Source organism: Dromaius novaehollandiae, chromosome Z (genome assembly GCF_036370855.1).
Source record: "Dromaius novaehollandiae isolate bDroNov1 chromosome Z, bDroNov1.hap1, whole genome shotgun sequence".
Classification (NCBI taxonomy): domain Eukaryota; kingdom Metazoa; phylum Chordata; class Aves; order Casuariiformes; family Dromaiidae; genus Dromaius; species Dromaius novaehollandiae.
Window position 1 is genome coordinate 3,012,136 of NC_088132.1, and position 288,358 is coordinate 3,300,493.

Below are 288,358 nucleotides of genomic sequence, written 5' to 3' on the forward strand. Positions count from 1 at the left end.
GGAGGAGTCGCCCCACCAGCTTCCCCAGCATGTGGAAGTCCTCTGTGGCAGCGAGGGCAGGCTTGTCTCTGACGCCATCAGAGGGGACGCAGGACTGGGGGAGGGCGGGAGCAGTGGGAGCAGGGCGAAGGTGAGGCGGTTGTGGGCGACACCTTGCTCACAGCCGTGATGAGAGGGCTGTGGCAGGGTGTGTCCCAGCCCATCCGCCTCTGCATACTGCCAGGTGTTTGGCCCAGCCAAGGGGCAACCTCGCCTCCCTCTGAGCAACCCCTGATCCTGCACAGCAGCCATGGCAAGGTGAGCAGGAGGCTGCCTCCCTGCCAAGGCTGAGGATTACCTGGCTTAGCACCAGGCTGATGGGGAAATGAGCCTGTCCCCAGTAGGGGCAGCATCCCATGCAGCCCTGTGGTCATGCAGAAATCGGCGGACTTCTCCGCAGCCGCGTCTTCTCCGTGGGAGAAGTCAACACCCCAGCGAGGAAGGAGGGGCGCCCCGGCAAACCTGGGCCTACACACAGCAGTCGCTCTTCCACAGAGCCCTGCCCAAAGTGGCCCCGAGGCTCGTCTGCTGGCCCCGTTGGCTTACCATTCTCTGAGAGGCCCTCAGAAAGCTGTGGGCGGCAAGCAGACCCAGCGCCTTCCCACTGCGCAGGCAGGAGCCATTGACGCTGCATGGCAGCGCTCACCGCGGCCCCTTGCTGGCCCCCACCGGCTCTCGGGACCACACTGCCACGCCTAAGCACAGGGCTTTTGGGGGGGCCTGGTCCTGTAGCAGAGCAGGTGATCTGAGCAGGTTTGTAAAGTGGGGCTTTGGCATCACAAGAGTCACCCGAAAAGCACTAAGGTTGGGACAGTTCCAAAGGGACGGAGAATTTGTTGCTTGAAGAGCTGCATGCTACCCAGTGGCGGAAAGACTGGGGAAGCTTCTGAGGTCCGGAGGAAGCCTGTTTGCTGAGGCGGTGCGGCTGGGGAATCGGGAAGGGGACATGAGCTGGGTTGGAGGGCGGGGGGCACACAGTTCTGCACCCTTTTCCCCAGGCCATGTGGTCAGCAGGCACGGGGTGGTCTTCACCTCTCCATCGCCTCTACCTTCCCAGAGAAGCGAGCTCACAAGTACATCTGTGGCTGCGGGCAGCACCTGCTCACTGGGTGGGGAGCAAAGCAGGATTTGGCTCTGCAGCTCACCTGCCAACAACCTCCTCCCATCCTGGTGGGGGAGGGTGGGGCGGGTGGTGGAAGCAGAAGCCACCCCTTCCCCTACAGCTGGCCTTCTTTTCTGGGACACTTTTTTTTGTTGTTTTGTTTTTGTTTTTGCAGAAGTGGTAGACCTCTGACTGTGCGTCTGAGTGTGAAAAACCACGACCAAGCCCATGGTTTCTTTAAGCTCTACATACTGAAGGACTCGAGGCAGTGCTTGGCTGGGCAATATGCGTGTGCTGTCTGGGCAGCTTGCTGCTGTGAGGCTAGGAGGCTTTCAGCGCTGGGCAGGCTGCTGGTCACCATGATGTCCCCATGTGCAGCACTTTTGTCTTGTCTGGACAGCACAACACCTCCAGTACCTTTTGGTGTGTGCAGGTGTGGCTGCTGTTTGCTGCAGACGCATCCGATGCGTGGGGCACGTGCAAGTGGCCAGAAACACAGATGGCAATCGGATTGACATATTTCAGGAGTGAGAGAGAGAGAGGGGCAATGAGGCATGGCGAAGGGAACTGAGGCACTGAGATGCGGAGTGTCCAGTTGGCTGGGAATGTGGCGGTGTTGCTGTGGAGGGGCAACCTCCGTGCAGAAACCTCAGCATGCAAAAGCTCAAGCCCGCTTCCCCGCCCAAAAAAGCCAGGAGAAATGCTCAGAGGGCTCAAGGAGCAGAAGCAGAGCCTCACGGGCTTCGAGCACACAGCGCCCACAAGGCTCGACAAAAAGCTGACAAGCTGCTCGCCCCATGTGTGTGCTCACCACTGCTCCCTTGACCCCAGGTCCTAGTAGCACTGCCTCTAGCACCAAGCCGGGCTACGCGCTGCCACCCACAATGCAGGCACAAACCAGGATGTTGCCAGTGGCAGCACCAAACTAAAACACGCTCCTGCCTATGCACAGCGAGTCTTAGCGCCATTCCCTGCTGCAGCATGGGCATGTCACACGACAGCAGCACATCGGAGGAGGCCCTCACAGAGACTGCACGGGGAACGCAGAGAGACAGGGGCTGCTCAGCCCATTAAGACCGCTCTGGCCTTGGTCTGCATCCTGAATGGCACTGCTTGCCTAAGCATATTGGGCACAGGAAGGCAGCAGCCCTCGCCATTCCTTGCCCAGCTGCCTCCCTGCTTCACAAGAGCCCCACGGCAGAAGGCCTTCAGTTATCCCAGAAGCTGTCAGCAAGCAAAGGACTAGCCTTCCAGAAGCCTCGCCAATGCCTTCCTCTTCCCTCATCCCTCGCTGCTGCAGAGCAAAGCTTGCCCGAGGCCTGGCCGGCGAGAGACAAGCAGGAAAAAAGCATGCTTGTGCTGCCTCTTTGCAGAAACGCTCCTTGCCTGTTAGGCGCCATGCTGCGGGGTGCAGAAGAAAGCACTTGCCTCTCCCTCAAACACCTCCTCCGCCACCCAGGGCTCAAGGGCAAGAGCTGTGCCCACGTCAAACTTGCCTCCACATGGCTGGGGCAGCCACACAACGGGTGCTCCGCTTCCCTTCCTCCGCTCCCAAGAAGGAGCGCAAGGCCCACTCGCAGCTTACTACTTGCAGAGCCGCCCTGCGAAAAAGTCTCCAGGACCCAGCAGGGCTCAAAGGGAAGACCAGGGCAGAAGCCGAGCATGCCTCCGCAAATCGAGGGCAGCCACGCAAGAAGTGCCCTGCAAGACTTTCTCCCATCCCCAAACTTACACTAGGCCTACTCACGCATCACTACTAGGCGGGCCAAACTGCTAAATGCCTACCTAGCCTACCATCTACAGCTCTCAGGCAAGAGCTTAGGGCATGCTAAGATTCCTCGGCTTTGGGAGGGCAGCCATAAAGCACGTGCCCTGCCGCCATTCCTCCCTTGCTGACGATTTCACCACTGCTGCCCTCAAGATCTGCCCAGATGCCTGGGCCGGGGCATGTCCCAGCTCTCCAAGGGCATGACCCCCCCGCCACCCGGGAACACAAGTCCTTCTCACTAGGCTCAGCCTGCATTAGGCCAGTAATGCAGAGGGAAGGTGCAGCACCTGCAAGGCATGAGAGCGAGAGCCAGCGCCCCTCCCCGCCCAGGACCCCCAGCCAGGGTAGGGACGAGTCAGCAAAAGGGGATGCAGTCAGGACAGGGCACTGGCCAGCTATCCGGGGCTCAAGGCTCTGGCCAGCTGGAGCCTGGGCATGAGGGAGCAGTGATGGAGCAGCATGGGCGAGCCAGGCACTTTGAAGCCACTTGAGACTCTGCCCCCGCATCTTCCCACAATGGGCTGGCAAAGGGGCAGAGCTGAGCCAAGGTGAGGGGGACAGCAGGCCTCCTGCCCCAGGCTGTGCTGCCATTTCCTGGTCTCTGCTGCTGCCTGCGCAGGCCTCCTGGGAAGCCCTCGTTGCCGCTGCAGCATGCCTGAAGCGGGCACAGCTCAGGGACCAGACCCAGGCAGAGCAGCCCTGGAGGACTGGCGAATGCTTGGTAGGGAGAACGCCCACGGGCTCAGGCCGGACAAGGCCTTCGCCCCCACCAACAGCCGTACCTGGGGTAGGCAGCTGTGCCTCTGCTGTACTGCTCCAGCCCCAAGCCCACAGCCTGCACCTGCGTGCTTGATCCCTTTCCTCAAGCTCATCGCCCCGGTGGGCTCTTTGGCAGACCCCCCCTCCCCTCCCCTCCCTGACCTCCTGCCAGCTTGCTGCGACCTGGCATCCATCCCCACCTGGGCCTTGGCAGCACACAGGGTTCTCAGCACCCCCAGGCCACATGCTGCCTGCTGCTCTCTCCAAACCTCAGCCCCACGTGGCTCCTGGCTGGGAGATGCCCGTGCCCTGATGCCCAGAAGGGAAAGGGAGGAGGTGCGGGGAGCAGGGCTTGGCCTGCCTCTTTGGGGAAGGCCTGTGGCAGCCCCGTGCTCTCTGCAGCTGGCAAGAGGCAGGAGCCAAGTGGACGACTACCTGTGTCAGAGCCTGCCGTACTTGGAGGACTCTCAGGCATCCTTGCGAGAGGTGGCCGTGAGGTTCCTTGGTGAGCCACACCCCCGGGGTCCCTCTGTTTGCAACTTGCTCCTAGGCCCAGCTGCCCCTGCCCGGCAGCAAGCCCTGTGGCTGCCAGGGCCCAGACTGCCTGGTGCAGGGCCTGGGCTTGCAGGAGCCCCGCTGGGTGGACGGGAGACTTGCTCGTTCCCACCCCAGCCCCCGAACCTCCCCCATCGGCTACTGTGCTTCCCTGGGCTCAGCCCCGCCAAAGGGGAGGAGGGTGTGTCGCGAAGCTGGCAGGGCCGGCGGGGAGCTGTGCTGCGGCGAGCGTGCTGGGGAGCGTCAGGTGTGAAGGCTGCTGTGTGCCTAGGGCTTGCCGGGCGACGCTTGAAGAACCCAAGGGAGGAGACGCTGCGGGATATCTGCAACGGTGAGTAAGAGCAGTGCCGCGCTGGCAGCGGTGGCAGAGGGCAAGGGAGACGGAGCGTGGGCAGTGTGCTGCAGTTGCCATGGCCTGCTACCATCCTCATCTTGAGAACTCCATGGAAACAGCCAGCATCAGGCCGGAACCTGCAGGCTCTGCGCTGCTGGCTCCGGAGAGCACGGGAGGGCTGGAAGTGTCCTCTGGGAAACGGCTCTGCTTGTGAGGAGAAGGAGGACAACAATCCCAGGCCCACGGTGCCCTTGCACTGGCGACCGCCTGAGCAGGCAAACAGTCTGGGTCATCTGCAACAGTGTCATCATCCTGCTTCCCAGGATCCAGACCAGGGGGTGAGTTCAATGGCGTTGTGCCACCTGAAGCAGGACAGAAGCCCTTGGACGGGAGAGGTGCGTGCGTATGACTTCATCCATGCCCTCTTGGTGGTGGGCTGCCTGGGCCCTGCGGCTGATGCAGCCCAGCTGCTCCCCTGCTCCTACACTGGAAGGGTTTCCCGTTGCTTCCTGTGGCTGAGGAGCGTGGCAGGGTGGCACGGTGCTTTGCTTGGACACCTGTCTGTGCCTGGAAGGACCCAACCCACGACACTTTGCCTTACTCTTTCGCTGCAGGGCGAATCTGTAGAGGTAGTGAAGAGCATCCGCAGCCCCACAGCTGGTCCTTGCCAGCACAGCAGAGGAGGAGTCGCCCCACCAGCTTCCCCAGCATGTGGAAGTCCTCTGTGGCAGCGAGGGCAGGCTTGTCTCTGACGCCATCAGAGGGGACGCAGGACTGGGGGAGGGCGGGAGCAGTGGGAGCAGGGCGAAGGTGAGGCGGTTGTGGGCGACACCTTGCTCACAGCCGTGATGAGAGGGCTGTGGCAGGGTGTGTCCCAGCCCATCCGCCTCTGCATACTGCCAGGTGTTTGGCCCAGCCAAGGGGCAACCTCGCCTCCCTCTGAGCAACCCCTGATCCTGCACAGCAGCCATGGCAAGGTGAGCAGGAGGCTGCCTCCCTGCCAAGGCTGAGGATTACCTGGCTTAGCACCAGGCTGATGGGGAAATGAGCCTGTCCCCAGTAGGGGCAGCATCCCATGCAGCCCTGTGGTCATGCAGAAATCGGCGGACTTCTCCGCAGCCGCGTCTTCTCCGTGGGAGAAGTCAACACCCCAGCGAGGAAGGAGGGGCGCCCCGGCAAACCTGGGCCTACACACAGCAGTCGCTCTTCCACAGAGCCCTGCCCAAAGTGGCCCCGAGGCTCGTCTGCTGGCCCCGTTGGCTTACCATTCTCTGAGAGGCCCTCAGAAAGCTGTGGGCGGCAAGCAGACCCAGCGCCTTCCCACTGCGCAGGCAGGAGCCATTGACGCTGCATGGCAGCGCTCACCGCGGCCCCTTGCTGGCCCCCACCGGCTCTCGGGACCACACTGCCACGCCTAAGCACAGGGCTTTTGGGGGGGCCTGGTCCTGTAGCAGAGCAGGTGATCTGAGCAGGTTTGTAAAGTGGGGCTTTGGCATCACAAGAGTCACCCGAAAAGCACTAAGGTTGGGACAGTTCCAAAGGGACGGAGAATTTGTTGCTTGAAGAGCTGCATGCTACCCAGTGGCGGAAAGACTGGGGAAGCTTCTGAGGTCCGGAGGAAGCCTGTTTGCTGAGGCGGTGCGGCTGGGGAATCGGGAAGGGGACATGAGCTGGGTTGGAGGGCGGGGGGCACACAGTTCTGCACCCTTTTCCCCAGGCCATGTGGTCAGCAGGCACGGGGTGGTCTTCACCTCTCCATCGCCTCTACCTTCCCAGAGAAGCGAGCTCACAAGTACATCTGTGGCTGCGGGCAGCACCTGCTCACTGGGTGGGGAGCAAAGCAGGATTTGGCTCTGCAGCTCACCTGCCAACAACCTCCTCCCATCCTGGTGGGGGAGGGTGGGGCGGGTGGTGGAAGCAGAAGCCACCCCTTCCCCTACAGCTGGCCTTCTTTTCTGGGACACTTTTTTGTTGTTGTTTTGTTTTTGTTTTTGCAGAAGTGGTAGACCTCTGACTGTGCGTCTGAGTGTGAAAAACCACGACCAAGCCCATGGTTTCTTTAAGCTCTACATACTGAAGGACTCGAGGCAGTGCTTGGCTGGGCAATATGCGTGTGCTGTCTGGGCAGCTTGCTGCTGTGAGGCTAGGAGGCTTTCAGCGCTGGGCAGGCTGCTGGTCACCACGATGTCCCCATGTGCAGCACTTTTGTCTTGTCTGGACAGCACAACACCTCCAGTACCTTTTGGTGTGTGCAGGTGTGGCTGCTGTTTGCTGCAGACGCATCCGATGCGTGGGGCACGTGCAAGTGGCCAGAAACACAGATGGCAATCGGATTGACATATTTCAGGAGTGAGAGAGAGAGAGGGGCAATGAGGCATGGCGAAGGGAACTGAGGCACTGAGATGCGGAGTGTCCAGTTGGCTGGGAATGTGGCGGTGTTGCTGTGGAGGGGCAACCTCCGTGCAGAAACCTCAGCGTGCAAAAGCTCAAGCCCGCTTCCCCGCCCAAAAAAGCCAGGAGAAATGCTCAGAGGGCTCAAGGAGCAGAAGCAGAGCCTCACGGGCTTCGAGCACACAGCGCCCACAAGGCTCGACAAAAAGCTGACAAGCTGCTCGCCCCATGTGTGTGCTCACCACTGCTCCCTTGACCCCAGGTCCTAGTGACACTGCCTCTAGCACCAAGCCGGGCTACGCGCTGCCACCCACAATGCAGGCACAAACCAGGATGTTGCCAGTGGCAGCACCAAACTAAAACACGCTCCTGCCTATGCACAGCGAGTCTTAGCGCCATTCCCTGCTGCAGCATGGGCATGTCACACGACAGCAGCACATCGGAGGAGGCCCTCACAGAGACTGCACGGGGAACGCAGAGAGACAGGGGCTGCTCAGCCCATTAAGACCGCTCTGGCCTTGGTCTGCATCCTGAATGGCACTGCTTGCCTAAGCATATTGGGCACAGGAAGGCAGCAGCCCTTGCCATTCCTTGCCCAGCTGCCTCCCTGCTTCACAAGAGCCCCACGGCAGAAGGCCTTCAGTTATCCCAGAAGCTGTCACCAAGCAAAGGACTAGCCTTCCAGAAGCCTCGCCAATGCCTTCCTCTTCCCTCATCCCTCGCTGCTGCAGAGCAAAGCTTGCCCGAGGCCTGGCCGGCGAGAGACAAGCAGGAAAAAAGCACGCTTGTGCTGCCTCTTTGCAGAAACGCTCCTTGCCTGTTAGGCGCCATGCTGCGGGGTGCAGAAGAAAGCACTTGCCTCTCCCTCAAACACCTCCTCCGCCACCCAGGGCTCAAGGGCAAGAGCTGTGCCCACGTCAAACTTGCCTCCACATGGCTGGGGCAGCCACACAACGGGTGCTCCGCTTCCCTTCCTCTGCTCCCAAGAAGGAGCGCAAGGCCCACTCGCAGCTTACTACTTGCAGAGCCGCCCTGCGAAAAAGTCTCCAGGACCCAGCAGGGCTCAAAGGGAAGACCAGGGCAGAAGCCGAGCATGCCTCTGCAAATCGAGGGCAGCCACGCAAGAAGTGCCCTGCAAGACTTTCTCCCATCCCCAAACTTACACTAGGCCTACTCACGCATCACTACTAGGCGGGCCAAACTGCTAAATGCCTACCTAGCCTACCATCTACAGCTCTCAGGCAAGAGCTTAGGGCATGCTAAGATTCCTCGGCTTTGGGAGGGCAGCCATAAAGCACGTGCCCTGCCGCCATTCCTCCCTTGCTGACGATTTCACCACTGCTGCCCTCAAGATCTGCCCAGATGCCTGGGCCGGGGCATGTCCCAGCTCTCCAAGGGCATGACCCCCCCGCCACCCGGGAACACAAGTCCTTCTCACTAGGCTCAGCCTGCATTAGGCCAGTGATGCAGAGGGAAGGTGCAGCACCTGCAAGGCATGAGAGCGAGAGCCAGCGCCCCTCCCCGCCCAGGACCCCCAGCCAGGGTAGGGACGAGTCAGCAAAAGGGGATGCAGTCAGGACAGGGCACTGGCCAGCTATCCGGGGCTCAAGGCTCTGGCCAGCTGGAGCCTGGGCATGAGGGAGCAGTGATGGAGCAGCATGGGCGAGCCAGGCACTTTGAAGCCACTTGAGACTCTGCCCCCGCATCTTCCCACAATGGGCTGGCAAAGGGGCAGAGCTGAGCCAAGGTGAGGGGGACAGCAGGCCTCCTGCCCCAGGCTGTGCTGCCATTTCCTGGTCTCTGCTGCTGCCTGCGCAGGCCTCCTGGGAAGCCCTCGTTGCCGCTGCAGCATGCCTGAAGCGGGCACAGCTCAGGGACCAGACCCAGGCAGAGCAGCCCAGCCCTGGAGGACTGGCGAATGCTTGGTAGGGAGAACGCCCACGGGCTCAGGCCGGACAAGGCCTTCGCCCCCACCAACAGCCGTACCTGGGGTAGGCAGCTGTGCCTCTGCTGTACTGCTCCAGCCCCAAGCCCACAGCCTGCACCTGCGTGCTTGATCCCTTTCCTCAAGCTCATCGCCCCGGTGGGCTCTTTGGCAGACCCCCCCCCCTCCCCTCCCTGACCTCCTGCCAGCTTGCTGCGACCTGGCATCCATCCCCACCTGGGCCTTGGCAGCACACAGGGTTCTCAGCACCCCCAGGCCACATGCTGCCTGCTGCTCTCTCCAAACCTCAGCCCCACGTGGCTCCTGGCTGGGAGATGCCCGTGCCCTGATGCCCAGAAGGGAAAGGGAGGAGGTGCGGGGAGCAGGGCTTGGCCTGCCTCTTTGGGGAAGGCCTGTGGCAGCCCCGTGCTCTCTGCAGCTGGCAAGAGGCAGGAGCCAAGTGGACGACTACCTGTGTCAGAGCCTGCCGTACTTGGAGGACTCTCAGGCATCCTTGCGAGAGGTGGCCGTGAGGTTCCTTGGTGAGCCACACCCCCGGGGTCCCTCTGTTTGCAACTTGCTCCTAGGCCCAGCTGCCCCTGCCCGGCAGCAAGCCCTGTGGCTGCCAGGGCCCAGACTGCCTGGTGCAGGGCCTGGGCTTGCAGGAGCCCCGCTGGGTGGACGGGAGACTTGCTCGTTCCCACCCCAGCCCCCGAACCTCCCCCATCGGCTACTGTGCTTCCCTGGGCTCAGCCCCGCCAAAGGGGAGGAGGGTGTGTCGCGAAGCTGGCAGGGCCGGCGGGGAGCTGTGCTGCGGCGAGCGTGCTGGGGAGCGTCAGGTGTGAAGGCTGCTGTGTGCCTAGGGCTTGCCGGGCGACGCTTGAAGAACCCAAGGGAGGAGACGCTGCGGGATATCTGCAACGGTGAGTAAGAGCAGTGCCGTGCTGGCAGCGGTGGCAGAGGGCAAGGGAGGCGGAGCGTGGGCAGTGTGCTGCAGTTGCCATGGCCTGCTACCATCCTCATCTTGAGAACTCCATGGAAACAGCCAGCATCAGGCCGGAACCTGCAGGCTCTGCGCTGCTGGCTCCGGAGAGCACGGGAGGGCTGGAAGTGTCCTCTGGGAAACGGCTCTGCTTGTGAGGAGAAGGAGGACAACAATCCCAGGCCCACGGTGCCCTTGCACTGGCGACCGCCTGAGCAGGCAAACAGTCTGGGTCATCTGCAACAGTGTCATCATCCTGCTTCCCAGGATCCAGACCAGGGGGTGAGTTCAATGGCGTTGTGCCACCTGAAGCAGGACAGAAGCCCTTGGACGGGAGAGGTGCGTGCGTATGACTTCATCCATGCCCTCTTGGTGGTGGGCTGCCTGGGCCCTGCGGCTGATGCAGCCCAGCTGCTCCCCTGCTCCTACACTGGAAGGGTTTCCCGTTGCTTCCTGTGGCTGAGGAGCGTGGCAGGGTGGCACGGTGCTTTGCTTGGACACCTGTCTGTGCCTGGAAGGACCCAACCCACGACACTTTGCCTTACTCTTTCGCTGCAGGGCGAATCTGTAGAGGTAGTGAAGAGCATCCGCAGCCCCACAGCTGGTCCTTGCCAGCACAGCAGAGGAGGAGTCGCCCCACCAGCTTCCCCAGCATGTGGAAGTCCTCTGTGGCAGCGAGGGCAGGCTTGTCTCTGACGCCATCAGAGGGGACGCAGGACTGGGGGAGGGCGGGAGCAGTGGGAGCAGGGCGAAGGTGAGGCGGTTGTGGGCGACACCTTGCTCACAGCCGTGATGAGAGGGCTGTGGCAGGGTGTGTCCCAGCCCATCCGCCTCTGCATACTGCCAGGTGTTTGGCCCAGCCAAGGGGCAACCTCGCCTCCCTCTGAGCAACCCCTGATCCTGCACAGCAGCCATGGCAAGGTGAGCAGGAGGCTGCCTCCCTGCCAAGGCTGAGGATTACCTGGCTTAGCACCAGGCTGATGGGGAAATGAGCCTGTCCCCAGTAGGGGCAGCATCCCATGCAGCCCTGTGGTCATTCAGAAATCGGCGGACTTCTCCGCAGCCGCGTCTTCTCCGTGGGAGAAGTCAACACCCCAGCGAGGAAGGAGGGGCGCCCCGGCAAACCTGGGCCTACACACAGCAGTCGCTCTTCCACAGAGCCCTGCCCAAAGTGGCCCCGAGGCTCGTCTGCTGGCCCCGTTGGCTTACCATTCTCTGAGAGGCCCTCAGAAAGCTGTGGGCGGCAAGCAGACCCAGCGCCTTCCCACTGCGCAGGCAGGAGCCATTGACGCTGCATGGCAGCGCTCACCGCGGCCCCTTGCTGGCCCCCACCGGCTCTCGGGACCACACTGCCACGCCTAAGCACAGGGCTTTTGGGGGGGCCTGGTCCTGTAGCAGAGCAGGTGATCTGAGCAGGTTTGTAAAGTGGGGCTTTGGCATCACAAGAGTCACCCGAAAAGCAGTAAGGTTGGGACAGTTCCAAAGGGACGGAGAATTTGTTGCTTGAAGAGCTGCATGCTACCCAGTGGCGGAAAGACTGGGGAAGCTTCTGAGGTCCGGAGGAAGCCTGTTTGCTGAGGCGGTGCGGCTGGGGAATCGGGAAGGGGACATGAGCTGGGTTGGAGGGCGGGGGGCACACAGTTCTGCACCCTTTTCCCCAGGCCATGTGGTCAGCAGGCACGGGGTGGTCTTCACCTCTCCATCGCCTCTACCTTCCCAGAGAAGCGAGCTCACAAGTACATCTGTGGCTGCGGGCAGCACCTGCTCACTGGGTGGGGAGCAAAGCAGGATTTGGCTCTGCAGCTCACCTGCCAACAACCTCCTCCCATCCTGGTGGGGGAGGGGGGGCGGGTGGTGGAAGCAGAAGCCACCCCTTCCCCTACAGCTGGCCTTCTTTTCTGGGACACTTTTTTTTGTTGTTTTGTTTTTGTTTTTGCAGAAGTGGTAGACCTCTGACTGTGCGTCTGAGTGTGAAAAACCACGACCAAGCCCATGGTTTCTTTAAGCTCTACATACTGAAGGACTCGAGGCAGTGCTTGGCTGGGCAATATGCGTGTGCTGTCTGGGCAGCTTGCTGCTGTGAGGCTAGGAGGCTTTCAGCGCTGGGCAGGCTGCTGGTCACCACGATGTCCCCATGTGCAGCACTTTTGTCTTGTCTGGACAGCACAACACCTCCAGTACCTTTTGGTGTGTGCAGGTGTGGCTGCTGTTTGCTGCAGACGCATCCGATGCGTGGGGCACGTGCAAGTGGCCAGAAACACAGATGGCAATCGGATTGACATATTTCAGGAGTGAGAGAGAGAGAGGGGCAATGAGGCATGGCGAAGGGAACTGAGGCACTGAGATGCGGAGTGTCCAGTTGGCTGGGAATGTGGCGGTGTTGCTGTGGAGGGGCAACCTCCGTGCAGAAACCTCAGCGTGCAAAAGCTCAAGCCCGCTTCCCCGCCCAAAAAAGCCAGGAGAAATGCTCAGAGGGCTCAAGGAGCAGAAGCAGAGCCTCACGGGCTTCGAGCACACAGCGCCCACAAGGCTCGACAAAAAGCTGACAAGCTGCTCGCCCCATGTGTGTGCTCACCACTGCTCCCTTGACCCCAGGTCCTAGTGACACTGCCTCTAGCACCAAGCCGGGCTACGCGCTGCCACCCACAATGCAGGCACAAACCAGGATGTTGCCAGTGGCAGCACCAAACTAAAACACGCTCCTGCCTATGCACAGCGAGTCTTAGCGCCATTCCCTGCTGCAGCATGGGCATGTCACACGACAGCAGCACATCGGAGGAGGCCCTCACAGAGACTGCACGGGGAACGCAGAGAGACAGGGGCTGCTCAGCCCATTAAGACCGCTCTGGCCTTGGTCTGCATCCTGAATGGCACTGCTTGCCTAAGCATATTGGGCACAGGAAGGCAGCAGCCCTTGCCATTCCTTGCCCAGCTGCCTCCCTGCTTCACAAGAGCCCCACGGCAGAAGGCCTTCAGTTATCCCAGAAGCTGTCACCAAGCAAAGGACTAGCCTTCCAGAAGCCTCGCCAATGCCTTCCTCTTCCCTCATCCCTCGCTGCTGCAGAGCAAAGCTTGCCCGAGGCCTGGCCGGCGAGAGACAAGCAGGAAAAAAGCATGCTTGTGCTGCCTCTTTGCAGAAACGCTCCTTGCCTGTTAGGCGCCATGCTGCGGGGTGCAGAAGAAAGCACTTGCCTCTCCCTCAAACACCTCCTCCGCCACCCAGGGCTCAAGGGCAAGAGCTGTGCCCACGTCAAACTTGCCTCCACATGGCTGGGGCAGCCACACAACGGGTGCTCCGCTTCCCTTCCTCCGCTCCCAAGAAGGAGCGCAAGGCCCACTCGCAGCTTACTACTTGCAGAGCCGCCCTGCGAAAAAGTCTCCAGGACCCAGCAGGGCTCAAAGGGAAGACCAGGGCAGAAGCCGAGCATGCCTCCGCAAATCGAGGGCAGCCACGCAAGAAGTGCCCTGCAAGACTTTCTCCCATCCCCAAACTTACACTAGGCCTACTCACGCATCACTACTAGGCGGGCCAAACTGCTAAATGCCTACCTAGCCTACCATCTACAGCTCTCAGGCAAGAGCTTAGGGCATGCTAAGATTCCTCGGCTTTGGGAGGGCAGCCATAAAGCACGTGCCCTGCCGCCATTCCTCCCTTGCTGACGATTTCACCACTGCTGCCCTCAAGATCTGCCCAGATGCCTGGGCCGGGGCATGTCCCAGCTCTCCAAGGGCATGACCCCCCCGCCACCCGGGAACACAAGTCCTTCTCACTAGGCTCAGCCTGCATTAGGCCAGTAATGCAGAGGGAAGGTGCAGCACCTGCAAGGCATGAGAGCGAGAGCCAGCGCCCCTCCCCGCCCAGGACCCCCAGCCAGGGTAGGGACGAGTCAGCAAAAGGGGATGCAGTCAGGACAGGGCACTGGCCAGCTATCCGGGGCTCAAGGCTCTGGCCAGCTGGAGCCTGGGCATGAGGGAGCAGTGATGGAGCAGCATGGGCGAGCCAGGCACTTTGAAGCCACTTGAGACTCTGCCCCCGCATCTTCCCACAATGGGCTGGCAAAGGGGCAGAGCTGAGCCAAGGTGAGGGGGACAGCAGGCCTCCTGCCCCAGGCTGTGCTGCCATTTCCTGGTCTCTGCTGCTGCCTGCGCAGGCCTCCTGGGAAGCCCTCGTTGCCGCTGCAGCATGCCTGAAGCGGGCACAGCTCAGGGACCAGACCCAGGCAGAGCAGCCCAGCCCTGGAGGACTGGCGAATGCTTGGTAGGGAGAACGCCCACGGGCTCAGGCCGGACAAGGCCTTCGCCCCCACCAACAGCCGTACCTGGGGTAGGCAGCTGTGCCTCTGCTGTACTGCTCCAGCCCCAAGCCCACAGCCTGCACCTGCGTGCTTGATCCCTTTCCTCAAGCTCATCGCCCCGGTGGGCTCTTTGGCAGACCCCCCCCCTCCCCTCCCTGACCTCCTGCCAGCTTGCTGCGACCTGGCATCCATCCCCACCTGGGCCTTGGCAGCACACAGGGTTCTCAGCACCCCCAGGCCACATGCTGCCTGCTGCTCTCTCCAAACCTCAGCCCCACGTGGCTCCTGGCTGGGAGATGCCCGTGCCCTGATGCCCAGAAGGGAAAGGGAGGAGGTGCGGGGAGCAGGGCTTGGCCTGCCTCTTTGGGGAAGGCCTGTGGCAGCCCCGTGCTCTCTGCAGCTGGCAAGAGGCAGGAGCCAAGTGGACGACTACCTGTGTCAGAGCCTGCCGTACTTGGAGGACTCTCAGGCATCCTTGCGAGAGGTGGCCGTGAGGTTCCTTGGTGAGCCACACCCCCGGGGTCCCTCTGTTTGCAACTTGCTCCTAGGCCCAGCTGCCCCTGCCTGGCAGCAAGCCCTGTGGCTGCCAGGGCCCAGACTGCCTGGTGCAGGGCCTGGGCTTGCAGGAGCCCCGCTGGGTGGACGGGAGACTTGCTCGTTCCCACCCCAGCCCCCGAACCTCCCCCATCGGCTACTGTGCTTCCCTGGGCTCAGCCCCGCCAAAGGGGAGGAGGGTGTGTCGCGAAGCTGGCAGGGCCGGCGGGGAGCTGTGCTGCGGCGAGCGTGCTGGGGAGCGTCAGGTGTGAAGGCTGCTGTGTGCCTAGGGCTTGCCGGGCGACGCTTGAAGAACCCAAGGGAGGAGACGCTGCGGGATATCTGCAACGGTGAGTAAGAGCAGTGCCGTGCTGGCAGCGGTGGGCAGAGGGCAAGGGAGGCGGAGCGTGGGCAGTGTGCTGCAGTTGCCATGGCCTGCTACCATCCTCATCTTGAGAACTCCATGGAAACAGCCAGTATCAGGACGGAACCTGCAGGCTCTGCGCTGCTGGCTCCGGAGAGCACGGGAGGGCTGGAAGTGTCCTCTGGGAAACGGCTCTGCTTGTGAGGAGAAGGAGGACAACAATCCCAGGCCCACGGTGCCCTTGCACTGGCGACCGCCTGAGCAGGCAAACAGTCTGGGTCATCTGCAACAGTGTCATCATCCTGCTTCCCAGGATCCAGACCAGGGGGTGAGTTCAATGGCGTTGTGCCACCTGAAGCAGGACAGAAGCCCTTGGACGGGAGAGGTGCGTGCGTATGACTTCATCCATGCCCTCTTGGTGGTGGGCTGCCTGGGCCCTGCGGCTGATGCAGCCCAGCTGCTCCCCTGCTCCTACACTGGAAGGGTTTCCCGTTGCTTCCTGTGGCTGAGGAGCGTGGCAGGGTGGCGCGGTGCTTTGCTTGGACACCTGTCTGTGCCTGGAAGGACCCAACCCACGACACTTTGCCTTACTCTTTCGCTGCAGGGCGAATCTGTAGAGGTAGTGAAGAGCATCCGCAGCCCCACAGCTGGTCCTTGCCAGCACAGCAGAGGAGGAGTCGCCCCACCAGCTTCCCCAGCATGTGGAAGTCCTCTGTGGCAGCGAGGGCAGGCTTGTCTCTGACGCCATCAGAGGGGACGCAGGACTGGGGGAGGGCGGGAGCAGTGGGAGCAGGGCGAAGGTGAGGCGGTTGTGGGCGACACCTTGCTCACAGCCGTGATGAGAGGGCTGTGGCAGGGTGTGTCCCAGCCCATCCGCCTCTGCATACTGCCAGGTGTTTGGCCCAGCCAAGGGGCAACCTCGCCTCCCTCTGAGCAACCCCTGATCCTGCACAGCAGCCATGGCAAGGTGAGCAGGAGGCTGCCTCCCTGCCAAGGCTGAGGATTACCTGGCTTAGCACCAGGCTGATGGGGAAATGAGCCTGTCCCCAGTAGGGGCAGCATCCCATGCAGCCCTGTGGTCATGCAGAAATCGGCGGACTTCTCCGCAGCCGCGTCTTCTCCGTGGGAGAAGTCAACACCCCAGCGAGGAAGGAGGGGCGCCCCGGCAAACCTGGGCCTACACACAGCAGTCGCTCTTCCACAGAGCCCTGCCCAAAGTGGCCCCGAGGCTCGTCTGCTGGCCCCGTTGGCTTACCATTCTCTGAGAGGCCCTCAGAAAGCTGTGGGCGGCAAGCAGACCCAGCGCCTTCCCACTGCGCAGGCAGGAGCCATTGACGCTGCATGGCAGCGCTCACCGCGGCCCCTTGCTGGCCCCCACCAGCTCTCGGGACCACACTGCCACGCCTAAGCACAGGGCTTTTGGGGGGGCCTGGTCCTGTAGCAGAGCAGGTGATCTGAGCAGGTTTGTAAAGTGGGGCTTTGGCATCACAAGAGTCACCCGAAAAGCGCTAAGGTTGGGACAGTTCCAAAGGGACGGAGAATTTGTTGCTTGAAGAGCTGCATGCTACCCAGTGGCGGAAAGACTGGGGAAGCTTCTGAGGTCCGGAGGAAGCCTGTTTGCTGAGGCGGTGCGGCTGGGGAATCGGGAAGGGGACATGAGCTGGGTTGGAGGGCGGGGGGCACACAGTTCTGCACCCTTTTCCCCAGGCCATGTGGTCAGCAGGCACGGGGTGGTCTTCACCTCTCCATCGCCTCTACCTTCCCAGAGAAGCGAGCTCACAAGTACATCTGTGGCTGCGGGCAGCACCTGCTCACTGGGTGGGGAGCAAAGCAGGATTTGGCTCTGCAGCTCACCTGCCAACAACCTCCTCCCATCCTGGTGGGGGAGGGGGGGCGGGTGGTGGAAGCAGAAGCCACCCCTTCCCCTACAGCTGGCCTTCTTTTCTGGGACACTTTTTTTTGTTGTTTTGTTTTTGTTTTTGCAGAAGTGGTAGACCTCTGACTGTGCGTCTGAGTGTGAAAAACCACGACCAAGCCCATGGTTTCTTTAAGCTCTACATACTGAAGGACTCGAGGCAGTGCTTGGCTGGGCAATATGCGTGTGCTGTCTGGGCAGCTTGCTGCTGTGAGGCTAGGAGGCTTTCAGCGCTGGGCAGGCTGCTGGTCACCACGATGTCCCCATGTGCAGCACTTTTGTCTTGTCTGGACAGCACAACACCTCCAGTACCTTTTGGTGTGTGCAGGTGTGGCTGCCGTTTGCTGCAGACGCATCCGATACGTGGGGCACGTGCAAGTGGCCAGAAACACAGACGGCAATCGGATTGACATATTTCAGGAGAGAGAGAGAGAGGGGCAATGAGGCATGGCGAAGGGAACTGAGGCACTGAGATGCGGAGTGTCCAGTTGGCTGGGAATGTGGCGGTGTTGCTGTGGAGGGGCAACCTCCGTGCAGAAACCTCAGCGTGCAAAAGCTCAAGCCCGCTTCCCCGCCCAAAAAAGCCAGGAGAAATGCTCAGAGGGCTCAAGGAGCAGAAGCAGAGCCTCACGGGCTTCGAGCACACAGCGCCCACAAGGCTCGACAAAAAGCTGACAAGCTGCTCGCCCCATGTGTGTGCTCACCACTGCTCCCTTGACCCCAGGTCCTAGTAGCACTGCCTCTAGCACCAAGCCGGGCTACGCGCTGCCACCCACAATGCAGGCACAAACCAGGATGTTGCCAGTGGCAGCACCAAACTAAAACACGCTCCTGCCTATGCACAGCGAGTCTTAGCGCCATTCCCTGCTGCAGCATGGGCATGTCACACGACAGCAGCACATCGGAGGAGGCCCTCACAGAGACTGCACGGGGAACGCAGAGAGACAGGGGCTGCTCAGCCCATTAAGACCGCTCTGGCCTTGGTCTGCATCCTGAATGGCACTGCTTGCCTAAGCATATTGGGCACAGGAAGGCAGCAGCCCTTGCCATTCCTTGCCCAGCTGCCTCCCTGCTTCACAAGAGCCCCACGGCAGAAGGCCTTCAGTTATCCCAGAAGCTGTCACCAAGCAAAGGACTAGCCTTCCAGAAGCCTCGCCAATGCCTTCCTCTTCCCTCATCCCTCGCTGCTGCAGAGCAAAGCTTGCCCGAGGCCTGGCCGGCGAGAGACAAGCAGGAAAAAAGCATGCTTGTGCTGCCTCTTTGCAGAAACGCTCCTTGCCTGTTAGGCGCCATGCTGCGGGGTGCAGAAGAAAGCACTTGCCTCTCCCTCAAACACCTCCTCCGCCACCCAGGGCTCAAGGGCAAGAGCTGTGCCCACGTCAAACTTGCCTCCACATGGCTGGGGCAGCCACACAACGGGTGCTCCGCTTCCCTTCCTCCGCTCCCAAGAAGGAGCGCAAGGCCCACTCGCAGCTTACTACTTGCAGAGCCGCCCTGCGAAAAAGTCTCCAGGACCCAGCAGGGCTCAAAGGGAAGACCAGGGCAGAAGCCGAGCATGCCTCTGCAAATCGAGGGCAGCCACGCAAGAAGTGCCCTGCAAGACTTTCTCCCATCCCCAAACTTACACTAGGCCTACTCACGCATCACTACTAGGCGGGCCAAACTGCTAAATGCCTACCTAGCCTACCATCTACAGCTCTCAGGCAAGAGCTTAGGGCATGCTAAGATTCCTCGGCTTTGGGAGGGCAGCCATAAAGCACGTGCCCTGCCGCCATTCCTCCCTTGCTGACGATTTCACCACTGCTGCCCTCAAGATCTGCCCAGATGCCTGGGCCGGGGCATGTCCCAGCTCTCCAAGGGCATGACCCCCCCGCCACCCGGGAACACAAGTCCTTCTCACTAGGCTCAGCCTGCATTAGGCCAGTAATGCAGAGGGAAGGTGCAGCACCTGCAAGGCATGAGAGCGAGAGCCAGCGCCCCTCCCCGCCCAGGACCCCCAGCCAGGGTAGGGACGAGTCAGCAAAAGGGGATGCAGTCAGGACAGGGCACTGGCCAGCTATCCGGGGCTCAAGGCTCTGGCCAGCTGGAGCCTGGGCATGAGGGAGCAGTGATGGAGCAGCATGGGCGAGCCAGGCACTTTGAAGCCACTTGAGACTCTGCCCCCGCATCTTCCCACAATGGGCTGGCAAAGGGGCAGAGCTGAGCCAAGGTGAGGGGGACAGCAGGCCTCCTGCCCCAGGCTGTGCTGCCATTTCCTGGTCTCTGCTGCTGCCTGCGCAGGCCTCCTGGGAAGCCCTCGTTGCCGCTGCAGCATGCCTGAAGCGGGCACAGCTCAGGGACCAGACCCAGGCAGAGCAGCCCAGCCCTGGAGGACTGGCGAATGCTTGGTAGGGAGAACGCCCACGGGCTCAGGCCGGACAAGGCCTTCGCCCCCACCAACAGCCGTACCTGGGGTAGGCAGCTGTGCCTCTGCTGTACTGCTCCAGCCCCAAGCCCACAGCCTGCACCTGCGTGCTTGATCCCTTTCCTCAAGCTCATCGCCCCGGTGGGCTCTTTGGCAGACCCCCCCCCTCCCCTCCCTGACCTCCTGCCAGCTTGCTGCGACCTGGCATCCATCCCCACCTGGGCCTTGGCAGCACACAGGGTTCTCAGCACCCCCAGGCCACATGCTGCCTGCTGCTCTCTCCAAACCTCAGCCCCACGTGGCTCCTGGCTGGGAGATGCCCGTGCCCTGATGCCCAGAAGGGAAAGGGAGGAGGTGCGGGGAGCAGGGCTTGGCCTGCCTCTTTGGGGAAGGCCTGTGGCAGCCCCGTGCTCTCTGCAGCTGGCAAGAGGCAGGAGCCAAGTGGACGACTACCTGTGTCAGAGCCTGCCGTACTTGGAGGACTCTCAGGCATCCTTGCGAGAGGTGGCCGTGAGGTTCCTTGGTGAGCCACACCCCTGGGGTCCCTCTGTTTGCAACTTGCTCCTAGGCCCAGCTGCCCCTGCCCGGCAGCAAGCCCTGTGGCTGCCAGGGCCCAGACTGCCTGGTGCAGGGCCTGGGCTTGCAGGAGCCCCGCTGGGTGGACGGGAGACTTGCTCGTTCCCACCCCAGCCCCCGAACCTCCCCCATCGGCTACTGTGCTTCCCTGGGCTCAGCCCCGCCAAAGGGGAGGAGGGTGTGTCGCGAAGCTGGCAGGGCCGGCGGGGAGCTGTGCTGCGGCGAGCGTGCTGGGGAGCGTCAGGTGTGAAGGCTGCTGTGTGCCTAGGGCTTGCCAGGCGACGCTTGAAGCACCCAAGCGAGGAGACGCTGCGGGATATCTGCAACGGTGAGTAAGAGCAGTGCCGTGCTGGCAGCGGTGGGCAGAGGGCAAGGGAGGCGGAGCGTGGGCAGTGTGCTGCAGTTGCCATGGCCTGCTACCATCCTCATCTTGAGAACTCCATGGAAACAGCCAGTATCAGGACGGAACCTGCAGGCTCTGCGCTGCTGGCTCCGGAGAGCACGGGAGGGCTGGAAGTGTCCTCTGGGAAACGGCTCTGCTTGTGAGGAGAAGGAGGACAACAATCCCAGGCCCACGGTGCCCTTGCACTGGCGACCGCCTGAGCAGGCAAACAGTCATCTGCAACAGTGTCATCATCCTGCTTCCCAGGATCCAGACCAGGGGGTGAGTTCAATGGCGTTGTGCCACCTGAAGCAGGACAGAAGCCCTTGGACGGGAGAGGTGCGTGCGTATGACTTCATCCATGCCCTCTTGGTGGTGGGCTGCCTGGGCCCTGCGGCTGATGCAGCCCAGCTGCTCCCCTGCTCCTACACTGGAAGGGTTTCCCGTTGCTTCCTGTGGCTGAGGAGCGTGGCAGGGTGGCGCGGTGCTTTGCTTGGACACCTGTCTGTGCCTGGAAGGACCCAACCCACGACACTTTGCCTTACTCTTTCGCTGCAGGGTGAATCTGTAGAGGTAGTGAAGAGCATCCGCAGCCCCACAGCTGGTCCTTGCCAGCACAGCAGAGGAGGAGTCGCCCCACCAGCTTCCCCAGCATGTGGAAGTCCTCTGTGGCAGCGAGGGCAGGCTTGTCTCTGACGCCATCAGAGGGGACGCAGGACTGGGGGAGGGCGGGAGCAGTGGGAGCAGGGCGAAGGTGAGGCGGTTGTGGGCGACACCTTGCTCACAGCCGTGATGAGAGGGCTGTGGCAGGGTGTGTCCCAGCCCATCCGCCTCTGCATACTGCCAGGTGTTTGGCCCAGCCAAGGGGCAACCTCGCCTCCCTCTGAGCAACCCCTGATCCTGCACAGCAGCCATGGCAAGGTGAGCAGGAGGCTGCCTCCCTGCCAAGGCTGAGGATTACCTGGCTTAGCACCAGGCTGATGGGGAAATGAGCCTGTCCCCAGTAGGGGCAGCATCCCATGCAGCCCTGTGGTCATGCAGAAATCGGCGGACTTCTCCGCAGCCGCGTCTTCTCCGTGGGAGAAGTCAACACCCCAGCGAGGAAGGAGGGGCGCCCCGGCAAACCTGGGCCTACACACAGCAGTCGCTCTTCCACAGAGCCCTGCCCAAAGTGGCCCCGAGGCTCGTCTGCTGGCCCCGTTGGCTTACCATTCTCTGAGAGGCCCTCAGAAAGCTGTGGGCGGCAAGCAGACCCAGCGCCTTCCCACTGCGCAGGCAGGAGCCATTGACGCTGCATGGCAGCGCTCACCGCGGCCCCTTGCTGGCCCCCACCAGCTCTCGGGACCACACTGCCACGCCTAAGCACAGGGCTTTTGGGGGGGCCTGGTCCTGTAGCAGAGCAGGTGATCTGAGCAGGTTTGTAAAGTGGGGCTTTGGCATCACAAGAGTCACCCGAAAAGCGCTAAGGTTGGGACAGTTCCAAAGGGACGGAGAATTTGTTGCTTGAAGAGCTGCATGCTACCCAGTGGCGGAAAGACTGGGGAAGCTTCTGAGGTCCGGAGGAAGCCTGTTTGCTGAGGCGGTGCGGCTGGGGAATCGGGAAGGGGACATGAGCTGGGTTGGAGGGCGGGGGGCACACAGTTCTGCACCCTTTTCCCCAGGCCATGTAGTCAGCAGGCACGGGGTGGTCTTCACCTCTCCATCGCCTCTACCTTCCCAGAGAAGCGAGCTCACAAGTACATCTGTGGCTGCGGGCAGCACCTGCTCACTGGGTGGGGAGCAAAGCAGGATTTGGCTCTGCAGCTCACCTGCCAACAACCTCCTCCCATCCTGGTGGGGGAGGGGGGGCGGGTGGTGGAAGCAGAAGCCACCCCTTCCCCTACAGCTGGCCTTCTTTTCTGGGACACTTTTTTTTGTTGTTTTGTTTTTGTTTTTGCAGAAGTGGTAGACCTCTGACTGTGCGTCTGAGTGTGAAAAACCACGACCAAGCCCATGGTTTCTTTAAGCTCTACATACTGAAGGACTCGAGGCAGTGCTTGGCTGGGCAATATGCGTGTGCTGTCTGGGCAGCTTGCTGCTGTGAGGCTAGGAGGCTTTCAGCGCTGGGCAGGCTGCTGGTCACCACGATGTCCCCATGTGCAGCACTTTTGTCTTGTCTGGACAGCACAACACCTCCAGTACCTTTTGGTGTGTGCAGGTGTGGCTGCCGTTTGCTGCAGACGCATCCGATACGTGGGGCACGTGCAAGTGGCCAGAAACACAGACGGCAATCGGATTGACATATTTCAGGAGAGAGAGAGAGAGGGGCAATGAGGCATGGCGAAGGGAACTGAGGCACTGAGATGCGGAGTGTCCAGTTGGCTGGGAATGTGGCGGTGTTGCTGTGGAGGGGCAACCTCCGTGCAGAAACCTCAGCGTGCAAAAGCTCAAGCCCGCTTCCCCGCCCAAAAAAGCCAGGAGAAATGCTCAGAGGGCTCAAGGAGCAGAAGCAGAGCCTCACGGGCTTCGAGCACACAGCGCCCACAAGGCTCGACAAAAAGCTGACAAGCTGCTCGCCCCATGTGTGTGCTCACCACTGCTCCCTTGACCCCAGGTCCTAGTAGCACTGCCTCTAGCACCAAGCCGGGCTACGCGCTGCCACCCACAATGCAGGCACAAACCAGGATGTTGCCAGTGGCAGCACCAAACTAAAACACGCTCCTGCCTATGCACAGCGAGTCTTAGCGCCATTCCCTGCTGCAGCATGGGCATGTCACACGACAGCAGCACATCGGAGGAGGCCCTCACAGAGACTGCACGGGGAACGCAGAGAGACAGGGGCTGCTCAGCCCATTAAGACCGCTCTGGCCTTGGTCTGCATCCTGAATGGCACTGCTTGCCTAAGCATATTGGGCACAGGAAGGCAGCAGCCCTCGCCATTCCTTGCCCAACTGCCTCCCTGCTTCACAAGAGCCCCACGGCAGAAGGCCTTCAGTTATCCCAGAAGCTGTCACCAAGCAAAGGACTAGCCTTCCAGAAGCCTCGCCAATGCCTTCCTCTTCCCTCATCCCTCGCTGCTGCAGAGCAAAGCTTGCCCGAGGCCTGGCCGGCGAGAGACAAGCAGGAAAAAAGCATGCTTGTGCTGCCTCTTTGCAGAAACGCTCCTTGCCTGTTAGGCGCCATGCTGCGGGGTGCAGAAGAAAGCACTTGCCTCTCCCTCAAACACCTCCTCCGCCACCCAGGGCTCAAGGGCAAGAGCTGTGCCCACGTCAAACTTGCCTCCACATGGCTGGGGCAGCCACACAACGGGTGCTCCGCTTCCCTTCCTCCGCTCCCAAGAAGGAGCGCAAGGCCCACTCGCAGCTTACTACTTGCAGAGCCGCCCTGCGAAAAAGTCTCCAGGACCCAGCAGGGCTCAAAGGGAAGACCAGGGCAGAAGCCGAGCATGCCTCTGCAAATCGAGGGCAGCCACGCAAGAAGTGCCCTGCAAGACTTTCTCCCATCCCCAAACTTACACTAGGCCTACTCACGCATCACTACTAGGCGGGCCAAACTGCTAAATGCCTACCTAGCCTACCATCTACAGCTCTCAGGCAAGAGCTTAGGGCATGCTAAGATTCCTCGGCTTTGGGAGGGCAGCCATAAAGCACGTGCCCTGCCGCCATTCCTCCCTTGCTGACGATTTCACCACTGCTGCCCTCAAGATCTGCCCAGATGCCTGGGCCGGGGCATGTCCCAGCTCTCCAAGGGCATGACCCCCCCGCCACCCGGGAACACAAGTCCTTCTCACTAGGCTCAGCCTGCATTAGGCCAGTAATGCAGAGGGAAGGTGCAGCACCTGCAAGGCATGAGAGCGAGAGCCAGCGCCCCTCCCCGCCCAGGACCCCCAGCCAGGGTAGGGACGAGTCAGCAAAAGGGGATGCAGTCAGGACAGGGCACTGGCCAGCTATCCGGGGCTCAAGGCTCTGGCCAGCTGGAGCCTGGGCATGAGGGAGCAGTGATGGAGCAGCATGGGCGAGCCAGGCACTTTGAAGCCACTTGAGACTCTGCCCCCGCATCTTCCCACAATGGGCTGGCAAAGGGGCAGAGCTGAGCCAAGGTGAGGGGGACAGCAGGCCTCCTGCCCCAGGCTGTGCTGCCATTTCCTGGTCTCTGCTGCTGCCTGCGCAGGCCTCCTGGGAAGCCCTCGTTGCCGCTGCAGCATGCCTGAAGCGGGCACAGCTCAGGGACCAGACCCAGGCAGAGCAGCCCAGCCCTGGAGGACTGGCGAATGCTTGGTAGGGAGAACGCCCACGGGCTCAGGCCGGACAAGGCCTTCGCCCCCACCAACAGCCGTACCTGGGGTAGGCAGCTGTGCCTCTGCTGTACTGCTCCAGCCCCAAGCCCACAGCCTGCACCTGCGTGCTTGATCCCTTTCCTCAAGCTCATCGCCCCGGTGGGCTCTTTGGCAGACCCCCCCCCTCCCCTCCCTGACCTCCTGCCAGCTTGCTGCGACCTGGCATCCATCCCCACCTGGGCCTTGGCAGCACACAGGGTTCTCAGCACCCCCAGGCCACACGCTGCCTGCTGCTCTCTCCAAACCTCAGCCCCACGTGGCTCCTGGCTGGGAGATGCCCGTGCCCTGATGCCCAGAAGGGAAAGGGAGGAGGTGCGGGGAGCAGGGCTTGGCCTGCCTCTTTGGGGAAGGCCTGTGGCAGCCCCGTGCTCTCTGCAGCTGGCAAGAGGCAGGAGCCAAGTGGACGACTACCTGTGTCAGAGCCTGCCGTACTTGGAGGACTCTCAGGCATCCTTGCGAGAGGTGGCCGTGAGGTTCCTTGGTGAGCCACACCCCTGGGGTCCCTCTGTTTGCAACTTGCTCCTAGGCCCAGCTGCCCCTGCCCGGCAGCAAGCCCTGTGGCTGCCAGGGCCCAGACTGCCTGGTGCAGGGCCTGGGCTTGCAGGAGCCCCGCTGGGTGGACGGGAGACTTGCTCGTTCCCACCCCAGCCCCCGAACCTCCCCCATCGGCTACTGTGCTTCCCTGGGCTCAGCCCCGCCAAAGGGGAGGAGGGTGTGTTGCGAAGCTGGCAGGGCCGGCGGGGAGCTGTGCTGCGGCGAGCGTGCTGGGGAGCGTCAGGTGTGAAGGCTGCTGTGTGCCTAGGGCTTGCCGGGCGACGCTTGAAGAACCCAAGGGAGGAGACGCTGCGGGATATCTGCAACGGTGAGTAAGAGCAGTGCCGTGCTGGCAGCGGTGGGCAGAGGGCAAGGGAGGCGGAGCGTGGGCAGTGTGCTGCAGTTGCCATGGCCTGCTACCATCCTCATCTTGAGAACTCCATGGAAACAGCCAGTATCAGGACGGAACCTGCAGGCTCTGCGCTGCTGGCTCCGGAGAGCACGGGAGGGCTGGAAGTGTCCTCTGGGAAACGGCTCTGCTTGTGAGGAGAAGGAGGACAACAATCCCAGGCCCACGGTGCCCTTGCACTGGCGACCGCCTGAGCAGGCAAACAGTCTGGGTCATCTGCAACAGTGTCATCATCCTGCTTCCCAGGATCCAGACCAGGGGGTGAGTTCAATGGCGTTGTGCCACCTGAAGCAGGACAGAAGCCCTTGGACGGGAGAGGTGCGTGCGTATGACTTCATCCATGCCCTCTTGGTGGTGGGCTGCCTGGGCCCTGCGGCTGATGCAGCCCAGCTGCTCCCCTGCTCCTACACTGGAAGGGTTTCCCGTTGCTTCCTGTGGCTGAGGAGCGTGGCAGGGTGGCGCGGTGCTTTGCTTGGACACCTGTCTGTGCCTGGAAGGACCCAACCCACGACACTTTGCCTTACTCTTTCGCTGCAGGGCGAATCTGTAGAGGTAGTGAAGAGCATCCGCAGCCCCACAGCTGGTCCTTGCCAGCACAGCAGAGGAGGAGTCGCCCCACCAGCTTCCCCAGCATGTGGAAGTCCTCTGTGGCAGCGAGGGCAGGCTTGTCTCTGACGCCATCAGAGGGGACGCAGGACTGGGGGAGGGCGGGAGCAGTGGGAGCAGGGCGAAGGTGAGGCGGTTGTGGGCGACACCTTGCTCACAGCCGTGATGAGAGGGCTGTGGCAGGGTGTGTCCCAGCCCATCCGCCTCTGCATACTGCCAGGTGTTTGGCCCAGCCAAGGGGCAACCTCGCCTCCCTCTGAGCAACCCCTGATCCTGCACAGCAGCCATGGCAAGGTGAGCAGGAGGCTGCCTCCCTGCCAAGGCTGAGGATTACCTGGCTTAGCACCAGGCTGATGGGGAAATGAGCCTGTCCCCAGTAGGGGCAGCATCCCATGCAGCCCTGTGGTCATTCAGAAATCGGCGGACTTCTCCGCAGCCGCGTCTTCTCCGTGGGAGAAGTCAACACCCCAGCGAGGAAGGAGGGGCGCCCCGGCAAACCTGGGCCTACACACAGCAGTCGCTCTTCCACAGAGCCCTGCCCAAAGTGGCCCCGAGGCTCGTCTGCTGGCCCCGTTGGCTTACCATTCTCTGAGAGGCCCTCAGAAAGCTGTGGGCGGCAAGCAGACCCAGCGCCTTCCCACTGCGCAGGCAGGAGCCATTGACGCTGCATGGCAGCGCTCACCGCGGCCCCTTGCTGGCCCCCACCAGCTCTCGGGACCACACTGCCACGCCTAAGCACAGGGCTTTTGGGGGGGCCTGGTCCTGTAGCAGAGCAGGTGATCTGAGCAGGTTTGTAAAGTGGGGCTTTGGCATCACAAGAGTCACCCGAAAAGCGCTAAGGTTGGGACAGTTCCAAAGGGACGGAGAATTTGTTGCTTGAAGAGCTGCATGCTACCCAGTGGCGGAAAGACTGGGGAAGCTTCTGAGGTCCGGAGGAAGCCTGTTTGCTGAGGCGGTGCGGCTGGGGAATCGGGAAGGGGACATGAGCTGGGTTGGAGGGCGGGGGGCACACAGTTCTGCACCCTTTTCCCCAGGCCATGTGGTCAGCAGGCACGGGGTGGTCTTCACCTCTCCATCGCCTCTACCTTCCCAGAGAAGCGAGCTCACAAGTACATCTGTGGCTGCGGGCAGCACCTGCTCACTGGGTGGGGAGCAAAGCAGGATTTGGCTCTGCAGCTCACCTGCCAACAACCTCCTCCCATCCTGGTGGGGGAGGGGGGGCGGGTGGTGGAAGCAGAAGCCACCCCTTCCCCTACAGCTGGCCTTCTTTTCTGGGACACTTTTTTTTGTTGTTTTGTTTTTGTTTTTGCAGAAGTGGTAGACCTCTGACTGTGCGTCTGAGTGTGAAAAACCACGACCAAGCCCATGGTTTCTTTAAGCTCTACATACTGAAGGACTCGAGGCAGTGCTTGGCTGGGCAATATGCGTGTGCTGTCTGGGCAGCTTGCTGCTGTGAGGCTAGGAGGCTTTCAGCGCTGGGCAGGCTGCTGGTCACCACGATGTCCCCATGTGCAGCACTTTTGTCTTGTCTGGACAGCACAACACCTCCAGTACCTTTTGGTGTGTGCAGGTGTGGCTGCTGTTTGCTGCAGACGCATCCGATGCGTGGGGCACGTGCAAGTGGCCAGAAACACAGATGGCAATCGGATTGACATATTTCAGGAGTGAGAGAGAGAGAGGGGCAATGAGGCATGGCGAAGGGAACTGAGGCACTGAGATGCGGAGTGTCCAGTTGGCTGGGAATGTGGCGGTGTTGCTGTGGAGGGGCAACCTCCGTGCAGAAACCTCAGCATGCAAAAGCTCAAGCCCGCTTCCCCGCCCAAAAAAGCCAGGAGAAATGCTCAGAGGGCTCAAGGAGCAGAAGCAGAGCCTCACGGGCTTCGAGCACACAGCGCCCACAAGGCTCGACAAAAAGCTGACAAGCTGCTCGCCCCATGTGTGTGCTCACCACTGCTCCCTTGACCCCAGGTCCTAGTGACACTGCCTCTAGCACCAAGCCGGGCTACGCGCTGCCACCCACAATGCAGGCACAAACCAGGATGTTGCCAGTGGCAGCACCAAACTAAAACACGCTCCTGCCTATGCACAGCGAGTCTTAGCGCCATTCCCTGCTGCAGCATGGGCATGTCACACGACAGCAGCACATCGGAGGAGGCCCTCACAGAGACTGCACGGGGAACGCAGAGAGACAGGGGCTGCTCAGCCCATTAAGACCGCTCTGGCCTTGGTCTGCATCCTGAATGGCACTGCTTGCCTAAGCATATTGGGCACAGGAAGGCAGCAGCCCTCGCCATTCCTTGCCCAACTGCCTCCCTGCTTCACAAGAGCCCCACGGCAGAAGGCCTTCAGTTATCCCAGAAGCTGTCAGCAAGCAAAGGACTAGCCTTCCAGAAGCCTCGCCAATGCCTTCCTCTTCCCTCATCCCTCGCTGCTGCAGAGCAAAGCTTGCCCGAGGCCTGGCCGGCGAGAGACAAGCAGGAAAAAAGCATGCTTGTGCTGCCTCTTTGCAGAAACGCTCCTTGCCTGTTAGGCGCCATGCTGCGGGGTGCAGAAGAAAGCACTTGCCTCTCCCTCAAACACCTCCTCCGCCACCCAGGGCTCAAGGGCAAGAGCTGTGCCCACGTCAAACTTGCCTCCACATGGCTGGGGCAGCCACACAACGGGTGCTCCGCTTCCCTTCCTCCGCTCCCAAGAAGGAGCGCAAGGCCCACTCGCAGCTTACTACTTGCAGAGCCGCCCTGCGAAAAAGTCTCCAGGACCCAGCAGGGCTCAAAGGGAAGACCAGGGCAGAAGCCGAGCATGCCTCTGCAAATCGAGGGCAGCCACGCAAGAAGTGCCCTGCAAGACTTTCTCCCATCCCCAAACTTACACTAGGCCTACTCACGCATCACTACTAGGCGGGCCAAACTGCTAAATGCCTACCTAGCCTACCATCTACAGCTCTCAGGCAAGAGCTTAGGGCATGCTAAGATTCCTCGGCTTTGGGAGGGCAGCCATAAAGCACGTGCCCTGCCGCCATTCCTCCCTTGCTGACGATTTCACCACTGCTGCCCTCAAGATCTGCCCAGATGCCTGGGCCGGGGCATGTCCCAGCTCTCCAAGGGCATGACCCCCCCGCCACCCGGGAACACAAGTCCTTCTCACTAGGCTCAGCCTGCATTAGGCCAGTAATGCAGAGGGAAGGTGCAGCACCTGCAAGGCATGAGAGCGAGAGCCAGCGCCCCTCCCCGCCCAGGACCCCCAGCCAGGGTAGGGACGAGTCAGCAAAAGGGGATGCAGTCAGGACAGGGCACTGGCCAGCTATCCGGGGCTCAAGGCTCTGGCCAGCTGGAGCCTGGGCATGAGGGAGCAGTGATGGAGCAGCATGGGCGAGCCAGGCACTTTGAAGCCACTTGAGACTCTGCCCCCGCATCTTCCCACAATGGGCTGGCAAAGGGGCAGAGCTGAGCCAAGGTGAGGGGGACAGCAGGCCTCCTGCCCCAGGCTGTGCTGCCATTTCCTGGTCTCTGCTGCTGCCTGCGCAGGCCTCCTGGGAAGCCCTCGTTGCCGCTGCAGCATGCCTGAAGCGGGCACAGCTCAGGGACCAGACCCAGGCAGAGCAGCCCAGCCCTGGAGGACTGGCGAATGCTTGGTAGGGAGAACGCCCACGGGCTCAGGCCGGACAAGGCCTTCGCCCCCACCAACAGCCGTACCTGGGGTAGGCAGCTGTGCCTCTGCTGTACTGCTCCAGCCCCAAGCCCACAGCCTGCACCTGCGTGCTTGATCCCTTTCCTCAAGCTCATCGCCCCGGTGGGCTCTTTGGCAGACCCCCCCCCTCCCCTCCCTGACCTCCTGCCAGCTTGCTGCGACCTGGCATCCATCCCCACCTGGGCCTTGGCAGCACACAGGGTTCTCAGCACCCCCAGGCCACACGCTGCCTGCTGCTCTCTCCAAACCTCAGCCCCACGTGGCTCCTGGCTGGGAGATGCCCGTGCCCTGATGCCCAGAAGGGAAAGGGAGGAGGTGCGGGGAGCAGGGCTTGGCCTGCCTCTTTGGGGAAGGCCTGTGGCAGCCCCGTGCTCTCTGCAGCTGGCAAGAGGCAGGAGCCAAGTGGACGACTACCTGTGTCAGAGCCTGCCGTACTTGGAGGACTCTCAGGCATCCTTGCGAGAGGTGGCCGTGAGGTTCCTTGGTGAGCCACACCCCTGGGGTCCCTCTGTTTGCAACTTGCTCCTAGGCCCAGCTGCCCCTGCCCGGCAGCAAGCCCTGTGGCTGCCAGGGCCCAGACTGCCTGGTGCAGGGCCTGGGCTTGCAGGAGCCCCGCTGGGTGGACGGGAGACTTGCTCGTTCCCACCCCAGCCCCCGAACCTCCCCCATCGGCTACTGTGCTTCCCTGGGCTCAGCCCCGCCAAAGGGGAGGAGGGTGTGTTGCGAAGCTGGCAGGGCCGGCGGGGAGCTGTGCTGCGGCGAGCGTGCTGGGGAGCGTCAGGTGTGAAGGCTGCTGTGTGCCTAGGGCTTGCCGGGCGACGCTTGAAGAACCCAAGGGAGGAGACGCTGCGGGATATCTGCAACGGTGAGTAAGAGCAGTGCCGTGCTGGCAGCGGTGGGCAGAGGGCAAGGGAGGCGGAGCGTGGGCAGTGTGCTGCAGTTGCCATGGCCTGCTACCATCCTCATCTTGAGAACTCCATGGAAACAGCCAGTATCAGGACGGAACCTGCAGGCTCTGCGCTGCTGGCTCCGGAGAGCACGGGAGGGCTGGAAGTGTCCTCTGGGAAACGGCTCTGCTTGTGAGGAGAAGGAGGACAACAATCCCAGGCCCACGGTGCCCTTGCACTGGCGACCGCCTGAGCAGGCAAACAGTCTGGGTCATCTGCAACAGTGTCATCATCCTGCTTCCCAGGATCCAGACCAGGGGGTGAGTTCAATGGCGTTGTGCCACCTGAAGCAGGACAGAAGCCCTTGGACGGGAGAGGTGCGTGCGTATGACTTCATCCATGCCCTCTTGGTGGTGGGCTGCCTGGGCCCTGCGGCTGATGCAGCCCAGCTGCTCCCCTGCTCCTACACTGGAAGGGTTTCCCGTTGCTTCCTGTGGCTGAGGAGCGTGGCAGGGTGGCGCGGTGCTTTGCTTGGACACCTGTCTGTGCCTGGAAGGACCCAACCCACGACACTTTGCCTTACTCTTTCGCTGCAGGGCGAATCTGTAGAGGTAGTGAAGAGCATCCGCAGCCCCACAGCTGGTCCTTGCCAGCACAGCAGAGGAGGAGTCGCCCCACCAGCTTCCCCAGCATGTGGAAGTCCTCTGTGGCAGCGAGGGCAGGCTTGTCTCTGACGCCATCAGAGGGGACGCAGGACTGGGGGAGGGCGGGAGCAGTGGGAGCAGGGCGAAGGTGAGGCGGTTGTGGGCGACACCTTGCTCACAGCCGTGATGAGAGGGCTGTGGCAGGGTGTGTCCCAGCCCATCCGCCTCTGCATACTGCCAGGTGTTTGGCCCAGCCAAGGGGCAACCTCGCCTCCCTCTGAGCAACCCCTGATCCTGCACAGCAGCCATGGCAAGGTGAGCAGGAGGCTGCCTCCCTGCCAAGGCTGAGGATTACCTGGCTTAGCACCAGGCTGATGGGGAAATGAGCCTGTCCCCAGTAGGGGCAGCATCCCATGCAGCCCTGTGGTCATTCAGAAATCGGCGGACTTCTCCGCAGCCGCGTCTTCTCCGTGGGAGAAGTCAACACCCCAGCGAGGAAGGAGGGGCGCCCCGGCAAACCTGGGCCTACACACAGCAGTCGCTCTTCCACAGAGCCCTGCCCAAAGTGGCCCCGAGGCTCGTCTGCTGGCCCCGTTGGCTTACCATTCTCTGAGAGGCCCTCAGAAAGCTGTGGGCGGCAAGCAGACCCAGCGCCTTCCCACTGCGCAGGCAGGAGCCATTGACGCTGCATGGCAGCGCTCACCGCGGCCCCTTGCTGGCCCCCACCAGCTCTCGGGACCACACTGCCACGCCTAAGCACAGGGCTTTTGGGGGGGCCTGGTCCTGTAGCAGAGCAGGTGATCTGAGCAGGTTTGTAAAGTGGGGCTTTGGCATCACAAGAGTCACCCGAAAAGCGCTAAGGTTGGGACAGTTCCAAAGGGACGGAGAATTTGTTGCTTGAAGAGCTGCATGCTACCCAGTGGCGGAAAGACTGGGGAAGCTTCTGAGGTCCGGAGGAAGCCTGTTTGCTGAGGCGGTGCGGCTGGGGAATCGGGAAGGGGACATGAGCTGGGTTGGAGGGCGGGGGGCACACAGTTCTGCACCCTTTTCCCCAGGCCATGTGGTCAGCAGGCACGGGGTGGTCTTCACCTCTCCATCGCCTCTACCTTCCCAGAGAAGCGAGCTCACAAGTACATCTGTGGCTGCGGGCAGCACCTGCTCACTGGGTGGGGAGCAAAGCAGGATTTGGCTCTGCAGCTCACCTGCCAACAACCTCCTCCCATCCTGGTGGGGGAGGGTGGGGCGGGTGGTGGAAGCAGAAGCCACCCCTTCCCCTACAGCTGGCCTTCTTTTCTGGGACACTTTTTTTTGTTGTTTTGTTTTTGTTTTTGCAGAAGTGGTAGACCTCTGACTGTGCGTCTGAGTGTGAAAAACCACGACCAAGCCCATGGTTTCTTTAAGCTCTACATACTGAAGGACTCGAGGCAGTGCTTGGCTGGGCAATATGCGTGTGCTGTCTGGGCAGCTTGCTGCTGTGAGGCTAGGAGGCTTTCAGCGCTGGGCAGGCTGCTGGTCACCACGATGTCCCCATGTGCAGCACTTTTGTCTTGTCTGGACAGCACAACACCTCCAGTACCTTTTGGTGTGTGCAGGTGTGGCTGCTGTTTGCTGCAGACGCATCCGATACGTGGGGCACGTGCAAGTGGCCAGAAACACAGATGGCAATCGGATTGACATATTTCAGGAGAGAGAGAGAGAGGGGCAATGAGGCATGGCGAAGGGAACTGAGGCACTGAGATGCGGAGTGTCCAGTTGGCTGGGAATGTGGCGGTGTTGCTGTGGAGGGGCAACCTCCGTGCAGAAACCTCAGCGTGCAAAAGCTCAAGCCCGCTTCCCCGCCCAAAAAAGCCAGGAGAAATGCTCAGAGGGCTCAAGGAGCAGAAGCAGAGCCTCACGGGCTTCGAGCACACAGCGCCCACAAGGCTCGACAAAAAGCTGACAAGCTGCTCGCCCCATGTGTGTGCTCACCACTGCTCCCTTGACCCCAGGTCCTAGTAGCACTGCCTCTAGCACCAAGCCGGGCTACGCGCTGCCACCCACAATGCAGGCACAAACCAGGATGTTGCCAGTGGCAGCACCAAACTAAAACACGCTCCTGCCTATGCACAGCGAGTCTTAGCGCCATTCCCTGCTGCAGCATGGGCATGTCACACGACAGCAGCACATCGGAGGAGGCCCTCACAGAGACTGCACGGGGAACGCAGAGAGACAGGGGCTGCTCAGCCCATTAAGACCGCTCTGGCCTTGGTCTGCATCCTGAATGGCACTGCTTGCCTAAGCATATTGGGCACAGGAAGGCAGCAGCCCTTGCCATTCCTTGCCCAACTGCCTCCCTGCTTCACAAGAGCCCCACAGCAGAAGGCCTTCAGTTATCCCAGAAGCTGTCACCAAGCAAAGGACTAGCCTTCCAGAAGCCTCGCCAATGCCTTCCTCTTCCCTCATCCCTCGCTGCTGCAGAGCAAAGCTTGCCCGAGGCCTGGCCGGCGAGAGACAAGCAGGAAAAAAGCATGCTTGTGCTGCCTCTTTGCAGAAACGCTCCTTGCCTGTTAGGCGCCATGCTGCGGGGTGCAGAAGAAAGCACTTGCCTCTCCCTCAAACACCTCCTCCGCCACCCAGGGCTCAAGGGCAAGAGCTGTGCCCACGTCAAACTTGCCTCCACATGGCTGGGGCAGCCACACAACGGGTGCTCCGCTTCCCTTCCTCCGCTCCCAAGAAGGAGCGCAAGGCCCACTCGCAGCTTACTACTTGCAGAGCCGCCCTGCGAAAAAGTCTCCAGGACCCAGCAGGGCTCAAAGGGAAGACCAGGGCAGAAGCCGAGCATGCCTCTGCAAATCGAGGGCAGCCACGCAAGAATTGCCCTGCAAGACTTTCTCCCATCCCCAAACTTACACTAGGCCTACTCACGCATCACTACTAGGCGGGCCAAACTGCTAAATGCCTACCTAGCCTACCATCTACAGCTCTCAGGCAAGAGCTTAGGGCATGCTAAGATTCCTCGGCTTTGGGAGGGCAGCCATAAAGCACGTGCCCTGCCGCCATTCCTCCCTTGCTGACGATTTCACCACTGCTGCCCTCAAGATCTGCCCAGATGCCTGGGCCGGGGCATGTCCCAGCTCTCCAAGGGCATGACCCCCCCGCCACCCGGGAACACAAGTCCTTCTCACTAGGCTCAGCCTGCATTAGGCCAGTAATGCAGAGGGAAGGTGCAGCACCTGCAAGGCATGAGAGCGAGAGCCAGCGCCCCTCCCCGCCCAGGACCCCCAGCCAGGGTAGGGACGAGTCAGCAAAAGGGGATGCAGTCAGGACAGGGCACTGGCCAGCTATCCGGGGCTCAAGGCTCTGGCCAGCTGGAGCCTGGGCATGAGGGAGCAGTGATGGAGCAGCATGGGCGAGCCAGGCACTTTGAAGCCACTTGAGACTCTGCCCCCGCATCTTCCCACAATGGGCTGGCAAAGGGGCAGAGCTGAGCCAAGGTGAGGGGGACAGCACGCCTCCTGCCCCAGGCTGTGCTGCCATTTCCTGGTCTCTGCTGCTGCCTGCGCAGGCCTCCTGGGAAGCCCTCGTTGCCGCTGCAGCATGCCTGAAGCGGGCACAGCTCAGGGACCAGACCCAGGCAGAGCAGCCCTGGAGGACTGGCGAATGCTTGGTAGGGAGAACGCCCACGGGCTCAGGCCGGACAAGGCCTTCGCCCCCACCAACAGCCGTACCTGGGGTAGGCAGCTGTGCCTCTGCTGTACTGCTCCAGCCCCAAGCCCACAGCCTGCACCTGCGTGCTTGATCCCTTTCCTCAAGCTCATCGCCCCGGTGGGCTCTTTGGCAGACCCCCCCTCCCCTCCCCTCCCTGACCTCCTGCCAGCTTGCTGCGACCTGGCATCCATCCCCACCTGGGCCTTGGCAGCACACAGGGTTCTCAGCACCCCCAGGCCACACGCTGCCTGCTGCTCTCTCCAAACCTCAGCCCCACGTGGCTCCTGGCTGGGAGATGCCCGTGCCCTGATGCCCAGAAGGGAAAGGGAGGAGGTGCGGGGAGCAGGGCTTGGCCTGCCTCTTTGGGGAAGGCCTGTGGCAGCCCCGTGCTCTCTGCAGCTGGCAAGAGGCAGGAGCCAAGTGGACGACTACCTGTGTCAGAGCCTGCCGTACTTGGAGGACTCTCAGGCATCCTTGCGAGAGGTGGCCGTGAGGTTCCTTGGTGAGCCACACCCCCGGGGTCCCTCTGTTTGCAACTTGCTCCTAGGCCCAGCTGCCCCTGCCCGGCAGCAAGCCCTGTGGCTGCCAGGGCCCAGACTGCCTGGTGCAGGGCCTGGGCTTGCAGGAGCCCCGCTGGGTGGACGGGAGACTTGCTCGTTCCCACCCCAGCCCCCGAACCTCCCCCATCGGCTACTGTGCTTCCCTGGGCTCAGCCCCGCCAAAGGGGAGGAGGGTGTGTCGCGAAGCTGGCAGGGCCGGCGGGGAGCTGTGCTGCGGCGAGCGTGCTGGGGAGCGTCAGGTGTGAAGGCTGCTGTGTGCCTAGGGCTTGCCGGGCGACGCTTGAAGAACCCAAGGGAGGAGACGCTGCGGGATATCTGCAACGGTGAGTAAGAGCAGTGCCGTGCTGGCAGCGGTGGGCAGAGGGCAAGGGAGGCGGAGCGTGGGCAGTGTGCTGCAGTTGCCATGGCCTGCTACCATCCTCATCTTGAGAACTCCATGGAAACAGCCAGTATCAGGACGGAACCTGCAGGCTCTGCGCTGCTGGCTCCGGAGAGCACGGGAGGGCTGGAAGTGTCCTCTGGGAAACGGCTCTGCTTGTGAGGAGAAGGAGGACAACAATCCCAGGCCCACGGTGCCCTTGCACTGGCGACCGCCTGAGCAGGCAAACAGTCATCTGCAACAGTGTCATCATCCTGCTTCCCAGGATCCAGACCAGGGGGTGAGTTCAATGGCGTTGTGCCACCTGAAGCAGGACAGAAGCCCTTGGACGGGAGAGGTGCGTGCGTATGACTTCATCCATGCCCTCTTGGTGGTGGGCTGCCTGGGCCCTGCGGCTGATGCAGCCCAGCTGCTCCCCTGCTCCTACACTGGAAGGGTTTCCCGTTGCTTCCTGTGGCTGAGGAGCGTGGCAGGGTGGCGCGGTGCTTTGCTTGGACACCTGTCTGTGCCTGGAAGGACCCAACCCACGACACTTTGCCTTACTCTTTCGCTGCAGGGCGAATCTGTAGAGGTAGTGAAGAGCATCCGCAGCCCCACAGCTGGTCCTTGCCAGCACAGCAGAGGAGGAGTCGCCCCACCAGCTTCCCCAGCATGTGGAAGTCCTCTGTGGCAGCGAGGGCAGGCTTGTCTCTGACGCCATCAGAGGGGACGCAGGACTGGGGGAGGGCGGGAGCAGTGGGAGCAGGGCGAAGGTGAGGCGGTTGTGGGCGACACCTTGCTCACAGCCGTGATGAGAGGGCTGTGGCAGGGTGTGTCCCAGCCCATCCGCCTCTGCATACTGCCAGGTGTTTGGCCCAGCCAAGGGGCAACCTCGCCTCCCTCTGAGCAACCCCTGATCCTGCACAGCAGCCATGGCAAGGTGAGCAGGAGGCTGCCTCCCTGCCAAGGCTGAGGATTACCTGGCTTAGCACCAGGCTGATGGGGAAATGAGCCTGTCCCCAGTAGGGGCAGCATCCCATGCAGCCCTGTGGTCATTCAGAAATCGGCGGACTTCTCCGCAGCCGCGTCCTCTCCGTGGGAGAAGTCAACACCCCAGCGAGGAAGGAGGGGCGCCCCGGCAAACCTGGGCCTACACACAGCAGTCGCTCTTCCACAGAGCCCTGCCCAAAGTGGCCCCGAGGCTCGTCTGCTGGCCCCGTTGGCTTACCATTCTCTGAGAGGCCCTCAGAAAGCTGTGGGCGGCAAGCAGACCCAGCGCCTTCCCACTGCGCAGGCAGGAGCCATTGACGCTGCATGGCAGCGCTCACCGTGGCCCCTTGCTGGCCCCCACCAGCTCTCGGGACCACACTGCCACGCCTAAGCACAGGGCTTTTGGGGGGGCCTGGTCCTGTAGCAGAGCAGGTGATCTGAGCAGGTTTGTAAAGTGGGGCTTTGGCATCACAAGAGTCACCCGAAAAGCGCTAAGGTTGGGACAGTTCCAAAGGGACGGAGAATTTGTTGCTTGAAGAGCTGCATGCTACCCAGTGGCAGAAAGACTGGGGAAGCTTCTGAGGTCCGGAGGAAGCCTGTTTGCTGAGGCGGTGCGGCTGGGGAATCGGGAAGGGGACATGAGCTGGGTTGGAGGGCGGGGGGCACACAGTTCTGCACCCTTTTCCCCAGGCCATGTGGTCAGCAGGCACGGGGTGGTCTTCACCTCTCCATCGCCTCTACCTTCCCAGAGAAGCGAGCTCACAAGTACATCTGTGGCTGCGGGCAGCACCTGCTCACTGGGTGGGGAGCAAAGCAGGATTTGGCTCTGCAGCTCACCTGCCAACAACCTCCTCCCATCCTGGTGGGGGAGGGGGGGCGGGTGGTGGAAGCAGAAGCCACCCCTTCCCCTACAGCTGGCCTTCTTTTCTGGGACACTTTTTTTTGTTATTTTGTTTTTGTTTTTGCAGAAGTGGTAGACCTCTGACTGTGCGTCTGAGTGTGAAAAACCACGACCAAGCCCATGGTTTCTTTAAGCTCTACATACTGAAGGACTCGAGGCAGTGCTTGGCTGGGCAATATGCGTGTGCTGTCTGGGCAGCTTGCTGCTGTGAGGCTAGGAGGCTTTCAGCGCTGGGCAGGCTGCTGGTCACCACGATGTCCCCATGTGCAGCACTTTTGTCTTGTCTGGACAGCACAACACCTCCAGTACCTTTTGGTGTGTGCAGGTGTGGCTGCTGTTTGCTGCAGACGCATCCGATGCGTGGGGCACGTGCAAGTGGCCAGAAGCACAGATGGCAATCGGATTGACATATTTCAGGAGAGAGAGAGAGAGGGGCAATGAGGCATGGCGAAGGGAACTGAGGCACTGAGATGCGGAGTGTCCAGTTGGCTGGGAATGTGGCGGTGTTGCTGTGGAGGGGCAACCTCCGTGCAGAAACCTCAGCGTGCAAAAGCTCAAGCCCGCTTCCCCGCCCAAAAAAGCCAGGAGAAATGCTCAGAGGGCTCAAGGAGCAGAAGCAGAGCCTCACGGGCTTCGAGCACACAGCGCCCACAAGGCTCGACAAAAAGCTGACAAGCTGCTCGCCCCATGTGTGTGCTCACCACTGCTCCCTTGACCCCAGGTCCTAGTAGCACTGCCTCTAGCACCAAGCCGGGCTACGCGCTGCCACCCACAATGCAGGCACAAACCAGGATGTTGCCAGTGGCAGCACCAAACTAAAACACGCTCCTGCCTATGCACAGCGAGTCTTAGCGCCATTCCCTGCTGCAGCATGGGCATGTCACACGACAGCAGCACATCGGAGGAGGCCCTCACAGAGACTGCACGGGGAACGCAGAGAGACAGGGGCTGCTCAGCCCATTAAGACCGCTCTGGCCTTGGTCTGCATCCTGAATGGCACTGCTTGCCTAAGCATATTGGGCACAGGAAGGCAGCAGCCCTCGCCATTCCTTGCCCAGCTGCCTCCCTGCTTCACAAGAGCCCCACGGCAGAAGGCCTTCAGTTATCCCAGAAGCTGTCACCAAGCAAAGGACTAGCCTTCCAGAAGCCTCACCAATGCCTTCCTCTTCCCTCATCCCTCGCTGCTGCAGAGCAAAGCTTGCCCGAGGCCTGGCCGGCGAGAGACAAGCAGGAAAAAAGCACGCTTGTGCTGCCTCTTTGCAGAAACGCTCCTTGCCTGTTAGGCGCCATGCTGCGGGGTGCAGAAGAAAGCACTTGCCTCTCCCTCAAACACCTCCTCCGCCACCCAGGGCTCAAGGGCAAGAGCTGTGCCCACGTCAAACTTGCCTCCACATGGCTGGGACAGCCACACAACGGGTGCTCCGCTTCCCTTCCTCCGCTCCCAAGAAGGAGCGCAAGGCCCACTCGCAGCTTACTACTTGCAGAGCCGCCCTGCGAAAAAGTCTCCAGGACCCAGCAGGGCTCAAAGGGAAGACCAGGGCAGAAGCCGAGCATGCCTCCGCAAATCGAGGGCAGCCACGCAAGAAGTGCCCTGCAAGACTTTCTCCCATCCCCAAACTTACACTAGGCCTACTCACGCATCACTACTAGGCGGGCCAAACTGCTAAATGCCTACCTAGCCTACCATCTACAGCTCTCAGGCAAGAGCTTAGGGCATGCTAAGATTCCTCGGCTTTGGGAGGGCAGCCATAAAGCACGTGCCCTGCCGCCATTCCTCCCTTGCTGACGATTTCACCACTGCTGCCCTCAAGATCTGCCCAGATGCCTGGGCCGGGGCATGTCCCAGCTCTCCAAGGGCATGACCCCCCCGCCACCCGGGAACACAAGTCCTTCTCACTAGGCTCAGCCTGCATTAGGCCAGTAATGCAGAGGGAAGGTGCAGCACCTGCAAGGCATGAGAGCGAGAGCCAGCGCCCCTCCCCGCCCAGGACCCCCAGCCAGGGTAGGGACGAGTCAGCAAAAGGGGATGCAGTCAGGACAGGGCACTGGCCAGCTATCCGGGGCTCAAGGCTCTGGCCAGCTGGAGCCTGGGCATGAGGGAGCAGTGATGGAGCAGCATGGGCGAGCCAGGCACTTTGAAGCCACTTGAGACTCTGCCCCCGCATCTTCCCACAATGGGCTGGCAAAGGGGCAGAGCTTAGCCAAGGTGAGGGGGACAGCAGGCCTCCTGCCCCAGGCTGTGCTGCCATTTCCTGGTCTCTGCTGCTGCCTGCGCAGGCCTCCTGGGAAGCCCTCGTTGCCGCTGCAGCATGCCTGAAGCGGGCACAGCTCAGGGACCAGACCCAGGCAGAGCAGCCCTGGAGGACTGGCGAATGCTTGGTAGGGAGAACGCCCACGGGCTCAGGCCGGACAAGGCCTTCGCCCCCACCAACAGCCGTACCTGGGGTAGGCAGCTGTGCCTCTGCTGTACTGCTCTAGCCCCAAGCCCACAGCCTGCACCTGCGTGCTTGATCCCTTTCCTCAAGCTCATCGCCCCGGTGGGCTCTTTGGCAGACCCCCCCGCTCCCCTCCCTGACCTCCTGCCAGCTTGCTGCGACCTGGCATCCATCCCCACCTGGGCCTTGGCAGCACACAGGGTTCTCAGCACCCCCAGGCCACATGCTGCCTGCTGCTCTCTCCAAACCTCAGCCCCACGTGGCTCCTGGCTGGGAGATGCCCGTGCCCTGATGCCCAGAAGGGAAAGGGAGGAGGTGCGGGGAGCAGGGCTTGGCCTGCCTCTTTGGGGAAGGCCTGTGGCAGCCCCGTGCTCTCTGCAGCTGGCAAGAGGCAGGAGCCAAGTGGACGACTACCTGTGTCAGAGCCTGCCGTACTTGGAGGACTCTCAGGCATCCTTGCGAGAGGTGGCTGTGAGGTTCCTTGGTGAGCCACACCCCTGGGGTCCCTCTGTTTGCAACTTGCTCCTAGGCCCAGCTGCCCCTGCCCGGCAGCAAGCCCTGTGGCTGCCAGGGCCCAGACTGCCTGGTGCAGGGCCTGGGCTTGCAGGAGCCCCGCTGGGTGGACGGGAGACTTGCTCGTTCCCACCCCAGCCCCCGAACCTCCCCCATCGGCTACTGTGCTTCCCTGGGCTCAGCCCCGCCAAAGGGGAGGAGGGTGTGTCGCGAAGCTGGCAGGGCCGGCGGGGAGCTGTGCTGCGGCGAGCGTGCTGGGGAGCGTCAGGTGTGAAGGCTGCTGTGTGCCTAGGGCTTGCCGGGCGACGCTTGAAGCACCCAAGCGAGGAGACGCTGCGGGATATCTGCAACGGTGAGTAAGAGCAGTGCCGTGCTGGCAGCGGTGGGCAGAGGGCAAGGGAGGCGGAGCGTGGGCAGTGTGCTGCAGTTGCCATGGCCTGCTACCATCCTCATCTTGAGAACTCCATGGAAACAGCCAGTATCAGGACGGAACCTGCAGGCTCTGCGCTGCTGGCTCCGGAGAGCACGGGAGGGCTGGAAGTGTCCTCTGGGAAACGGCTCTGCTTGTGAGGAGAAGGAGGACAACAATCCCAGGCCCACGGTGCCCTTGCACTGGCGACCGCCTGAGCAGGCAAACAGTCTGGGTCATCTGCAACAGTGTCATCATCCTGCTTCCCAGGATCCAGACCAGGGGGTGAGTTCAATGGCGTTGTGCCACCTGAAGCAGGACAGAAGCCCTTGGACGGGAGAGGTGCGTGCGTATGACTTCATCCATGCCCTCTTGGTGGTGGGCTGCCTGGGCCCTGCGGCTGATGCAGCCCAGCTGCTCCCCTGCTCCTACACTGGAAGGGTTTCCCGTTGCTTCCTGTGGCTGAGGAGCGTGGCAGGGTGGCGCGGTGCTTTGCTTGGACACCTGTCTGTGCCTGGAAGGACCCAACCCACGACACTTTGCCTTACTCTTTCGCTGCAGGGCGAATCTGTAGAGGTAGTGAAGAGCATCCGCAGCCCCACAGCTGGTCCTTGCCAGCACAGCAGAGGAGGAGTCGCCCCACCAGCTTCCCCAGCATGTGGAAGTCCTCTGTGGCAGCGAGGGCAGGCTTGTCTCTGACGCCATCAGAGGGGACGCAGGACTGGGGGAGGGCGGGAGCAGTGGGAGCAGGGCGAAGGTGAGGCGGTTGTGGGCGACACCTTGCTCACAGCCGTGATGAGAGGGCTGTGGCAGGGTGTGTCCCAGCCCATCCGCCTCTGCATACTGCCAGGTGTTTGGCCCAGCCAAGGGGCAACCTCGCCTCCCTCTGAGCAACCCCTGATCCTGCACAGCAGCCATGGCAAGGTGAGCAGGAGGCTGCCTCCCTGCCAAGGCTGAGGATTACCTGGCTTAGCACCAGGCTGATGGGGAAATGAGCCTGTCCCCAGTAGGGGCAGCATCCCATGCAGCCCTGTGGTCATTCAGAAATCGGCGGACTTCTCCGCAGCCGCGTCTTCTCCGTGGGAGAAGTCAACACCCCAGCGAGGAAGGAGGGGCGCCCCGGCAAACCTGGGCCTACACACAGCAGTCGCTCTTCCACAGAGCCCTGCCCAAAGTGGCCCCGAGGCTCGTCTGCTGGCCCCGTTGGCTTACCATTCTCTGAGAGGCCCTCAGAAAGCTGTGGGCGGCAAGCAGACCCAGCGCCTTCCCACTGCGCAGGCAGGAGCCATTGACGCTGCATGGCAGCGCTCACCGCGGCCCCTTGCTGGCCCCCACCAGCTCTCGGGACCACACTGCCACGCCTAAGCACAGGGCTTTTGGGGGGGCCTGGTCCTGTAGCAGAGCAGGTGATCTGAGCAGGTTTGTAAAGTGGGGCTTTGGCATCACAAGAGTCACCCGAAAAGCGCTAAGGTTGGGACAGTTCCAAAGGGACGGAGAATTTGTTGCTTGAAGAGCTGCATGCTACCCAGTGGCGGAAAGACTGGGGAAGCTTCTGAGGTCCGGAGGAAGCCTGTTTGCTGAGGCGGTGCGGCTGGGGAATCGGGAAGGGGACATGAGCTGGGTTGGAGGGCGGGGGGCACACAGTTCTGCACCCTTTTCCCCAGGCCATGTGGTCAGCAGGCACGGGGTGGTCTTCACCTCTCCATCGCCTCTACCTTCCCAGAGAAGCGAGCTCACAAGTACATCTGTGGCTGCGGGCAGCACCTGCTCACTGGGTGGGGAGCAAAGCAGGATTTGGCTCTGCAGCTCACCTGCCAACAACCTCCTCCCATCCTGGTGGGGGAGGGGGGGCGGGTGGTGGAAGCAGAAGCCACCCCTTCCCCTACAGCTGGCCTTCTTTTCTGGGACACTTTTTTTTGTTGTTTTGTTTTTGTTTTTGCAGAAGTGGTAGACCTCTGACTGTGCATCTGAGTGTGAAAAACCACGACCAAGCCCATGGTTTCTTTAAGCTCTACATACTGAAGGACTCGAGGCAGTGCTTGGCTGGGCAATATGCGTGTGCTGTCTGGGCAGCTTGCTGCTGTGAGGCTAGGAGGCTTTCAGCGCTGGGCAGGCTGCTGGTCACCACGATGTCCCCATGTGCAGCACTTTTGTCTTGTCTGGACAGCACAACACCTCCAGTATCTTTTGGTGTGTGCAGGTGTGGCTGCTGTTTGCTGCAGACGCATCCGATGCGTGGGGCACGCGCAAATGGCCAGAAACACAGATGGCAATCGGATTGACATATTTCAGGAGTGAGAGAGAGAGAGGGGCAATGAGGCATGGCGAAGGGAACTGAGGCACTGAGATGCGGAGTGTCCAGTTGGCTGGGAATGTGGCGGTGTTGCTGTGGAGGGGCAACCTCCGTGCAGAAACCTCAGCGTGCAAAAGCTCAAGCCCGCTTCCCCGCCCAAAAAAGCCAGGAGAAATGCTCAGAGGGCTCAAGGAGCAGAAGCAGAGCCTCACGGGCTTCGAGCACACAGCGCCCACAAGGCTCGACAAAAAGCTGACAAGCTGCTCGCCCCATGTGTGTGCTCACCACTGCTCCCTTGACCCCAGGTCCTAGTAGCACTGCCTCTAGCACCAAGCCGGGCTACGCGCTGCCACCCACAATGCAGGCACAAACCAGGATGTTGCCAGTGGCAGCACCAAACTAAAACACGCTCCTGCCTATGCACAGCGAGTCTTAGCGCCATTCCCTGCTGCAGCATGGGCATGTCACACGACAGCAGCACATCGGAGGAGGCCCTCACAGAGACTGCACGGGGAACGCAGAGAGACAGGGGCTGCTCAGCCCATTAAGACCGCTCTGGCCTTGGTCTGCATCCTGAATGGCACTGCTTGCCTAAGCATATTGGGCACAGGAAGGCAGCAGCCCTTGCCATTCCTTGCCCAACTGCCTCCCTGCTTCACAAGAGCCCCACGGCAGAAGGCCTTCAGTTATCCCAGAAGCTGTCACCAAGCAAAGGACTAGCCTTCCAGAAGCCTCGCCAATGCCTTCCTCTTCCCTCATCCCTCGCTGCTGCAGAGCAAAGCTTGCCCGAGGCCTGGCCGGCGAGAGACAAGCAGGAAAAAAGCATGCTTGTGCTGCCTCTTTGCAGAAACGCTCCTTGCCTGTTAGGCGCCATGCTGCGGGGTGCAGAAGAAAGCACTTGCCTCTCCCTCAAACACCTCCTCCGCCACCCAGGGCTCAAGGGCAAGAGCTGTGCCCACGTCAAACTTGCCTCCACATGGCTGGGGCAGCCACACAACGGGTGCTCCGCTTCCCTTCCTCCGCTCCCAAGAAGGAGCGCAAGGCCCACTCGCAGCTTACTACTTGCAGAGCCGCCCTGCGAAAAAGTCTCCAGGACCCAGCAGGGCTCAAAGGGAAGACCAGGGCAGAAGCCGAGCATGCCTCCGCAAATCGAGGGCAGCCACGCAAGAAGTGCCCTGCAAGACTTTCTCCCATCCCCAAACTTACACTAGGCCTACTCACGCATCACTACTAGGCGGGCCAAACTGCTAAATGCCTACCTAGCCTACCATCTACAGCTCTCAGGCAAGAGCTTAGGGCATGCTAAGATTCCTCGGCTTTGGGAGGGCAGCCATAAAGCACGTGCCCTGCCGCCATTCCTCCCTTGCTGACGATTTCACCACTGCTGCCCTCAAGATCTGCCCAGATGCCTGGGCCGGGGCATGTCCCAGCTCTCCAAGGGCATGACCCCCCCGCCACCCGGGAACACAAGTCCTTCTCACTAGGCTCAGCCTGCATTAGGCCAGTAATGCAGAGGGAAGGTGCAGCACCTGCAAGGCATGAGAGCGAGAGCCAGCGCCCCTCCCCGCCCAGGACCCCCAGCCAGGGTAGGGACGAGTCAGCAAAAGGGGATGCAGTCAGGACAGGGCACTGGCCAGCTATCCGGGGCTCAAGGCTCTGGCCAGCTGGAGCCTGGGCATGAGGGAGCAGTGATGGAGCAGCATGGGCGAGCCAGGCACTTTGAAGCCACTTGAGACTCTGCCCCCGCATCTTCCCACAATGGGCTGGCAAAGGGGCAGAGCTGAGCCAAGGTGAGGGGGACAGCAGGCCTCCTGCCCCAGGCTGTGCTGCCATTTCCTGGTCTCTGCTGCTGCCTGCGCAGGCCTCCTGGGAAGCCCTCGTTGCCGCTGCAGCATGCCTGAAGCGGGCACAGCTCAGGGACCAGACCCAGGCAGAGCAGCCCTGGAGGACTGGCGAATGCTTGGTAGGGAGAACGCCCACGGGCTCAGGCCGGACAAGGCCTTCGCCCCCACCAACAGCCGTACCTGGGGTAGGCAGCTGTGCCTCTGCTGTACTGCTCCAGCCCCAAGCCCACAGCCTGCACCTGCGTGCTTGATCCCTTTCCTCAAGCTCATCGCCCCGGTGGGCTCTTTGGCAGACCCCCCCTCCCCCCCCGACCTCCTGCCAGCTTGCTGCGACCTGGCATCCATCCCCACCTGGGCCTTGGCAGCACACAGGGTTCTCAGCACCCCCAGGCCACATGCTGCCTGCTGCTCTCTCCAAACCTCAGCCCCACGTGGCTCCTGGCTGGGAGATGCCCGTGCCCTGATGCCCAGAAGGGAAAGGGAGGAGGTGCGGGGAGCAGGGCTTGGCCTGCCTCTTTGGGGAAGGCCTGTGGCAGCCCCGTGCTCTCTGCAGCTGGCAAGAGGCAGGAGCCAAGTGGACGACTACCTGTGTCAGAGCCTGCCGTACTTGGAGGACTCTCAGGCATCCTTGCGAGAGGTGGCCGTGAGGTTCCTTGGTGAGCCACACCCCTGGGGTCCCTCTGTTTGCAACTTGCTCCTAGGCCCAGCTGCCCCTGCCCGGCAGCAAGCCCTGTGGCTGCCAGGGCCCAGACTGCCTGGTGCAGGGCCTGGGCTTGCAGGAGCCCCGCTGGGTGGACGGGAGACTTGCTCGTTCCCACCCCAGCCCCCGAACCTCCCCCATCGGCTACTGTGCTTCCCTGGGGTCAGCCCCGCCAAAGGGGAGGAGGGTGTGTCGCGAAGCTGGCAGGGCCGGCGGGGAGCTGTGCTGCGGCGAGCGTGCTGGGGAGCGTCAGGTGTGAAGGCTGCTGTGTGCCTAGGGCTTGCCGGGCGACGCTTGAAGCACCCAAGCGAGGAGACGCTGCGGGATATCTGCAACGGTGAGTAAGAGCAGTGCCGTGCTGGCAGCGGTGGCAGAGGGCAAGGGAGGCGGAGCGTGGGCAGTGTGCTGCAGTTGCCATGGCCTGCTACCATCCTCATCTTGAGAACTCCATGGAAACAGCCAGCATCAGGACGGAATCTGCAGGCACTGCGCTGCTGGCTCCGGAGAGCACGGGAGGGCTGGAAGTGTCCTCTGGGAAACGGCTCTGCTTGTGAGGAGAAGGAGGACAACAATCCCAGGCCCACGGTGCCCTTGCACTGGCGACCGCCTGAGCAGGCAAACAGTCTGGGTCGTCTGCAACAGTGTCATCATCCTGCTTCCCAGGATCCAGACCAGGGGGTGAGTTCAATGGCGTTGTGCCACCTGAAGCAGGACAGAAGCCCTTGGACGGGAGAGGTGCGTGCGTATGACTTCATCCATGCCCTCTTGGTGGTGGGCTGCCTGGGCCCTGCGGCTGATGCAGCCCAGCTGCTCCCCTGCTCCTACACTGGAAGGGTTTCCCGTTGCTTCCTGTGGCTGAGGAGCGTGGCAGGGTGGCGCGGTGCTTTGCTTGGACACCTGTCTGTGCCTGGAAGGACCCAACCCACGACACTTTGCCTTACTCTTTCGCTGCAGGGCGAATCTGTAGAGGTAGTGAAAAGCATCCGCAGCCCCACAGCTGGTCCTTGCCAGCACAGCAGAGGAGGAGTCGCCCCACCAGCTTCCCCAGCATGTGGAAGTCCTCTGTGGCAGCGAGGGCAGGCTTGTCTCTGACGCCATCAGAGGGGACGCAGGACTGGGGGAGGGCGGGAGCAGTGGGAGCAGGGCGAAGGTGAGGCGGTTGTGGGCGACACCTTGCTCACAGCCGTGATGAGAGGGCTGTGGCAGGGTGTGTCCCAGCCCATCCGCCTCTGCATACTGCCAGGTGTTTGGCCCAGCCAAGGGGCAACCTCGCCTCCCTCTGAGCAACCCCTGATCCTGCACAGCAGCCATGGCAAGGTGAGCAGGAGGCTGCCTCCCTGCCAAGGCTGAGGATTACCTGGCTTAGCACCAGGCTGATGGGGAAATGAGCCTGTCCCCAGTAGGGGCAGCATCCCATGCAGCCCTGTGGTCATTCAGAAATCGGCGGACTTCTCCGCAGCCGCGTCCTCTCCGTGGGAGAAGTCAACACCCCAGCGAGGAAGGAGGGGCGCCCCGGCAAACCTGGGCCTACACACAGCAGTCGCTCTTCCACAGAGCCCTGCCCAAAGTGGCCCCGAGGCTCGTCTGCTGGCCCCGTTGGCTTACCATTCTCTGAGAGGCCCTCAGAAAGCTGTGGGCGGCAAGCAGACCCAGCGCCTTCCCACTGCGCAGGCAGGAGCCATTGACGCTGCATGGCAGCGCTCACCGCGGCCCCTTGCTGGCCCCCACCAGCTCTCGGGACCACACTGCCACGCCTAAGCACAGGGCTTTTGGGGGGGCCTGGTCCTGTAGCAGAGCAGGTGATCTGAGCAGGTTTGTAAAGTGGGGCTTTGGCATCACAAGAGTCACCCGAAAAGCGCTAAGGTTGGGACAGTTCCAAAGGGACGGAGAATTTGTTGCTTGAAGAGCTGCATGCTACCCAGTGGCGGAAAGACTGGGGAAGCTTCTGAGGTCCGGAGGAAGCCTGTTTGCTGAGGCGGTGCGGCTGGGGAATCGGGAAGGGGACATGAGCTGGGTTGGAGGGCGGGGGGCACACAGTTCTGCACCCTTTTCCCCAGGCCATGTGGTCAGCAGGCACGGGGTGGTCTTCACCTCTCCATCGCCTCTACCTTCCCAGAGAAGCGAGCTCACAAGTACATCTGTGGCTGCGGGCAGCACCTGCTCACTGGGTGGGGAGCAAAGCAGGATTTGGCTCTGCAGCTCACCTGCCAACAACCTCCTCCCATCCTGGTGGGGGAGGGGGGGCGGGTGGTGGAAGCAGAAGCCACCCCTTCCCCTACAGCTGGCCTTCTTTTCTGGGACACTTTTTTTTGTTGTTTTGTTTTTGTTTTTGCAGAAGTGGTAGACCTCTGACTGTGCGTCTGAGTGTGAAAAACCACGACCAAGCCCATGGTTTCTTTAAGCTCTACATACTGAAGGACTCGAGGCAGTGCTTGGCTGGGCAATATGCGTGTGCTGTCTGGGCAGCTTGCTGCTGTGAGGCTAGGAGGCTTTCAGCGCTGGGCAGGCTGCTGGTCACCACGATGTCCCCATGTGGAGCACTTTTGTCTTGTCTGGACAGCACAACACCTCCAGTACCTTTTGGTGTGTGCAGGTGTGGCTGCTGTTTGCTGCAGACGCATCCGATGCGTGGGGCACGTGCAAGTGGCCAGAAACACAGATGGCAATCGGATTGACATATTTCAGGAGAGAGAGAGAGAGGGGCAATGAGGCATGGCGAAGGGAACTGAGGCACTGAGATGCGGAGTGTCCAGTTGGCTGGGAATGTGGCGGTGTTGCTGTGGAGGGGCAACCTCCGTGCAGAAACCTCAGCGTGCAAAAGCTCAAGCCCGCTTCCCCGCCCAAAAAAGCCAGGAGAAATGCTCAGAGGGCTCAAGGAGCAGAAGCAGAGCCTCACGGGCTTCGAGCACACAGCGCCCACAAGGCTCGACAAAAAGCTGACAAGCTGCTCGCCCCATGTGTGTGCTCACCACTGCTCCCTTGACCCCAGGTCCTAGTGACACTGCCTCTAGCACCAAGCCGGGCTACGCGCTGCCACCCACAATGCAGGCACAAACCAGGATGTTGCCAGTGGCAGCACCAAACTAAAACACGCTCCTGCCTATGCACAGCGAGTCTTAGCGCCATTCCCTGCTGCAGCATGGGCATGTCACACGACAGCAGCACATCGGAGGAGGCCCTCACAGAGACTGCACGGGGAACGCAGAGAGACAGGGGCTGCTCAGCCCATTAAGACCGCTCTGGCCTTGGTCTGCATCCTGAATGGCACTGCTTGCCTAAGCATATTGGGCACAGGAAGGCAGCAGCCCTCGCCATTCCTTGCCCAACTGCCTCCCTGCTTCACAAGAGCCCCACGGCAGAAGGCCTTCAGTTATCCCAGAAGCTGTCACCAAGCAAAGGACTAGCCTTCCAGAAGCCTCGCCAATGCCTTCCTCTTCCCTCATCCCTCGCTGCTGCAGAGCAAAGCTTGCCCGAGGCCTGGCCGGCGAGAGACAAGCAGGAAAAAAGCATGCTTGTGCTGCCTCTTTGCAGAAACGCTCCTTGCCTGTTAGGCGCCATGCTGCGGGGTGCAGAAGAAAGCACTTGCCTCTCCCTCAAACACCTCCTCCGCCACCCAGGGCTCAAGGGCAAGAGCTGTGCCCACGTCAAACTTGCCTCCACATGGCTGGGGCAGCCACACAACGGGTGCTCCGCTTCCCTTCCTCCGCTCCCAAGAAGGAGCGCAAGGCCCACTCGCAGCTTACTACTTGCAGAGCCGCCCTGCGAAAAAGTCTCCAGGACCCAGCAGGGCTCAAAGGGAAGACCAGGGCAGAAGCCGAGCATGCCTCTGCAAATCGAGGGCAGCCACGCAAGAAGTGCCCTGCAAGACTTTCTCCCATCCCCAAACTTACACTAGGCCTACTCACGCATCACTACTAGGCGGGCCAAACTGCTAAATGCCTACCTAGCCTACCATCTACAGCTCTCAGGCAAGAGCTTAGGGCATGCTAAGATTCCTCGGCTTTGGGAGGGCAGCCATAAAGCACGTGCCCTGCCGCCATTCCTCCCTTGCTGACGATTTCACCACTGCTGCCCTCAAGATCTGCCCAGATGCCTGGGCCGGGGCATGTCCCAGCTCTCCAAGGGCATGACCCCCCCGCCACCCGGGAACACAAGTCCTTCTCACTAGGCTCAGCCTGCATTAGGCCAGTAATGCAGAGGGAAGGTGCAGCACCTGCAAGGCATGAGAGCGAGAGCCAGCGCCCCTCCCCGCCCAGGACCCCCAGCCAGGGTAGGGACGAGTCAGCAAAAGGGGATGCAGTCAGGACAGGGCACTGGCCAGCTATCCGGGGCTCAAGGCTCTGGCCAGCTGGAGCCTGGGCATGAGGGAGCAGTGATGGAGCAGCATGGGCGAGCCAGGCACTTTGAAGCCACTTGAGACTCTGCCCCCGCATCTTCCCACAATGGGCTGGCAAAGGGGCAGAGCTGAGCCAAGGTGAGGGGGACAGCAGGCCTCCTGCCCCAGGCTGTGCTGCCATTTCCTGGTCTCTGCTGCTGCCTGCGCAGGCCTCCTGGGAAGCCCTCGTTGCCGCTGCAGCATGCCTGAAGCGGGCACAGCTCAGGGACCAGACCCAGGCAGAGCAGCCCAGCCCTGGAGGACTGGCGAATGCTTGGTAGGGAGAACGCCCACGGGCTCAGGCCGGACAAGGCCTTCGCCCCCACCAACAGCCGTACCTGGGGTAGGCAGCTGTGCCTCTGCTGTACTGCTCCAGCCCCAAGCCCACAGCCTGCACCTGCGTGCTTGATCCCTTTCCTCAAGCTCATCGCCCCAGTGGGCTCTTTGGCAGACCCCCCCTCCCCCCCCGACCTCCTGCCAGCTTGCTGCAACCTGGCATCCATCCCCACCTGGGCCTTGGCAGCACACAGGGTTCTCAGCACCCCCAGGCCACATGCTGCCTGCTGCTCTCTCCAAACCTCAGCCCCACGTGGCTCCTGGCTGGGAGATGCCCGTGCCCTGATGCCCAGAAGGGAAAGGGAGGAGGTGCGGGGAGCAGGGCTTGGCCTGCCTCTTTGGGGAAGGCCTGTGGCAGCCCCGTGCTCTCTGCAGCTGGCAAGAGGCAGGAGCCAAGTGGACGACTACCTGTGTCAGAGCCTGCCGTACTTGGAGGACTCTCAGGCATCCCTGCGAGAGGTGGCCGTGAGGTTCCTTGGTGAGCCACACCCCCGGGGTCCCTCTGTTTGCAACTTGCTCCTAGGCCCAGCTGCCCCTGCCCGGCAGCAAGCCCTGTGGCTGCCAGGGCCCAGACTGCCTGGTGCAGGGCCTGGGCTTGCAGGAGCCCCGCTGGGTGGACGGGAGACTTGCTCGTTCCCACCCCAGCCCCCGAACCTCCCCCATCGGCTACTGTGCTTCCCTGGGGTCAGCCCCGCCAAAGGGGAGGAGGGTGTGTCGCGAAGCTGGCAGGGCCGGCGGGGAGCTGTGCTGCGGCGAGCGTGCTGGGGAGCGTCAGGTGTGAAGGCTGCTGTGTGCCTAGGGCTTGCCGGGCGACGCTTGAAGCACCCAAGCGAGGAGACGCTGCGGGATATCTGCAACGGTGAGTAAGAGCAGTGCCGTGCTGGCAGCGGTGGCAGAGGGCAAGGGAGGCGGAGCGTGGGCAGTGTGCTGCAGTTGCCATGGCCTGCTACCATCCTCATCTTGAGAACTCCATGGAAACAGCCAGCATCAGGACGGAATCTGCAGGCACTGCGCTGCTGGCTCCGGAGAGCACGGGAGGGCTGGAAGTGTCCTCTGGGAAACGGCTCTGCTTGTGAGGAGAAGGAGGACAACAATCCCAGGCCCACGGTGCCCTTGCACTGGCGACCGCCTGAGCAGGCAAACAGTCTGGGTCGTCTGCAACAGTGTCATCATCCTGCTTCCCAGGATCCAGACCAGGGGGTGAGTTCAATGGCGTTGTGCCACCTGAAGCAGGACAGAAGCCCTTGGACGGGAGAGGTGCGTGCGTATGACTTCATCCGTGCCCTCTTGGTGGTGGGCTGCCTGGGCCCTGCGGCTGATGCAGCCCAGCTGCTCCCCTGCTCCTACACTGGAAGGGTTTCCCGTTGCTTCCTGTGGCTGAGGAGCGTGGCAGGGTGGCGCGGTGCTTTGCTTGGACACCTGTCTGTGCCTGGAAGGACCCAACCCACGACACTTTGCCTTACTCTTTCGCTGCAGGGCGAATCTGTAGAGGTAGTGAAAAGCATCCGCAGCCCCACAGCTGGTCCTTGCCAGCACAGCAGAGGAGGAGTCGCCCCACCAGCTTCCCCAGCATGTGGAAGTCCTCTGTGGCAGCGAGGGCAGGCTTGTCTCTGACGCCATCAGAGGGGACGCAGGACTGGGGGAGGGCGGGAGCAGTGGGAGCAGGGCGAAGGTGAGGCGGTTGTGGGCGACACCTTGCTCACAGCCGTGATGAGAGGGCTGTGGCAGGGTGTGTCCCAGCCCATCCGCCTCTGCATACTGCCAGGTGTTTGGCCCAGCCAAGGGGCAACCTCGCCTCCCTCTGAGCAACCCCTGATCCTGCACAGCAGCCATGGCAAGGTGAGCAGGAGGCTGCCTCCCTGCCAAGGCTGAGGATTACCTGGCTTAGCACCAGGCTGATGGGGAAATGAGCCTGTCCCCAGTAGGGGCAGCATCCCATGCAGCCCTGTGGTCATTCAGAAATCGGCGGACTTCTCCGCAGCCGCGTCCTCTCCGTGGGAGAAGTCAACACCCCAGCGAGGAAGGAGGGGCGCCCCGGCAAACCTGGGCCTACACACAGCAGTCGCTCTTCCACAGAGCCCTGCCCAAAGTGGCCCCGAGGCTCGTCTGCTGGCCCCGTTGGCTTACCATTCTCTGAGAGGCCCTCGGAAAGCTGTGGGCGGCAAGCAGACCCAGCGCCTTCCCACTGCGCAGGCAGGAGCCATTGACGCTGCATGGCAGCGCTCACCGCGGCCCCTTGCTGGCCCCCACCAGCTCTCGGGACCACACTGCCACGCCTAAGCACAGGGCTTTTGGGGGGGCCTGGTCCTGTAGCAGAGCAGGTGATCTGAGCAGGTTTGTAAAGTGGGGCTTTGGCATCACAAGAGTCACCCGAAAAGCACTAAGGTTGGGACAGTTCCAAAGGGACGGAGAATTTGTTGCTTGAAGAGCTGCATGCTACCCAGTGGCGGAAAGACTGGGGAAGCTTCTGAGGTCCGGAGGAAGCCTGTTTGCTGAGGCGGTGCGGCTGGGGAATCGGGAAGGGGACATGAGCTGGGTTGGAGGGCGGGGGGCACACAGTTCTGCACCCTTTTCCCCAGGCCATGTGGTCAGCAGGCACGGGGTGGTCTTCACCTCTCCATCGCCTCTACCTTCCCAGAGAAGCGAGCTCACAAGTACATCTGTGGCTGCGGGCAGCACCTGCTCACTGGGTGGGGAGCAAAGCAGGATTTGGCTCTGCAGCTCACCTGCCAACAACCTCCTCCCATCCTGGTGGGGGAGGGGGGGCGGGTGGTGGAAGCAGAAGCCACCCCTTCCCCTACAGCCGGCCTTCTTTTCTGGGACACTTTTTTTTGTTGTTTTGTTTTTGTTTTTGCAGAAGTGGTAGACCTCTGACTGTGCGTCTGAGTGTGAAAAACCACGACCAAGCCCATGGTTTCTTTAAGCTCTACATACTGAAGGACTCGAGGCAGTGCTTGGCTGGGCAATATGCGTGTGCTGTCTGGGCAGCTTGCTGCTGTGAGGCTAGGAGGCTTTCAGCGCTGGGCAGGCTGCTGGTCACCACGATGTCCCCATGTGCAGCACTTTTGTCTTGTCTGGACAGCACAACACCTCCAGTACCTTTTGGTGTGTGCAGGTGTGGCTGCTGTTTGCTGCAGACGCATCCGATGCGTGGGGCACGTGCAAGTGGCCAGAAACACAGACGGCAATCGGATTGACATATTTCAGGAGAGAGAGAGAGAGGGGCAATGAGGCATGGCGAAGGGAACTGAGGCACTGAGATGCGGAGTGTCCAGTTGGCTGGGAATGTGGCGGTGTTGCTGTGGAGGGGCAACCTCCGTGCAGAAACCTCAGCGTGCAAAAGCTCAAGCCCGCTTCCCCGCCCAAAAAAGCCAGGAGAAATGCTCAGAGGGCTCAAGGAGCAGAAGCAGAGCCTCACGGGCTTCGAGCACACAGCGCCCACAAGGCTCGACAAAAAGCTGACAAGCTGCTCGCCCCATGTGTGTGCTCACCACTGCTCCCTTGACCCCAGGTCCTAGTAGCACTGCCTCTAGCACCAAGCCGGGCTACGCGCTGCCACCCACAATGCAGGCACAAACCAGGATGTTGCCAGTGGCAGCACCAAACTAAAACACGCTCCTGCCTATGCACAGCGAGTCTTAGCGCCATTCCCTGCTGCAGCATGGGCATGTCACACGACAGCAGCACATCGGAGGAGGCCCTCACAGAGACTGCACGGGGAACGCAGAGAGACAGGGGCTGCTCAGCCCATTAAGACCGCTCTGGCCTTGGTCTGCATCCTGAATGGCACTGCTTGCCTAAGCATATTGGGCACAGGAAGGCAGCAGCCCTCGCCATTCCTTGCCCAGCTGCCTCCCTGCTTCACAAGAGCCCCACGGCAGAAGGCCTTCAGTTATCCCAGAAGCTGTCACCAAGCAAAGGACTAGCCTTCCAGAAGCCTCGCCAATGCCTTCCTCTTCCCTCATCCCTCGCTGCTGCAGAGCAAAGCTTGCCCGAGGCCTGGCCGGCGAGAGACAAGCAGGAAAAAAGCACGCTTGTGCTGCCTCTTTGCAGAAACGCTCCTTGCCTGTTAGGCGCCATGCTGCGGGGTGCAGAAGAAAGCACTTGCCTCTCCCTCAAACACCTCCTCCGCCACCCAGGGCTCAAGGGCAAGAGCTGTGCCCACGTCAAACTTGCCTCCACATGGCTGGGGCAGCCACACAACGGGTGCTCCGCTTCCCTTCCTCCGCTCCCAAGAAGGAGCGCAAGGCCCACTCGCAGCTTACTACTTGCAGAGCCGCCCTGCGAAAAAGTCTCCAGGACCCAGCAGGGCTCAAAGGGAAGACCAGGGCAGAAGCCGAGCATGCCTCTGCAAATCGAGGGCAGCCACGCAAGAAGTGCCCTGCAAGACTTTCTCCCATCCCCAAACTTACACTAGGCCTACTCACGCATCACTACTAGGCGGGCCAAACTGCTAAATGCCTACCTAGCCTACCATCTACAGCTCTCAGGCAAGAGCTTAGGGCATGCTAAGATTCCTCGGCTTTGGGAGGGCAGCCATAAAGCACGTGCCCTGCCGCCATTCCTCCCTTGCTGACGATTTCACCACTGCTGCCCTCAAGATCTGCCCAGATGCCTGGGCCGGGGCATGTCCCAGCTCTCCAAGGGCATGACCCCCCCGCCACCCGGGAACACAAGTCCTTCTCACTAGGCTCAGCCTGCATTAGGCCAGTGATGCAGAGGGAAGGTGCAGCACCTGCAAGGCATGAGAGCGAGAGCCAGCGCCCCTCCCCGCCCAGGACCCCCAGCCAGGGTAGGGACGAGTCAGCAAAAGGGGATGCAGTCAGGACAGGGCACTGGCCAGCTATCCGGGGCTCAAGGCTCTGGCCAGCTGGAGCCTGGGCATGAGGGAGCAGTGATGGAGCAGCATGGGCGAGCCAGGCACTTTGAAGCCACTTGAGACTCTGCCCCCGCATCTTCCCACAATGGGCTGGCAAAGGGGCAGAGCTGAGCCAAGGTGAGGGGGACAGCAGGCCTCCTGCCCCAGGCTGTGCTGCCATTTCCTGGTCTCTGCTGCTGCCTGCGCAGGCCTCCTGGGAAGCCCTCGTTGCCGCTGCAGCATGCCTGAAGCGGGCACAGCTCAGGGACCAGACCCAGGCAGAGCAGCCCAGCCCTGGAGGACTGGCGAATGCTTGGTAGGGAGAACGCCCACGGGCTCAGGCCGGACAAGGCCTTCGCCCCCACCAACAGCCGTACCTGGGGTAGGCAGCTGTGCCTCTGCTGTACTGCTCCAGCCCCAAGCCCACAGCCTGCACCTGCGTGCTTGATCCCTTTCCTCAAGCTCATCGCCCCAGTGGGCTCTTTGGCAGACCCCCCCTCCCCCCCCGACCTCCTGCCAGCTTGCTGCGACCTGGCATCCATCCCCACCTGGGCCTTGGCAGCACACAGGGTTCTCAGCACCCCCAGGCCACATGCTGCCTGCTGCTCTCTCCAAACCTCAGCCCCACGTGGCTCCTGGCTGGGAGATGCCCGTGCCCTGATGCCCAGAAGGGAAAGGGAGGAGGTACGGGGAGCAGGGCTTGGCCTGCCTCTTTGGGGAAGGCTTGTTCACCTGACAGAATCTTTTTGATCTCTTTTGGCTCTGGTATTTGTTTCCTACACCCTCAATACACTGTAATATTAGGTCTTTAGTTCAACTGATGTCAGTGTCTGCTGGAGTAACCATTCCAAACTTTTACGTTAGTTCAACTCTCTGAATTCTCTGTTGAAACTTCTCAATTCAGGTTACCAAGTGGGGTGCCAGGTTTCTCTGCTGGAAACAAGACTGATTGCTCCACTTCTATCCTAAATTTTCCCCAGGACTTTGCGGTCTTTAGTTTTATAGCCTTCTGTTGGATTGTACTGAACTGACTGTACTGAAAGTAATACTGAAGCAGCTTTTCCTTGCCCAGTCTCTTTTTATATGACGAACACATCTAAATAGGAACAAAATTTAACTGTTTATGGCAGCAGTAATTCTTACCATCACATAATTCCAAAGTATGCTTTAGACCACAGACTCTAGGCACAAGTAGGATATTCTTTAGCAGAAGGGCTGACCTTTAAATCCTAGTAGAAAGATATTTTCTTTTTGCCTAATTTATCCAGGATGCTATAGGCAAATATGTAGAGGGGCTCATATACAAGGGTCAGAATAGTTGGGCTAGCCACAGGTCTCTAGCCAAAAACTAAGTGAATGCCATGTTTTGGTCTTGATACTGATCAGTTTTAGGCAGAGTGGTCTTGGCATTCAATCTAGAAGAGCAACTACCTCCAATACATTTTCATCACAGATAGGTTTCTTGCAACTTGCAGTAGATCAGAGATCTGAACACAATGAAATATTCTGTGGCCCTCAGAACATGAAACTGTCCAGTAGCACAAAATCTGTATCTAAAGCCAAATCAGTAGTGTAGTCAGGAAGCAAAAGCAGTCAAGAAGATTCGAAAAAGTCATAAAAAATAGAAAAAGAACAAAAAACGAGCTGAAGACCATGCAGACATGGACCTCGACAACACACTCTAGGAGACCCTGTGTGAGCAGGGGGATTGGACTAGATAACCTCCAGTGGTCCCTTCCAAGCATAATCATTTTGTGATTCTGTGATTCTATGACTCGAGTGTGGAAAAAAAAATTGCCATCGGTGGACAGTCTAGGGCTGGCTATTTAGAAGCTAGTCCTAGAAATAAGGAAATGATTCTGGAAACAGGGTTAATAAAGCAGGATACCAAAAGAAGAAAGGGGAGGTAGATTCAGAGATTCACAAATACAACCAAGAGATACATGAGCAAACAGTAACACTGCCTCAGAACCCTATATGTTTCAGTTGAGTGGGAAAGATTTTTCCCTAGCTGGTCAGGCTTATCAGGTCCTTGATTACCAGCAGATCTGGTTGTTGCTGGCTTCAGAAACTGATGCTAATCTAGAAGCTGGCTGCTGCCCAGCTTCCAATGCTTTGAGTTTAGTGAAGCTGTCTCGCATGGATCTTAGCAGGCTGGTTTGAGGTACACGAATAACCTGGGACAGGTGTGACTGCATAAGGTGAAGTGCAGAAACACTGAAACTCGTAGGAGCAAAATTCTTGGTAGGAGTCCTTTTATCATCTCTGTTTTCTCCTAATGTCACCCTAAAACTAATGCTCTCTCTGATACCAAACACACTACAGGAACTGAAACTGCTCAGATCCTTTGTGAGAAATAACACCTGTTGACTGACTAGATCAGCTCTCATAGCAGCAGGCTAAAACAGTAGCTCTGCATGCTCACATTAAGCAAAGGAATGGTGTTGATTTTTTTGGTGTGTTATTATTGTGGTTCTGGGAAGTTGTAACCCTTCCCCCCCCCCCCCATATTTGAAATAGGAAAGAAAATCTTTAAATTTTAAAAACTCTTCCTGGAAATGAAATGCAGTCTGTGGTAGCCACAACAACATGGAAAAAGAAAGAGTTTATTCTTCATTGGAAAAAAGCTACCAAAGCCACTGTGTTTCACCTCTTTACAGAGCTGAAAAGGGTCACCAGTTATCTTTAGTCAGTCAAGATTAAAATGGTTTAACACTGCTAATTGTCAAACATCATTACTGTTCCTTATTTGAGCCATTTCAGCCTTAGCTGAGAATCGCAGATAGAACTCTAAGAACCCATCAAGTGTTCCTGATTCTTCCAGCCCTTTTTGAAGGGTGTGGAGCAAACAATTGTTCCCCTTTCCATTCTCTGCCAATCAAGCAATGGAAAAGACAGAATCCTTATACTCAAGGCTCAGCAGTCTTCCTTACTGGGGTAATACTTTTCATGTGGAAAGAATTTGTGCGTACTAGTGCTCTCTTCCACTTGCTCTTTGGGAGGGGCAAATGAAATTCCAATGCTCTCTCTTGGTTGTGCCATGGAGATGCAGGCACTATAGATTTGGAAAGAAACAACAGCACCTAGTCAGATGCCGGATACCCCAAGAACATACCAGCTGGAATGCCCAAAGGAGGACCCCTTCAAAATGCAGAAAAAGCCAAAAGAGTCCATGACAACAAAAGACACAATCTAGACAGAAATTAAAAGGCCTTCTCCCTTTACTTCCATGTGAGTTCCCCAGAGAAACTTTGAATATATCTAGGATCCCTGAAATGAGTATCACATCTCTCCTTCTGTGTGTCAGCCACAAGGTGCAACACAGGTAATTGAAAGTATTGTGCTGACTTTGTGCAGACATCTGAAGAGAAAGATGGGATGTGGCCAACTGTGGCATGCATAGTATGCTAAACACATATATACAGGTGCACGGCTAAGGAGAGTAAGATTGTATTGAATTGTAACCACCACTCATAACTATACTAGTTAAATAATGAGCTACCAAGTTTCTTTCTTTTTTTTAATCCAGTTCCAGTATCAGCAAAAAGTATCTCTATGGCTCAGCATCTGAGAGGAAAAAAGAGTGAAATCCCAAATCTTTAGCATTATTTGTATTTATAAGAAGTGGGACCTGGAATCCATCACTGCACTTTCAGCCAGCCTGCTTTCCTACAGGCATTGCAGAGTATCCTTTTACCTACTTCTTGTCTCATGGCACATAAACAGCAGCTTTAGCTTAACTTATTGCCAGTCAACACCATCTTTTGGCTACTGATTCAGGTATTGAGAACAAAAAGACAAACAATAAAATACTTGGGGAAGAAATACCCTTCCTCCTCCTTTCCCAGGCTCAACTTCTGTCAAAAACCCTCTTTTTTCCCATCCTAGTCTTAGCTCTCCTTGTTTTTACTGCAGGTTACATTCAGTCCCTTCTAACCCCTTTAGTGAGGAAATGGGCCACACAGGAGGTTCGGGACATGTGCATAATGGTCTTTGTATGGGAAAGTGCGGAAGAATATCAAGGAGATAGATGATGGAAGCTAGCCAGACTGTTCCGTGGGAAAAGGAGCATCAACAGGGTATGTTGACCCCTAGTCTTTATATTTAATGCAGCCCACTACAGTGTTTGACCAAAAAAAAGTGTAGCCAGTGGCAATGGACTAAAGAGCAGCAGCAAGCCTGTGACCTGTGCAAGGAGGCGATGGTCCAACGTTCCAAGCTATTTGCTCCATACGAGGGACAACCTTTCAAGCTGTAGGTAACAGTTATGGCGATATGATGTCTTGGGGGTTGTGGCAGCAATGTGCCCACGCAAGGTGGGAACCTGTAGGTTTCTGGTCCTGTTCCCTGCAAGAGGCCACAGCAAATTACACACCTCTGGAAAAACAGCTTTTGGCTGTGGTGTGGGCTTTGCAGGATACCGAAGGAGTTATAGAATGTGACCCGGTGACTGTACACACCCCCATCCCCTTTCAGGCATGGGTGATGGATGATACAGTCAGGGCCCATGTGGGGGTGGCCCAAGCTGCAACTTACTGGAAACGGAAACACTGTCTACAAGCCCGGTTTAAGGGGGGAGAAAGAATATGAGTGCCCCACATGCAACCTTGTTAGCGGAAGTACATTTTGAGCAAATGCCTCTATTGTCTGAGCCAGAGGGGCTGCCCACCACCTTGCTCCCCCAATAGACCCATTACCTGTCCAAGAGGCCCCTCCTTTTGGGACGTTATCTTCTGAGTGCCTACAAGCCAAGCTGACCCTTGCAATCCCTGTCCAGTGTTCATCCACTCTTACAGTGAAAATGGGTTTTCTTATTTTTCTTATGTTTAGGTGGAATTTCCTGTGTTTCAGTTTGTGCCTATTGCTTCTTATCCTGTCATTGGGCACCACTGAGAAGAGTCTGGCTCCTTCTTTACTCCCTGCTATCAGGTATTATGTACATTGATGAGATCCTCCCAAGCCTCAGTAATCCTAGCTCTCAGCCTCTCCTCATAGGAGAGATGCTCCAGTTCCTTCATCATTTTGTGGTCCTTCACTGGACTTGCTCCAGTATGTCCATGTCCTGCACTGGGCATAGCACTGGACATAGTACTCCAGATGTGGCCTCACTAACGATAGGCAGAGTGGAAGGATCACCTCCCTCAACCTGCTGGCAATGCTCTTCCTCATGCAGCACAGGATATCATTAACCATTATTGCCACAAGGGTACATTCAGCTTGGTCTCCATCAAGACTCCCAAGTCATTTTCTGCAAAGCTGCTTTCCAGCTGGTGGGCATCCACCCTGTATTGGTGCCTGGGTTTATTCCTCCCCAGGTGCAGGACTTGGCAATTCCCTTTGTTGAACTTCATGAGATTCATCTCTACCCATTTCTGCATCTTGTTGAGGTTCCTCTGAATAGCAGCACAACCATCTACTGTCTCAATATTAACAGGTCAGCCCAAGACCCTTCCTGCTATCCTTGTTATTGGGATTCCTTCACCCCTGCCAAAGTCCTTGGCTTCCTTTAGCAGCAGTTTTGCAATTATTCCTTTGATCCTAGCATCTCTTATTCTCCGTTACTCCCAACCATCTAATAAGAACGACACTCTACGTCCAGAATCAGGTCCTCTCCTCCTGGGTGCTGCTTCTGCCTATCTGGAAGCCAGGCTTATGCCCTATTCCTTGTGCTGCAGGCTCCTGCTCCCCTCAAGCTCTGTAACTGTCTCATGTCCAGACTCCTGGTTCCCCCAGCTCCTTGCAGGGAGGTTCCTTAATTCTCACTTCCTCTCCAACCATGCTCCAGTGCCTTTTAACAAAAATTCTATTTTCACATCTCTGCTTCCTTGTTTTCTTCCCTCTTCCTGTTGCCTCTCTGCTTAGGAACCAGCCAAAAGAACAGTCTAATGAGCTGTAAGTCTATATACTGAAGATAGTTTTGTCTTCCTATTAGGCTTCCATCTTTCTTTGTGGCAGATAAATTATAAGCAAGGCTTTTTAGTTCTGTTTTTAAGAGATGAAACTTTGCTTGGTACTAGTTTGGCACTAATTTGTCCCTCATGGCTTGGAGGTACCCCGTGAGGAATCAACTGACAAACATGATGTAACCCATGAATTACACAAGAAGAGACACACAAGAACGAGCAGGCCAGCTTACCTGAAGAAAGGTTACTTGCACAGCTGGTCTAATCCCATTGATGTGAATGAGAGGCTGGTCAGTTATCATTAGCACAACCTTTGGTCCATTATTTCTGGTGTTACAACCATGTCAGGAGACCTGTTAGGCATTTGCTTTGTTGGCACTGATTGATCTACCTCGTATCAAACTCCCATGAGCTTGACAGAAAATTTTATCCAGCATATCCACCATATGCATATGTCTAGCTTAAAAGAGTTAGATTCCAAATGATTTCACAACACTTACACAATTATGTATCTTTTAATTCATGATATTCGATTTTTTTAGCTTCATCAACTAGAGCTGATTTGAAAAGTAATCTTCCACAGTGTTCTTTTTTTTAACAACTTTAGCAGTTAGTGTCAGTCTCTCTTCATGTAGGGCTGAATGACTAATTATACACAGAACTAAAGCATCTAAGATCTGATATCATTAAAAATAAATTAACATAATGAACAGTGCTGATGCATGAAGGAGGAAAAGGAATCAACCACTTCATTGTTAGAAATATACATCTCCCTCAAAAATTACAAGAAGAAAAAAAATGTGTTCTGGGGGAAAGAGCCAGAGATACACACATTCACCACACTTCCACATCCACCTGCCCACCCAAACATATATGCACATGCACACATGAATTAGATCAGACAAGTGATTTTTTTTTCCCCTGGGATAATATTGTATTATAAATCTTTATTATAAAATATCTGTGTTAAAATAAGAAAGCTTTCTAAAAGAAACAGAACAGAACAGAAGAACAGAAAAGAAACACCTGCTGCTTTAAAAACTTCAACTTTGTTTGACTAGACCATGGAAAATGTTGCCTCTCTCTTTAGCATGAAATACATGAAGAATCAGCTTTGATCATTTTGGATTTAAACGTATATCACTACCTGGTTCTTATTACTGATTAGATTTGCTTTGCCCATGGAACTAAAGACTTAAAGATGTTTTTAATTTCTTCAGTATAAGAAAAAGGTCTGATCACTGATGACTTGTTTATATTGGGTTCCCCAGTGCTGTCCCCTTCTTAAAGCATAGTGTGTGATAGAAGCATATTTCTGTTTTATACACTGTATATCCTATTTCACAGTGGTTGCAGGTACCATCTGCCCTCTGCTTCTACCATTCTACAGAGAGAATGAAAAATCAGGATCTGTGATTGTATGGGAAAGTGCAGAAGAATGTTGAGGAGATAGACGATGGAAGCTAGCCAGGCCGTTTCGTGGGAAAAGGAGCATCAACAGGGCATGTTGACCATAGTCATGTAGTTGAGCCTGTGCCAGGCTGGCGCTGCACCTGGGCTTTGATTCGGGAATACCAATGAGCTCAACATGCTTACTGTGCATGTGTATGGTACATAAAAACTTCATCTAGTGCCCCCCCCACGGTGTTCCTCACCCTGGACCGATGCTCAGTGGTGCCAGGGATCCCCCACTCTATTATTGCCTTGATTGGGAAAACGTCGGGGAACCCCCGTTCAGATGCAGAGGTAATAAATGCTCCGTATTGGCCATCGTATGCCTTGTGTTTGTGTATCCGTCCCTGCTGGGAGTCCAGGCGGTGCCCCCGCCTCACCCTTACATTGACTAATAACCAAAATAAGATTCTGTCTAAAGGTGGTCCAGAGGAAATTACTGATGAAGCTGGAATCCTCCAGAACTAGCTCCAACAGGGCATTGCACCTCTCACCTCTGTGGGGAGAGGTAATATGACACTTTTATGTAGTGATATCACATTCCAGACACTGCTCTTGTTAGGATATCAAATCTCAGGCACAGGAGAAGGAGAAATGGTCCATGGCAAGAGCTGGTCCCACCATGGCTGAATACATCTGTACTAAATACAAGAATACTTGTTGGGAGATATCCTGCCAAAAGCCCAACCTCATTAGGAGATACTGTATTTCATCATCACCTAGCACACTTCAGTTTGGGTTTTGGGCTCTATGTGGCATTTTAAATAATAAATCCAGTTCCATAGATGTAAAATGCCGAGATACCAGACTGCACGTAAGGAAAATGAAAAGGATGCCCATGAAGCCACTTCCCTGTCTCTTATGCACAAGGTTTTGGCCTGATGCCTGTCACCACTCCAAAAGGGCTAACAGAAACAGCTAATGAAACACAAGAGTTTATTAAATTGAAAGACAGTTTTAGAAAAAGGAAAATATCCTGCCACAGATAAGTTTTGCAAACACTGAGAATAATGCAGCCACAAAAAAACTTAATCAAAAGTAATTCAAAATGACTGGGTACAAACTCTGGTGCATCTTTAGACTGTGCTATAGTTAGCCTCAAAATAGCATATAGGAAGTAGCTTAACAAAATGGAGAATAAATGATTTTATACATAAAATACTTTTTTTTCATTTAGCTGCTGACAGTTTGATCTTTCTGGACAAAACTCCACAGATTTGCATTTTTATGTTAATCTTTAAAATATAGCACTGCAGTACTGCCCAGCTGTGAGAATGCTAGATGGGAATTTACAGTAGTAAAATTCAATAGCACTGTACTGGCTACAGCTCCATCTCCAACAGTGCCAAGACCAGGCACTTTGGAGAATGATACAAGATATCCTTTAATAGGCAATTGACCCAGAAGACTGGATTTACTGCAGTCAACCCTTTCAGGCTGCCCACAAATGTATTGGTTAAGCTGTACTGAGTATAGGAGAAAAAAAAAAAATCTGTATTATTCCAATGTGGAAAGCAGACTATACTGCTGAACACTGTTTAGATGCAACGGACATTGGCACTTAGGTCTTCTGGTCCTGACCCTTAAACTAGTTATCTTCTTCACCATATCTTCCTCACAATTACCAAATTAAATCCCCTTTTTCCTGGAAATACCAAGCTCTAAAGTGAATGAGAGGGATCCTTTTTCTGAAAGAGGCAGGGCACATCAAATTATGTAACAGATCAGTGCACTTTATAAGGTATTTAGGAGAATGCTGACTATAGTTTTTTTTTTCCTTCTGTAGTGTAGTGTATAGATACTGAGCAGATTTTCTGTCAGTCACATTAGTAAGAATTCAAAGAAAAGTCATCAACATTGCAGAGCTAAATCTGGATTTCCACTAATGTAATTGAGATTAGAATCTGTCCCATTGTCAACCAATTATGAGTCACAATGAAGCACAAACTGCCTGATCAGCTAGAGGACACAACTTTGTGCCTGGAAATACAAGGCGCTCTGGCATTTGGGAATGCTGATAAGGCACTGGGAGGCCTGGTGAGAGGTGAGGGACATGAAAGTCTCAAACTCTTCTGTGATTCCAGAGTGTTTTAATATTCCATTGTACTTCGAAACAATGCACATTACTGGGGAACAAAACACAAAGAAAACAACATTGCAGCTAACAATATAGTTTCATTTCAAAATGACAAATCTGGAGGTCAGCCTAGGGACCCAAATTTCAGTAAAGCCTTAGCGGCAGGAACATGAGCTGTCATTCATGGCTAAAGAGGTTCTCATCCCTAACGGAGGAGCCAGAGCTAATATGAAGTTGATTCTTTTTTTTTTTTGCAGTAATCCATGTCACTCAGATGAGGTTCGTAGCAGGATAGTCAGGGTTAATAACATTGACAGTGGTGGGAAGCATCTGCGAAAATAACTGGTTCTCAGCTTTCTTGCTTCTCAGCTTTTCTCTTCCTATGGTTTAACAGGCAGGTTCAGTGCACAAGGGCTGTCATGTTCTTAAGCTCTGCAGTAAGAAGGAAATTGAGTTTTGCTTTTCTTCAGTGGTTAGCTTTTTAGTGACACATCCTGGTTGTCATCTCTTTCTGTAAAACAAGAAGAGGGAATTAAAAAGCAAAGGGCATTCATTGTAAAATGTGCAAACGAGTCTTTACAATTACCATTTCTGCATCTCTGCAAACTCATCTAGTTTCATATGCCACCATGCTACTGATCCTCTCTGTCATTTTCAGGGCAAGGAACATAACTGGGAATTAGCATGCAGCATTTTGTCATTTTTGACAACTTTAATACTTTACTGATTCCCTAACCATGTCAGGTAAATGGTGTGGCATCCCACATAAAAGAAAAAAAATCACTTGCAAAAGCTCTGTGAGACAGGAAACCTTTTAACTTAATGTAAGAAAATGGACTCTAAATGTTGCCACTGAACTTGTACTTAAGAGGAAGTATGCAGATACATTCTTGACCTAGTTATTTCCACCTACACATGAACCAACATGGTAAATCTTCTCTAGGGCTTTATCAGAACTGCAGAGTTTGTCTCTAGGATGGGGTCTTGGACCATTCACAGACTCTATTAGTATCACTAATTGGAGTTTGGATCGACTGCTTGATTTGATTTAGTTTGATGTGATTTGATTTACAGGCATTTCCATATAAACTATCTGTTACCTGGTTATTTCCCTTTTATAGAATTCTTCATCTTTGCCAGCAGACTTTCTGGAAAGACATATGAGGTGATCTGTTGCTTACCTATTTTTCTGTCAGAATTCAAATGTGAAAATCTGATTTGCTCTGAACTAAGGTCAGCTCTTCTGTGTAACAGAGCCTTTGTGGGAATAGAGGCATATTAAGGTCTTACAGCTCTCATCACTATCTCTGAACCCTTATACAAGTTATTTCCTACAGATTTGAGCTCAATGAGTAAGCAAAGAAGTCCCAGATTCAATTTACATTCCAACAACCATCCACACATATGGCACAAGTATGTGTCATTTGGGGTAAAAGTTGAAGGACTGAAGTATTCGAGGGTTGTCACAGCTATGCAGGATATCTTCTTTCCAGAAGATACAATGAAGGAAATATAGTCCCTCTACTAGGGACTATTTTCCTAGTGTCTTCAGACCTCTATAGCAGTCTCCCTGGATAATATACTTACATTTGCCAAGTTATCAGGGGGGTTCTGAAATTCTTTTTTAGCTTGCTTGAATAATTTTTTATCATTTATAAGACGATTAGTACCTCATGTAAAGGGTTTCCTGACTGTCTTGTATCTATATATTACTTTGCACTTAATTGATCATTTCTTCACCTAATACATAGAATAGTAAGGATTTTTTTCCCTTCTGGAGCTTTAATTAGTTTTTATTTCTGGTTGTTTCACAAACTTCTATAGCATCAGCTGTTATTTTGCTGTTATAAAGTAAGAGAATGGCATGGTGTCATTCGTGGCCATTATAAAGGCAATGGTAACTAGTACAGTAATCTGTACTCTCTACAGCGATCCATACCGCAGTTTGAACTAGTAGTTGGTTCTTTCTCTAATTTTGTTAAAGGTGACAAAGGTGAATGCTAATGGAAAAACCTGTCCCTTTTTCCCTTAATTTTTATTTAAAACGGCTGCAATTAGGATTATCCCTTTAGAGCAACAAACACCAGATGCAGAATTTAGCACAATTCAATATACTGTTGGATGGCTTCTATTGTTTTTGTAGTCAAGCAGATACAAAATGCTTACCTCTCTTCTTACTCTGAGAGATCAGCAGAACAACTATGCTAGGAAATACTAAGGAGCAACAGATAATTCACTACTACATCAACTTCATGATAACTAGCTCCAAACATTGAGGCATTGAGAAGTTGGTAAAATACAGCAGCACCTGGCTTGGTCTGAAGCCCTCAGGAAGCTCTTCCGGGGTGGGGGTGGGGGGCAGCAGGGAGGAGGTGGATCGCAGGCCCTGGCACCACCCTTGCTGACAAGGCCTGACACCATTTCCAAAGTTGATTTTCCCAGGCAAGGTTCTCAAATGCAGTTGCTGGTCTTTCCTGACTGGTTTACACTCTGAACAGTCTCCACAGGGTGGTGCCAGACTTTTTGCTATGGAGCGAGTAGGCAAGCACATTGCAGAAGCTGGGACTGCCACTTGTTCATCTTCTTCCTCCGAAAAATATGCCACAAATAGAAATGAACTAAAATATGCTGAGGAAGGGAGGACTCCTTGCCAAAGTCTATGTTTTCTGACCAGCTTTTGACTACTTCTTTTATTTTCTCCATCAGAAGAATGATTAGATGCTAACGCATCCCAAAGCAGTGTTAATCTTTGCAGTCCCTTAAATTTAAGTACTTGACATCTACACATCAACAGTGTACTCCCAGTAACCAAGCTGACAGATCTGTGAGATGAAATAACACCACTTTTTTCTGCAGCTTTTGCTGCACTGCTATTTGTAGTCAGCCAGTAGCAGCTTATCTTGTTAGGGAAACAGTAAGGCGATAACGCAGCCAGTATCAGTGTCACAGTAAACTTGGCCATTTTTCCTCCAGAAGGAATGGGAGGCAAACTCTGCCTCCCAGTGAAATAACAAAACATCACAAATAACAAATTCATTATGTGAAATCCGTTTCCATTCTTAAAGAAAAAAAAAAAGGAGGTTAGATAAAAGCATCCAGGCAAAGGGAAAGAGTAGGCACCTAGATTATCTATGCACAAGATGTAAACTAGAGTGCTTTAAAGCAAATGTAATCAGTGTGTGTCTGAAATATTTCAGCAGCAATAGAGTGAAGCTGTAAGTGTTTCATTGTCAAAGTGTCATGGAGTCTGAGCCTACAATGCTACCTAAGATATTTTTTGCTGGGACAGAAGATATCTTTTATAGCAGTATAAATTCTCCCCAAGCTTGTCTCTCCCTTCATGTCTGGCATTTTGTTTGGTTTTGTTTTCTGTTCAGGATCCCTTCCATTCACCGCATCCCCCTTCACTCCTATGTTGCTAAACTCTACCTCTCCCCATATCAATATTGCTGGAAACGGCTCTGCCGTTTTCTCCCTGCTTCCACTTAAAAGACCTTTCTGTTCCAACACTTGCTTGTCTCTGGTTTTGGAAATATTCACAGAAGTTATAAAGTCAGAAAATCATCCCCGATGCATACATTTTTCTGTATGGACCCATCCTGTTATCTGTAAATGAAGGACACAAAAACACACAAACATGGCCACACTATACTCCTACAGGTATGAGCACAAGCTTTTACTGATTTCAGCGAATGATAATGAACTAGAAACATTTTAAGACCATGATCCATAGAACAGTGAATTGGTATGTGCTTTGTGAGACTGACCTTCTACTTTTAGTTGTTTTTAAAGGAATTTTCAACAGGGAAGAAAAATATACAGTAGATGATTTCTCATAGAGACTGATGTAATTATGAAGCTGGCAAGGAAAAAGTTAGTTTCAGTCAAAATTCTGGTGAGAATGAGAGGAAAGGTTACATCTGAAGAGTCCATGTGAACATCTCAGCTAGGCAGTGGCACTTTGCATTCTCTATGAAACAGCACCTGTTGCTTGGTATTTTACAGAGCAAAGTGCATTTACTTGCCAATCTTTCACATTGAGATAATTATTCTTAAAAATTAATTATCTCCTCTTCTCAGAGTCTGCTAGCAAGTCTTGCACTGGTTTTGATGGGCGCTGGGGAATGTTATTAGGTGAGGAGCCTGAACTCGGTCACCTGATGGCACAAGGCTGCCACAACTCCATGTCCCCAGGTCCAATCAGCAGCAAGGCTGAGAATGTATTCCCAGCAGGTGCATATATAAACGCATGTATATAATACTTATATACCTAGCTGGCCACACAGATCAACACAGACAGACACACTCAGCACTCACACAAACAGAAACAGCACCAACAGCCTCATCCTGTTCCCCTCTCTGGCTCATCTGGAGAAAGACCCATTAGTAGGACATATATATACATATGTACAATGTGGATCCCTCCAGCACCTGGGCCTAGACCGTCAGTCTGCCCTGTTGCCATCCCTGGATCCTCCATCTCCTCAGTCACTGGCACTTGGTCATGCAACTGTCCCCCCGAGAATGCAGCCCCACTCCAGCTGGTGGTACAGACCCCACCACTACTCACAGTCACACACACACACACACACACACACACACACACACACATATCTCAGTTGACCCTCTGTCCCCATGGTCTCTCCCTGGCAGTTGTCTGAGACCCATAGTCCCTCCAGTAGCCAACTCCTTTGTGGTCTTGCCGTCAGAGAGACACACATACCCCTGGCTCCCAGATCACTTCACCTGTTCACTGGCTGGTCCAGCTTGATGTTCACTAGCGATTGCACTCTGACTTGCATACCTGCACTCACTCCCATTGCTGCCACCAGACACACAGGCCCTCTGCCCCCTGCTCTGAATCCAGTTGCTGGCACGCAGACCTCCACACACAAGCACACAGAACAGAGAGTCCCTCCCCCAGGAAAATAGTTAGAAAGGAATTTGGTAAGAGAAAGGACGGACTGTGGTGCTCAGGCACAGGGCATGGCCAGACAAGCATACCCATGTACAGCTGACCAGCCCTTTTTATCCCCTTAGTTTCACACATTTGTTCCTCCTCACACCACCTAGATGTTTCCCTTTCACTGTCTTTGGTTCCTGCCCTAACCATCCCATGATAAGCCTAGTGCAATCCCCAAATGCTCCCCCACTGCATCCCACCGTTTGTCCCACACCCCAGGCAGTGATCACCTCAGTCCAACAGGTACTCCAGAGAGCTGCTGCCATGACTCATCTTGCTGGGTTTCACATCCAGACCATGGGGCTGGTGCTCTGCTGGGACAGCCCTGGAGGAGCCAGACAGGGTGTCCATTCTCTGAGTAGGTAATTTGGGTTCCCCTTCCCTTGCTCTGCTTTGTGCTTGTGAAGATGAGCTTTATCACATAACCTAACAAATCTAACCTCACTCTGTTTAAATCAGGGGAGAAGTCTCTCTCAAATCTCAAAAGAGATTTATCTCATTATTATAGTGGTGCTCAGCAGTTACATAGGCACTACCTTCAGCAAGTGGGAAACTATATCTTTTTTGTTCTTTCTTGAATCTTCCTAGCTTTGTGCTTGTCACAAGTTTTTATTGTTCATTTTAATTTGAGAAAAACACAGAGGTATGTTCTTGACTAATAATTATCTACTAAAAGCAAATGGAGGTATTTCTCAAACAGGAGAAATAACAAATGGTTGTTGGTTGACTGTTCTGACAAGGCAAGAACACTAGAATTGCTAAGTCTTTGGCTTAAGGCACCACCACACCCAGCTCTAATGGTGTATTAGAAAATAGAGTACACAGATTAGACAGACAAATTAGGGAATGAGGTAGAGGGACACAAACGGGCATGTACAAACATTTTTTAAATGTTCAAAACTTTAAAAATCTTTCTGTGCTCACTCAGTGCTCAAAACATAGGTAACAGAAGTTTTCACTACCAGAGCCTGGGCTTAACACCATTTATCTTTTGGAGTTGCACTTCCTCTTGAAAAGCAGTTACAAGAAATTCCAGAGTATTATTCTCTATTACTGCATTCAGACTTGTTGCTACTCTAAAGGTTGGCTTGCACAATTAACTCAAAACATAAAGGCATGAACAAGTGTTATTCCTTGAAGACAAAATGCAAAGGAGAAAACAAAATAAAACAAGACCCAACTTGTGTGCTGAATATGCCCACAGATCAGCCACTAAGGAGAACTTAACACAGAACTGACTTCTAAGGAACTTGAAGAGACTTTTTTTTTTTATTTTTTACCCAGTCCTTAAAGCACTTTCTCATTTGCTGACTTACCCTAACAGGCACTTCATAAGCAACACTTTTTAAGGATTGGAGATTTGTCTATTTCCATGGTATTTGTGATGTCATGGAAAGATGCATTCCTGGATATTTTTATGGAAGCACCACTATGATTTCTCAGAAGAGGGGAAAAAATGCAATAATCTTGGAAGGGTAATCATTCATCATTTCTCTGATGAGTGTCTACTCCGTTCCACTCCCTGCTGTTCCAACATGCATGTCAGACACATTCAGCCCATAACTCTATACCTAACAATCTCAATTTCTGCTTCTCAGCCCCTGCTAAATAAAGTAGGAAAAAATCAAACAGCTTACAGAGTTTGTGAGTAGCTGAAGAAATTCCTCTCTAATGGGACAAATCCATCTCTGCAGAAGCACTGATGAAGTCTGAATGGAATACCTGAAGAATGCATTTCCCAGTAAAGTACCATATTATTCTAAGAAAATGGTGTTTCTATGTTTGTGTGAGTCAAATATACAGTAGACAAAACATAAGGCATAAAAAAATCAAGACATAATCTTGGAATGTGTATTTGATGGGATTCACAGTGTGTCAAAAGCTGATGGGAAAGTGCGTGAAGTGAGATGAAGAAGTATAACCATATGCTGTAAGGACATCAGAAAAATGAATAAATGCAATAATCACCTTCAAAAAAACAAGGGCTGCTTTGAAGATTCAAATTCTTACTCAACCCCTGTGCCCCTATTGCATTTCCAGTTCCACAAATGCAGCATAACTGAGTTTGCTATTCTTCTCTCTTAGCTCCTGTTACTGCCAGTAGACAAACCTTGTGATGGCATGACAAAGATGTATTTCAGTCCTTGACAACTATTTAAAACTCTATAAGGGTTTAAGCCATGGATAAAATTGCCTCAGCAGAGAAGTGAGTAGAGGAAATGTATTACCTCGTAATGAGCATGGAGACCCTGCCCAGAGGTATCCAGAAACTTGGAGAACATGACCATGACATACCAGACAGCAGGGAGATGCCAGCAATGGATGCCATACACATTTGGCTTGTCCTAACTTACTAACTTAGAGAAAGCAGCCTTCACTGACAGCCTATCACCCATTCATGATATCTCCATCCACTGCAACCCAAGAAACCCAAACCCCTGTGATGCCCTGACTTAAATCATATTGCAAGAACTTAGTATTCACATAATAATCCTATGAATAAATACATTATGTTGGACATAGAGGCAACACATAATCACTGCTAACTTGTGATTCCTAATCATAAGGCTTTTCTGGAGCAGACACAAGCATCTTTGTATCATACCTCTTTCCTCTGTACCCCCACACAATGAAAAGAAAACCACACCTGGGGGAATCCCATATATATAGACATAACAAGACTTCAGAGGCTCACGATGTACCCACTAAGCTAATTCACAGTCTTTCAGTTGTTCGAATCAGAACCACAAAATAAGCCAATGAACAAGCATAAGGTGCAAAAGAATATTCACATTCCATTCTAAAGCACAAATGATGATCACTTTTTCATTGATGTTTTTTTCAGGAAGATTTCAAAAAATGACAAATAATCACCACGTGGGCAAAACTCTCAGTATCTTGGTCACAAAAGAGGCTGTTTACTATGGAATAACACAAACAAAGCAGTCCAAGAACCAGCATTGCATAACTAATCTATATTTAGACAGCTAATAACCAGAATGGGAATGCTGAAGCCACACTGGTAATAGTTAAGTGATTTGCAAATTTCTTCTCTTTTTTGGGCATTTTTAGTTGAGAGCCATGCCTTGAATCTGCATATATGAATCGTTTTCTCCAAAGTTATTGGTTTTTTTTATTATTTTTTGGTTCTCTCTCTCTCGCTCTCCATACACTCATAGAAGAAATAACAGATTGTGAATTGCTATCCAATATTGATCATTTGAGTATTTCCTTTGTTAGATTTTGGAACAGCTTTTATTTCAATGACTCTCAATTATCTCAGTGAAGAGGACTAAATTAATCCCTCCTCCAATCTGTTTGGCTTCGGGGTAGTTATTTTGAAGCTGAACATGGCCTGATGTTCAGAGAACTATAATAATCCTAGCTGATTACTCCTGAAATTGTATGGCGACATTTGCAGGATGCAGATAATACTCCTGTCTGCACAAGTAATCCCTTATCACTGATGACAAAAGGAGTTTATTAACTGCCTCAAGTGGCAGCAGGATCAGAAAATTATACTATGAAATGCACATGTCAGTAAGATTAGATTCAGGTAGATGCACAGAATATGCCTTTGGCTGACTGATTTGCTTAAATTTTATCATATTCCAAAGATGTTCTTACTTCGTTCTCTTTCACCTTCCGTGTGTTTTGTTTGCGACTAACCGTACAGAAGTCCTTCTGTGGTGGGTTTTGGTGCATCTTATTCAATGAACTTCAAATTTGCTGTTCTTTGGTACTGAGGTTATATAGAAGGAAAAAGGAAACAGCAAAACTATCTTTGGTATGCAATTTTGCATCTCCTTTTCAGAAGACATGCTAGTTTCCTACCAAGAACTACAATGTGGTTGTATGTAGCAGGTATTTTATGTAGATCATTTAATACACTACTGTTTAACAGTATTATACTATATATATATACATATATATAATATATATATATACACACACACACTGTTTAACAGTATACACACTATTTAAAAGGAACAATGATTACAATTTTCCCCATTTTTCCAGGTCTACAGATCTTTCCAGTTGGTTGGACTGGAAAGTCCAGTTGGACTTATCTCTTCGCAATTGCAAAGATGGGATTTGCTGTTTCTCAGTTTTGTGGTTGGACTGGGATTAGAGAGAAGAGCCTAATCCAAAAATCAGTAAAACTAATGGAAAGAGTCAGTCAATAAGTAATAATCTCTTTGAAGTAGAAATGGGTTGTTTCTTACTACAAACTGTGAAATGTGGACTAATTTGGAGAAGTACTTTTTGTTCAACAGCCTGTAATTCACATTCATTAGCCAAACTTTAAAACAGGATTTATTATTTGGAGTACTGTTCACCAGTAACACAAAACCTGTATTTACATACCCACACAAGAGAAACAATTGCATCAGAGCACAAGACACTTAACAGTTAATGCAAAACACTGAACAGAACCACCCAAAAACCTCTGATGAATCAATGACAAACAGAAAATTGTCAACTGGAATATCCTTCAGTCTTCTTGTTCTTAGCATTTTATGTTTGGATACAGTGCAAGGAAAGCAGCTGATGTGATAAAAATAGTCATTAAAAACATGCAAGCCAAAAATGACATATTCAGAAAATATGGCACTGCAGTGCATCTTGGAACTTTGCTTTCTTTGACCATCAAAGTTGAGAAATTTATTTTTTTGAATATTGAGTTTAATGTAAGAATCTATTTTTTCCCTGATTTCTTGCAGGAAGAGGGGGAGATGGAAAAGATGCCATTTCTTTAGCTATCACTACTTTCTTTAGCTATCACTACTTTCTTGTTTTATTAGCAACCAGATCTGTTTGTACAGAAATTTTGGTCATGACAAACAATTGAGGGGCAAAAAAAAAAAAAAAAAAAAAAAAAAAAAAAAAAAAAAAGGAAAAAAAAAGGAAAAAAAAAAAGAAAATGATACCTACTTAAAAGCTGGTTTAGTTAATATTTATCTACTTTTGGATAGTACCCAGACAAATAGTAAGTCCTTTTGCCACTTTGAAAAAAGACCAATTTTTCAGCTATGGGCAACAACCTCTTAGGAAAATGCTTGTGAATTTATGTAATAAAAATAACACAGAGATTCCTGAAGTTTGTACATTTTTGTAATAGCTATATGCCTTTGTTATATGCCCAAAGAGAGCCACTGAACACACACACACACACACACACACACACACACACACACACAAGCAATTTCTGCCTCAATTATCTCTATGCACAGGCATATTAGGTATCTGTTGTGCATCTATCTGGTGCATGTAAATGTTCAACATATTTGTTTATAGGGCACATGGTAAATATTTAGCAAGCCAACTTGGTATGAAGAGAGGTTGACTCCATCTATTATAGGACAGGGTCTTCTAAGAGATTTTCTGCCCTCCCCCAGTTTTGTGGGAGGGCAGAAAACAGGACAGTACAGAGGAGGGATGGGAAAGCAAGATGCCAAGTCCTCCAGAAACAGCTAGTTGGGTTTGGTTTGCATGCTCTTATATGAGTGATACTGGCTTTACAACTCTTCCTCTGAATGCCCAAATTTCAGTGCATGAGGAAAGGGAATAGAAAAGTTTTCCATGTAGAACCTTCACTGGCAGATTTTAGATTCAGAATCTGTTAATGATAGATTAATTACAGAATGATCAGTTATCATTCTGGAGCACCAGCAACATCTATCACTCTGTACAGAATTAAACCTTAGGCTATCTCTGCTTGACGCCTACATCAGACAGACAGCATACAGAACACACTGGGAAGTCTAGAGGGATAGAAGCCAAAAATATCTTTAAAACAATGTGTTAGTATTATTGGTGACTTGCTTCTTGTAAGCACTGTAAGACAGGACACTTCAGAGGGATCTGAAGAGATATACTTCGGTGGTACTCAGCAGCAATATAAAAGTAGAATTGGGTAGCTATAAACGACAGAGATAACAATAACACAGTGATTTTAGTGAAATAAGTCCACCTTCTAGCTCAAACTGTTTTGCTAAACTGGAAAATCATTGATATTGATAGGTTTGATATAGCTTATTTTACAGTGTAGCATTTTATCAGTACCATCACTGCTTTCATGAAGGCTGTAGATGGACATATAGAGAAAATTCTAATTTTAGCATGCACATAAAAACTACCTAGGTAGACAGAACAATAATTTGAAGAAATGAAGTGAGATAAGAAAGGTATATTTTTATTTTAAAAGAAATGCTTGAAAAGTTTATCCGCAGTAGAAGCTTTATTTAGTCATCCTGATTAACTCAGCCACCTTTTGTCTGAGTGTACCCTCCTCAAAATGCCCATACTTTGCCATGTTTTATTAAGCTTGCTATTGCTGATTTTTTCCAGTTTTGTTTCTGGATGGGAGTAATACCAGATGGGCTACCTTTATGGTATTTCTACTATGTTTATGGCATTTTGGTCAATAAACTGCCTGATTAATAATTATTTTTTGTGGTATAGATAAATATACAGCAAAACTGGTAATTATTTTGTGAAGACATACTGTTTGGAGTAAACTGCATCTGTAACAGCAGCTACTTGGGACTCATGCAAAGTACTGACAGGGTTGGGGGACTGATATTAATGCCTTACTGTAGTCTTGGCAAAGCGAGAAGCAGAGAAAAGAAACTTTTCTCTCTCTAAATGTTCACCTGAGCTCCATTTGCCTAGAATATATCTAATAAGTGTATCCTGAAACAGATAGGGTTCTTGGAGAAACTCAAAAATGGAGATTTACTGATTTGGTATCCTGATTCCTGCATGATTCCCTCAATACATGACTGGACTCACACAGGGTGCTGCTGCAAGCCCAGGCTTCCATTCAAAGGTTTATTCACTCTTCCAATGCCTAGGGAAAGGACTATAATCTACAGAAAAAAGTCACTTTAATCCACAGAAGTACAGGCTTCCAGGAAAGATACAGTCACACTATCACATTTCCTGCTGGCTCCATGTCCCCATCACCATGTGCCTTGTGCCAATATTAGATTGTGTGTAACTGCTCAGGGAAGTGTCCTGGACAAAACCATCAGTTTTGGCTGCTCTGGTTTTCAGCTGATCGTTACCTGGATCTGACTATGGTAACATAAAGGCTAGCTCTGACACAAAGAAGGAGAAAGGAATATGCAGCTGGAAGTGACAGGGAGGGCAGGACAATGTTTTTCAGCTTTAGACTGCATTTATCTTGGCTTAACATTATTGTGGAACTATACCTTTGTTAGGGAAAGTGCGGAAGAATGTCGAGGAGATAGGTGATGGAAGCTAGCCAGACTGTTCCGTGGGAAAAGGAGCATCAACAGGGCATGTTGACCCACAGTCATGTAGTTGAGCCTGTGCCAGGGTGGCGCTGCACCTGGGCTTTGAATCAAGAATAACAATGAGCTCAACATGCTTACTGCGCACGTGTATAGCACATAAAAACTTCATCTAGTGTGCCCCTCCCCTCCCCCCAAAGTGTTCCTCACCCTGGACCAATGCTCAGCGGTGCCAGGGATCCCCCGCTCTATTATTGCCTCGATTGGGAAAACGCCGGGGAAACCCCTGCTCAGATGCAGAGGTAATAAATGCTCCATATTGACCACCGTATGCCTTGTGTTTGTGTATCCATCCCTGCTGGCAGTCCAGGCAGTGCCCCGGCCTCACTCTTGCAACCTTAATTGATTTTTTTTTTTAAAGGATTATGAAAGGTATTGGCTGAAAGGCCTGGAAATAGAAATACTGTCTATTCATAAACAATGCAGCGCATACATACAACAGCACTTCTGACATCCTGGTTGAGAGTATGTGTCTGTGGGAGAAAATAACTCTTCCTTCCCTCATTGTAGTCTGCTAAATGTGGCTACAAACCCATCAATAAATATATCCAGAGGATGCAGAACACCTTATAAAGGCATTCAAAATGGCCTATTATATAATATTAATGTTGATGAAAAAATAACACATGAACATACCACCTGAAACTGCAGGGCCAGATTTTTCTCTGAATTTTATAGGAAAATTTGGAATAATTCCACTGACTGAAAAGAATGTGTTCCAGATTCACATCAGTGTAATCAGGGCTGCATTTCAGCTCTGCATCATAAAATGTAGGAAGGCAGAGTTGTGGCCATTACACAAACATAACTGCAATTTCCTGAACATGTTTAACTTTGAAATCTTACTGTCACGCAGGCCCTCATAGTGTTTTGCAACTCATATTTAATACTGCTTCCTAGAAGAAAAAAAAGAAAGAAAGAAACAACAACTGAATAGAGTTTAATGATTAGGTTAATGTAGAGGTTAACTAATCTCTTTACTTACTAGTCTGCCTGATAAACACTAGAAATTCCATCCAGGAAAGGGAGTTTTCTGTAGAGCTGGAAAACCTATTTTAGATGCTTACTTTTCAGCAGCTCCAAATACTGGATGAAAAAGCTATTGGAAGCCAATCATGCTACTGTAAAGGCAATGAAAGCTTTTACACTGAGAATAATGGAGTGGTAAGAAGACACTATTTTTGGTTATCCTGGATATTAACCCCATCCTGGTGGAGGCAGTTACCAGCTTTCCCATTTTTATATGTTCAGATTCACTAACTGCTACCACTTCCTACCCCAATAGCATCCACTTGCTACCATGGCTGAATCTCAATGAATCAAAATGAAAACAGTATTCTTAATACATATCATAACAGCATACTTAAGTAATACTCTTCTCTACTTCTTTTCATCGAAGTGTAGTTACTACTTTTTTGTTCTCATAAAGCAAAGTATTTATAACAACTGATTTACTAAGGAAAGGTCAAATTTTCTAAGGGATGGGAAGAAGAAAAGACATCTGGAGAATAAGCAATGCAGATGACCAGTTCCTATTGTCTTTTAATCCTGTCCTCACTGGAGAATTTCACTATTATCGGTAGCTTCTGAAGAAATGTAGGAATCTACTGAGGATCTGACCACTGGTTTGCAATGTGCTTTCAGAAATCTCTAAGAGAGCACAAAAGGTGCTTGGTACTCTGTCAGAGGACACTTTGTCTGTTATACAGAAAAAAACATAAAAATAGTACATGCTGGTATCTCTGGTCAATAGATCTGTGCATTCTACACTTCCTAGTAACTATGAGAGAAGTAAATGTACTCAAACCATGTGAATCATTCCTTCATACTTGGCAGGGTCCCCTTTGGTCATCACTACCCACAGTCCTTTAGCATAATAGGAACTCTTGACCTACCCACAATTCTGTAACTGTATCCCTATGGAGAGTTGAAATACACTTGCTTTTGCTACTTAGTTTTTTTATTAGAACAAAGGTTTCAAAGTACATGTTGAATATACAGGCTTTGCCATACATTCTCAGGCCTTCTATGACCTTGCACAAACTTACTAAGAAAAGAAGAACAAGCATCTTTTTTTGTCATACCTCTCCTTTTTAGGAGATACAATGTAAGGTTATGCAAATAAGTAATGTTCAGTAGCAAGAAAAGGAGCTAGGTCCATATCTCCTGGAAAGAAAGAAAAAAAGAATGCACCTTAGGAATCTCATTCTTCTAGTGAATTACACTATGCTCAGATCTCCAAACTTAACACTGAAATCTCACCATGTTTTGGGGTGTTCTTTTTTTCTTTTTTAAAACTAAGTCTGACAAGCACAACGCATAGTGAATTTGCAGGCCAGCTAAAATGAACAGATTTAAAAATCAAAACAAGATACTGCAATACACCGTGAACAAAACTTAGAAGCTAGGAGCAGACTTTCCAACAGTACATCCCTTCGCATCATCAACTAACTGCTATCTGACAAAGCGCGTTGCACTGATGTTCAATCATACATCTCTAAAGGTTTTGAATAGTTAGGCTCTAAAATGACTGACTGTAAAGTAGAGTTGCAGGATTCTTTGTGCTTCTCTGAGAGGCACCTTCCTGCCGGGGGGGGAAAAAAGAACCCTCTGTGATTTAATGCCTCTCTGGCTCTATAATTTTTCTGCTTTTCAGAAGTGATATTATTTCCTTGTAGGAGGAGATGTTGCTCTAAGTGCATTGATCCTCAGGTTTCATGACAGTATCTGTGCCCACTGCAGTGGAGTGCAGAGAGCAGCAGTAAATAGGCTCTGTAGTTACCATGCCAAGCTGGGAACCTGAAAGTGCTCACCAGCTATTGCTAAAAAGACCCCCCCCCAGCATTCAGTGATGGGAAAGCAGAACTACGTTTCTTGCAACAGGGTTCTTTACCTTTGGCGAAACGGCATCTGTTATCTGCTTCTGCATATAGCCAGAGGACACTTTCAGAAGTTGGATTCCTTTAAGGGGCAACTGCTGTACCTGCAGCACTTAATTCCTGCTCATTAGTCATTATTTAATGGGATGAGAGTAATGGAGAGATATGCATATCAGGGAAGGTGCTCATCTGTCTTTAAGGGAAAAACCTATTTAGGATTATTTATGCTGCGTTGGGCTAAAGAAATCAAAAACTTGGAAAAGATGACATTGTCTTGCATGCAGTAGCTTTCATTCCTTAAAAATAACAAGACTGATGGATGACATGTCCCTGTAAAATACATTAAAAACAGCTGTCAAATTATATCTTAACTACAAACAAGTACACCTTTCACAACCTGGTGTGGCATTTATGACTGCAAATATTGAGAAAATTTTAACAGAGATGAGCTGCTCTATAAAGCAGTTCTGAAGACACCCAGTCTGCTCTGGGGGAGAGAGGGAAGAAGAGCCTGGGCCTGCAGGTTAGGGTCCAGCCTAACAGACTGCTAGCTTAATGTAAACTTTTTGTCTATTCTATAGAGCTGCAAAGTGTAATGCTGTGATGCTTGCACATTTCCAGTTCTCACCAGTGGAATTCCTAAGGCATTAGCAAAGAAAGTCAAAAAAGACGTAATTAAGCTATGCAGGAAGTTTGGTCCTCCCATTTTTTTTAATACACATCAATAACAAGGATCGAACTTGCTACTTAAGGTCATTCCTAAACACAGGATGCCAATGGCTCACGTTACAATCATGTAAGACCACCAGTAATAACTTCTACTTTTATTACAACCTTTATTTGGTGGCATCAGAGTACTATACAATACTGAACTGAGCATTGTAATACTTTAGTCAAAGGCTAAGTATTATCATATCCAATACAGGAAAACTCATGAAGAGAGCTATTAATTTACACTGCAATGGGCAGGAAACCCACAGCAATACTGGAAACAGAATGCAACGTTTAAATCAACAGATTGCATATAACTTAACTACTACTTACTTTGCAGAAGATACTTTGTATTGGGCAGGGACAGCCCCGAGGGACTGTGACCTGTGGGTGAACCACACCAGGCCAGAAGGACTGCAACCCATGGATGACCCATGTCAGAGCAGAGGAAAATGAGTAAGAAGCAGGGAGTGGCAGAAAGAAACCACTATGCATATGTCCCCAACCTCCTGCTTCACCTCACTAAAGGGATTAGGAGGGACTGAGTGTAACCTGCAGCAAGAACAAGGACAGCTAAGACCAGGATGAGGAGAGGAGAGGTTTTTGACTGAAATTGAGCCTGGGAAAGGTGGAGGAAGGGTGTTTCTTCCCCAAGTGTTTTATTGTTTGTTTGTTTTTTTCTCTATACCTGAATCAGTAATCATAAGATTGTATAAATTGGCATAAGTTCTGTAAAATTCTCTAAATTGAACCATTTCACCCATGACATGCTTATAATGTGCTTTTGCATGTTTTCTAGGGCCTACATTTTATGAATGTCTGTTGTCAGAAAAAAGGGATCAAAAGAATAAAGGAGTACAGTATTATTCCCCATAGTTGGGCTGCCACTTAAACAGTAAATTACTGTGCTTCAGCAGCTATATTAAGATATTAAATAAATATTATATTAGATATATATTAGATATCATTATTATTATATATTTGATATTAACTAAAACCAAGTTCAGATTCGTAAGTGTTTAAAGCACTGTGTATAAGAGGTCATCTGCCTGGGGTGAAGGTGTGATGGAGGTAACAGACATCATGCAGCTAGACAGTTTTTGTCCACTAAAAGGTGCTCAGAAGTGAATTAGGGTGAACTGCCGCTACTGGAGAATAAAATCAGTTGCACAGGTAGCCAGTACAAAACAGATACAACATCTTAAATTCACATCTTAGTTTATTTCCTAATAGCCTCCCCAGGCAGACAAGCATTACAGGTCTTCTGAGAGATCTTATGGTGCAGACTGTCCTGGCTGCCTGTTAACTGTTGGGAAGGGCAGGTATGTTTTCACACTTTCTCTTTTTCCCCAAATTAACTAACTGGCCATGTGTTTTTTCCCTTGGAACCACCTGCAGAGTCAGTGAGTGTGCCAACTTTTTTTTCCCTCACACAAAATAGCTCTACAAAAATTCATGGATCTGTCAATTTAATGCAGCCTTGGGGATGAGCAGCATTTTAAACTACAGCCTCCACTTTAATTGATCAAATGCAAGTTAAGTAACTCCCTAGGGAGGAGTGGGGAAAAAAAACTATTTGACTCATTTGATTCATTTGATTTTGTAACTGCTGCATTGGGTTGCAGAAGGCCAATAAAGTCTATCATTTGATTTTGTAACTGCTGCATTGGGTTGCAGAAGGCCAATAAAGTCTATTATTAACAAAGGGCCTAAGTCCTACTAGCTGGCTAATAGTATTCATCCAGTGCCTGCTTCCCCACTTATTCTCTCTTCTTGAAGTTACATTGATAAATCAGTTGCCTTCCTGCTTATTAAAGCATGTGCCAGTCTGTTTATCTAATCAGCTCTTGGGCCATTTTCTAGTTAAGGGAGATAAAGAGGGCTCATTTCCTTCCATGGTGAACCTGGTAGGGAACAGGTTTTCCTCCACTGTTGTTCAAGATTATTTGTCATGTCTGCTTTTGTTTGGCAACTCCCTCCCTCCACCCTGCCTAACTGAAGACAAAAATACAGACACATGTTTTTCTGCATCTCTCTACTGCTGACACATGCCCAAGTTGAGGATAGGAAGATGGAAGAAGCTTGCTGAGCTGGAACCTCCCCAGTGTAAGTAGAAGAGCTTTCTGGAAGTCCCTGAACTCCAGTTCATAATACCGTGTCCTCTGATGATACCAAGAATAATTTTATGCAGGAAGGGAATGCTGCAATGCAAGGGGAGTGCCCACTCCAGTTGGAGCACATTCCTGTCTCATGCATCCAAGTCTCACATACATTCAAGTCATTGCTTATGAGTACCACACTATTTCTAACTAGTGAAAAAAGAGAGTGAAAAACTGTATGTATATATAGCACAGGAAGCAGCAGAAGAAAAGTGAACTTCTATTTTCAAATGTCAGCATTTCCCATCCTGTACTTTTTAATACAGAATACATTTGACTCTTTCTGTTAAGCCTGCTGAATGTCTCCTGGATGCTGCAGCAGATGGGACAGGTCTATGGATAGAGGCAAGAATTCTTCCCTTTGATTTGCCTAAATTCAATCCTGGACCATCCTTCCAGTAGAGACCCACTGCAGCAAGTGTGGGAAGGGCTCAGTGAAGGGAGGAGGAAAATTTCCTAGAGTTTTCCCCCAGACCTCACACTTACCAAAGGCTCTAGTTCTTTGCGGTCTATGAGGTTGAGCTCTGTCACAAAATAATAAAAGTGCTTGTAACAGGTATTGATGTGGGCCTCAGCCCCCATAAGGATGATGCGGTCAAAGTGATGAATGTAGACATGAACAAACACCCGAAAAAGCCGGCAGAGTATCTTCCTGCAGATCTGAAGGAAATTCTTTGGAAAGGGAACACCTGTGAACAGAGGAGGCAGGGTTGTCATAACTATACTGTCACCTCCCCTTTCCCCCCCCACCCCCAAGACAACGACCATGGAGCGAAGCACCACTTTGTGATTACAAAGTAGGTTATGTGTTCTGAGGCTTCCTTTCCAATCCAGAAGATCACTGAAAGCACACAATTATCTTACCGCTGGCACCATTAAAAGTAACCAAATACTTACGCACTTTAATGAATAAAGACCAAAAGGTACCAGTCCTTTTAGTCCTTGACTAATGTAATGGAGGAACAGCTAGTGTTGCAATGTTCAGATATGTGATTTTTCACTGCAGTGTACACTATCTCATTAAAGTAAATGGCTTTTCATCCTGAGATAGCTGTTCTCCATGCTGTTTCACACAGAGCCCTTCCTAGAAGTGATAGATTGTCTCCTGCCCATCTTATTCACAGTGGCACTTTCATGATGTCAAATTTTAGAAAGAAGATAGATTCGAGGATAGATCCATTTGCTTATATTTTCCTCCCAATTACATTTACCTCTTTGATTGCTGTTTTAAAAGAAAAGCTCTCATAGAGCCACAGGTACAGCTATTCCAACACAACTTAGAAGTTTAACCACTTTGCACTTGGAGACTCCAAAGCAGCAGCAAAAGCAACATGTGCAAGTAAACAGCACAGTAAACAGTATCCACCAATGTAGCATCAAGGGTGCCTCTAAAATCTCACTCATTAAAGACTGATCTCGCATGGTATTGTATACATTTGTGCACCACTGAGCTTCCGCAAAAAAAACGAAGGTTTCATCTCCTTCTGTGATTGTGCCCTGGACATGATGACTTCATGGCTGTCCTTGAAACTCTATTGCCACTTTGCTTTGTTGCTCATCCTCCTGATTTTCTGGTTGAATTTCATATTTTAGGCAGATTTGAGCCTATCATTTTACAGAGATGCTGGCCACTGGTCATGGCTTTGCCTCAACTAACGTTGTCCTGCCTCTCTGCTAAAGAATCACAAAACATGACATGAGTTGGCTCTGTAACAAAACTTAATACTAGATGAATGTTCAGAAGAATGACACTTCATGCCATCACAAAAAATCCTGTTCGGCTTCAGTAAGAAACTCTAAGGCTCCCTCGTAAGTCTTTGTTGCAGCTAAATGTCTGCATTATCTTATAAAGTATTTTACACATGTAGTAGTATCTGTGAAACACAGCGGCAGGCTCACAGGGCAGTAGCTCTTTCCATTTCTTTCCATCTCTACATGCTTGTAAAAGGGGAGGAAATACTAACTGCCAGTTCATTTGCGATAGCAGAACTAAATAATGGCATTTTTTTAAAAAATACACCATTTGAAGTAGGTGAAGTAGGATAATCACCACCAGCTCAAGGAAGAAACTAAAAAAAACCCTAACTGGCAAAGCTGTCCCATCTGTCTTCCCATTAAGCACAGTGTTAACTGTTCCCCCCTCTCACAGGTAGAGTCTTGTTTGTCCCACCAAATCTCTCTATCTGTGATCTGATGACACTCACACAAAAGTCACAAAACCAGAGTCTGGTATGACCCAGTTGTGGAATGCAAGGAAAGTAGCTTTGTGCTACACTTCCAGCATTGCTAACACTCTCAAGTTTATCACCAATCTCAAACTGCTTCGTACTTTCTTAAAGGGCCAGCTCCTTCATCAGCTATAAACAGGAAGATCTTAAATTTCATTTAATAAAATTCCTAGCCATAATAACTGCAGAAGACAAAGAGGCTGAATACATGATGCAACTGCCACTCAGGTGCTCAGAAAGCCAAAAAAATCTGAAACTGTAGGTATTGCTCCTATAAAAATGAGTTCCACTGTTAACAAGTGCTACGATCTCCAGAAGCCTGGATCATGCTCTCAACAAGAAAAATATTTATTATCTGCAGGAAGAAGATGGACATAATAAATTAGTATTCTCACAAGCATTCTGATTTTCAAATCTTAATCTTCTCTTACGAATTACTCAATACTCAGACTGGTGAATAAAAGGGCAAATTTGTGTACAATTGGGTACGGTTTCACTCAGGGGGTCTGAGGACATTATACAATAAGAATTTCCACGCTCAAATCAGAGTTTTGATTACAGAATACCTAAGTTATCCACTGTGGCTGTAACCAGTTTGAGTCCCATCAGCACAAACATGCCCCTTCATTTGGACAAGTAATTAGCAGGTACAGCCACTGCTGATGTGAATACCACTGTGCCTGTTAACACAGAAGTTACCAACACACAAGTGGGGAAGCATACCAAGTCCTCAGACCTGTCCTGATAGGACACTGCTCAGACCATTAGGAGGTACCCCATTCTGACTGTACCTATTAGTGGGCCTAAGGAAAAACTATGAACAGGCCTAGTTAATCCAAATCTTTTGTCAGTGATCTGGAAGAATTCAACATTTCCTCAAAGTATAATGAATCAAATTTTTAAATTACGGACATAGTAACATATACACTATAGAAAACTCATAAACACAGAACACTTGCAGATTCCAGGCTGCAGTAAACCTTGGATTAAAAGTCTGAGTGCATTAAATAAAAGCGAAACACAGTCATCAAGGAAGTCTGGTGCTCTTTCTCTCACACATCATGAAGCCCATGGGGAAAAGCAGAACTATCATATGGTCAGTTCTTGAAATTCAGTTCACCACACATGACGTACAAGGTATGGAAACTGAGAAGGATGGATAAGACTGGAGGGCAGAATTCTCTTCTACTGCTTGTTTGCACTGAAGAGTGTTGCTCATTGTAACCCTGAACTGCATCTATATTTGCCATAGCTGAAGTGAGGACAGAGTGAGGAAGTGGCTACACACCTTGTTTTTATTGTTCTGTACTGGGTTCCTTGGCAACAAATTCTTCTCATGTAATTTCAAGCAGCTTTAAAGACGCCATAAAATTCTGCAGTGCAAGCTCTCTTCTTCCCAACGCACAAATTAGGGACTGGAGATCTGGATCTATCAAACCACAATTTCCCCATCTCCTTAAAAATTGTTTGCTTTTAATTGTCACATCCATTCTTACAAGTTAGTTGATCTTAGTGCAACAGGCAATAACCTAAGGTCACAGAGGAGGAGGTTTAGATGCTCAAGCTTTGAACTGAGGCATCTCTAAGCAAAGGAAGCAAGAAGTGTAGCTGTCTTGGCAATATATGAATCAAACACCCATGCAATTAGTCAACCTTCTGGATTACTGCAAATTATTGTTGTTGTTTCCCAGGGCAAAACAAATACGATACGTCAAAAAATGTAACAGAAAACCCATTTAATCACCTGTTAGACAGGAGGATCTGGCTGCCTGTTTCAGCCAGCAGAGCGTGACTAAACTCAGGAATGATTACAGCAGCAGCCTGCTTTACAGTTTTGTAAAAGCTATCCAAAACCTAAAATTTAAAAATACAGTGAATAAATTTTTTAAGTCTTAAAAGAGGAGGGAGGTAAGGAGAATAATTTTTTTTTTAATTGACTTGTTACCGCATGCTGGTTCGCAGAACTAAGAAATAAATTCTCACTATATTTTCTGAATCACACCAGACGCTTTCCAAAATGCAGAATAATTAGCTCCACCTCTGCTGGGCTGAGTGACTTGTGATTGTTACTGCACTCTGCAAATAAATGAAGAACTTGTACACCAGTACAAATAAGTCGAATAAATTACACTGACAAGGGGAGACTAATCCTTTACGTCTTTGGAGCCCATGTTCCCACATAATGGTTATGGGTATTAAAAAGTGCAAAGGGTGTAGAACACTGTTCTTGCTGTGAGTGAAGACTTCTATTTGAAAGCTTTTTAGATGTGTTGTGCACTCAATTTGAGGACATGTAAATAACTCATGGAAAAAAAAGGCAATGAAAAACAGCCTAAGGTACATAAACTTTCAGTGTTCTCATTGTTCCTTATGTATGTTTAATTTTCACATGGGCTGTGTAGTTTTGTTTGGCACTATGGAAATCCCCTGACTTTGCAAAGCAATCTATTTCAGTTAGTTTGGCTTTTAAATGAACAGTGAAACAGCACTGCTATCACAGATTTACCATGTGGGCATTGCAAAATCTATTTCCATATCAAATGACTCTCTGATTACTCTCTCCTTCTCACAAAACTGTTTTCAAACTGACAAGGAATTTTAAATAGCTAAAATGTGTCTTCTTCTACCATAAAAAATAATTGATAACTTGTGCAGTGAATTAGTGATCTGAATAGAATTCTTCAATGCTAGGGAGCCTACTGGACAATCTATCAATGAAGTGTGAATGAGGCTCAAAATTTGGTCAACCTCAATGTACAGATGAAGCATATGGAGGGGACTGCAAGATTAATTTAAACATATACTGCTGCTGCTCTTTGTATTCAATATTAGACGGGAAGGATGGCAGAAACACTGTTCTCAAGTGCCATCATTTTAAAAATGCCACAGTTACAGTGGAATGAATCCAAGGTGATGCCCTCAGAATTTAAAAAATTAGAGTCAAGTTGTTTTAGATTTATATTCTGAGGTCAGAATTTGGCCTAATGTTTTGTTCCCATGGTAAGTTCTATTATTATAAGCAAATCAGGCAGAGAATGTAATCATTACCAGTGATTCTTGTGAACTGACAAGGTTAGAATTAGGTCCTTGATGTGTTAAAGAGTCTTTTCTCATTCCTTCAGCTCAGCAGGTACTCTCTTTGCCTTCAACCATTCAAAATCTTGTTTGACATGGAGCCCAGATTTGATACTTCCTTTCCTGGAACTTTTTAGTTAAAAAAACACGTGGAAGAGGAAAAAAAAGTGCAAATATTTATTTACATTTTGGATTCTTTTTTATAATGAAATAAATTTCCAAGAAGATGACTGTCTAAACATCAGCAGAGTGATACTGTAGCAAAAAGAAATGTAAAAACACCACCTTAGATTGTTGAGTTACACCTATTAAAAGACAAAGAAATACAAAGATGACAGAATTTTTGAGCTAGCTGCCAGTCATTGAAAAAAGTATTTCTGGATGCGTGAACTGGCCCTAATTCAGCTGCAGGATGAGACCCAGTGCTGCTGTATGACAAGGGAGTGACAGAAGGATCCTTTCGGTTAACCTGGAGTTCAAAAGAGCTTCTGATTATGTCCTAAGAACATGCCAAGTTATGCAGACAACTCAATATCACACAATACAATACACAATACAGCCTCCTCTAGTTCAGGGTTATATGTGCAATTCAGAAGCAATTCAGCAGGGAATAGATGGGCATAGTAGCAGACAGAGCAAATGTGGAAGAGAAGAAAGCAGTTGCATCGCACATGACTATAACCATGTCACTCTGCAGTACTTGACGGTGCTAACAGAAGGCTAAAAGGAGGAGGCTCCCTCCCCTTCTCCTGCAGAAAAGCTGCACCTGCATACCCTCGTAGCAGATGCCCCATAAAAACACCAAAGAACAATCACTTTGTTTCATATTCCCTCTCACCTCCTCACACTCCCTAGCCCTTTTTGCTTCTATTTACTTTTTAGACAAGACCACTTCTAGCATGAACAGGGCTACACAGAACTTCCAAAACTAAAGTTACCTGATGGTGAGCAACTGTTTTGCTGTTCATTGTGGTGTGCCTGCCAGAGCTGTAAGTTTCAGGGAAGCCAGATGTGTCTGTGAGTGCTAAGCTGAAAATCTCCAATATGTTCAGCATTATGCAGTGGTGTAACAGACCTTTTGAGTTATGAATGTAGTTACTCATTCTGAAGCATGCATTGAGCACCACAGCTTCCTGGAACATAGCTAAAGAACAAGTTGGCAGGCTGGCCTCTTCACTGTCATGAAGATCTAAAGTTTTAAGATACATCAAACTAGGAATCCTTGGGGTGAGAGTAGGCTTAAAGGGCCTACTATTGGCACTGTCCGCAGGGTTTTAGTAGTTGTTTTTGGAAATCAAAAATACAAACAGCTCCATTATGAGTAAGCAGAAGGCAAATAACAAATCAGTTCTCTTTATGATTTATTTATGCTTTTTGTTCCTTGGAAGTAAGGGCTAGATTGAGCTCAGCACCTAAAGATACTCTTCAAAATGCAAAAATTAAATCCTTTTGAAACTCTGTTCTGTGACTTGTCAGAACTCTGAGACTAAGTGGATATCAGAGGAATGAATCTTCAGTAGTTTAAGCTTCCCATCCAGTTCTTAGTTGTCTTTTTTTTTCCCAAAAACAAACAGCTGATGTCACTCCAGGTGCTAGTAGCTCATCTTTCCTCTAAAGCGCAGCAGTGTCTGAGATGCAGGTGCTTTGCATCTTATGCAGTACATTGGTACTCAGATCCTAAATACAAAGCCTTAATGCCTGCAAACATGAAAGAGTTGGTGACTAGAGCCTGCATGACTGTGTGCCTCCGGAGGGATGTTTAAGGGTATTAACAGAGCCAAGACCAGATTCACCCATCCTCCTGCTTTACAGAAGGAAAATTATAAGTGTCCAAGTACCTGTACAGCTGCCAGCTCTCACTGGTTTTGCACTGTTTCATCTATCCTTTAAGATCTTAGCTTCCTTCCAGTCTATGTTTGTTACCATGTGACCATATACATCCCCATAAATCTAAAGAGCAATGTGCCATTACACCCCATATTACAGTGGCAGATACCAGCTAAACTTATGTCTAACTATTATCAGTCTCTGTTCAGTAACAAACTTAGATTTTTAACTGTACTGATGAACTGGAGTAATCATCCTTGCTAACATGATAATTGCACTTATTCTCACTGTAGATGTCTCAAGTTGTGTTAAAAAGGAAAAAAGACCTGTAAGTGACACTTTTGGTTAAATTACCTCTGCATAATAAAAACAATGTGTGGATCTGACTGTTATTTCCATTTCAGGTGTCTGGAGAAGGGAAAGGTTAACAGTGTAGGAGGTATGCACTGTGTGTCTGAGGAGTGAAGTAGAGGTAAATACTGCTTTTCTGGCATTCAAAAAAAGGGATTTTATTAATTTGTACGGAAAGCAGATACTTGGTATATGAATTTTCATTCAGTTAAAACAAAAGTACTAATTTTCCCCTGATAAGCAGTTTTGATTGTTACCTCACCAAAATAGCTGGGTTCTGAAGTTACTACAAGGTAAGTGTCATAGCAAGTACACATGAGGTGAAATAAGAACTCTCCTCTGCTATCCCCAAAACAAGGAGCACTTCAGCTGCTGTTAAGCTCGTTGTCTTTTGGAACAAGTCGCTTCCGATATTAGTCCATTTTTATCAAGAAATATTGACTCCAGTTAGGATACCAAAATTCTAAAATTTTCCTGCCCCTTATTGCAGTAATATCTGGTCTTTCAAAAAAAATATTTCATGATTTTGTGTTTGCTTTTCTTCAAAATTTTAAATTATCTTTGCATTTATGAAAATTAAAGTTTACTGAGTGTATTCTTGTTTTCTTCTAAATGAAATAAAAATAATTCCTGTAAAATTGGTAGCTTCTAGGAAAAGAAATGAAGGTAAAATAATCTTTTTTGGATTATTTTTCTTTCAGTTCAAATAATCTTTTTTGGCTTATTTTCCTTTCAGTTCTGTGATATTCAGTAGGCATTGAATGGGATAATAGAATATGTTTCTAGGCATTTTTCAAGACTGTAAGAAGAGTTCAAGCAGCTGAAGTTGTTGTAATGTAAAATTCTTCTTTACATAACGGTTAAATGGCCTTTTCGTAATATATGACTCACATTCTGCTATTGCCCATGATTAGGCAGGCAAACCTGAGGTGTTTCTGCTAAAGGTAGTGTTCAGGACTGTCAAAAATCTTTGATATTCCAAGCAGTGGTGAATGGGAACTGCAGAATGGATGCTGAGTGAGGGAAAGGCAAAGAGTATCTTAACCCCATAAAAGAATTATTAAAGGTAAAATTTTACTCTGTTGAAGACAGAGTGCCTGTCTTTCACAGCTGAATTTGGAAATGTAGGAGATCGATTTATTTTTGGCTAGTTATCTTAAAATATTCCTCTTATTTGTTCTCTTTGAAAACTTCTCCTACAGAATGTGGTCTATAGAACATTTGATTTTTATTGACTCATTTACATGAAAAAGGATATTTTAATTAGCCCTGGATCTTGCAAAAATATTTGGTTAAGATCAAGTTAATGCATCTTCGGAAATAGTTTCCATAATTTTCCCTTGCTAGTGACGTTAAAACAATATTATGGCACTTAGGTTCATGATCCTTTTAAAGAAAGATAATGCTCCTGCTCACTGATTTTCCAGACCCATTTTCAATGAAATCACTGGTAAAGCTTCTTTTGATTTCAAGGTACCAGTACCAGATACCCTAGATATTTGAAGAGACAGATTGTGTCTATTTATAACATATTGGTAATATCTCTTAAAATCATACTAGCTACTTTGTGGGGGAATAGTAAATTTTTAAGGGCCTTGTAAATTGAAAGGTAGTTGGCCTACACTTTACAAATAAAGAGAGTCTCATATGGGCATGTGCAGTTAAAATTTTCAAATCCTCTTTGTATGACTTAGTTTCTGCTTTGGAATTAGGCTGAATCCAAAACATCTTAGTCAATAGTAGCTTTTACGCAGGCTTCACAGCATTAGTGTGGGAGGGTGTGTTTGCACGTGTGCATTTATCTGCCTGAGATAACTGAAATCTCTTGGAAGGGACTCTCATCTGTGACAGTAAAGTCCAGTGTACTCTAGTTCCAGTTCCAGAATGTTTTTAAGGTGGGTTTTCTTTCCTCAGATGAGCCTGTTACTACAAAACGCAGGAGCAGTCCTATAGGAGTAGGGCTTTACCCCATAGGCTACAAGTTCAGAGGCAGTCACGCTACCTCTTCTGCTGTCTTTCTGACATCGTGGATCTTTCCTTTCAGCACAGTGGCTTCCAGATGTGATATGAAGAGTGCAGCCACCCAGTGTAGCCAACTGTCTATGAATACTTCTCTGAAAGACAGGAGAAAGAGCTTTGAGTGTCCTCAGCTGTGGGGGCCCTAAAGCACTCAAGGCTCTTTCTGACAAAATAACTGGGTGATGATATACAAGACAGATAATATTACCTTCTCTGGCTCTATTTTGTGATGAAAACAGTCACCACTGCCTTTGTGCGCTGAAACAGATGCTGCCAGTGCATACAAGGCATGTGTCTCAGGAAGGCTGGGTATTGTGTTCAGTTTTTGAACATCAATTGGTGTTTACATGGCGGGAACAAACGGACCTCCTCCCCTTGGGCTCTTTTGAGAAGCATGGGAAACAAAACTTCAGGTGCCCAAGGAGCAACAAGCCTGAGTATGGGAAGGGACTGGGGTAAGTGAAAACAGAGTAGCTCATGTTGCACTTACTAACTTCCAAAGAGTTTATCTGGCTTAGCTCTCAGATATTTGAGACCATGAAAGTTTGTGGGGGGGTTGGTTCTTTTTTCTTCAGCTGAAGGATTCATTCAATTTTATAACATCTTCAACCGTGGTAAAAACAGAGTAGTTAAAAGCATCTGTTCTTTTACATCAGATCCGATGCTAAAAAAGCACAAGTAGTTAAACATGTAAAAACAGTTTTAAAACTCTGAGTTGCTCTTGCCTGTGAGCCTGCAAATTTCTCTTCCAGGAAGCTGGGTTATGTTCTGAGCTGCACTGTTGTAAATCAGGCTTAACTCACCCAAAGTCGGGGACCTGGATTATGTTCTTGTTTTCACTTAGTAAAGTCTGGATTAACTCCCATCTGCCACAACACTTTCTTTGCATACTGTTTTATAACTGTCTTTTCCTGTCTCATGAAAGAGCTGCATTTTGTTAGACAGAAACATAATTCTTTAAACCTTATAAATCACCTTTCCAAGTAACTATCAATAAACATTTAAGATATACTTATGCACATATAAGATTCCTAACTCAGTACAGAAATCAAAGGGTCAGAAAATAATTTGCAGTGGGGCAGAAGCAAGGGATGTGATCTGAGGTGTAAGAACTGACTGAACATTTCTCTTAATGACCCACTGAAAAGGAACTTAACATATTGAGCATCTAAAGAGCAAACATTCATTTTTCTTTGAAATACTTTCCTCCTGTTCTGTTGTCTTCTTTGAATTGCTTTTGTGATATTAACCATTCAAATAAGTTACCTCAGTTTTTCAGTTAATTGCTGTAATTTCTGAACTGTGACCAGAGTACAGCCGGCTGTTTTGTCTGATTCTGAGTACATCTGCAACCATTTAATGATGCATGCTGCTTCCCATATTGTTTCATATTGCTGCTTCTCACATCTGCCTCAGATAAGCCCAAGAGAAGCTCTTGGAACAGTAATGTTTTTTTCCAGTGTGCCTGTGAAATTCATGGGCAATCATTCCGGAAAGTGTCAAAAGTTAATAACAAAAATTAAAAAAAAAGGTGATGCACTCGGAATGAAAGGCTGAAGCCATGACATTACCCACAGGTTGTTATGGAATGATAAGTATTGTAGGAACACAGTTAGCAAACCTGTTCCAGGTGAGGAGCAAGTTTTTCCATTAATATCTTTGCCAGACTTCAGTGTTAGTACATTCTGCTTTTTGATGTTCATTCTGCAGGGTAATAAACTCTTTTCCTGCCTTAAGCTGTGCCCTGGTATACTGCCAGATGGCTGCTGTATTCTGACCCCAGAAATGACTGCATTATGCTTGGCTGTAATACAGCCTCTGCTAAGGCAGAGAGAGGTGTAAATTACTCTAACGGATTTCCAAGCCTACTTTAGACTACTTCTCTATTAGTGCCATATAAGGATGTTCCAGTGCAGAGCACCACCAAATTCCATTTTGTTACTACAGTACCTAGCAGCACTAGTTTTGACCCATACAATGATCAGGCAGATAAACCCACTAGGATAGAGCTGTGGGCCTTCAGGCCAATATGGAAACTGGATGCCATAACAAGCAGCAGTCATGTTTGTCTGACACTGCAACTCATAATGCACCTCTGTCTGCCCTGGAAGATTCATCTTCTCTGTACTGTACAGGGAGCAAAAGAATGCTCTCTGCACTATTTCTCTTCTGTTTCTCTACAGCAAGAGACTCAAAATTAGTAAGGAACATGGAGGTCAAATTATAGTCACTGTAAGTTTGCTTAAAATCCAAGGGATCTGGCTTATGCAGCCAGAAGTATTTAGGTTCTCTGTCCTTTAATTTCAGGGAGAAGCAAGTCAGATACTTAGCATTCTTAGGTGTTGCCCAGTATTTGCAGATCTCTAAGCTACCTTCTGATTAAGTTGTTAATTAAATGGCAAAATGAGTACCTTTATTAAAAATCTGACAGTGGACCTGCCTACTGATTTATCCAATCAGGGGGTCTCACTGGATGCGACTGAAGAATAACAGCTTGTTAATGGCAGCCCTGCTTAAAAAAAGGGAAAAGGACATCATTTGGCTAGGAAGCCTTATAATCTTGGAGTGTTTTCCTTTTCTGTTTTCTTCTTTCCTTTCTTCAAGTGGTGTGAGAACAGAAAGGAGAGCAGTATCAAGGTGATATAAGTACATGGTAGTCTACTTATTCCTAACAGTTTGCAGCTGTCAGCTTATTTAGGTGATGAACAAAGTCCCACAAAACTCAGATTGTTTTCATTGGCATTTGAGACAGACACTTCCTTGAGTGGCACACTGAGCTCACATTAATGCTTGGCACAGGATAAGTATTTTTGCAGCAAAGATTACAGTAATATCTGAGGGCATCTTTTCTTATTTTGTACTTGGGGCAGGAGTGGGAGAAGAATGAGGACACAGGGAGAGGAGGGGAGGAAGGGCTTGGTTCAGGTATGCTCTCCATCCTGTCAGTTTCTGATAGCACTGTTTTTTTCCTCCTTATTATAAAATTGAAAAATTTCCTAGTCTTCTTTCCTCGTTCTTTTTTTTTTAAGCTACATTGCAATGATATATTCCCAGTACTTTTCCCCCAAAGGAAAAGGGAGTTTCTCTCTTCTTTTTCTAAACACATATTTTCTAAAAAGTATGAACGATGTCTGTGGCCTGTTAAAGAATTTTCACATGTGCAGTGCACAATTCCCAAGGCACTTGCTAGCCTCTGTTGGGTAGAGCAAATCTTTCAACCATAAAAATTCAGAAGCATGTCCAGAAGGTCTAAAATGTCCATATGTCTGACATCACAGAAGATTTAACCGGGGTTTCATTTTCATTGCATGTTACAGGCAGCAGCGTAAGCCAGTTGAGAACCGTGTGTGCATATGAGGGATTCATTATGAGGAATCAGAGAGAATAATTCAGATTTTTTGCCTGCCTCTCTGATTCATCATAATCTACTTTCTGGGACCATATTCTTTTTGACTTTTTTGCCTAGAAATAATGAATGAGGCAACTGAGAGGAAACAGTATCATGACTTTACTGCTCTTTTCTCCTAAAGCTGCGGAACTAATTTCAGGGGGAGGTATTGATGGGAGTATATATGTATGAATTGGATATATTGACAGAAGGAGACTCAAGATGGTCATTCATTAAATGAGACAACCTTTTACGTGTCTTACTCATCCCAGGCCTCTAGTCACCCCCTTTTATTCCACCTATTTTAGCATCTTTAATCTCTTAGTGTCTCCCGCATCACACTACTTTTTTGCATCAAAGAGCAGTTGTTTCAACCAGGACCTATTTCATCATGGCATTAAAATATCTTTGTGGCTTAAACTAACAGACAATTAGCTTAGTTGTAATTGCTACACAAGCTGCTCAGCATAGTTTTCCATCATACCATGATCTGAGCTATGATTTAAACCAGCTTTGATAACAGTTAGCAATGACAACACTGCTTTTCTAGAGCGATTTGCCTATCTTTCAAGTTCTGATGAAAAGACAAGAGAGGAGGGCCTTGACATTGTCTACCATTGCCACTTACATGGAAAATTGAAAGATGTAAGGCAACTGATCCACAGAGCCACCTTGTTAGCACTGCGTGATATGTCTGATGATGGACAATTAGATTTGGATAGATTAGATTTGTCAGTCAGGCACAGAGAGGAATAGCTGTTAGCAAATTAAGATAATGTAAGGGATGAAGTCTATAACCTGTAGGGAGCTGTGGGAATAAGGCTGTTTTTTGAAAAGGGGAAAATCCCTCTGCTTTCCCTTAACACGGAAGAAAAAGTATAACATAAAACTTTATCATGGTTTCATTATGTCTGCTTAATTCTATGCACACCGTGTAATTGTTATTCTGCCAGAAAGGTCAATTTGACAATCTGGGATTTTACGAGAGATAAAGTGCAGAAACCTCTAGAAATGTACATATGCTTGTTGAGAGGCAGCACAGAAATTGATGTGAATGAGAATCAAATGCCTAAACAAATTAAGAAATCGAAAATGTAACTCCCGCCATTTCACCTGGGGAGTCCGGAGAAGTGGTAGTCAACCAAAGGGAGTTTTTCACTCACAAGCTCATAAGCTCCTCCGCAGAACAACTAGAGGTAACCATGAGCAGAGTTTAGCCCAGGGCCTTGCTTTCACAGCTTGGGCCCACCTGTTCTTCTAATGTCTGTCTTCTTCTCCGAGACGTGGAGGAGTTTTCATATCCTCTAAGCAAGCAAATGAACAGTAACAAAGCTGTTACTGCTTTAACTTTCCATACACTCCTTTCACACTATTACTATTATGATATGTATGTCTGATTTATTTCAAAACCTGAAATCACAGTGTTTTACTGTAATGTGCCGAAAACTACAGCAGTTTGGGAGCTGATTCACAAGCAGAGCAGCCCTCCCAGCCTCGAAGGAAGGCAACATCTGTCAGTGGGGCATGGTGGATCACTCAGAAGGGCAACAGCTTGGGGTACGTGACTTCAGTTCTTTTTTACCTGTTTGTCAGAGCCCTTAACTAGAAGGAAAATGCAGTACCATCCAAAGCACTTGTTGAAGAATACGCAGATACACTTCACAAGTTGCGTTAAAACAACTGTACTTGTTCAAGCCTAAGGTCCATCTAACCCAGTATTCAAAACAATTTTCCTAATTCTCTTCTTGTCTCTGATCATTTCCTGCTCAGGTAGGGAAATAAATCCTTAAATCCACGTGAAGTTCTTCCATTTGCAGCTGCTTTTGGCAAGACATTCTACAATCTGCCAGCCACTATGGAAAAGGCCATTTCTTATTTCTTTTAAAAATGGCTCTTCTGGGCTAGTTCTTGTGTTAGAAAAGGCAGTAAACAGTCAAACCCTGTCCACACCACTCATGCTATATGCTCCTTATCAATTCACCTCTCTTCTATGGAGAAGTGTCTAAGCCAACTGCTCTGTTGCTAAACCAGAGGCATTTCCTCATTCATCCTTGTTGCCCCCTCTGAAACTTTTCCAGTTCTAACATTAATTCTTTGGGATGATAACTTCATAACATAAGCAAACTTTATCACCTCATTGCTCACTCTTTTTCCATCTCACTCATGAGTAAAACATAAATAAACAGTCAAAGTCACAGCACGGACAGCTGCAGGAACTTCACTGCTAACCTCCATCTATTGTATATTGCAAGAATTCGACCATTTACTCCTCCCCTTCATATCCTATTTCTAGACAATTATTTATGCACTTATTACCTGCACCTTCAGCACTGCAAAAGTAGCTTTTAGTATGCAAACATTACAATTTCGTAATCTATAATCAAAATGGACAGAGAGCAATGACCAGATGCAGAAAATTCTTTGTATATTGTGCTCTTCATTTGTGTTGGTTCCTAAAAGAAACAAACAAAAAAACCCTACAAACCAGGAGGTTAACTGAGACAGTGTAACTGATGTGGCCATGAAAGTAAGTCAAAGAAGATCAAGTCACTGAAACAAATTTTCAGGGAAAGAAATACTAATGTACAGAAGAAAATGAGTCAGTGATGATGGGTCTGCTGAAAATAGGTATGGTTTCTTGAAAGCCTGTCTGTTGACCACAATCATTCCTATGTTATCATGAGAAATTATTCTGAAGGCTGTCATAATGCAGCAGTCACGCAGCTCAAGAAGGACCATATGAAAAAATATGGTGTGAGGTCACATTGCTGAATACAGACGTAAAAGAAAATAACATATATTTCACTAATAAAAATACTGTTTTGGCCAACTGATTCAAGGCAAGGCAGATAAAAAAATGTAACACTCACTGTGTAATTTCTAAAGTAAAGTAAATGTTAGGCAAGCTAGTTGACCCCTTCCCTACAGTAACACCTAATTCACAGGAATGGTTAGATCTTTTGGGGAAGAAAAGATTGATTTCAGCTGCCATAAACTGGAGCATAATCTACTTCTATCTGTGCTTTGCTGTTCCTTGTTTTGTTAACTGCTCTCACTAACCACAACTTTGCTTACCATTCTTTTGCTAGTACTTATTGCTAGTCAGTTAACCATAGCAGTTTTACTAATGCTTTCTATTATTCCAACTTGTTGCAAAACCGTATGCCTCATTGAGAACTAACCCGGTGCCCTGGGACAATGAGAATTTTGTAGGCAGCTCCCCCCCACTTTATAGCTCACAAAAAGCTGTTCCTTTATTCTTTCAGGGTGCAACATTGGCACCACAGTGCTGGAAGCTATTGCCTTTATTATGATGATCATTAATCTAGGCACACGTAGACTGGCCCAGACTACACTGCATTATTATGATGGGAAGCTGCTCTGTGCTTGGTAACGTCTTCTTTTTTTCTTTCTCCAATTTTCTTGTCACTAGAAGTGTGGGCTTAGTTGGAGAGACTCTTCACTGCTCTGTACCACGTGCTGTCTCTTGTACACTCCAAGCATCCAGGAAGCAAGATTTCTTCAAAGAATCTCTCAAGTCTGGCATTTACACACTGAAGTGCCCAAATCATTAATAATTTTTGATAATCTTGATGGAAGCAAATACTACACTGAGATTTTAAAAGCTACCCCAAGCTTTTGTTTTTCCTTTGTTTTTCCATCAAAGCTAACAGACAATGTTTACAGACATTTGTGCTTCTGCAGTGCTTCAATTTTTTTATAAATAAAAAACCAATTAAAAATGCAGATGATGTTCAACAATAACTGAAATGTTCAATTTGAACCTCTGTGGCTGTCTCTGTTGGGACAATAATTGTGTTAGTAACAAGGAAATGTGTGGAGTTCAAATGTGGTAAGCAGATGGAAAGTTTAAAAGGTATTTTTTAAGTACCATTACACAATTTTACAGCTGATGCTCATCCCTGGTTAGGGAGGGAAGCAGACCATTAAAGATGTAGTGCTAAAAAAGAACAATCTGCTGGAGGCAGCTGAGTTCAATTGGTTGAGTTAGCAGCTGGAGTCTGCAGCTGGTAATCTTTACACTCAATTCTTTGTCTGTCTCCAGGCACCAGAGATTAACTACAGAAAGTTTTAAAAGAAAACCATGCCCAATTTGCTTAGCAGAGCATCTTGGAAGTTCACATGTAAAGACACACTTCCTATGCCTTTGTGTTCATATTCTGACATACAGGTTATAAAAGAAAACTTCAGTCCAAGGAAAAGGATCTGGTCATGGAAGTTCAGAGCTTTTGACTCCTATCTGGTTGATTTAAAGCTAGGCCAGATTAAAATAGGCCTGCCTGAGGAAATGCTGGAGATACATGGCAGCCAAGCATAACCAAGATCTAAACAAGAGAAAAATATTACTTACTGCCATTTTATTTAAGGAAAAATACTATGAAAATCAAAATATGGTTTTATATGAATTTTCATTATACTCACTGATATTAAAAAAGCATAGCAAAACTAATTTGTAACTATTTAAACCCAATCTTCAATATCTTATACATTCACACTTTTAATTATTCTGATTTGATACCATTTTGTCTTTGTGTACATGATAATGAAAGGCTTATGCAAGAGGGAGCTTGCTCATTGTTACTAAAAAAAGAGCAAACTGTACATTGCATTTTCTTTTATTTTACTAAAATATGGAACCCTAAGAATGACTTTCTGGATCTTGGACTCTTAAATCCTACTGGGTTAAAGTAAAATGGGGACTTGATATTGATCTAATGTCCCTTTATTTCTATGTCCCTTTTGGCCTACACAGTTACTAAGCACTACTCTATAAGCAGTTTAGCTGCTCTGAGCTGACACACTTGATGTTTCCATCCTATCTTTTTCTATTTGTCTACCAAAGACTGCTCTATCATTCAAGAAATATCAGAACAAGAGTGAAAGGGTATATAATTAGCTGCATGCTGGGAGGTTTTATAGAGGCTGATTTTGGTTGCTACATCTTCTCTTATCCTTCTCCAGAGAGTCAGATGCCCACATCTTGCAGCATAGCACACACTTCTGAATCACTATGGGCCACGACATAGCCTATATGGCTGACTTCTAAGGGATTGTGAATGAAAGGGACTTCCATCCATTGGTTACAGAAAAGAACATTTCCAGCCTACAGGGTGTCTTTAGCAGGCTAGTTTACCACCTATGACAACGCTGACAAAATTCCATTTAAACGGTAGCTATAATCACAGCAGGAATTATAATACCAGTTCTAAATGACTGCATTATAAATATGGTGGATGTGCTGATTTTTAAGCACATCTTCAAGTGTCAGGATCAGGGCCAGAGTGCTCAGATCCTTACCATGCTGCACTCATGGCCTTTAACGAAAATATTTTCACCTTTACATTGCAGCCATTTATGGAACTACTTAAATGCTACAACATTAGCAGGTGAAAGGCCTGTTCCCCTTGCCAACCATGCAGAAACACCTATAGGAGTGCTTTTACAAAGTGACTTGTGGTAGGATTCCTAGACCAAACAGTACTGAACTTAGCAGGTTCAGAGGAAGAGTCCAGAGGCTCTTCTCCCTCCCTCCCTCCTCTCCCAGAGTACAGGAAGTATTTTCACTGCAGACAGGCAGTGCAGCCAGGAAACTGCGAACAGACTCAAGTGTGCACACAGCTTAGGCTTGTGTTCAGCAAGGTCTGTATGTGCCTGCGCAAAGACAGAATATGGCTCTTACACTGGACAGTTTGTTTTCTCATTGCCTGAAGAAATCCAGTAGTCACAGGAAAAGTTTGAAAAAGGTCAGTTTAATACTCCAGAAATACTGCCAGAAATCTAGCAGGTGACAGTTTACATTATCACAATATATAATGCAATTCAAAATGCATTGCTCAGTTTGAAAATGGATTCCAAAAGCCAAACAGAAAAAATGAAGACTCTGAATGAGCAGTGCTTTATTTGGACAACTAACTGCAAGTGTGGCTATATACCTCCACAATGCTGAAAGGCAGGTACAGTTCATTAGGTGCTGCTATTTCAAGTGAGATTTTGTGGTGCTGATTGCAAGATAAGGCAGGAGATGAAATCATTTTCAAAGGCTGCTATAATTTATTGCAGGACTCTACAGCTGCCGGACACAGAACATGTGACAATGGAGAGAAGTCCAGTTTTGCTGTACTATAGTATATTTCCCCCTAAACTAGATTTGGTGCAGTTTGGTAGTATTGATGCATGACCAAAGATCCCCATGTGTTAGAGAAATTTCCCCCAGACCCTTAACACATCTTTGGCTAAGCAGCAGATACAGACTGCAACTGGAGAAAAGAACTGTTCTTTGTTTTGGGTCAATTGTTTTATGCATTTTGGCCTTCATATTCTGAGCTACTCCCAATGACAGAAATCACTACCTTAATGCTCCCCACTTATGCAATACAGAATCATTTTTCTTTAGAAAGGTTTTTTACAAGATTCAGATTCTACATTCACAAATCCTACTGAAAGGCACAGGCAATTGTCAGAGCCCTGATTTTTTTTCCTTCCATGTTATCTATATCCATTGCAATACCCAGCCTGTTGATAAAAAGTGGCAGAATTTTAATTCTAGCAAAGTAACAGGATCCCAATACAACAAACAAATATTTTATAAATAATTCCAATATAGAACTCTCAATGTAAAGAAAAGCCTGCTTGGAAAAATCAATGAAGGTGTCATTTTCACCAACGCTAACTCTAATTATGGAAAAAAAAATAAAGGGGAACTGTTAAGGCATGAAAAGAAGTTGTGTGTGTGTGTGTGTGTTAACAGCTGAGCTCTCATAATAGGAGACACACTATAATCAGCTCCGGTAGATGACATGAGAGATAACAAGCAATTCTTTCATTTCAGCTGTAGGCTATATTCTACAAGACAAATTTTCACCCTGAATATTTTTATCCTCACTTACTTTACTGTAAAGCTTCCCAGCTCATGTGCAGGCAGCTGCTACTTCAAAGGGAAGTCTTCAGCTCCCTACAACTCAACTGTTTGCATAACGCACGGAATATGCAAAATGAAAGCTTTATTATAATACTGATGACAAATTTCCACATGGGTGAATAACTAATTACTTTGTTAACAAGTTTCAGGGTTTTTTTCTCTTTTGCTGCTGTTGTTCATTTCTCAGAAAGCAAATTACTGCACCATTCTCTTTGAGCTGATCAACTCCAGGGTCACCTTTGCTGTGACTCAGGACAGAGACAAATACTTATCATCTGCAGTAAAAATGCAAACTGTTAGTTAACTGTAAATCAGTTAGCTCAAATTACAACACAACTTGAACACTATGATGGGCACTGATCTTTATTCCAGAGCTTCTGTGTCTGAATGGGACAGCTACTGTGACCCAAAGAGTTTTCAAAATATGTCTGTCCAAAGAAAATCTATAAAGTATTAAAAGGAACTGCAGGTGTAAATGAGAGACAAAACAGACACAAAGTTTTAGATCCTTTGCTTTCATTTCAAAGGAGAAGGATGTGTTTTCAGCTATGACACAAATCTTCCAACAGCTCTTTTCCTCACCAGCATAATTTAATCCCTTGGCAGAAATTCTCTCCTGAAAAAAGGTAACACCAGTAAAAAACTGAAATGAGTAGAACATGAAATCAGCATGAACATGAAACTTTGAGATTGCACTCTGTGAGACCCTCCTTCAGGTTGGAATTCCTGAGATCAAAGGGTGTTTTGAAACCTGAGAGCCTCTGAGATGGGGACTGCTGGAATCTGGGAAATACCACCTTGCCCTTTTCTCATATTCTTCTCTTACAGACATCCTCTACTAGGCTAGGTAGACCTTTGCTTTGAACTTGTACAGTCATTGTTATGTCCACCATCTGCTCATAGTCCATGGATCTGGAACCAAACATTTAAAAGATTGTAATACTGTTGGCCTTGAGTAAACAGACAACTAGACAAAACCTTTCTCTGTATGATTTACAATTTTAATACTTCCAGAAACTCTCAAGCTTTCTCCTGTAATTGCATGGCTAAAAATGCATGTGATGATTGTTTTTTTTTTTTAGTCTTACATTTTTCTTCTCCTTTGCTACAAATGAAAGCTGAAACCTTCATGCATAAAAAACTCTATACAGTTTTAGGAACAAATAACCAGTATTCTTGGAATCACTGACACTACTCATTTCTGGATCGACCCTGAACCATTTTACAGCGTAAGAAACATTACTTCTACTCAGACTTTCCTATCTGAGTAGCTACTCATACATTAGGTAGACTACACTACTATCTGAGTTTTGGTCTCTCATTTGGAAAATGAAATCAGTAACATTTCCCTTGCTTTATAGGGCTCTTGGACAATTACATCCTAACACAAAACAAAACAACCCCCTCACTAAGTCCTAGAAATCCAAGAGAAAGGCATCCTTGGTATGCAGCTAATTTTAAAGCATATAAATTCTAAACAGCTTTATTGTTCTAATGCCCAAACATTCATTGGCACTTTCTAACAGGTTTGATTTCATCCAGCAAATTGTTTGGAAGTGTCTCTGTTGCTGAGTATTATAGTTTCAAGTCTTAGGGATTTGTCTATTACTGGGCTGAGTACTTTGTATTTAAGCTGATTAGAGTTGACACTGTAGGAACAATTCCCATTATTTCACCATAATAATGTTGACAGTATATATTTATTGGTAAACTAAGCTTCTCAGTTGAGCTGATCATCTGACTCTAAAGAGAAAAGGTATTTTTTTCCAAAGCCAGATACAGTTTTGGCTTTTAGAGAATCTGTTCATTGTCTTCCCTTTCCCCACCCAAATATTAACAAACTTTTGATTATTCCCTCCTCGAGCATCTCTGATTCCAGATGTCAAAGCGACCTTCCTTTTCTTTGTCATGAGTCAATGTGCCACTAATTTACACTATAAGAAGAAAATTCAAGTTTCCGCTGTATATTTTTAAGCTTGAAAGGGCAACATCCTCTGATGTTCCTCAGATATGTGACTCACTGTGAGATGGAAAGAGGAAAAAAATGCTGTGTATCAGCACTAGGGGTAAAGCCTGTCTCACTGAAATGCTTTGAACATTTGTCAGGTCTTTTTTCATCTCTGACTTTGCTGAAAGTGGATTTTCCTTCTCAGTCATACAAAACCGTCATCCATCAGTAGGCATGGTTTGCACTGACCCATTGTCCCAGAATTCTAAGCATGGCCACGAGGATTAGCCAAGAAAAACAAAACCTTTTAAGAGTAAAAAAGGGAGATGACACACAAAACATTACAGACATCTCTGTTTTAGGAGATTCCTATAGCCATTTACACTTCGAGGAACCCACTGCTGTGGCACGTCTTCTGCTGTAAGTCTTTGGGGAAAATGAAAGCATTTAGACTTTGGCTTCATGGTTTTCTCAACCTGAAGAGAATTCTTTCAGGTTAAATGTGTAACCACAAGACTTTGGGTCTCATATCAACAGTGTCAAACACAGAAAATGATCTGACATTTCCATAGTCCAGCTGCACATATAAGTTTTGTGATGGCACACAAATACCACTATAAGCAAATAATTTGTACTCTGAGTTGTTCTTTGTGACATAGATCTGACAACCCAGCACATGAACAGCTCTGTCAGGCTGCAAAGCCCTTCTCTGGGGACACTCTGTTGTTAATGTGAGTTATAGCTTAACAACAGTTGTCCGTCATCTCACAACACACTACTTAGGCACATGGAAGCAGCATTAACGAGCAGTTGAGGAGAAGGGAATTTTGTTGCTTTAATTACGAGAGCCTAAGTAGTTCTGCCCACAAAGCTTGTGGATGGGAAGAGTGAAGGTATTTGAAATGGAGAGGGCAAACTCTGCTGCTGTGTAAGAAATGGCAAAAGTATTATTTCATCTTGATGGAGCAATAGATAAGCATTATTTCTAGGACACTCATCAGGTCTCTTCTTCGCAGGACAAGAGCTTGCTTTGCCAGAGCTACATTGATAAGACTGCGCTTCATCTTTTGGCTTCAAACTCCAAAAGGCAGGATGCACATTTTGTTTCCTGTTTCACTGTAGGAAGTTCTTTGATTGCATTGGTAGATGGATGCCCAAGTTAAAAAAAAAAAACAAATAATGCTGCATATATTAAGTGGGCAACCAAAATGCTGTGAACATCAGTCACATTCCAGCTCCGTGTAAGTCTGTGTAATTCCACAGCAGCCAAACAGTAAGTAGCTTTTTTTGTGGGGACAACAGAGCCGCACTTGAGGGCAGATGAGGGCACTTGACAGAGCTCTACAGTGCTCTTAAAATCATGAACATGTGAGGTGTACAAGCCACATGTAGAGTGGAATGCACACAATGCTGTGGAATGCAGACAACTCAGTTGTAGCAAACCCACTATGTAGAAGCAAATTATGCTAAAGAAGTTACACCTATTTTCTATTGCAGACTAGTGTCAGCACAAGACTGAAGAATGGGTTAGTTTATGGGTTTGAGCTGAAAGTAGACCTCAAATGTTCCTGAAATGGCACATGTGACATCGTATCAAAAGGGTATAGTAGGGAGGATACCTTTGGGAGTAGTCACCTGTCAGTCAGACATTAGCACCTTTAAAAGGCTCTTTACAGCTACATGATTAAATTTACAGATTGTTCCAGGCAATATGCTTATTTACAGGTTACTGCATTGATTCATGTGGTGAGTGGAATTTTACAGCTGCTTCAGCTCCTCAGCTGAAAGTAACAGATGGTAATTTTCCAGTATGCTTTGAGTGGTGAGTGGCCTGAATCTGGTACCATCCCTGAAAACAAATCATGCCTATCTTTCTTCTGGGCTTGTTCCAAGACAACCGAATCTGCTACTGGCTGTTATTAGCAGTAGACTACTGAACACATGGCCTACTAGCTCAACTATGTTGGTAAAACTGAGTGGGGAAAGCATGTTATTACTAGTTAGAATTTAAGAGATGGAACAGAGAGCCTAATTTCAAAATCTCAGGTTGTGCTAGCTGTTCATAAACCACTATTGGAAATGAAGTGGAGGAGACAGCAAAAATCACTGGTAAAGACCACATCTGGAACACTTTGAACTGAATTCCACTAATCACTTAAAACAGCATAATATTCTGAGTCCCAGCATTTCCTTTGACATGAAACACTTAGCAAACAGTGACAAAATCAAATTGTCCTGTGTCTTTAATGCTGACCAGTTTTAGCTGAACTAAAAAATAGCACAAGACTTCTTGATTAAAACTGCAAAACAGATGGGGGATCACTGACTGATCCACATGGCTCCTTACTATTGGACTACTAGACTACTTCTAAGCTTCAGTACCTATTCTTGTATAAGCAGAGACCCTGGAGTAATCAAGGCATGTTACATACCAGACAAAATCAGGGAACGAAGCTGCTCCGAGGTATAATCAGTCAGCAAGAAAGTTATGCAATGTTAAAAAGGCCAGTACCTATTTATCTATTAAGTGGCATCATTTGGTATATACATGGGACTAACACAATGCTTCTCAAACTTCTTTAAGGGTAGAGCATATCCAGGTTTTTCTAAAATGTACTGGCTTTGTGGATTGGTTCATCTGCCAGGTTGGTTTGGAGAGAAACATCTGCAACCTCCTAAACAAGAGGAACAGAAGAAAAGGGGGGATGAGGAAAAGGCTCTGACACTATCTAGTTGCGAAGTATCTGTCTAATATTTCCAGCCTGGGGAAAGATACAAAACTTTCTTGAAAAGATAGCTCTGAGATGGTGCTTTACTTTGCTGTAACATACAAATATGCATGGAATTGACATAGTTTAATGACTGCGGAGATGCTAAAGCCATACAGTAGTCTATATTTTGGTGATTTTTCTTCATTTACATAACAGATGAAATGAAAGTTCTTGTGAGCACTTAAATGTGTGGACAATGGGACCAAGGAAGGGCAGCAATAGTGAAAAGAAGAGAAGCATTACAAAAAAATTCTTCGTTAGCCTAAATCCAGCATCCTTCTAACAGGTGTGAAGATCAAGCAAAAGGATTGTCTGTAATTTACAAGAGTCTTCAGCGGCCAGTCCACACCTATAACCATCCATCACTGAATAAATAAGTGACTAGTTAATAGTCAGTGGTCTGACTCCCTCCCTTCAGCCCCAGGCAAAGTGTTCTCTTAAAATAAAAGAAACAAACCAGCTGTGCAGATTGTATGATTTTTATTGCAGGATGGGTGTGCAGGAAGCAATGGTGGTTCCTAGAGGTTGGTGCTATTGGCTGCAAAGGGAATGGAGAATAAGTATATGGAACCAGCAACAGCCACTTCGCCCACACCTTGGACACCTCCCCATCCATTGGGAGATCAACAGGAGAGCGAGGTATGTAGGACAAAGTCAATGACATCAGACACTCTCCGCACGTTCCCACAGGCTATAAGCCCTTTACTCAGTAAAAATAGTTGAGGAGTCCTTAATCACACCCTCCAGTCAGCTGGTCCCCTGCCTCTGCAGAAGAATGCCCAAGTGATAACTAGTCTGGAGGCTTCTGAAACCATCTATTCCTGACTAGAGAAACAGAAAAATTCTACCAGAAGATTAATAAGAAACTATTTAAAATGTTTAGTTCTTGATTTAGTGATTGTTTTGAGTCCCATCCACAAGGATCCTGTAGACACTTGGTCTGCTTTGCAGATGCACCTTTGGCAATGTACTGGCTTCCTCTTTTGGCAGTGGCATCACCTATATGCTTTGTGCAAAAAAACGTGAAGCTGTCAGCTACCAAAAGTTACTAGCCCTGCACGGACAGAGCAGCATATTTCTAAAGATATGTTGTCAGCTGAAGTCCTAACTTTAAACACACTAAGAGTATGTTGCCATTTGCAGCAGCCATAACTGGGTTATTTGATTACAGAAACTGAAATCCCTGAAATCCTACTCTACGCAAACTTTTACAGCTTAAAAGTGATTTTGTACTTCCATCAAATGCCAAATTGCAACTGGTTAATCAGTTTCTAATCAATTAGCTCTTGTCTCTTAAGCAGCCTGTCAGTGCTGAAATTAGAACTCAGAATTACAGGACAAGTTAAGCTCACAGGGAACCTGAAAGGTCTCTAGTCCAACCTCCTGCTTGAAGTAGTCATGAAATGAGACGAGATGGCTCAGGACTTTCTGCAGCCTCTTCTTGACAACCTCCAAGAATGGTGATGGCACAACCTCTCTGAGCCCCAGCTCCATGGCTTGACTGACCTCGTGGGGATAGAGTTTTTCCTTATGTCAAGTCAGAAAAGAAGTTCATGTTGTTTATTTCAGCAGAACATTCTGTCTTCTGTAGTGTCTTCTTGCTTCAAGCTACAGACCTAACAAGGAAATCATGTGGTGAAACTCTCCGACTGGCATTATGCAGGAGGTCAGACCAGAAAAGATGAAGATAATAATCCCCTGTGGCCTTAAGTATCTAGATATTTTTTTCCAGTGACTCTTATGAGGACAAAAAAGAAGAAAAAACAATTCCCTTCCCTCAAAATCTAAACAAGACAGAATTACTCTCAATTTAAGGCTGTACCGGGGAGGAAAACAAACACACACACACACACGAGCTGAATTTGTCTTGTTTAGGAATCAGGGCCAGAAGAGAGCACAGCAGTAGATTGCCCAGCTCCTCTTTTGGTGCTGCCCAAGCACACATAGTGAAAGCTAGAGAAAGCTGTCAGTTTTAGTTCACCAAAAACAGCAACTGTCTCAAGGATCTTCCTGCTCCAAGTGACTCCTTTGGTCTTTTTAGCAAAGAGCACAGAGATAAAGAAGTAGGAAAAAAAAAAGTACTTTTGAGCCTGTGGAGTATTTAGATTGTCCATATGAGCCTGGGGAATATACTCCTTGAAAGGTGTTTAAACACTGAGGCTGTTAGGTACCTGAAAGAGCAATTAGTAGGCACTGAAGAAGAAGAGTTCACCCCAAAACTAACTAAAACTCCAAAACACTACCAAAACTCACGCTAGGGACCAGAGGTTATAGTACAAATGTAAATTACAAGAGACATTTGTGTTAAAAATAATATTGGTAACAATCTATAACAAAACTGCGTTCATTTCTTTTTAAACTGCAGAGGGATGAACAACAACAACAAAAAATCCAAACCACTGCGCCTGGCTTTCTGTAATTATTTTCCTTTAAGGTAGCTCCTCAGTGAAAGCTGTCCTTAATCACAATTCTAGAAATCTTTTTTTTTTTTTTTTTAGAAATACAGTTTGCATGAGGTATGTCAAATGAAAAATGACATGTTTAATAGGATTAAGCTCAGAAAAATATGTACAAGTTTCTATAGACAGCTCCTATAAATCCCACTCTAGTCTTCTTAACCAAACTCATTTGCTAATGGAAAGGTCAGGCATAATCCCATACTGGGCATACACTTTTTCCAGAGGAATACACTGCCGACAATATCCTACGAAGATCCAAAGCAGTAAATGGATTTCTTTAATAACAGCTGGATACATCATGAGGAGCAATTTTTTGTAGCACTTTCTCCAAAAACTCCTTTCACTTTTAAGATCGTAAGGACAGCATAACATAAGCTGAAGTTGTGCTGTGTTTTAAAATCACTGTACAAGGGCCTATCTAAACCTGTTTATTTTTGACATCTAAGTATGTCATCTTCCAAGATCTGTTTCAATTGCTTTGAAGAATGGGCAGCCAGAATTTTCACCATCATTAATTTCTCAGAATGAGAATAAAGAGAGCTTTGCCTTAATACTAACGGTAACAGAGAGCCCATGGTCCCATGGTACACTTCTTAATCAAAGGCTGCTGCAGAGCTGGCGGGAACAAGCAGCACCCAACACAACAACAAAGCTTCTCTCTGTGATCAACTGTGAAAAGTAAAACATATAACAATACACATGCTGAATTAGCGCATTTCTTTTAAAAGCTTTACAAGCTGTACTCATACAAGCTGGTATTATCATCTCCATTTTTACAAACAGAGGACGAACGTGTAAAGAAACTAAAGTGATTTCCTTGAAGGACAACTAATTTACCCAGAAACAGAACTGAGAGTGCCTGACAACTGCTCCTAGCTATAAAGGCTACAGAACCATTGCCTCTGTTGGAGATATTCTGACCAAACTTCTCTTTGACTAGTTTTGGGTGACAAATTGGGCACTTGCTGAGAGAAAAGGTCTTGAGAACTCCAAATTCAAGTCAGCGGGCATGTATTTCTGAACCACGAGATCTAGGGACACCCAAGCAATTTTATTAACAGTTTCATACCATGAATCAGTGAATCAAAAAGATAATAAGGAGGCTGTGACAGACACTAAATAAAAGGGGAGAGGGGTGGACAGAAGAAAATGCTGCTTTATGCAGTAATGCTCCAAAGATTATCTACAAAATCTCTTTATGGGACTTTTACTCATCCTGGTCTACAATACAACCATGACACAGTCTACCACTCCAAGTAGGCTCAAGCAGACTTTTCTTCCTTCCTTTGGCTCAGTTCAGAGGGAGACAAAGATTTTCACAGATACCAAGAGTTCATGTTCTGACTTACATCAGTTCAGCTCCAGTCTGGAAACCACAGGCCTTTTCCTCATTTCCTGTGGATTTGATACAATCCACAATAGTAGGAGCTGCTGGGAGGAGAAAAATGGTAGAAGGTATTTACTGACTTTCTTCCTAGGTTGAATACTGTCCTGAAATATTCAGAAAGTCGTTTTTTTTTCTTTTAGCAGCTCTGCACTTCTCATGTTAGACCAAGCATAGAGAAATCCATCTGCCCCAGACAGGCCGCTACCATTACTTAGTAGGAAGCATCTTTGGACATCTACCAATAAAGTAGACATAGATGATAACCCATAGATAAAGGGATGTCTCCCACTGGACTAACAATTTACAATAGATATGTGCCTTCTACACAGAAGTACCCCCAGACATATCTTTCTAAAAACATCAGTGAGGGGAGCTATTAGAGGTGCAAGCTTGTCTGTAACAGATTATTTGTCCGTTCAGAAAAGCATATCAGCATGTCAGTGTGTTTGTTACCTGCTCCCCATGTCTGCAGACAGGCCACAAACATTTTCTGCATGTACAGACCGCAATAGCACAGAAAAATAGTGGAAAGCTCCAAGACAGAAACATGGTATAACGAAAGCCTGCATAAATACCAATGGAAGCATAAACACCAACATACTACTCACATGTCACAGCACCCCGAACCCACCCTAAATTCCAAAAATCATTCATCCACAAGAAACAAAAAACAAGTACACACACTTGAAGAAACCAAAACTATTCTCCACTATCCAAAAAATGAGGCACTACTTTGGAAACCCTCCTTACTCCTGCTATGCAACAGATTGGCAAAGTTTAGGTTATAAGGTATAGTTAGTACCTTGTTCTTTTTACCTCAGTGTTGAAAAGGGACAAAGACTGAGAAACAAACTGTAAGTTTATCCAGCCAAATAACTCTCAAGACCAAGAAGATCTTTCAAAGGTCAAGACAGCTTACTGATACATGCAGCCTCTTGACCTATCATCTTCTACCAAATAACCTCAGGCTCTAAATGAATATAAACTGCAAAATATTCTGCTGAACTCATTTTAATATTTGAACATTCTTCTTATCTGTTACCCATCCAAGCCACATATTTATACATACCATTCTCACATGTTAAATTAAGCTCCCAGCTTTCTCACTTGCAAGAAGTTAATCAGGACTCATTAAATAAAATTGTTAAAAGTCTACCTAAGTATACCGAAGACTCTAAGGTATAACATCTCATCCTTTTTATTAACAGGAGCCACAACTAAAGATGTAGGCTATGTCTATACTAGACAATGCACTTCTCTGGTAAAGTCCTCCTCATCCAGAGGGAACTATTCCAGCAAAGATATTTCCACCTTACTTGTCCACCCTTGAGGAAAATTAATCTTAGAATTCAAAGGAAAATTGTGTTGCCCCTATTGTTCTCTGTTCTGGGCTGCCTGCTAACACAGCTATGTTGGTTAAACCGCAACCAAAGCCTTGTTAGTTATATATACTCTTAGAAAGATAATTTGGAGAATAATTCACTTCCCCATTCATCAGTTTTGGGTAGAAAGTCAAGAGAGAGTGAGAGGGTAGACTTCACTGCATTCCTTACTTTCCAGTGTCTTGTGCACAGTTTTACACACTTTGAAGGAAAGGTGCCATTCTAATTAAGATTTGCTTTCCATCTGTTCTGTATCTGCACAAGCAGCCAGGCAAAGTGCAAAACAGTTCAAATCTGAGTAGCTTTCAACAGCTAATAATGCATTGCTACTAACTTCTAAGCTTTAACCTGAGAAGCTTGCCAGGAACAAAGCTTTGGGATGAAAATCCCACTATATTCTAGCAGGCACAGGTAATATTTCATACATTTCACACTATTCCTACAAGACACACTCCTTTTCCCTCTGCACTTTAAGGGCTTGAATTCCACAGTCCCTAAAATGAGGGTCAAGAAGGAAGCATGCTTAATATACAGAATGAAAGGCAGTTTACACTTCAGGCCTTCTTTGCACATACCTACACTTGTAGGAAATATAACCTCATTGTTGATTTGCACTTCGATCCAGTCCATGAGAAGGTTCATATACTGGGGTGCTGGCAGTGCTGTGGGCTTCTTGTACTTCACGTCATCCTGCCACCGGTACTCATACTTAGGGCCTCCAGACATCACTGGGCAAGTCCTCTCTGTGCAGAACTCACAGACAGTTCCATAAATGAGGTTGATCCTGTTGAAGAAGTCAACAACATGGACGGCCACCCAGTCATTTTGGTCTTCTCCACTTGGCAACTGCACTGCTGCTTTCAAGTCCACACCCGGGTTCAGAGAGGCCTGTGCTCGTTTATGAAGCTCAAATCTCTGGGTCCCAGGTTCAAACTTGCGTTTGGGACGGAAAGTCTTATCCTTATTAAAGACTTGCTTGAGTGCAATGGACATGTCTGGTAATTTTTTACCCTCCAGCAACTGGCACTGTTGAGATTTAGTGCAGGTATTCAAAAACAGTTGCTCCCTGTCACCAGTCCTCCAGGCCCTGCTCTTTTTGTCACAAAAGCTCTTGTTGACTTTAAAGCAGTCTACTGGCTATTCCTCTTGAAAGCCTTCCTGAAAGGCTTCATGTTCCTAAGGATATGGAGAAAATATAAATTAGCAGAAAGCTCATATCTAGTCCTAACAATCTGTTACTGTTTGCCATCATCTTCTAGTAACAATGAACTGAAAAGCAAATTTGAAATATATAACAAACCTTAAAAATTGGCCAAACTGTAACCTGATGTACACTTAAAATAAAAGCCTCCTTTTTTTTTTTTAAGTATTAAGGAATTAATCACTCTGCCTTTTTAAAGTATCTACCCAAACGCTGCTCTCAAGTCATCATAAAGATGGGAATTAAATATATCTTGTATAAAATTTCTATCTGTATATAATAACAACCATTTACATTTACACGTGTTTTACGGTGAGTGCACCTCATACATAGCATACACATAAATTTACCAGAAAGAATACTGCATGACAATTTAAAAGTTCCTAAAGTGGCAGAAGGTGCTGCTAAGGTTTCACCATAGCGTCATTCTTCTTCTTTTCTGTGTCTATGTACGAAAAAAAAACCATGAACAAGATTTGGTTCCATATTTTTATTTAATGAGCTATTTGTTTTTACAAACATCATAGGATGTATTGAGAATGAAACATGCAGTATTGCACAGAAATAATTCCTAAGTTCCGCTAAACTGTATAGAGCTTGTTACCATCTTTCACCTATTTCTGGGAATTCAGTAGTGGTCTTAACTTTCTATTGAACTGTGTAGAATGATAAAAAAGCAACGGTGAAGCTGCCACTTTCTTTAAAGCTCTATTCAACTTCTCTATAGGGGAATACTTGGCATAGTGATTGTTAAAGAAAAGAACTCTGATTTTGTATTGTTCTATCTAACCTAGTCTGACCGGCAGCAAAAAATGGTTTTAACAGCCAGTCTGACTAAAAAAAAGTAATTATTGCATTAGAGCCTTTTTTTCTTACATAAATATATATGTGTATGTGTGTGTGTATATATATCTCTCTATACATGTATACATATATACATATATATATACCTCTCCTCACATATATATATGTGCAGGAGAGTATTATCATCAGTAAATGTAAGCAACTAATAGCTGATGGAGTAGCTAGTGGCTAGTTCAGTGAGACTTTTGTTTTAGTAACAAAGGTTTTTGATTAAAGTCCTAAAGAGCGACCATTTCATGCTGTGCCATATTTAAACTAAATGGCAAGTCTTAAATATGCACAGACTACAAAAACCCTACCCTATTAACATCTAATGAATTCTCTTCATGGGATTAGGCTCCCATGAAGCATGCTCCCATGATCCCATTTTTCCCTTAAAAGAAAAAAGAAAATTTGCTCCCATGCAAATGTTGCTGGACTGTATATACCAGGCACTACATTTTTCTGAAGACAGCTGCCCAAGGCTTTGCTGAGGGGCAGAAAGCAAAAGAAAAAGGTGCTGCTTTCTCTCAAGCACCGTAAGAAAGTAAAACATACATAAGCAAACAAATCCGATATTCTAAACAATGTCTTCACACAATAGAACATAACAGGCATGAAAAAAATGCTCTGCCAAACAGCTAAAAGGTTAGCACCCAGCCAATTTTCCAGCAAGCTGTAAATAAACAAAACTGTCATGGCTGATGGCACATCTTCACATCGCCTTGCAGGGATACTCCAATCATTAATTTATAAACAGCCATTCTTTCAGTGTCAGAAAAGTGTGAGAAGTTCAGGGATGAGAACAATCCTCCAGGGAGACTACTGTCTCATCTGACATGCCTTTTGAAGTAATGTTCAAGCACAGTCCAGGCAGGCTGAAACCTGAGGCAGGTTGGGGAAAGAAGACTCAAAATATAACTAGCCTTGTAGTTAAGTGTCACTGGCAGGAAATGAAGGAACTTTAAAAAGATGGCTCTGCCCTACAGTTTGTTATGCTGAACCCCATAACTTCCAGCTCTCACATGCTTTCTGGCAGTTGGCTGTTTGTTTAAAAGCCCTTCAAAGAACAGGTGAGTACTGCTGCTTACACTGAGCTTGTGACTGACACACTTAGAGATGGCATGGAGCCAATGTCCCAGTTTGCAAGAACAGGGATTCTAGCTCAAGTTTTACAGCTCAAGTAACTACATTTTCTTCCACTTTAATACACCCAGAAGTGTTATGGGGCTATTTTGATTCCCTCATCTTCAAAAAACACATTTTGTAGCACAGTACTCACTGGTGTTAAATTTTTTCCAGGACAGAAGATAATGTATTTTTATCAGTTATTTCCTACTTAATATACAAAGAACCATATTAAATATGTACTCCTCCCCACTTCTGTCCATGCATTCAGTAAATGTAAGCTTGTATAACAGAAATTAAGAGAGAGAAGCAGCAACTGAAACATTCAGCAAACAACTCATTATTTCTTTTCACATTGTCTGTATGTGGAGTGTCACTGTTAAAACTGCCCTTGGAAACACAAATGCATCACCTTCTAGGCCAAATTCTGCACAAAGACTAATACAGAACATTATTCTGCTATACATCTAGAAGAAACTCTGCTTTAACATTCCAAGGGTGCATCTGAACAAACAAGTTCCTATACGTTTCCTACCTGGAGAGTCTTCTGTTTAGCATCTTGCAATAAAAACTAAGGCTCCTCCTCTTTCATCTCTCTTGCACTTTACCAGATATAAAACTGGATACTGTTCTTGGAAAGCTGGACTGTACAACTCTGACTCATTGCCCAGGAATCAGTGTGCTTAGTTGCTCATACATTTTCAGATGCAAGAATACAAAACAGATAAATATATGACCTGAATTTCACACAAACACTGTGCTTTTTTGAAATCAAAATCATTTTGTGCATCCTGCTTCCTGAAGGTCTTTTCCATGTCATTAACCCTATTCCCCACTCAAAGGCTAAACGGAATGAATGAAGAAATAAACAAGAATTTTGAGAGCAGGCACCTCACTTCCAAAACAGAAAGTTTTCCTGCTAGTTATGGCACTGTCCTTACTCTCACCGTAGTAATCAGCTCAGTTAGACTTTTCTAAACACTTATAAAGAGCATCACCATCACTTCTCTGGAAGAAAAAAGCTTTCACTTTAGTCTCAAAGAGGAAAGAACAAGCTAAGCTTTGTCACGTGGCTCAGCAGAGTAGAGGCATGCCTCAGAGCATGCTCAGAGCTTGTGGGTTTGGTTCCAGACCACCACAATAGAGAGGCTATCGCAATAAAGCGAGTCACACGAATTTTTTGGTTTCCTAGTGCATATAAAAGTTATGTTTACACTATACTGTAGTCTATTAAGTGTGCAATAGCATTATGTCTAAAAAATCAATGTACATACCTTAATTAAAAAATACTTTATTGCTAAAAAATGCTAACCATCATCTGAGCCTTCAGCAAGCTGTAATCATTTTGCTGATGGAAGGTTTTGCCTCAGTGTTGATAGCTGCTGTTTGATCAGGGTGGTGGATGCTGAAGGTTGGGGTGGCTGTGGCAATTTCTTAAAATAAGAAAACAATGAAGTTTGCTGCATCAATTGACTCTTACTTTCATGAAGGATTTCTCTGTAGTGTGCGATGCTGTCTGACAGCATTTTACCCACAATAAAACTTCTTTCAAAATTGGAGTCAATCCTCTCAAACCATACCGCTGCTTTACCAACAAAGTTTATGTAATATTTTAAATCCTTTGCTGTCATTTCAACAACGTTCACAGCATCTTCATCAGAAGTAGATTCCATTTCAGGAAACCACTTTCTTTGCTCATCCCTAGGAAACATCTCCTTGTCCGTTAAAGTTTTATCATGAGATTGCAACAATTTAGTCACATCTTCAGGCTCCACTTCTAATTCTAGTTCTCTTGCTATTTCCCCCATATCTGCAGTTACTTCCTCCACTGAAGTCTCGAACCCCTCAAAGTCATCCATGAGGGTTGGAATCAACTTCTTCCAAACTCCCATTAATGTTGATATTTTGACCTCCTCTCATGAATCACGAATGTTCTTACTGGCATCTAGAATGCTGAATCCTTTCCAGAAGGTTTTCAATTTACTTTGTCTAGATCTATCAGAGGAATCACTATCCAAGGCAGCTATATATAGACTGGGATCCCAGAAAGAATGATCACAGGTGTCTCATTATTACTGTGAGACCTGGAAGCACAGACAGAAATGTGCAAACAAGGGCTCTGTCTTCCAGGTGCTGGCATGGATAGTGTCCCCATGGCTTCTATGGTGAAAGTTTTGAGGAACAACCCAAACTATAACTATTAAGGAAAAAATGTCTTATTGCAGCTCTTCTACACAGTTTTTACTTGAAATCTAGAGCATGCCAATTAATACACAAAATAAAAGCAATAGTAAATGGTAGCATCCAGTGAAAGCAAACTTACTGATGCTTCAGTGAAAGAGTTTTCTGTTGTTTATGGTGGCAGAAGTCCTAGCATCTTTAGAAAAAATCAGAACTTGGCTTCAAGTTCTGCTCATGAAAGAATTCCTGGGTTTTTTTGCTTGTTTGTTTTTCTTCCCCCCAAGTTCTTCCCTTTACTCTAAAACTACTAGGACTACCTTGCACTAATCCTTATGTGACAACCACAATAACAGCACTGCAGCCTTAAGGTTCCTCAGGTGGAATGGGCTGACTGGAAAGAAGTCTTCCCAAAGTCAGAAAACCCTTTCCACATATATCAATATCTATTTAACATGCAATAACTACCTTTTATTTGTCTCTGCATGGGAAAAAAAGGAGAAAGTGGTTTCATGGAACTAATTGTTATGGAAATTAGGCTCACTAGCCACCATAACAGGGTCCAACCCTAGGTTCCCGCAGAAAAGTTCAGAGCCAAATCAAAGCAAATTAAATAATTAAATTGTAATGACGCACATGCAGTAATTACAGCTCAAGCTGGGTGCCTCCGAAGAGGGACCTCAAACAAAGAAATCCCTGGGCAATTATCGCTTGTTCAAATTAAGTTTCCCACCCCTCACGCGGTAGTTCAGATCAATAGTAATTTTTAGGTCCAAGGTCTCCTGCTCCTTATTGGGTCTCATCGTTGTTCCTAGGCAGGCTGTTTTTCTCCCTTATCTTTACTGTTGCGGTTTCTGCTGACGGTTGTATCTTTGTTTCTTGTTGGGTCTTGCTGTTGTCTCTCAAGGTCCTGAGAAGGAGGACATGATTCTAAATCATAACAATTAACACTGCCCCAACAGTGAGTTGAGGCTTTGTCCCTCAAGGTCCTAATGCCCTGCACTGGTCTTATTTCAAAGCCTTGACATCCTCCCTTTTGGAGTGTGAGACACAGGAATGCAGACTGCTTGTAGCTTCCTTATCTTCCCAGCTTGAACCAGCTCTGAGGCCCTTTTCTTATTGGACTAAGTAAAAGTTCATTATTTTATCCAAGTGTGGCCTAAGGCTTCAGCAAATTTAGCTCCTCATGCTAAGCAAGTTTTATATCAGTTGTGCTAAGCAGCTACCTCTAGACAGTTTCAGTTCGCTATTCTTTAACACTAACTAATGGATCATGTTTAAGAAGTAACAAATCAAAGCCACAATTTTGACCACAGAAAACAGTAAAAAGAACCTTTTGATAACCAAGGTGTCAAGACTCAAGAGCATGAAATATAAGTGACTTTGGACCTGATTCTTACCTTGTTTAGATCATTAACCACTTCCTCCCTCCATTTCTAAACTAAAAAAAATTTGAAAGGGAAAACAGAAGACAATGGATAACTGCCTATAAAACTGGCTGCTTTAAAAATGAAAACAATCATGTAATGTGACAAACTAATTAAATTAGATCAGCTCATTCTGGAAAGGTATACTGATCACCATCAGGACAGCTGGTACTTGCTCATTCCAATTTACATCGTAACAGCATCCATTGCCATCCATTCAGGAACATGGCCTTACAATAGCATACAGTTGAAGGTGAATCAAATTAGGTATCTCTCAGAACTACGGTAAAGAAAACATCATGGTTTAGATTAGATTGATGTTCAGCCCCTGTTCCTCTGTCATCCAGGAATTTAAGGTTTTGACCCTTTATAGATTCATACTCATATTCAGTATATGAGGCTGTAATTTCTTGATGACTTAAAGCATTGAAAAGAGCAATCCTGCCTCACCTTCTCCTGCTTCAGGTTCCTGCTTTTTACCGTGCCCTTTGTAATGCCTGGCCTTGGTGTTTATACACACTTGCAGCTGTATGAGGCTGAGAACTAAACTGCAAAGACTAAAAATCACTGATTTTTCAGTCCCATCAATTTCCTTCATCCCTTGCTTGGCCACACAGCACAGGGAAGAGGATAGCATAAGGAAGGGTCTATGTGGAAGAAGAAAGATGGGATAGATGGTACAAGGAACACGTGGGACAGGTTTTTCACTCACAGAGACTTCAGTGAATCACAGTGTGTGCCATTATCATTTCACATCTCTCAAGCTCTTAAATCATGTGCAGAACTCCCTTTAACCTAGGCAACTATGGACACTGCAATTTGACACAGTGACAGATGATGTGATGAAGCCTACAGTTCTGACTGTCCCTTTAAATGCTTGTTTTGGCCTCACACCCAGGTTCTTCCAGTTCTCTCCCAGTAAGGTCTACAAACTTTTACTGGTCTCAGCTGTGGTTAGCACACTAGCTAGCACAGTCTCTGTAAGTACACAAAGAGTCTCTTCTTTCAGTTATAATGCCTTGTGACTCAGTACCTCCTTCCACCACTAATAAAACACAGCTTTTATTAGTGCATATGCATGACTTTGCCAGCTGCCCTTAAAATCATTGCTCTCATAGGCTGTTAATATATTTATAGTGGATTGGGTGCTTGAGCTTTACTTACTGCGGCAGAAATAGCAATAGAACCAACTCACTAACTATGCTCTGCCAAAAAAAACCCCTTCTGTTTCTACACACAGTAGTATAGGGTTCTTAGACTTTTGCAGTAGGCTTATTCTGGAATTTGCTGCAAAAGAGAACTGTTATCTTTCATTCCTTAAAAAATACAGTGAGGGCAGGTGAAAGAAGTAAGGAAATTCTAATAGCTTTGACAGAAAAAGATAAAAAAAACCTACATAGTGATTTTCTATGGTAATAGGCATTTCTCTCCTCCAGTTTGTTCCATTTCAGACTCCGATGAAATTCTGGCTATGCTGCTGTCAGTGGGAGCTCTGATACTGACTTCAAGAGAGCTAAAATTTTACTTCTACCCTCTGAGTACACTACTGTGACAGAAGAATAAGAATGAGATCTGGTTGAACTATAAGGCACCTCACAAATGTGTTTTCTCTCTTCAGCTTAATTTGCTCCTAAAACTATATTCTGGCTTTTAAAAGCACTGGCACATTTGACTAGACAGAGAAATTAAAATATCATTTCTTACCCATCCCTACACTCTCAGAACATTCACACAATTCCCAGACAAAAGCCTAAAGGAGGGCCTTAACCAAAATCCACTGAAGTTCATTGAAAAAATGCCCAATAAACTCAGCCCGGGTGATACAAGTAGTAGGGAACAGCAAAACATGCACACACAAAAATGCTCCACTGGCCTCAGATCTGTAGCCAGGGCCTTGCTCTTCTCCTTTGTGTACAGATTAACCTAAGGTCATGTGTTTCTGTACTAGGCAATACAACAATTAACCTGCTGGAAGCTGGCAGTTTATGCACTCTGCTCTGCATCTAGTAGCCAAGTTCAGATTTATATTTGGTCTAAATCTCAGCTCTGGAACCACATATGTGGTCCACTTTAAGAAAAAAAAAGTCTAAATCAGTATATTCCATCTTACAATGTCATTCAATTAAAATCACTCGTTTTCTTTTTCAGGGAAAGCATACAAAGAAACAGGCAGAGACTCATCATTCCTACTTGTGTCTTATGAAGAATATAAAAATTTCCACAGATATGAAAGAGCTTATGACTTCGTAGGTCAAGGGTTTGTCATACTGGTAAGTCTGCAACCTGGCAAGCCATACTGTGCGTCAGCAGCACATGGTCACAATGCATAGCCTTTGCAGTTGATAGTGGGGTCTGAAAGATCTGGCTGCATGAGCTGTATCGTCAGAGAAAAATCAGCCACAGTGTTGCTTCGCACCTGGTCTTAACTTGTAGGACCAAACAGGCTGACTTAAAGATTGAAGAGATTTTTCTCTAAAGAAACGCTTCGCTCACCACCCTGAGATTTCATCATGTTCAAACTTATCATTTGGTCAAAATGACCTACTATTATGCACAGGGGTAAAAGCAGAGAACCAGCTAAATATATGCATCCCCATAAACTAGCCTAGAAACAGAATACTTGGTACTACGGTAGCCACATACACTCCAAAGCTTTAAATCAGCAGTCTATTACTAGCAGGATTTACTTGTAGGGAAGAAAAAAAACCCAAAACTGCGCACACAATGCTTTCTTAGATATCTGGGATAGCTGAAATGTCATGAAAGCAACTAGATGAAGTCAGAGCCATGGTAAATCAAACACTTCGTATGGGCAAGAATACAGAAGATAATGACTGTACCCTCTGAGGAGGGCCTACTTCCTCTTCACAACAATTGTTGTTGTAACAAGGATTGTTCACATAGAATGAAAAGAGAACAGAAAAAAATGTGGGTTCAGCTTTCTTTTAATGCAGTACAGCAGATGGTAGGTAGCCAGCACTATATGACTGCCCAGCTCTGCATGGACCATCAGCCACAAGCATTATGTACCAATGCGGCAGTGGCTGCACACTAGCAAATATAAAGGGAACAACTGCGGAATTATATTCTACCCCTACCTGCCCAAGAAGAATTTTACAGTCTATGATTCTACTTTACCTTTCTAGTGAATTAAATTACTTAAGCTTTCAAAATCTTTTCTCTACCTTTGCACACTGCTCAATCCATATTGTGCTCCATGAGCCATTTAACACAGCAAACAAAACTTCCATTCACACACTGATCTGGAAGCAGGGTTTGGGTGTTTTTTTCTCTTAGCTCCTGTGGTAAGCAGTTTATACGCAGCAGCACAATATCTTACAACTCTTTACAGTCTGTTTTTTTAAGCAACCATCATCTTGCCCAAGCTCTGAGATCAGGTTTTCCCTTCTCCCATAAACCATTTTGCACTATACAGAACACTACTTCTAACTATGCACAAAGATTTACTGTGACAGATGTATAGGAGCAGGTTCTCAACAGGTATAAAGAGGAAAACCTTGTTCACTTCAAACTGAGGATCTAGCATTTGAAAAAGAAGTTACCCATAGCTATTGCCAATAAATACTTCATACTACAGAAAAAGGAGAACAAAGAAAAACATTACCCGCACAGCCTGTAAAAATGATTGGCAGGGAAGGTTAAGATGGGTTCTTTCTTGGCTATTACAATAAGCGATTTACTCTAAAGAAAAATAATTGATTATTCCTTTTGTTCTGTGTGGTCACAGCAGTCACCCAGCAGGGAAAGCACACCTAACTTAATCTCTGGAAGGTGCCATTTTGCCAAAGCTAGAACTAGAGTTCTTCCCCACTGCCTGCAAAAGCTTAGTTAAGCTTTAGCTAAAAACCAATTGCTGTTTTGAATTAAAAATAAATGTAAAGCTGGCAGAGTTTGACAGTGGGAGTTGTTAAGGTGTCTAAGCTTCCTCCTACTGAACTAATTTACACAGTGTATTTTCCAAACCATAATTTCAGTAGCTCCTTGACCAAGAAAAAAAAAAAAGGATAGATTCCTATTTAAACTTGTGCATCTGCATGTAGCACATGCTCTGAATCAAAAGCCCAGTCTCCATCTGTCTCACGTGCCAACCAGAGCATCACAATTACAAACATATATTTACTGGTGTAACTCTAAAATTTTAGTTGGGGTGTTTTGTGCTGACGTTTCTTAATGAATCCTTGAAATTGTAATGTCCCCTTCTACCATATCTCATCACATAGCCTCAAATCTCATAGACTTTGCGGTGGACAGGAGAACCTAGACAGAACTGATATAAGACATTTAATTCATGGCACATTACGATCTCCTAGATGCTGGGGATCCTATGGGACAAGAAAGGCTGTCTTATCAAAGATCAAACCAATGATGGTTACAGCTGTTAGGGAATTCACAGCATGTCTAATACATCAGTAAATACATGCTTGTATCATACACATCTGTGGAAGTTCTGTTCCCTCAAAACAAGATCTTATAACATTCACACTCATATAACCCATAAGACATCAGAAGCACAGATTGGTGCAGTGTAATTATAGCAAAAAAATAGAAGGTCACTGATGAAAGAGAACAGGCTTTGTGAGACCAGAGGCAGGAAAGCTACCAAAATGTGTGGAAAAGGCACTGGGTTAAAAAACCATGCACTTCCTGCACAGCTACTCAGACAGTGGGTTTTCTAATTTTTTTTTTTTTTTTTTAACAGCTCACTCCCAAATTGTGATTCTGAAAATGTGGTACTTCATTATTCACTGATCCTCCACAGCTGGAAAACTGATTTTCAAGTATGCCCTGCCAACATCCCAGAAGGGCTGCAAGATACGAGTTTTGCAGATAATTTTGAGATCCTTACATGAAACGTAATTTGTACATTCAACATAATTTTAATTAGAAGAAAAACAACAACAAAAACATCCTCCCAAAACATCATTTATTGCTTGGTCTTAGAAGATGATTAGTGCGTGAATTTTCTCTCCACCTCAACTCCTCAGAGTCTTCCAAAGAGAAAGCATTTGACAACATGCATGAAAAACCCACTGATTCCCAGAATATGACCTAGTTATCATACCCTGGTTAACATAATAGTATCAACAAGAGAATCTGTTTTATAGCTGAATGTTTCCATGTGTGGGTTCTGAATCTCTTTTCCTCCTCTCCCACTTCCCTCTATTCCACACATACATTCTGCAACAGCCAGAAGATACTGATGTTCAGATTTTTTTTTTTTTAACTGTATGTTTGGTGCTTCTAATACATGGCCTTGATGTGTTCTTTTAACATTTTAATTTATCCATTATAATTTTACATAGTATTTAACAATACTGAGAATGCTGCTAATGTTCTCGCAAACTTTAGCATTGCAAATTAATTTCTAAAATGGCATTAAGCCAAAACAGCATTAGCCGTTTGGATTATTTTTGTCATTCTGAGTGCCACATATATAAACGGTTAGGAGACTGCACTACTACATTACTATTCTTTATCCCCTTTTGATCACATCTTTTGGCATCCACACATTCCATACATTATGGTTTTGACCAAGTCCGAAGTAATTTGAGAGAATGCAGTTGTATTACATACAGTATCTGCTATTAGAGAGGGAGGCGCCGTTTTTTCAAAGGCAGCAATCAGCACAGAACCAAAGAGAACTCCCTGTTCCACGGACACATTATTATATTATAAAGCATAGGTGACTGAGAAGAGTGAACTTCTATCCTGCCACAACTGAGATCAAAGTACAAATTTCTGTTGTAAAAATGCATGAGAATCGGAGATGGCGAGCCACACAACTGCAGATTTCTGAACAAGTGGGGGTTTTTTTGAGGGAGTTAGAGTATTGCAGACCACAACTGTGGCTTCAGAGAGACTTGAAAGTTAGGCTACACATACTTCTTTAGGAAACACTAACAATACCCAAGGAGTATTACAGGCAAATAACTGCAAGTATACCTGCAGACAGCATGACTGCAGGAAATTTGATGGTGGTTATTCAGCAGCTACTCCTATGATGCCTCAGACTTTGACAACACACATCTCAGCAATGCTACACCAGACAAAAATTTGGAAATGCTTTCCCCTATTTTTTTTCTCCATATGAAGTTTCTTCCCTTTGTATTCCTCTTTTTGTTCCAAATTTTTCTCTTAATTTTCCTTTTACATTTCTCCTTCCTGCCTTTCTCCAAACTTCTGCTTAGTGTTCCTTGCATTCATGTCCAGAACCGCAACAAACGTGGGTTTAAGTACTAGCTAAAGAGCAATTGAGAAAGCAGAGAGGACATACCAAAACTAGGGCTGCTGGCTACATCCTGTTTTGCCTCTGCTGAGTTTCTAATCCTAGGTTCAAATCAGGAAAACAATCAGGCAAATATACAATGAAATTGTAAACCATCTACATTCATTCTTTTTTCATCATGTGCAGACAGGTTCAATTATTAAATTACTGCATGTACATGGAAGTACACACAATTCTTCTTGCATACTTCCTGTTTTAAGAACAGGACAATATATTACAAGTCATCCTGCCTGTAAGGCCAGAACCTACCACCCAATTCTTCGCTTGCCCACTCTAAAGTAAAACACAGTTAACTCCAGTTAAGGCAGAGCCAGACATATGCAGCACTCCTGGGAATTCAGGGTAAAATCCACTACTCTGATTCCTTCTTTTATCAGATATGCCTAAAACAGCATGAGAAACTGTGGCAAATGTAATACGTAAATTTGGAGAACATGATGACTATAATGGAAAAGGATAATTAAAAGGAGAAAACTTCAAGTACTGACCACATCAGCTGTAAGTATAATAATAATAATCCAGTACTGCCAGGAAATCGGGATTTTCCAAACTCTGGTAAGCATCATCAGCATCCTCATTCTTTCAGCTCCAACTTTTTTTAATTAAGTATGAATACCAATACTAGCTTTCCAGTACTTACTAAAAGAAAGAAAACTAATCAAAACAATAGGAAAAACTGAAAGGTATCCGTGAAATGTCTGTTCTGAAAATAAAAAAAAAAAGCAACTAACTTACAAAGTGAGCATATGTTCACATATATTCAGATTCATGTGTATTCCAATCACTGGATTTCACATAGAAGGAGTTAAATCCAGTTTATAGCAGTAAAAAGGTCATTTTGACATATTTCAGCATAGGAAGACAAACACTTTCAGAGGTACATCCAGACCTCTCTAAATGCCTAATCCAGAATCACATTAGTATAAACATATCGATAAGTCTTGAAAGTCTTGCAACTATAATAAACGTGTAAGAGTGCTAGTGATTTTGTGTAGGTTTTATAAACGGCAATATTAAAAATTTGATGTAATTTAGTGAAGCACATTACATTTACAGAGAGTTACAGGGATGTAACATACCTATTCCAGCCTGCAGAGAGATAACAGAGTCCTGTTGTATTCTACAGAGTTTCCTCAAAGCTCACACATCTGATGTAACCACACATTTTTCAAAAGAGAAACCACTGAAGGCAGAGTATAATCCTTAATTTTTATATGCAACTACCAATCCAGCATCCTTTATGCCAAAAGAAATAGTACTCTCCAAAACTCCACAGAACAGTTATCACCTTTAGCAGGCTGGACACACAAAACTTCTGCTTGTTTGCAGCATTTTCTGAAGATACTGACTTATACTTCATCCCTGTGGCAGAGATACTGTATCCAGACCGTGAAACAGCATACTCCCTCCCTGAACTAACTGTGCCTTGCTCGAAAGAGATTTCAATGTAAGCTTGCTAAAGAATAACGAGTAAACTTTTCTGTTTGCTTCTGATCCATCACATCCCTTTGTCACTACGAATGTTAGATTAATTGCACTATGGACTCAGTTATTCCTGTACATGCCAGTTATGAAACAGATTCACTAACAAAAAAAAAAAAAAAAAAAAAAAAAAAAAATCAAACAGGAAATAGTATGTCAAGGATTACACTTTTTGTCTGCTTAAGACTTCATATTGTTTTTGTTTCTAAAACATTATCAGATGAAGGCAATTAGTCTACAGTGCAGATGGTGCACTACTGGACTACTATTTACACGAACATTTAAAGAAGATGAGACTTTGCTGGAACAGATTCTAGGAGTGCGCAATGCCCTGGGCAGCAACCTGAACTGCTGGATTGATTCAGCTACATTTTGGTTTTTTGTAAAGATGTAACCGACTGTATTGAGAAAAGGGGACATTGATGAGGAATACAACGAATCAATTCACTGTTTCAGAGCTCAGTAGCTCTGAAAACCAAAGCCACTGTTAACTGTTAGCCTTCCCTTCAGGCTGAAACACCAGCGTGCTTACAAAAAGCTTACAGGAATAAATTTTCAGTATAAAGACATTTTCTCACTTAAACTATTGTTATTCTACACATAGCGTAAGAACTGAGTCATGTTCCAAGACAGATGTAAAAAGGACATAGAATAGCAAAAAACTATCCTCCAAAGACTGAAATTTAGCCTATAACCAAATCAACACCTTTCTTAAAGTAAAGCAGCAATCTTTTTGTACGTAAACATGTTTCCAATTACATTCAAACTTCAAATCCAGTTTCTATTCTGTTTTTTGGAGATCAGTTGTTTTCTGTTCTCATACCTGTACACTTTCATTCATATTTACTGATCTGAAACAAACGGCTACTAGCAGTGCAATACATATTTCTAAAGGAAAACTATCCTGGCAATCCTGAGGAAGATTAGTAGCAACAGTCCCTTTTTACTATTTTCACTAAAGGAAAACAGACCACTTCTGGTCATGCTATACCTGCCATCCACAAAATACAACAGGATGTTGGTGACATCGTGACTAGGAAAATCATGAACAGCCAATTCTTCAAGAGGCTTTAACAGTTCAGAAAATACACTTGCAATTCCTCCATTTTATAGCATTGTTTTGAACTGGCCCACTAATGGTAATTTCGTCTCCTTTCTAAACAACAGAAATGGTAAAAAGTTGTAGGCTGAAGGGCCAAGAAAGATTTGGCCCTTCAATATAAGAAACCATTGCAAAAATTTATTTTTAGAGAACATGATTTTTTTTCCTACTTCCTATAAAATGCATTTAAAAATAAACCTTGTGAACTTTGGAGCCCCAGACATCTCTGAAAAATAGCTTTCATATTAGATGAAATATAGTGGACTGTATATTCCTTCCTTTACTTTAACTAGTCTAATTATACAAGATTTACCTGCCTAAAGAGAAGCTTAGCTTGGATCATTAAGAACAATACAGATTGTCACGGGATTCAGTACTAATGTCTGTCAGCATGACTGCAGCAATAAGAACACAGCAATCAGACCATAATTAAACCCCAGAATTTAGAAGTGACGGGGCAGTATGCACAATACAACAATATAATATCTTTCAGCTTAGCTTACTGCACAATCCCATATCAGGAGCAACTAGTGGTTGAAGAAATTTAATAATTAGAAGTAACAAGAACTCAGCAATTCCAACTTCTGGACAAAATGTCAGATTATATGGCATAATAAATAATGACACATATTAAACTCAATAACTGCATGAGCAAAATTCCTAACCAGCAATTCAGGCAACTCTCAGTTACCCATTATTAGCTTATTGGATGTGAAAACTGAAGAAGGGGGGTAAAGCAACAATGCCACAGAACTGCCATTGCCTAAAATGGTCTAAATTCTGACAAGGCTTAGGACTGAACAAATGCTGACTGTATAGTTTACAGGGACAACACAGCTCCAGCCAGAGAGGAAACTTCATACAGAGCATTGCCTGAGCACCTAAGCCCTAGGCCTGACAGGCCTGGCCAGCACTGATGATTCACCTTCTAGGACAAGGGGGGAAGGTTAGCTCTGTTGTTACCAGACACTCCAATCCTCAAATTATACTACATTCCTCAGAGCACACCTCCCTGTGCGGCCTGCAGAACTTGTGCACAGGCTGCTCCAGCAACACCCCCCTGCCCCCAGGTTAATAAATGCTCCCCTGAAGACAGAACACTGCTGACTACCACACAGAAAAACACAGTGGCTTAGTATGGAGCAAATGCAGCTACCCCTGTGACAACTGACACCATGGCAAAAGTTTCTGTTTTCAGATATATCATGTCGGCTATTGCCATAGCAAAGTGCATAAACCTAGGAATTCTCTTTCTCTGGGATGAGGTGTAGGATAGTGGTAAGATACAGAGGGGCTGGAGTCAAAACCCATGGAACAAGATTCATCTGTTCAAATGTAGGTATCTCTGGTGTAGACATCTATATATATGGTACTTGTCTAGACTCCCATTATAGTTATTAGGTAGAAACAGACACTTCTAGGACTTATCTCATCCTAGAGATTTAAAATACATCAGGTGCATCAAACAAAAATGGTCATGTGCGTCCCCTGACAATAAAGGCTGCCTAAGATAATCAGCTCAGATACAGGAGTCTTACAGTGTAAGCTGGAAGCATCAGATCTCATCTAAGGGATACCATTCCTTCATGCCTTCACCACTAGCATATTGCCAGATTATGGGCATGTTCCTTTGCCACTTTTTCCTCTACTGCCTACCTTAACTGAAGTATAATAATGTTTACCTGTATGTAATAGAAGGTCACATTAATATATCCAAGGGAAATACTCTGTGATTCTTTGATGCAAAAAATTTTTAGGAATGTATAAACATTATGTAAATATTGTACTTGGTCTTTATGAAAAAGAATGAGTATTCCTCTACTGAATTTTAATACATCTCTGTAGAAGTGCCTCCCAAGACAAATGATATTGCTGCAACAGATTATGAGACCTAAAATTCTCATACACGCAAGACTGTTAAAATGTACAGGACAGTCAAAAAGCCTATGCAAAAAAATCCCAAACCTCTGCCACTTTCTATCAGATACCATCACAGGGGCCCAGTGGCTTTAAAGCAGCTGCAGTGGCATCACACATACTGTACTGAAACTTTGATGTTACTCTCTTCTCCAGATTTATCTCCATTTAAATACACAGAAATTCAATAGATTCAATGCATCCAGATACAAAATACAACAAAGTTCAGTAATGCACACAGATTAATGGTAGTGATAGCAGAGAAAGCCATCAGATCAGATCACGGCAGGGAAAGTTGTTCTGGCCTTATTTAAAGCAACTTGTCCTGCAAAGGTGTGGAACACCTTAAACTCCATTCAGTGGAACTTTGCTGGTGAGAACTCACAGCTTTTTAAGCAACATTTTTAGAAATCTGTCTTTGGGCATCAAGACTTGAACAGTTTGGCCCTGCTGGAAAGCATTAGAAACTAACAAATCTTCCTTGTTCCTCCCTGCTAGTTCCCAGGAAGCTGCTTTTGACCTTATGTATCCAAGGCTAATGACCCTAAATTCCAATGGTCTTACATGACCTCCATCCATGCTGCTACAAATAGTTTCCTTCTGGTCACCCTATTTTATTTTCATTGCACTGAATGAGTTGCCATGAGGAAACAGGCATGACATTAAGAGGCTACAACCAGTTGAATTCAGTATCAATGCTAAATCCTGGATCCAATACATCATATGCATTACCTAGTACTGTGTGAAGCCTTCTACTAAGGAATATATTAATCCCTTATACCTACCTTACGCCCTTAGAAGACCTCAAGCTATGACCATCTTTTAACCCTAACCTGTTCCTAGATGAGAACAGCATTATGCCTGACTCAGGAAAAGAGTAGCTCTATGGGTCAGTTTTATTGCTAGGTCAATTGACAGTATGATGTAGAAGATAGTGCTGTTATGATGACTTCATTAACAGATATCCCTTTTCCAGGTAATCCCACCCATCATCCCACAGTGATTCTGCAGCCTGATTTGATGGAAAGCTTTGGAGACTGGCTGAAAACTTCGCAGACTGGCTCTACAGCAAACCTGTTTGTTTGAGCAGGCAAGCTTCTCCAGCTCATACTCCAGTTTTTCTGGTAAGGGCTGCATTATGAATAATATTCTTAGCAATTTTGTCTAAAAAAGTGACCTGGTACTTGTATTTTGGTGATAGTATTTTATAAAGCATAGCAAGAGTCAAGACTGTCTAAAGACAAAAGCAGAAGCAAAATTCTGTTTCCTCCTAATAATTGCCTGTGCTTCACTTTGTGCCCATTTTTTCTCGTCCTGTCACTGAGCACCACTGGAAAGAGTCCGGCCCCACCTTCTTTACACTCTCTCTTCAGATACTTAAATGCACTGATAAGATCCACTGTTCAAGAACAAGAAGTTCTGAGGAATTCAGAAGTTCTGAGGAGGAAACAGAAAAATGATAGCAAGTGGGAAACTCAGGAGGTAAGAGAAGATGCAAAAGACTCTTGCTGAGGTTCCAAGACCCAGCCATCACCTGTCCCATACTTGTACCTCTTTCCAACATCTCTCCATCAATCTAGGATTAACAAAGAACACAGCACAGTTATTCATTCACCTTAGGGCACCTAGAGTCTATATGTCTCAATTTACTCAAGTGATTTCCATACAGCTCCAGCTTGTGTGTAGGTTTGGACTGTACCACAGTGAGAGTTTCTGGAAACAAAGTCCTTTGAATCTGGGGAGATAACTCATCTCCTCCAAGCTGAATTAGGACTGTCAATTAAAGGAAGAGATCAGCCCTCCATCTGCTAGTAACACATCTGGGGATGATAACCACAACAAAACTATGGAAAAAATATTTAAATTTAGGAAATTACTTTGTTTAAGCTTTGTTGGTAGGAAACAGCAGTTGCCAACGCCCTTCCTGTAGAGCACTTAAAATTAACCTGCTGCATACACTACAGAAAAAAGTTATCAAGCGAAAAAATGAAATAACATCACTAAGAATAAAGGTAACCCAAAACACAGAGACAGATGGGCATAAAAAGCCAAAAAGCCAGAACAGCACTTTCCCTCCAGTTATCAAAACACTCCCAAAAGGAAAAAGGAGACAAAAGGAAAAAGGAGACAAAAGGAAAAAGGAGACAAAAGGAAAAAGGAGACAAAAGGAAAAAGGAGACAAAAGGAAAAAGGAAAGGGAAGAGGGGGGAAATGGGGGAGGGGGGAGACCTCTTACCACTTTTATATGGCAAAAGTTTAAGACAGATTACTCAAAAGTTATTTCTTTGTCACCTCACCAAGATATGAGATGTCATAGTAAGTAACCACAGAGTAACCATAGTCAGTAACCACAGAGCCTGCAAGTGCTTGTCTTCCTTTGACACGGAAAGTGGGGGGGCCTATTTACAAGTCAAGTGTTTTTTAACTAACAGCAGTTCCCAAACTAGTCAGCTCAGCCTAGAGCTCTCCTGGTTGCTTGGAGCCTAAATGCTGGTCAAAAAGAAAGGCATCTTTCACATCTTTTTAACAGGCACAGGGCAGGAAGATATTATTAAAGAAAAAGAGAGGTAAATAGAAACTCTGTTCTCTCCTACTGTCTCTCAGAGAACGCACTAACTGGGCTGCCTTCTCACCTGACGCTGCATCACTAACAAAAAAGTGGGAACGGTCATTTAACCATTGGTCCTCCAAATTCAGTTTCACTCCTAAGAGTAGCTGAAGAAGATCTGTGGTGAAATCCAGACACACACAAGTGCTACACGATCAAATGACCCCAGGAGAACAGCCTGCTTTCTGCCTTCCTTTTCTCACAGAATCACAGAATGGTTGAGGTTGAAAGGGACCTCTGGAGATCATCTAGTCCAACCTTCCTGCTCAGGCAGGGTCACCTAGAGCATGTTGCCCAGAACCCTGTCCAGACAGCTTTTGATTATTTCCAAGGATGGAGATTCCACAATCTCTCTGGGCAACCTATTCCAGTGCTCTGTTACCCTAAGAGTAAAGAAGTTTTTTCTCACGTTCAGACAGAACCTCCTGTGCTTCAGTTTGTATCCATTGCCTCTAGTTCTACTGCTGGGCACCACAGGAAGAAGTCTGGTCCCATTTTCTTTACACTATCTCTTCAGATATTTAAATGCACTGATAAGATCTAACCCCCCCCCCCCAGCCTTCTATTGTCTAGGCTGAACAGTCCCAGCCATATGAGAGATGCTCCAGTCCCTTCCTCATCTTAGTCACCCTTTGTTGGACTCACTCCAGTAGCTCAATATCTCTCTTACACTGAGGAGTCCAGAACTGGACACAGTACTCCAGGTGTGGCCTCACTGGGGCTGAGCAGAGGGGAAAGATCACCTCCCTTGACCTGCTTGCAATGCTTCTCCTAATGCAACCCAGGATACCATTGACCTTCTTTGCAGCAAGAGTGCATTGGTGGCTCATGGTCAATTTGTTGTCCAGCAGGACCCCCAGTTACTTCTCTGCAGAGCTGCTTCCTAGCAGATCAGCTCCCTGCTTGGATTGGTGCATGGGGTTATTCCTCCCTAGGTGCAGTGCCCTGCACTTCCCTTCATTGAGCTTGATAAGGTTCCTTCCTGCCCACCTCTCCAGTCTGTTGAGGTCCCTCTGAATGGCAGAACAGCCCTCTGGTGTATCAGCCACTCCTCCCAGTTTTGTATCATCAGCACACTTGCTGAGAGTGCACTCCATCCCTTCGTCCAGGTCATTGATGAATAAGTTGAACGGGACTGGATCAGGCATTGACCCCTGGGGGACACCACTAGTTACTGGCCTCCAACTAGATTTTGCACCAGTGATCACAACCCTCTGAGCTCTACCATTCAGCCAGTTTTCAGTTCACCTCACTGTCTGCTAATCTAGCTGTACTTCCTCAATTTGCCTAGGAGGATGTTATGGGAGACAGTGTCAAAAGCCTTGCTGAAGTCAAGGGAGACAAATCCACTGCTCTCCCCTCTTCTGCCTAGTCAGTCATTCCACCATAGAAGACTATCAGGTTGGTTAAGCTTGTGAATCCATGCTGACTACTCCTGATCACCTTCTTGTCCTTCATGTGCTTGGAAATGATATCTGGGATTAGATGCTTCATTACCTTTCCAGGGATGGAGGTAAGGCTGACCCAGTTCCCTGGCTCCTCCTTCTTGCCCTTTTTAAAGACTGGAGTGACATTTGCTTTCTTCCAGGCCTCAGGAACCTCCCCTCATTGCTGTGACCTTTCAAAGATGATTGAGAGTGGCTTTGCAATGACATTGGCCAGCTCCCTCAGCACTCATGGGTGCCTCCCATCAGGGTCCATGGACTGATATATACCCAGCTTGCTTAAGTGATCCCTAACCTGATCCTCCACCAAGGAAAAGTCTTCCTTTCTCCAGACTTTCTTCCTGGTTTTCAGGGCCTGGGATTCCTGAAGACCGGTCTCACAAGTAAAGACTGAGAAGAAGAAGGCATTCAGTATCTCTGCCTTCTCTGTATCATTCGCCACCAGGGCCCCTGCCCATTTAGCAGCAGGACCACATTTCCCCTAGTCTTCCTTGCACTGCTGGTGTATTTATACAAGCCTCTCTTGTTGTCTTTGACATGCCTCAACAGATTACACTCCAGATGGACCTTGGCCTTCCTAGCCTCCTCCCTGCATATTCAGAAAATGTCCCTATATTCCTCCCAGGTTACCTGACCCTCCTTTTGCCTTCTGTATACTTCCTTCTGATGTTTGAGTTTTGCCAGGACCTCTTTGTTCATCCATGCAGATCTCCTGCCCCTTTTGCTTGACTTCTTGGTCATTGGGATGCACCATTTTTGAGCTTGGAGGAGGTCATCCTTGAATACTGATCAGCTTTCTTGACCCCTCTTCTCTCTAGGACCCTATTCCATGGGATTCTGCCAAGCAATCCCTGAAGACCCCCAAGTCTACCCTTCTGAAGTCCTGGGTTGTGATCCTGCTCTTTGCCCTGCTCCCTTTTCTCAGGATCCTGAACTTGAACTCTTCATGGTCACAGCAGTCAAGGCTACCCCTGATCTTCACATCTCCAACCAGCCCTTCCTTGTTTGTCTGTAAGTGCAAGATCCAGCAGAGCATCCTTGTCGACTCCTCTATTACCTGTATCAGGAAGCCGTCATTGATGCCTCCATGAGAAACCTCTCAGATTGCTTTTGCCCTGCTGTGCTGTCCCTCCAGCAGACACTGGGGTGGTTTCCCTCCTGAGAACCAGGGCCTGTGAATGCTACTTCCAGGTGTCTGGAGAAGGCTTCATCCTACTTTCCTCTTCCTGATCAGCTGGCCTGCAGCAAACACCTACAGCAGTGTCACCCATGTTAGTCTGCCCCTTAATCCTTGCCCACAAGCTCTCAGTCAGCCCACTGCCCACCCCTAGGCAGAGTTCCATACATTCCCGCTGCTCTCTCACATAAAGGGTCACTCTCCTTCCTCGCCTTCCCAGCCTGTCCTTCCTGAAGAGCCTGTATCCATCGATTGCAGCATTCCAGTCACGCAAGCTATCCCACCATGTCTCTGTAACTGCAATGAGATCATAGCCCTCCAACTGCACACAGATCTCTAAGTACTCCTGTTTACTCCCCATGCTGACTGCATTTGTGTACAGGCACTTTAGAGAGGCAGCCAAGTGTGCTGATTTCTCAAGAGGTTTCCCCCATAGTGTTGTTGTCTTGTAGGCACTTCTTCGCCTGCATGCAAATGCTTGTGCTATCCCCACTGACAAACTCCTGATTTGTCCATTGCATGGTCCATGTAACTCTCCCCTTCCTTCATTTTTCCTAATTTATAGCCTTCCTTACCAGGCTGGCCAGCTTGTTGCCAAAGACACTTGTGCTCCAGTTACTGAGGTGGATCTCGTATCTCCCAGGCAGATGTCAATCTTCAAGCAGGGTCCCATGATCAAAAAAACACAAAACTCTGTTGCCAACACCAGCTGCGCAGCCAGTTGTTGACTTGCAGTATTCTTCCACTCCTTTTCACACCATTCCCCCTCACTGGCAGGATTGAGGAGAAAACCACCAGTGCCCCCACATCCCTGACCACTGCCCCCAGAGCTCTGTAGTAACATTTGATACTTTGCAAGTTGCCCTTAGCAGGATCATTGGTGCCTCCATGGAAGAGCAGCAGGGGGTAATAGAGGGATGGACAAGCTCAGTCAGTCTCTCCACAACATCCCGGATCTGAGCCTCCAGTAAGCAGCAAACTCCCTAGACAGGAGGTCACGCTGGCAGATGGATGCCTCTGTCACCACAGAAGGGATTCACCCACTACTCTCACCCACCACTTCCTCCGAGTGCTTCTGTGTGGCTCACAGTCCATCAGCCCAGATGCTTCACTCAAAAGTGCACCCAGCTCCTTCTCAGCTTTGAGGGCAGTGAACCTGTTCAGTAGCTGCAAGACTTCAGGAAGAGTACCTGCAGAAGCCTTCCTTTGGGTACAAGAAGTCACCAGCTTCCAGGCTTTGCCTTTCTCAGAGTTACCACTTACTGCCCCACAAGGCACAGACTCCGCCTCATCTCCACTGTGGTTGGAGGTTGGGACTCTGGAAGCTCTTTCATCTCTGAGAAGAGCCTCTCTATATCTTGCTTAACCCCTCTGATGCTGTGGAGCCTGCTGACTTCCTCCCATAACTTCTTTATCCGGCAACAAAACCCTTCAACAACAGCTACCTTCTGCAGGAAAGGTGACTGTCAGACCCTGCTTCACAGAGAGGCCTCAGCCACTCTCAGCAGCCTGAGGCCTGCAGAGCTGCATCCTCTGTCAGAAAGTCTGTCTGGGTGAAAGCCTCCGACATGGCAGGGACAGCAAATCCAACAGCTACTGGGGAACATGCCCTGTGACTTATCACAACCATACCTGAGGATGAGTACACTGCTCTGAATAGAGACAAGGACCCTTCTTTGCACCCTTCTGCACAAACTGCTCCCTCTGCTGGCTGTGCTCTAGGCCTGGCTCTTAGGCCTCTCCCTAGCACTGGCTAAGAGTGCTTGATCCTTCCTAATCAGGGGTCAGCTGGAACTAAGGCCTAGTGCCTCGAGGAGCAACTCCCTCTAATCAGGGGCAACAAACAGTTCGTTAGCAGCAGCAGCTAGACCATGATAGAGCTTCCCAGGAGAAGTTAAAGCTGTTCTTACCTAGCTTTCCTTAGTTTTCAGCAGCAAGCACTCTCTAGTCCCTCAGAGGATTCCCAGAAAACCCCCACAACCTCCACTGTGGTTCTCAGAAGATCTTAGCAGAGCTCAGAAACTGCTGCACAAACTGCTGAGTCTGTTGGCTGCCTCTACTGGCTGCACTCTTAGTGTTAGCTGTGCTCTTCCCTGTTCACAGTGCAAGCCAAAACTCTGGTCTGTTTACACCAGAGGCAATACAGTCTCAAATGAGATCCTGCTCTGCTGTTACAAAACATGCCAGCAGTCTTCAAGAGAACTACATATAGTACTAGGTTAAACTGAAGTCTGTTCTGAGCTCAGACAGGTATTTAAAGAGTTAAAATTTACCTTGCATAAAACAAATATACCCCATTTCACCCCTTCTACTGTCTAAATTACAACAAAATGATGGGTGTGATCTCATCTGCACAGTTGAAGATAAGACTCTAACTTCAGTTCGAAACTTTCAAGACCCAGAAGCGCTGGCCTCAGTGCACAAATGCAGGACAGCCAGAATTGTTACTACGTTTGAAAGAGCAATGTAACAAGCAAGGAGCATAACAGGGACCCCTGCTTTTCTGTAACAGTAAGCCTGTCCGCTCTTTTCTCAGCTCTACCTATTGGACTAAAGTACTACCGTTCCTTTATCCTTAGACTATCATGGCACTAACATTGATACTACTGCTGTACGAGTCTTTCTTCAGAACATTTACAGTTTGTTATTTTTACATAACATAGCATCAGATGCAGTCAATGCTGAAGTACACTTGTCAAAAGGGTGGTATATCTCACAGGTTCTTGTACCACCTTGTGGTTTGGGACTTGCAAGAGGAACTTCAGTTGCTTAATCTGTTCAATATAAAGGCATTGCACAGCGGATAAACCTTGCTGCATAAACACCAGCCCAAAGCAAAACTCAAAATAAGAAACGTTTTAGCCCCTACAGTATATCATTACATGGTAGGTGTGTATTTTAAGTCGGACAATAAAATACTGTGATCAGTTTGAAATCCCCCCTCCCATCATTATTGCTTAGATTCTACTGTAAATATCTATAAGAATAACAGTGGCATTTAGCAGTTTGTTAAGAAAGAAGCTTTAGGAAGCTATTTAACTTTCAGGGTCTCCAGGTCAGGTTATATTTTTTGTCAATAGCACAGAAAGAACTACAAGGGGACTCATTCACTGAGCCCAGTTCACTGGCTAGTTTCCACCGGCCAGTTCACTGGCTAGTCTCCATAAACCTGCTAACCTCACCGTTAGAAATAATTGGGCTTTGGGATCAAATGAATCTCTGCTTGCAGCACTCAACATGCACTCCAGCATGCAGTGCTGATATACATCTATACAGCCAATCCAGCACTGAATAATTCTTTGCTAAAAGTAACTGCCAGGACAGTATATCCTCCCACGTGTCACAGAGCCTATTTTCAGGCCTCCTAGGAGGGGTACTCTCTTGTCTCTTCTTCACTGACAATAATCTGTGCAGACTATCAGTACTCCAAGCAGTTATGCAGACATACTTCTTCAGGAATGGCTGCAAAAGCCTTCTACTTACTATTGCAGAATTTCCTTATTTCTATAATGCTTCACACTCATTTTCAACAGGATCTGTGGAGAGATGTATTAGATTCTAGAGTACTACTTTTTCTGGATCTGATCCACCCTAAACACAGCAGAAAGACTAGAATAAAACCAAGGAGTGAGCGAGTAGTTTTTCGGTCAGTATCAATCACTGTGCAACTAGGAAAAGTTAACAGCACTGCAGCCTCTACTGTTTGCCGATGACACATAGTAGCTCTCTTTGCCTAACACTGCAGGTGTCCAGACAGAAACCTGACAACCTATACTCCTTATTCTATCAAAGGTTTTAAAGTTAGTTGGCACTTCTATAGGCTTTGCAATAAGCTTTATGATGAACAGCTTCACAGTTTTGGCATATCAACAACTTCTGTTTTCAGTTGCTGTCCAACACACTGCTGTCCTGCTAGCCTGCTCTGCTGCCTGTTGTGTGTCTGAGCAATTTCAAAACAAGCATTGAAGCACTGACTGCCAAAAGCCTAGATCACTCATTAACTGCGCTGCACGAAACGGCACGTGCTGCATTCACTGATTCTTGCAGCAGCCCCCTCCCATGTGTTCCAGACAACCTCTTACCGAGGAGAGACTGATAAACGGTTCAGGAAACAATCCTAGCTGTTTCACAGACAGACTTCTGCAGATACAAAATCCCAATTAGCAAAACGTGCAATGTATATATTTCTTTACTCTGGAGTCACACACTACACAGAAAATGAACCAAATGTCACTGGATTCATAGGCGAACTTCAGTTCAAGCAGGATGTCTGAACTATGTCAGAAGTGAAGTGTGAGAATGGATTGTATTCCCAAACAGTCCTATGCATAGAGCAAACAGGGGACACATAGAAATACATTTGTATGAAGTTACATGATTTGCTCCCAACTTGGAATCTGCCCCACTGCAGAAATTTACGCGATCCCACATTCCCTTCAAGGCTAATCAGAGCCTTCACCTCACAATAACTTTGCAATTTGATAAACCAACAACAGAAAGAACCATGTCTCTGTGACCATTTAACATTTAATCCTTTAGCTAGTGATGATTATCTTCATGATGTGACCATCTTCTCAGGGGAAATGAAGCTAACCTGAAACCCTAACATACACCTCAAGTGGAAAAAACAAGCAGAAGCTGGCCTGGTTAATACTTCTGTTGTCAAACCAAGTGAACGTCAGTACTCCCCGTCTTCACCCCATTTCAGACGGGCCCACACAAAGCTCACTGCACCTATTTCTTGACAACAATCCCAAAGACATATATATGTGTGCTATTAACTTTTGAGGCAAAACATGGAATTATATCTCTATGATAAATCTCAACTCATTTTCTAAAAAAGGGAGGCTAAACAATCCAGCTGTCTGTGTTGCTCCCCACAATAACCTTTCAAACCATCATCCAGTTTCAGCAAGATTTGGCAGAGCAGTGGAAATCTCAAAATAATTACTAACCTCCAAAGTTAACAACAGGATAGAGGTGAGACCCAGCCAGCTGATCTCACTGAGGAAACAGCTGACAACTCAGCACACATGCAGCTGAGAATTGGTTGCAGCACGTCCTCTGTCTTCCCTCCTAAAAGCTTTGATAGAACATCGGCAGAATTGGGGTAATCAAATGAAAGGGGTCAAAAACCAGGCTTCATTAGCTAATGAATTAAACTCTTAAAAATTATAAATATACCTGGCACACATAGTTAGTCTTCAACCCACCACGCCCAGGCAAAACTACATCATTACCCAGTTAATAGCCTTCATGCTGTGTTGTTCAAGATACTTCTCACAGGCAAATTGCCATATTAAAATAAAGCGGATTTATCAGCAGCACAGAGTTTTCATTACATCAGAAGACCCTGGTAGGCAGTTGCCTTCTATCCAGAGGAAAGTGATCAGAAATACTATAACTCCTTATGACATAGGATAGCCTAACAGAATTACTGTAATATAAACTGCATGCATATACTGTCAAGTGGAATATTAGTGCATATGTGTAGCCTCTAGTACTATATAGCCTTACATACAACACAGACTGATTTGTGTCTGGCATCAAGAGAGAAGACTGTAGCATGCATTCCATAGGCAGAAATCTCAATTTTCTAAAAATTCTACATTTCAATTTTCTGGAAGCTTCTTAGCTTTTTATCAGTTCAGTTGTAAAAGGTTTTGCTGTCCTACATTCTGTAGACAGTCTCAGCCTCAAGTACTGGAAATAAGGAGCTGGCACTTTGCAATACAGTCAACACTTTCCTCTCCCACAAAATGGGATTTATGGATATCATAATGAGAGAAAATCATGTGATTATCTCAGCCAGCTTTCTGCACATCACAGGGCCCTAAACTCAAAAGTAACAGCTTTCCAAGCTCTTAATGTCAAATCTCCTTTTAAAAAGGTCTGAAGGCAAAGAGATGCCATCCAAATTGCCAGTCACTCTAAAAGCTAAGAAAATACAGTGTTTTCATTATGGGCCCTACTATGGGGTATCAGCAACATCTGATATTCTAAGCGCAAAGGTAGGTGATCTTTTCAGGTGATCTGAAGGCCGAAGGTGATGAAAAGGGAGGTCCTGCTCTCATGCCAGCAGCCATGCTCTTCTGGCCTTCTCTCTGTGACACTATCAGTTCTACTCTGATTAGCCAGTTCAGGAAACAAAAGCAGACAGAAAACTGTTCATTTCTTTTTCAGGGAGAGAAAGGGAGATTGGTTTTTCAGTCTGATCCCTTTCCTGAGCTGCAAGAGTCCAATGCCTGAGGCCAGAAGAGAAGACAAACAGGACTTCGGGGAGGAGCTAACCATTAGATCAGTTTGGCTGTGTGGTAAAACCTTACACTAAGCTCTACATCATCTGTGTCCTATTAGACGTTTATTCCCGAGCGTACTTGATTGACAAAGATCTAAAAACACACGCAGCACAAAACATTTCCTCTGCAGTTGGGGGTAGACAGCCAGGTGGAAATTCCCTTGGGAATCCAAACAAAGGCTCTATAGGTTACTCTATCTCTGTTTTTTCCAGCAGGATATATGTATGGCCTCTTCATTTTCGCCATGGCAGGCACTCTACTAAAAATTGATTCTTTCTTTCCTATTCCTGCAAGTGTTCCTTCATTTGAACAGAGGCCACAGTAACAGGAATACAGAGAGGGATAAGCACTTTATAAACACTTAGATGAGACTGTGGATTTCCTATTGTAATTGCATGCTGCTGGCTGAGAAAAAATGACCACAATTTTGCAGTTTATCACCACTACTTTTTGAGCAAACATATAGATCAATACTGAACTGAACAAGAGAACTGAAATATTAATGTAGCCTCTTTCTCAGAAACTGGCGTCATCTAGATTCAAAACTCAATTGCATTTATGCGCCCTCAGCCATTTTTTTTCCTGACAATGGTTTCAGCTCTTTGATCAACATATGCTTCTCACAGTACTTCCACTAGACAACCTTTACACAAAGCCTGGGTAGAGCTTTCCCAAGGCATGGGAACATGGGTAACATTCCCAAGGCATGTGGTAGTTATGGATGTCTACTTTGTAAAGGTGCAGTTAAAATATAAGAAAACTAAATGGCACTTTGTCCATAGGCATCATCCAGGTGAATTCAGGCTTGAGATCAGATTGCAATTCACCTGACTTCTAGTCCTTTGAACAAGAACTGTTGCTTCAGTTTTATTCTCTCAATTTTGTTTCCAGCTCTCATTTGAGCCACAAAACTTTCACATCTTTGGTTGCTATGGCACGAAATAGTGTGGGCAGCCCACAGGAAGTTCTCCTTTGGCATTCACAGAAGCATGACTGAGCCTATCTGAGTAAAACCACCAGAGATTTCAGTGCTTACAATTTTTACCAAAAAAAAAAAAAAAAAAAAAAAAAAAATCTGTGCTGGAGTGATTTTCTTTTTTTGAAAACAACAAACATATTCTTTCTTATTAGTGAAAAGAAAGCTCTTCCAAGGAGTTTGGGTCCCTTGACAAATTCTAGAGAGCTGTTTAAAATGAAAGAACTTAATGTGAAACTTAGAAAAAGCCTGCAACACTAAGAAAAAGGACAGATTCATAGCTACTGATTTGCTCATTGAAGCTCTTCTCATTCCCACAGGGAAAGTATTTAAATATTTGCAGTAACAGCCAACAAGTGGTTAAGAAAGGGCCAGCATGAGAAGATCGGTCTCAGAATGGATGCTATGCACTACAAGCTAGAACTGTTAAAAACTTAAGTGGTGTGTCTCTTCCCCTCTGTGTTTTCAGGGAATAAGAGTTTTAATTCAGAAGATAGTAATCTTCTTGTAGGGAAAGCAGATGTTGTCAAAGTAGGAGAGTTACAAACAATATTGTGTACAGATAACTCAATTCGCATAGGAAGCAATCATTTTCACTTGTGTCTAGATAAGCAGCACCTAGTCCAACAGGTCTCTGATCCCTAATCAGGGTCGCATAGGAAGCAATCATTTTCACTTGTGTCTAGATAAGCAGCACCTAGTCCAACAGGTCTCTGATCCCTAATCAGGGCCAAAAGGTTTTTCCACAATGAATATATCCCTCTCTCCTTCAACGCCTACCAGCAGCTCACTTAGAAGTGATTGTGAATGGTTTTTTTCCTTGTCTGTTTGTGTAAGAATACAAAAATTCTTCAGTTTTTCCATTAACAGCTACAGAACTCTTAATTATTGCTTAGTCTCTCTTTAAAATGTTAATGTTTTTCATAACATCCAAATAACTTGCAGAACACGTATGAAATCACAATGGAAGGTAGAGAAGTAAATCAGATCCAACTTTGCAACACTAAGCTGTTTTTGCATTGCTTTCATAGGTAAAAGCTCAGATCCTCATCTGATTTAAATTGATGTTGTTCCATTTAATGCAACAGAACCATGCACATTTACATGAAATTGAAATTTTGTCCTGAGATTTCTGCTGCAAAGAGTAAGCCAAATGGAAAGTGAGATGAATTAGCATGTCATTCTGAAATGAACTACCTAAGCACGGCCAGACACTTAAACTATGTTCCTGAAGTTTTTTGATGGTGAAGCTTTTGCATCAGACTCTGATCTCTCTGGCACTATAGTACAGCCATTCTAAATGCAGGTGCTCTAACTGTAACCTAGACTTGGCTCTGATGCATTTTATTCTTATAATATGCCTTGAATAAACTCATTTCAGCCTGGCATACTTAACTACTCTCCCTCACCATACAATTCCAGCCATGCATTAAGATCTGATTCAGCTGTTACTAATTTTTGCTCTGGTCAGTCATGTCAACTGAAGCCAGAATTTTCTGACAATATAATCTCCTCAATTAAACAAGAAATGCTATGTTGATTTTTTTAACACTCACTTTGCATCAACATAAAAAAAGTCAAAGAAGCATATATGTGCTGCTGATTTAGACTGTATTTAATGACTTGTAGGTGCATTCTGGATCCTGCGATCTTTTGTGATGGATGTAATTTTAGGAGAATTCATAGTTATCCCTGTAGTACAACCTTCAGTAACCTTTCATTACACTAAATTACAAGTAGATGTTCTGATCTTCTTAACACTACATGTTAGCTAATTACAGATTAGCTTAAATCATTTGGATATGTGCACAGACTTCAAGAAAATTAAAAAATGTATATAAAAAGTCAGGGCCTCCAACTAAGTTTAAGATCCCTCGCATACTAAAAGTTGTACCTATCTTATCTGTGACTAGCAATACAAACAGATACATTGAACAAAAAGAGAAATGTATGAATCCTTTCCTAAAACAACAAAGAACTGAAGGAGAAAGTAATTTGGTGTCTCAACAAAGAATATCTGTGGCAAATCTATGCGGCAAATCCATGCATTAATTACACCACAGTCCTCTTGATTCTCTTTCCAGGCTTTCAAACACAAAACCATCCTTCCCACAATTTCATTCATAAATCAGCCTCTCTGAAAATCTCCAGGCATAAATAATTTATGATAATGGTACCATATCACTACATCACTACCATCAAACATTTTTGAACTGCGTTTTTCAAATTCTTTTTGAAATATCCCTGCAATTATACAAGCTGAACTACACATGGGTATGTCCCCCAGCTTTTTAAACTGTACACATCAGTGACCAAACCACTTTAGTTCCATATAGATTTAGCAGTCCTCAAAGATTTTCAGCAAATCCGCCTGCCAAATGCCTTGTAACTTCTGTTCATCTTAATATTCAAATCTTACTGAATCAAAAGCTAGTTACAATATCACAATTACAGGAACCAGTTAAATGACTGGTATTGGACTAGAGAGAGCCAGCAGTACCTAAAAGCATGGGACTTTGCTAGTGCCTTTTCAGGAATGGACACACCAAACACTTACACTTCAGTGCACAATACATAGGTAGCATTATCTCAGAACTGCCATCACAGCAGGCTGACACTGTTTTGGACACTTTAAAATACTGGTGGCTACCTATAGTCCTACTACAAGCTGACCCAAAAGCTTCATGTTCACAGAAGTACAAGAAACTGAGAGATATATTCCAGTGTTACACTGGCTGGGATGGTTCTGAAGATGGGACATTTTACTATCAACACAAGCAAATTTGGTGTCCTTGAGAGCCTGTCTTCACAAAAGGAGGCTTCAGAACAAAAGCTCTCTTGCTCTCACATTGGAAGGAAGCATTCTTCCTCAGGTAAAAGCATGCTTTCCCTTACAGCTGTCAAAATCTAGGCAGATTGGTCTAGTGACGAAATAAAAGAATGATTCTCTGAGCAGAAAACTACCAGAGACCAGGGGAAAAAGACTTCTGTCTTAAAAGTTGTACATATATATATATATATATATATATATATATATATATATATATATTTTTTTTTTTGCCAACATAGCAACAGCAACAAATTCCCTAAGGGAGTCAATGCCTGTGCCAGCAAACGGTTCTTCTGCTAATAAAACTTAAGCAAGTTCCCAAACAAAATAATCTGTCCAAGAAAAAAAAGCCATTTGTTTTTAAATCAGTAAAACTGCATCTTGCTTAGGGTGCACAACTGCACATCTGTCAGCTGGGGATGTGATTCCTTCTTCACACTCTTCTCCAACTTAAGCGTAACAGTAAAACTTCTCAGCATAAAGCAAGACTGCCTGTTCTAGTGAGCAAATGAGAAGATGAAATGTACTTATGATCAGATTCTAATCTGCTAATCTGTCGGTGTCCAGACCAGATTGTTTCGTTTACTCTTTTTTAAATTAAACACAGCCATGGTAAAAATGAGCAAACCTTTCCAACTCTTAGAAAATGAAAGCAACATGAAAGCTTTGGCAGCATCAAAGTTGATAAAAACACAGTTTCTGCAAAATAAATAATAGCCAGTGTCTCATACAGGAGAAATAAATTCAGAGTCATGAAAGAGCAGCTCATGAACACAGAAAAGACATTCAAGAAACTACAGGCTTACAGACCTATGTAAAGACAACGAAAATAACACTGACTGTGTCATCAGCATGCCCATCCGGGTTCAGAGATGTTTACTGCAAGTTTGCATTATACTGGCATTGTATATCAAAATCTCACATCCAGTCTGCCTTTTCCAAGGAAGCAAAGTGAACTACCAGAACATGAACTTTCTGTGCAAAATGGGTGCAAGTTTTCCTCAGCAATGTCTCAGAGAAAGAACTGATTTTAAATTCCCCACGGAGATTACCAAAGTCAGACAGAGGAATGCCACAGTGATGATCCACGAGCTCCTCCGACAGATCTTTCATCTATTCAGCAAAAATCTTCCTGGAAGTGTTTGGGATGCAAGCTGTATTGAGCAATTCCAAAACGGAATTCATCAGCAAATTGAAGAATTAGAGACATGCTTGGCAGAAGAGCTATCTAAAGGAAGAAATAGCTCCCGAACAGGGGTCCTAAACAGCACTACTCTCAGTGTGAAAAAATACTTCCGAAGAATCACCAACTTCCTAGAAGATAAACAATACAGCCACTGTTCCTGGGAAGCAGTTCGAATGGAAGTGAGAACATGCTTCATATTTATTGACTGCCTTATGAGGAAACACATGGCATGAAGAGGTAACATCTTTTATATTTGGTGTCTTTGCAAGATTCTGGCAATTATTCCCCTTTTTGGTAAGTCTCAAATTTTCTAACTTTGACCATTTTCAAATTCTTAATTAAGGCCTGTTGTCAAAAAAAAAACATTCAATGCTCTAAGTGAAATACGCAGAGTACTTAAGTGAAGGAGACTTGGTATCCTTAAGCATTCACCATTTTCAGTAGAAGTCAAGATCTTTAGAAACAGGTTCCCATGTATTCTCTTCTTGCACTGTAAAAATATTCTGTGGTCTTTCCACGTAATATGCCAATTGTTTAAGGACTTGAAACTGTTGTATTTGGACAGTGTATTCATTTTACTTTTGCATTACTTCACTAATGCAGAAGTAAGTCCAAGATGCAGACATACGTGAGGAAGGCAGGCCTCGCTTGAGTCTTAATTTACAAAGCATAGCAGAATCTGACGTGACACAAACCTCTTTAAACTGCCTGATAGCATACACAAACATGTAACACACAACTCAAAAATAATGGTGGGTAGAGCTTCTGAGCTTAAAAAGTCAGTTTCTAGCATTATTTTGCAAATAGACTCATTCCTATGAGATACAAACCCCATCTTTCTATATGGCATGTTCAAAAACTACAGCAAGAATTTTTTGGATATGTTGGTTCACATCAATATATAAAATAGTTGTATCTACTTTGAGTTCATAAGCAGACAAGAATAACCTGAAAATATTTATCATATGGACACAGATGCAACCAAATTTCTTCTGTTCCTCCCCCCTTCTTTTCCCTCATACAGGCAGAGCCAAGCAGTGCTTCAAGTCACTGTTTTTCCACATCAGTCTATCTGCTACTCAAGGGAACTCTGGGCCCAATACAGTTCACAAAGACTGCATGTATTTTGACATGGATTTTTCCCCACCTCAAATCTCTAAGTAACCCTGATTCCTGAAGTATATTTACCACAAATGGAACCTGTTCTATTCAAATGTAAGATGTCAGGAAGGAATTAAAATATCTATATGACTGCACGAACTGTAAGGAGTGGAAAGGGAAAAGTGGAATAATTTTGAAGGCAAAAAGTTCAATGTGCTGTGATTACTACTTACCTGAGTAGACAACCTTGACATGTTGCCCGATACGTGGACACCACAATAGTCATGTGTCTTTCTCTTAATCAAATGGAAGATATATATCAAAATCCCTTTGCACTTCGAAAAAAATGTAAAACTGCTTCTGGATGGAGCAGTCTTAACGGAAGTGTGTTAGTATTCCTGATCCCAGGAGTGCAACAACATGGTATTTACAACTGCTTAATTTTAGACATCTAAATCAGACCCACCCCATTCACTCTCACGCAATCTTTTTTTAGAGAAACAGGGGAAGGAGAATAAAGAATGGGTTTCAAACTCCTTTCCATTTCTTTCACTGTTGCACAGGCAGAATAAAAACATCAATCTTCTAAATCTGGCATGCAGTTAATTAATGAATCTTTACTTTGCTACTTTAAACACTTTGCTACTAAGTCAAGATCATAGAGATGCTTGAGGACAGCAGAGTTTAGCAGACATGTTCAAGTCTCATACAGCATTTTACCTGGAAAGGTATTATCTGCAACAACTTCATTCTGAATTTTTCTCGTAATGTTTCTGCTTTTAGTACATGATTACTGCAGGTATTTCATGTTGCCCAATTCTGGATATCCAGCTTAAGTACTTTGCTGAATTGGAGCCCATGAACTTGTGATTTCCCTATACATAAGGAATTATGTAGGCTGATGGAGGTAGATCGTATCTATCAATGTACCTACATCTATACTAGATGTATTTCTCTTTACACCACGCAAATCTGCAGTTGAATTCTTGTCTCAGAGAACTCAAGAGTCAGCACAGAGGTTAGCAGACATAACAAGACACAATGTTGCACATCCTAGACTGCACTAAATCTTTCTGGCATCAAAGGGCATTTTGGTTAGGCAATGACTGCACCGTGTAGAACAAGAGCACAGCCCTAGGCAGTGTGGTGAACATCATCTTTCTTCATCTGCCCCTGTGGGGAGGCACTTCCATGAATGTAATGCAGATATGCCTATCAGCTTATGTATGCTTTACTATCAATTGTGACTTACATTTCAGATGCAGTTTTATTTTGAAAGGGGGAAAAAGGGAGGCTGTAAAGCTATAAACTCATTGGGTGATAAATTTGGGGTATCTAGGCAAGCTTAACTGACTGGTGGAAGCTAAACATTTACAGGGAACAGGTATTTAAGAAATGTCCTCCCTAGTTTTTTGCAAACATATTTGCTTCTTCAAGAAATTAATTCTATCCTATAAAAGAAAAAAACAAGCCATTGTAGACAACACTGTGTTCACATCTCCTGTCTGGAATTCAGAGCTTACCCTCAGTGAGGGACACACAACTTTCCATTCCTGTAGAAAGAATTTCATGGCCTGAGACTGTGTCTTCTATTATTTGAAGTGGCATAACTTTAAATCTTAAAGTTCTCATCTAAGGGAGCATTTTCAGATGAAACACTGGATTTTTCTATGAAAAAAATCTAAACTACTATTGGTACATGTAACCTCTAAGATCACTATAACTAAAGGCACAAAGGAGGAAAAATATGTCTAGTCAAGTTTTTTTGAGCACTGTGGGTGTAGACCATTTCAGTGTCTCCCTATCAAGCACTTTGTATTACCATGTGATCAGATACTTCCACTCAAGAACAGGGGAAAAGACACTAAAATGAGAAAGGGAAAATGGTATTGTAAGGCTTTTAGAATTAGTACAGAGATTCTGATTCACTTAAAAGCTTCTTTTAAATGAATAACTTGGCTACATTTCAATACTTTTTAACTGGATAATTTCTCAACTATTTTCCTGGATGAAAAAAGAAAAAAGAGAAAGTCCGTATTTTGCAGGGAAGCTGAACCTTTGAAATGCTCACTGCTAGCATTTGTACTATGCTGCACTGGTCAGTGAATGGTTGGATCAATTTGCAATACAGAGTAGTGTGAGATTAAATTGATAAATTCCGGTTCTCCCAAGATGTAGAGATGGAATACGGACTATTTGACCAAGAGATAAGAAATAAAAAACAACTACATTTCATATAGCCCTCAGCCACTTTTCTTTCATTTCAGCACATTGGGAGTGCTATTCAGTCATGTGTTGGTGTGAATCCTGTCCAAAGTGTTTTAAATACCTATTCAACTTCTCATCTACTCCCTGATTTAGAGACTGCACTATTCTATCTGCTTGCATTTGTTCTAATTCTTCACAAAAATTATGATAGACATATTTTCATTTTTTGTACCCCCAAATAGTACTAAATGTAAAATTACAAAAAATCCCCACACTTCTCACTGCAGTGGGGAAAGAATCATTGTTTTTGAAGATTGGAGATGTCCTTTATCACCACATAGCTGGATACTGCACATTACCTAGCCAAAGAAATTGTTACAATCTTTCTGCACTAAAAACCTCTGCCTTTTTGTAGCATGAGTGTATATTCAATCTTCACACAAAGACAGAAAATCCATTATTTTTGTGGTTATACTGGTGTAGTAAGGAAGTGCCCTCAACAGCAGAGACACAAATATCTTAATTAAATCTGAACACAGATTTCCAAGATCAGAGAAGTCTTTAATGTTTAGACTGAAGATCCCTCTGCTCTTAAAGAGTCTGCTCCCATGAAGATATCTGACCAGCCCAATTCCCTCTCTATATTTTTTTTGGTGAGACAAAAGTTATGGTTCGCAAGATGTGATGACACAATTTAACATCACTCCTTCCTCCCTCCCCCAGTTGTTCAATCCCACACTCTTGTACTGCTGCAGCACTCACTGAACCTTTTCCTGAGCCAATACAACTCAACAGACCAACAGGAAGTGATCCAAACAAAATAAACAAACAAACAAACAAAATCTATAGTTTTGTTCCAGGGTAATCATTAAAAGTAAAGGAGGGAAGAATACCCTTCACATAGGAGAGCCGGCACAAAAGGGAAAGGGGCGGGGAGAATCAGCCACAGGGGAACAGTGACCAAACTTCCCCTCTGCCTACATCTGGTCCAAACTCCCTTAAGAGGCAGCTTCTCAGTCACTCCTTAGACCTTAAGTCATTCCTACAGTTCATTTGTGAGTCTTTTTTCTTTTGCCTCCTAATATGCTAATTATCTATCACCAAAGAAGTTTACTGCAGTAGTATGCTGCTAATTCCCTTGGAAATAATCCTAATTGTACACTAGCCAGCACTAACATTCCATTTTTTTCTTTCTCACTTCAGCTTCCTCTCCCCATCTTACCAACATAGGCCTAAGTCTCTGACTCAGAAGGGGCTGGTAAGACTCCAGCTCATCAAAGGTATCATGCAAACATCTAATCCCGGATAATCAATCCAAAATGGAAGAATGGAAGTAATACTTACAGAAATAATCTATAAACTATTCCATCTGAGATCTCAGTTTACCTGCCTCATGATAAAGATTCGAAATATTCCACAACCAAGAGTACCATGTTTTATCTATTATATTTTGAAATAATTTTTATTCCAAAGCATTCTGTGATTCATGTTTCCAGGGCATTCAGTGCTCTGTGCTTCTCTCTTAGTTTCTGCCCCAGAACACAGTTACACTCCTCTGGGATCCTGTATGATGCTGAGTACTTTGCTAGCACTTGATAAGAAAACATCTATTGTTAGAGAAATACTGTCAAAGGAGCTGAAGTGATCTGATCCAGCCACAAGTTATCACCTACTAATGTGTTCTAAGCACTACTGACTACTGCACCATTAACATGGTTGACAGCATTAAATCATGATTCCAATGTGCTTGATGCCAAACGGTATTATTCTGCACTTATCCCTGTTTACTCTTCAGCACTTTCTGGAACTCAGGATGACTTGGCTGTACCCTGTGTACCTTGTGCTTGTCTCTCTATCCTACCCTCTTCTTTGAGAGGTAGCACAGAGATGTGTGCCCAGATGGACAGTTCTCTACCCCCCCCCCCCAAAAAAGAGCTTCCTCCCTCTCTTGTGCCAGGAACTCTCTTTTTTCTTTCCCAAAGAGTACAGGAGGGAAACTGTCACAAATGCTGGTCCACTCAAAAGGGTCTGCAGATCTTAAAAGAAGATGTTTTGGATGGTGGGAGAAGAGGAAGCAGTTCCCCATCTACCCACTGCAGAGTACTTGGGCTATAAAACTCCCCAGTCTGGGAAGAATCAGGTCCAGAAAATTTCCTCCCATTTCTCCCTTTATAAGCAGTTACAGTATCCTTCATTATACATAAATTATACCTATGTGTAAAGGCCCAATGAAATGGCTTGGGAGAATATAAATAATCCCGCAATGAGCAATCATTGCAATCTGAGCAGGGGTGGGAAGAATCCTCATCCACTCTTTATCTCCCTGATAATCATGAGACAAGAGACCTGTTCTTGCTGTGACTGTGTTCAAGACACACCTTAGCATCATTCGGAACATGCTGTTTAGGAGAGCTGCCCAGACCAGACCAGAAACAGACTGATCTGACCACCACGCTGGAGCAAGAAGGCTTTTACATCTTCAAATGCCATCTGGGAATCTTGCCAGAAGAAAAGATACCTGCTGGTCAGGAGCCCTGCCAGCTGGGACTCTTCCACATTTGCACTGCAGCTGTCCCCTTTTAAATCAGCAGTGGATACCTGTAAGTCCCTGCACCAGCAAGCCCTTCCTTTGCACCAACTCTGGCCTGAGTGCCACCTTGACTCTGTTAAAAACAGGAAGATGTATGGATATTAAAACAGGCAATCATGAAGAATAACAGCATCACTGTCACATGTGGAGTTATGAAAATAATTCTAACTTTTAACTTTAATCTGCTGGTTAGGATGGGGAAAGAAATAAGGGAATGGATGCATATGTAGCCTTTTTAGCTTAACAGAGCACTGATCTGGAAGAGGTAGTGCTGAACACTATTTTTGTGCAAATGTTTGACTAGGGAAGTTCTTCCTCTCTAGTCCTGCAACTGCCTATTTTCAAATAAAACTGATGAATGAACGTGCTGCTCTGGTAGTAGGCCCAAAGACAGAGGGTCAAAACTCAGCAGCTACTCATTTCTCTGTAATCCATCTTGGATCAGACTCTGAGAGTCCAGCTGTCAGGTTGTTGCTGCATGATGATGCAATGCAAAGACTTGCAAAGATTTCAAATCCTGTGTTCCATTAGTGGGCAGAAAAGTTTAATATAAACCATTTTTCAGGGAACAGGCTTCTTTGCAAACTAAAAGCAAAATCTAGCACACGGAGCCTGTCTCTCCATGACGAAAAGATCTGGCAGGTCAGCTGCATGGCAGGCTGTCTGAAGCACTAACTTCAGCCCTAACCTCATAAGAACTTTTGTGCAATAGCCATTTTTTAAAGAGCTGTGCCTCAGGGTTGCCAGGCCACACAACAAACAGGTCATAAACTCCCAGACCGTAGTGCTGAGGCTTCCTTCTCTTTGCTCACTGCAGGCAGTACAGGACCAGCAAGTAGGGCTCTACAGCTCACCTCACTCTTTCAGAGCATGGTGCAGAAAGGCAGTAGGATAAGCCTACTTAGGAAGGGGAGAGCAGACTGGGGTTAAATGGAGGTGGAGGGAGGAAAAAGATAACTTAACCCCGAATCTGATTATCATCTGCCTCTTCCTGCCTCTCTTTAACCTGTTTGTGCGCCTCCCCACCTGCTGCCCGACCGCAGGAGCCCCTGTCACCCTGTACAGGGCTGACACAGCAACATCCAAGGCTTGATCTCACTGGCTTCCAGGCATCCATCGTGCAGCTGCAGGTCCGCATAGCCAGCAGCTCCTTTAGTAAGGCCAAGCAACCCCCCGAGAAAACTCCGGAGGAAAACACGGCCTGACCTAAGTTTTGGAGAGAGGGTGGGAGTGGGTGGGGAAAAAAAAGGCCCCCTAGGAAAACGCACCTCTCCACAGGCTTCGTGTCCCAGCTGGCCGCGGTACCGCGCGGCGCCGCGGGCAGCAGGGAGCCACCGCCCGCCCTGGCCTCAGCAGCTCTTGCCCCGCCGCCTCCCGACGGCGGCGGAGACGAAGCCGGTCCCGGCGTCAGCAGGTGCCAGCCGCCCTCGCCCCGCCGAGGGGGGCACATCCACTGGAGCCGGGGGCTGGGCTATGCCGGAGCGCCTCTGTCCCGGCGACAAGTTTGCGGAGCGCCAGGTGGGGAAGGGGAGAGGCGGCGCGGCGACGGGCCCACCTCCCCCTCAGGGGCCGGCCGGCCGGCCCCCGCGCCGCCCCGCGGCCGCCTTACCTCAGCCGCCCCGCCGGGCGCCTGCCTCTCCGCGCAGCCGGAGCAAGCGGCAACGAAACTCAGCGCGGCTTCGCAACGCAGTCGGCGCCGAGGAGCATCTAGCAAGGCCCCGGCCCGCCCCGGCCGCAGCGCAGCGCAGCGCCGCGCGGCGCGGCGCGGCGTCACCTGCGGGGCCGCCGCGGCCGGGGCCGGCCCCCGTCGGGCGCGGGGCGCAGCGCCGCCCACTCGGCGCGCCGGCCGACACGGCGGCCGTAAGAGCGAAAGGTCGTGCGCAAATCTCACCTGGAGGGCTGTGCCCGCACCGGGTGACGAGCGTGCCTGGTGGCCAGCCCAGCAGGCTGGACGGGAGAGGTTGCGTCAGCACACGGGACAGGGCAGCCAGGAGGCAACACTGCGGACGCAAGTGTAGGCATTAGGGCTGGATGACGTGAGGCTGCACGCTTGGGATGCTTGCGTCTAACAGGGTTGGGTTGAGACCCCAGGCAGCGCTGCATTGCTGAGTGGGGCTTGTGCACTGATTTTCCCCCAGTTTTAGGAATACAGCCACCTCCTGTGTTAGGACAATTCACAGTTCACTCCAAATATCTTTGTTTATTCACAGCAGAAGAAAAGAGGTTTCTTTCTCTGTCTTTGAAACACCATTTCTTAAAGGCTTTAAAACAAAGTACCTTAAATTTTCCTTTCTTCCTGTCCAGAGGACACATAGGCATGACAAAGTGAAACCAGCACAAATTCTGCCAGTCAGAAACTCTCAGCTCCAAAACATCAGACAGTGCTGTTGGGCTGTCAGGACTGGAGAGGGAGGGTGTAGCGGGAAGATGCCTAATGTTTACAGTCCTTAGCAAAACTCAGTGAGAAACCTCTCTCAGTTTAAACAACGAATACAGAGCTTTGGTTGGTTATCGGACCTATAAAAATCTTAAACTCCAGAACCTTCTTACAGGGCTCTCTGTTTATAAAACAAAATACTTTGGATTAGCTTGCACACCAAAGTGGTTATCATTTTACCCACATCAGTATAGACTCAAGGTCAGTCTCCTTCCTCCAGACGCTAGAATATGATAAATAATTGTGTTCACATTGTTTTTATTTGAGATAAAGGGATCTGGGGTTTATTTAATCCCTGGAGTTTATGGGACTAGGCTATCTAATACATAACCATTCATATAGCTAAATCCACTTTCCAGTTACATTGATTTGATTGTCTTGGTAGGAAAAAAACCCATATTCTCCCAAGTATGTGCAGCTTTGCTTTTCATGCCAACAAAGACCTCAGGGTTTTATTCTTTCACATCTGTCCATGTTTTTCAATGGAAAAGACTCATGGAATTGACAAAGACAAAGGAGAGGGGAAAACAGAGGCGCATAAAGCAGAGATCTGTTTCAGTGCCACCTAACTTAAATTAGAATACTTGTGTGTCAAACTTCAAGTGAAAAAACTTCAAAACCAAAAGAAATGTTTGCTGAGCTGTAGAAATCTTAACAAGAAACCCAAGATTGAATGAATAAAACCCCAATCCCCCTATTTTTCAAACCGCAGAAACTCACTAGCAACTGTACAGTTTTTATGAAGATGCTAGAAAAGACCCATGCAAAACTGAAAGTGTTCTTTGTCCAGAGAACAGAAATAGCACAGCAAGCATTGACAAGTGACCCTGAGAACTGGCCAGTCCCTCTTTCAGAGGAATCATTGCTAAGAAGGGATAGGAAGAGCCCTATCTGCCCACTCCACAGATTTGCATAAGATTGTAACAAATCAGCAAGATTTGTTAAGGTTCATGTTGCTTCCCAGCCCTGAATGACAAAGGAAAATGGTCTCTCTTTTTCTCCTCTTGTACCTTTCTCTCCTTTGTGCCCCATCCCTACCATGGCAGAAGGGCGCAAGTGCTGCTTCTGACTCTCCACTGATGGGTGATGCTCCATTATGGCAGAGGCAAAGCAGATTCTGAATTCAACAGGCCTAAGTGAAAGGCTTGAATTTGTGGCCTTTTAAGCGAGAGCTGTGCTTCGGAGCTAGCTGCTACCAAATCAGAAGAAAACATCTGAACAGGGAACTAGGGAGCTGCCAACAGTTTGTGACTGAGGGCAGGTACCTCATTGCTACTGATTAACTGTTCTTTCCAAGAACATGCTCATACAGATATTGGAAGCAGCCCTTGTGCCTTCACAAATGCAACAAGAACAGCATGAGTGCGAATGGACCCTTTTTAAAACTACTCAAGTTTTAGCATAGCAGCCCTCAGGTGTTTCCCATAGACCTATCTGAAGGAGTAGTAATAGGAATATTTTAATTCTGATACCAGCATAAGCAGATTTAAATCACTAGTAGAACCACTTTTTTTAGTCCCTGATCAATTCCCTGCATTCAGCCAGGGATTCAATCCTTTCTTCATCCCAAGCTGCAGCCTGGTTTGGTGTTGTCATTACTGTCTCTATCATCCTATATCCCTGTGTGGGAATTTGAAGACAGTAGAATAAGTGTACAGCAAATTTCTGCAATCAGACTCCTAAGAAGGACCAGGAAAAAAAGAGAAACTGCCACACTCAAAACTTATTTTTCTAAAGAGAGATAATTATTTCCTAAAGTATTTGGAAAGACTTGAACATAATACTGGAACAATCCCAGGTCAAAACTTAGCAACTTTGACTCATCTAAAAGACACAAAATAATTTTCAGGCAAGTTTTCTGTTAAAAATAACAGAACTAGTTACACAAACTGTAGCCTTCCCATTGCCTGGTATCCCAAACAGTTTAAAAATGTATCCTGCTAAATCCAGTGCTGAAAGATATTCTAGAAATACAGTAGGTTAGACTGACAAGATTAGTTTTATTATATGCATTCAAGCAGGAAAGACAGTGTCTCTGAGTACAGCATCCTCTCTCCTGTGCTCCGCAGTCATTAAAGCATATTCTGCAAGCTTTATCTACAAACTGACAGCTTTGCTTAAAAAGAAATTGATTTTGGTGACAAACTAAAGCCCAGAAAGGATACAATTCAGATACAGCTCTTTCCTTGAATTCAATCTATGACCACTTTGTTCTTTGCTAATCAACACAAATTGCTAGAGCTGTTAGTGTACTCCAGCAAGAGTGAGAGGTGAAAGGGGAAAAGTGCTTAAAAGCACTCCAAAGACAGCCGACCTTCCAAATGGGAAAGTGTGTGCATCTTCCTTCTGTTCAGCTATAGGGTACAGTGGAACATGGCCCCACGGCCAGACTTACCACCATGCTCCAAATAAATTCTTCCTTTCACCCCTGAGAGAGAAGCCAGAGACTTCTTAATCTATTTACTTCAGCAGAATTTACCCAGGAATCGATTTGGTCATGTATGCCATATTATTGTTGGCACATACAGCAAAGATGCTGAAGTCGAGGGTCTTTCCTCTTTCTACTACATGCCAAAGTAATAAATGAACAGGTCTTAAGATTAATTTTTGTCACTACTAGCAATCTGGAATGCAATTTAATTCAGCATCAAATTGCTGAGGACTGCTGTTCCACTGCTGGGAACCCAGAACAGAGAAAGACACATGGGGCAGATCACTGTGGTGCTGTAATAATTCTTTTCAAAGTTAATTTCTGACTTTTTTATTTTTTCTCATTTTCTACACTAAGGGACATATCCTTTGAAGAAGGAATGCTTAGTCTGCAGAGAAAGAATTCCCTGAGAAGGACTGATGTTATTCCAGATTCTACTCCTCTTAAAAACAGAAGACTTCTGTCTCTTGTGTAGCATTGATATTGTCCCACAACAAAAGGGCAATTTTACATAACAGTTATGGTGGATAACAGTGGGCTCAGGAACCCTTTTTCTCCTCCTGCCCCATTATGATAGGAAATCATCCTGGATATTTGACAAGGTTCAGTCAGATTAGAGATGACTGTCTTGTCCAAACGATGCATTTTCTTCTACATGCAAACACAAAAACTGTCCTACGATGTTGTGAAATGTGAGGAGGGTCAGAACTCTGATAGAGATCTCCAGAGTGGCCCTTACAACAGATGATCACATTGTAAGGCCTAAAATCAGCAGAAGTGTTCCCATGATTTCGATAGGCTTTGGATCAGGTCCAGCCATGGCTTTCCTTCCAGTAAAGGAAATAAATAGAGCAGTTTCTATGAAAATATGGTAATGTTTAGAGAATGATAGTCATGTACAGGGAACAGCAAGCAAAGTCTAGTTACAGATTAGAAAAAATGAAACTTGTTTTCATCTAATAATAGTACTTAGTTCAACATACATTGTGTTGAGTGAAAGGACATTTTTATTACATTTTCAACCTGGGTATTGTGTACAATATTTGAAGTATACTTATGTTACTAATTATGATTACTGTCAGCAGCTGACCAATAAGCACACGCAGACAGCACAACATTCTGAGCCAACCTACAGACCTTTCGGTAACTGGAAGAAAGAATGAACCACTGTAGTCCCCAGTTTGATTTCACACATATACAAAGCTGGAACACCACATCAATACTAGCCAGATAACTATTTAAAAACATGCATAAGCATGCCTAGGGCCTAGCTATGTTAAAGTAACTGGAGACCAGTGTAGGCAAAAGAGAAAAGGGCAGAGCTCTCTTGCTCTCCCCAGGCAACCAAATCTGCTTTAGTTGCAAACAGTTTAAGATAGCAGGAGCAACCTGTCATGCTGTTGTTCTGCTTCGTGTTAGTTGTGCTGGGATTCTCTTAAAAACAAAACCTGCAAGTGGAAAAGTGTACAAGGGTTAATTTCCTATGGCTTGTTCCCATCTGGATTTTTTGGATCTGATATGAACTGTCATTTTTGATATTCCCATATTATGCTGTATAACTGCCTACTGATCCAGAATATTCCTGTGTCTGTAATCACAGATTGTGATTTCACATCTTTAAACTCTAGGAGGTCAATATGGGACAGCAGTTTTTGCCCACCAAGTTTCATAATGATTTCCTGATTCACATATGGTCCCTTAAGCCTCCCTGTATCTTCTGGGTACCAAAGAGGTGTGTCTTTTAAATCCATTCTAACTGTAAAGCCAGTCATGTCTTCATTGTCTCATGAAGACTTTGAAGTGAGTCAGCCCATGACAAAACATTTTTTTACTGGCACCTCAAAAGGAAAGAGATAGGATGCAGTATCTGAAGCACCTTAGGAGTGATTTCCCTCCCTTCTGGAGTCCATAGAAGTCTGAGGTGACCTGAGACAAACGGGAAACCAGCCTGTGAAATCCCAACTCCACTTCCCATGGAGAAGGAGAAAACAAAGGAAGGACTGAACTACATCTGAAAATGTTGCTATTCATTTTACTTTTACATCAAAGACAAAGCTTTCTTAGCATATTTTTCCAAGTATTTGTCATTTTGGGGTGTTTCTGCTTTTATATGCATTATTTAACTTTAATGAATTGCATGAAGTGGAAAATGCTTCCAGTACAACTGCTGTGGTCCAGCTAGTTTTGTGATCATTGTATTTTAGTGGGGTCCAAAACTGCAAGCAGAAACATGCAAGCATTCAGAATACCTGAGATTAAAGAAGGAAGAAATATCTCCTGGCCATTTTGGCTCTTCAGCAAGTCAAGTTGCCACTTCCACAGGCCATAACACTCCTTGTCTAAAACCAGATAATACAGAAAGTCAGAAATGTCTTTGCAAACTTTGACATCAAAGAGAAAAAAAAACCTAAGAGAAGATGCTTCCAACTTTTATGATTCAGCACTTCCTGCACAGAAAATATAGGACAAATACATTAATCTCAATTCAAATGGCTTTTGCAAAGATTTGTTTATCTATTTTTGTTTGGTTTTATATCCATGCAACCAAAATATTCTAAAAATCTAAATTCTGCTATATTTTTCTCATGCATTTTTCATATGCTGATCCTTTGACTTGTAATTGTTTTACAAATATGTTTACATTAATTCATAGTTCTCATTTCACTGCTTCTTCCCTTCCCTTCCCTTCCCTTCCCTTCCCTTCCCTTCCCTTCCCTTCCCTTCCCTTCCCTTCCCTTCCCTTCCCTTCCCTTCCCTTCCCTTCCCTTCCCTTCCCTTCCCTTCCCTTCCCTACCCTTCCCTACCCTTCCCTACCCTTCCCTACCCTTCCCTACCCTACCCTACCCTACCCTACCCTACCCTTCCCTTCCCTTCCCTACCCTACCCTACCCTACCCTACCCTACCCTACCCTACCATTATGGCCACAAAAGTGAACAGAGAAGCTGGATATTTGAAACTGATTTGATTTTGATAGACTTAAATAGATCTTAAAGTGACCTTACAGTAGAAAGATTTAAATGAGACTGTATGAGTTCTTTTGCTATACAGTTAGCAAGGCTCTGTGCTTATCAGAAAGAAACATTGCAGTCCTGGGGAGAGAGCCTGGGAAAGACTCAGCTTGGTCTTTGGCCCCCTGCTAACTGAATAAGGATCAGCAGTATGGAAATATTAAAGGTTTGCACTGTTGGTGTTGGGGGTCCAAATCTCAAATCCTATCATTAGCTGATCATTAATTAATGACATTTTTGCATCATCTAGGTTATGAAATACTGTGCTGTAGATATACCATCCGGAGCAAAGCCTGGATTCTTACTGACAAATCATGGCTTGGCTCAAACTGACTTTTGGGCATTTCTGTGGTTGGGACAAAAAGGCAGCTGTTTACTAAATAAAGTATTTTTGTTTCAAGAGTTTTTTCTGCCACCCTTTAACCCAGAACACTCTTAGGAACAGTTATCACTTACATAATCCCAAGAAAAGTTACCAAAAGCAAAATATCTCCTTCAGAGAAATCACTTATTAAAGCAAACCAGTATTCAAACATAGCAGATTTTGAATAGTGTCTGTTCTTTAGCTGGCTTCAGGCAGCTGGGCACAAGCACTTAACACTGATTACTGAGGATGACCTTTTATCTCTGAAGCTGCCTGCCTGTAGAGTCATTTGTACCCATTAAAGCAATTTCTTAACAGGAAAAGAAATGCTAACAACCCAGAACATAAAAAAGCTGTCTAAAACCCACACTATCCAGCTGACACTAAAGTCCCAAGAACTGTTTTCTCAGATATACTGCATACACCAAGCCAGAGAAGCTGCCATGGTGCAAGCAAAGTCCTTCCAGCTTGTGGTAGCTGGCATTTAACTCACTCCTGACTCAGAAATCTTGAAAATACATAGATCTTTCCCTTCTTTCTCTTTCTTCCCTTCACTTATGCCCCACCGCATCCCAAAGCCAAACAGATTTCAAACATGAAACACTAAAAATACGGTGGTGCTGAAGTCTGTGTCCCTATGTCAACAAATAAAAATATAACCAACCTTCTGCACTGTTCAACATTACCAAAATGGTCTCAGTATAGAAACCAGATGGGTCTTGCCTTTGCTGGAAAAAAAAATGCTGTTTCAATAATGGCTTTATTTTTCTCTATAAGAGAGATTTAAAATGCAGAATAGTCAGCATTCCACAGTTCCTGCTCACAGGCAAGTGTGAGATGACTGCAAGACACCTTGCTTCATTTGTATTGTAATAGTTTTCTAATGAGAAACCAAATTTCTGAAAACTGGAGACACTGCAGCACACAAAGCCCTTAGAGAAGAACCTTGTAAAACCACATGGAATTGGAAGTGGAATTAAATAAAGCTGTACCAGAAACTATCAGAAACCTACAGTGATGAACAGAGTAATTAGTTCTTTTCTGTAAGCTGTTTCAAATAAATTATGAAAAGTATTTGGCTGTCATCAGTAATCCCTTATCTGCTACATTTCATTATTTTTTCCAGGATTTCATCCAGTGTTTACTGATATCAAAAGATGTTTTTCAGTCCACTTCAATAGGCTCTGACCAAGCCATATGTCTTTACAAACATTTGGATACATTAGAATAGTCTTAAAAAATCTTTCCTAATAAAGCATGTACAGAAATACATACTGAGGCATGTTTCTGCCTGCCTTTTTGTTGCATGCTGCATCAATTTTCTGCTAGATATGAAAAAGTTGCTTAAATTCTGTGATTAGCTGTGAAGGAGGAGGAGGAAAAAGGAATCAGAGAGATGCATTTCAGCAATCTTCTACCACTACAGAGGAAAGCATACTAATCCTAACCAGATGTGGAGGAAAACCAAGATGCACATAAAATACAGTTACTCCTATAATGTTCATTTGGTTTCTGGCATTCTGATTTTCTTTTCTGTTTTAATGCTGATAAGTCAACTGCATTCACAATAAAAACATACCATTTTTCTAACCAGAGGCACAGGTCTCTAAACACTTTTATTTCCACTCCACTTCATGCTATTTTTGAATGTAAATTTCTTCTCTTCTTTGGAAACTTCTGCAGATTTATTCTTTCCTTTAGCCCGTCTTCTTTCCCCATTTTTTTCCATTCTATTATCCTTCCTCCCTTTTTGTTTGTTTTTCCACTCATGCCCATTACTTACTGTCAGTTGCCTGCTCAGAAGGCAGTTCACAAACACAAATATTATCTGTAAAACAAATATTGATACATCTGAACATCCGAAACACATCTGCAGTACTGTGTCAGTTTATACCAGGTGCGCTGCCCTATAATCATTGTCCTAGTCATTGCTGCTCACTGTGTTTTGGTCCATCTCATGGAGCAGTCCTGGACTACGTAAAATGGATTACTTCCCATCAAACTGAACTGGAAGATGTATTCCTACTGCTAGTGAGCAGTTACTGTATAGAACCAGGCTAAAGCTTGCCTGAAGTAAAACTCCTAAAACACACGCAATGTGGATGTTAGGTCCTCACTACCAATTGTTTTGCTCTATAAATCCACTCCTACGGCATTTCGCTAAGTGCTAACATGACAACAAAAAAACAGGTATGTGTTTGACTATTCATACATCCACACAGTCTGTTCTGTGTCCTATGAATGCATTCTCTGATTTTCATCTTGGTACTATATTTGCCATACAGCGTTTTCACTTTCTTAGCATTCCTTTGGACCTCCCACTCATTGGGCTTCTCAGCATACTGCCGACAGCCTCTCTCTGCCTCCCTGTGCTCTGCCTTCTCCAACATCCTACCATTCTCTATCCTCCCTTTTCCAGAAGGCTTAGGCTCTGTTCCCCTGAACTCCATAATTAAGACATTTTATCTTCCTCCTTGGGAAGAATTTCATGTCAAACCACCCAAAGTCCTCCTGCTTCCACCCAAATCCTTTGTTTGCACTAGAGTGAACCCTGCCCTTTCAGAACAGCCATAACCGCACAATTTGTTTTTGCTGTGTCATTATGCTGTTCTTTCCAGGTACTTCCTCAAAATATTCAATGAATTCTCTGTGCAAACAGAGAATATTTGAAATCCCACCAGCCATTCTTCTATTGGTTCAATCACGGACTCCGCCAACTGCAGCACGGCTCTTCCCAGTAGCTGCCTGCTAAGAGACAGGAGGTCTCTGTGAACCACGCAAAGAAGCCCACAGAACAGCACTGTAACCTCTGGCATGTCAGGCTATCTAAAAGCTTCCTTTCCGCAGTCAAAAGGACTATCTTTCATTATACAGTAGAATAACACCATCATGTGCTTCAGGAAAAAAGTAGTCCTGACTGGGTTTAAAAACAGACATACTTTAGTCTCTATGCAGTCGGGCTGTCTGTATTTCAGGCAAAGGGCTTCAAGTGAAAAACATTCAATTCTTCTCTATTTAAACTGTTGCAAGTCTGCAGGGTGGTTTCTCCTCTCCACATGAAACCTTGTCAGCCCCTCACACAAAAGGCAGAATCCAAATAACAGGGACTGGGGGAAGGTGATCCAGGTTCCAGTCCCACTCCACTACTTTAGGTAAGCCAACTTTAGATAGGGGCTTGGGGACCAAAACTGTTGCCTCTTAAATTCTTTCTTTAGCCTCCTGAAAAATTACTTATTTTCTCTCCCTCTGTGCTAGGCTCCATTGTCTTTTTTTAAGTGCTTTTCACAGTCTTGCACAGAACCAAAAGCCAGTGTCAGAAGTTCAATGAACAGCTGAGGCTGTGGGAAGCACCTGCCCCCTTGCTCAGACAGGACCACACCTGCAGCTTTCAGAAATGGAGGGTAAACTCTATTTCAAAACTGGCATTATTAGATTCCTCACTGATTCAGGCCTGTGCAGTAGTGTGCTAATGTGGCTTCAACTTTGGTAGCTCTTGGCAGTTCAAGCCTAGCCTCAAAATTGCTGTAAACTTCCAAAACTCCAAACTTAATAGAAGGGTCATTCAGAATCCAATACCCATACTTTTTGGTGCCTATCCCAACTCACTGATTTTGTAATATGTTTCATTACTAATCATCAGAAATTAACAAACACAATTAGACTAAAAATGAGAGTTTTGAGCAAAATGAAAGCCACTTCTGGTACCCAATTTGTGAATTTAGTCTCTCAAATAAAATTACTTTCAGATAAAGCATAACAAAGTCACATAAAATGCTGGAACATTTAATATAGCATAATGTTTTACATGTACACCTTCTAAACAAAACTCAACAATCAAATAAGTAAATGAATATACAGAACATAATGTGTGAAGCTAGTCCTATAGATCTGGCTACCTTTTCCTTTTATAAACACATTAATAAGCTGGCATTTCTCTGGAACTAATACAAAAGATCATGATGTTATCATATCTGTAAGACCCGTCAGACAAACAAACATTTCTTTTCCAGTGTGACAGGGTGGTAGGTTTATTCACATATGGACAAAGAAATCTAATGAAATATGAGAAGATAAAAACAACTTTTTTTTTTAATTTCCAAAAGTGGGGATGATTAGTCTGTAAAGAGACATTCTGAAAGCTAATGGAGCTTTTACTAGCTACAAAATTATTTAGAAGGTCATTTTTTTCCTTAAATGCATTATCAGAAAAGTGACTGGAGTGCTTTATTACATTCTTTTCATTTCCTCAAAGTTCTCTTTCCTCATCTTGTAGGTCCTGGCACCGTAAGGTGCCTTGCAGCTTCATGAAGTCAGCATTCAACACATTCAGGAGTTCACAACCCTCTCAGTATGTCTGTGCACAAGAGAGCCCACCAGAGCTTGTGGCCGCACAACAGCCAAGGCCCTACAGGGAACCTGGAAGCCCACAGCAGAAATGTGAAAAAACAAGTTAGGCTGCTGCCCTGGTGATGTAAACTATCAGCACATATGATAAGAACCTACTTGTGCTTCGTAAGAGCTAGGTGGCAGAGTTCAGGCTAAAGTAAAATAATTGTGTCTAGGACTTGAATAAGGTAAACTCAGTCCAACTACTCTAAACTGAACAGTGATAGGGGAGCTTTTGGGTGGAAAGCTACTTATACTGAGTAACTCCTGTCAATAGGGCCACATATGGCCAAGATTGCACAGGTAATAGTGTCAGAAATACCAACATTGGTGTGGATGAAGTGAAACTGGAAACAAGGGGGAAAAAGGAGTGGGTTGCTGGAAAGAGCTTGATGGGGGAAGAAGGATGGAAGAAAGGCAAAAAAAGTGAGCTCAAATTAAGAAAAAATAGGGGCTAAGGTATAAAATCAGATACACAAAAAATGAGTGTGGATCCTCCAACAGCAGGGGTACATATGCCTACTGGCAGCAGTGATACATACCTGCATGCCTCAACCCACTGGGATGCCAGAGGGACCCACCTTGGACAACCTACCATTAGATCTGTGTCCATAACACTTGGTGTGGGAGGAAGTAGATTTGTACCTCCATACTTACACAGCTCAATAGTGATCATTTATGTGATTATTTGGTCTTAATACCTATAATTAACAGTGAAGCCTAATACTCATTATTATATAATAGCATATTAGAATATCTGATTGCCTAGTTCACTGCTAATTTTGCTGCTCTACCAATACCCTTGTAGTGTGTTCATTCGTCAACAAACATCTTAACCAGTTTGCATCAGGTATGTCTCAAGTCTCCATTCTAAAGGGGGAGTGTCAAACCTTGGCAGTAACAATGCCAAAAGCAGAATGAACCTAAAATTTTCTTCACCCTGACAAGTCCAGGTCGTTCCCAAAAAAGGGAATGACAAAGGTCATTAGACCTTATGGTCTTACGGTCCTTTGACTTATGTGACCAGGTCAAGGCCCTTTGTACTCCTAATTATTCATGTTGTCTGTATGTCCACCCTTAGCTACAACCCCTTCCCCTCCCCCCCTCCAAAGGCCAGGAAGCTCTTCCTCCACAGTTCAGAAATTATTTCCAAGTACTACTGCCACAGAGAATGCCAGCAGAACACAAAGTGATGTAGGATTACATTGCTACAGTGTTTATACAGGATTGGGACAATCAGTTATGTCTTAACAAAAAAGACATTTGAGATAAGCAGTATCAAAACAGTGGATGTTTTTCCATGTCACCTTTATAGCTGTACAAAGACCAGGAAACAAGATTAGGAAAAACGTGCTGCTAAAAAGTGCTCTAAACCACTACTCTCAAATCCAAATGAAAGTAACAAATTTGTCCTATTCTTTAAACTAAAAGGAACTGGAACCCTGAAGAAAGGTATTCACTGACTGCTGGATATAAGTGAACTCCTTGAAACATTTCTGTATTACCACGTATGGGATTAAGACTTTTTAAAAGTAGGGCTTAATTCCTTTTTTAAGCATACAATAAGCCTCACTTTTTTTCACTTAGCCAAAAATGAACCCATCCCTAACAGAACCAGAGAAACTAAGCTTGGAGACTTCTCAAAAATTGCTATTTTTAAACAGCACACGCAGTATCAGTGTTGGTAATGTATGACTCTCAGTCAATTACGATCTTAGATTGTTTCATCTCAGAATTAACTTTTTAAAATTTTAATGAGAAAGAAGTTTGTTCTTTGTTCCAAAGGATAAGGGCTTACATGATTCAGATACTGAACAATAATTCTTTGAAAATTTTCAGCATAAATTCAAGGCAAAAATTCTGTATGAATTTTATTAGAATACTTTCCTTTCCTGAGCAAGATTTACAACAGAACATGCAGATGCATTTAATAGCTTACTTCACAATACATTCTGCACGGGCAGCAGTGTAACAAAAGTAGCAATTGAAGTTTACAGCATTTAGTCAAAAAGTGACAGCATCTTCAATAAACAATTAGAGCTTTACTGTTAGTAGTGTCAGTCTTTGGTTTCCAATGCTTATCAAGCTAAAGTGATTAATTCCAGCACCGCATTTAAAGCTACTTAGACTTCAACGCCACTTCTATGTAAGTTTCAGAAGTGTTTATTACATTTTTTTCCCCCACAATCTTGGACATGATAGTAAAAACTTATCAATCAGGCTCTTTTCTAATAAACAGACTAAAGTGCAGAAAGAAAGAAAAAAGGTAGCAAAATGAACAGGATCTCAGTACAAGTGACTTATGTCAGTGTAATTCTGACAAGTTCTCCTGATGAAAAACTGTGCTTATTTTCCAAAAGTTGTACCACAAATGTACTGAAAAAAAGAAAGAAAGAAAGAAAGAAAGAAAGAAAGAAAGAAAAAAGCTGGATAGGGCTAATCATTTTCATTCATAAAAGGGTAAACAGCTAAGACACAATTGCCCTTCTTTTGAAGCTCTCAATATTTAATGGTAAATCTTTCCTTTCCATGAAATGTAAAAGAATTCTGAATGTGTTAAAAACTGACAGTATTCCACTTAAGATCATAGTAACTGACATTTCAGAAAATGACTATGAATTGTTAATTTTATGTCTCATTTCATGGAAGAGCCACTAAAAACTATCTTGAAATCAGAAAACTGTCCTCCAAGGACTGCTACGAACAATTTCAGCAATAAAGCAACAGCAGCTTTTCAAGTCACGAAAGCAGTTCTTTCACAATTAATAACTAGTTATGAGGTTACACTAAAACATGACACAAATATATTCCTGCCTTTGTCCAAAAAGAAGAGAAATATACCATCATGCAGTACAGATGTATCACTAGTTTCAATATAGCACATACTATGTGGCACAACCATGCGCCGAAGTGTCAGAAAAACCTGGATCTAGGTAACTTGACACACTACACTACTCCTCATGTTACTGAAAAAGTTAAGGCATACAAATAGAAGACTTTCTGCACTTCCTTTTATTTTCAAGAAAAGCAAAGTTGGAGATGATGGAGTTTCACTAAAACTCACTTGGTAAAATGCTGATCTCTTAAGTTCATAGTTGTACTGATTCCTGAATTAAAGATGACTATTATTAAAGGCAAAAAAAATCCGTTTTATCTTTTTGTTTGGCTCTCACGTTGGGAAGGTCTAATGCTTTAATCTGGCCTGCATACAAACTGACAATGGAAAAAAGAGCAGCAGTTAACAGCCAAAGGCTGTCAACAGCAGCTGAGTAAAACAAATTTTCCGTATTGTGCTTTGAAAGAGCTCAATTATGCTGGAACATTAACTTAACACTTAACTGCAGGATGGCCCAACAATCTGTGGCAGAATATCCTGGTTGTCACTTAAATGAACAAAACAGCTTAAATAAAGACCCAGTTCCCAAGTGCAGAGTGCTGCAATTTATGCTGCTAACAGTCAACAGTTTGCACACAAGCATAGCACCATGTGGTACTTTAAAAAAAAATAACCTCCTTTAAATGCTCTAAGTGAAGGAGCTACTAGTGTTAAAAAGGGAGACTAAGGAAGGCATGTTTGTACCACCTATATATAAGAACACTTTTAAAAACTTGAAACTTTTGGGAAGACCTCATCTTCCAACCCCTAGAGAGGACAGATACATTGCTTTCTGTGGAAACACTATAAATACTGATAGCAGAACAGGGGAAAACTAGCACACACACCTGAAGGAATTCAGTGGGGAAGGAAAATAAAAACAGCATCCTTAAACCAAAACATGTTTAAATTTTTCTACTGAGCCCATATCACAAAAGAACTTCTGGTAGTATTTATTTTTACTGTCAAAAAAAGTGGACAGAAGAAAGGGGTTCATTAAAATCATGCTTTTCTAGTTAAGTTGATATTCCTTCTGATAACACTTTTTCCTACTTCTGACATATGGTAGTGTCACTTTATTACTATTGCTCCATTAGGAATCAGAACAGTGATTGTTAGAAACGTGGTGTCCACACTGATTGGTTTTACTGGCATGCAAGACTGCAATATTACACATCAACAGTGGAGAGCTTTAAAATGTCATCAGCATATCACGTTCTTGTACACTAGTGTAGAATGGTCTCCCAAAGATGAAGGAATGTAGACCTGGTTTAATCTTCTCAGCTAAGGCCATTATTATGTTAAGATCGCCCTCTGCTGTTAGGTCAAGGTCTATCTTTAAGCTACGAAGAGACTTAAAAGGTTTTTTTCCTTTTTGCCTGCAAGAAAGAAAAAAAGGATTTTTGAAGCCTGGATACCATAAAAGAGAACAAAGTTAGTTTCTAAGAGTCTGTTTTATATTATCTGTTGACTTACGTGTCATCCTCTATGTATTTTATTAAAGTTAAGGCTTTTCTGTGAAGGACTAGCAGAAACTGTGCAAGGAAAGTACTCCTTAGAGACAAGCCTGGTTTCAGGTGAAAGATCTGTTAAAAATTACACCAGAAAATTAGTTGGACACAGAAATTCAAGAATCATTTGAAGAACATGGAATATAAAGAAACACTGCATGCACATATAACAGTTTCCTAATATACCAAAGCAAACACATTAACAGTGGATTCATAGATATACTTAAAATACATGCTTAGTTCCCCAGCTGCTCAGATGTAAATTAAACTGTTTCAGAATTCTGTTAGGACTGAGTTATATTTTCCTTTTTAAAATTATTTGAAAAGAATCTCAGGTAGCTTTTCCAATGTTGTAATTTCAGACATTCTTGCACAGTAATAGAAAATGTGCATTGTATTTCATACATAATAAATAGGACTTTCAGCATTATTCTAATATACAAATTAAGTTTAAATATTTTCAAAGATCATCTGTGTTATCAACCAGATATTTTAAATGGTCATTGTTAGATGCCTTCTCCCTAGCCATGCAGAAAAGAATCACAGCACCAATATGAAAAGGAGCTACCTGACAAGGAAACACCTATTTGCGTTAAATTATTTATTACTAGAGCCCGAAGTACTGATCTTTAACTCTTAGTTCTTTCTGAAAAAACAACCATTACCTGATCCAGGAAGGCTTTTACCAACGTATCTCGATGCAGGATATCTTGAAAGACATTTCTATAGCAATGAAAGCAAGCAAACATGCAAGATAATGCCATGAAGTGACATTAAACACTTCTGTACAAGGACAGCATTACTGCTTATGGCCTGGCAGAAATTAAGTGAACTCAGTTTTAGTGAATTTTAATCCTGCTATTTTTAAAGGTAATACAGAATTTCTATGCCAAACTTCTTTATGTGAAATGAACCAAAACCAGGAAAGCCTTTGGGCCCTGTCAAATACGCATAGTTGTTGTATATTCCCATTTAAAAACCAGGCAACAAAATGAACAAAACACTGTCAGAACCATCACTGAAAATGAATTTCACTAACATTTAACGCAGCAATACTACTCACAGAAATAGTAAATTCCAAAAGAGGAACAGCAGCTACCACAGTTGAAGTAGCTTCTTACAAGAAAAAGCCCCCATCCTGTACTTCATTAGAGCGCTTTACACTACTATTCTCTCAACCCAAATCAAATAACTTTGAGAGTTGTGAGAGTACATACAAATCAGGTGTGAAACTCTCATCTGTGTGGATAATAGGATCCTGAGACATCTCTTCATCTGAATTAGCTCTCCAAAATGCTGTCAACTCAGATCTCATATATCGTCGTTGGTTATAGATGTGTTCATGACAAGGCGGCATCTGCTTCACTGTATTGACATCTACATCTATATGTGTAGTAGGATATGGAGCATACATTACTTGACGGAAGGGCAACACGAAGCTTCCTGTTGCATCCTGTTATAGTGAAAAAAATTAGTCTCCTACTTACTCTTTTGAAAAAGCAAAGATATAGTGGAATCAAACAATATTAAAACATAATTCCTACAGTTTAAATGCCATTTGTTTAGACATATTTTGTTTGAGAAAATTGGTGGCAGTAAGCCCAGTAAAACATCCTACAATAATGGATGATTCCCTTAAGGTAACAGTGAGAAAAGAGGTATTGAGTTAACCTGCCTATTACATCACATCATTAGACAACCTGCTTCTTGACCCCATTCAGAATTCAGTATTACATTTATCTGACAAATTTAGACTAAATGTTCATTACAGCATGAAGCATTATTTTTCTATATATCTTCACTCATTGCAACAGTCCTTTTAAAATACTTGGAAACCGTATGACTGATGGACTGTTCTTTTTTGGTTTTGCTAAAATGCAAAAACTCAGTGCCTTCTGGGATCCATCCTAGCCCGAGGTAGGCAAAAGAGTATTATTATTGCACCCCAGATTGTAGGAACAACCAGAAAAAATATCGTACAAAAGAAACAGATGCCTCAGCAAAAAGAATAGCCCGGAATTTTAGCACACACATAGTTATGGGCATACCTATAGTACCAGGAAGAAATGAAAGAAAGAAAATACATTTCTTTAGCCATGAATGTGTGCATGTGTGTGCATATCAGATATGCACACACATACACACACTGAAGAATGTTCTTAAGCTACTGGAGAACAAAACTTGCCTAACGGACTTACTTTGAGTAATCCTTGAACAAAAAGTCCAGACTCATACTTGAAAGAAGACTCATTTCTACAGAGTCTGGAACATTTCCGTTCTGACGGTGTAAGAAACAGACACAATGTTCTCACAATCTGCATTATAAAAACAGTTTTGTGAAGACAGGAAAACTGAAAGACTAAGTTGACCCTGAAAAACAATTTTTGATTAAAATGTACTAGGCATTTCAAATGCTAAATGAAAAGGTTCATCACACCTATTAGAAGACCCAGAAATTGAGTAGCATGAGAGAAGAGTGACACACTTAAATTATAAAGACATAAGCTGTATTATTCCACCTTCTGGTTAAATGAGTAAAACTCCACATCTTTTGCCAAAGCTCACTTCTTAGCCAACTACATAGGACAAATCACTGTCTTCTGTTAGCTCTTCCTATTACTTAAAAATGAGTTACTCCGATTACTTTCCTGGTCCATGTATGCCTGTTATTTGCTGCATAGTGAAACACTGGCTATTGTCTCCAATAAAGCAAAGTTAACTTTTTTAAATAAGCATCCATGCTTATGATGTTTCCACAACATTATTTCCTCAAGCTTCCCATTAAAAGCAAAAAAGGTACTTCGTTATTCTTTTGCATACTCCTATGCTGCAACAGCTACAAATAATCTTCTTCAAATACTAACATATATTCCACTGTACTAATCTTAACAGCCTTAATTTGTAGTTTCTTATCTGTCTGCAAGGCGTTTGGGAAGGATCCATCCTTGCTCAGTATCTTTATACAACACTTAACATGATGGCGTCCTAGTTTCTGACTTACGCTCTTTGCCACTTCAGCAAGATGCAACAGGTGTTTTTTTGTTACAAAGAAAGCTCAAGTACACCAAGAAAAGGGAGTTTCTTTACAGTTTCTTTTCTTTAACAGTTGTACGATGACACAAAGAGCACAGTACTGACTTGTGTAGGATTTATGGAATTTTGCCCTGGATATATCTTGAGACTCACATTCTTCTAGACTTTTTTTTCCTCCTCAAAACGTCTAGCTTATCAATACATTTTTTCAAACACTCCTATTTAAGCCTTTAACACCTTCTCTGTCACGATAACTTTATCATGTGTGCATCTTACACCCCTGAAACAATACCTGTTAATTCCAATTAGCAATTTCAGCTAAGAACTGAGAATTTTCTTTTCTCCGATTCCCTATTCCTCATGATTAGAATATCACCTTATTGTTCATTTGACCAGAGCTGCTTTACCATCACTCTCAATACACACAAAACAATTCCTTTCTTTCCCGTTTTTTAAAAACATCATGAAGTGCTTACTTCAAAATACAGGTTTACTGAAGAAGCCTTGCTTTTTTCTGAACCTTTTAAAAAAAGAATATATTGCAGTGTAGCTAATATAGAGAGTTACACAACAAATCTATAATATATTCAATAGGTCTAGTATTCTTAATTTTTATGTTGAAGCAATACACATACACACAGATACATTTATAAATGTATCAAAAAAGTGGATCAGAACCAAGGATTAAAATGAGAAGTCTTTCTAAAAGGAAGGTTTCAATCTTCCAAAATAAACTAGAACTTAATGATCAGTACATCATAATTAAAAACATGATCAGACAGAAAACCCCAATGCAGAAGAATATTTTCTATCAGTAGATGAAGTTATCCGACTATATTGCTTCTCCACATGTATTCTCCAGGAGCCTTGTCATGGTCTCAGAACATAAAAATATCGTTACTAAACTGCCCAGAGCAACACTCACAGCAGTATCAGTGAACTCATTAAATGCAATGGTACCTAACATCTGAAGGCTCTAGAATCATATGTTTTTATGTAGACCTTCTTTCCATTCCCAGTTGCAGGGATATTCTGAATCAAATAGGCTTATTAGAGGACTAAACTATGAGTGTAGAGAAGCAATTTATTCAGTGAATTCCATTTGCTCTTGAAAAAACATTTTTTCCACAATTTGTCTCTGCATATTTTGACTGAAGAATAATTTTAGTGTATTTATTAGAAGAAAGGCAATAACAGTCTAATTAAACGCAAGTCATAGGGAAATCCTTCTGAATAAAAGACTGAAATACTACTGTATGCCATAAATAAATACGTTTTAAGAAATATTTCAGTGGATTGTAAACACAGATATTCTCTTCCAGGAACTGTTTTCAATTTATTTGAAACTAGCATTTATATACAATCAAAAAGCTGTGTATAAAAGTGTATTTGCAAAATTTCGCATGAGAAAAATATTCTCCTTTGATTTTTCTTTCAAACACTTTGTAAGCTTAAAATGAGCATCAAAGAATTCTCTGTATTTGCACAAAAATATTACATGAAAAACAGAGCAGATTATTTCATACTGGTTCAAGTTAAGTATTTGGTAACAGATTTAGAAGAGAGTTAAAAAAACATTAACAAAATGGGGAAAGGGATGACTACCACAAAAAAATAGTAATTTCATTGTTCTGAAATGAGAGCCTCCAAACATGACCTTTATACCATAACGATATATGTATATTTTACTCTTCTCTATTAAGAGGTGCAGCTAATGCTGCCCATTGTCTCTAGACCTGGAAGCTCCCTACCACTGTGCCTACTGAAAAGTGTCAGTTCTACACATGCTCCAGCAATTACGCTGAAATACTGCGTATTTTGTTGCTACAGGGCTGAGTTTTAGGCGTTTATATCTGAGCTTTGCATTTCTCTGGCTTTTCTGAAAAGTTGAGTCAAACTTAATTTAAGGATCTATCGATTAAACTGTTGTTATTTACAAATTAGTTTTAAACAGGCTGAAGATAGTCAACACAAACACAGCTACGCAGACAAAAATTTTGGAACTGATTGTAATGGTATAAGATCCTAGTAAGCTTGCACATTCTGAGGTGTGTGTGTGATGACAGATGCATAACAGCTTTGAGGTTTCATGAAACATACGCAATTCATGATGCAGAAGTATATTTATTCCCCAGGATACCAAAATTTGCAGAAACTCATTTCTTAAAGTACAGGGACTACACCCATTGACAAAGCTGAACTGCGCAACTCACTTCAGAATGGTTCAGTTTATATTTATAGCTAACAAATCTGATGTTAAAATCTCCGACTCATTTACTACTCATTTATATGAATAAAATTAAACATATTCATTTGCTTAAAGTTGCCAGAATACAACTGATAAGACACTTTTCAAGCAGAATTATGAATTATTCTAGAATAATGTTAGAGCAATCAACTGAAGTAAGATAACTAGATAATGATATTCCCTCTTTTTTCTACCTCAGGTGTGTTTATAGGCAATCCCTGCAGCAAATGAGACACTAACACTCTTAATAGTCAGCATTCTAGTTTGTTTTGTTAGAAAGTGCCTTACCTTATTAACTTTTTCTGCGCTGCTTCCTACAACTACAGAACAACCACAGGTCTGCAGATGTGAACTAATTGCACTGCAGTTAAAACCAAGAGTAGGTTAATACATTTATTCAGACTTTTCAAATATAACCATTACCATGATTCTACAAGAAGAATTAAGTCCCCTTTTATAACTTTGGGATTTTAGATTTCTGTAGGTTCAAGCAATATCTACATTTTTAGTCTGATGACTAGAAAGACTGGCAGACAAAACCTCTAAATACCACTTACAGCGCTAACCAAAACTGTCTATTGCTACTAACTGTATTATAGCATCATTATAAAATAATTCATCTAAAATAACAGAAGGCATTAATAACGAAGGGTTTGAAAGTATCTTGAAAGATGACCTATTCTATGATCGTTCTCATTTTCTAAAACTGTGGGTCAGATACCAGTTTTGGGACACTTGGTAGGTGAGCTGCCCTATTCTCGCTAACTCCGTGGGCAAGAGCACTTCACACGACTGAGCTCCTCGGCATACAATGGCACACCGGGAATTCGCAGTCTTGTCTTGTGAGCTGCCAGCAGCACAGCTCCTAAGTTTGGGGGCTGCAACAAAGATACCTGTGCTAACCTTGACAACTCTTAACCTGTTCTTAAGAGACTTCTGTGGAGGTTTCGTTATCACTCTTCACAACTTTCTCAAACCAACTGCCCCACAGCTTCGAAAGTTTAGCTATTCTCATAATTAGAAAGCTTTTTCCAACATCTGTGAATACATGGAAGTATCTGAACAGAAGGACTAATTGTATTATGCTTAACCAGCTCTAACAAACACCTCTAAACTGGTCAGGACTGTAATAGCTATGTTGAGACTCTCGAGTCCTATAGGGGGACTTTATACTGGAACTACTACTATTTATCTTACCAAATATTTTTAAAATAGGTAGTTTCAAGGCTATCTGCATACAGATGAATTCCTCACTTTGTGCAATCCAATTTTTATTCAATGAAGTATAGAAATCCGTACCAACACTATATTAGAATTGAGACCTGAACCCAGATGAGTTGATAAGCTCTGCTACCCTCTAAACAGTGGTTTTAAACAGAGCAGCACAGGAAGCTTAACTGAACCTTCATCCCTGAAGACAGAGTCCATCAGATCATTCACCAGATCAGTTACATCACCCCTGTTCATTCATCAGATCACTTATGTCACTTCTGTTCAATAATCCTGCTATTGCTTGTCCTACAGCTGTAGAAAACTGCTCCTATTAGCAGTAATTTTAAGAAAAATATAAAAAGAGGAAAGGTGGGTATGCGGAAAATCATGTAACAAGGAAGTATGCAAAACACCACTCCAGGTAACTGTAGACATATATGACTTAAACATATGCAATGATCCTGATTTTTTGGGATTACTGTGCAACGCTGCACATCTGCAGTGCTGTTCATTTGGATGCTGTCAGCAGCATGTTAAACTAATAGGTATGCTCCAGCCAGAGTCCCTGAGGTTTGGACCCTTTAGACAAATGGCCAAGTTATTCTTCTCCCTGAAAATTTTATCCAGGCAAGAGAAGTAGCACCAAGAAGTCCGTTATCTGCTTCTGATAAAAGAATAACTTATCAAAGGATCAATGACTCTAGCTGCTTACAATAATCCAGCCAACGATATTTGGTACATTATTTCTTAAAGATTGCTAGCCTTACAGGACTAAAAACACAGAGAGAACCCAAATTCTCTATAAAACTAAATACTATATAATTGTGAAGAACTAGTAAATTTAACACATGAATTTGTTCAGTACTGAAAGAATATATGATACTGTATAAACAGACTACAAATTATTTGGAGCTATGCACTACAGAAATTAATGCAGTTGTAGGGGAGATATTCTAAGAGATAGCAGATGATCTATTAAAATCCATGAAATATGCTTCCCATAGGAGACCGAGTTGCTCTAAGGTGAAACTATTTCTAGTTATACATTAAAAATAGGGGATTAAAGCAAAAATACATACTATAATAATGAATGTCCTATATGCTGTACCTTCAGTGACTTTTGTTCATGATAATACAACCCAGTATTTGGTATTTCGTAAAGATGCAAGACTTTGATCAAAGAAAAATAATATTTGGTGTCTAAGGAAATAACTCTGACAATAAACAGCTGCAGCTATTAGCTCAGGCCCATTCTTTTAAAAAGGAAGCAACTTTTACAGCATTTTACACACAAAAATCTCAAAAAGTTAAATACACGTCATTTTCCCCCTCCTGTAAAGAAAACTAATCTAACACATGCTTGCATGCACACATTTACAGATAAACACACACACACACACACACACACACACACAAGTCATTTTACTACAGCATAAATCAAAACTGAATTTCATACTTGAGGAGAAAGCCTTCATGGCAACTATCCCCAATGTCATCATCATTTAGCACTGTATCACTTATCTGAAATGCAAGTGAACATAAACAAAGGTTAGACAAGGTTGTGCGACACCTTTTCAATAACTCATTTTTGTTTTTAATCACAGGTATTGACTGTTTAGGATCTGTTTAAACTAAGTTATAACACTGCCAGAAAAGCAAAACCTTAAAAAGGTCTTCTGGCTTCAGCCAAAGGATATTGAGAGAATGAAAAAAGTCACTGGATCATTAAACTTCTTTCTCCATCATGACAGTCAGTTTATGCCCAATGTATTTTTGTAATGCCTTCACCAGAATACCTTAAACTAGTTCAAGTTGAATCATTTCCACTTCTTTAATGAGAACACTAAACCAAACTGAAACAAGTATCAACATTAAACCCGGTTACTCCTTCATTTATTTTGTTTTCTATGAACAGCCTTTCCCCTTCTCTTTTAAAAATGATATCATTGGTAGCTAATTTTGCTAAGTGCTGAGCAAAAATCCACCACTAGTACTGTTTTATTTACCAAACTAAAACTGCTATGTTAAACCATCCCATACACCATTAAGTAGAGCCTGATGACAAACACCTAAACTGTACAAGAATTTATGACAATTGCATAGGGTTTCTTCTGTTGAAGAGAACATCAAATAAGAATGGCAAAATCACTTTCTTATTCAGAATGCAATAAACATAAGGACTTACATCTATTTCTTCTGAAACACTGTGTGATTTCATAGAGGAAAGAAGTTCCATTACAGGAATAACTTCTCCTGTCAGCATTGGAATGATGCTCTGGCCCTGTGGAATAAATAACATGCTTGGAGTAAAAGCACATCGTGAAGTACAGGAAGTTACCAGGAACAAGCTTGCAATATTACAGGCAAAACAGCTTTAACTTTGCATTGTTTGGAAGTGTGGTATGGGAATTAATTGATACATAGACTTCTTCGACTTTGCTCATCAAGCAATTGTGAACTGGAAACATGTAGTTCACTTTTTAACAAGACACACAATATGTTTTTCCAGGGTCCTATGCTAATTCACCAGATCAGTTTGATTGGCCTAGACAGGACATACTTGGAATGATGCAATTTATTCATACCATATCACATGCAAGTACTGTTAAGCATTACAGATCCAAACCATAATGTTTTAACAGTGACAGGAAAACGGTACCAGGCTTATTAGTTATCGACACAGGAAATTATTTCTCTTGTTCTATCTTTCACACAAAACCTAAAGTTACACTTTCGTATTTACAGTTTCAGAAACAAAATTCTCTTCACAGTCTCATCCATCAAGTCTATAACCACATTCCAACATGACAGACCCTGTACATCTCTGCAACTTGAAAAGGTAATGACCTAGTGAAAAACTACCCCTGAAAGGAGGAGAGAGTAAGTCTGTGGAAGCTACTACCTTAAGGGAACTTCAAGTTCAAATAAAAAACTTCCCTCTTCTGAAAGGTAATATTCTTCATAGACTTCCCTTTTACACATAAAGTAATGGAACATATTTCCCTTCAATTTGTTCACAGCTTCCATCATCCTATCTTCGGTAAGTTTGCCTCATGTGCATGGCAGGTCATCGGCCAGTCCAAAGTATCTTCCTGGATCCCAGTAACGAGAAGCAGCACCAAGTTTTACAGTCACTAGATCCAGTCAAATAGTTTTCTGATGGTGTGCCATATGCATCAGACGGTCTTACCTGGTCCTCCATTCTCTCTGTGCCTTCCAAGACAATCTTCCGGAAATGTTCTTGCCTCTCCTGAGCAAGAGAAGCAGTTAAATGTAAAACCTCTGGTATTTGTCTATACACGTATGCACACAACAGTCAAATGGCAAAATCTCTTCCCTGTAGAGCCATGCTTCTTAGATTCAAATTTTGATGTTCAAGTCTTTTTCTTTTACAGAGTTGACATTAGTAGGAAGTGATGTCACTTTAAACAGATCAATGCTCCCTGCTCTGCTCCTCACCAAACCTCCTACATGTTTGAGCAGGAGTAGTAGGAAAGGGAGAGTGGGATGACAATGACAACAGATTAATAGTTCCTTTGTTACAGACCAAGAAAATGACAGATGATCAGGAGATTAAGGTGCAGAATTTCACTTTATGGACTTTTATTTTCAAATGGAAAACATACAGACTGATGCTTCCTGATGAAACAAGATAAAATTAGATCTCCAGGATAAGGAAAACTATTGGTATGGGAAGGTGAGGAAAGACAGGATTATTTCCACATCTTGAGACACTGACAAGTCTTCAAAACATGCCCACCTGTTTTAAAACCAAATACAGGAGACAAAACCTCAAAGTACATAAAACACACTGTATAAGAGATTGGAACAGGCTCTCAAAACAGACTCATCAGCAGTTCAGTAGCAAACAGCATTCAAAATGTAACTCACAACAGAATCTGGTTATTATTCACAGTGAAAGCCTTAATCACTTGACCAATCACTACAAAATGCAAAAATAAAAGATGCTGCAAGAACTAGTATCTTTTGCTAGATGCTGAGAAGTTACTGCATTTTTAGTGGTTAGTCTCCTCTGACTGAACTATTCAAAGTTCATCAAACTCAAGTGGTTAAAGAGTTTACCTAACCTCTTTGGAGCAGATGAATAATGCCATCAAACGGTACTAAGACTTCTCTAACAATCTGAAAGTAGTGCCTACGAAAGACAACACAGATACTATGCAGATTCCTTCAGGGCACCTCCATTGTGACTTCAGCATCAGTGTCATAAGGCTTCTGTGACAATGAAGATCCTTTGCTTTAAAATAAGTCAGTCTTCATGAAGATGAGGCTGAACACCACAAGCCACTTCTTTTTGGCAATACAGCTGCTATGAATTATTAGACAAACAACTGGAACATGAAATCTGAGTGGATAAAAGGGATTTCTAACTCCATATAGAAGACTTGTTTGAAGTCGCTTGTCTTTGCCAGTCCACATTTCTCCTAGTCCTGCGTTCAGAAGGTTTCTTCTCTTCTAAAGTCTGGTTAGAACTGTTGTCCATCCCTAAATAGAACTCATGAGAACTGATAATCACAGCAACCATTACAAATGCCAGAACAGATACACAGTTCCTTTGAGATATGACTTCAACATCATTTGTTCTGGTGTAGACATGCTTGCTGAACTGTCAGAAATTGGAAACTGTAATATTTGGGCCTGTCTTAATAAGCTACTTATGTCTAAATTTTAATCTAAATTTTTAATATAATTCTCTCTCTTCTGGGTAAGGCTGAGGCCCTGCAGATAAAGCTAGAAACACTTTTGACCCTCCTGAAAAACCCAACAATAAACAACTTTCTTACAGAATGTTATTCTCTTGATCTACCAAGCTAGACTATCTACTTCAAGAATAGCTGAAAAAGAATGAAGGACTTCACAACTAATTTCAGAGAATACCACCAGAAAACATTTTCCATCATTCTCAATGCAACCCAAAGGCCATTTCTATTGCAGAAAACAGGCGGATGTGGATCAAAATTCAAAAAGAGAGAAGACAAGCTGTAGCTGACAAGGATGCACAATGCTTACTTTGACCATTTCACAATACAAGTCTGTACAGAGAGCCCTAAATGACAGAGAAACTACGTAATAGAGAGCATGAGCATTCCTTTATGTCAAAAGCGCTAATGTCCAGGGAACAAATGACTTCGAGAAGACTAGATTAGGAATGAAACATTTATGTTTCTACTCTACTGCAAATGAATGTTTCAGTCCTGTCTTTCCTTTGAAAAACAAACATCAGAAGTAACAAGAGTGGATGTGAGAGGGACACAGCCAACACCAAGCCATTCAGCAAAAAACACTAGTCTTTGTTAGTGTAACAAAAAGGAAATTACAATTTAACAACAAATTATTATTTTTGGAATCTTATTCAGATTAGAGTACTTAAAAATGGAAGTTTAAAATATGTTGACTAGAGGTCTCAAACAGAACAGGAACAAAAACTTCATCAGGCAATCATACATCACCACAGAATTATACCTGACATGCAATCTACTTCTTTTAGACAATTTGAACTACACATTCTTTTAATTTTTATTATGAGACTGTTATATATTTTTAACAAAATACATAATAATTTTCATTTAATCATGAAAAATCCATAATGAACCCAAAGGTGCAATGCCTCAAAAATAATTTAATACAGTTTCCTTTTTCAGATTTCAAAAGCAGTAATATTTGGACTAAAGGAGATATATTTTCTTGATTCTCCCACAACTTAACACTCTGGCAAATTGTCTTGCTAAACTGTTTGTCAATACCCTTTTTTGAGAAATAATATGGTGACTACTACATACAGAATGGTAACTTGAACTCATTCCAACAGCTTCCTTTTTTGGACACCAACAGTGTAAACAATGATCTGTAACACATTTTCCAATTCCATCTAATATAAATACTTTATTTAGCACAGCTAAAAGCAGTAATTTTCATCAAACTCAGGGAGATGAAAAACACTGCATAGGACACCTGTTTAAACTGGATGAATTGGCACATGCTCATATAATCCTATACATAACAATAAATCATGTGGCTAAAAATCCAGCTCTGAATTTGCTGACATATGGACAACTTTTTACCTTTAAAATCCAATACTTGTAGAGAGATCAGTTTCCTCTGAGTTTTTGTGTTTGGGTTGTTACATAATTGGCATCACAAATCTTAATCTTTTGCTATCACCCAAGACAACTCAGACAACTGTTTTTAGTAATGAACAACAAACCTACCTTATGCATCCATATTCTTCCTTTCCTTATAATATGTGTTAACCTATCCACACACACTCTGTGAAGAGGCAGGTAGAAGCCAAGTTCACTTTGTGGAAGTATAATTGACAGTCCATATGTACTTCTGTCTCCATTCCAGTTTCCATCAAAGATTAATGACACAATGATTACTCTTTTCTCTGCCAAAACGAAAAACTTCACATCTATTGCACCGCTTTCTGCATTCCGAAGTATCTCTCCATTCAGGGTGTGGTTAGCAAGAAAAGTTATTTCACCATCACTGAGAAGTACCTGTTCGGTCTTTGGGGCCCAGATGTGTCGCACTCTGGGGCCAAGAATATTGTCCCAGTAAGCAAAAGTAGCAGCTAATAAAGGTGACTCTCCATTCAAAGAGATCTCTGTTTTTGCAACTGCAGGAGATGGTGGTGGACAAAGAGCTGACATTCCTGTTTCCTCTATCATATCACTAAAACGCTTACATTGCCTAAAAGACAAAGTTTTAGCAGAAAAAATAAAATTAGAGCAGCATCCATTATTATCTCATTTTCTTTTGCTTCCACATCAGACTTCAAGACATCCACAGCTCTGACTTCTACTCTTGGGATTTCATTCTAGCCTTCATGCAAGAAGGAAGTTTATATGCATACTTTCCACATAATGAAGTGGTATGCTTTACGAACGTTAGTCAATCAAAACTCAAATATCCTTTATTCACTCTACAAATGTGATTATTATGAGCCTGCACAACATTCAACTAGTGTAAGAAAACTGACACATGATAAGTATCTCCTTTACTTTAAAGTGGCATGCAACAACCCTACACCTTCCCAATTTTGATAGGGTTGCAGAAGATAACGGGAAGTTCCACCTTCTCCAAAAGACATGTTAGAGTCACAGCAACAGTTACAGAACCCAGATATATTAAATCAGAGTTGTACCAAAAATCTCAACGCAGAAAAGAAAAATATACACAAAATGCACTAAAATGCATTTATCTTGGATTAACTTTGAGACATCAAACCAAAGATTCTTCTTGGTTGTCTGTTTTTTTAATGTCTGCACCTAGACAACTCTACACTGCAACAGAGGGGAAAAAAGGACAAAAGGAAAGGAGAAGTAATCCTCATCCTATTGACACAGCCGTATCTGGTCAGACCTCTAGTGTAGTTTTTTGTTTCATACATCTATAAATTTTAAGCTCCCCAGTAAAATTGTCCAGCTGATTTTCCCTAGAGCAGAAGAGCAAAGCATCTCCCTCTCTATTTACTTTCAAGGCCCGATTTAACAACATTAGGCCACTCTCCTATAGCATATGACAGTCTGGGCTGGTAGAGGGGAAGCCACGCACTAGCCTTAAAATGCAAATTCACAGTTTTAGGGGAAGACAAAACAGACATCCCTGTGTATTTACAGAGCTAGGCAGACGAGAAACTTCCTCTCACCATAGCTCTTCCAGAGAAAAAAGCTGCTCAAAGTTAAGGCTGCTATGGCACAAGACGCCTGCCTGGAGGTTAAACAATCACTACCCAAGCCTGGAACCGGCGTATTTAGCGGAGTCCAGATCTGATTTTCAGCTCGGACTTCACCCACCTCTCAGCAAAAGGGGGGAAGGCGAGCTACAAGCACCTGGCTCCTCCACTTGCTGCCTTTCAGCAAGCGAAATGCGACACCGACACACGCTGAGGCTGAAAACAAAGCCCCTCCACCCGCCACCTCCGCCCCTCACGTAGCGGTGGAAGACCAGGACTCCGCAGCAACCAATCCACCCACCTTCCCCCGGCCCACGCCACTCTCCTCACCTGCGCAACCCCGCCAACAGCTCTCCCCGCCCCCGCCGGCTCGCACGACGCCGCGCATGCGCGCACTCCTTCCCCCGCAACCCTCACAACGATGGGCCTCAGCATCGCTGCCGCGCATGCGCCCCCGCCCCCCCGATCGCCTGCTGGGCCGGAACGGCCCAACTTCACAGAGACGGCGGGGAGGTGCGTGGGGTCTTTGGTTGCAGTTGTGCCAGCGGGCAGAGTGTGCCGCCGGGAGCTCGGAAGAGCGATTGAACTGCACTGGTTGCTTCCAGCAGCCTGGGGGTGGGGGGGGGGGTGTTTCGGCTGATCCATCCTCCGGGGTGGCAGCGCGGAGGTAGCCTTTCCTCCCTGCTTTCTGGAGGCAGAGAAAAATGGCCTCAGGGGGCGAGGCCTGTTCCGCAACGCCGGAGTGACTCGGCGGCGGGCGCTGCCACGGCCAAGGAGAGGGATTTGGTGGGGGGGGAGCCCGCGGCGCCGGGTGGTGGGGCCGGGCCGCCCTTTTCCTCCAGGCGTGATTGCCAAGGGGAAGGCAGCAGCGAGACTGCTTAAAAGGGAGGCTTTCTCTCCTTTCGCTGCTCTAAAAAACTGTACCGAAGCCGCAGTGAATAAAAAGCCGTGCCCATCCCTATTCTTCCTTGCTCTGTAGTGTAGCCTTACCTGTTGTCATGTTCCGCGAAAAGTCATATGTAAGCAAGTTCACGGCGTGGAAGCATACTGCTTGAATTTGTCTTGATACACTATGATTTCAAAAAAACTGTTCCAAAAAAACCCATGGCTGACATGACAGGGAAATCAAGCGTTGCTTGTGAAGGAAGCTAGATGATGGCCTAGCTGTTTATAGCTGGGTCACGGTAGCGCTGTGCCAGTTGCATCAATTTACTAAGAGTTGTTTATTATTATTACCATCATCATCATCAAAACTGGAAGTTTATAATGCTGGAACTATTTCAGTGTCAAAACAAACTATTCAAAAGAGGATCCACTTTTTCAAACTGCTTTCTGTTTTATAGGTGTATGGTACATGCCTTTTCATCTTGTGACTTCAGTGGCCCAGTCTGGAAAAAAAACACCCTGATCACTTAAAGGCCTTTATTTTATTTGCAGTCTAAACATGATAAGCTTATGATACAAAGGCATACCCTATTTATTCAAACTCTCTCACCTCTGCTATACTCTGAGGAGTCCTGTCTTGACCAGGCTCGTACGGGAAGTCTAGCAGAGCACCATAGACCAGAATTATGATTCTTGAGTTGTACCCTGTCAATTCAACAGCAAAAACCACCCTCCTCAAAAGGTGTATAATGCCAGGCAATTAAGCAGAGTTGCAACATCTTGGAGTAAACAATCTCTTCCTATATCATGCAAAGAAGAAAATGAAAAATGTAGTTTTTGGCCACCAAAGGTTTGCCTTTCATGTTACTTTTATTAATGATGTTTAAAATATGCACTGCACATTTGGTACATCTCTTGTATCTGTGCACGGATTGTACTTTTAGCTTCTAAGAATGAGAGTTCCAATAAAAACAAATGACCGTACAAAATTTATGCAACAATTATACAAGAACTTGAAGAAACAGCAGAATTAATCTCTAGTTTTAAAAGTTGCTGCCATGTAGCTTGCTGAAGTCAAAACAAAGATTAGGCATCAAACTCAGTGAATTTTCACTACTGTCTAAATGTAGACCTTCGAAGATTTTACAATTCTTTATGTTCCTGCTAAAAACAAACTTATTAAAATGAAAAAAATATATTCTTCGTTTAGTTTACATCTGAATAGTGAGGATAAGTGAGAGTAAACCTCTACCTTTCATGTGGCAGTAGATACTAAGCTCTGTGTTATGAAAGGTGCGTTGCATCTTTTCTATTTTTTCTTCTTCAGCTTTTGATATTTTCTTCAGGCAGGAGAGAGAATAAGAATCCCATTTCATGTGATCTGAAAAGACTAATAGTATTTCTGCAGGTGCACTTTGCAGAGACACCAGAGCAGTGACAACAGGCTGCAGTGTAAGGATTTTTTTTCTCAGACAGAAAATACATCTGGTTATAAAGCCTAACGCTGCAAATCTACATAGAAATTAATTAGAAAGAGTATGGAACACATAGAAGAGAAAAATGAGCTCAGGCTGTGAGCTCAAGTAAGGATACATTTCAATTTTATTTATTTACATTTGCAGTTTCTCTTTTGTTGATTGATGACATGCTTTAAAAATAAAAGGGTAGGTAAGCAAAAAGGAAAGCAATGAAACAACACATAGTGGAATTCAGTTTCTCAGCCTAGTGGAGAAAGACCAGAGAAACACCAGGATGGAAGAAACCTGAGGTGTTACTGAGCTTTCCTGCTGCACTGGAACCATGTGTGTGTTTTTATAGTGCTCTTAGGCCAATACAAGTTTTCACCACTGCAGAAACTTGGTCTTGGAAAAAACTAATTTCACAATAATAAATACTCTTTTCAGGCCAGATCAGAGTGCAGCAAAGTTACTACACAAGGTAAAAGAGAGGGAATGGTAATGTTTGACTAGGGTATAAGGAGCAGGGACTCTCCTTTCCATGGCAGCACAGATTTCTTAAATCAGTTGTGAAATTACACTCTTGTTTTATGAACATAAAAGCTAAATAAAGCCAGATTTAGCTCTACAGAAAGCAAGTCTTGCCTTCCTTTATCCCCAGCTGTTCGTTCTTACAGCAAGGAGAAGTTGGGACTTTGCACTATAGCTCTGGTTTTTGCAACACAAGGCTATAGTTTCAGATCCGTGTTAAGAACAGTAAAGTATGCTTTGGACTCTAGCTGTCATGTTTATGAAGTCTTTTTTGTTACTAGTATTAGCTTGTTATTAGAAACATTGCCTCTAATAGGTGCTAGAACCCATGCAAATCTAAGCTTGACATGCAAGTATAAATTAATTTCACACAGAACTCCTAATATTGATGCTAGCTGCATCCCACTGGTTGGTTGTGTCTGAGTAGTGCTTTCCTAGTCTGCTCTCATTATCATGTTAATGCCTTACAGATCACTAAATGCACAGACATGACAGTGTTAGGACCCATTAATTACTGTGACAGAAAGCAGCCTGCTATTTTAGAACCTCTCAGTGAAAGTTAACAATATTCACCTGGAAAGTAAAGGTCCAGACCTTTGGAGAGCTACTGTATTTTATCCCAAGAAGGACTCCCATGAGTTTTCTTTTTTCTCATCCTTTTAGACATGGAAAGGTTGATTTCATCCTTTAAACAAAAAGAAAAGTACCTCTCTATTCAAGCCATCTATTCAAGATCAATTCATTAACAATGAAAGCTTCACCTGCAGAAGATCAGTGCAAATAGATGCTGGGAGGCAGAATGTATATAGCTAAACAGCTGCCAGGCAGCAGCTGGCTTGGAGCTTGGGCAGCATTGTTCTTCCTGTGCCTAAGTTTCACACAACAGTAGTTCAGCTTCCTACAAGTTCTGTGCACAAACTGTGGACTTACAAAATAAAGACAATTAACTCTTGCTTGGCTGCTCAAATCCCATTGTCAGTTTCTGTTAAGCTGCCACAAGTTTTTAAAAAGGGAAAACAAATCTGAGTGTCTTTACAGATGCTTAGCGTCGATCAGAAATATTTGTAAAAAAAGATTCTAAAGGTGACTTTATATTGTTTATGACAGAGCGGTGGCTGTGGGTGTGTTTTCCAAAGGTGTTTTGAAAACAGCAAGATGATACCTGCCATGGTAAGCGCCAGAATAGTTTTAACATTTGACTTGGCAAATTGGAATAGTAGGGATGCGAAATTCATGCACTACTGCTGGAGCATCGGTTAGAAATATGAGTTACAAAACTGTAGAAATAGCCTATCACGGGGATATAGCCAGCTCTGTTGTTCTACTCAACAGCCACTTAAGGGGTGTACTCTGTCAATAAGATAACAAATGATGTTAAAACAAGCATGGAATAATGAATCTATGTGGCGTTTAGCCAGAGTGTGCAGATAAGACATGTTACTTTCAACAAAGAGAAACAGATAATACCCTGTGATTTGTACGTCTCTCAGGTGTGCTTTGTAAAACCAGGATTCCTACATCAATAAGGGCTTGGTTTGAGCAGGCTGTGACTCACTGGATGTGGAGATCAGTTCACTTTCTCTTTAAATGCAGTCATCTGTCACATCTGGCATGGAGAATATTAGAGTACTTCACAGTATTCACGAACAATACAAGGTGGCTTAGGAGAAGAGCACTGTCTCTAACTGAACATGAAATAGTAAGCAAGTGCAGGCTTGAATTTATTTCAGTATAATCTTTAGCCCCCAAATTTTGCTAAATGTAGCACAAGATCCTTCAGATTTATATTTTGCTCGAAAGGTAGTTCCCTAGACAACTGTGCTCTTGTTGTACATCACCGATAATACATAGAGATAATACATAGAGAACATGCTAGGTACAGCTGTATATACACAACATATAACAGATGCCATGGATGTATGTCCAACCTTAAAATGATAGTATCTGGTTTCCATGATTCATATTACTGTGCTAGATATATTTGCCTTTCTTTCTTAGGCTCAAAGGCATTGTTTTGGGTGTAGTTATACAACTGACTGGAGACAAATCTAAAGTCGTGTGGCTGCTGAGAACAGCTGTTCTATTCTGGTGTCTCATCTCTCCCCAACCCAGACTGAGTGTTCCCACCGTCTCCTTTTATTAACATTTGTGTGATTATGAAGCCAATCCCTACATGAGATAAGGTTTTTCTGGCTGAAAACCATTTTTCTTCTATTGTATAGGCAGGTTCCAGGCAAAAAACTTCCCTGACTCGAATCACCCCACAGCTCTGTGGTCAGATATGCCAGTGAAAAGGAATGGGCAAGAACATGTAGTTGAGGATAAGCCATTTGTTGTGGCTGCTGTGTGGACATATATTAGCCTAAGCCAATTACAAAACCTAACTTTTGCAGTCATGTTGTACAGAAGCAAGCATATATCATTATATCACATTCGGCTTTAATAAATAATGCACAAAAATAGTCATAATTCAAGACAATATTTTGGAATAAGGGATATATATATATTGGGAAATTTTCAAGTCTAAAGGAAGTTGAAAATACAGCTTCAGCAGAAAGTTAAACTTCATTACGTATTACACATGAAAGGGAATGGAAGAAGAAACTATTAAAGCACTTCTTGTTAGTAGCTTTATATAAACCGCTTCTTCCTTAGATTCACTTCTTCTGTTGAGTTTTACTTCTCTTGCCTGGGGATGAAAGATGTATTGGTGAAAATGTGCAACAACATCTGTTTTTATGAGCTGTGTATAACCCAGGCAGTTTTGCCAAGACAATGCTTGCTACTGGTAATCAAGACAATTTAAAGGAGTTTTAAACAGAGAAAATGCAGTCCTTTCCTACAAGGCTTATGAGAATGATACAGTATCACTCTACAAGGGCAGGCAGGTTTGGGGTATCTTTCAAAGCTTCTGTATGAGTGCATTAGCTTTTATCTACTAAAAGGCAGAAAAGTATAAAGCCTTTTTGTGGACCTTATAGCTGTCATGTAAAGCTCACTTGAACTTTGGATCGCAAAACAGATCAGGTACCTGCCATCACTGAGCAAACCTCTATGCTGAGGACTTGCAATCCCTTCACAGTAAGGTGAGGTTGAACAGGACTAGTCACAGGCAAACAGCTCATTTCATTTGGTTTAAAACAAATCACGTTTAATGTATTATGATTTATTAATGACATGAAATTAACTGGCAATCGATGAAGTATACATTCAAGATCAATATCAGCAATAACAAATAAACCTCAGTACTAAGCACTTACAAAACATTAATATACACTTACAAACTTTTATACTGTCTCCTAAAACTAACCCCAAATGTTATAATCACGCACACACACACTCACGCACAGAGGTATGGCTGTGTAGGTGTGTGCATTACAAGAACAGATGTGCCGCTTCTCCTGATCCACCCAGACTGCTCACACTGCTATGAGTGATAGGGTGCACCAGCTGTACGTGCCCTCCTGCGCCACTACAGCCTGCTGCTTCCATGCCAGTGAGGAAGGTCCCATGAGATCCCATAGGCACTCCTTGGGGGTGCCCCCCTAGGTGAAAAATACTTACATGCATACTTATAGCACTCATTATTCTTCCTTTTAAGGTGCATGACATGACATTTTATATTAATGACCCAACTAGTAAACAGCGGTAGCTCCACTGTTACCGCTGCATGGCCAGCACAGGTTCTATATCTCTGTCACTAACTTAAATGCTTGTAATTCTAGAGAAAGACAAACTCTAATCACAACTTCCTGCTCAAAAGGATTAGGAGGCAATTCTCACAATCTAGATAATGGGGTTTTTTTTGGTGCTCTGATAGTGTTTTCAGCATGTAATTCACCAATTAGGATACTTGAAATCTGAGTGATACTAGTGCATTCAGTGCCTGAAATAGAACTGGCTGAAGTGTGATGACAAGTTTATGGAGCTATGAATCCTGAGCTAGTATACTAAACTGTTTAGTTGGGTTTCTTGTCTCACTCCCAGCTCATTTTAAGCTCTGTGTGAGAATTCTTTTGTTTTTACTAAGACATTTACAGATGTTGAAGAATGTGATTTATTTCCTTTGATGAAAGTATTGTGGTACACAAAATTCAGGTGTTGTCAGAGCAGCATGGTCATATTTCTGTTGCTTACCCATCCCTGTAAAGCAGAAGACATCTCAGCTGGATTTTATGGAGAGGTTTTTAATGATTTTTTAACAATTCTTGCAGGACTCTTTAGTGCATAAACTTCTTTGTTACTTCCCAAAGTTACTACAGCTGAAATATCTCCAAGTCTGAATATATTTCACTGCACTTAGCCACATGCCCACATCTTCCCAGAGCCTCAAGACACACAACACCTACCTCCAAGTGCTAAGGGGAGCAGAGGCCCTGGGAGTAATTTGCAAGCAGAAAGTGACAGTAGTTCTTCATAGAAGGATAGGGTATTTAGCTCAGTATTTAGCTGGACACCAAGGTGGTGAAGGATTGGTACGTTTGGCATTCTCTGCTAGTATGTTTAGTCTTGTAGTAAGAGCAAGACTCATACTGCCTTGATGCCATGACAGGGTGTAGCTCCAGCTCCTGCACTTGAACTCCTAGAGCGCTGTGTGATTCAAGAGCTACTCCTGCAAGCAATTAGACTGAGCAGCCAAGTAAAATGATGGTTTATCAGGATCATGACAGTTGCCATGTCTTCTCATATACTTTCCATTTGGCAAAGCACTTAAAATCCAGATGCAGCTCTGTGCTATTATCATCAGCTGGAAGGAGCCACATGTGAGAGTGCATCTTTCAGGATGAGTGAGTGCATGCCAGGTATGTAACCACATAATGAAGCGGCTGCTCGCTGCATAGGTCGTAGAACTATAGAAAATGACAAGGTCTTTTCAGACAGCCATACAGCTGGCTAGCAACCGTGTCAAACACAGTCAGCAAGCCCTCTGAGCTACAGGTAAAGTATTCTGATCGGTACACATCAGTCTAAAAATACAGCTATGATTTAATTAGATTTAAAATTAGTACAGATACTCGTTCATCTCTTACAGTTGAGCCAAATACTTCCATGTTACACAGGCAAATCTTACACTGTCTGTACTAAGAGTCGTATACCAGTAAGGACTACAGGAATGAATCTGTGTTGAAGATGTTCTTGTCATTTTGCTGGACCTGTTTGCTTTCTTGATATTTGTTTCTACTTCCACTAGAATTAGTGGCAAAGGTCCCTTAGATTTACAGGAGAGGAGGACTAACTCTTGAGTCAGAGCATTACTCACTGTGGCAGTGGAAGACAACTTTATCTCAGAACAACAGTGTGGGCATAGTTCAGCACTGTCTCGTTACTCATATGATTATTTCTTCTGGAGAAAAGATTTAGTAGCATTCTGTGATACCAAAAAAATGTGTAGTAATTCATCAAATGTTGGTTTTAGTGGTAATTTGACCAGTTAAACTTGCAGATAGGCTATAAATGGTAGGTTTATGTCTGACAGAAGCATCTGGCTGCATAACCTATTAATGCATTTTTGTTAGACATTTTATTTCTGCGTTATCTTCACATCTTACTTTCATGAGTGAGACAGTAAACATAGTGTATTCAGATACTGAGGTTTATTTAAGAACTGATGATGTTGGTACTGTTACCCTATTTCATTATTTCACAAACTCATTCTCTCGCTCGCTTCCCAAAGTCACATTCACTCACTCTTACTTTCCGTCCCACTGGGTAGGTTGCTGATGGTCTAGGACAGTTGGGCAAAAAGTTTTGCTGGTTTTGTGCTTTCCATCTGCTTGCAGTCTTGTGCATTATCAGCCAGGTCCCCAAGTGTCCCCAGGCTTTTGCAGGTGTATTTCCAAGGATTTTCCACCATTTCCAAGAACTCTTCTGATTTTACGCACCTATTTTTCTACCTCTGAAAAGTCTATATGCAGAAACACAATGTGTGATCAGCTGCCTAATTGCCAGTTCTGACTTGTCTATGGCATGTGTAATTCATTGGAGGATTCAGTACTTGTCACTTTTGTTTTGTCCAGGTGTTACTACACTTTGCAATGGATCCAGACAGGTTATAGCCAGCAAGCAGCAGGCCTGTGCTTGAGAGTTCAGAAGGATAAGTTCTGAATCCCCACATCTGCAATAACCTGCTTCCTGTTGATGTTAATCTAAGTTACTTCTTGTCAGACACACTTAATCATATCAACTTTAAAAGATCTAAAGAATACCAAATATTCTAAACCACTTTGGAATTTCTTACTTATCACTGAAAAAATCTTATCCTTAGTCAATATTTCTAGCAACATGCTAATCCTTCTCCACTGCAGTCTTAAATTCCTATCAAGCATTTAAAAACTAGAAGTTACTCTTCTGTATGGCTTGATGCCAGCATGATAGCATACTATTCCCCCATGTCTCACTGCAGAGAACAGTTATATTTTTTGATGATACAAAAAATATTCAGCAGTTTCAGATGAAGTTCTAAATTTGTAAAGGCCATTTATTGCAAGTAACTACCATATTTTTAATGAAAAAGACACATTCAATGTAAGAAATGCATATATATGGGAAAGAAGGCTTTTACAGTAGCTACAGATGCCCAAGAAAATATTCAGCTATAGAGAAATAAAGAAGAGAATATAGTATTCTCTTTCCTGTTCACAAACAAGGTGAAATAACCCTGAAAAACAGGGTCTTCCTTCATTCTTTTTGCTTTGACAGAATTGTGGAGTTTTGACTGAATAGGTAGCATGGATTTATATCCAAAAATATCAGTGCAGCCAGGGAACAACAAAAGTGGTGAATTAGAACTATGGATCTAAGAGCAGTCTTTCCCCCCTTTGTGACAGGAATTGATCGCTTCTCCTCCTACACTTAATATCAGGGAAAGTTGTCCAATATGTGTTTGAAATTTTCAAACAAATTATAATCTCTGTGCACCCTCATTGGTGGGTTTAATAATTGTTTTCTTTCCAAGATGCAGGGAAATGTAGCTGGTGTACTGGGCAAAACTGAGAAGTAGGAGATATTATAGCACAGAAAATGATAGTTCAGACACTCACAAAGAAACTAATTCCAGAGAAGTAATGAGTGTATGTGGAGTCATAGATGCTGTCATAACAATGCCCAGAAATACTGAAAGAAGCTTTGAATTTGAGCTTAAATGATGAGGAAAAGTCAGCACTTTTTCCTACCATTCTATCAGGATCTATTGTCAGGATCTATTAATACACAGCCTAGGCATCAGACTCACACTGGAAGCAAGGATTAAAAGGAGAGCATTTCCATCTGTTATTCTAAATTCAGACATCATGCAAAGTCCAAAATTCTGCCTTTTTTGTTTTTACAGAACTTGAAAGCCGTTTACCTGTTCAAAGATAGTAGATGTCTGTAATCCATCAGTCATCATGGCTACTGAAGCAAGATGAGAAAGGAATTGCCCTTTGTGTCTTTCCCTGTTCAACACTGCACTTTTCAGGAAACTTACTCAGCACAAGGATAAATCTGCAGTCCTCATTCTAGCCAAACTCTTGAGAAAGTCAGCTTTTCATATGTTTACAATGTTGCATCGGTAGATGTAACAATGGTGGCAAGGAACAAGCTTATCTCTATTAAAACAAATATTTGAGATCAGAATCTGTAGCAGGAGTTAACAATCTTTGCAAATAACGTGTCTCTCACTAATGAGTGTGAAACAGCTCTGTTGCTAAGCAGTACTTAAACGAGATGGGTAAGTGACTGCTTGTTTCAGGGCCTTGGGAATTTGAGTGCATTTTCTGTTATGCTGCAGTGCAGCTAGAGAATCAAGGAATAATATCTTTTAACCTGTTGATTGCAGCATACTTTTTATGTAGGGGAAAAAAAAGAAAAAAAAAAAGTGATGGGCTCTTTTCACTAGCAAGCTCCAAAGCATTTCCAAAAGCTCATATCTTTCTGAGCTGCTCAAAGACCCTTAAAATAAACAGACGCCTTTAAATTCTAGTATCCTTTTTAAATACACAGAAATCAGGGCACTTACATGGTCAAAGGCAAGTTCAGTAACATTGCAACTCTCAGTTGTTTGAATATGTGTTTGTAATTACAATGTAGTTGTCTCGAGCTTCTATGCAGCAGAACAGAATGCAGCAAAGAAATACCATCTCTGCCACAGTAGTTCATGTATGAGCCAAATGGTTGCCGCACACTGATGTCATTATGTAGTGTGCACTTGGATTTTAGCAGCTCTTATATGCTTGAAATCTCTGTAGCAGGAAGGTCATTTAGAAGAAATGTAGCAGTTTCATTTGACAGGTGCCAGGCACTCTGGACAAGAGGCACTGTAATGTGTGAAGAGAAGATTTCCAGTCTGTGGTGAAGTAGGTAGGGTCCTACTGATATTGTGATTTAAAAAATCTTCAAGGCTGTCAGCAAAAAGGCAGATGTGTTCCTTTTGCTATCGCCAGCTCCTTTGGTGCTGTGTGCAAAGTGATTTTGAAGGGCTAGCATCATTTCCAAAGGCTAGGTGTCAAACACCAGCATCCATTCCTCTGCCTAAAGTTGCATGCTAATGACCAAGTTTTGTGCTTTCACGGAGAGATGAAATTTCATTCAGTGCTGAGATATGTTTATTGCTAAATCTCTTCTGAAGATAAAAGTCCTGTTTCCAGAGCTAGCAATCTAGCACCTTTCAGAATTTATGTTCAAAATAAACACCAAAACAAATCTCATTGTATTAGTGGACTTCAGCATATTTGACAGGGAATAGACAAACAGAGTTTATATTAGTTAATCAAAAATCCAGTAATTTCTGCAGCACAGGAAAATTTGTGAAGCTATTGAATAGGTTAAGGTAGGTTCCTCTTGGCCTGTTTTCAGGGCAGCCAGGAACAAGCTGGTAATGTTATCGGTCCAGGAACCTTTGCCTCTCATTCAAAAGACTTCAGTTCTGTCTGTGATACTTCTGTTATGTTATTCAGAAAAAGCCGACTTACAGTGGCTTTGGGAGATGGATGCTTATTGTCAGAACCCACCAGTTCTGACAGAACTCACCAACTTCAGATGTTACTGCGTTTTGTGTCTTATTGTGAATACTGCTACATTTGACCTCTCACAGTGAGGAGTGGTATATCCTACAGTTAGTATTGACCTTGACCATTCAGATTCTGAAGACCATCTTCTGTAAATACTATAGGCATATTGTGAGTAGGCTGACCAAATATTTTAATATAAAGCATGGATCCAATCTTGATATGTTTACCTGTGAAAGCTATGTATGCCAACAAAGTTATTTTATTGATAGAAGAAACACTAAGAAATCAGAAAGGATGTGAATGGAGCAAACTACAAATGAATAAGAGATGAAAGTGCACCATATTTTTATCTACACTTCTGAAGTCTTATGCTCTTTCAGTGAATGTAGAGGAGATGAGCCATACTAAGCTCTGATCTGCTCCTCTTAATGCTTACATTTGGTTTTGCCTGTCCATTCTTCTTTTGCGTGTGGCAGGATGCCCTGCCTATTTGCACTCCCTTGTGTTTATCTTGTCCTTTGTCTGGCAACCTTTTGTTCATTGCATGCTTCCGGTATACAATATATACACATCTTTCTTTGCCCCTTTGGTGGTCACACTGCTCAGACACTTATATAAAATGCTTATATATTGTGTCTGGCTATGGTATCATAGTGGTGCAAAATACTTACATGCTCCTATTGGTTATACTGCTTCAGTACACTTAGATTTAGGTTCAAGGCAAGGTAATGTTAGTTATGTCCTGATTGTGATTGAATTTGGTTGTGACACTCGATTTCTTTGTATCACAAGCCTCTGCTTTGGCTACAATAAACTTAATCTTCTAAGTTAGCAGTACTATATATCCAGCTGTTTTGGCATAAGGAAAGCTAATTTGGTTTTACACTCTTGCCAGTTTCTACAGAATGTGGCAGGGATTAAAGACAATGCTTCTGAAATAGTTCCCCCCAAACCAGGGGTTCTTTTGTACCTTGTGGCCAAATCCTGTTTTTCTTTGTATTAAAAAGGCGTCTTGTTGAACTATGAGGATAGCAGGGAAGGCAGATTGGTTACAAGTTTGGCGTTGTTCTCATATGTTCCACCCTTGGTTTTGACTGGAATACTTAAAGAAGACAAACACCTGGAAAATGACATATAAGCTATAAATACATGCAAAAGAGTGCCAGATTAGTTTTATGTAAATTCAGATTGACAACCCCCCAATCAGTTACGATAATGGAATGAAAAAAGGAAATACAAATGACATCCTGTGTTTTCTAAATAGTTCATGGGATTTAGTGCAACTCAGTCATCCTTAGACATTTTTTGAAAATCCTATTTTACCTGGGCAAATGGCCAGCTGAGATCACCCACCTATTATACAGTTGCATGAGCTGTGTGCTTAATTTGGGCAAGATGTGCGTGCATAGCTTATCTATCTATCTATTTATTTATTTATATTTTGACCAAGAGCATGGCATGGAATAATGGTAGCATTCAGTGTTGTTCCTCTACTGCATATATATTTTTAATACAAACTTATATATAACTATGAAAAACAAATGCCTTCTTTTCTGAAAAGACAGGAGTCTAAAGAGAACTCAGTAGCTGTGTGTCTGGAAATTTCCTACCATGCAATCCATGATTCACTGTTCAAATGACTTGAAATGACTTAAGCTTTAATTTTAAGTAGTTATAAAACATTAACTTTACTTGTCTAATGCCAGTTGGAAGAACTTAAAATGCTGAGCTCTCCTGAGTATGTAATTAGGCAAAAACACTCAGAATTAATAACATCTGAAATTAAACATCATCTTAAATGAAATATGTAACTCTAATCTTTTTGCATCTTAATAGAGAAAAAACGCATGGGTGCCTTCCAGAGTGATGTCACTCAAGGCAGCATCACAGCATGATGCAGAGAAATAACCAGCTCCTCAGCATGTCAGTAAGAAAAATATATTTTGTTTTCCTAAAGGCTAAACAAAGGTATTAATAGACCTGACTAGAGATATAGAGAGAAGACAGAAGCTGCTAGTATTATGCCATCTCTCAAGTATTATAACAGAAAGATGTGTGCCATATGTATTCTGTATGAAGCTCCCTAGAGAAAATGGTAATAAAGGAAAACAAAATCCTCACTGGTATGTCATCAACCAAAATTGAAATAGATGCCAAAACTGTCATTAAGGGCCACATTATTGAAGTGCAGTAAGAGCTGCACTGAAAATCTCCCTTCTAAAGGCATTCATGGCTCACATGTATAACTCTGTTCCTTCTCTCGCTCAAAGGAGAGAAAAATGTGTGTGGCAAGTCCTGTAGTAATTGCATTGCTAAAGAGGTGGTAAGAAAACAAAACCCACATAAATCAAAGCTTTTAAAAACCAGAGATTTTGTGTCATAAAATAATACTCAATTCGTGAAAAAAAAGTCATGTAATCCATTGCAGGACAAGCTGCAGGGACATGAACATCAAAATGTCACAGCATTGCCTGATCAACAAAATATTCACCATCAGCAATGAAACATATAAAATCCTCATGTTACTCTCAATTGGAAACTTCAGGAAAGAGCAGAAAATAACTTGGATGGGAAAGCAGAGAATTTAAGAGAGCAACAGTGGTGTCTGGAGAGCCAAGATCACTGTTATCTGAATGATTCCCCATTCAGTTGATAGCACATTCAAGTCAGAGAGCCAGTCAATCTGTCTTTAAGTGATCAGGATTCTTCTTTTACTCCCATCTTGCAGAAGTTCAGGTGAATTTAAAGCTTTCTTGGTTGAACAGAAATACGGTTCTTTGGTATTTTATAATCTTTGTTTCTTGACTCCTTGCACATGCAGGCTGTGAGTTACAAACTCCTTCAATTATTTATTTGCTAACCTATTTGACCTTTTTTCTTGAATTGAAAAGTCTGTGTCTAGCTCTAAACTGCAGCAGCCCAATCATGGGATGCAAACAAAAACCCAGCAACCCAAGATTTATTTCTATATTTTTCATCCTACCAGACACACAGTAGCCCTACCTACTACTTCCCCCCAAATCCCACATACTTTTTTGCAAGCTTTTTAGACAGCAGATTTCATTCCGGTTAAGACCATTACTTGTATTGATTATATAAGGTTTAGGCAACATGTGTGCCAAATGGTCAACTACAGGGAGACTGCAAGTAGACTGTAAAGATCCCATCAAAACAGTGCACCTAGTCCTCTGCTGATAGCAGGATGAAGCAGTGATATGAGTGCACTGGGGAGGTACTAAGATATATGCACAGGTACTAAGATACATAAACACAATGAAAGACATTCTTCAAAGTGAACACACTTTCCTCCAATGAGAGTTTTTCCTTTAAGTCATAGGATGAGTATGGATGTGGTCATATCATTCAGGAATAAAACCGATGGTTAGAGTAAAAAATATAGACTGTAGAATGGTGGAGTAGAATGGTCTAGACTGTAGAACTCCTCCACTGAAAGGAGGAGTTTTGCCTGAATAAAGATTGTAGTAGGATTAAACGAATATTCAGGACTACACTGAGGTTATAGAGTTAGAAAAGAGGAATGCTCAAACTGTCAGGTGAATATGTAAAGTAATCATGAATTCTTGAAAATGCAGTTACCTCAGGAAAGCAAAGATTTTGAAAGAATGATGAAGAAACGTTGCAACTTCAGCTTTTGCTGGTTTCTTTAAGGAAAAAGTCTGAATCAAGATCTACTTTCTCCATATTCAGGCATTTTTCTTTTGAGTTCTTTTACTTGCATGCAATCTTCCTGTACCCATGGCACCCAGCAAATTGTGCAAGAAAAAGAAAGAGTAAAACAGGATGTAATGAAACAGTGCAATCACTGAAAGAGAAGTTTAGAAAAAAATAAAGCTTGTGACATTTCTTCCCAAATTTAAGAGACCTGAGAATTGCGAAAAACTACTGCAGCAAAAAATGGCTGTTTCTACAGGGAATCTATCCCTACATCTCTAACAACCAATCTGTGGTGAATAAATTAATAAAAAAAATTATGCATGTCAAAATGAAAACAAGTGTGAGTGGGTACAGTTATACTCATTTCTAAAAAAGCTATTCTGTGGGAGGATTTTAATGAAACTAGTAATCTGGCCTTGCACATCACCTTTTCATGTAAGTTAGGTTTTCAGTGCTGTGTTGAAGGGGTAGGATGTAATTCTTTATTATACCTTCCATGTTGCAGAGAAAGAGAGAAAGAGTGTGGAGTATAAGTGACCCCATCCTTTTGCATAACTTGTATTTTGTGTTAGATTCTTGCCCCTTTTTTCCTCCAGTGTGTTTATGATCTATAACAACAGATAACAGCAATTTTTTTATGAAAGCCATTTAATACCTTTCCATTACTCTGTGCTGTGGTGCTATGTAGCTGCTGTTAGCAGCTAACATAGTGCTATACTTGAGAAAGCTGGGGAGGCTGTAGTGGGAGAATATATTTGTTCTGTCAGCCAAGATACATGAGGTTATTGCTGATTCAGAAGTGGGAAGAGAGTGTGCATGAGAGCTGTTCTGTGTATGTGTATGTGTATCTTCAGAGTGGAGATGAGCTAGGGTTATGCTGCCATTATTTCTGCCTCCTGCAAAGGTGATCCTACTTCAAGCACCCCATTAATACGAAGTGAGCTCTCAGTGCTACCACTCTGTGAGCTTGGAGAGCCCTTGACAGCGTCATTTCATGACTGTGATGTGCTTTTTCATTAATACATCTTCTGTCTCCTTATTTGATATAGCCCAATGATTTCAAACTACTCAGTTGTAGATGGACTTCTCCAAATGAGAATCAGCGCAAGGGCTGCAAGCTTTAAGACTTAGTTGATGCCCTGGGATTTAAGGATGCTGTAAACTTACCTTATGCTTGTTACACATACTACCTATTATATGACCCTCTTAAAAGGCATTCTTGTCAAGGAACATGGACCAACCCTTAAAGCTGCTCTTCCCTGGAGTCTTAGATACTGCCTTTTTCTAACACAATACTGAACAGTTTAGTTTGACGATATTTCTTTTTAATCACCCATTGTCCTACACTTGGTCTAACTGGGGAAGAGGTAGCATTTCATAAAAAAAAAAAGTTAGATGAAGCATTAAACTATGGGTACTCAACCAGGGCTAGAAGGTTGTACAATCAGACAAGCTAAAATCTGCATTTTGTGTTTTTGTTTTTGCGAAGATTATGTGTATCCTTCTTTCACTTCAAAGCTATTGCAGCCTAGACTTACAGTTACAGAAGAGTGAAAATGGCAGCAAGTCCACTGACACTCACTTGCACCTCTATACTAAAATAGAACATAGCACAAGGCCTTAATGTAACAAAATACCAGCCAATAAGCCAGGCCCTGGGTGTATCAAGAGGCTATGCAATCTTTCCCCTGCTCCTAGGGGTTTGGCTGCCTGTGCTCAAGGCCAGCTCTGACATGAGCTGTGGGACCTGGGATCAAAGGGCCGGGAAAGAGCTGTATGAAAAAGTGTATTGAAAGGGGCCTCTCTCTTTGTTCAGGAGCTAAATTTAAGCTCAGGCCCTCATCCCAGGCCTCACTTGAACTATGATACTTGTGTCCTGCACGGACCCCAGTGATCCTCATCCTGCCCCTATCCTGTGGACTGATGTCCTGACTTGCCCTTGGACTTGCCGTGTAACTGTAGGCTCATCTGGTGACCACTGGACACTGGGCTGGCTCTGGCCACTGTCGCACTGCTCTTGTGCTCGAGTACAGTAGGCTGGTCCTTGTCAGGAGCTGGTTGCTGCTGCATGCCTTGTGGTGACTCTGGGCCTCAGCTCTCTGTTCTGACAAAGCAGCCACCTGCCAGGATATATTACAAAGACTAAATTAATGCTCCACTTGGAAGATTCTTCAGAAAGGGAAAATGTGCATAATCCCCTTTTAAGAAAGCACAGAAAAAAGATCACTGAAGACATATTTCAGCTGACTATGAAATTGGAATAATACTTGGAGCATAAAGAAAATTAGTAAGTTTAAGAACACTATGTATACCTGTCTAAGTCTCAGCAATTGGTCCCTTTATTATTATCATTAAACTGAAAATAAGCAGTCAAGATAAAATTTATGTAATATTTTATAATAATGAAGCTTAATACATGGTAGAAGGATCTGAAGACCTCAGTAAATTACTGTAGAAAAGTTTAATAATTTCTTATATGGATTTAAGAAAAAAGGGCTATTTTATTCATTTACATAACAGTGTGTTATTTTTTGTATTTTTCTCTAGTTCTTGTTCACTATGCAGGGAGCCATTGCTGAAGACTTTGTGACAGTTGGGGGTTCAACTCATGCATAACTTTGGAAAACAAAGTGTTCCTTATCCAAGTTACACTGGGAATCTATCTATGGCAGGCTTATGCACTCATGAGCGTGCGCTCATCAGTGACTAACTTCCTGTATGGATCAAGGTGAAATGTTCTGATCAAGAAAACAGTATCAGGATACAAAGTGAATAGAGAGAGAGGACTATTTCCATGAAGCCGGCTCTGAAGGCAGGTTAGGCTAACAAATCTGAAGATCAGAAAGGGCAGATAAAAGATTCTGAAAATGTGCTTAAGCTCATGCAACAAGGCACAAGATCAAACTGATTAATTTTTGGCCATCAGACTAAGCCTATTTAAAAACAAACAAACAAACCCCAAAGTAAAGAGGAACAGTTGAAAACTGGCTCTTAGAGTCTGGAATATTACTTCGTACCTTAACTGCTATAAAAATGGCAGTTTTCCAAAGTCCACTTGTGATAGTGACTCAACAAACCTGACCCCCAAGATTTCTAAGTTCTAAGATTTAATATGACACAGGCCTAATGGAACCTGTACCTCCATATGGTGTTCCATTAAAAGTGTAAAGAAACTCCAAGGTAATTTTTAATCTATATGTAAATGAAGTATTACTATATCATCTGTAGCAAGAAACAGCAAACACATGAGAACAGGGGACATTTACAGATAAACACTAGAAAAAAAAGACAATCTTGTCCAATAATTAGTCAGATATTGATGGACATGGATTTGATCTGTTTTTAGGACAATTCCAATGAGCTTGTTAACAGTTAAATGGTTTGCTTCTTCAGCACACATTGTTCTTTCTGAGCAGCAAGGTACCATTTGTCTTCTCTGAGATACAAATTATACACCTGTGGGTAAATCTACGCTTCTGTTTGTGACATTTCTACAGTGAGTATACCATTAACCAGGCTAAACCAAGAACCACCTTTGCCATCACTACATGAAACAGTGTACATGGCACAATACTACCAGCCCCACAGGGAGCTAGAACACTGTTCTGCTCATGGCTTTGCTTCACTATAGCCCTGTCTGAATTATTCTGTTGACTGAAGAAGTATGGGAACACTCTGGGGCACCAGAGGACAATGAGAGCTGTAGGTGCTATATATGGTACCACACCTGTACGGGCTGCTGCTTGGTTCAAATGTAAATGAAACACCATCTGTTTCAAAACGCTACTGTGAATTAGGTAGCACTTTAAAAAGTATTTGGAAATCTTTGATCAGCTGGCGCTATTATGTGCAGTTATATAAGTAACACAATCATTTTTAAACCCTGTGTTAGATTTATTGCTATAGGGCATCTCTTGAACCACAAATTTTTTGAGAAAAATGTTCCCATCTTGGAACATCACATAAATGACCTCAACCCCTGAATATCTGAGGCCAGCACTCAGGCCACTTCAGAGTTTCTTTACATGCCCAGCCCAGTCATATACTTCAGAGGAACAATGGAAGCTAAAGAGAACAATTGTCATCTCCTGTCTATGAGTTCTCTTCACTCTGGGCTACATGCTGTGTAACTCTTTGTCATATGAAGATTTTGGTAGGTAACATAAGGTCAGAATGGCTGGCCATCCCAGATGCACTAGAGCGGAAGGATGGTACACACTGAAAATGCAACAGGGTTACAAAATTACACGGATCGTCACTATATTTTATTCCAATGTAATGTAGATTTGATTCACAGGATGACTTAATAGCAGGATATTGGCTTAATCTTTTAATTCCATCATTGTTCCATTTTCTGCATTGGCCACCTGCTGCAAAACTATGCAGCAGACTGAAGTCTTTCATCTGAGAGAAAAAAAAAAGGAGTGGGGATGGTTTCTAACCCAAGTCCACAAACAGACTGGCATAACAGCATGCAGCATTGTCCATTAGCTTAAATCCTTCCCCTGTGTTTACTCAGTCCTCTTGCATAAGACTAGTTCTCCATCACATAGTTTGGAAAAGGTTAATACAAATTGGAAGGGTGCAAGGAAGAGCAATAAAGATGCACATTGGTGGCCAGAAGAGTACAAGAAAGCTGTGACTTTTGAATCCATGGATTTGGTAAGAGTCTTTCAGTTTTTTTGGAAGGAACAGATTTAATCCCTGAACAGAAGGATTTCATGCAACAGCCAGTGTATGTCAAAGAGCAACATAGTGTTCCTTTACAAGTTCTGGCATAATCCTGTCCCAAACTTCTTGCTTTCACACAGGCAGGCAGGTGGTTTTGGTCTTACCCATGCCTCAAGTGAAATCCACAGTCAGCTTCAAGGAATGGTTATTATTCCATCAGTGCATATTACAACGCATGCAAAGTTGCAGAAGACTATGGAAATGGAGCTGTCAAGGTTCAGTGGTTCAGTGTCAGGGTGCAGAAGACAGGCCAAATGGACCGATACCTTCGTGCACCTTGGAGTGCTAATATTGGGCAGGTACAGGGAGAGAGGGCTTTTTTGCTTGGTGAACATTACAGAAGACCGCCTGCACAAGGGTTGTAAAAACAGGCACGTGATCTCGCTACAGCAATGACAACTGTAGTACTAAGAGAGATTAAAAACGGGTAAAAATAGGCAGATGCCATAAGCATGCCATCTTTGCCTCAGTCTTTACTGGTAAGACTTTGTCTCTTTAGACAAAGAGACTTTTTCTCTTGTCTCTTTGGGAGACCAAGGCTGCAGAGGGGAAGTATCGAGCAACGAAGACTTACCTGCACTGTGGGAGGATCAGGTTATGGAACACTTAAATAAACTGGACATACACAAGGCCATGGGCCCTGATGGAATGCACTCATAAGTGCTGAGGGAACTGGCCAATGATATTGCAAAGCTACTCTCAATTATCTTTGAAAGGTCATGGCAATGAGGAGACATTCCTGAGGACTGGAAAAAAGCAAATTCCACCCTTTCTTTTAAGAAAGGTAAGAAAGAGGATCTAGGGAACTACAGGCTGGTCAGCCTCACCTTAATCTCAAGGATGATGATGGAGCAACTAATCCTGGATACTATTCCAGACATGTGAAGGACTGGAATGTGATTGCGAGAAGTCATCATGGATTTATGAAGGGGAAATGATGCTTAATCAACATGATATCTTCTGCGATGAGATGATTGGCTTGGTGGGTGAAGGAAGAGCTTTGGATATTGTGTGCCCTGACTTTAGACAGGCTTTTGCCACTGTCTACCATAACATCCTCTTAGACAAACAGATGAAGTACAGCCTAGATAAGAGGTCAGTGAATTGGACTGAAAATTATCTGAACTGCCAGGCTCAGAGAGTTGTGACCAGTGGCAGGAAATCCAGCTGGAAACCAGTGATGAGTGGTGTCCTCCAGGTGTTGATACAGTTTAACATCTTCATTAAAGACCTGGATGATAGGACTGAATGCACCCTCAGCAAGCTCACAGATGATACAAAACTGGGAGAAGTAGCTGATATACCAGATAGTTTTCTGCTACTCAGAGGGACCTCAACACCCAGGAGAAATGGGCAGAGAGGAACGTCATGAAGTTCAACAAAGGGAAATGCCAAGTGCTGCACCTGGGCAGGAATAACCCTCCCACACCTGTAGACGGTAGGGGCCAACCAGCTGAAAAAAGCTTTTCAGAGAAAGATGTGGGGGTCCTGGTAGACAACAATTTGAACATGGGCCAGCAATGTGCCCTTGTGGCAAAGAAAGCTCCTGATATCCTGGGCTGCATTAGGTGGAGTATTGCCAGCAGGTTGAGGGAGGTGGTCCTCCACCTCTGTTCATCAGCCCTGGTGAGGCCACATCTGGATTGCTGTGTCTGGTGCTGGACTCCCTAGTACAAAAGAGATGTGGACCTGCTGAAGCAAGTCCAGTGAAGGGCCTCGAAGATGATTAAGGGACCGGAGCAACTCTCATTCGAGGAGGGGCTGAGAAAGCTGGGCCTGTTCAGCTTGGAGAAGAGAAGGCTTGGGGGGATTCTTATCCATGTGAAGTAACCCCCAGTGGGAGGATGTCAGGAGGACAAGGTCAGACTCTTCTTGGCGGTGCACAGTGACAGGGCAAGAGTCAAAGGGCACAAATGGAAACACAGGAAATTCCACCTGAACATAAGCAAACACTTTACTTCTTTACTGTGCAGGTGACTGAGCACTGGAACAGGATGTCCAGAGAGGCTGTGGAGTCTCCATCCTTGGAGATATTCCAGACCTGAGTGGACATGGTCCTTGGCAACATGCTGTAGCTGATTGTGCTTGAGCAGGGCCTTGGGCCAGGTAATCTGGAGGCCCCTTCCAACCCCAACTATTCTGTGATTCTATAAAGAAAGAAGAAAGTCTACCAGATGTGTTTGATTTGAAAACAAGCCTTTAAACTTCTATGAATGATCTATATGTTTACAGAATATGGCAGCTTGCAGACCAGCACCTAAAGCACTAAATCAGCACTGTATCTGCAGATGACCCTTCTTCAGGCTATCAGTTAAGAATATGATAAACTTTGAGCAGACTTCTTTGCTGCTTAGACCTAGTGTCATGCACTGTTCATACTGTGTCTGAGTACACACTTAAATCCTGAGTTAGTCACTGAAGTGACATTTCTTTTTCACTGTATTCCTTCCTTGAGCTCAGTTAGTGTGCTCTTACAAACTAAAGAATAGCATGAGAAGCTGTTGCAAATCTGTTTCCCATTACTGCAAAGCTCCCTAAATATCATAATTTTAGATAACTTGATTAAATGGATTCACCTGTAAAAGTTCTGGCTGCCAGTGACTGATCAGCTAGCTAGAAGGATTCTTCTTAAGCTCACTGTGTTCTACTGCAGACTGATGGAGAAAAAAAAAATCAAAAGCAAGAAGTATAATACATCTTCTAACAATCAGAGCAAAAACTCAAAAAAGAGTGGAAAGATTCTGATTTGCAGTGCTTTAAAGCTAAGTCTCCTTTGGAGTGGAAACTCCTATAGACCTGTTGAGTGTATAAGAATTTCAATGTTCTTTTTATACAGAGAAAAATGAGAGTGCTGGTAAAATGTAATTACATAATGTCATCTGAGTTTCACTTCTCATTTGGCTGGCTGAGTGTTAATGGTGCTGGGCACATGAAGTATTGTGGTTAGCACTTACAAGAAGGATTTTTTTCATGTTTACAGTTCACCTTAAATTGTAGTTCTCTAAAGGGATGCTCACAGAATATCCCTAGAGAACAATCATCACCTATTTGTCATATTTTTGTGGCTGCAACAAATGTTGTGGTAGGATCAGGAGGACCCTGAAATGCAGCAGTGGAAAAATCTGTACAGTATTTAGGATTTTTTTTTCTTTAGATAGTATTATTTTTTGTTTTTGATAGAAAACTCTTCACTGACAGGTTCAAAGACCCTGAAGGCAAGGATTTTTGAAAGCTAACTCTAATTCAAATTCCCACGATTGGGCTTCATGCCTTTTGCCTTTTGTTTATGGAAATACAACAATACAAAATTCTATGGCAGTAGTTGTTCTCCAGAGATTTTCTGTTAAAGGTTTTTATGCTCCAAAATCTAATGCCATGACTTTGAGAAGGAAACAGAATAAGAATATCTTCATACATTTAGCAATAAAACCCAGAAAAGATATTACAATTACAAATCATATCCAATTTGTAACATTTGACTGTTTCAAACTTATTGTAACTTTTATAAGAATTTTCTGCTTGTCACACCCCATCTGATTTCTTCTGGTTATTTTTCTGCTTTCTTTTTTAATGAAACATTTTAGTGCCCTTTTAAAGGAAAGCAGAGAAAAAAATATCCTGAACCTTGAAGTCACTGGGCTTCAAGAACAAACAAGCCCATTTTAAAACAGAACTCTTGGGGCTCTGGTGATACCATAAGCCTCTTCAATAATGCTCTGAGGACTGCTCATGCCCTTCTCAAACCTTAGGATACTTAGCTTTTGGGAAAGTTTTAGCAGATGTGCATGGAGGATGTATATTAAGATATATATCAGCAGAATTTTGCAGTATTTCAAACAATCTCACATGCCTTTTGTCATGAAATAAGCTTCAAGAGATGGCAAGCAGTCCATGTTGATCTATTATGCAGCAGTTACGTAACACCCTTTGACAGCAGTTGGATGTTCTTAGTAGGATCCTTGGGAGATCTGTTCTTTGTATTTTCCAGCAGAGAAATCAGGTCCTGAAAAAGGCTGGGGAAAAGCTAATCCTGCAGTAACAGAAAAATGGGAAGCTAGTCAGTCCCATATTCTTAACCTCTTTATTGTAATGCATGTAATGTATGAACAACCATCTCTATACCGGTAAAAGTCTAAGAAAACAGGAAAGTTTGTTTCCCACTAGCTTCAAACAAGTTGCTCTTAATGGGATTCTGAACAGGCAGGTTACATAGTCTACCTGTCTATTTGGTTTACTACTATCAGGAGGTCTTTGTTTCCTATCCCATCCTGTCCATCCCGTCCTGTCCTCTCTCATCCCTCGTTTCTGAGAGCATCATTTGAGTCTACTCTCGCCCAGTCATTGGTTTCCCGTATTTCATTTCCCATCCCTACTAGCAACTTCTGTTGAGGGTGTTATACAATGTTACTGATTAGCATCTTCCTCCTGAGCCCCAGTTAAAAGATTCATCCATCAGAGATGTGCTCACTGCTCACTGCTTCCTGGATGCACTGACTTGCCACAAAGCCATGATGTCTTTCTGTTCCTGCTGAACACATTTGGCTGCGCTTGTAGCCTTTGCTAGTAGCTGTCACAGAAGTATGTCTGTCTGGACCCAGGAAACTTGGTCTGACAACCACAACAGAAACAGAGGAAAAAGAGCAAGCAGAAAAACCTTCAATATCTTCCTGGCTTGGTACAACAACCAGGAAAGGAAAAGACAGAAGTACTAAAGGACCTGAATTTAAGGACATTAACACACATTAATCCTTTGTGTGTCACTGCTCTTTCTGTATTTACCGACCCACATACTTGCAAGAGGGCAATGAACTCCCACCGTACAATCGAAAGGGTACTTGTTATGTTTGTCATGCACTCTGTGGACTGACTCCCTCATCTCCCAGTTGTGTGGTTATAATAACCACTACATGAAGTTTGGAGTGCTATGGCAGCTGATGCAGGAGGTACTCCAGCACAGCCTCACCCTCAGTTGATTCTGAGACTACTTTATGAGTATAGTCACTTCTGAGACTATAGTCACTTGAGGTCAGTGTACTGATGTCACTTACATGTACATAGTATCATGGAAATACCTGCTCTCTGAATTCGGGAAGAACAAGATAACAGGGTGATGGCATTAAAGAGCATTAACAGATAACCTGCTTAGACAGAAGGAAATTATTTCCAACTTATTGGAGCACAGGAATGGACTACCTAGGGAGGCTGGGGAATCTGCCACTGGAGGTCTGCAAGAACACCTGTCAGGAATGACTCTGGTGTTGCTGCTTCAGCTTTGGAGCAAGGGAATAGACTAAATTAATTCCAGGTCCTGTTAAGATCTGTGAGTTTACAAGTGTATTCCAGTGAGTAAAAGAAAAAGAGGCTCCACAGTATTACAAGCTATAAAGTGTTCACATTAGAAACATACCTAATTAGATGCTACCCGCCCCTCCCCTCCAACCTACCAACCACCCAACCAAAAATTGAAACAAAATGCCAGCAAAGGCCTAGAGAAGCAAAGCTATCCTAGAGAAAAAATGTTGCCACTTTTCAAAGGCATGTGACAGAATGTCTCATACAACTCCAGAAGAAACAACAGAATTTTCATCTAATACGACACAAATTTTAAACACTTGTGAAGTGAAATGATATGGTGACATGCTTAGGAGACAAGTTAACAATCTGCAAAAATGAAGACTATGGCAATGATGAATCTACCCAGGATTTTAATTTCTGACTGTGTTGCTTATTATGTTCGTTTAGAATGCCATTGCAATAGTGGAATTAGAAACCACCTGCTTAAAAAGCATGCTTCTTGCCTGTTAAATCAATGGAGAATATCTCAGAGCAGGAGTAGAGTATGAAATCTGTGCAACACAGATCATCACAATCAAATGGCCCTGAAAGGAACCCAGAAACTTTTAATTAAAGTTCATAATTAAGAAAGAACGAAACAAAAGTGGGGGTGGGAGGAATGAATCTACAAGAATAGAAGTTTCAGTATTTCATGTCCAGAAAGAAAATGATGAATTGTTTGGCAAGTATTATTGCCAAAGACTTATAGTTTCTTCTATATTTGGCACAGATATGAGCATCGATTCATATTCTTTGAGTAATGCACCTCTGCTATGAAGAACTGATCTTTCCTAAGTGACATTTGTTTTTTAAAAGGCTCAGGAGTTCTCAGAGATGCCTTAATAAAGCAAATTGAAGGAAGGCGATGAAGGAAGATGAGAGTTCATGGCAGACTCCTTTCTCCACTCACAGCTGTGAGATCATGACTGAAAAGTAACAATTTTTATAAGCAAAGTATTTAATATTAGAAACGGGAGCTTCAGTACAGTTATGTTCGGTATGGACAGCTACCCATGCATACCAGAAGAGGTCACTGTTGAAAGCTAAATCATCTTCAGGAAAACTGCATCAAATACGTACAAGTATTTGAGCTTATACCTACACAATAATAAAAATCCAAGTTACTGCTTTTCTCCATCTTGCCAATGCATAACATGAAGTCCTGAAAAAACTCTAAAATGCCAAATCTTAAGTAAAACTTATGCTACTGATTTTAAGAGGAAAAAGTGTCTGTTAAAAGATTCACAAAGGAAGAAACAAAGTCTGCTCAAATCTAGAATGATTATTTAATGGTTAGATAATACTTATACAGTGCTTATAAACCATAAAGCTGTAGAAGTGCTAAATGTTAAGACATCCAACACAGACAGGCAACGATCATCCAGTTTTTTGTATATACCTATAATAAAAAATACTAGACTGGAAAGTAATCAGATGGTTTTAGGAGATTATTCTCATATCTCCTATGGAACAGTGACACATGTACGGAACTTTCATTCTGCTGGGAAAAACATTTTGAATCTCTGCTACAAGTATTTCAGTAAGAGTTTGTAAGGTAGTGAAGCTCTTTCAAGCGATGTACCATATCAAAAGCAGTTTTTTTGGAAACACTGTTTTGTACATTTAAGTTTCCTTCAAGTGACCATAGGTATTTGCTATCATTGACTTTGACAACAACCCACTGAGGATGACCAGCTCTTCAAAAATCAGTGGTCAAACAAAACTCTATTAAAAAATTCAAGAATATCTTCAGATAGTATGTGTTCAGACCTCTGAATTATCTTTTGACTGAACAGAGGATACCTCCAGTGAAAAGCCCATTCAGACTTCGTTTAAAACTTGATAATTGAAAATCCACCACAGGGAAGTAGGTTGTCCATCTATGGGTACTTTAAAAATATGGTTAATTTTATGACATGTCAGTCTAACGGAATGAGCATCAAGTCAGCCGTAGTCCAACAAAGGCCCATAGCACTTTGCTGTGGGTGCTTCCCACCTGAGAGGGAAGAATGTATGAAGCACAGCAAAGAAAGTCTGTGGTGGGCTTTGGTTGGAGAAGGAGGGCACTCAGAGAGGCTTCTTGGTTAGAGGTGGGGAAATGGGATGTTTGGACTGAAAAAGTCCCAGTTTGAAAGAACAGAGTGGCAGAAGTAGGAAAAAAGAGGCTTTGGAAGGACAAATGACTTTGAAGTAAAAGAGAAACATAAACATGAGCTGTTGGGGGAGAATGGGGGGTGGTGAGATTTTCCTCATTTTATTTGTCTTTTTGACCAGACAAGTTCAAAGTTTAGGATGAAAGCTGTCTGTTCTTCCAAATAAAAAAAAATACAGCTTTGTTGGTTGCTGTTTAGCATCCTTACAAATTACTAGTGTAATAGGGATGTTACTACTCACATCATTTGACATCTCTCAAATATAGAACAAGAAAGTTTACCAAGCATCTCTGTTTTTACTGTATTATTATTAACAATTTTGTCAATACCACCTACAAGTGGAGTAGAATCTGTGACAGAAGTTGCCTTGTTCTGAATGTGATACAATTTTATAGTGATCTTTGCATACAGAGCCTACATTTCAGAATTACTTCTGTCATCAGCATTCATTATAACTGAGGTAATCTGTATTCATAAATGGTAGCAAGTGGTGATAAATCACTAGATAAAATCTGGTGATAAAACCAGAAGTTATTATTAGTATTAAATAAAAAAGATTCATATTTAAGTTTCCAGCTGGTATTTTTTGGTAATATTCTGTGTGACTAATTTTGTGCTTGTGCATTGTTACTGTTTCCTTCATCTTGGCACATTTTAAGTTTCTACAGCACTGTGTACTGCTTGCTTCATTACACAGGAGTGATCTATGACAAGCACATGTGTTTATAAACACAAACATTTCTAGGACCCTGGAGCTGCCAGCAAATATATCATCTTGTGAACAGTCTGTTTCTCCAGTTTTCATGTGCTAGCTTAATTAATGCAGTTGTTTCAGATACAAACAACTGCACAATAAAGGAAAATATTCTGGTACAGAATATTTCTGCTGCTGATTCCTTCTGATCTTCTTAGGAAATTTTTGCCACTGGGTTTGAAATAATCCAATGCAAATAGAACAATTCTGGTTGTTACACTCGGTGTTATTCCTGGGAGTGGTTGAGAGTACAAGAAATATTCTTCTCTGTAGCTCTACATGTGTTAAACTGGTCTGGCCTTACATCAGTTTGGCAAGAGGTGTATTTATTGTTTCATTCTCTTTTCTACCATGCTGCTGCAGGATATGCCAAACAGATAACCACAGGAACAGATGAGCTCCCATGTTCTGGCATACATAAATAAAGTGTGGACTGTGACGGTGGTATATTATGTGCCTGGTTGACGTCACAAAGAGACTACGATAAGAGACAAAAAAACTCCTGTCATGAAGATACAGCAAATGCTAGGATTCCTTTCCTTTGAAGGACTGTTCTGAATCAACTGGATCTGTAGAGGAATGCTTCCACCATTCTGCAAAGCCATTAAAATGATTATGGTGTAAGAAAAGTTTCTTTCTTTGGATTCTGTGTCAATATCACATGTTTCAAAAGAGCTACAGAGCCATAGTCCAGCACACCTCCTACTCCAAACCAAATAAAACTGCAGCATTTCCTGGTATTGATGGAAGGCACTGAATTTGTCTGTCTTCTTGGGCAGGCCTCCAGTGGGAAAAGCTTTTAGCAGTTCTGTGCTGGAAAGTGCTACTGCCATTTCTCCAAGTGAAACCAACTACACTTGCAAAAGCAGGTTTACTAGTTTGACTGCTCATACCTCAGAACTTTGCTAGTAAAAAAAGAAAAAAAAAAGAAGAAAAAAGTTGAAAAAGGTTTTGCCTCTAGCCAGCAAAAAATGAAGACATTATATCCACCTAAGTTTATAATACAGACTTCTTTATTAAAGCATTGCCACTTTAAAACAAAAGTTTGGGCCATGCTATTCAAATGGTCATCAAATTTGATCAAATGCATGCTAACAGCATCAGGCTGTGAATACATCAGCATTGCATGTAGGCGTGTGTGAGAAAAATTAATTGCTGTGATTTGGCACACCTTCCTGACAGCTTAAAAGAAAATATGATTTTTTTCCCCATTAGACTCTATAGAGCTTTAAGATTTTTTTCAAAATGAGCCTTTTGCCTACTTTTTGTCATCTTAGTGATCTAATCAGCAGATTTTTTTGAGGATCTCTAAACTGTAAGTGCATTTATACCTATTTCACCAAAAGTGTTGTAGGTGAAATGTCACCTTTTTCCACAGATGGGAGTAAAGAGACAGAGATATTAAGTGAGGTACTGGAGATCACTCAATAAAACTGTAGGAAAATAAGACGTTTTCACCTAAGGAAAATAAGAGGTCTTCAGACCCACTCTGTCTATACTTTTTTCTAATGATACAAACAAACACTTTGGAATATATGCAAATATAACACCATATGTCCATGTAAGTATACAGTGCATTAGTAAACTGAATCTTTTCTCAGGAGACAGAACTGCCTGTGGGTAGAGAAAGATTTACTTTTCACTTTCACTGAAGATTCTATGTCAGTAAAGACATGCAAGAACATTTTTCTCCACCACCAAAGATTTGCTCTGTGAAATTACTCTTCTGTCATTTTATTTTGTTCTATTCATTCTCAAAAGTGAGTTACTGTTTTAACAAGTTTAATTAATTTTGTGTGCATATTACTGAGTAAGAGTGTACCAGGAGTCATCTTTTGGAAGGCAACATGCTATTGTTGCATCTTTCACTGCAAATGTAGCACTGTGAAATTTCTGGAGACATCTGCAGAGAGGGACTCTCAAAATAATAGAAAGTTGAATATTAAGAATGTCTTTTAACACATGTAGCTATGGAGTGTGCTTCTAGCTGGGTTTTCAGGCTATTAAAAAGGTGGCAACATGAGAAGTTCTCAAGAGCAAAAAAAATTTTTTTGCTCATAATCCTGCTATACCTGTAGTTTGTAGTTTCAGAGAGGATCAAACACATTTAAATGATTATTAAAGAGCTGAGTGTCAGCCAGCTGTATACTTAAACTGTCAAGATCTCCTTGTCATAGAACAGCCAAACATCTGCTCACCTAAGATACACAGAGAACTCTTTTCTTTTCTAGGTAATAACTAGCTGAGGAATTCTGTGATAAAAAATTAGTGCTTATTCTGCCAGAATACCTGTAATTATCTATGCAAGCCATCAGATGTACATGGGTAATTTTAGGCAATGTCTAGTATCTGTGGTTGTTATGAATAAATCAAGGCTGTAATTTTTGCGTTTTTACTTCACAGTGCTCTATTATTTCAATAAAGAAGCATTTTAATAAAGCATGGAAGACTTTCATGAGTAAGCCTTGATCATGCAAAATTCTTCTTAATGCATCCCATATAAAACTCAGGATAAAAAATTATACACAAGCTTAAGTGACCATCCACACTCATGACTTTGACCTATGCTTATACAGGGGATGAATCTTGCTCTGGACTAAGGAGTTCACCATGCTAATAGACAACAAGAACTAGTTTGCCCTTCTCAGGAGGCCCACCTGTTTGTAAAGAGTGTCCTGAGAGAAAAAATGGAGCTATGTAAATATCCTTTGTTTTCTTCGTTCTCTACCAGCGTGAAACAGAGCACAGACCATAAAACCTGTGGTGTGCTATGTTCAGTGACAACTCATTCCTTTTGAGTGGCACCCATGTGCTGTATCTTGGTGTTGTGGGCAGGAAGAACAGGAAAAAAGTGTGAGCATATGACAATGTAAATAAATTCCCTACCTTCTCCTTTCATCAAAGGTAAAACAAAATAGGTTGGGGCAGATGAATGAAGGTACCAGCCTTATATTTCATAAGAATAGCTTTACCTGCCTCATCTGCCAGTTTGATAAAAGGCAGAGGAGTAGAGATGTTAAGCCATGCTGTGTGAAATTGGGGGTATCCACCTCCAAAAACAATCCTTCTAAAAAGGATAATAGCATGATCTATTTGTGAGTGGAAAAGTTAAGGACAAATCCTAACTAATCACAGACCTGAGAAGACAGGGGTGGAAATACAAGATATCAGGAAGTTGCTGAGGAAAGGGTAGTAGAAGACATAAAATAGAGTTGTTTGGTGTGGGTTAAGTGCTTGTGTCCAATTCTAAAAGGTATTTGGGGAGTTATCATGCACTGAATGAAGTGAATATCCCAACACTTTAGAGGAGGCAAGCCTCAGATAATAGCAGTGCAGAAAGAATTAGAAGGAGGTGAATAGCAGAAAACAAGCAAAACTTCTGCTTTTAAATGAAAATCTGACAAATATCCATCATGGGATAGAGCCCAAACACTTATCATATCAACATGAAGTATTTATAGTTTAAATCCAGTTGTGTGTCAATCCATTTTCCATCAACAGTCTTCTCTCACATTGTAGTAAGGAAACTCCATCTTATTGTCGAAAGGGCAGATCTAGCTCTCCACACATTCCTATCACCGCTGTTGTGTTGAGTCTAGGGAATATATAGCCATATGTACAACTTCAGTAGACCTGAGCTGATGGAAAACAAGCCAACCAAAAATAACTAATTTATATATTTACAAAATGAAACATTTTCCAGTCAGCTTCTGAGCCAGCTCACTTTGCACTTGCATGAGTAGGAGAAACAATGCGAGGGAGGGAGAGAAAACATGTGGCTGGAGGAGTAAGACTGCATCTAATTTCAGCAGCCACTTGCAGTTATCCTGGATTGTCTATACAATAAAACTGAACATACGCCAGTGATGAACTGTCACAGTAGGCTGGACACAGTGGACCATCAGCCTTTACCAGGGATTTCATTCCTACACAAACCCTCTTGCTTAGAATACTGCGATGGGTTTTCTTGGACTGTCCTGACTACCTAAGAAAGGTGTTTCACAGTTTTATATTCTTTGTGGCATCATTGCTATCAGATATGTTTTTATTTTATTAGCCAGTATCAAGATTTCTACTATTGCTACTAAATAAAACATGTGTTCACATGCACATATGGACATTATTTTCTCACCTACCTCATTAGTTACGGTGGTAAGAGCAAATTAGGCTTACCTGATGCTATGCTACGCTATAATCGTCTATCATAATTAGTTTCAGGAGTTTCCAGCATTGTTATTTCATCCATCTCAAAGTCATAGCACTGTTCCAAAACTGGAAAAAGCAGGATGCTTATTTTTTTATTTAGTAAAAGATCTATGCTTATTATGCTGTAAATAGTTCGACACAACTGCATATCTTAACTGCAACTTTTTCCAAAGAGGTTGTAATAATAAGTACATTATTTGAGTTGCCCAAAGCTGGTTTTGTGCTTTTGACACATGTTCTGTTCAGACATTTAGGGCCTAAAAAGCAAGGCTAGCTTCAAAGTTAGATCAGGTTACTCACAAATATTGCTGGAATATTTTAGGATAGCATTCATCCTAAATGACAGGGATAGCAAGCTACCATTTGAAGAAGTGCAAGGGAGCTCTGCTATGGGATCTGATGGGCGTATCCTGCAACTGTTCTGTGTGTCCAGGTATTGGACAGGAGTGCTCAGATATGATTAAGCAAACTGAATGTCTGACTTGTGAAAAAAGATAAAATTGTGGATATTATTAACGAAAATACTAGAAGGACATAAATGTGTAAATGACGAAGAAGAAAGAATTTAATACGAGATAGGACAATATGATATGAGACGAATTTTAAAGAAAGAAATAGACAAAAGATTATCAACAAGCAATAGCTACTAAGGCTAGTGAAACTGTAAGGTTGTACTCTAGAGTGGTCTAATGAAAAGGGCAATGTGAAAAACAAATCAATCTGTGGGGACAGACCAACTGTCACTATCACTGTTACTGCTGTTGTTGTCATGCAGATGTCAACAGCATCAGTATGACGGAGAAAGAAAAGCAGTAGGGTGCTAAAGTGTCAAAGCTTTTCATGTGGTTCTACTGAGAAAGTATCACACAGTGTAAAATAATCCTGTGTGTTCAGAAGGATGAATTGCATGAACTCAAGTCCCTTTGTTATCTTCCATGTTTTCATCACAGTGGTACAAAAAGGAAGAAAAGGAAGAACGAAAAGGGAAAGAGTATGTAAAATACAAAAACAAACAATTTCCAGTAGGGTGAGATTTTTGCATGACCATGGTCAAGCCTACAAGATTGCTGCTTTTGTTTTATAACACAGCCACACCTCAAGGGCAAGTTTCAGTTTACATCTTGATATTGGACTGTGGCATGACTTCAGGTGTTCTGACACCAGCTGGTATGTAGAAAGAACTGAAAGGAGGAAATGGGGTAGAAGTATCCCATAAAATGTTCTTTGTGGTTTACAGCTTCTATTCTACTTGAACCCCCCAAATAATAAAAGTTTTACAGCATTAGCATGGGCATTTATTTGGCTACTAAAATGAAACAGTTACATGAAGTGGTTATTTATCTAATGCTTTGCACCAAAAGATTCTGCTGGAAGTGTTTTTATGCTTGTTGAAAGATGAACAGATCTCAGCTGAACACCTTTAGGAGATGTCAGAAATGTAAGAAGGTTAATACCTGTCAGACAGGAGACTCACCGAAGTGATGAGACAGACTTCTAGGCAGGCGGTATCTTGGTGAAGCAGGTGTTGGAAGTTGATATTACTGAAAGTATTGAAGCTGATGTTAGAAGATAGTGGAGACTATGCTGATTTATAACAGATGCAAGATTTGTGGAATCACAGTACCTCTTGAAAGAAAAAATGTTAAGAAGAAAAATAGCTACAAACACACAAAAAACAGGTTCTTACACTGTTTGACTTCGACCTGGTGTCCTTCCAGATCCCTCCTGCAAGTCTAACATAGTGGTCAAACATAGCAAAAGCTGCAAAAAATATATTTGAATTTACTTATGCCAAACCTGAGACACAGTATGAAACAAACTTGAAAGTAGCACTGCCTCTTAAATATCAGATTCCTGAGCAACAAGTTCAGGAAGTGTTTACAGACAGGGTTCTCACAGGCCTGACTGATACAGGCTATTAGAAAAGTAATTCAGTGACAGTTCACTGAAATAATAAAACACACTACATTGTTCAAACTTCATCCCTAATCCAACTCCATTGGTTTCAACAGCATAAAAAGGTATTACATGTTCTCAGAAAACACAACCCCTTCTGCATATTACCCAAGTAATTGGAAACAAATGTTAGGTATTTGGACAAATGAAGGAAGAGATTTTGCATATGGCAGAGTAATTGTGATAAAAGGGGTCAGGTTTGTCTTTGAGATGGAAAAGGAAAAAAATTGCTCAGGATTATTAAGTGCAAAAATATCATAAGCTAGTTTCAAAAGAGCAGCTTTAATTATTCTTGCACAGTTCATCTTAGTTTTGTATAAACATACATTTTCACAACCCAGTTAAAACACCTTCTCAAAGTAGCACTTTCCAGTAATGCCCAATCACACAGCATCTGGTCAGGAATCCCAAATGTCCATTTATGGTCATGTTAGCCACAAGGAAACAATATGCTGAAGGATTATCAAAGCTTACTCCCCTGAAGCTTCTCTTTTCAAAAATGAAATTCCTGTTGTGAAAATGTGAGCAAGTTTTAGAAAGTCTTAGATACATAGTACCTTGTGCTAGAAAGATACAAGCAGTTGTGCGTCCTGTTCATACGCTGCCACATCATTGCTGGGCAGGCAGTAGCCAGTGTTATGGTCTGTGTGCATGCCTAATAACCCATTCAGGGCTGCGGCTGGAGGTGACTCAGTGCCCTGGTCCAGGAGTGAAACACTCTCCATGTGCCTGGGAGAGGTACCCGGACTGAGTCCTCACATAATGGTGTACACAACATGACGTGTCTTCATCCTTCCCCAGCATAAGGCAGGTGGGGCAGTTGGCAGCAGCTTTGGATTTCTCCTGCCCATTCACTTTGTGGCCTAATAAAGTGTAATGCCAACTCTGCCCACCTCCAGAAGAAAAAAGCAGCAGCAAGGCAGGAGCTGTCAAGCAAACAGCCTTTTTCCGTAGCACACTGCTCAGACTATTGCAGCTCCTGGATTAGTGTGGTTACACCAGCACACCTTGTGATAACTCTGCAAATCCAGTTTACCACTGCTTACACTTGCTGCTTTCCTGGCTGTTTGCATACACCTGAAATCCATGGACATGAAACATAATCATTGCAAAGAGAAAAGACCTGTTTAGTCTCCTGGCTTTCTCTCATTTGTTATTCTGCTAAAATGTCAGCTTAAATATTTAAACTGACAGATAAATGACCTGTTCCAACCTCTCAGAATTGCTATGCACTTTTTATTTTATTTTATTTTTATTGAACACCAAAGTTTTAAAACTCTGTAGGACTTCAGAGACCTAAATACAGGGCAAATAAGAAGGCAATATATGAGGAAACTGCTCATATGAAGAGCATGTCTGTATTCATAAGCACAAAGTAGTTGTGTGAGGTATCTGTCTATACTACACTTGGTGGCTGCACAAGACAGTTCTACTGACTACACAGAAGTGGGAGGAATGGGAGTCAGTCCCATTGCATGTGGGGTGCTTGACTGCCATCCTATATTTAGAAGCACTCCTCTGCTTTATGCTCTTGAAGTACTTTCATGCTTACCTTTTCAGTGCTTGCCAGAGCTTAAACATTACAGGACAATACTTCTGATGGGTATTTTGATAAAGGCATACTTAACCGAAGAGCTCTTTGATTTGAATAATCATATCAAAGACTTTTTCTGATAAAAATGCAGAGTCTTATATCAGCCTTTTCAGCTTAGACTTTCTGTTTTAGTTACTTTCACAAATCCACCTTCTTGTAGTACAACACCTTCAGGTCCCATCCATTTATTCTACACTTGCTGACAGAGGCTGGTCTCCTCATTTTAGCATCCCTCTTCAGAAATGCAATTGTCTTTAAGTACTTTAAAAACTTCAGATCATTTAATTGTGGCAAATCGAGCTCTCCTGAAGGTGACAGCTCTGCAAATTCAGAGAGTTCTGATCAGTTCACATAAATTGCTTTCAAATGCAACTTCTACTGACATTACAAAATGTTCTGTTAAAACTTTTTCCCATTTTCAGACTATCCTTTTGTTTCCAGACATAGATTTACTTCCTTTGTATTCCAGTGACAATATTCAACTTCCAGATTTTTTTCCACATTGCCTCTTCTTGCAAACTGCTCTGCTATGTTTCTGATCATTATAAGCAGACTTCTGTGTCTTCCTCCCCAGTTCAACCCTGCTAAATGATATGGCCTTTTATAATTCCTCTTTCAAAGCTTCTGGCACAGTCTGGAAAGATGAAATGTGCTGTTCTCTCCATACCCTTTGCTCTGAAGTTTGTTGACTCAGATCAGTACTGACTGGAATGAAGTGCCATCACTCCCTTAATCCAGCAGGGCTTTGCATGGAGGAAAGCACTATGTCACATCCAAAATTATGACAAAAATCATCTGTCAGAGAACTTAAGGAACATAACACAGTATGGCACAAAGCTTGAGCAATGTAAAGCAGCAACTGAGAGGAAATCTAGCATGGACACTGCTGTTGCACGTAGACTCATTCAGTCTTGCCTACTGGCCATTGAGGTAGCAAGATGCCACTGTCCCTGAAGAAGGTAGTGCTGCCACCAATCACAGCTCTCAGCTGAACCCTGTTAGGTGCTTTGCTGTTCTTCATGCCTGGCTAGCTTGTTCCACCTGTTTAGGCAGAGCAAAGACAAAGGGTTGAGGCAACACTGTTCCTGAAGACAGGGCAGCAGCAGCCTTCTGCTGAAAGGGGGTTGTGGGGGGATGCTCCCAGGTTCCCCCCCCCCCCCCAATCTGGTGCCAATTACAAGCAGTCTGCATTCCTGTGCTTCACACTTCAAAAGGGAGGATGTCAAAGCTTTGAAATAAGGCCTGTTTGGGTGCCAGGACCTTGAGAAATGAAGCCTCCTCTCACTGCTGGAGCGGTGTTAATTATGACAGTCTGGACTACCTCCTCCTCATTGGGATCTTGGGAGATAACACCTGCTTTCACTGCTGGGGCAGTGTTAATCATTACAGACTGGAATTAACTCCTTCTTACCTGAGCTATGGGATCTGTCCTTGGGACCACCACTGCAAGAGTAAAGCAGTCACTCACAGTCACTCAAACTCCTTTCTTCAGTGCTGAAGAGTGCTCAAGGCAGCTAGCCTGCCGTTGGGGGGTGTTCAGCCAACCCCCCACTGCATGACTGGGTGTGATCATCATAACGACGACAGTGGAGAGCTGAACCCTGCAGCAGGCAAGAGCTAGGGACTGTGACTGTGCGAAGAGAAGTGCAACTGGCCTCACGACTCCACCTCCACCTTCTCCTGAAGGGTAGAGATAGGTTGGCCCGAAGGCTGTCTTTGGCTCTTTGAGGGTGACAGCCGGTCTGCCAACTTGTGGATCCAATCCTCGGGACGGGGACACCCTCCCGCAGTTACTTCCCTGGGATTGAGTGTACATTGGCCACTCAGGCAACACATGGGTAAGATCAATTAGAATTGGAAAATAAGTATTCTGGTTGAACTAAGTTTCTGTTGATAATAATTGTTGCTTTGTACCATTGTAGCTTGTGCAGTAAATTTAGATCTTTAAAATAAGTTGTGGAGTCAGGCAGTAAATCTGTTTCTCTCATCCCCTCCCTCGCGCCACACAAAACCCACATGATCTGGGACTGTAAAGATAGTTGGTCATCCCGTGACAGGGGTCATCATAGTCAGGGCTCTCCGCTCTTTCATGTTCTCCTTCAAAGAGAAGGCTCCTACAGGCCAGCAGAAGATTCAAGAGATTCCTTATTTGCTTCTCTCTTACCTCAGTTTGTGGGCTACAGGTTTACTTCTCCTCCAGGCTCCTTTTTCCTAAACTCAAATGCAGGTCCAAAGCTGTGACAACAATTGGATGCTAGAAAGAGCAGCCACTAGAGTCATGACAGGCATATGCACATGAGGTAAAGCAGTAACAGCAACAGCAGGATAGCAAGATAAACAATTTCTGTTGTCCTACAATATTTCTCCCATCCCTTTCTGTACTATTTCAAATCTAGATATGTAAATTTGCTCCGAGATTTCATTCTTTCCAATATTTAGTTGCACATTTATAGGCATGTTTCTTTTCTTTTCTTTTTTTTTCTGATGCTTGCAGTTGGATGGGTAATAGCAAGAGGGATGTACTTATTCAAATGTCATGATCAGCAAGCCAGCTTGCATGAAACCGAAGTAGGAGCATTGCCAGCAGGTTGAGGGAGGTGATCCTTCACCTCTGTTCATCAGCCCTGGTGAGGCCACACCTGGAGTGCTGTGTCCAGTGCTGGACTCCCTAGTACAAAAGAGATGTGGACCTGCTGAAGCAAGTCCAGTGAAGGGCCTCAAAGATGACTAACGGACCAGAGCAACTCTCATTCGAGGAGGGGCTGAGAAAGCTGGGCCTGTTCAGCCTGGAGAAGAGAAGGCTCAAGGGGGGGTGGTTCTTATCCATGTGAAGTAACATGGTAAATGCAATTACATTAAAAAACTTCCCAGTAAAGTTTTGGAGCCCAAATTGCAATTGCTTTCTTAAAAGAAGGTTATTTTTGTTTTTGCTTTCCCAAATCCCTCTGAAGACTGTTTTCCGCCCCCCACCCTGCCTTCTTGTATAACTTCTACCCTTCAGTTCTTAGAGCTTACAACCAGAGTCTGTATCTCCTCTTTCAGTGCGCTATAAATAGTATACATTTTGCTATATACCAGCAAATAAGGGCTGCAAATTTCTCTTGCAACCAAGAAAATTATTAATAATGGAAGCAGTAAACCTGAAAGGGTTACTGGAGCTAGTGTGTTTCAAAAGCCCAGGCAAAATAATAAACAAATCAAAGCACAGTACTATTGAGCAATTAGTGAATGTGCTAAGTCAACTTGCTAAATAATCTTCAGTATTAGACACAACTGATATGAGAAAAAATGGAAAGGAACAGAAAGTAGTTAAGTAGGGCTGTTGGGATCCAAAACTCAGGAGGGGCCGTCTGCAGCAGAGTAGGGGAGAACTAATTTTTCCATTACACAATCTGGTGTCTACTTGGGCAACTCAATCCAAGCAACATAGGAAAAATATAAAGGAACTGAGGAGAACTGAAGGCTGTTCTCTGCTACATTTCTGTTTATTTTTAAATTTTGAGTTTAATAGTACATGATACCATTCTTTAAAAATACTAACAAAGCAGCAGAGTGTACCGGGATACTAACCAGGTTGGTAACCATAGCTGCAGCTTCTTGGGCTGATTTTCAGAGATGCTGAGTTCAGCCAGCACCCTTGCTGATGCTTCATGGATTTGCATGTGCTTGGCAGAAGCTGAAGAGAAAAAAATCAGAATAATTCATATTGTCTTGTTTAATCACAACACCTAAAGTGATGATGTCTACAAAACATAATTCTGTAAAGTAAAATAAAAACCAGACTAACATAATCCAGTAATCTTTGTGCCTCTTTTGCTACAGACTGTGTGCAAGAGTAGTCAAGAGGTTTAGCAGACATGCAAGTGGGACTGTATAAGGGTGTAAGGGTGAGGCGGGGGCACTGCCTGGACTCCCAGCAGGGATGGATACACAAACACAAGGCATACGATGGTTGATATGGAGCATTTATTACCTCTGCATCTGAACGGGGGTTCCCCGGCGTTTTCCTGGTCGAGGCAATAATGGAGTGGGGGATCCCTGGCACCGCTGAGCATTGGTCCAGGGTGAGGAACACCGTGGGGGGGGGGGCACTAGATGAAGTTTTTATGTACTATACACATGCGCAGTAAGCATGTTGAGCTCATTGTTATTCCCGAATCAAAGCCCAGGTGCAGCGCCATCCTGGCACAGGCTCAACTACATGACTCTGGGTCAACATGCCCTGTTGATGCTCCTTTTCCCACAGAACGGTCTGACTAGCTTCCATCGTCTATCTCCTCGACATTCTTCCACACTTTCCCATACAAAAGGTAAAGTAGAGTTTCACTGGGAGAAATTGGACAGGTTTGCTTCTACTCATTTGCACATGCAAGTGTCAGATTTGCAAACATGGTATTTGTATATGCTGAATTTAGTGCATAACGGGGCCCACAGCTTTTCTAAATTGGAATCTGACAACAGTAGAGATAATCACACAAATGTGGTCTCCAGCTTCTTTGGAGTATCTTGAGCACAAAATTATTCATTTTAGTGGATATATGCCTCATGTGGGTTATGGTAGCCAAACATGGGGAGCAATCAGGCCATTTCATAATGATATCTAGCATATGAATCAATAGGATTCTCTCCTTTGTCATGTTTTGCACAGTTCGTCTAACCTGGCATGTGAACTGTGCTACTATTTCAAACAATGTCTAAAGGAAAGCTGCCTAATAGTGAGTAATAGTTACCACAAAAACACCCACTCCCTGAAATGTGCGTACTCATGAAATGAAAGATGACTTGTAGAAGGGGTTACTGTAAAGCAATATTATTTGTGTTTTGTAGTAGAACCTGGTTCACTAATGCAAGACAGAAGCACCATCCACAAGGGAGTAAGAGCTTGTGTGCTTATGAATAGGAAGTTCTGTACAATTACAGAAACACCTGTGCTAAATGTACTTGTGCAGCTTCCCAAGGAAAATCTGCATGCTCAGCAGCCCTGAAAGTTCTCATATGTGTATTAAGCTGCAGTATAAAAGCATATTGTAATAACATAGGCTTAAAAAAACCCTTATCAATGGCATAAATATAAACCCTTGGTTTTTACTTCAGTTTTGTGGGTTTTTTTTTAACGCTGCCTGCAGGCTTAAGGTGTGTTTTATTTCTTGGGTCATAAAGAGACCTCCCTCTACATAAAGAGACATTTTCCTTCATCATCACAATCACAGCATCAAGCCATGGTGAAAGGAAGGTGATCTTTAACACTGGCAAGGGCCTGATGTTCTCTTGATGTAAGCTAGTGTATCTGGATTAGTGAGCGGAAACTAGATGATTTTTTGCAGTTGAGGATCTAGCTTTCTTGTAGGGGTATTTGTTGAAAGCCATTCCAAAGCATGTCAGAACAATGGGGATCCTGATCTTTCTTCTTTGGATAAAAGGGATATCTGCGAGCTTCCGGAAAATACCTGCCAGAATGAGTAAAACGGAAGAGCAGTTATCAGAAGCACCCAAGGCAAAAGACTTTCGATTAGGGGTCTGACATCTGACATCTGACATCTTCCAGGCACTTCCAGGTACCAGAAACACAGATAATTTTGTCTCAAGTGATGCTTAGCACTAGCAATTAGGTCAGCACATCATCACACACACAAAGACTAGGTTGCAGATCTCTCTGTAACTGTACAGACACAGCCTAGTGGGATGCAAAATTAGTGCAAGGCAGAGTGTCCTTTATGGGTCACTGTCTGACCTAGACTATATTATAAATCTCCCACTGACTACAAGTGTAGTTCTATTTAGCATGGGAGATTGCTATACGGATGGTCATTTTTAAAGGCAAGGCTTCCGTTCCTAAAAACTGCTGACCTTGTCTAGTCTGTTTCTATCAAAGAAGGACTCTCCCTGAAATGTACAGAAAGTGCAGAAGTGGATTTGCTGTCATAACTGTACTACAAATCAGTTTTACAGACCACATTCTACACATTTTGCATTCCCTTCTGCTTTGCCCTCCTTCCTCCTCCAAGATGCTGTACATTGAATGTTTTTCTTGAATTTTATATACAGCAGGGACTCTAAGATGACCTAATTTTTTGATTTAATGAAAACGCACAATATGACCACAGGGTCAAAAAATCAGAGAGCAAAAAGATCAGATCATAAAGGTCACCCCACTGGCAGAGCAGAGTGTAATTTCTTATGACAGATACAGGGGTTTCCAAATGGGTATTATGCAGGATTTTATGCAAGGAAAAGGCAGGAAAGTAGGATTTTCCAGCCGATCCATGCACATGTCTGCAATAGTTTTCAGTGTCATGGTGTGGATATCCACTCTGGAGTGAGAAGCAGTGCAGTTCTGGATCAGGTGGGGGCTCAGCCAATACTATTGACAGCTCCATACCTAATCAAGAAGGAGATTCACTTGTATGCTCTGCAGACTGAGAGAAAGACAAAGATTATAAAGCTGTCTTTATTAAGCTGTCCTGTGGCCATGAAGTTTTCCATATTTATGAGTTGGGGCTGGTCCCTTGTTCTCTATGTATATACCTCAAGATCTCAACTCTAAATGTTACTGCCATACCCCCTGGAGACGTTATGAAGATATATGTCAAATAGCAAAACCTGCACAAATGTTCCATAGTTATACTGTAGATTGTGGACACTGACAATTCTACCATGCTAACTCTGAAAATTTGTCATTAGACTCTCAGGTTGACCTCTGGAGCAACACTTCAGTTCATTTTAGAAAATGTATTATAACACAAACAATCTGAGTTCTCCACATCCTTCTCCCAGTAGCCAATGCTAACCACTGCTGTTTTTCAAGATTGTGGACAAAAAGGGAGTAACAGAATGAACAAACTTTAAATAGCCATCTATATCAGTATTGGATACTGTTAGAAAGTATTCTGAAAATAACTAGCATCCCTGAAAAAAAAGCTGAAAATGGGTCATCACATTAAACAATTTGAGCAGCAAGTCAAATCTTTATTTAACATCAACTTTACAAACTTTTCTGCTATCCAAAGCCAAATCTTCCAGAAGATGTCACCTTCCATGAAGATTCAGGACAGAAGTGCAATCTGGATTTTCACTTTGCAACTGGGAGAGACCAAGGAAACATCTGACTGGCTCATCTGCTATCACAGCAGTCTGGTCTGCCCTAACAGAAAATATATCCTGTAAAAGCACCTCTTTTTCTTCCTTTTCTCCTAAGGTGTAAGTCAAATACACAGGTTGTTACAAGAGTTAGAGGGGCAACATACTGCTGAGATAACAGGAAAACTATAATGGCTTCCCACTTACAGGAAACTATGGTGAGGACAACACAGTTTGTTTTACAGTTTTTCCACTTTCACATCTATTAGAAGAAAATTGTAGGGGGTGGAATGTGAACTATAGGCACAAATAACCAATCCATATTCTGTTCTGCAAGTAAAGGCAGAAAAACTTTTTTGTGGAAGATTTAAAAACGAAGAAACTATATCTCCTATTGTGCTATGACCTCTTTACTTTGATACCTTGGAGAGCAGACTCAGAAGAAAAGACAAAGGCAAGATAATCTGTGGTCCCATCATTTGCAAGATTTTTGACCTTGTTTTAACTTCCAGGTCAAAGTTGGTGCCATAAGTTTGTTTTACATGTGCTTGTGTTCAGGTTCTAGAAACCTAGGCTCCACAAAACATTCCCCATACCCTGTGCCCAGATGTGTTCTATTATCACTTCTGTATTTGCTATATGGAGCAGTTACCTCCAGCTTAGATACACTTTACTGATGAAAATTCAAACATACACAATCCTATTTCCCTCTTTCCCACTTTCTGAATTTTTAAGTGTCATTTTTGTGGAATGCCTTTATAAGGAACTGGCAAGATAAAATTAAATCTCGATCTCTAATATGTGTGCATTTCTGAGGCATTCATTGCCATCTACCCATTAAATAAGACTTCTAATTACAAATTTCAAGTTTTGAAGAAAAACCTCCTAATAAATTCTGCAACCAAAAATCTAACATCTCACTTATCATTAGAAGGGAGTTCCTAGCCAGTGAATAACTTTGCAGCCTCTCCTGGAACAGCTCTTCTCTCAACCAGTGACTCACACTACATCTCTTTTCAAGATACACTTTATATGACAGTCTTGCATATACTGCTGACTGATGAATCAACCTGTATTTGGCTCAAATACTATTCCTTTTCTGTCACTTCTTAAGTCAGAATGATGATACTGAGAAATTCTCAAATCATTACTTGATGAATGCAGTGGCCTTATACTAAAATCAATAATGACTGGGAAGTCATTCTGAATCTGAAAGATTAGTGTTTTTTCCAGTTGCATCTGTCGGAAAGCAATAAATATTATCTGTCAGGCAAATCCTGCCTTTTGTAAACATATGCAGTTCTGGCAAATGGTAATATATGCTGGAGACTAAATTCATTATGTATTTTTTAATTGTAATTAAAACAGTAAGTTATTTTGCTCATGTACATCCAAAAATCAGAATTATTTCAGGACACTAGGAGGAAATAATATGATAGGAGTGCCGAGAAAAAAGAGGAAGAAATATATAAAAAAGATAAAAGCTTTTCATCATTCTAGTGGCCACTGACAGGGAAGGTCATGTTGCTGTTGGGTTTGATAGGGAGACAAACTTATATCTGTTCACTTCCAAGCTTTGTTAGATGTGTTAGTAACTACTTTTGACCTTGTGAGGAATTTCAGGTTTTGAAAAGAAAGAGATAATTGAAAATATCCAAAGAAAACAATATAAAGCTTATTGAGAGATGATGTAATGAAAATCAGTTATAGAATTATTTTCCAAAATAGCCCTACTTATTGAAAATGAATTTTTCTAAACCAAAACAGTGAAGAAAAACTATGAAACTAAGACTGTGAGAAGCCCAGAAAGTGTAATGTACTTCCACTATGCAGGCTAAGTCATGTTTTGACTTGGAGTGAAAAAGGGTTGGGTTTGCCCTTGAGATATTCATTTTCAAAACTTCCAGCAACATGATTTAATCACTGGATAACAAAATGCTCCAGATTCTAGTTGCTGAACTTTCACTGAGGGTGTCTATTATCTGCTTTTTTGGTATGCTGCATTTTTTGCGAGAGCTTAAGGGATCTCATTGCTTTATCAAATTAAAGCCCTTTTTCTTCTATGAGCCAAAGGGAGTGTATAATATGTATGTATATAGATCTACCCCCGCCCCCACAAACCCCCACAAATGACCTAGCATGGTAAATCTGTCTTGAGTCTCTGTCTCTGAACTGTCTTCAGTCTCTGTAAGCACAAGCTGTGCTTACAGCTTGGGACTTCATCTCCAGAGCAGCTTTCCAGCTCTTAGGGCTAGTAGAGGAAACAGTCCTTTATTCCCTAACTGTCACACAACTAAGTGGTATCTGATATAGAACTGCAGAAGGTATGAGAAAATAAAACTAGACAACTTTTAAAAAGAGGACATAACCTCACTGGGGCTTTTATTTTTTGTGGGGGAGGGAGCTGAAAAATTCTCCTTACTGAGGCTGTATGATCAGGCTTACAGAACATTCTGTTTGAAGAAATGCTGATTCACTTCCATTATCTGTCAGGACTGTTATATCCAGGGAGTGGTTTATGACACAGCTGGCACCAATGCTCACAACCATATACAATAAATACATCAACACAATGGCTGTATCATTTTGACTGGCCTTTGCTTGAATTATAGTAAAGTCTATTGGCATTGTCGTGTTACAGGAGGCTTGTGTCAGCAATTCTACTTCTGCATAAACCTACTTGTTTAGAGGATTATAATAACTCAGCCATAAACATTTTTCTGGGGTTGAATTATTATTATTAACACAAGTAATAATAATAATACCTTGTATTTATATTGTGTTTTTCAACCACAAGAATCCCCAGGCACTTCAGTGAATGTACAGAGAGTCTCATAACTTTACCAATATCCCAAAATAAGTACTTTTCAAGGAAAAACAAAACAGTCACTCTGAACTAGCAATGAAGAGATTTTTTCATGGGGGCAGAGACATGTTTAACACTTTTTTATGAGCAAACAGACAAGCACATTTATCTGTCTACCAATGCCTCCATGATTAAATATGAATATGCAATGAGACCTGGACTGCATACAATGAGTTCATAATTATGAGTACTTCTTAATTTCAACTTTTTATGTTACTAATTAAAAATTACAGTCCGTGATGCATTAAGGTTTGTATGCATAGGAAGACCTGTAGTCCTGACAGTTACCATCTTACATGAGTGAGAATCAAATTGCTTTGAGATTAAACAGGAAATATTCATTTGCCTGCCCAGGTGGATATTCAAGAAAGAAACTTGCAAAAACAGTTTAACCCAGTCTGTTTGAGGAAGCAGAAGACTTCAGGATCAACCAGTGTTTACTCTTTTGCTATGAGCTCTCTTAAAGAAGCCATGAGTAGAATTTATCCCCAACACAGCCTCTGTGTACATTGTTGGACTTATGCCATTAATATAAATTCGGTTACTTTTGCACAAGACCAAAGGACTGAAAGTCTCAGACAGAAAGCTGACTGTCTTGGAAAGCTGTCATCCTTTGAATACAATGGAAAATGTTTGGGAACCAGAAGCGCTTAACCACCAGTAAGCATGGCATGAGAAGACAAGACTGGCAACAGAGAGGTTTTTGTCAGGGAGGGTTTGTCTGCAACATGCTGTTGCAGGGCTTTTCCAAGAATAGGGCCCCAGCTTCTCCAGGCATGACAATCTGCCCAGGATCTGTAATAGTACAAAGCCACTCAAATGATTTGGGGGCTGCAGCAGATGTATATCGGATGAGGAGCTGCTTTCCTGCCCAGAAAGTAGAGCTCTAACAGCGAAGGCTCTGACCATATATTGATCTGCAGGGACCTACTATAATTCCACTTTTGGAAATGTCAACCTATTAAATTGTGCAACAGACATTCAGGAGAAGTTAATTTCAAATTACTAGAGAATAAAATCTGAGAAGTTAAGGACACACTTTCCAAACACATGAATGTGCAATAGGGATCCTGTTTTTTAAGTGCCTAAAGAAAGCAGATTGACTTTGAAAACATGCTGTCATTGCAGCTGCAGCATATTGAATTTGTCCTGTGATGAAGATGTGGCTTTGCACTCCAAACCTTTGACACATATTTGGTCCCAATTAGACCTCAGAATGATCCAAGGTTTTACTTTGAGAACTTAGGAGCTGCATCCTCTTTCTGCTGGAGTGGGAGGCTCAGCCAAATCTGTCAGAGAAAGTGCTTCATCCCAACAGCACTCCTTTGAGATTCAATACAGAGATCCCATCTATAAAGAATCCTTACGGCACAAACTGTGGTGAGGAACATCCTCACAATGAGGAAAATACAGATCCAGATATAAAATGTTCAGACTCATCTCAAATAATAGCCATTCTGGGGAAGGAAATGATAGAACTATTTTAAATTTAGCCCTAAAAGAAGGTCACAGGGCTAATGTTCTCCTTTTCATTATTAAAAAAGTAATGTGAGAAGAATTAAAAGATAGAATTGATATCCTAGCTATAGTTTGACCTGACTTCTTGATGCTGAAAATCTCTTGGCAAAATTTTATGGCTGACAACAGACAAGAGATTAAACAAGATAACCATAATGAACCCTTCTGGTTTTCAGCTGTATTATCTTATTTAAAAAACATATACAATACCATTGACTTCCGTAGCCAGTGCACAAGTATGGTGCACATGCAAAAATTCTTTGCATTCTGCATTCAAACACACTATTGAAGTCAGGTTCAATCACTTTCTGCTTGAAAATCCCCTGTGGTTTCAAATTCAAACTAAACTCATTTGTAGCAGAATAATCAGATGAAAGGTGGGAAGCAAATACATTTCATAGTGCAGCTGTCACATGCACATATCATAGTCTTTGGTATTGGCTTGACAGACCTTTCTGAACACATAACAATTAGGAGAAAAAGAAAAAAAGCAGTATCTTCATAAACCCTCAGGAGAAGTGCTAAAGTTATGATATTTTACAGCATGAACAGAATCATGTAGCTAAAGAAGAAATACTGTTCTGCGGCTGTTTGGTTATGGGCTGTATCTCTGCCTGTACTGACATTTCTTGTCCTTGATTTTTTTTTTCAAGCCACAGTCAGAGTAATTTCAGTTTACAAACATGGTATGTGTTATAATAATGAATACAGTAGTCATGCTGCAGATGACATTTTATTACAGCAGATATTCTGTTCCTGTTATGAACAGCCAGCAGTTCTTAAATCTTGGCTAATTCTCCAGATTTTTAGAAATCCCCAAGCAGCTAGCTCACACAACTTAATACAATCTCTGTAAGGAATGATTGTCTTCCCCACTCTTTATTATCCCAGTTATCCCCTACCACTCTGTTACCCAGCTGTCCATTTTCAGATATAACTTTTAAACCCATTCACACTCCCACAAATGAGAGCAGGAAGCAGTGGAAATCTGAATGGAAGAGCTGCCATCAGCATATCAGATCAAACATGCTATTGATACCCCCACTCTGTCAGGAGCCAGTTTTCTCCCTTATGGTACAATGTTTTTGAGACAGTACACCATACAAATACACAACTTTATTTCATATTCTTATGTCAGTTATTACTAAAACCAGGAGTTCTCAAAACAAGACAAAACAAGGAAGTCTAGTCCTTAGGAAGGCATATTCTTTCAGGGCAAAGCTCTTTCTGAGCTCAATTTTGCAAGATCAGAGTTTAAACAGTAAACTATTAGAAGACCAGATTTAAAGGTATTTCAGCAAATGAGAAATACAGAGGGGCACCTAATTTCTACTGAAAGTCCATGGGCCTAAATTTATTAGTCATTGAATGTGCAGGAATACTTAAATTCCTTTATGTTTGGCCAAAGAGGACAAGACGAAGATAGATCAAATATTGGCAACATAGCTATTCTTTTTTCTTTCTTGGGACTCCTAAGAAAGATATGTTAATTTTTGACCATGTCTTTTATCAGTATATTTTCCCAGGTTCAGAGCAATAGGCCCTTGTATCTTAGGTAAGCTGTTTTCTTTAGGATACAAAATACATTAAGTGTATTTAAAATAGAAACATTTCTGAAGTCTTATACACCAGAATTTTGATAAATTTAAATTGAATTTTGGGTCTATTTTCTAAGCAGATTTCATCTGATAATCCAAAATTATGCCATAAACAATATTCACTTAGCAAAATTTACACAACAAAACTGGCCTGAGTTCCACACTGGGCTCATTTAAAACATCTATTTGAAAGTAATGCTCAGAGACTTCCTAAAAGAGGGCAAGAAAGCTTATTATATGCTTTCTGCCAAGCAAAGACATTACTGTTTCCTCAAGGCATATGTCAGTATCACAAGGCCACCACCAACTTTCACTCCCTGTGCATTGGTCCAGTCATTCAGAATAATGAACTTGTCTTGCTGAGTATTATACTTCTGCCATCTTATCACCAGCATATGGTTGGTGGTAAATAATCTAGTTATTATTTGCACATCTGCTGAGTAATACTATATTAAAACTCTGCATGCACAATTATGTTCAATTATATTAAATGAATCTATTTCACGTAATACTGATTCTCCGGGGCTTGTGCATCTTTAGTTACAGAAAGTTTAGTGCAGGGTAGCAGATGTTACTGTTTTTTTTTTTTTAATCAGATCATAAATTTAAAATGTCAGGCACACAACATTAATTTCATAGCAAATATTCATTTTGGGGAAATAAATAAAAGCCAAAATTTTTGTTTTTTAAAGGCATCATTTGAGTTGCACAAAATTTGGCATGCCAGCATCTATTCTTTGGAATCATACATGCCAGCAGGGCATTTTTTCAGACTGCTGACACAGGAGAAATGTTTCTAGTTTTGTTTATGAGTCATTCCAAAAGTTATTCACAATAGGTCATGTCTGTGCTTCCACCCTCTCTAGTGTTATCTTACCTGTTTCTCCTTTTTCCTTTGCATGGAGCTTTTTTATTTCACAGTTTGCACTCAGGCATCTTCTCTTGCCCCAAATCTGACTACTCATTAACACCAACTATGGGACTATGGACTCAATAGAGCACCTTCTTTGTAAGGTAACAAACACTTTCTTTTCCATCTTCCCCACAGCCCTTACCCCCAATACGCGTGTGCAATCCTGGCTGTTCATATTATGTTATGCCAATGCAGTATGCAGCATTAAGGCCAGAGGAGTTTTCATCCAGGAACATGGAGTCTTGGTTGTGATAAATGAAAAATAGCGTGCTATTGCTTACAGCCTATTTGAATAGTGATCTGTTATTCCTTTACTGTCTAATCCTACAAGGTATTTAACACTTCTGCCTCATCAGTTGCTATAGACACTGTCAGGGAAAGTGTGGAAGAATGTTGAGAAGGTAGGTGATGGAAGCTAGCCAGACCATTCCATGGGAAAAGGAGCATCAACAGGGCATGTTGACCATAGTCACATAGTTGAGCCTGTGCCAGGGTGGCACTGGGCCTGGGCTTTGATTCGGGAATAACAGTGAGCTCAACATGCTTACTGTGCATGTGTATAGTACATAAAAACTTCATCTAGTGCCCCCGCCACGGTGTTCCTCACCCTGGACCAATGCTCAGTGGTGCCAGGGATCCCCTGCTCCATTATTGCCTCGATCGGGAAAACGCCGGGGAACCCCCATTCAGACGCAGAGGTAATAAACGCTCCATATCAACCATTGTATGCCTTGTGTTTGTGTATCCGTCCCTGCTGGGAGTCCAGGCGGTGCCCCTGCCTCAGTCTTACAGACACACAGCAACATATTTCACAGGGTAAAACTTTGTTTTAATATCTACAAGAAACTTTTATCACTACCCAGTCTGATGTACTTGGAGTCCTTATCACAGCTGTGGGATATTTACCCCCAGTGTTCCTTCTGAATCACAGATAGGAAGGTGTGGTAATACTGAAGTTTGTATTCAAGTCTAGTTAAAGGAAAACTTGGAATGGATCTGTTTATAGCTGTACTTCCACCTGATACTGCATAAACAGATTTGTGAATAGTATGCCTGTATGGATGCAAGAGGGTTTTTTCTGAAAAATACTTGCTCTTTTGAGTAAGTGTGCATTATACCCACTACAAAGCATGGTGAAGATTTGTGGCCTTCTCCAGCCTTCATTATAATTAGATATAACCTCAGTTTGAAGGGGACAGTGCTTTTAATCTTTTAATGCTCTTAACCTTTACTCCAGTATCTGGAAACTTGTGGTCAAGCTGCTCTGCTAGAACGCATCCAGAGTTTTATCTTGTATTAGTTATAGGAGTATAACTCCTATATATATATGAGTCATATATATATGACTTTAATGCTGTATATTGTTCTTTCAGTGGTGTAGTTTCCCAAAAATTCCTGACCATCATCTGCTAGCTGATGGCTAAGAATTTCAGCATTAAGTAACAGACTAGATGTGGCTGACCAATAAAGCCATACAAGGGAAGAAGGCTCAGAGGAGATGGGCAAGGGCCGAGTGCCCATGAAGCTGTATGTAGAAACAATGTAGATTGTGACAGACCACAGCTGTTGCAACAAAAGCTGAATTTATCTCAACACAAAGGGAACCAGAGGCTGGCCTTTGTTTTAGATAAACAGATATGTCAGTTGAGTGGATCAAGTGGTGGTGCAAATGTTTCTCCCTGAGTTCATCAAAAGAGTGTGAATGTCTCCCTGAGCGAGCCACACCAGCATGGCAGGGGAGCGTGGATGTGGCTCAACCCAGCCGAGAGTATAAAAACTAAAGAACTAACAAAAGGATGGTGAAGAAAGCAACAGGCTTGAGCTGGCTTCAACCCACATATTTCTTCCTAACAACTGGACACACTCAGCATCATGACAATGAAAATATTCTAGAAACTGGTGATGAGAATCACATTGGTATTGTGATTGAACTGTATATTGCAATTGCTTTATTTTCCTGAGTTTAACTTACCTTTCTATCATGATTTCAGTATATTGCTGTATCATTCTGCTAAATCAAAAATTGCAATGTCAAAGATCTTCAAATGAGTAAATTTTGATATTAAATATTACACCCTCCATCTGTGGAATATCTGAAAGAACCTGGTCAGAGAATATTGGACTCTGACACCATAGGAGACTAAGACAGTTCTCAAAAGAAGCACTCCTCAGGCCCAACAGTAAAATCTTTTCCTTCCACCTAAATCTATCTTAAGTAGCTTTCTATTTCCTGAGAGAAGTGGCTACTTGGGCTAGCATAGCAACACTCCACTGTTTTGTCTTTGGATCCTTTGCGTCTTTGCTGGACAGAAGTCTGCATTAAGATAAAATTTCCCAATATGCTCCCTTTGGCCAAGGGTGCTGGCACCTCCTGGGCTCTAGAATGCCAAAACGGAAAGCCGGGAATTCTCTGCAATCCTGGGAGACCATTGGAAGTAACAGAAAAGACATCCAAGCAAGACCCTCTTTAGTCCACAGAGGATCAAGAGTAGATGAGGAAATAAAAAATACAGACCTTCTTCCCTCTCCCCACAAAAGTTAAGCAATGACCTCGTGATTAATAAAGGCCTAAGTCACAGGAGGTGAAAAATTGAGTGCTCTTATTGTTCTGAAGGAAATGGTCCATTTCACAACTGAAATACTGCAGATAGGGAAGACAGCAATAGTAGATTTGAAATTCAGTTACCAAGGGTAGATCGGTCTTATTCCATAAGCAGTAGAGAAAAAAGGCTTTTTTTTGACAGCCCTGGTGCCTGCTAGGGATTATAAACCATAATATGCCCTTGCCAGATGCTTTCTGTCTCATACCTTTTCCCCACACCTCACCAAAAATGTGAGGTAATAAAGTATGAGCAAATCTCATGCATGAAGATTCTGGCCACTGAGACTAAATGTGTGTGAAATAAACTAGAACTCCAAGGACTTTTTTTGACCCATTTTCTAATAGTTTTATTTCAGTTTTCCCCAACTCTGTCATTTGCCATGGAAACATTTTTCAGAGAGAAGAGATCAGTTTTTATTTTCCTTAATTAACAACATGCAAGGGGGTGAACTGGCTAAAATAATATCAAAATTAACCTTAACAGAAGGGCAAATGAAGTTGTTGGAACTGAGTGTTGATTGGAGAAATCTGTCCATGTTAAAACAAGGTCCTGCGTCCTCATCCTGCTCAGCCAGCCTTGGTCCAGAGTCCACCAGGCAGCAGCAGCTTCAGGGCTCTTTTGTGTTTCTGTGTGATAAATAATGTTAACCAATCTCAGGTCTGGGACACGCCAAGATAAAACATACTGCCTTTATTTTCCCTTGTACTTGTACTTCCCTTCCCATGTACTAATACATGTCAGTTGGTTCAGAGGTACTAGACGGCGAATTATAAAAGGGAAGAGAAAGAACACGCACTCTTCTCATAAATTTCAGTGGTGTGGAGTGGTTTGTACTCCTTTCTGAGGATCTGGTGTCCAGGGGGATGAACCAGTGCAACAGCTCTCCCCACTGCCTAGCTTTCTGCTGTGGGTCTGTTTGAGGCACATCTCATTACCTGTAAGCCCATGAACCACTTCTTTTGTGAAGGAATTTCCAAGGGGCAATACAAATAGGTAATATGGTTCCCTGTAAAGCTATTTGTCCTTTTAATCATGCTAGGTCCTGCTACCAAAAGACCATTCTCCTCCCTAGCTGCCTGCAACCACTGAAGAAATAGAAATCCCTCCCTTTCTACGCAATGCAAATCAGGCTGTGTCTTTTACAGAACTCTTTCCACACTGCTGAATTTCAAGATTAAAAAGCCAATAGTCTACAACCAGAAGTCAAGCTTCTGACTTTTTGCACTGTAAATTAATACACTTATCTTTCTCACTAAGGAAGGCAGCAAGCAGAAATATACATTTGAGTAAGGAGACTAGCTTGCTTTGTACCTTAGGAACAGTAGCTAGGGACAGGGAAGACAGCTGCTGGAGGAGACCACCGACCTAGATTAGTTATAATGATAAATGATAGTTCTTTTCCTCCCAAAACTTTACAGGCACCAGTCTGAGCTCAAAGCTGACTTGCTAGGCTATTAAAAATAGCGAAGGCCAGAGACCCCAAGACCTCCATTGTTCCATGGTTAGGGCATTTTGATGAGAGGGGGTTGTACACTTCAGCAATAAAATTCTTGAACTATGAGTAGCTACCCAAGTCTTCAGAAGCAAGGTTTTTATGTAAGATTTTCATGACGGTAAACAAATATTTGGAGCCTTGGACTGCTCTTGTAAAAGCACTAATTAGCCCCAGGATTCATTTAAGAGAGGAAAGGAAAGATAATTAAGTTGTCATCAGCCCTGTTTTTACAGTGTGGGAGGACACTGTACTCCTGATCTAGTTCTTTAATCTGAAAAGGCAGTGTTCTGTAATTTAGCTGCTGACTGATATACTTGCCTTCATCTCAGAGACTTGCTTCTCCAGCAGCCACAGAGCAAAATTAAATGAGTAATCAGGAGCAGTGGGAGAATCAAACGAGATCTCCTGAGGGAGCAGGGTAGAGGAAGAGGGCACTTTGATCGGGGTGATGAAGCAGCACAGGTCCTGAGAGAAGACGCATCATTTCAAGTGGTGATTTGGAGGCAGGCGCTTCATGTTGTAGAGTTGATATGAATAGAGTTGATATGGAGGACGGGAAATCAGTTTGCCGAGGCTGGCATCCACACAAATTCTGTGGGTACAGAATTTCAAGGTGAATGCAAAACTTCTTTTTTCTTTCTTAATATCCTTAAACTTAGTGTAACTGAAGAGATACATGAGAGAGAAAGACAGACAGAGGAACATTTAATTTAGTCTAGGTGTGTTTCTGCCAGTTTGCATCAGATTGTAGCCGTTTATGCTGGGAGGAACAAGTTCTTTCAGTCATTAATAAGTACTGATTAGCAGGCTAACTGAAGCCCAGATATTTCTTTCAGCTTTGTGACTTTACATACCTGCAGGTGTCCATGACATTCTTTTCCTCCGGTGCTTGGCAGAAATGAATCAGTCTTCTGCCTGCAGGAAAACTCTCCTCATGTTAGAGAAATTTTGTGTGCAATGCAGTGCAAACAGAAGCCAGCCATATGTCTGTGAGACCATGGATGATTCCCTGGTGTGCAAATAAAGTCATTTCAGCCAAGAAATCACACATTAGAATTAACCACGAAGACACACTAAGCCCGTGAAAATACTTTGACTTAACAAAGTGCAGTCATGCTTCCATAACTCTGTGTTCCCTAGGAAGGGTTCCAGGCTGCTAATGCTTCCAAACTCAACTTTTCCTTCCTGTCTCTAGCTGTGGACTTGTGTGATGCAATGCATAGCCACTTGATCAGTGTGAAGTTCAGAGGAATCACAATATAGAAACCTGGAGTGAATTGCAGATCTGGCTCCCCACTTTATATTTGAAGCTTTTAAGAAAAGTAGAAGAGAAAAAAAGGAGTGTGAGGAGAGACAGCCACAAGGCAAAGTATGAAAGAAATGAGTGCATAGAAAGGAAAACAGAACAAAACAAAAAACTCCAACTGTGCAAAGCAGAAGGGTAGGAAAAAGAAAAGCCTGCAGTGAGAGGAAACAGCAAGAGAAAGAGAGGCAACTGTTCTAAAGAAATGCTGATGGTAGACAAACAGAAATAGGGGAGGGGCAAGAAGCCTTCATGCATTTTCCTGAAATTGTACTAATCCTCTGTGCAGGGAACTAATGCATGCCTTCCCCTAAGTGCTTAGGTCGTCCTTCAGACTTATGAATCTCAGCCTGCTGCATAGTGGCTGAAGTGTTCACAACTAAGAGTGGGCAGAGTATGTCCTGAAATTGTGTGGGGAGGTGAAGGCTGTGTGGCCAATCCCATTTCCTGGGTAAGAGAAGTGCTGCCCTGGTCCGGGCACTGCAGCTGCAAGAGGATTTATTTGTCCCTGTGTGGATGGTGGTGCTGCTGTGACATGTTCTGTGACAGCCACCAGCTGTTTGTGCAGCACAGAGATGAGAGAGCTACATTTCAAATGCACAGTAAAGAGACTTATGGATGGCTGAGTGAGGATCTGTGAGAGAGGAGAGCAAGGTACTGTGCAGTCAGAGTGCACACTACATAGCAAGAGCCTGGCTTGGTTGATCTTGGGATCCAAGACAAGATGACAAGAACAAAAATTAGAAGGTGAAGGGTGAAAGAACCACCTCTATGACTGCCTGTGTAGTGACATAATTTTATAAAATGCAGAATGTAAAATGTAGAACATGAGGAATAAGGAATAGTACAGACATATACCCTAGCCCATGAAAGCTATTGGTTTAACATGCTCTAAATATTCCATGAAATCACTCCCAACATTAATTCACTTTGTGATCCTCTTTTCATACCCATGAGAGAAAACATTCCCCCTTCCACACACACTGACTCACTCTGCTTTCTACAAGAGATTTAAGATTTCACAGGGCAGCATAGGTTATTATACTGAGAGATTAACTAGAAAAGAAAATTTTAGCAGCAGATCCCAGAATTAAGATGGTGTAAGCATTTCTATTATAAACTCTTATTTTCAGAGAATTTATAGGGTCGACAGAGCCATAAAAATTCACTGCAACTTGATCTACAGGGCTTTGCCCTGAAAGTAAGTTTTCCCCGTTTTTCATTGTCTCTCTTCCCTATTAGTACTGAAAGGCTTTTTTGACCATTAAAAAAAAAGAAGCATAGAAGGAAATACAACTTATTTGTCCCCATTCTGCAAAGAAATGACTGACATACTAAGGATTTAAAATGTTTGTGCACTGAGCATGTTCTCTTTCAAAATTAAAAGGTCATCAAGCTTTGGAGTGCCTTAGCCTAATGATCTTAAACAACTATTGGATTAATAGAGTACAGTAATACCTTTTAACAAGTCCTGGGTGTATGTTTCTCACTAAAAGGAAGCTTCATTATAGAAGGTACTGTCTATAAAGACTTCTTAAATTCTCTTTAACAGACCTACTTCTTATTGGCCAAGAGGTAGAGAAACAGTTTACTGCTCTTCCGTATCTCCATTCTCCTAAACATGCAACGAACTGGAACAACAGAAGGACAACTTTCTGTAGGGTTTCTGAGAGAAATCAGGATCATATACGCCCTCCTCCTGGTTCTGGGACCCCCAGCAGCCAGATTAGGGTGGAAGAGAAATATTGTGCTAGGATCCTAGAGGTAGCGAGAAGCCACGGAGTATGATGCCAGTGCATGATTTGCCTGTATGACTGCAGCATGAATAACAGTGAGAGATAAGAAGTATGGCAACTGACAGGTCAAATGCCAAGAAAGCCTCAGAGAAGGACTGTGGGTTGGATTCTCAGCTGCTGTCTGCTGGTACAATTTTGCTGATTTTCATGCTAATGAAAGCCCAGTGAGGGAGCTTTTGCTGATGTGCTTGTCCATCTTGGTGGGGTGTTGATAGATGGATTCTGTATGCATGTGTGATATTTTAAAAACAAACCTGTATAGAGCTGCCTCTGCTTGCACAGAAGGTAGCTGTCATGTTTTCCCCTTTAACTTTTCTATCAAATCCAGGTCACTTCTGGGACAATTGTTTGCTCTAGCGAAGCCAAGACATAGCCCCAAGCCAGAGAGCTTCTTTAGCAGCTGTCCAAGGAACTCCAGGGTCTCATCTTCCCCCCTTTGCTTTGGGTTCTTCTGTGGGAGTCTGTCTTCCCCTGAACCACATTTCCAGCTTTCTGCACAAGGAATGTTTGGCTACTTCCCAGGTAGGGCTGATAATTTCATATGATTGCCCAGCACTAAACAACTGAGCCATACAGAAACAGACTGCCGGAGGCAGATAATTCTTTTGAATCTGAGGGAAACAAGTCTCCAAGCAATGTCTCTCTGTTTCTTGTTCTAATTTTAAGCAAACATGCATACACATAAGCAACCTACTGACTTCTGCTTAAGATTAGGGATATACATATCTAAAGGCTATTCAGGCCATAAAACCCTCCAACACAAGAGACTAGTGCCACATCATTCACTGAAATTGCTTCAAAAGTACCATATGACCACCCTTCTATCTAAGGATACACATTTTCAAGATTTGTTAGCATAACTAAATGAATTTTACTGTGGACAGGCACTGAAAAAGAGTTTGCTGGGTAAATACATACAAAATACACACAATCTGAATCCTAGTCGAAAAAGTACAGTTACATGGTATGCTGTATGGTAAATTGACCTCATCAGTCACCTCATTGCATTGGTGCTGAAGTGTCAATGTGTTGTCTTTAAAGTGGGATGTTTAGAAAAGACAGAAAAGGAAACATTATTTGGTGGCACAGATGTCTTTTAAAAGTATCGGGGAGTTTGTACTGCTTGTTACTAGTGTGTGAAATTGCTCCTGCTGAAGTCCAAGACAACATGAGAAACAAGAGATCAAAGTTTGGAAGCAGGGCTACTAAAGCTGCATTTTAGTCTCTTTCTTGCAGTTCAGCTAGGTATCCAAAAATTATTACTTAGGATATCACCTCCAAAAAAAGCTCTGTAATTCTCTCATGTAACTAACTGGAGCAATCCTCCAACCAAAAAACTGTGCATAGGTAATAAGGCTAGAGTGGTGCAGAAGGAAAGGCCATTGGCAAATACTGCTGACTTTCAGTTATCCCTATATCATTATTACACTAGATGATAAAAGGCTGTTAGTGCCTTACATGGAAGAAAAGAGAAGGAGAAATGCTATCACTAGTAGAAACTATTTATTTCAAAAGAGTTAAAATATACTGTGTTGCCTAGAAAGACTCCAGAGCATATCACAATTCTTCTCACAGATTTGTCACTGGGATGGCTCTACAGATTTCTGGGAAGCAAAGGAAAGTTCCAGTGGTCCGCTGAGTCCTCTCTTAATTAACTGCTCAGCTGCCTGCTTCTGTTCATCAGCACAAGATCCTCCCACAATATATCACATGGACATATATATATTAGCAGGGAGCATTACTTGCTGAAGGATTGTTCTTGTACCAGTTTATGAAGCTTACTCTGCCTGTGTTATTTGAGTTAACAAGCTAAAACCATCTATCCAAGTGGACTCTGTGCAGAATACTGTTTTGCTGTTAAAACAAATACCATTTATTTAGGTTCTTAAATCCTTTATGACCTTATTAAATATAATATTTATATCATTTAATTTGGCCATCAACCAGAAAATTACATTCTCTTTTTGCCATATTAAGCATGCTGATTACTAGAACTTCACACCCTGTAAATGCTTTCAGTCTTAAAAAATGCTGGTGCCAACAGGCCATTTACAATACATCTTACTGCAATACAGTTGCATGGCAACAGGTAAGAGCTTTCTGCATTCCCAAGGAACTGTGTTGTAACCTTGGACACACTGTGAGCTTCTAGGCATTCACTGAGCATGCATTCAGGCATTTACTACAGCTGTTAAACTGCCAAGAAATAAAGACCTTTTATAAAAAAGAGTTTCTTCTGGGCTTCATTCTGTGTTGTTTTACTTCATGCTTGCTGTGGACTGAAAGCAAAAAGATGGTCCGTTACTTCAGTTCAGCTAAAGCTTGATAGTTCAAATAGAGCGATAAGTGGTTGTGTGCCTGTGCCATTAGGCTAAATGCCCACAAACAAGCTGAATCTTGGAGCCATGATGGCATAACCATGTTGGCTTATTAGAGCTAGCATTAATCTGATCAGAAAAGTGGCAGTAGTAGCAATGACAGGGCAGGAAGCACATCAGAGAGATGCTGACAAACAAGCTCTTGAGCCATCCAGCAAAGTTAGGCAGTTCTCTTGTGTCATTGTGCCTTCACTCCTGCTGTCACTTGCTCTCACTTTCAGCATAAAGGTATTCCTACCAGAGCTGTGAATCACAGAGGCACATTGCACTTTCAATGACCATAGTAGCTCCAGTCAAATTTAACAGGCCCATGCTTAGGCATGCTAAAAGACTTGGATGTACCCAGCTACATGAGATGTCCAACATTATAGTGACTCCTCCCTCTAAAAAAGCTGTGAAAAGGAGGGTGAGGTGATTGGGCTTTTTTTCTTTAAGGATTTCATATAATGATTCCATTCATGTTTAATATCACAATTATTGTGGATTTAAATTAGCAGTGTTTGTATTACTTAAACATAACATTTCCTTCCTCTGCTATGCTATATTCACAATTTCATTTCTTATTGCACATGCATAGTCTTTTTTATTTAAAAGCTAATACATGATGTGCTTTAATAGTTTTTGGAAAGAAGAAAATATAATTAGAATTGGTATGCTTCCTCATTAATTTGTTTGTACAGCAGAATATGTCACCTCTTAACTGTAACTCCATAATAGTTTTTCCCATTAACTGAAGAAAGAAATAAATCCTTGGTGGGGAGGGGGGAGAGAAAGAGAGAGAGAGAAGGTGAGGGAGAAACTTCGCACAGCTTGAATTTCATTCTGAGCTTCAGGAAGGGATTAGCCTTTAATCCTCAAAGACAAGGATTGTTAAAGAATATTGAACTGAAACTGTCTAGAGGTGCCGCTTAGCACAACTTATATAAACCTTGCTTAGCATGAGTAGCTAAATTTGCTGAAGCCTTAGGCCGCACTTGGATAAAATAATGAACTTTTACCTAGTTCAGTAAGAAAAGGGCCTGAGAGCTAGTTCAAGCTGGAAAGATAAGGAAGCTACAAGCAGTCTGCATTCCTGCATCTCACACTCTGAAAGGGAGGATGTCAAGACTTTGAAATAAAACCAGTGCAGAGCATCAGGACCTTGAGGGACAAAGCCTCCCCTCACTGCTGCGCCAGTGTTAATTGTTATGGTTTGGAGTCACCTCCTCCTCAGGACCTTGAGAGACAAAAGCAAGACCCAACAAGAAACAAAGGTACAACCGTCAGCAGAAACCACAACAGTAAAGATAAGGGAGAAAAACAGCCTACCTAGGAACAATGATGAGACCCAATAAGGAGCAGGAGACCCCAGACCTAAAAATTACTATTGGTCTGAACTTCTGTGTCAGGGATGGGAAACTTAATTTGAAAAAGTTATAATTGCGCAGGGATTTCTTTGTTTGAGGTCCCTCTTCGGAGGCACCCAGCTTGAGCTGTAATTACTGCATGTGCGTCATTACAATTTAATTATTTAGTTTGCTTTGATTTGGCTCTGAACTTCTCTGCAGGAACCTAGAGTTGGACCCTGTTATGGTGGCCGGTAAGCCTAATTTCCATAACAAGGATACAGTACCAGACATGCTGTTAGAGTTTCTTAGTTCCCCGGTGTTCAGACACTTGCTTTGTGGTGTGCTTAGAAACCTCCAAGCTGTGATAGTTTCAGATCTCTCTCCCCTCATCTGAGCTCACAGGGACTGGAACAGGGGAAGAGAGCAATGCTTTAATAGGGGTTAGCTAAAGCTCCAGTTAGTAAGACTAAACATGCATTTTACTGCTTCAGATATGTTTATATTGCAGTGTAGATCAGCCACTCCTGCAAAGGCTTTAAACCACCTTCCTCATGAGCGGGGACATGTAGCACTACAGAGCTGCAAAACATGCCTGGCAAGAAATGCAAATCAGGACCCCTGAGCCTTTGACTCCAGGATCTCTGGAGCAGCAGAACAATAAAGGGATTTCCCTTTCTTCTGGTAAAGATGCCTGTGGCAAGCAAATACAGCTGTTTTCTCACTGTTTTTTCTCTTGCCTTTCAACTGTTCATACAGAGAGGATCATAAAAGTAGAATGGAGCAGTACTACTGGCAACTGCATGAACTTTGATAAATATGAAACAATCTTGATGATAAAAGAAGTGGAATCCCAGCTAGCCAGAGCTAGAAGAAGGGTTCAGTATAGAATTTTCTATACTTTATATCGAGTCCTCAGAGACTGTGGCAAAGATAGGCAGTTTGGGGCACTCTTACAACTCCGAAGCAATCCAGATATCACACAAGTAAATAAGCACTTTCACTCCTAGGAACCTCAGAAAATGAAAAACTCATCCCCAAACCACCATTTTTCTAGGAGCAATGCACAGGCCAAACATGCTTACATCCTGCTGATGTGGAGTGCCTGCCCGGAAGACTTTTGAAGCTGCTGTAAGTGGTCTGAATGCAGGAGGTTAGGGATGCTAAACAAGGTTTTGCCTAAAATCTGTTTATAAAAGAAAAATTCCCTTTCTGAGCTGTGACTTTATACCTCACATAGCAGCTCAAGTACTTTAAGTTAACACATACTGTATATACCCATGGGGAACAGTGTAGCTTGAAGAAGCTGTTAAGTCAGTGCCAACAAGCAGTTTCCTTTGACATGTAGCTCTGTGTTAGATTTGGCTACCATTTACATAACATGGATCAAGATCAGATTTTCAAACTGAACAGATAAAGAGCACTCTAACTTCAAATCTGGTAATTATAATGGAAAAAAATCAGAGACAATCAGTCAGGTGGAACATTTTCTCAGACATACAAGGTTAAGGAGGTCTGCTCACCTGTGTTTATCTGTGAAAAACCTACACACTGGATTGTAATGAAAATACAATTTTTATTTCTCTGTGAGGCTGCTTTGTCACTTTGTACCAAACCTAGAAACAGGGCATAGACTTCCTGTCTTTGGTTGCTTCTGTTTTGTCATGACTGCTCTTGACTCTAAATTCGGTTGTTTTTTTTGGTGGGAAAGAAGAACACGTTTGTTATTTTTATCAGAACTGATAAGGCATATGTGAAAAAAACCCTGTAACATCAAGGTATACCAAAACGCTTTCCTGATGTGTTTGTGGCTCACATAGTCATGAAGTTGCTTTTTTACAACTGAAGTTTCATGTATACTTAAGCAATTTATGAACTAGCAAACTGTTGCATGTCAACTGATGTGTATATGCTGAAAGTAGAGCTTCATCTGACTTAAGAAGGTATTACACTAACTTTAACAAGCACTTTAAAAGCCCTAAAAGAATAATAAAAGTTACCTTTAAGGCTGAAAATACTCTTTCCTTGGCTGAATCTAGCCTTAAATGTACCTTTGATAACCTGTTTTCAAGTACTTAAATTTAGAATAGCCTCATTGAAGTTAATGGGGATAGACTAATTAGCATAAGTGAAAAAGTCCGAGCTAACAACAGCAGTATATGACCTTTAAAGCTAGTTAGGGTGAAAAATGAAACTTCATTTTGTGTAGAAGGCTATATATGGATTTAACAGCTTAATTTTAAAGTTAGGTTTTAGAGTTTTGGCCTTAGGCTACAACAGCATAAGATAAGCATTTTTCCTAGGAAATCTGAAAGTACATTATTATTGCAAAATCCAGTGGGTCTGCATTAGCTTTTTTTCCTTTTCTCTGTTGCTTCAGCATCTCAAAAACACTTCTTATTGTTATGGTAACAGATACACAAATTGACATGTGGCAGTCACCCACCAGTAAAAAATTCTGCAAGAACTTTATGTTATGAAAGAAAACAATTTAAGCAAACCAAAAAGGCAGTAACCAGAAGGTTTTCCTACAGAATTACAAAATACCTTAGGCATATTTTTAACAGAGATATACTCCTCTCACTAAAAGGCCAAAATAGGCAATAGCCTGAATAGCTGGTAACAAATACTTTTAAGGAAAGCTAACTATTCCTGTGTTATTTTCTTAATTCAAGGTTCTTTGGGGTAGTCTATTAATCATACTAATTTATGCTTGTTAGCTAGTTTAAATGTGCATTGTTTTGTGAACTGGATAATTTTGGCTGTCCCATGATTCTTTTATGTCTAAGACTCATGAAAGATTTCAGCATATGAACTTGCAAAGCACCTCTGATGAACTAGTTGCTGTTATAAGTTAAAATATTTGATGATCCTGAAAGGAAATCCTTTTTGTTATAAAAAAATATGATATGGAAAGCATGGGCTCTTGACTCGGGGTTTCAGTTGAGTAATCAAAGAAGAATGACCCACCGTTAGGGTTTGGCATCATACTGAGGCAGAGGTCAGTAGTGTTTACTATCTGTGAAGGTGCTCTTTATCCACAATCTCACATTTGTAGCCACTGTGTTTTTGTGGCTTTTGCAAGCTGTAGTCCATGGTGTCTTGTTTTTTTCTGAGAAGAAACTTAGGTCACTTTGGCTTCTTGCCCTCCATCTGGAGTGCTACTGCTGAAAAGGTAAAAGAGAGAAATTCAATGTGTTTGTTCCTACTATTTTGTCCTTGAGCCTTTATGTATAGCAATTCCGTATCTCTGCAACACTGATCTTGACTAGAACAGCAATTTCAGGCAAGAACCTATGTATGGTTGGGGATGAGTGCTATTTCTCCTCATCTCAAGGTTCCTGTGTATGGGTTTTTTTTCTTGTCCCACTTAAACTGCTCTTTCTTAGAACTGATTTCTTAAATATCTAATTTGTATCTGAACTGTAGGAGAAGCTGAGGTGCCTGTCTTAACACTGAGGCTATTTAGGGGTTAAATTCACTGCTAAGTTCCTCTGAGAAACATGTTCTGTAGTGTTTATGTTCCAAAAGAGACAAATCTAAAAAAACCAGGGGATGCACAAGAGAGCCTTGTGAGGAGTGCTGCTGGAAAATGCTTTGCATTTCCTGATATAAACTACACAGACCTTTCTATTTTGTTACCACTATCTTCTTCCCCTAAATATGTAAGAAAAAAAATGTAGCTGACTGCTTTCATGATACACTGTTTTCAGGATATGACAATAATGCCATAATTTTAGTTAGTGCTGAATTGTGTATAGCTTATTTTTCATCTGCAACCTATGCACATTTGTCTTTTTATTAAAGACACAAAACTCTTTGCATTATACAGAAAAGAAATGATCTGTTCTCTTGATAGAGGAAATGTAGATTTTTATTTAAAATTATTTCCAGTCCACTTTCTGAAATTAATGTTGAAATGCTAAAGAATCCCCAGATTCCTTATGCTTAGTCTTAATAAAAAAGGTGTTCTATTTCTGTAGGGTTTTTACATTAATAATTAAGACAGGTACACTAGTAAATCCACCTAGAAGGAACATTTGCCAAACAGTTTAATATTATCTAGTCTGAAACTCTCAGTTCAGTCCAGTTAATATTGCTGTGTGACAGTGGAGGACCTTCAGCTGACACTTTTGAAATCCATCAAAAAGTATAATAAATGCCTGTATCCATTTTATGTTTAAACCAAGTCCATCTTTCTGAAATGAAGGAGGATAGGAACTTTGCCACTCATAAAAAGCTATTTGCCAGCATTTAGGCTGACAAATCTGCTATCTTTCATTGAATATAAGTGGTTTCTTAATTGGATCTCTTCAAAAAATCTGATCAGTACAAAGTTCAGCAACCTCTTGCTAGTGAGACCAGTACAGTATAATATCCATTTCAATGTGTTTGTCTTTTCCAGGTGCTATCAGAATTCCAGTAATGAACTCAGTGAGACACTTCTATCAAAGGGTAACAAAGAAAACAAAGAAAAGGATGGGATGGCTCATTTTTGTGCAGCATTTTTCATGCTTAAAGGAACCAGTCCCACTTTATTTGCATTACAGTGAAATTTTATTAATCTAATCTAGTGGTTGCCAAGTTTTTTCAGTCTTCCAGTGGAGATGTACATCCCTGTATAGCAAACACAGGCTGGTTGGCAGTGAGTTGGATTTCCTTAGTTAGTTTTTGAGAGTCCCTCAGTCTGTTATCCTCCTTATGTAAGAGGTATGCAAGTTGAAATCTGTTAATTTGTTATATAGATAAAGAAGGTAGGACATCTGATTAGAAACACTGGAAGAAAGGAGGATGGTCTAATGGCTGATAGCTAAAACATTTCCTGTGGATTAATTTTCTGCTGCATGACTATACCTGAATAAGATCCAAATTTTTGAGCATAAGTGGGTATATTGCTGCAAAGAAATTAAGAAACTTTGATAACTTGAAAAATGGTCCATTCGTTTAGTTGCATTTTCTGGATGGAATAACTCATCCCTTTTTCAAAGAAAGAAGGAAAAAGGTAAACATACTATGAAGATAAATATATAAAATTTCATGGAAGTTACCATGATAGGTTTCAGTTAACATATGTAACTAAGTACAAACTTACTTATGTACCTTGCTTGCCATCACATGAGATCTGCCAGTGGAAAGTATTGACTCTTGTGTCTGTTATTTGGTCACACAGTCACTTGGATGACATCTTGATAAACTTTGCTACTTCTCCCATGTGTTGGTTGCCTTAACTGATATTAAAATACATGTAGACTCCATGGGATTGTGTAAAAGAGCACTGTAAGGATTGCCTGGACTCCCAGCAGGGGACAGATACACAAACACAAGGCATACAATGATCAATATGGAGTATTTATTACCTCTGCATCTGCACGGGGGTTCCCTGGCATTTTCCTGGTCGAGGCAATAATGGAGTGGGGGATCCCTGGCACCGCTGAGCATCGGTCCAGGGTGAGGAACACCGTGGGGGGGCACTAGATGAAGTTTTTATGTACTATACACATACGCAGTAAGCATGTTGAGCTCATTGTTATTCCCGAATCAAAGCCCAGGTGCAGCACCACCCTGGCACAGGCTCAGATGTGACTCTGGGTCAACATGCCCTGTTGATGCTCCTTTTCCCACAGAACGATCTGACTAGCTTCCATCGTCTGTCTCCTCGACATTCTTCCACGCTTTCCCCTAAAAACACTAAAACATATTGTGTTTAAAACAGTGTGTTGGACTTCATACGTTTTCAGTTTTTTGCGTATCAAACAAATGAGAATTCCAATTTAAGTAATTATGAAAGCTATATGGATATTTTGTGACTACAAGGTGATTATAATTTGCAGTATAGTTGCTTAGCTTAATTCAGAAAGCAGCACTGAGTGGTGGTTGTTGTTATACTGTTAAAGTATAGATACTTTTAAAAACATAGACGTGCTTATAGATTGTGGTAATTTTGAAATGTTATCATGATGGACACTCTTTCATCATCTAGCCACTCAGTTGCCTGGACATGAACAGAGGTGCTGAAAGATGACAACAAAATTGATGGTGTTCTGGAGGAAGGATGAGGTCAGAGGAAAAAGAGGAAGACCAGTGCAGGATAAAATTTTTTATATTGCATGCTGGCTCCAAGGTAAACATTAGCAAATGGCCTCAATAAATGAGCATCATTTTCTTGATCAGAATGAGCCTTCTTTATGTGTAGTATTTGTGTGTATTCATTATTATGATTCATAACAGATTCCTCTTTCCTACTGCACTCTGATGTCAGCAGAAAATTGCTCATGTGCTGATCTACCACTTTATCTCCATTCCTTAGCACAGGGGAAAGTGGCATCATGCAGTATCAGTGAATGAAGGTTTTGAAGAAAGTCTCTCAGCTAATCTAAGAAACAGGCACTTAAATGGATAGTTACTTGCAACCCAATTTGTGCTATGTCAATACCTTGGAAAATGTGCTCTTAGATCACAGAAAGAGCACCAGATGAAAGCCAAAATTTGAAAAGCTGTATAAGCGACCCCTCTGTGAGCAGTATTGTGAAAGCTTGCCAACACTGAAATGGGATCCGTTTGTGCAGCCCAGGGCAAATTTGAAATGCACCTTTTCCAGCTCAGAGGCATGGCCACATCTTTGAAAGCCAGAGGTGGTACTGAAAGTACCCACAGTATTTGTACAAATGAAATATGCAAAACCACAGCTCATCAATCTCTTGATTCTGATAGCATCACTAGATGTTTTACCATTTTCTTCTTCTCTAACGGGATATAAATAAGCCTGTTAGCACCACTCTACAAAATTATGTCAGCAAAAGTATTGTAGAAATTGTGCAAATGTAGAAACTACTTACTTTTTTGCAGTCTATTCACAAAAAGCAAAAGCAAACAGACCTGCAACATGTTAAAAAAAAAAAAAGTGAAAAACTTAACATGTTCCAGGAAATGAAAGGTATTTGTGGAAATAATAGAACTTGGACCAGAACAGACCTGTTTGTAGAAGCTCTTGTGCATGAGGAGGTTGTTTGAGGTTCTTTATTGTTATTTAGTAAACAGTAAGAGATTTTAGTATTAAGCAAAATAGTAAATCGGGAATAAGTTCTCCATTAGACCCTGAGATAAAAAAGGGTTTTGTGTTTGGACAGGACACTAAGCTTATGCTGGTCATATATAGATGTTCTTAGCCCAAGTTCCTGAGTAGATAATTACTAATGTATTCTCACTGTGTTAGCATACCGTCAATATCCTTCTCCCCCTATCCCAAAACCTTTTAATCTACTGGCCAATTTCAGTCAAACTTGATGAACATGGAGAATAGAACAGGTTGGGGGAATGCAACCAGAATCAGGCTTCATTGTTTCACTTGCTTACAGAATTATTCGTTAATTACTGACAAGAAAATTAGCAATCTGCTTTTCACTCCAGCCAAGCTGACCAGCACTTCCGCTCACTTGGTTTATCAAGCCTTTGTTACTAATGCAACATAGTAAGTCCCACTTTTGCTGAATTTAGTATCTTATGTAGCTGCTTAAGCCACCCAAAGTGATCTCCTGTCAGACAGTTTCTTTTACATCTTTGTTGTACAGATGTAAATGACTATCCAGGATGCAAAAGAGAAGGAGGCAAAATGATAATATATCAAAGATGCACAATAACATAAAAATATCACTCATGCAACAGGCAGCCATTTAAATTTGTAATGAGCAAATGTATACAAGACATTTCCATTTCACTGAGGTGTTGCAAAAATTCAGGCTTTCAAAAGGTATAAGATTCAGTTTTTAATATTCTCTCACTTGTTTTTGTTTTGCTTCTCTGAAACCATGTTAAAGATTTCTACCAAGTTCCATGACTTTAGCAGAGGACACTGAAGTCTTGACAAATCCACACAGAAGCTGCTATCAGTGTAGTATAAGACTGCTAAGATATGTACCAAAAAGGTTCTGTATGATCTGAGAGGCTTCAGCTGGCAATGAATCATGTCTTATCAGCTCCCTGGAGAAGAATAGAATTTCACATCCTTCTAAAACTGTGCTAAATTTCTCAAGCTAGAAGTTTAACAATGCATTATATTAAAATGATGCTATTTAACTTAACTTTGAATATGGTCAGATCTGTGTAAAAACAGAATCTTGCAGCATTTAAAATTAAGAGTTGATGTCCGAAGTATTGAAAAGTGGACCTGAAATTCCTCTGAAACTTCTACTGAGACTCTTTGTCTTTAACTTTAGTCTACAGGATGGAACTGCTTGCATTTTTCCAAGTTTTACTTCTGAGCCAGAAGAACTAAAAAAATTGAAAATAATAAAAGTAGAGATTCTCCTTCAATTTTGAGTCCAGCAAATGAATTGTAAAAATAAGAAAACAAACAAATAAACAGACCTGCACAATGCTGAACATAGTGAGTCTTGTAGAAATCACTTTAGCTGGCAAAACTGAAGGAGTGTATGGGAAAGTGTGGAAGAATGTCGAGGAGATAGACGACGGAAGCTAGCCAGACCTCTGTGGGAAAAGGAGCATCAACAGGGCATGTTGACCCAGAGTCATGTAGTTGAGCCTGTGCCAGGGTGGTGCTGCACCTGGGCTTTGATTCGGGAATAACAATGAGCTCAACATGCTTACTGCGCATGTGTATAGTACATAAAAACTTCATCTAGTGCCCCCACTCCCCTAGTGTTCCTCACCTTGGACCGATGCTCAGCGGTGCCAGGGATCCCCCACTCCATTATTGCCTCGATTGGGAAAACGCCGGGGAACCCCCATTCAGACGCAGAGGTAATAAGTGCTCCATATCGACCATTGTATGCCTCGTGTTTGTGTATCGTCCCTGCTGGGAGTCCAGGCAGTGCCCCCGCCTCACCCTTACACTTGGTGTAGTCGGCAGGAAACACAAACCACAATGCCATGGCCGAGGAGAGCGAAGGGGGAGGGCGAGAGTCAAGAAGGGACTGCTCGCCTGCAGCTGCCAGGATGGCCTCAGACTGAGCCATGGGGGCTGGTGGCTGCATTGCTTGCCATGCTGGCAGTCCCCGAGGACTGGCCAGAGTTGGCACAGGGGGAAAGTGTTACCCCAAAGGTGGATGAATCCGCTTTACAGGTCATTCCCTTCCATGCGGCTTCAGAAGCAGCTTGGAAGCTGGCCAGACGATTAGGGTGGGCACTGTTGACAGGCATTTGAGCCTTAGATGACAAGGTATTGTCTTTGCAGCAACGAGTAAAGGATCTGGAGAAGGAGAGTGGAGATTTACGTGATGCGAAGGCGGTAGCACAGGAGTTGATTATGACCCAAACTGAAAAGAGTCAGGAATTAACCCATAGGGTAGAGCAATTAGCTTTGAGGATGGCTAATAGGTGGCCTGGGCATTATGGGAAGGTGCCCGCTACTGTTTCTCAGGTGCGGGCAATTATAGCCCGACCCTCCTGGGATCCAGAGGAGCAGGATGGCAACATTTGGAGTACGTCATCTGACTCAGAAATTGAGTTTGATATCGAGCAACAATCCGCTAACGCTCAGGTGTGGCCGCTTGTTCAGATGTGGGGGGAGCGACAGATAGATAGGGATACCGTAGAGCAGACAAGGATTTATACACGAAAGGAGTTCTGTGAATTTTTGACCACATTCCAGCAGCAACTGGGGGAGTTATTACTAGTGTGGATGGTGAGAGCCTGGGATAATGGGGCTGGATCATTAACGCTGTTAAGAGAGGAGCTGAATTTAATGAGCCCGTTGTCCACAGACACTCAAGTGCAGTATTATCTCTCCCAGCTTATGTCTGTGCAAGATAGCTCCGGTAACCCTGTAGTTGCTGCTTCACTGTATCAATGGTTGTGCGCAGCTGTGGTGGGTGCTTTGGACCCACTGGCAGGGACTACTAAATTGAGTGGAAAGCTAACAAGGTGACAGATGTGGACTGATTTGCTGCAGGTAGGGGTGTTACATGACGAGATAAATGATCTTTCTACTGCTGACTTATTTAAGCAAGGGTTACCTGCTAATCAGCAATATCAGACACAGCCTACCACCCCACCTGCACCCAGTGCTCCTTGGAAGCTGCCTGCTAAGAAACAACGAAGGGGAGGGGGGTTCCCCAAAATCCGAGCATCAGTTGCAGTGTACCATCCAGGGGACCGACACCCATATGTACCCCTGCGAATTAGGTGGTGCTCGGGAGGGGAAGTAGCTGTGCTTGCTTTAGTAGATACAGGAGCAGAGGTTACAGTGTTGCATAGTGCAGTAAACCCTGAGAAGATACAGGGGCCGGACATCGGTGTGCAATTCTTAGGGATAGTCTGGAGGCAGCAGATGAAAGCTATCCCTGAGAAAGTGTGCAATACTATTCAACAATACCCTGTTGCCACCACTGTAAAACAAATACAAGCTTTCTGGGGCCTTTTGGGGTTCTGGTGGACCTTTGTACCCCACTTAGCATATTTAATGCGGCCATTACAGCGTTTGATGGAAAAAAGGGTAGCCAGTGGCAATGGACTAAAGAGCAGCAGCAAGCCTTTGACCTGTGCAAGGAGGCGGTGGTCGAACTTTCCAAGTTATTCACCCCATACAAGGGACAACCTTTTGAGATGGAGGTAACAGTTATGGGGGATACAATGTCTTGGGGGTTGTGGCAGCAATGTGCCCACGCAAGGCGGGAACCTATAGGTTTCTGGTCCTGTTCCCTGCAAGGGGCCACAGCAAATTATACACCTCTGGAGAAACAACTTTTGGCTGTGGTGTGGGCTTTGCGGGGTACCAAACGAGTTACAGGACGTGACCCGGTGACTGTACACACCCCCATCCCCATTCAGGCATGAGTGATGGATGATACAGTCAGGGCCCATGTGGGGGTGGCCCAAACTGCAACGCAGTGGAAATAGGAACACCATCTAGAAGCCCAGTTTAAGGGGGGAGAAAGGACACGAGCACCCTGCATGCAACCTTGTTAGGGGAAGTACATTTTGAGCAAATGCCTCTATTGTCTGAGCCAGAGGGGCTGCCCCACCTGCCTTGCTCCCCCAATAGACCCAATACCTGTCCAAGAGGCCCCTCCTTTTGGGGCGTTATCTCCTGAGCGAGCACAAGCCAAACCAACCTGAGCAATCTCTGCTCGGATATCTGTAATGGAAGGGGGGATTGCCCCTCACATACTCGCCTCCGGGGAGGTAGAATTCTATACATCTGAGCAATTTAGGATTACTGAACAAGGAGTTATAAGCTTACATTTAAGACTTGACTGCCCTTCACAGCATGTATGGCTATTCACACCTTTGATATCCATTCAAATAACCCCACTTCTTTTAACTTCTTCTCAAGATTTGTCATTCCAGGTATCTGCGTCTGTGCCAGTAAATATTCCACAGGGAGCACCAATACTGCGAGGAATCCTGATCCACAGTGCCGGAGTGCCCCAAGTTCAGCAAACACCCTCAGTGCACTCTTTAGCCAGCGTGTGGGTACTAACTCCTCAAAAGAAAAAACAGCCTGGCACTATTTTAGCAGATGGTCCAGGAGTCACTGCTCTTGTTCTTCCTGATGGTGATACCATGCCTTTCTATCTTTCTATCAACAGATTACCATGCCGGCATCTGTAAGTTGCCGTTGGAATGTTGCCTCTTGCCACCACGACAGATGCCGTTGATCTGCAAGACCATCCAGCTTCCCATGTAAATACATGGATTTGGCTTGCACAAAAATCTGCAAACCTGCCTGCTTTCTGTATTGCAGGAGGACGATCAGTGGATGATGTCTTAACTATGTTACATAGGTATACCAGCTCCACTGGTGGTATTGCAGAGTTATACTTAAAAAAAAAAATATTGATATTCCTGTTACTCCCATGAATTTATATGATTTGAGCATTGTTTCCCCAAAGCTGACACCTTGGGCTTACTCTTTTCATATAGCTAACATATCTAAAGCAGATACTTGCTTTCACTTTGTAAATGCTGCCTCTGTTCTGCAGAATGTAACTGATATGCAGTTAATTTGTAATGACACTATGGATATTACCTATGCGTCTGCTCACCTTATACTACCATTAGGGTGGTTCCTTCTGTGTGGCACTACAGCATATACATATGTGCCAGCCAATGCCACAGGTGGCCTATGCACTGTAGGTTGTGCTACTTTAAGCATTCCTCCCTTTATGGAGGGACGGAGTGGCGGAGGACCCTGTGGCATATCCTAAGATGCCGCTTGTAACCGCCATATAAGTTTATTTTCTCATGCAGAAGCTCTAAGCCTATAGTTGAGCCTAGTTGGGATCCTGGGGGTGGTGGCACATAATTGTAAACAGTTAGAGCATGTTACCTGTGCTTTAGCTCAAAGCTTAAATTGGACATCTAGAGCCATTGACTCTTTAAATAAAGAGCTGGGAGCAGTGTAGCAAGGAACACTGCAAAACCATTCAGTGATCGACTGTATCCTACTGCGATATAACCACAGACATCATGACTTTGCCGGGATGTGCTGTTTTAACATCACTGATGAATCGGCATCTATTGAGAATGATATCAGCCACCAAGATGTTATCCAACATATCCTGCAGAACAACAGAGATGCCTGGCTGGCTAATTGGTTTGGCTCCCTAATGGGATGGCTGGGCTACCCCATACAAGGACAACTCTTGTTTATCTCTTGCTTTGTATTATGTTATGTTTTGATTTCATTACATTGTAAACTCCCTTGCCATCATACCCCATGCCCTTCTGAGGATTGGGATGGCCTGTAACTAGCTTTCCATTGTGGGGGTGGAGTGTATGGGAAAGTGCGGAAGAATGTCGAGGAGATAGACGATGGAAGCTAGCCAGACCGTTCTGTGGGAAAAGGAGCATCAACAGGGCATGTTGGCCCAGAGTCACATCTGAGCCTGTGCCAGGGTGGCGCTGCACCTGGGCTTTGAATTGGGAATAACAATGAGCTCAACATGCTTACTGTGCATGTGTATGGTGCATAAAAACTTCATCTAGTGCCCCCCCCCCCGGTGTTCCTCACCCTGGACCGATGCTCAGCGGTGCCAGGGATCCCCCACTCCATTATTGCCTCGATCGGGAAAACGCCAGAGAACCCCCGTTCAGACGCAGAGGTAATAAATGCTCCATATTGACCATTGTATGCCTCGTGTTTGTGTATCTGTCCCTGCTGGGAGTCCAGGCAGTGCCCCCGTCTCACCCCTACAAGGAGTTCTTTGGTGATGTTGTCAGTGTTTACCAAGCAAGTGTTTTTGTTTTGATTTTTTTTTTTTTTGAATAAAAACAGATCTGTAACAGGCATTTTCTGGTAAGCCTCTCAAACAGCTCTGTGCACATGCAGCATCCTGGAGTAATTTCTTTTGTTTGTTTGTTTTTTTGTTTTTATAATGGGGGTGAGGCAAATCTTTTAGTCTTGGAAATGTTCATGAAGACAACAAGAAAAATTTCACGGAGTAATTTGGAACTTGGTAGGCCAATTCCTCTTCTTCTTCTTCTCCTCCTTCTCCTTCTCCTTCTTTTCTTCTTTTCTTCTTCTTTTCTTCTTCTTCTTCTTCATGAAAACTTGTATAAATATAGTTTGGAAGAATTTAGGAACTGCATAGGCAGCACTGTTCCAAAGGCAGGAATGTCAGATTACATAGAAATGCCAAGGCTCAGGGTTAATATGTTGACTTCTTTGTTACCTTCTCATCCAAATAGCCAAGGTGAATTTCTTTGCTTACACTGAGGAGGCTGAGCCCTGCCTAAATCTTACTGAGAGGAGTCAGACATCTCCTATAGCCTTGTGCTTGAGGAGAGAGAAGGGAAAAGATGAGACCAATATGGAGGATAGTTAAATATGAAGGCAGTAAGGATAGTCAGGTTCTATCCTTTCAAATACAAAATACGGGTTAGTCTGATAGAAGCCATCACCTCCACTGCTCCTTTGAAATCCTAAGCTAAAGATCAGTCTTTGGTAGCTAAACTGTGCAAAACTGTTTCTAGGTACAGCACCACATCCCCAGTCTAAGGTTATTCCAATGAACATTCCTCTTTCCTCAGAGCGTGATGTTCACAATGTGCCCTGGGATCCTTTGCCACTGTGGCATGGAGGGGACAGTGTAGTACTAAGCCTTCTTCCCCTCCCAGTTTCCATGGATTTTCTTGTAGCTGGAAATGTCCCATCCCCCTACTCCTGTGGGAAAAGTTAGCCACCACTGCACCTTGGAAATAAGCTTTTACCATCTAACACATAGTGTTGAGATACCTCTTAACAAGCTATGATTCATTGGAACACCCTGAAGAGTTTTGGTCCTGGATTTTGAGGGATGACTCATTCAGCACTGTTGATGTTACAGAGATTCTGGTTTCAGATAGGGCATCAAATGGCAGGAACAGATGAGTTTCTGAGACAAAAATGTAGTTGCTTTCATGGAAATGCATTCAGAGGTGAGGCAATAAAAGTGCTAACACTGATATCTGATTGCTTTGTGAATATTCTTGGGAGAGAAACTGGGCAGCTTAGAACACAGCTTAGAGACAGAACTTTTCATTAGTAACAGATCAGTGAATCAGTACTTAGATAGAAAATACCTTAAGAGTTTCATTATTCTTTTAAACAGCAAAAAATCTTCCAGTGTTTGGCCTCATCTCATTTCCTAACTGCTTGTTCTTGTAGTTTTGACTCCGTTGATTTCCATGGCCACTTCTCATTGCCACTCTATGTTGATCTTTCACCAGCTGAGGGGTACCTAAATATAGAAGGATTTTCTCAAGCATGCAATGGAATAGTCATTCACTTGTACTAATTTTTCATGATTTGTCCTTTCAATATCAAAAGCCTAGTGAAAAAAAAGGGTAGTGCAGCTGCCTGCCAGCAAAACTGCACCTGTTTTTGCTTTACATACTTGTGCTTTGATGAATAAGGAAAGAACAAAATTATTATGCACTCCATTTCTGGTTAAATAGATGATGAAGGCTTAAAATATTCTGCCAGTCTGAGAAGTGGCCACCAAACCAAAGCTGCAAGAACAAATTATGGAAGCGGATCAGCTGGAGGAATAAGAATGACATCAAAATTGTTTCTCTTTGGATGTTAAGATCAAGACTTCCTCAAGGGTTTAGTGATTCTGCACATTTTAGGTCATCAGTGTCTGAACCTCAGACTCCTCAGGGGCCAAATTTCATCAGATCTCTAGGAAACTCAGGTCCTTAAATTGTGTCTCAGGTCAGTTGCTCAAAAGCCTTGTCTCTGTAATTCTGGTTTAAATACTGTTGTAGTGTGGTTTCAAAATAATTTAGGCTTCTCATATTCATATTTCCATACTTCAGTTTTCACTGAAGAGTTCATATAAAAGTGATTACCTAAGACGACCTTCCATGTTATTCTTTCTTAAATATGGTAGCATGTAATTATACTTGCATAGAGAATAAGTTAAGTTTATGAGACAATCAAAAGATACCTCTCAAGAGAAACTATATAACTGATCTGTCTGGTTGTCATGGTGATGGATGACACAATATTAATTAATAAATATCAAGATTTTAAAATACTGTTTTTTTGGGAGGCATCATATAACCTGAGAAATTACTTTGTGAAAGTCTTCATGAAAACTAAATTTGACTGCACAAATATTCCTGGAAAAAATTGTATAAATTAATTACAATTAATTTATAAGTGTTAAGATATTCCACTATATAAATTTTGTAGTAGTCGCACAGTGTAATCCTTACAATCCTTATGGTTCTTGGTTTTCCTTAAGCTTTGGCCATTAAAACAGACTGCACTTTTTGACCTGACCAAAGTAATTGATAAAAGCCTAAGGTATGAACAATAGAGACAGTTCACCATTCAGCACCAGTGCCTTGGTATGGTTTTTGTGGAAGTCAGGAAGACATGCAATGACATACCTGAGGCCTATATTAACAGTGTGTCACAGAAATCTGTCTGAAGTGTGCCTATGGCAAATTCACCCTGCATTAGGTTTATTAGACAGTTGTTGAAGATATCTTCCCACGTCAAAGTTGGTCCATTTGTAACTAAAAAAGATCACAGGAATCTTCAGAAAGAGCTTTTAATAGAATCATAATTACAAGCTGTGCTTTCTGGCTCAAAAAACTCACTAATAGTGTGAAAAGGAACAGTGAGGCAGCTCTTCTTTGATGAAATTATGTGGTAATGATAAGCTGCCTAATCCTTCAGAAGAACAGTCTGTTTTGCAAAACTGATGATTTCCAGGCAGTTGAAAGAACACCATGAAAACCCCTTGAAGACTGGCAGCTGACTGCCATACATATAGAGACGTTTTTTTTCCTGTGTATGTCAGCCAGTCTTGGCTATCAGCCTAATAACTCTCTCAGTGCATTATAAAAGCTCTGCATAGACCGATTCAGAGCCCTTGATCACACCAGAAAGAGAATAAAGAGTGCTCCATACTCATGCAAGGAGAGAATCCAAAGCATCTGCTTGTGTGAAAACAAATCTATACAGTTGCTAACACACTTTACAGAAACATCAGTGATGACATCAATGCTATAAGTTTGAAAAATGCTTCTTGTCTTAATGCTCTTTTTCATTAGTCAGCAATGGAATAGCTTCATGTAAATGGCAGCTATTTCAAGGGGAGGAGGAGGTAGATAACTGACAAAATGCTGGATTACAGGGTGGACCAAAAGCTTAGAAAATGTGGCATTCAGTTAAAGGTGTAGGGGAAACCAAGATTGTTGGGATCCAGGCACACAACAGGGTTGTTCTGTTGTGAAAGGTGCAAATATTAAAATAGTGATAAGGAGGATCATTCGAAACCAGGGTTTTCCTTCCAGGAAAGGCAAGCCTGAGCAGTAAAAGAGGAAAAGAACCTCTCTGAATGGTGGTGAGGAAGAAAGAAGCTGTAGCCAAACTGTCTACAACTTCACATAGGAGTGTGCCGAAACAGCTTGTACCAGCCAAGCTTGTGCACTGATAGCATGGCTTAAACTCTTCAAGACTGTAGGATATCTGGATTAGCCCCACCATGCAGTGACTTGGGACCAAACAGGTTAGGAAGTCCTGGGCAGACCTGTAAGTAAAGACCAGCACTACAAGAAAGAAAGGGTGTTGACTCCTAAGTTACATTGCTTTCTGCAATCTTTTGTTATTTGATCGACTTTGTGAAGGTAAATATTTAAGATGGTTTAAGCTGTTGTAAATGCTGCAGATCACAGGTTTCTGATGTCTGTCATAAGCAGTAGATTACAGACTACTGTATGTTCATGAGTCTCTGGAAAGCATATCTGACAAGCACATTCCCCATTTGAGTGTGTGGATAGCAGCTAACAGAGATAGATGTGACTGCCACAGAAGATAAGGTTTACTTCCCCACCTGTTTAACTGTGAGAGACTGTGTCTCACAATGTGCACATCATAGTGTCTGAATGTCTTTCCTAGGCTCTCATGTGGTTTACCTAGATAGAAATTATGGTGTATGCAACTATGGCTGAACACACATCAAGCAGAGCTCTGAGGTGGAGAGACTTTCGCTGATCTTCCTGTGGACCTGTGCAATTGCACTCAGGGACAGCATGATCTTCTACCCCTCCACAAAGCTTTCACCTGCCCAGAGCACTCTGCCAAGCAAGAATCAGGCAGCCTTCCTGCCTGGCCCAGCCACACTTTCAGGACAGGAAAGAGCCCATTTCCTTTCCAGCAGGTGAGGTTTGGACAGCTACAGTTTTCCAGACACATTTTATCTTTTTGACTTATCTGATTTACCTGTTAATTCCCCAGCTTCTTACCATGTCTGAGATGCTGTAAGGAAATACTGATGTTCACAGGCATCACGGTGAGCAGAAGTGAGCAAAGGCGACTGGTATGCTTATTTTCTTGTTACAGACAACAGCCAATAACATTTTCTGAACCAAGATTTTATTTTCCTTGTGACAAAAAAACACTGTGCTGAAGCCATACAAAGAAGAAAAATGCTCTTCCTTTCCATTTCCAGTAGTTTATTCCATAAGCTGAATGGTTATCAGGCCATTTTACAGCATGACAATACAAATAGTCCATGAGTTGAGATCTAAGCGATGATGTATACATTTGATACATACAAATGAATGATGTATACATTGGTTTATCAGTGTTTGCACCAACAAATCCATTGCACAAGGTGAGCAAACACAGAGACATGAACTGCTGTTTGTCTGACCCAACTGACAAATCCATGGTGACAAATACACTGATGCAGGCATGAGCATTGCTGTAGGAGAACTTAGACTTGTTGGTAAGACTTTGAAATTAAATGCAAATGAATCCGTAATACATAATGTTTGTATTTCAGAGAACAGACAATAGCCTCTTCTTTACTGCCCAGGTTGGACTGGTGGGAATAGTGTATTTGGCAGAACTCCAAAGAGCAGAAGTCTGGCTTTGTGCTGAAAAACTTCACGCTAGATAATGCAATAAGCTACACAATTGCACACAGGGTGAGAATGAGGAAAGCTTAGCATGAGCTTTCCTGCCTCCAATCTAAGAATAAACATAAAAAAACAATGGCGAAACAGTGGGTGTTCTCACTGAGTGAACAGTTTCATGGTGGCTTTTGTTCCTGCTGGGAAGATTGTTTTGTTTTCTTTTCTTACAATCAATACAGCACTTTGTGAAGAAACCTCCGAAAATAAGAAGTAGATGACACCCTAGCAATTTCTGTTACATCCGCATCTGTCAGGTGTCCTACTTCTTGGATGGGGAAACTGATATGGTTTCCTGTAGATGCTGTGTCAGAGGTGTAACTCTGTGTACAACAACCCAGGAGTCAGTGAGAGGCTACTCATATCCCCCACGATACAGGGATAGAGTCCCTATTGAGGATGGTTTTGGGAAAAGGTTTAAAAAGTTTCTATGGTGAGGAAAAGTTCCTGTGCATGATGAACTGGAGAAGAGGAGCCAGGGAAGTACCCTGGTTCCCACTGCTGTTATATAGAGTTTGTTTCTATCAGTATAGCACCTCAAGCAAAGCCAGTGTCTTCATTGATTATGGTCATAACGCTGTCTTTGAAGAAACTGAACCTTGCACTTCACATCTCTTCCCAACGCAGGAGTGTGATGCCATTTGGCCAGAAAAGGACCAGTGAAGGATGAGAACACCCTATGAGATCACCGATTCCCAAACAGAAAGCCTTCTGGCCATGACACTTAACCCACAACTAGGCAAGACTCGCCTTTAGCTTTTGGCCCCAGTTCATTTTCTAATGAACAAACTAGTACTGCCCATGCTTCTTCTTCTTCTTCTTCTTTTTTTAAACTCCTCTTTGCTCTGAAGAGCCTTTCCATCGTCACTGTTTCTAAGCAACAAAAATGATGTGAACTGTTGTTCAGATTAGGAGGCATGTCATACAACTCCCAAAGCCAGTCTTCTGAATTTGGAAAGCATCCGTAATGGAATTAAACAGCAAAAGAATATTTAAGCAGCAACAAAAATGCAAGAGAGAAAATATCTTTAATGGATATTTTCCAAATGCTGCCCTGGGAGTTTCATGACAATGTTTAAAATTCTCTACGAATTTACCATTTGCTAAACAACCCAGTTTTTCCATGACACAGAAAAATTAGCAGCATTGCTGCGGAATGTAACTAAATCATTCTGATGTATGCATAGGCTCCATCTGTGTACATGATGTGTATAGTAGTAGGGTTTAAATATAATGTACTAAATTATAATCTGGTATTCACAAACCTCAGTGGATTTTTTTGTACATAATTTGCTCTCCGTGGTTTACATTTGACAGGATGCAAATTGTAATTTTCTCTTGCATTAGGTCTGTTTTGACCCATAATTGAGAAGAAAAACAGTCTAATGTGACCATATTCAAAGGGCTCTATTGTGTGATCAAAGAGAGAGCTCATGGAAGCAACATTGGTTTGGTAAGGCAGTGCAAGAATAAACTCCATTAGATCTAAAGCATGATCCTACAACACATTTAACAGAATGCTGATGGGCTTTACAGCAACAAACCATGACAGTTTGTCCAAGTCCAGTACTCTCTGACCAGGTTCTTTCAGATATTCCACACACGAAGAATGCAATATTTAATATAAAAGTTTACTTCAAAGATATTTCATGCTACACAGAATTTTTTATTTCTCAGAGTGATACAGCAATATCCTGAAATCACAGTACAAGTGTACACTTATACAGTTCGGTCACAATACCAATGTGATTGCCATTAGTGGTCTCTACAACATGCTCACTGTCACAATGCTGAGCCTCCCCAGTCACCAGAAAGGGATACATGGATTGAAACCAGCTCAAGCCTGTTGCTGTTTTTGAAATTCCTTTGTTAGTTGTGGAAGTTTTATACTCTATGTTGGGCTGAGCCAAAAATACACTTCCTCCATGCTCGTCTGGCTAATTCAGGGAGACATCCACATTATTTTGATAAACTCAGGAAGAAACATTTACCCCTGCTCCAAGTAATGGCTATGGCTACTTATCTAACACAGAGGGGGAACCTTTGTGTTGAGATGAAATCACTTCTCTGTGTAACAGCAAGGACTAATGAGTCCGTTACTCAGGCTCATTACTCCTTCATTCTACTCATTACTCATAAACTCCTTCACTGTTCCTGAACTTCATGGGGCACATCGCCCTCTGAGCCTTCTCCCATTGTGGGGGTTATTGGTCAGTCACAGAGCTATATTCTGACAGAGATGGAACAACTTTGCATTTAAAAGAACCGGCTTCTTGGTGTTTTTTTTCTTAAGTGGCTATGTGCTCTCAATCATGCTTCTACATAGCATAGGTCTTTTGGAAGAGCTGGTTAGTAAACATTATCTTAAAATGTTTTGCTGAAGAAGGATGATTTTATCTGACCAGAAGTACTTAGAGCAATCAGAACAGCAGTACAGGGCTCAGTACCCAAGTACTGAGGTGATTCCTGTTCCAGTTCTTTCAAGAATCAATCTGTCTGTCTTCAAATGTGTTTCAAGAAGCAAACAAAAAAAGCAGTAATTTGATCAAGGGATTGTGATATAGAAAAACCAAATGGGAAGCAAATGTGCCTTTTTGTCAAGTAGAGAAAAAAATGATGAAATGTTGAAATGATGACAGTGAATTGCAAGGAAAGAATGAATAAGAGACTTTAAGTAAACACATAATTAAAAGTAGCTTTTATTCAAGATCAGGGTAATTAACTGAAGACCTTTAATTTTCTCTCTGTCACCTCTGAAAAGTCAGATCCAAGGAACAAACCTGCTGATTGATCAGGATTTTTGGACTGAGTCAATACCATGGAAGAGCTGAAAAGCTGGCAGCAGGAATTTTAGCCCAAGTAACAGTTCTAAATGGAACAAAAATCATGAAGATGCCAATACACTCATCAGATAACTTCCCTGCAAGAAGGAACGCAAATTAAAAATGAGAACTATAAGCCAAGCAAGTTTATGGATGAAGACCAGGTTTGAGGAGTGATTTTTCAGTATCCACATGCTAATGAAAGGTAAGAGTTACCTATTAGACTTTCCAGAAAGAAAACATAAACTGTTCTAAGGGGTAAGTGTCTGCAGTCCAGTATAGCACTGGTAAGCAGTAAAATGGCATCTGGGAGGTTAAATGAAACACCTATGTTATATGTAATACCTTTTGGTTACAAAATACCCTGTAAATCTGTAATGGCTAATTTGGCAATCAATAATACTTTTCTTTAATCAGTGCAGTAGCATGGAATGATTACCAACTATTATTTCTGAAGAAACATTCAAAAATATCAGCAATGATTCAAGAAGAAGTGAAACGAGCAAAAAATCTGCCATTTCCATTTATTTATTATGTATGTGGGTGTTCAGGGAATATCTACTATTCGTAATTGCATGTTTTGTCTTTCCAATTACTTTCTGAAACACATTTTGCATTAGGAGAAGTAAGAGACAGAACTAAAAATGAAATAAAGCTGCTAAAGAATGTTACTGAACCAGAAATGAAAGTTTTTAGCAAGAATTTCTTCAATAAATTCCAAAGCCCTAGCTGGAGACATGAATATAAAAGGAGAGAAAACTCAGGAGCAGAATGGCCAGGCCATAAAATTTTTGTCCCAGTTCTCCAATAACTTCAATCTGAAACTACTGAGCAAATAAATATATGAGAGCCAATGTGAATATTTAATGTAGAATACTAAAAATATTTAATATCTCATGTAACACATCCTAGTGAAAAACTCAGATTTTACCATTTTGCAATGGGATCAGCAGTGGGTTGTGCATGAGGTCTTCTGTACTGAGCAGTGAAAAAAAAATTACAGAGACTATGAGGTAATAATGCATGCAGAACGAAGAGATTCAGCAAAATTCGGTTAGCGAAGGATTGAATTTATGCCTGGAAGGTTGTTTCAATTTGCAGAGCTGTTTGTTTGTTGCATTATTTTGCTTTCTGTGTGCATTTTTTACTCCTTGATTTTCAGGACCTTAAATGGCACTCAGCCAAAACAAGCAACTTCTGCTTTCATGAGGACCCACAAAAATCCTCCTCCTCTGGCAAGGTCAGTGGTGCAAGAAGGAATCAGACATGAAAATATCATCTCATTTCATTCCAGGCCCCCTTACAACTCTTTCCCAGTTCCCAAGTTTCATGAAACATTTTCTTTTTGGCAATTTGAAAACAAATTAGAGCAGACTCCTGCTGTGTGGTAGTTAGTATTGCTACGGCAATTTCTCTTTCCAGAAGTATACTCAAGTACAAAACTAAAACTGCAGGCACCACTCACAGCAATTGCCATGGTGGGGTGAATCCAGTGGAACTCCTACAGGAGTTTACATTAGAGAACCACACAGGAAGCCCTGGCATGAGCACGTGTAGAACTGCCCTCTGTTGAAGTTATATGCTGTAACCACACAATTGCACATACCTAGCTTATAACTTTGGTTTTATATTCTATCCAAAAACTATTCCCTCTCCCTATCATTATAATATAAATATTCCTGCTGCCTCCATAAATATTCAACTCCTGTCTGATCCTTGCCAATATCTTAAAGTTTCTGTGGTATAAAGATTGTAATGGTACACTGCATGTAAAAAATGACTGTAATATCAGATATGAACGTACTGCATTTCCCTTTTCTCCTGCCACTCAATGACCCAAGATTCACTTGGAAAACATCTCCAAGGAAAGCCCTACTGCATAAAGAATGCAGAGTTTTTTGCTGTACCTAGTGTGAGTTATTTGACTATGTCATGTCCTTGATTCCTAAACTTGAAGCCAAAAGCTAATCTGAAGTTTACTTCACAAGAGATTTGGATTTTCTCTCATAGTCAACAGATCTTTAGGAGCTTTAGTGCTAACTGCATAGTTATTTTATTACCTTTATAGCTACCATTTTGCTCAGTAAATGTAATGATATTGATATCTAAAAAGACGCATTTTTTTTACAAACATCTCATACTAATAATAAATTTTAGGAAGACAAGTATACCAGGCTGAATTATGTATTCCCATTTCTACACACACAGGATTAGCAATAGAAGGAATGAATATAGTTTACTTATTAAATAAAATTACCAAGAATTGTGGATGAAAAAATATCAGTCACAGAGGAAAAAGTAGTCTTGTGTCCTAAGTTCGTTTTATGAACTTATCTATGAGAGCTGTGCTACCAAAAGTAAGCATTAAGGAAACATAAACTAAGCCCTAGGAGCTGTGTTCTTCCAAGTCAATCTTATGTCAGTTCTGAAAGGTGGTTACTGCTCCTTGTGTGACTATTTTAATAACTGTACCTTAGTTCTACATAGCCAGAGGACCAAGCTAGCAAACTTCATCAAGGTTGTGATTGGGATGGTATGGACTCTTCTCTCTCACAAATCAACTCATCTGTTTCTTATTCTTGTATTGTTTCTTCATTCCATTTGGAAAAATCAAGCAGCCTCAAAACTCCAGTGCTATCTCATTACCTAAACAGAGCTGAGAGAAACAGGCTTATGTCAGCCCATCCTCCAGGGGCCAGATACAACCATAACACCTTCCCCTATTAGCATTAGGATCTTATGACCAATTTCCAGAGCGTGGAATCAGTCTCATAGGAGGAGAAATGGGTTTTCACTCTAGGAAAAGAATGAAAGGAGGGCACATGAGGAGAACAAAGTACAGAAAAAAATGAATAGGGAAAGATGGTTTAGTTAAGAGCTAATGCTCTCCCTTCCTTCTAACACAAAAATAAGAGAATATTTTATAATATTTAACCATGGAAATTGCACAATGATCTGAAAAGAGTTATCTTTCATTTACTATGGCTGTGGAACTCACTACCCAAGTAGTTATTAAGTATTGGAACATATCAAGGTTAAAAAATTCTAAAAGCTTAAGGCTTGATCTATTGTGGCAAATCTCATACATTTAATAATGCTCCTCTCTGCTCAGTCTTTCATTTGGGTTGCCCTAAAAGGGGTGGAAATAGGGCCTCCTTGTGAGCATTTGGTACTAGATTTTGTCTTGTCTCCTGAGATCTTCATGAACTTTATTTCTGGAGAAGAATTATTTTCTTATTGCAGACTGAAGCCAGCTTTTCCTAGTTTTTGAAACATACCATGGAATTTGTAAAATCTTGTAGGTCTTGTGTGGGTCTTCATGTACCTGATGCTTGCCATTTACATAGCATTTGTGACAGTAGGATATACATTTTTAGCTAACAGTCCATTTTAAACTCACTGACAAACATTTCCTTTCTCTGCCATGGACTTAAAATAAAGCTGCTTGGCAAAAGGATTAAACAGCATTTTAATCTTATAACTCAAGCCAGCTGTGTTTGCTCTGAGTGCATACAGAGAGGCAGTAAGGTACTAATAGAATCTGAAATTCAATTCAGAATTTTACAACATTCCTTTTGGGAGACTTAAAATAAACATATTGAATAGAAAATAACACACATGGGAAGATTCCCTGGCAGAATTGTGTAAAACTGGAATAATTTGAAATCTTAAGGGAAAATTGTAATTGAAGGGTAGTGTCTCCACCAAATATTTGGAAACTAGAAATCTGAAAGGTTAATAGTGATACCATCTTCTTCCCCAAACCCTTCAACAAAGAGAGATGTCTTTAGGGCAGCAGAATAAATGAGTTCTCTTTTCCCATGAATTTGCGTTTACTGTCACTATGCATCTTCCATTTCCCTAGACCTCCATTCTGTGTTCCCTGAGATCCAGGCAGATCTTCTTGTACTTTCAAGTTCCACTCCTGATCTGCTTCTTTCCACTGCTTAATAATATCCTTAGCTCCGTTTCATCTCATATCCCTCAAACTGCCAGCCGTGAAGGTGAAGAATGTATCAGTGCTGGTTTGGAGCTACGTGAATGCTGGAAGATCACTGCGGTAAACTGAAACTGCAGATTCTGTTGCAAACAATGTACTTTTACTTTCTTTCTGCACATAGCTACCTATTTTCTCGATATCTGTAGGAACTCTTTCTCTAAGACTTTTTCACCCCTTAGCTGATTAAAATCCACATGATAGTGGTTCAGTAAACTGACAAACTAATTGTATTGGCTTTGTCTCTACAGGAAAGTAGGCTGAAATATGGAAAATGAGAATTGAAAGATCAGAAATTACCAGGACTGGCCAAAAATGAAATCTTGGGAGATCCAGGGTTATACCCTTATGTTATTTATTATGTAATTGCTTTCTTAACTTTACCTGTTTTCACCTTCAGATCGCTGATTGTCTTAATCACCATTTTCTGCAACTTTTCTGATTTGAACAGGTCTTTTCTGAATACAAATAATCCAAATTAGATGCAGTATACCAGGGTGTGATTTGGTATAATGGCTTGAATATTGCACTCCATCTACTGGAATTACCTTTTTCCCTTTCATTACTGCTTAAAAGCATATTCACCACTGACTGTGAACTAGATTGCAGGAGAAGATTAAAGAACATATATGCTTTATAATGGAATGATCTCTTGTCTTGATAGGAGAGTCATCGCTGGTACATTGAGGCCAAAATTTTTCTGTACATATACAGCAATCCAGCATCCACTCGAATTAGGCAAAGACAGTGACAAGGGTAATCTCACACAATATATGAAAAGCTACCAAAATCATAAATCTAAATGCAACTCAACAGCATTTGGCAGCTTACTGTTTCCTCCTATAATGTATGTGCTGTATGCAAGGTGAGGAAAAGTTTCCATTTCCAGTTTCATTTTTAGGTAAGAGAAAGATGTGTAGAGACATAAAAAGATTGAGCTAACCTTAGTTATCAAGTTCAACTGTGTGGGAGGGAGCTGTTCTGTTCCAGTCCATTGCATAATCACATTGGTCTCCCTTTCCATTTTAATATTTACACCAATTTAAAATAGAGACTACACTTGCAAAAATCTTGACCACTGATGAAACAGAACAGCACACTATTTGTAATGTTCTCTTCTTTATGGAAAAAAGGAACTTGCAGTTAGCTATTTCCTCAACAAAAACTACAGGTTAAGGATAAATGCTGTGGGAAACAAATATGTAAAGGGATCCGTTTTTCAGTCAATACCTCTTAATCAATATTTTCATGAGTGGTTTTGAAAAAGCAGCTTCTTCTTTTGCGTCTCATTAAGTTGAAGTCAAAATTCAGTTTTACCACGTAAGACTGGCTGACCTTTTTGTAATTTTTTTCAGACCAGACAAACAGTGATTTAGTGACACCTGTTTTATTTATATAAGTGAATTCATTCGTAAAAGGAAAAAAAAGGCAAAATAGCATAAGCAGGTAGATGACTAGACACTTGTTGCATAAAATATTCATGATACAAAATCTAACTTTGTCAGGTGCTTGAAAAGCCACTTGATCAGATCTATATTAAAGTAAATGATCACAGACTAGAGTTTTAAATATAGCTCATTTGCCCTGCTCACTGTCAGCTAGAACACAGTCTGAATTTCCTTGAGAATCACTGATGACTTGCCTAGTAAATTTTGACTCTACTGTTTATCAGAGTGCTCAAGACTGAAAAAAATATAATGGGAGAGATCTGCCAAGGCCAGAACTGCTGAGCTCCAGGCAACATTAATTTGCAAGCTGTTTGTTTTGCTGTTCAGAAATAGTCCATGTAGCAGTCATTATTTTTGTTCAGATACAGTGACAGGTGAAACAAGGATTAGGTAGTAGGACTACAACAAACCAGTTGTTAACAGTCCAGAGGCTGCATTACTTCTGCATGTGGTGAAAATCACAGTATGACCATTTAAATTTTTGACAGCACTTTTTTCCCTCTAGACCTACCAACCTCCCTCAGCCTTTCACACTACTCTGTGCGGGACTAATCTGCACTAGAAAAAAACCCAGCTTTCTTAAGGGATTATCTTTTCTTCCCTCAGTTGTCTGGGATTTTGATCTATGGTCAATCATAAAAGTGTGACCAAGAAATTCTCCTTATACTTCTATGCATGAACTTACACGTGAAAGGATGCAGTGATCTGCTAAGCCTTATAACATCCATTAGTTTGCCTTGAGGAGAACACATTCAAGTCCCCATGAGTTAATTTACCTGCATTGGGGCACTAACATTCAGAAGAGAAGAGAAGAAGAAGGAAAAAAAAAGACACTTTTGTGGATAGGAAATTATACATACTAGAGTTTCTCTTAGTGTAAGAAGCTTATGGGGAAAGGGAAAGAAATATCACACCCATAAGTAGTACTGCTGAAGCAGTCAATGAGGTGTAGCATAGGTAAAGCTTCAGCTATATCAGCACAAGAGTGCAAAAACGGACTTCAGTGTTCTGATGTTCTTTTCTAGATGGTTTTAAAAGTTGACTTAGGAAAGAAATAATCCTCTCTTTGTATTGTTTGGAAAGGACACATTATGACTTAATTTCTTTTTTAAAAACTTCCTGAGGATTCTCTACTCCATTTAATGTTTGAGACACACAGTTTCATTACATCAGTGAAAGCCTGGGTTTTGGTATACTCTCTGTCCAGACTTGGTCAGCCCACCTGAGTATTCACCATATTTCCCACTGCTGGCATCTTCGCTGCTTATCTTCTGGAGGGGTGCAAAAAGAAGTTCTTAACTACACCTCCCAAAAAACTCCCAAACAATGACATTCCTGGTATTTTAGGTACTGGAACTATCTTTCAATAGTGTTAAAAGGAATAGGACTCTGATTATGAGTGCTATTATTGATTTGTAAACTCTATCTCTTTTATCCATACAAAATATTTCAAACTTATAGGGCAGTATCAGTCAGGGTGGCTGGCTTAGGAACACAGTTTGTGCTTCAGGAATTGCACTTAAATTCAGCTGGTGATCTTCACATTTTCTAGTATGAACACAGACAGAGTCACCTTACTGTCAGTGGTACTTCTGACTGCCTCCCACACTTTTTCTCTTGTGTCTAGATGGAAACGCTGTTTCTTCCTAATTAACAAGGACACTGTCCAAGTAGTGCGGCCCATTGAAGCACACTGCTTTCTGGGATGCATCAACAGCACACTTCTGTGACCCAAAGATGCTTTTGTTATCTTCTGTATCCTCTGCATAGCACTTCTCACTATTTCATCCTCAGAAGCCATGTAAACTTGTCCAAGCACAGATTCTTCTTGTAAATAATACTTACACTCCACCATTGCGTTGTATGCATAGCTCATAATCCTCACTGTCACATTTCTAAAAAGCAGAAATTGAGATATCAGTCCCTGTTCAAGCTTCCTGGTAAAGACATTCTACAGATTCCAAAGGGCAAATCAAGAAACTGAGTTTGTTTTGTGGGTAACAGGTATTCCTACTTCATCGTATTAAAGAAGACAGTCACTAGGGGAGAGAGACGCATTAAATTAAATTAAAGAATGATTAAAACAGTGAAAAATCCCATCACTCATTGCAGTGGCCCATTAGACAATGCATGTCTAATTCTTGCACCCCCCTCTGACCTTTAAGCCTCTCTATTAAATGTCCCTTGCTCTGGTTAGCATTTATAATGTTGAGTTTTTGCATAGTTTTTTTATTCATAATTTTTCTTAGGCTAGTAATATATTTTCCAAAATCACAAGAAAAGGCATCTTCTCTGCAGGCAGCCATCATTCATTCTGCTGCTGTCTAAGATACCTGAGGTTTTTTGGATGACCAGTATTTCAGTCTGTTTGCAACAGTTAAGTGGGTGATGCTGTTTTCCCAGTCATAAAAGCTTTTTCATCTGGGAAGGGAAAAACAAGACATATGCTGCTAAGCATCTAAATTCAATCTAGAATTAAAAACCAGTTAATATTCCCATTCACACAGTTCTGCTTGCAGGGGCAGAATAATACTGTCACTTCAGGTTGGTCTACCATTAGACTGTCTGCTGTATTTTGCTCTTTTTCCATAATTTGTCCCAATTATGTAAAAAAGGGGTATTTTTCTGAACACAGCTGCAATCTTCCTCACAGGTTGCATGCATTTGCATTTGTGTAGGCAGTTCCTTTCTAGCCCAGGAATTGCTCCACAGGTTGCTTCGCTTCCGGTCCTTCTCTAAGGCCATCGTTATGTCATCTAATAAATCTGTGATTTGATGCCTAATACTGGATTAAAAATGCTGTGGCCACAGGATGTGGAATGAACCTGAACAAATACATACTGTGACTTCACACATTTTGCAAAAAATGTGCTTTTGCGGGGAGGGAGAAGGTAACTTTGTCCCAGCAGGCTTTATGCGAGATTAGGTATTCTTAGTTTGAAATACTCTATAATTAAAACTAACATGGGTACTGCATGCTAATTTGACAACAATGATATCATTGGCTTGGACTTTTCCATAAAACATGTACTACCAGCTGAGTCAACACCACACCAGCTCCACCAGCTCCAGCCTTAAGATTATCTAACTTGTATTCATTCTTAGATCAGATTGGTAGCACAGGACTGTTTTATACACACTTGTACCAAAAAAGCAAATCAAGAACAACACATCCAACAGCATAGTGATCATATTTTTCTAATATAGAACCAAATCATTATCTGCAGGGAATTATGGCCTTTCTTATTCAGGATAGTAGCATAATGGGAAACATCCACAGGCAAGCTGCAATATGGGCCAAATCCTCCAGTCTACAGGTCATCAGAATCCTGACTTATACATCTCTACCAAATGAGCTTACTAGCCTATGGTCTGGAAGTAAAACCCCCCAACTATTAATAATGACATGGTGGGGACAAGAAAAAGAATAAATGAGCGGAACAGAAGACATAGTACGAATTTAGTTTGTCCTTTTGTTACTGGGCTGTTTGTTCACTCCCAAACGGACCTGTAATAGAAAACTGAATAGATTACTGCACTTGCTTTTCTCCAGCTATTCTGGTTAGGCGAGTGATCTGCTCCACAGCATCTGCTCTGTAGAAAGTGAAATAAAATACCAAGTGCTGATATAAGCAATGAAACTTAGTATTTTTATAATGTAATTCCTTAATATATATGATGTGTTTAATATTGCTAACATTTAAACTTTTACATAAGCATTTAGTTGTTGATTTAATTATTGTATCTATGGAACTGCAGTTGTATGTACATATATGTGTGTAATAGTAATAGCTATGGACACCAGTGATTCACATAATAAATATTACAATGTACTGTGCAATGCAGACATGTGTTCAGCTTGGTCTTTACCCGTGCTGCTTATGTAGTCTCAGCTTACATTTTTTAGGTAGTCATTTGCCATTATTGTCCCCTTTACAGATAACAGCATGAAATTCCTACGAACATGCTATGAACATGTTTTCTAGCATTGAGGTCACCTAACTTACTTAAGGTTAAGCAAAACCCTTGTCTTTAAAGAGTCAGATTTAAACCATGTTTTTACACTTAAATGGGCTGAAATTGTATGCTTAAATAACTGTAGGTGAAAAATAAAGCATTTAAGAACTGTCTTTTAAAAATACAATGCTTATGACAAAAACTATTACAGAAGTTGTAATGAAAAAAAACTACCATGACAAAAATTACACATTTTATACAGTAATTATTTCAGAGTATGAAAAGCCTCATAATTAATTTGTGACTTTTAGCACTGAAACAGTTTGTAAAGACAAATGAATACAATTATCAGGAAAAAAAACACCCAAGATTTGAAGATGGAAAGTAGAATTTTAGCTGAAAATTTAACTTCTTTGGAATAAAAGCTGCCAGCAAAATTGATAATGTTTCACAATTGAGTATTTTCAAATTTCATTGTGTATGTTTTCATATTAGCCTGTATAGATGTACAGCGCCAAGTTTAAACTGCACAGAAAGACTATCACATGAAGAAGTAATTTGTCAGATTGAGATTGGCACCCTCCAAAATCATCAATCTACATTAATCTCAGAACCATGTTTGGGCACTGTAGAACAAATCTCATTTGGTTCCCATTCAGCACTGGGCACTAGTTATCCATGAATAGGGCTTGTGATTTGAAGTATAGGAAAGGAAGTGGTGATGTGAGGAACCATGCCCCAACTCCTCCCAACTTAAAGCACCAGAATTGCTGGAGTTTGCTGGATGAGATAATGCAAGTTAGTTATAGTCTATAATCACATTGTTGGGGTCTGAGAAATCTAAATTAGGCTGCCTCAGAAAATGACAGGCTCATGTTTCATAACTCTTTAAGTAATGTACATATCAATATCAGCTGGAGATAGCATTACAAAACCAAATGAATATTTTTTCAGAACAGAACAGACTGAACTGAATCTTCACTGTTTTTACTAGACTAATATACACATGGAAACTTTAAGGATATGTTTTGGAAAGCTTGACTTTTTTCCAGTGGTATCAGTTCTAATAAAGCACTTTTTCTTCCATGGAAAACCTCCTCAGAGAGAATCACACATTATTCATGTAATTAATGTAAACTGAAACACAATAATGTGCTCTAAAGAAATAATTCAGAATACATCAAATTAACCTAATGTTTTGTGAGGGTCTTTCAAGAATAGCTTGTGCCATTTTTAGAGTAGATATTCATGCATTTAAGCAAAATTTGAATGTAATTCATGAACAAAACGAACAGAGCACCAAATATTATGTGGCTTATTTGAGTTTTTCAAACTTTGCTCCGTGCATGTTCGCAAGTATCAGAGATTACACTATGGGAATTTCTTCTTCCTGAAAAGAAGCAGTTGCTGTTGTACTATGGAAGGTTAGGATCACACCTTCCGCACTGTAAATCAGGAAGGTCTACTGTAGATAATTGAACCGGGCTTGGGATCCATTCTCAAATCTCTATTATGTATTACTGCAACTTTAAAGACCAACTCTCTTTTCTTTTTTCCTGTTAAAGCATTAAATTTTTATGATTCTGTTATTGGTAACAGCAGTCAATAAAGTGATATGTCCTAAAAAGATGCCTTAAAAACACCTTTGGGGTTAATGTAATTTGAGTTTTCTATGTACCCTTACTTCCTACCTGCTGTGTGCTTTGTAAACTGCTACCATTCCTCCTCTCTGTGAGGTAAAGTGGACCATGATCTGCTGATCAGTCGTTTTCTATACCTCCATGGAACAACTTGTTGCAAGCAGCAAGATGGAACTTGTGTCATCCACTGAATGTATAATCACTGGTGATGAAGCTCATCTCTCATCAAAGCAGCAGGCAAGATTAGTGAAAGAATTCACGGTGCATTTCACTCTTGGATTTCTGTCTCTGTAGTAATGATTAAGCTTTAAAGAATGGGTTAATCAACTAATTTGCAAAAACCAATAAATCAAAAAATATGTGTATAAATGAGGTTTCGGTTGATGTTCAATGATATACTTCAATTTAGGAACTGTCTCACTCATTATTATAAAAAAATGGGGGGTTCTTAGCATAAATTCCTGTTCTTGCTATGTTATGGCTGCTTTCTATTATGAGGCATTACTTGGGCTCTGAATTTTAGGGGAACTATAGGGCAGGAACCCCACCATGTGGTGAAATCCCAATAAATAATTTTATTTTCCTTTCAGTTAAAACTGAATGAATGCTTTCCTACCCTGCAAGTGGCATGCATAAAGAGCTCTAGAGACCTAGGCCTCAAAATTTTAAAATAAACTGAAAGCTTTAGAAAGACACTACAGGAGTATAACCACTTGCAAGTATATTGTAGGTTATATGTATTGCCTCTTACCATTGATTTGATCACCCCATGGCTCAAATAATCAAAGCATGCATTCAAAGCTTGGCATAGACACAAATAGTGACAGCATGCTCTTCAGGCTTAAGAATTTATGATCTAGTCACCTCTTAAGTACTTAAGCACTTCTGTAGCCAGGTTAACTAGACTAGTAAATAATTTCAAAGTTCTAGTGAAAGGACGGGATTGCCTGTTTTAGCAGGGCTTATACATTCTTATATATAGTTAGAAGAGACTATTATATTATTTCTAAAAGCAACTCTTTCAAATTATGCCCATTTACTGTACTTGTTTTGTGAACTTCTGGAAAATATATGATCTATATCTTTTCTCAAGGATTTGGCTAAGATATTTGCCAAAGACAAATTTGCTAATTTATAAACAAGAGATAATACATTTAATACTTTGCCAGTTGCACTTCTGAGGCATACACTTTGAGGCAGTATGCAGGGATACCGTTGCAAGATCAGCATTTACCACTGTGAAAAGCTGTATTTTGAATACCAGTCTGAAGCAAATATGGGTGATTTGGCAAATCACTCACTTCGTGACTTCTTTGCCTATTTCCTCCGTAAGCCTAATTTTGACCTTAAGTTGTCCCAGTTCTTCCCTGAAACTGAATATTTTTAATCCTAGGAAGACTAGTATTCTCAGTTCTCTGCAATGAGACAATTTAGTGTCTCTGGAGCCAGAGGAGCTATGGTCAAAATACCCAATCTCTAAGTGAGGAACAGAGGGCAAAGCAGATGAGGATCTGGCCATGATGCCTTAGACTGTAACTTTTCTTGGCATATCCCTTAAGGAGATTACTGCAAGAAAAGCACACCTTTGTTTGATAAAATAAAATAAATGGATGCATCTAAATTAAAAAAAAAAAAAAAAAAAAAAGAAAGGAAAGGGCAAATGTACATCTGTATCCCAACAGCATCTTTTCAAAACGCTTAAAACTCCTATTATTATCTCAGACAGCTCCAAGATTCTCTATCCAGATCGAATTTTGCTTTCTGGTGTAAGCCACACTGGTGCTCTGAACTAAACTAGGAGCCTGAATAAATGTCTCTAGCTTCCTCCCACACAGAAATTGTACCAGCTTGCAGATACATACTGACACTTACATTCTTTTCACAATGACTCTTATTTCCAACAGCAGCATACAACTTTGATTACTTGGGATTGAAATTTACTGAGATATTTAAACATTACTTTTTATGTACAATTTATATTTCCTCAAGAACTATATTCAAAAGATATAATTTTGCAAGGCATTAAACACTACTCACCAAGGCACCTTTAAGAGAGTCTGATTAATATTTCATATTATTTACTGTATCTTTCAAATCCCTCTTCAAAACTGAACACTTCCATGGGTTGTAAAACCATCATTCTGCCTTTGCCTATAGTAGGCTAAGCATCATGGGTCTAACGCTCATACTAGTGTAAATCAGTAGTAATGCTGCAGGTGTGACTGTTACAGCAGGCATACCTGTTATACCCATCTTTTCCCTCTTCACACAGGTAACATTTTCTTCATGGAAATATTTACTGCGTAGCAGTGCTTGGAAAGAGGAAAGGAGACATGTAAAAGAAAATTGGTTTGCTTGCTTTTGAGTCTGTTTATAAAGTTGAATCTTAAGTCAGAACATCTTGCATGATGGCACTGCTTTGCCATATGCATCATGTCAGGACTGCTGCTAAGCAGTCAGTACTCATACACCCAGAATCCATCTTGCAGTTTCCTCAGTCACATTCACATCAGAAATGGAACTAGTATTTTAAAAAAGAAGACCAGAACAATAAATCTGACTTTCCTATTACACTAGCAAAGGTTCACTGACTTCTCTGTAAATCAGAGTTCACAGGAGAAAGAGCATGCCACAATCAGTTCTTTTCATATTTTAATTTTTTGCATCTTGAATAGATATATCTGAGTTGCACATACCGAAGAAAAATGTCCCTGTAAAGATAGATATTTACTTTATGTTTAATTTTAGTCTCTCTCTCTAACATGTTGCTGTATAACTGAAATATGATTTGTTTACAGAATACAGTGACACAGTATTAAAATGGCATGTTTATTTTGCACAATGATATTAGTTTAGATAGTAGCCCAAACAAAATAGTTTGGGCATGGAGATATTTCTGGATATATAAGCAGCATCCTTCTATGGACTTGCACACATGCCAAAGTTTAGAAAAGAATTATTAAATTAATTATTAAGTTAATGCCTTGTGCTGTGCAGTTAGTCGCTGTATTAACATCACCACTCAATCTAGTAGAATTCTATTCAGTCTTCTTTAATTAAATTGGTTAGAAACCGAGCTACCTACTTGCCATATTAAGAAGAGATTATTTTTTTCTTTGATGGCAAGAGCCTGCTAAAAATTTTATGGCCTATATTACTCAGAAAGCCAGAGATATTGGTCAAAGAAGTTTTCTCTGGCCTTTAAATGCATATATCAGCTCATCTGCTACAATGTAAAGAAATCATGGTGCTAATTTACACCAGATTATCATCTGACCCTATTGGTATAGGGGTTGGGAGGGTAACACATATATTTAATATGTAAGTAAGTCATTAAGGAACAAAATATAAAAAGAAGGAATTGTTGACTATATATCTGGAGGAAAATTGGATAGCATGATTAGGGCATGTCATTAGATTTTTTGCATGGCCTTTTCTCAAGAGAAAAGCAATCATGTCACTCAGAGTATTGAAATGATTATTATTAATGAGAAGTTAAATGTTTATGGTGCAGCCTGGCATCCCAGAAGGGCCTGCAAGGTCAATGCTCATTGTACTTGCAGAGGTTAAATCAGGCTAGAAAGTCTTTTCCCAGAAAGTTTTGCTGAATATGTTTAGATTTTTAAAACTTTTACATTATTTTTCAACTCCATGATTCTTCTAACTTTTGAGAAACGCATTATTCACAAGCTTAGTTCTGCATGGGAGGCTTGAATGATGCTTTTTGAGATGAGGAGGCTTTATAACTCTGTTTAGAAAACTGTTTTTCAGAGTCATTTCACAAAGAATTGCTAAGGCTGTAAAGGGGTTTTCAGTGCATCTATGCGAGGGTTTCCAAGGATATTCACATGTCATGGCTTCGCTGTTGGCTTCCCTGATGACAACAACCTGGCCAGGCTTAATCACAGTGCTGTCAAAGTGCTTTCTCTGGTCATCATTAAGAGTGGTATATCCCAGAGCCTCCACAAATGATGGTTAGCAAGGGTGTTACAAAATATTTTTCTGCACAGAATCAAAAGATCCTGCCCACAAAAGGATGAAAATTCACAGATTCATGTTTACAGAAGAATTATATATGCATTTGTATACGGTTAAAAGTGCTTTGCCATATTCTCAAAGCACAAAGCTCTAAGGGTCTATTCATGAAGCGAAAGAAAAAGCAGATTTCTCAAACACAGGCATTCTGTGTTTTCCACTCATAGCAGCCAGAAGCTCACCTACCTGCTAGTTTTTTTAGGATCCTACTCAGACTTTCTCATTGCAACAGGAGTTACTCCAGCTGACAGAGGCACCTTCAAGAGAGAAGCAATCACAGATTGGTCATAATGTACAGCTGTGTTTACAGACTGGCTCTTGTGGGATGACTACACAAATGAGGGGAAGAAAAAAGTATTTCATTCAGCCTTGGGAATTCTCTGGTCAAATCCCTGTCTTTTGGTTTACACCCTTCAGCAGGGGAAGAAGGTGCAAGTTACCTCAACCTGAGTGAGGAGGAAGTCTTCCCCACACAGGATGCAGTAGATGAGAAAAAAGGGAGGGTGTTTAAATAATCCAAAATGTGCAAAACTGTTAAACTCCTGTGTCTCCTAAAACACTAGGTTTATAGAAGACCACCTAGCTTATCAGGAAGGAAGAGGAAAACTGGGATGGAGTGAACTTCTCTGTGGAGAATACCATCAGCCACTCGCCATGCTCCATCAGACCACACTGCGGTTCATAAATGTGCATGAAAAATGGTTGTGAGACCTGGCTCAGTTCCCCTGAGACAGTTACTCACCATGGTGTTGGACTGGACTCCAACCTACTGACTCCAGGTCAGTACTCACTTGGGCTGAACAGACTCTTCCTCCTGCAGTCATGGCCTGGTTTCTATATGACAGAGTCCCTTACACTGACCTTTCCATTTATATTCAACACTTCTCCTTCCTTTTTTCACAGCAAATCAAGTCTGCTGGAGCTCTGAGTTGTCTGTTCCTAAACTTACTTCTGTAAGGAGCTGCCCCACTGAGACCAAAAGGCCTTTAAATGAAAATAATCAGATACTGTTACAATGTAAGCTAGAACTCTGAGCATGTTAAATTGAGTCTGGGTGACTAGGTCAACAGACTAGGACTAAAAAGGGTTCACACGCACCTTTCTTTGTGCTCATTGTGTCCCCTTAAGAGCACATTCTTGCTTTTAGTGAGGCAAATCAGTTGCTTTCTGAGTTGCAGAAAACTGTGCCCAGCCCCTGCTAAAGCCTAGAAAGTTGCTGTTCCTTCATCTCTGATACCCACCTACTTCCTTCAGTTCTCAGCAGTTTCTCTGCAAACACAACAAATCCCCAACAACCTGCTGCAGCCCTTCTCCCTGTGTATCCCCTTTCATTGATCTTTCCCCCAGGCAGGTTTACTTCCCCTCCAAGGGACTCCATACTTCCCTGGTGTCTGAAAGCAATGTAGCAGAATTGGAAACAAAACAAAAACCCAATAAAAAAATTATTTCTGTCATACTCTTATTGACCCTAGATACTGAGATATGACTTCCTGGATTTAGATGTTTCTCTTCTAAAACCAGACTTCATTTCACTGTTTCTCTAGCTCTCTCTCTGTTTATGGGAAAAAGGAAACCAGCTATCTTTGTTCCATTTAAGTCCTGGTCCAAGAGTGTTTCTGTAGGTGGTCGATGAGTTTTAACAATTCACTTCCCTGATTTGCAGGGAAAGGAGAATCTGATCCAGCAATTTAAAAAGTTAGATAAATATTTTCATGCTGGCATTCAAAAACACCATATTCTCTTAAAACTCCCTCATGTTGAACAGAATTTGCAGGCAGTAAGTAGTGTCCCTGTCTTGTCACGTTGCTGACATTTTAGCTTTTACATCTGCCATATTGTTTACTCCTCTGTCTCACTGTAATGCTTATGTCAATATTAAATTGGATGATGAGCTAGGTAGATGGATACTACTTTTTAGAGACCCATTATTTCTCTACAGAGGCAGGACATAGTCACAGGCATGAGATACTCCCAACAGTTGTTTGGATCTAGAATATTTTTTCCTTGATGAAGGACTATGGCTCTTTGCCCAGCTAAAATATGTATAAATTTCTGATAGTAAATTGTTTTTCCTTGCTTCTAATGAGGATTGCCCATAGCCTTAAACTGATGTGTTCAATACAGTACTCAGTGCAAAGAAAGAAATTCAGACTGAAATACAAGAGTCTGCATTTTAACAAGGAATGACTCTGTCTATTTTCAAAACAAAAAAGAATAGATAAGTTTAGCGATAAGAAGACTGTGAAGAGCCAGGAGCTTTCTTTTCACTGTGAAATGGAGACGTCTCCCAGGTGCCACACAGCAAAGTGAACAGACAACAGCTTCCACTGACTCTTCCAGACAAGGACTGATCAAAATTGCTCCAAGCAAGCAGTGCAACTCTTGTAACAAAAACAATGTGTCCACTGACAGAACTCTCCCTCTCCCCAAATATTACAAGTAGAATTACAAATTTAGGCACACAAGACTCCAATGTGTGTAAAACAAACCAGATCCAAGAACATCTGTCTTGCTTTTTCTTTTTCTCAGGCTGCTGTCAGTTTCTCTGTAAACTCTCTATATTGCTGAGTACCCTATAAAAAAAGGAAGAAGTTAAAGCTGAGGAAAAGTACCAAGTTGACAAACCTAGAGACTGAAGGCCTTATTGATCCCGTCATGAGCAATGAGAACAAAGATGGCTGCAGGGCTTGTAGCTGCCAACATATCTCATATAATAAGAGCTCAGTCTAGGACTGACAGAGTCCAATTGGGCCAGGCCTGTCATTGCTTCTTCGCATCAGTTTACAGGGCCCCTGAGCACTGTCCCTGTATGTTAAAGCTTTCCTTTTCCTAAAGATGGAAAGACAGTACAACTGGGGAGAGAGTATCTAACTAGTTTTACTCTGGAAAGCAGCTTTGATACATGATAATCTAGCTATGTGGTTTTAGTAACTCTGTTAGGTATTGAATCCCTATGGCTATGGGTTATAGTTTATAGCAAAAAGAAATATATATTTCATTTTCAATTCTAGAAGCAGGTCAAGCAAACACTAGTTAAAGTGAAAATGGAAAGCAACATTTTCTGTGCTCTGCAGGGCATATCAATACTGTTTGCTGTTGCTTTCTCTGAGGAAGTGCAAGCTCAGATTACAGAGGTGTCATCAACCTCTTCCTTTAATAGCTGTGATTTTAGTGTGTTTAAATATTACTTTGAAATGCCACCTTCTTTACTTAATTATGAAATGAATAGTAGACTAAATCCAACATAACCACTGGTTGGTTGATTTGGTTTATGCTGTTGTCCCTCCACAGTCTGTAAACACAGACTTTAGAGATTGTACTCAGATTTGTCATAATATCTCTTCACTTGTGCTGGATTTGTTGACATCTAAGAATTATTTGTGGCAGGTGCTATACAAATCTATAAGAAAGAGTGAGCTCAAAGGTAATATTTTATCTAAATGAGTGAGAGCACAGAAACTCCCTATTTGCATTTCAAGGGTCAGGTGTATCCCAACATACAAGCATATTGGTTGGTTTTGGTCAGACTTCAAACTGAAGCTTGAGCAACAAATCATTGGGAGCTTTAGTAATTATCTATGGATTTAATTTGCAGACTGAGCACAGCTGCCTGTGCTGTGCAACCCCCTTACTATAGTCCAGATTGTCACAAGTCTGCTCAGAATGTGCATCCTGTGCATTAGCTATTGCAAAGTTTTCAGGGTCATATTTCTTGCTGCATACCAACCTTTTAAAGTGGAGATGTGTCATTTCTGCTTGTAAAAAATCTCTGAAGTTATTACAAGTTCTCTTTCTCCTCTATGATGAACAAGGGATGTTCTTCCCCCTGGAAGGCTTTTACCACAAAGGCTTGATTAAATATCGAGTGTTTTTTCTTTTTCCTTTGGTCTCTTCCATCTGTGCTCACCTTAAACACAAAGAAATGTCAAAGCCATCTCCTGTTCCTGATAAATTTTGAAGTGTTATGCAAAAAGTGATGTTTTCTTCCAGCCTGTGCAGAAAACAAACTTCTCCTGCAAATATATAGAAAAGCACATTTTAGCTGTTAAAAAAACCCAAAAATCTCATGCTTCAGCTAGGGTCCTTCAATCTAGCAGCCTGCTCCTTTTTTTTGAATGAAAAGTTTCCATGAAATTTCTCCCAAGAATGCTTTGGAAAGTGCTGTTTTCATATTCTACCCCTTTTTGGGTGTGATTTTTTAACATTAGTGCTCCTACTTAGATCTGCTTTTTCATGGGTCACCTTGCTGTTATCTGATACATGGTTTTGGTGGAAAGATGTTTGAGCGGATTTTTATGATAAACTTTTCTGAATAAACAGACATTGCCATTTGAAAGAATTTCTCCTACTCTTCCTCCTCCATGTTACATGCTATTTTGAACCACTGATATGGTAAAAAGCTGTCTAATCCAGGCTGAAATGGGCTAAAGCTGCAATGTTGGCTCCATGCATTCTTGTATGCTGACAGCTTGTTTCTGTGGATAAGCCTGTCTGTAAAGCCTGGAAAAGGGTCAGTTTCTGTGCTCCCTCAAGGCTGTGACTGTGCATGGGGTGTAAACCACCCCTCTGACCCTTGGAAAGATAGAACTATAGACATTATGGCTTGGGTTCGCACAATCTGTAGGTTAAATTCTACCCTTGGGTTTACCATAGTTTTATGTGTGAGAACAGAGAAGGATGAGGGTCCAGTAAAGTGTTTTACAAAACAGGTTTTGGACCACTGTTTGAATTCCTTCTGTCCAGCTGGCCAGATTGGGTGTAACTATGTAGAAGAATACCCTGAATGTATAAATTAGTGACAGAAAAGCTGCAGCACTCATTCATTTTCCTAGATTACATCTTTTTTCTAACTGATGCCATTACTTCCACCTGTAGGAAGAGTCACTTTTGCTGAATTGCTGCCAATTACAGGTAAAATACAGCTGATATTTTAATCACTGAAACACTATTCATACTACCCAGAGCATCTCACTCAATATTTGCTCGACTATCGTGATGCCTTAGTACCCAACAGACACTTTTAATTTATGGAAGACTTTTCTTTGCCCTTACCAAAATTATAATTCTTCTTTCCTCTTATTTATGTTGGTTATTTTAATGCATTTTCCATTGAAAAACTTTTTTTATTGTGCTTTTTCTTAATTCAAACAAACACACAATCATGCTATCACTTATAAATATCTTGAAACAAAACTTTCACTAAACTACACTGCAGCAATTATTCAAATAAGTGGACTGAACAATTTTAGCATTACAAAATTACTGTTTTTAAGAATAAATAAAAAGTTATAATGGTTTTGAAATATTTATGATAAGCTGCTTATCACAGAAAATCAGCAAGCACCAATTTGGTGTGTTATTTCCTCTACTGATTTTTTTCTTAGCTTACAGCATTCTGTCATGACAAAGAGATTTGAGACATGGTCCTCAGCTCGTTTAAATTACAGGAACCCTACTGATTTTGATGAAGTCTGTGGATTTACATGAGCTGCAAATCTGCATCTCTTTTGCAGAGACTTGCCATATGCTGTGAGAAGGCCTGACAGTGATCTGGAATACAGGGAATAGGTTGTGCATTTTCCTGAAATCCATATTTTGACTTAAATTTTGTCAGGCATTATTTGTGGATAAATTAGCATTCCACAGGTTTTTTTGCACTCTGAAGCTACATAAACAAGACTTCTCAAGCACTTAATTAAATCTGAGCCCCATTCTGAGTGGGCTTGCTTTAACATGCTCCCTGGCTCTTCCTTTGGCCTCCTCTGCCACACCTGGAGAAGATCCACATTCTTACTTGCAACCAGACCAGGGTCTTCAGTTGCTGCATAAAGAAATCACATACCTGGGATTTTACAAAAATACTAACTTTCAGTGATTAGCATCCATCCTTTGGCTTTGGGATTGGGCCCTCCAAATGCCATCCAAACAGATTCATCTGCAAGAGATGGAGAAATTCAACACTTACCTTGAAGATGTTTTCAGATTCTAAATGCTGGAGGTCACCATATACTCTTTGCTGGCCACTCCAGCCACTGAGTAGAAGGAACAAATAAGGTTAGTAATTGCTGTGAAGTGTGGCTATAACATGGGCTTGGCATGAGAACCTAATCTGTTCCATTCAGCATGGATGAAACTCATGTGTTAACAACTAGCTAGAGGAGAATAATAGGGTCACTGTGTAGACACTGCATATTACTGGCTAAATTTGAATTTTCCACTCTGAGTGACATGGTCAGAGAGGAAAAAGAAGTGATACATTCAGAACTAGAAATGACATCAAAGCTGAGTGTCTTATAAACTTAGCTATTAAGACAGTCTAGACCATGTACAAAACCAGGTCATACAGATTTTTTTTCCTCCTCACATTTGCCAGTCTTTCTGAATTTCAGGACAAGTCCACAGGAGCTCTTTTGGACTAATTTTCCCCTGATGTTTTTGCTTGGATTGGCTATTCTGTCCTCATCAACAGATTCTGCTGTTCAACAGTATTTTTCTGTGCCCCGTGAGTGCTTAAATAGACTACGAAGTCAGAGATGATTTACAAAACAATGTTTTTTAGTTAAACATAAAAAATATCCTCATGATGCAAAAGACAGAGCAATGGGCTCATACTCCAGAGGCTGGCTTGATGGATGCATGGAGGCAAGTCTTTATTCTTCATGCACCAGTTATGCAGTAGGGAACATGATATCACTCACCTTTTTAAATCACTTTGAGAACGGCTGATCAAATATGTTGGATAAGAGCTAGATATTATTGCTGTAACAACCATGAATGTCATGTATTTCCATTGGATCACACGTTTCTGGTTGTTCTGATTCAAGAGGTACAGGGAATTG

The 288,358-nt window shown here is 43.9% G+C and overlaps 2 protein-coding genes and 1 long non-coding RNA gene across 12 annotated transcripts; 1 reads left to right on the top strand and 2 right to left on the bottom strand.

Annotated features, from left to right (window-relative positions):
• Window positions 1-62,324: 62,324 nt before the first annotated feature.
• MOB3B (MOB kinase activator 3B) lies at window positions 62,325-154,945 on the bottom strand. Of its 8 annotated transcripts, none has more exons than XM_064501197.1 (5): window positions 154,800-154,945; window positions 113,479-114,079; window positions 83,615-83,817; window positions 77,278-77,422; window positions 62,329-65,608 (listed from the first exon to the last, which is right to left on the bottom strand). In XM_064501197.1, the coding sequence occupies exons 2-4, from the start codon at window positions 113,894-113,896 to the stop codon at window positions 77,327-77,329; spliced, it is 717 nt and encodes a 238-aa protein (XP_064357267.1). In that variant the 5' UTR covers window positions 113,897-114,079; window positions 154,800-154,945; the 3' UTR covers window positions 62,329-65,608; window positions 77,278-77,326. The 8 variants fall into 8 exon arrangements, with proteins under 8 accessions (XP_064357271.1, XP_064357267.1, XP_064357266.1 ...); XM_064501196.1 differs by lacking the exon at window positions 154,800-154,945 and adding an exon at window positions 154,518-154,791; XM_064501198.1 differs by lacking the exon at window positions 154,800-154,945 and adding an exon at window positions 154,177-154,485.
• Window positions 154,946-164,916: 9,971 nt separating this feature from the next.
• On the bottom strand, window positions 164,917-184,811 carry C9orf72 (C9orf72-SMCR8 complex subunit). Of its 3 annotated transcripts, XM_026104844.2 has the most exons (11): window positions 184,444-184,501; window positions 182,645-183,128; window positions 179,605-179,664; window positions 178,600-178,695; window positions 177,871-177,935; window positions 175,491-175,563; window positions 172,120-172,236; window positions 171,139-171,374; window positions 170,587-170,644; window positions 169,887-169,996; window positions 164,917-169,789 (listed from the first exon to the last, which is right to left on the bottom strand). In XM_026104844.2, exons 2-11 carry the CDS (start codon window positions 183,104-183,106, stop codon window positions 169,603-169,605), a joined length of 1,464 nt encoding a protein of 487 aa, XP_025960629.1. In that variant the 5' UTR covers window positions 183,107-183,128; window positions 184,444-184,501; the 3' UTR covers window positions 164,917-169,602. The 3 variants fall into 3 exon arrangements, with proteins under 3 accessions (XP_025960629.1, XP_025960632.1, XP_064358346.1); XM_026104847.2 differs by lacking the exon at window positions 179,605-179,664; XM_064502276.1 differs by lacking the exons at window positions 179,605-179,664; window positions 182,645-183,128 and having other exon boundaries at window positions 184,444-184,811.
• Window positions 184,529-215,053, top strand: LOC135325001 (uncharacterized). The gene is made up of 3 exons (XR_010386232.1): window positions 184,529-184,626; window positions 188,094-188,156; window positions 212,984-215,053. It is a non-coding gene; the product is annotated as an uncharacterized LOC135325001 (long non-coding RNA).
• The last annotated feature ends 73,305 nt before the right edge of the window (window positions 215,054-288,358 follow it).

Bases quoted from the DNA above. Each gene is read 5' to 3' on its own strand.
- MOB3B (XM_064501197.1), bottom strand. From the start codon at position 113,896: ATGTCCATTGCACTCAAGCAAGTCTTTAATAAGGATAAGACTTTCCGT. The intron at 83,818-113,478 runs GTATGTGCAAAG...CTCTGTTCACAG, and splicing joins TATATTTCCTACAAGTGTAG to GTGTTCCCTTTCCAAAGAAT. The intron at 77,423-83,614 runs GTAAGTGTGAGG...CTTGATTCAAAG, and splicing joins GCAAAGAACTAGAGCCTTTG to CCCAGGTGCAGCGCCACCCT.
- C9orf72 (XM_026104844.2), bottom strand. From the start codon at position 183,106: ATGATAGAGGAAACAGGAATGTCAGCTCTTTGTCCACCACCATCTCCT. The intron at 179,665-182,644 runs GTAGGTTTGTTG...TCTCTTGCTCAG, and splicing joins GAAGAATATGGATGCATAAG to GAGAGGCAAGAACATTTCCG. The intron at 175,564-177,870 runs GTATGAAATTCA...TTTTAACTGCAG, and splicing joins CATGAAGGCTTTCTCCTCAA to TGCAATTAGTTCACATCTGC.